This window comes from Rhinolophus sinicus, linkage group LG09, assembly GCF_036562045.2.
Source record: "Rhinolophus sinicus isolate RSC01 linkage group LG09, ASM3656204v1, whole genome shotgun sequence".
Taxonomy (NCBI): domain Eukaryota; kingdom Metazoa; phylum Chordata; class Mammalia; order Chiroptera; family Rhinolophidae; genus Rhinolophus; species Rhinolophus sinicus.
The window spans coordinates 2,415,120-2,703,477 of NC_133758.1; the positions used below are offsets into that span (position 1 = coordinate 2,415,120).

The 288,358-nt window shown below is 42.6% G+C and overlaps 1 long non-coding RNA gene across 1 annotated transcript; it reads right to left on the reverse strand.

The window, feature by feature from the left end:
- Positions 1 to 71,587: 71,587 nt before the first annotated feature.
- LOC141573108 (uncharacterized) lies at positions 71,588 to 241,953 on the reverse strand. The gene is made up of 3 exons (XR_012498669.1): positions 241,820 to 241,953; positions 75,594 to 75,835; positions 71,588 to 71,664 (listed from the first exon to the last, which is right to left on the reverse strand). It is a non-coding gene; the product is annotated as an uncharacterized LOC141573108 (long non-coding RNA).
- Between the last annotated feature and the right edge of the window lie 46,405 nt (positions 241,954 to 288,358).

Genomic DNA, 288,358 nt, shown 5'->3' on the forward strand with positions numbered 1-288,358 from the left:
CATTCGTGTAAACGTGCTTCCTATTTGTCATGGATTCTTAGCTACAGAGCAGACTGTAACGAAAAAGGATGACCCTGAGGAGGAAAGCAGGGCAGGCTGCCCCCCCATCCCACCCCCAACCATCACCCTTGCCACGTGTTACTGTGGATGGCACTTCACGGAGAAAACAGGACACAGCGTCAGGCACCTCTGTCATTTCTTCGCAGGTTTCAACTGATAGGTTGGGTGGCAGAAGACTTTCATCAAAAGTATGTCAAGACATTTTCAGGGGATAACTCCGTGTTCAGTGGCCCCTTTGAATGAAACATCATGTTATTCATTACAGAGCAGAGATAATCTCGTAATTCTTACCTCACATGTTTGTTGTGAAGATTAAGGAAACGAAAATGAGATTCTGGGTGTGAAAGAGCTCTGCAAATGGTAAAGCACTGTGTAAATATTACACATGCTATTCAAGTACATTTTTTAGAAAGAATGCTTTTTAAAGAAAGAAACCGATTCTTTTCTACCAGCACACTGCAGGCCAAAAGATGGTCTGTAGAGAATCATGGATTAATTGTAAACATAAAGACAGAGAGAGACTGAAAGAAAAATCAAAGCTCTTGCTTCAGGGCCAACTCAGTGCCATGAGAGCTGAAATGTCTTCCTATATCAGCCATCCTTTTCTGGCACCTGAAATTATTTCTTTCATGTCTGATCGTGAAGAAGGAAGCAGCACCACTCCCTGAAGACATGTGATTGTTACTATGGTCTCATAACATATTGGCAGCCGATGTGGCATCATGTACACCTGTCACTCATGGGCACTGAGCACAGATGTGGCAGGCCAGCTCAAGTTCAGACGCGGGTTTCCTACCAGCCCCACCCCCACCTAGCACTCTGCACACGTGGAGATGCATTCAGGCTGACCTGCCACCCACCACAGGGCATGGCTGTGGCGGCATGTGTGTGAGGCCCTCACATGTCACCGAGCTGAGTATCAGTGCTGTGGGCTGTGCCAGCAGGTCTTCAGGGCAACCTCGAGTGCAGATGGGCTGCGGCAGGCATGATGTTGCATGTGGATTCCTAGTAAGACTCGAGCTCCGAGCCTGGTCATTTCCTTCCAGCCAAAGCCAGCCATGTTCTATTAGTCACAAAACTAAGGAGTGCATTTTTAAAGTGGGTGAGCATTTTCCTAGTTTTTTAATTAGGCCTTGTAGATGTCTGCACGTGGTTGCTTAGAAGTTATCAACGACCTCAAGAAAAGCAGGCAAGTCTTCTCGTTATTACAAAAGGAAGATCCATCATGGACAACAGCATCTAAGAGGCATTTAGTCCCTTTCCCGAGCTCTGGTTTCTCATTGGACATGGCAGGACTGCCCCAGGAGAAATGCTGCCCAGTGGGTCCAGCCAATGCCATGTCGTTGTGCACTAACTAGGACCCCAAAGTCTGAAAATGACTCATGCCTCTCTTAGTAGTGTTGTTGTCACTAAGACATCCAAAACACTCTATTTTCAACCTTAAAACCAGTTTACATGGATTCTTCCTATAGATTCACTCCACCAAATTCCCTCCTGATGTCCTACTTAAAATGTAGGTTTTGGTCCTATTTAAAAAGCCAAAATAGCTTCAATTTACTTCTTTTTTTCTTCTTCACCCAGGCCCCAGGGGCCCAAGTATCTGTTTGCCTGTTGAGAAAATCCAGAAAGACAGAATCAAAAGGCTTATATTTACTGTTTGTGACTAAAGTCAAGAACTCTTCCAGAAGGCTTAAATTTAAGTACCCCACCACCTTTATTCCTATGGGCCACACTCAAGATACACTAAAAGTATAGCCATTAGAATTCACAAAGAAAGATTTTCAGTATACAGTGAACACTATACACAAAAATGTAAGTTAGATAAACGTGTGTGTGTGTGTGTGTGTGTGTGTGTGTGTGTGATCTGTTCAACTGGTGTACTGGCAAAAAACAGACCCCGTGTAGATTCCAACGGGAAGAAAGCAGAGAGGGGAGGGAGGTGAGAAGGAAGGAGAGAGAGGAAGAAATTGCCATTTTTCCAGTGATTGGCTACATCAGGCCAATGATCTTTAAAACGTTACATATCAGTATCCCTCATTTATAGATAAGAAAATGACTCATGTATCCAGGTCACACAATTAATAAATAATCGAGTAGATTATAAAACCAAGCCTTCCAGCCCAGACTTGCAATCCATGTTCCCTACATCTGATTAATACAAGTTTAGCCTACTAGAAGCGAATAAACTTCGAAAAGCAGCAAACACTCCCTGTTGGTTGTGGCAAGTGATCATAACTAATGAGTACGCCTGCCATTGTTCTTCCTTCATCTGTGCAACGTTTCTTTCATGGATTCGAAAGAGGTGTTCCCATTGCACAAACGTGTGACTCACATAGTGTGGAGTCTGAAGAGCTACTGTGTATCGTTCAGCCTGGTCACGTTGGAGAGATCATGAACCCCTTCTCCCTCACCCGATCCTCTCCTAAAAACTGAGGTTCAGAAACCAAGGGATTTGGTGATGTGACACAGCTGCTAGGTGCTGGCCATGATCCACGCCACTGACACCGCCTGGAGAGTCGGTCTGACGGAGGCGGAAGTGAGAAGGGAAGCCATCATGTCTCATGCTGAGTGTGCCCAGGGTAGGAGGCAGCAGCCTACAGACTTCATACCTGTTTCTACGTATCGGAGGCTTTGCTTTTCCACTGGTGCAGCTCATGGTAACTGTAGAGTTGAATTCACTCCAACCAGACGTCATTTACCCTGTGATCTAAGGGTTACTTATAGTTTTCTACCTGGCAGATTAAAAAATAGTAAAGCTGAGAGTAGCCGGTGCCCAGGGTGATTCTGTCCCATGGTCAGACATCAAGGCTCTCTCCCTTTCCAGGGAGCTTGGGGGCTGGACTTGCCTGTGTGGACGAGGAGAAAGCTGAAGAGAACGGGGTGCCCCAGCCACTGCAAGATGCAAATTGAGGCCAAGGTCGAAAACCTTGAAGGAAGGTTTTAAGAAGCAAACCATCAGGTCAATTCCTGGGTGGACCTCAAAATTTTCTTAAACGTGGGAACTATCAGAAGAAGTTGCAATCTCTTCACCTCAAATTTGTCAATGCATTACTTTATTGAGCCATTTGTCCATTTTTATCAGCTGATTTATGGTGGCCATAACGTGATTCATCATATCATCTTGTAAATAAATGCAACACTTCATTAAACAAGGTAATCAGATTGAAGCAGTTCCACTTTCCTGTTAACAGAGGGCTTTGCGTCCCCACTGCTCTGGAGAGCCTCCCACTCTAATGAACACAGATTCTAGGAATAAAGCACGGGCATCTCTAGGGGTGGGGGAGAGGGCTTCTGCAAGCAGACAATAACGACATTGGTAACACCCGGCCATTTGCTGTGAAGGAGCATTTTAATATCTGGACTCTTTTCCGGGGAAGAAGGTATATCACTTCTGTACTGGAAGTGGAATGTTGGGACGTCTTGGAGGGTCTGTATCGGGCTAACAGAACACTTTCAAAGGGTGCATTTCAGGAGGCAATTTTTCATGCTATTTTTGTATTTGCCGTCTGGAATGACACTGCAAGCTGGCAAACACAAGAATAATGCGAGATATTTCCATCACACAGAGTTAGTTACAAATTCATCTGGGAGTGGGAGCATCTGAACATCAGTCAGATAACTGTCGTTATCCCAACTTTGACCTTCTCGGTTGGTTCAAACAACTTCAGAGCTATTAATGTGTGTATCCCTGTGGAAGAAGACACTTCCTCAGGAGGGACAGGTAATAAGGAGGGGCGTGCACCATGCAAACTGCCACCAGCAGTGTGACCGGCTGGGGAAGGACGAGGCCACATAGGTGCCTACGGCAGGATTGAGGACTTGGCGTCACACGTCCCTAATTTCAGTGAAGTCCGTGAGTCCCCGAACCCCAAAGCTCTAAGCACACACTTCCTGGTGGGTGCCGCAGGCTCTCATGCCTCGTTAGGATCAGCGTATTTCCAACTGATAACTTTCTAGGATAGTCTCAGAAAGAAATATTCAAAATATATGGAGTGAAACCCCCTGCAGTTTGTGCAACATGGAGTAGTAACCTCTCTGTTTTGCTGACAACATTTTGCATTTTCCAACCATGAAAGTGTTAGCTGTTCCGTGAATTCACACTGTCCATGGTTGTGACTTAGAAAGGAGTTTCTGGGAAAAGGAAAGTATAGAACTATAATGGCTCCTTAAATCACTTGCTCAAAGGTTTTAGCGGAAATAGAAAGTTTTGAATCTTTAGAGAGTTGGTTTTCAAGACAAGAATTCAGAAGCTTTCTGTGAAGGTAGTAAACATCTGAACAAAAAGAGGGGTGTTCTGATGCTCAGTGTCCCCTCCCTAGCATGGTGGCATTGTGAAGTTTCCGGACATGTGACGATTACAAATAGTTGTAGGTGGAATTATTTCTAACGTATATTCTGTACATCCTTGCCTTCTGAAAGAGAGCGCAGCACATGGGTTCCTGGCTTTGGTTCAGGGAAGACCCAGAAACTACAGATGTGTGTGAGCTATTTGCCTCTGTCAAATGACACTTAGAGCAGATAGCTCCTATTTACTGGGCTGGCTTTTAAAGGGATGCTCCCCTTCGTGTCTTAGCCCACTCTCTCTTCGCCCTTAGTATTTCCTGTCCCTAATGTGTCGTGGTTTGGAAACAAGAGAATCAACATTTTAGAGGGCAGAATCTACAATTGTATCTCTGTTTTCCCAACAGTTAGCCTAGTGTCCTGCCTATGAAAGAACCAAAATGTTTTCTGACTGATGAGTAAGAAATAAAGACGGAGTTTGCTTAAAAATTAAGTGTTCACATCATCAGCTCACCTGATCAGGATGCTAGGATGACTGCACCACAGGGGCGTGACCTGGCCATTCTATCGGGCACTAGGTCAGGGCCTGTAACACTGAGTGCACCTGGCCCATCAGTAACGGCTAAACAAGCAATCTCGTGAGTGAACACAAAACACAAAGATGGTGACTTTATAAGGAAAACAGAATCCAGATGAGAAGATTAGAAAGGTCCGCCAGAATGGAGCTATAACCAGCTTCACAAGAGCTTAAAAATATACCACAACACATCATACGGCAGAGCAGCCAGCTGTGCCACGGACAGGCAAGTGTGCCACAGTGAGGGACACAGGTGCTCACTGCATTGCTCTGCCAGCACGCTGGCCCAGCCCTCACGCTGCCTGACACGCAGGTCCCCATCCTGCTCCTACAGCAGCCTCTTCCCACCAGCAGTGTTTTCTTTAAGTCCCACTGGGTGCGTTGTTTTCTAAGATTAAGATTCTCCCTTTCTAGAAGTTTCATACTTAAAATGATTAAAATGCTTTTGCTTGAAATACAAGGAACAGAAAATGCGTTCATTTGATACTGAGCATGTCCTTTGAGCCCGGCACTGTCCTAGATGTTATGGGATTCATCAGGGAAAAACAAACAAAACATAGGTGGACGTCACTGTTTTCATAGAGCTGACATTCTGTGGGGTGGTAGAGACAATGCATAACCCACCAAATAGGAAGCCAATTAAACATAAGTGAGCCATTATAGCCCATGTTAGAAGGCGGGGCGTGCTTTGGAAAAGCGAGCAGGGAAAGGAGGGGTCCTCAGTGCAGGAACGAGGAGCGAGGTGCAGTTGTAGGTAGGTGCCTGGAGACTTGAAGGTGCTTGGCAGACTTCAGGGAAAGGTGTTCCAATCAAGGGAACAGCAAATGCAGAGGCCCTGGGGAACATTCTGGATAAACTCAAGAAACCACAGGGAGACCAGATCCGACACAGAGGAAACAATGAGAGGAAAAGTGGGATTAAGTGAGGCCAGGGAGAAACGGCCTGGGGCAGATGTGTAGGCCATGTATGCTTCTTATAAGGTTGTGGCTTCTATTTTGTAAGACGATCTGGCTTCTGCGGAGAAGTGGTGAGTTGCTGGTTACACACCGAATATGCTGGGGACAGAATTTGTTCATGGGTTGGCTGTGGAGTATCAGGAGGAACGAGTTAAGAGTGAGCCCACGGCGTCTGGTTTGGGCACTGGAATGATGGAGTTGGCAGTTAACCAAGAAGAAGGATGTGGTGTAGTCAGACCCTTTCTGGGGGCAGTGGGTTGGGATGGATCAGAAATCCAGTCTGGGATGTCACATTGGAGGTGTCTTTCAGACATGGAGGTGGAGATTTTGAGTTGGCAGCTCAGTGTAAGTCTGGAGTTCATGAGAGAGGTGTGAGTAAGAGACACGCAGTTAGTTACTTTGGCGTATAGATTGTGTTTAAATCCGCAAAATGGCTATAGTCACCGGGGGTGTGAATTTGAGGAAAGAGGGGGATGTAGCACTGAGCTTCAATCATGGGGCTTCGGTGAGGAGAGGACGGGGGTGAGACGGAGCCAGGGATGGAGCCAGCCGAGGACCGTCCTTATCGGGGGCCTGTTTCCTTGGTCTCATGTGTGCCCTGCAAAGCCCCACAACACTCACCTGTAGAAGCTGTTACTTCCCTACATCAGTACTTTCCAGCAACCTAACCATGGAGGCCCCTGAGATTTCAGCAAGTGTTTTCCCTTTGGGCTTAGAAGTGATCCATTTAAAGTGAGCGTGGGGAGGTAATGTGACAACACAGATACCTTACTCGATAACCTTTTCCTATTGTTTTTCTGTCTGTTACCTCAGATAGCCCTGGCTTTAGGGGTTGGGGTCATGTGAGAACAAAGATGATTGATGAATGAGAAAGTACTGTGTTTCCCCAAAAATAAGGCCTAGCCAGACCATCAGCTCTAATGCATCTTTTGGAGCAAAAATTAATATAAGACCCGGTCTTATTTTACTATAACACCAGGTCTATAATATAATATAATATAATATAATATAATATAATATAATATAATATAATATAATATAATATAATATAATATACCAGGTCTTATATTAATTTTTGCTCCAAAAGACGCATTAGAGCTGATGGTCTGGCTAGGTCTTATTTTCGGGGGAACACGGTATTACCAAGATACGAGTCAGCAGCACACAAGGCAGCTGCACTTCACCAGCTGGGTTAGACCCTGACCTCTGGGTTACACGCCACCTTCACCACCTGAGTTAAACCCTGACCTCTGGGTTACCTATCACCTTCACAACTGTGATGCTCTCAGGAGGGCTTTGCTCTCTCTCAGGTCTCAACTTGTGCCCCAAATGGAAACTTAGAGCTGCATATTGTGCCACTGTGTCTTGGCATTGGCATCACAAACCCATGCAGAGACATACACCTTGGTAATTAAAGTTCCCATTTCTTCATTTTACATGTGAATGTCATTTGACAATGCAGCCTGGACCAAAGATAGAAAGATGACGTAAGTAGCTATAAAAGCAGTTGAAAAATCTGACAACGAGTGTTACTTTTAATGAAAGAAATCCCTTTGTATCCAGGTAACCAAGAACAGTGTAGGTAAGATGCTAGGAAACGCTGCAGATACGGCATCGCCAGGAAAAGACACACTGTCTGGGAACACCCTCTGAATGCAGCCACTGACTGCTGCGCCCCCAGGAGGTCTGGCACTGGGAAATCGATCACGTCTTCTTCTTGAGAAATGTTTGGGAAGCAGATAGGCAACTGTTTCTTAGGAAAATTAATAACAAGACAAAACAGAAGGGGTGCAGGAGGAAAGACGCTACTATGGATCTGTAAGGAAATTATTATTATTATTATTATTTATTATTATTTGGAAATTATTTTTTAATGGAGATCAAACGGATTTGGAGTGCATGTGCAGAACAAAGAACGACTGACAGAATCACATCCAGAGATGCGGATTGGGGGGAGTGAGTAGGTCTCACCAGCAAGACAAGCAGTGATTCAGTAATACTGACGGGCCACAGGGTGGGTGTGGAAGCCCGACTGCCTGGGCATGAGCGGCTGGGGGCCCATCATTGCCAGTCAGGGCAGGTGTGCTTGGGTGAAGCGGGATGGTCAGAGGCAGGCACTGACTGCAGTGCGCCCACCCCAGGCTCAGGGAGCAGGCCCTGAACGGACAGACCAGCAGAGCAGGCTCTTAATGCTTTCTTTTTAATTCACATTTTTATTATAAGTGCCATATGTTATTTTAGAGAATTATGCAAAGACACACTAAAAAAAAAGATGACTCTTAGATCCACCGTGGTGAGATACACATTTTTACTATTCTGAAGTTTTTCCTTTCAGTCTGTCTTCTAGTAAAATATGCATAATTGTATTTATATATGATTTTGAATTTGAATAATATGAGTGGGATTATCATCTTTTATGACTTTATATTCAGAAATTTTCTGTAGTTTGTAAAATCAGATTTGCTCAACCTTTGAAAATCCATTCCCCTTTTTGAAAAACATGAAAACTGTGTGTCTCCTTCCCAGTTGAGAAGACTGACGCTAGCTTCTATCATTAGGTAGCTCTGCAAGGGTTACTATTTCGGGTTTATATTAGAAAACAATAGATCTTTACCTCCATGCCCAAATATAAACTTAAACTATTGAATACGTTTTTTCAAGCTTCGCATATATAACCTCCCCCTGCTGTCCAGCTTTGTCTATGTCACCTGGCAGGAACTGCACTATCGTGACTGGAAATTAATGAAGTAACCATTGTTTAAAGCATAGGTTTTTTTATACAATTTTTTAGCGGTGATATAAGCATTTTTCAGAATATCTCTAACTGACCCCTTATTGCTGAACATTCAGTCTTGGTGAGGAAAGTTCTGGTAACAAGCCCCAGATGGAGAGAGGTCTGGTGTTGGTTTCTCCCCGAACAAGTCAGGTTCCCCTGAATATCCTCTGTGTTTTGCCTATTTATGTCTCCCACCCCCTGGAGACCACTGATCTTTTCACTGTCTCCCTGGTTTTGCCTTTTCCAGAATGTCGTACAGTTGGAGTCACACAATGCTGCCAACCTTTTCAGACTGGCTTCTTTCACTTAGTGATATGCATTTAAGTTTCCTCCATGTCTTTATGCACTTGATAGCTCATTTCTTTTTAGGGCTGAATGATAGTCTGTGGTCTGGATGGATCCCAGTGTATCCATTCAGCTACTGAAGGACGTCTTGGTTGCTTCCACGTTTTGGCCAAATTGAATGTTCCTTTTGCGAGAGGATAAATGTTGGGCTAAAGTAGGAGGGTATTTGGTTAAGTGCAGCGGGAGTGTCTTCCCGGGTCCCAGTGTGCTCTGCTTCATATCCTCCGCCGACTCGGAAAGTCTCAGTCTAGAGGGAACCCCCTGCTTCCTGTGCTTCCCGTGAAACCATCAGGAAAGGAAGTCTGGTTTTGCCTTTTCCATCTAGTCCTAAGGATCTGCAAAGTGTGTATCACATTTCCTGGCACATGATAAGGGCTGGAAACATATCAGTATGACTGTGGAATAGTTCATTGGTCTACCGCTCTGACCGTGACATTAACAAACTTCCAATAATTAAATTTTCTTATTTTTCTGAATAAACCCTACTTGGTTAAGAATGATTATTATTAAAAGATTATTAAATTTTATTTTTTTAAAAAGCTTAATTTAGAACTTCTGAGTTTATAAGTGAGATGATTCTTTAATTTTTTTCTCTTATTTTCTCTATATTTTGACTGGTTTTGATGTAAGTTATATGCCAGATTTAAAAAATAAATTGAATACACAGTCTGTTTATCAAAGCTATTTATTCAGTTCACATTTTTAAAATTTAACGTTTGCATTTTAATGTTATTACTTTATTGAGATGACTTAATATTTCTTGAGTCCGCTGTGCCTCTTTCTGAGATTTTGCATGGTTAAATGTCTTCATTTTTATCTCATATTTAACTAGTAGTTTAATGAGTAGAGAATCCTGGTTTGGAAGTAATTTTCCCTGGTAATTTGAAGCATTTGTCCTTTTTTTTTTAGCATTCCAAGTTGCTTTGGAAAAGTCCAGTATCATTCTCACTCTTGGCCCTCTGTATTCTGTCTCCTTATGCAGTTGTGAAGAGCCTTTGTCCCCATTTTTCTGAATTTTATGACACGGTCTATTGATGCCAGGCTATTCTCACCTGTAGTGTCAGGGACTCAGTGGGCCCATTCAACCTAGAAACTCATGTTCATCAGTTCAAATAATACTTTTTGAACTATTTATTGGTTTATTTTCTTCCAATCCTCATTCTCCTCACTCCCCAACACACACACACACTGGAGCTTTATTCTAGAAGTAAAGACTTACTCAGACATTGGAGGTCCTGTGCTGGTCCTCTGATTTTCCTATCTTCTCTCTTAATTCTCATTTGTGTGTGTGTTTTTTCTGTTCTTTTGTGATTTTCTCAATTTTATTTTTCAATCCACTCACTAAGTTCTTAATACTACTATCATATTTTTAATTTTTAATAGCTCTTTTCTGACTTCAGAATGTTCTCCTTTTATTGATTATATTTTACTGTTCTTGACAATCTCATGAATGGAATATATTATTTTATCTCTCTGAGGATATCAGTAATTTGTTTTTAAAATTTTCTTCAATCTCAATCTCTTTTTCCTTCAATATTCTTTCTACTCTTTTATTCATTTTAGTATTTGTCTTTCATTTTGAATGCTTTCTTCCAATTTCGGTTCATCCTTGGCTCATATTTAAGAAGGGATTGGACCTCTTATATTGGATCTTTTATGTGGTTAGGACCTAGCGATGTGGTGAGACCCCTTGATCTACACAACTAGGTCCTATTTCAGTCCAGAAATGTGTCATCAGCTGGGCTTTACATAAATATCCTCCTCCATTTCTTTTCTCTTGTTTCTGTATTTTTCTCCAAAAAGTATTATTTTAGGCTGTACATCCTGTCACATCGGAGACTTTCCCATCTCTTATATTTTCGTTTTCTTTTCCTGTTTTCCCCTCTTGAGTAGTTTTTTGGTTATTCTCCATACTAATAATTCAATTTTCTGGTTAGTGTTAATTCTGACATTTACTGCCTGCAGCATAAATTTTCTCTCGGTATTATGCTTTTGGTCTCTTGCAATCCTTCCATCCTCACTTATCTCTCATTTCATCAGACCCTGTTATATTTATCTCCCAGCTTTGACATTCCACTCCTGTGTCATAACTATACTATTGAGAAGGTGCCAGAATTTTCTAAAATTTTATTTTATTTTCTACTAGAAATATAGTTCTCTTCATATTCTGGATATTCCATCCCTCATCTTTTGCAGAAACACTTTCTAAAGATTTATCATGAAAGGGAAGGTCTATGCACACCTGCCATAAGGCCCACTCCTGCACATGTGAGTGTGGACCCCTATCTCAGCCTTATCAGCTGGTCAGTGACTCCACCTGAGATTCCCAGAATGTACCCAGAAACTGTGTTCTTTAATCCAGCTTCACTGGCAGGAAGCCAGGAGAAAAAAATTTCAAGATTCAGTCTATAAACTGTCAGGTGTCCTTATTTTTATGCTACTTTTGAGTCTCCACATTTTTTTTTCTATATCTCGATTGGCATTTAGTGAGGATATAGGAGCAGCTGTGTTGGGAAATTTTACAGACACCATTTTAAATGAAAAGCTAGATAGTCTCCTCCCCCACAATCCATTTTTCAAATTTCCAAAATTCCAGCACTTTGTGAAACACACTGTGCAGCATTCCTGCACTTCTTAGAAAAACAACCTGCAGGTTTTATTTCCTATCCATTAAGCAAGGGAACACTCAACTTCTGCACTGGGCTGTGTGTTCACTAAACTGATGACTGGCTCCATTCCATGTCTTCCCAATGAAATGATGAGAAATTTGGTCCTAAGCTGACTGAATAGACACGATGCAGTCAGGCACTGCCGCTTGGTGGCATTAATATTGCTATTATTTATTATTTACATATTCAATGACCTTATTGATAATATGCACTGTTAGTGCTACTAATTATAACATAATAAACAATTTATAAGCAGCGTTTATGGCGATATACATAATCAACCGCTAGTGCCAATACCTGGAACAGCTGCAGACATTTCCCCCTGTCAGCACAGACTATTCTAGATGGGAGGGCCATTGGCTCACAGAAAACCTTTTACATAAGTATTTTAATGCTTCAGAAACAGACTGCAAGGAACACGTGTGACAACTGCTTCCAAAGTAAATCCAAATGATCTTTTTATGAGAATGGCATGTTTCCATGACTCTGAAACTTCACAAAATGTCCATAAAGATTCTCCTAGATAACATCACAGTAAGATTTATTGTGTGGAGTGTCCATTTAAGAGCTGTGAGGGCTCCAGGACAGTGTTATGGCCGAAAAATAGAGTTCAGGAGGACACTTGTTGTCTCCAGGAGAGTGGTGCTTGATCATGTGGACACTTTTCTTGCATCCAGAGATACCAGAAATGAAGGGTGGGTACAGATCAGAAATGGATATAACCGAGCATAGCAGACTTCAGGTTGTCTATTCAAGGAAGTCAAAACATGTTGGCTGAAACAAACCTTCACCTTTTTCCCAACTTCAGAATGTCAGTCACCAGTATTTGACAACAGAGAACAATTGTCTGCTTTCTTCACCATAGAGGCTCATTCAGATTTAAAGTACATCCCTATCTTGTATCAATAATATGTTATTGTTCTGATGTTTAATCTGAAAAAAAATCTTAACTAAATAAACCAAATAATTTATTTCAAATGAAGTATTTTACATAGAATAGATGTCATCTAGAGTGACCATATCTAGCATTTAAGTCACTCACTACTTCATCTACTTGGACCTTAGTTAAAGGTAAGACTTACTGTGTCTCACTCAGCAAACCTGGGCATCGAGAAGCCTGCCAACAATACCCATCCTCACTTCAATTGTTCAGTTATTTCCAGGTGAACTTTACTTCATCCTTGAACTAACTGTGGATACATATTAGAAAAGTATTTAACATGCCTTCATCAATCTCAACTAGCTTCTTTTTCAGTGTGCTTGTTTCTTGCTTTTTGTTGTGTCTTTGCACAAAGCATGCACACTCTCTGCACACACCTCTTCATCCTCTCTCCTTCAAGGTCTGGCTGGATAACAGCAGCTCCTTTGGGTTTAAATGAGTATGTTTTGTAACAGCAAGACCTATGTTTCATTTCCAGGAAAAAAATGTCTTAGGTGGAAGAGTGAGAAATATTCCTAAGTTGCCATCTACCAATGAATGCTTCTCTCTGACCTATTAAATTATATTCCAACTGTCTTTATGTCTTTGAACCCATTATACACATATTCACAACAGTAGCTTGGATTTTCCCCCAATTCCCTAATATCTCCAATACAAACAGAATGAATGAGTCCCTTCATATAAATGTTTTCACCCAACCCCCACACTGAATCAGGGTAACGGTTCTAAAATTGATATACTTTTTGCAATCAATACATATGTTAGAGGTAGTTATGTTCAATTTTTCTCTTTACAGTAATTATTTTCTTATATCCACAGAAAAGCCTATATTTGACAGACAAATCTTAGGATGAAGCTAATAGAATAATTTACTTACCAGATTTTATTGATGCTCTTAATTTGTGAGGTAAAAAAAAAAAGTTATTTTGCTTTAGTTACTAAAGATTATTCATGAACTAGTCTAGATACTGTGAATATATCTTATAAAAGAAGCTTCTAGTTAGATCCTCTTAAAGGGAATGTGCCATTTTACAAATACGTGGGTGAATCAGAATATTAATATCCTCTGTCCTGTAAGCATTATTTTCCATTTCTGTGGAAGAGTTGCTTAAGGGGAAGAATAAAAAAATATTCTCAAGTATTCAGTGGAACCACACAGTACTGTTAATATTGGGTCACATTTTTACTTACAAAAAAAGCAATTTCATGTGACTCAGTCTAATATTGAAGCATTAATGGTGCTTTCTAGACACACTAAATTTTATTCCACACACCTAAGCAAATATTAAGGTGGTGGGCGACCAGTTAAGTGCCTTAAATAGCAGACCCTTTTTACAGTTGTAGCTTTATGAGTCTCTCAAAGAGGCTATTTGGCTCTCAGAAATAGCTACCTCCCACCCCTCCCCAGAGAAGGGAGCCTCATCCCTGGCAGCATAAGCCAGGTAAGAACTAAATAAGATGCCAACGGAAGAGTCCTAATGCTTACACATGCAGCCATTACTCTCTGGCACCATTTTAAAGCAGTGACCCTAAAGACATTTGGAAGTTACAACACTGATCAGGGTGTACTTTACACATCTTTTCTTTAGGTCACTTCCCTCAGCTAAAAGCAGAGATATTAGATAGATACTCTAGGACCAGGAAATGGAACTAAGCAGATGTGTGCAAGATAGATCACTTTTTATGTACCTTAGAGAATTGCATTGACAATGTATTAAAACTAAATTATCTTTAAAAATGAGAATGATTAATAACAACCATAGAGCGAGCCAGGATTTCTATGGCATAAGAAAACTACACAGGATTGTTTGCAATTGGGCAGTCTCTGGATACCCGTGTGGTTTAATTATCACCATATTACAGCAAAACCCTTTAGAGATAGGGAGAAATGAATTAGTGAGTGTGGCTCTTTATAGAACTAACTCAACTGTGTGCAGCCATCTTGGAAGGTGATAGACCAGCAGAGTTTGCAAATGTCATATGTTTAAACCTTTTGTCCTTTGTGTCTGGGAAGGGTGGTACTACCGTGTTTCCCTGAAAATAAGACCTAGTAGGACCATCAGCTCTAATGTGTCTTTTGGAGCAAAAATTAATATAAGACCCGGTCTAATATAATATAATATAATATAATATAATATAATATAATATAATATAATATAATATAATATAATACAATACAATATAATACCGGGGCTTATATTAGTTTTTGCTCCAAGAGACGCATTAGAGCTGATTGTCTGGCTAGGTCTTATTTTCGGGGAAATACGGTAGGTCATGAGAACACATCTCAGATCCAGAGATGCTGGCTTCGGAATGGACACGTGTGATCTGTACATCTGCCGACGTGGAAAGACTTTAATTTTGAATACCAGCTTCACCTCCATACACTTCCTTTTCTTTACCATACCAAGAGTTGCTGAAAAGGTGAAATTCCAGCTAAAGAGTGACTCTATAGTTTTCTACATTTTTTCTCTAATCAGCCAGAGTGACTACAAAGCAGTACATAATATTTTTCATTTATTTCAATAGCAACGATGTACAGTAAAATGTGTCTTTGAAGATGGAAAGTGAAAGTTTTGTTTTATGTGTATAATGCCAAATATCTAAATAATTAAAAGCTTTAAAGGTTTTGGCATCATGTAGACATAGCCATTATCTATAATACATTTGTAACTGTGAGAAAAAAGTTGCTAAACTAAGCATGGTACCTTCATGGTTGTTGTTTATATTTTTGAAATATATCCTATACTGTTCCTGTATATGTCTCACATAAAAATTTATAATTTACAGCCAACTAAATTTTACATGTTAAAGGAAAATTAACCAGAAAAATATGCTTTTGATGATTATATTAGTAATGCTGATAACTATAGTAATAATACTTTATAGTTGTATAGCAATCTATGTACCCGTTTTACTAATTTAAAAAATTATCATTCTAAAGTAACTTTTGTATCTATTCTCTTTTTCCCCTCATCATAGATGTAATATAGCTAGGATTAGTATTCCCATTTTATACCTATGAAACTTAAAACCTCAAATCAAATCTTGATAGCACTTGTACTTAAACTCAGATCCTCCAAATTCAAGACAAAAGTACTTTTCGTAATTCCTAGAAGGAAATGGAGACTATCTCTGGAGAAAAAAGCATAATCTGGGCTACTAAGTTATGGAATTTTAAAGGAGTCAGGCGGTCTGCACTTCCCATTTTGCATGGGCATGGGTTGTTAGATGCTGGTGGTTTATCAACAGGTACAGTTCCGCAGTTGAGATCACTAGCAGACATAGTAGTGCCTGTGTTTGCTTCTCAGTGATTTCATACTCTGTGTGGCCAAAGGTGGTATGAAATGTATCATTTTAGGGGATCCTATTTAGGGAACCCACATAAATAGACATTTGATTGTTCATCATCCTACTTTGTATTCTTATCCTAAATACGAAATTATCGGTGGGCAATGACAATTGAACTTGCAAATTGGAATTGCCTTCGCAGTGGAAACCATCACCAATGCTGACTCAATTCAGTGAAAGCTTTATTCACCAAACCCGAAGTCTATTTGCTGCCGACCAGAAGTTTTGTCTGTGTCTGTGACATGAGTCCCTGAGTTCCTCAAAGGCACAGGGCCATGTCTTATTCAGCCACAGAAACAGTGTGTTGGCACCGAGCACACTCAATATCGATTTAGTTTTAAGTGTGAATTAACAAATACATGGGAATTGCTGAGAACAGTTGAGAATATAGTTCGGCAGGAAAATTTTACTATGAGAAGAAAATTTAAGCAAATAAGACATTTATGGTTACTACTGAGGGGGCCAGTTTGCATGGTGAAGTGACTGAAGTCATAACACAACCCAGTGGGTGGAGAGGGAGGAGAAGCAGCTAGAAATTCTCCAGAGAAGTCGGCCTGGATCATCGCAACTGCTTCATACTCTGCTTGGAACATCAATTGGAATATTTTTCAAGACAGGTTCCAGGGTCCATCCGCCAAGCCTGTCCTTAGTTCAGCACTGGCTTTAGCCACCTCAAGAGATTAGGAGAACGATGATGGAAAACAAAACCCCAGCAAAATATTTCATTCCTACGACAACACTTAGCACCTTGGTGAAACCTGCACTTTGGGAAGACTTTTGCTCCTCCGCCATGATCAATGACCAAATGTCTGCACCGATGGTTGATTACACAGCATCCTGGAACATCCACGTGAAATACGAATTGTATGTGGAAAATGAAGATGAGAAAGGTAGTAAATTTGGAGCAACAAGTTAAAGAACAAGAAGAGGAGGAGAGATTGATCCAAGAATAAGAGAAAATGAGTCAATGTTTAAAATGTTTGGAAAGAGAAGCATAAGGAGGGGGTCGCATGAAATCACCAAGTGGTGCAGATTCCCACACACTCACCGGACACGTAGACAAGTGGAACCCAGCACAGCAACGCCCCCACCCCTACCCCCCAGTCGCAGGGGTAACAGACCCCTCCGTGCCTCACTTGCACCTGCGGTGACCTGGAGCTCGCTGTCCTCCAGGCAACCGGTCCCACAAGACCAGTCTAGCTCACAAAGGGGTGGCCTCCTATTGAGCAGGAAATTGCCACATAGAACTCGCTGCTCTCAGCTCACATGTTTGAAGCCACACAAATGAACCATCTTAATTTCTCCTGTGTGTGGCTGACCGATTATTTAGAAAGACGAGTCGTGCACTACCACTGTCCTGGGATCTCTGGGGAAGTGTCCTTTCAGTCCTTCCGTCAATCCCCTCCTCACCCTCACAGATGTAGTGACTCAACACACAGAGGATGCCCAGCGGGACCCAGGCCCGGCCCCCAGGTCTGGGCATCTGGCTGAGTACAACAGGGCAAATGCGTGCTACCCTGTAATTCTGTCGATGTGGCCTAAATTTGCATCAGCTTTTAACTGAATTTATCATGAACTAAGACAAATGAACTGCCATTAAACTAGGGCAGATTGTTAGAGGGTTTCCTTTCTAGCTCAAGGTTAAAGTTCTGTAAAGTTAGGAAGTCTTTCATCCTCACTTCCCTCTCCCCCCACGGTGTCCCCAGGGTCCTGCCTCCCTGCTCGGCTCCTTCAGGCCGTGTCTCCTCCTCCTAGGACTTTCTGACAGGGTTTCCAGCCAGGGCCTGAAGCCAGGCTCTGCAAACCCTCGCGAACTTGGGCGTGGGAATGGCTTGGGTGCTAAATGCCCCACCAGCAAACCCATCTGGTCTAACACAAAGTCACCATCGAGGTCATGTCAAGGAATGCTTGGGACAGCAGGACTCTGTTTTCATGCCAAGTAATTAATCAGCTGATTCCAGCAGGCATCACTTCGTTGACTGACTGTTTGCTAGAGGCCAGTGCGAGGCATGCTCAGCCCCACGGGCTCCCCCAGCCGCTTTTCTCAGTCCTCTCGCAAAACAGCTCGGAGATCAGTTTCCTCATCACAAAGCGTTACAGAAAGCAGTGCCTCAAAATTAATTTTCAAAGATAAAAATTACTGAAATGAACCTGTTTAAAGCTGGACTTTGAATCAAATGATTTCTCTGAAGTGAAACAGTTCCAGTATCCTAATTTTTCCCGGCATAATTTTAAAGATTAACGCTCTCTCCCCTCCCCACCCCCCAGGAGATCATTTGCAAAGATTTATGTCTATCATATTCGGGAGCAGCCTGAGCGGGGGTGGGTATTTTTTACATAAGTGTAATTATATGTAAGTGCTATAATTTAATTACCGCAATCCCATCCCTATTGATTTCAGATACTCATCTGGAGACTACAGATATGCTTGTGTGAAGCTGACAGATAGGATCATCCGTTTGAATGCCGATGGACACTGTAGAAAGACAAAAAAAGAGCACTCGTTAAAGAATATCAGGGAATTTTGTTCCCGGAGACATTAAGATAAGCATTTTAAATTAAGCGCTAGATTTTCAGTGAAGGAAGCAGAATGAAGCGTGATCAGAGAATGCTGCTCAGGCCCCACCCGAGAGAAATCGACACAGAGGGCACAGCATTTATATACAAATTGAATATAAGGATGTACATTGATACATGAAACTAAAAACTAGGTAGAAGTTAGTCACGGGCAAGGATTCAAGTACATGGGGTAGTGGTAGGTAAGAAACGCAGATCAGCCAGGGTGAACATTTCAGTTCTCCCGCTGCCTCGAAAAAAGCAGAACTCAGAACATGAATAGATTCAGTCCTAAAATTTCTCGCAAAATCTCGTGGTTTGGAAAAGGAGGCCCTGGAGAAAACCAGGGGCGAAACCCCTCAAGAAAAGATCCTTGACAACAGTGGGGCATTAGGGTGGTTGGTAAGGAGTTGGGGACCTGCCATCTTCCAGCGCAAGTGCGTTTCAGTCAGTTTCCTGGGCCTGGAATGCACTCGGGGCTGGATGGAGCCAGCTTCTGTAGGACGTTTCAGCTGATCACCTGTTTCTCAGGATAAGATCTGGGTTCCAGAAGTGCAGGGTCCTGGCTGACAGGTTCATTGCTATACTCCCAAGGCCAAAGTAAAAAAGCATGAAAGACAATAATTAATTAATTAGTTAGCAAACAAAATAGAAGGAAAACATATAAAATCTCTGAGGAGAACCTGATTGGGGTGGGGGGAGAGACAAGAAATAACAACAGATATCTTTATGTGCTTTCCATTATAGAAAATTTAATAAAAATAGGAGCTCAATAAAAAGAACCCCAAAAATAAGTTGATAAAAGATATGAATGAAGAAACCACAGTATATTGAATGGTCAATTTGACTGTTTCCATAACAAAATAATAAACACTATCCAGTATAGTTTTATATTAATAATCTAGTGAGGACAGACACATTTTTATCCAGTCAACACAGATTCAGACTTTCGACTGAGTTATAGCGATAAATTGGTGACGCATGTTTTGGAAGGTGTTCTCAAATTTTGTAACATTTAATTAAACTAGTAAAACTTTCCCTTAAAATTTATGGTTTGGATATTAGATTACTGTTGGGTTTTTAGTATTCATTTTTGTTCATTTTATTTGGAACTTACACATGGGACATTCTGGATCAGAGACAGATTTCTGATTAAATGTCTCACAGTAAATAAGCCCGATGGTCCCTTTTGCCCTGAGTCCTTATGCCTAAGGCGACGCAATGAGAACTGATGCGACTTTTTCCTCAACAAATGGCCAGACAGCCCAGAGGTGGGTGTGACGGTTGGTTGGCTTTATGTGACAACTTGGCTAGGCCACAGTGCCCTGTTATTTAACGACACATTAATTCAGGCATTGCTGTGAAGTTATTTTTCAATTCTATCTCCTTTATTTAAGTAAAAGAGATTACCCAAGGTAATGTGGCTGGGCATCATCCAATCAAATGAAAGGACTTACGAACAAAACTGAGGTTTCCTTAAGGAAGACATTCTGCTCGTGGACTGCAGTGTCAGCTCTGAGTCTCCTGTCTGCTGCCTGACTGACAGATTTCTGACTTGACTACCCAGCTCTCTATCTCTATCTATCTATCTATCTATCTATCTATCTATCTATCTATCTAGAAATTTGTATATTTTCTGATTTATTTTATTATTGAGAAATCTGCTTTCATGCTATTCTTGTGTATGTGTAAGCAATTTCTTTATTCTCTCTGGCTGATTTTAGGATTTTCTTTTTTTTTTTTTTTTTGAAGATTTTCAGTTTTATTGGAGTGTATCCAGCATAGATTTCTTTTCAAAATTATCCTGTTTATTTACACTGTGCTCTCTTTATCGGTGGATTCCTTCCTTTTATCATTTCTGGAAAATGTTCATCCATTTTCTTTTCAAATAATGCCTCTTATTCATTATCTTTATTCTCCCCTCTGAGACTACAATTTGACCTTATTCTATCTCTACTTCCTTAATTATTTCATATTCCCAGCTGTCTTTGATCCGTGTGTTATATTCCAGGTAACGTCTTTATGTCCAACTTCCAATTCAAAAACACTCTATTTGTGTATGTTCTGAAGTTTAAACCATCTACTGAATTTTTAATCTCAATAATTACTTTTTTCATTTCTAAAACATCTACTTAGTTTTTCTGTTTCTTTCAAGAATTCTAGGAAATGGTATACTGTCTCTGATTCCTTTTAGATTTCATTAATTCTTTTATTTCCTTAATCATTTCATACTTTTCTATTCCCCATTGATTCCTCCCATATCTGAAGTCTCTAGGGGTCTGTTGATTACAGTTTCTGCTGACTCTCACCAACAGTAAGATTCTGCATCTATATTGTAGTGCACATAACTTGTGGAAATCCTGAGGCCTCAATTGAAGTCACTTTTCTCTAGCAATTTGTATTTGCTTCTTCTGGGAATCAATAAGTGCTGCCAACATAGGGTTACCTTGGAGAGTCCTGATTTAGGAGTTAATGTGCGAATTCCAGCTTTACTCCCGCCTCTACTCCCCCACTTTGCTGTGGTCCCAGAGAATAGTTTTCTGGCAGCTGATATAAGCATTTAATTCTAGAACAATCCTTGATTTTATATGTATTTAATTCTCACTCATCAGCATTTTCTATCATTTTTGTTTTGTTTTTCATTTTGTCTTTCCTTGCTGATGTCCTTCACTTCCCACTGAGTTCAACAAAGGATTAAAAATAATTTAGCTGGAATTTCTTCAGGCTCTTCTTATATCACAAAAGAAAAGGACTTCAGATTATCCAGCCAACTGTGTTTCCATAAAGAGGAAGTGTGTGTATCATTTTATAAAACAATGCAGACATTTAATGAACCATTGTGACACAAGTTTGAATTTTGCCTAATAATTCTACCTCTTTTTTTCCAAGAGAAAAAAATTCACATTATTTTTATTCCAATAAATGTATTGCAATGGTTTACACACATATGCTACTTTAGATGGATACTGAAAATATGATGGAAACCCCCAAATATCATCCAAAATAATTTTTCATCATCAAAATAATCACCATAACCAATATATCCCTGTTATTTTTAAATGTTTACCAAACATTTTTGAAATGGCAGCAGAAGCAGATTACAGGATCAGTAGGTGTAAGGAGTCATGATCTACATGGTAACTAAATATACACAAATACAGAGCTGGAAGTGGTGGAGTGTTCTAAATTGAAAGCCAAGAGACCTGGCTCTAGCAGCTTCAAACACATCAGCAAACCGACCCGGGCAGTCCATCTCTCTGTACCTCTGTTTCCTCTTTTATAAAACAAAGGTATTATAAATCATGGTGAGGGGCTTTCAGCTGTGCCTTACATTTGTATTTAGTCTCACCTTATATTTATATGGTGCATTATGGTCTACAATGACTGTTTATTCATTTACCAAGTATGTAAGTTAATAGTTATTAAGTGCTTACCATTTGTTATTTCCCTCCCTTGGACAAAAGCACAAATATAACTAAGGTAAGGCTTTATCTCTGAGATGCTAACTACCAATTAGGGGAAGCACACAAGCTCTGACAATTAAATTCAAGAACTTGTTGCAATAATGTTGCTAACCTTTTTTGATATCAGAGGGATTATTCATTATGAATTTGTACCAGCTGGACAAACAGTTAACCAAGTTTACTATTTGGAAGTACTGAAAAGGCTGCGTGAAAAAGTTAGGCAACCTGAACTTTTCGTCAACAATTCATAGCTCTTGCATCACGACAATGCACCAGCTCACGTGAAGTGAGGGAGGTTTTAGCCAGTAAACAAATAACTGTATTGCTACACTCTCTCTACTCGCCTGATCTGGCCCCCAGTGACATCTTTCTTTACCCAAAGATAAAGAAAATATTGAAAGGAAGACATTTTGATGACATTCAGGACATCAAGGGGAATATGACGACAGTTCTGATGGCCTTTCCAGAAAAAGAGTTCCAAAATTGCAGATATTATTATATTATATTATATTATATTATATTATATTATATTATATTATATCATATCATATCATATCATATCATATCATATCATATCATATCATATCATATATTACATTATTAATTATATTATATTATATTATATTATATTATATTAGACCTGGTCTTATATTATAGTAAAATAAGACCAGGTCTTATATTAATTTTTGCAGCAAAAGGTGCATTAGAGCTGACTGTCCGGCTAGGTCCTATTTTCCGGGAAACACGGTAGGTGCTGACGTCAGTGCACAGCTTCCCAAGGGGAGTGCTTCAAAGGTGACTGTAGTGATACTCAGCAATGAGGTATGTAGCACTTTTTTTAGGATGAGTTCGTGAACTTAATTGTCTGACCTTGTATACGTAGCAGCATCATATGCCATGACGAGTCGGTACAACATTGTCTGGAAGCAGCGAGAGGAGGGGGACCTGGAACAATCATGAAGCCTGTTTTGGGGACACCTTCTAGCTGAATGCTGAAGGGCTCGCACGTGTTATCTCATTTCATACAGCACTTCTCTGCCCACTTTGGGATTGGGAGGTCAGAAAAGCTATAGGGGGTGCCCAAGACCACGGTCACATAGACCTACGTTAAAGGCTGGAATGCCAACGTGCCAATCGCCTGAATTTAGGAGCTCTGAGTGTCCTGCTTTAGCACAGCTCTGATGTTCTATAATCCTGATTGTATGAGTAATTAATTATATAAGCCACATAGCTAAAGAGCAATATACACCATGACAATTGAGGCTTAAAATGCCCCTGGGATCCAGAGAAGAAAAACCACATGCCACAAAGGAATCACCTTGAAGGACAGGTAAGGCACAGATGTGAGCAAGGCAAGTGAGTCAGCTGAGGACAACACCAGTGGACCAGGTGAAAAGACAGCCCTTCCACTGTCGTGTTGAGTATAGAGGGCCTCGTGGAATCCAGCAAAGTAATCCATTTGGACAATAGCTCAATTAGAATATCCTGGCAAGAATTCCTGCAGGAAAACTTCAGATTAAAGAGCCAAATCCCAGTTGTCAATTTGTGTGGGGAATTCGGAGGTGTTTTTACGATTTGTGTTTTTTCTATTCTAACAGGCAGACATTTTTAAAGTGGAGGTTTTTTCTTCCAGCTACCTCTATCATCCCACCACCATATTTTCACGTGTCTTCAGAGCAGGTTTCAGATAGCAAAAGCCATTGTTTTATGTTTTAAATTGCATTGAACTCTTCTGAGTATAGCGATGTGATAAAGCTGAAATAGGATGGGCACCGTTGGAGGGGCTTTTGTCACTAATGCAGTGGGGAATGGCTGGAAAAAGATGAGCACCATTGGAGACAGATGCATTCATGTTTTGAGGCAATAAAGTGTAACAAAAACTGGAAATGGACACTCGTAATAAAACCTAAGGGAATCCCAGCAATTTGGTCCTTTTCTTCTCCTAAGACATAACTTTAGCTGTCGGTTGTTATTTGAAGATATGTGTGTGTGTGTGGGGGGGGTGTTGTGTTTTTTTTTTTCTCTCTTCAATTCGATTTGCTTGTGGCTGCTGCAGTGTTTTACCGTGTGAAGGACACGTATCTCAGGAAATGACTCACATTGGTGTTGTACTTATTACCTCATACGTGGCTGTGGAAGCTCTGAGCTCACACTCTAAGGGGCTCGCTGGGGAGACTTCTGCCTGTGCTAGAAGGGAGGGGAACAAAAACCATCCGCAGACACCTGGCAATGCAAGGCTCCAGGAAACGGTAGGCAACAGATGTCTTCCTCTTTTCTGAAATTCCATCTTTCTCTCTCCTCGGCACTGATGTTCAGAATGCTTCTACAAAGTGATGGGTTAGTTAGAAACTTCATTCAGCCTGGCAGTGCCATGACTTTGGAGGCCATTGCTGGTTTGCATCGGCTGAAGGCCACAGTGCTGACTGCTGAGAAGCTAGGAACTTTCTGGCTCTGGCTGTGATGAGCTGCCACCCGCATCTCTGCAGGTTCCTGTAATTGCCCCTGCAACTCTAAGATGTGTATATAATGCTTATGACAAGGAAAGTGTGGGAATATGAGCTTATGAAAATGTAAGATTCTACAATGCCATGGAGATCACATTTGTTAAAAAGCACAGCTGAGAACCTGTTGCAATAGGGCTTCATTAACTAAATATTGATTTAGAAAATACTGTGGCATTGGCAGGTTCTAAGGTAGGCTGCTGGAAGAGGTTGCCAGAGATAACTCTTCAAGTCGGTTAAAAGCAAAGTTTTAAAATGAAGGTAATTGTGAGGTGGTTCTACCTCTCTGACATATTAGAGTAAATGATAACTCACGGTGAACAGCCTCTCCCAGTAATTATTGTATTTTTGTGTTATTCTGTACGGTGCTGGGTGACAGGAAAAAGTAGCAGGAACTGTGAGAAAGCGCCCTTTTCGGCCCTGTGACCCAAGTAGGAGCCGCAGCCCCGCGAGCGTGTGGTCTTGAGCAAGTTCCGTTCAGCTGTTTGTCTCTCGCTGCTAATTTCCATTCCCTTCCCGGCAGACTGTTTGACCTTGGCCTCCTTTTCCTTCTGTCTTCCCAAGAAGAGCAAGGACTCAAAGTTCCTGGTGGGGAGACACTTTAAAGATCTCCTGCCTTCAAGCACCAGCTGCATGTGCATTGAGTTATGAATCCCAGAATTAACTAGCCCAGAACTGGCTGGTTGACTAAGTAGGCTCCAGACCCTCCAGTGCTCCCTGGAGTCCAAATGCTTCCAGAAATAGGTGGTTGTGTCAGTATCTGGGGCAGGTGCGTGCCATTCTTCTGCCATTTTGACAGTCTTGTTTATTTCATATCAGCCAGACACCTGATCTTGACCCTACTTTGTCCTTGCAATTTGGAAGTCAAAAAAGCCATTTCCCTAACAAAGAAGTAAGAAGCTACTGGTTTATGCTGTAACAGCCACCAACAAATTATTTTTAAAGCTATGCACACATCATCATTATTCAGATTCTCGTTCTAAATAACTATCAGATTTCCCCCTTAGGAATCATAAAAAACAACCTCTGTGTTTGAAGTTTTCTTATATCTCAGTTATGGCAATGTTCTTATTTCCTTTACTTTGGAAAGACCTAATGATTAAGAATTTTAAGAGGAAAATGTACTTTTAAAAACAGATGAAAATTACATTTAAAACTATATTTCCCTGTGAAAATGCATGAGTTTGTTATTTTTTAAAATCATTTAATAAGCCTTTTGACAATGATTTCAACTTTGACTTCCTTTCAAGCCAGGAAAATAACCCTGAAATAAGGACATTACACCACACAGCATAAACAACCAGTATTTGGGGGTGCTTCTCTTAAATTATATTTCTTATTAATTAAAGTAATATATGTACATAGTAAAAAATAATTCCAACAGCACATTAAATAATTAAATTGCAAAAATAAAACATCTCTTCTATCTCCAATATATTTTCAAACATATTATCTTCAGTTATTCTGGTGGCTAACGCGATAATTTAAGTTAGATGTTTTCATAGACTGAATGTTTGGGTCCCCCTTAAAATTTGTATGTTGAATCCATAACCCCCAATGTGGTTGTATTTGGAGGTAGGGCCTAGCAGTTCTAAGCTATTCCTAATCCCTTCATCTCCAAAGTTGATGGGCTATCCCATTACATTTTTATTTAGTTATTATAATATTTACATACTTCCCGTCTGCCCATGGATTTCTTTAAAAAACTGGAAAAGACAATAACAAACCTCACAGTTAGGATTATATAATTTTGTTTATTTCAAAACAAATAGTTTGGGGAAAACATGTGAACCTATTTCACTAAATCTGAGCCCCTTGAAAGAGAATGTTGAAAACATCAAGGTCAAATTGATTTCTTTTCCTACATGTCATTAGTTATTTAAAGGCATGCCATACTTCATTTTACGGAAAACACTTCCACAGCACTCAGTATACATCAGCGCTGTTCTAAGAAGTGTATATCTGTTAACTCATGAAGGTTGCTATTAAAACTATCTTACATATGGAAAAAAAGAGAGAGACAGACACAGAGTAGATAAGTAACCGATCCACAGTCACACAGCTGTTAGAACTAGAATCATACATAAGCAGGTTGGCTTCAAAATCAATGTTTTTAGTCATCATGCTAATACTGGCACCATCCTTTCTCTTAGACTTTTTGTAGGATTTGAAAATGCTTTTCATTTTTCTTTTTAACCAAAACAATACAAACATCCTCCACTACTTCATCAAGATTTTCCAGATCCTTAGTCAGAATCGTTAGATTTATGGAATCCATTTATCCCTTAAAGGCATCCATTCCTATCAAAGCCTGGTGACTTGAATGTCCAATTTAAACTGAAAGTCAACACAGATACCCAAGGGAAAGTAGAATTAAACCTCAAATATCTGCCCAACAATCTGAGAAAGCATTTAGAACAAGGATTTCTTAAGCTCCCAAAATATATCATGAAAGTAAGACTGATAGATTTTTGACACATCAAACTGAAATATTCTTGTCAAAGGAAGGATGCTACGCTTGAGCTACACACTTTACTCCCTTCAGCTCTGTGCCCCGTGAGGCTAATCTGAGAGGAAGGCATCAACCAGCTTTCTAGTCCTGTGCCAACTTGCCAAGTTCCTGCAAGGGGAGATACCCACAGGAAATGGGGCAGCAAAGTAAAGCGAGGTATGCATTTCTTCCCCCATCTCCTCTTTGATGGACCACAGGTTGGCTGTCTGTCAAATGCGGGAATAAATCATGGATATTGTTTTGCACTGACATTTTTCCAAGATAAAATTCAAGGATCTTTGTAAAACTGTAGCTTCTAGACAAATTTAAGAGAGAGACCCAAGATGGCAGAGTAGGTAAACACTGTGCCTGCTTCCTGTGCAGCCCATGACATCTGGCTGTGGGGATTCCGACCACCCAGATGGGACAGAAGGCTTCAGGAAACCCAACCATCCTCTTAAAGGGCCTGCACAGACTCACAGGCACTCACCTTGGGCTCCAGAGGAAAGACGGTGACTTGAGGTGTGTCAGAGACATACAAGGGACAGGCTGAGGTGTGTGGCTTTGAGGTAAAATCTGGAGGACAGTCACCATTTTCCCTATGAGAGACCCTGGTCCTGTGCAGCCAGCAGATGGGCACCATGTTTAATGTGTTGAGCCCACCCTCTCATGGCCAAATCTGAATCTTATTGGCTGAGAGAGCTTCGCCGCTCAATCTTGCTGACTCCCTGGGACTCTGCCCTCACCCAACTTCCCCAACACTGGAGGCACTTTCTCATGAGCAGCCAGTCCCACCAGCATTGCACCTTTTTACAAAAACTCTGGGAATCCACAGACCCCAGGCAGGTGGTGACTAGCCTTGCTGAGTAGCTCCAGGCTCAGCACTGGCACCAAACTAGAACTTACATTACCCTGTGACCACAATGCTTCCCACTCTAGTGACTCCCTGAGATCCTGCCTCACCCAACTCATGTACCACAGGAGGCTCCATCAGTGGCTGAGCCTTAAGGGAGCCAGGAGCCAGCAGGAGGCCTCAGGGTGCCCTGCTTTTAGCGGAGCTACCACAGACTCAGTACTGGTGGCAGCTGTCCTCCATTTTCAGTGTGGCCTTTCCCATGCACCTCCAGGTTTAGTGCAGGCAGCGAACAACTGCGGGTCACTTTGTAGCTCCTACCAGGTAGTCCCCAGCCAGTCACAGGCAGTGGGTGACCTGCACCTGCACCATAGACCCTACCAAGAAGCCTCAGAACCAACATGCTTGGAGGTTGGCTTCAGACCACAGCAGAGCACCACCCAGTTAGCCCCACAAGTGGTACACATAAAGGGCAGCCTCAGCAGGCATAAGAGCCTGCTGGGGTCAGCCCCCACCTCCACAATAGCCCATAAGCTATGGACAAGTCCAAACCCCACAGCCAGTCAGCCTGAGGGTCAACCCCACCCACTGATGTGCCAATAGCAATCAAGGATCAACTACAACAGGAGGGGCACACACAACCTGCACACTCCTGGGGCACCCAGAGCAGGTGACCAGGGAGACTGTGCCAGGGCCCCACAGGGCACCTACTACATAAGGCCACCTGGCCAAGGCTGGGAGACATAGCAGCTCTACCTAAACATAAAAACAAACACAGAGAGGCAGCCAAAATGAGGAAACAAGGAAATATGTCCCAAATGAAAGAACAAGAGAAAACTCCAGAAAAGGAACTAAGTGAACGGAGGCAAGCAACCTACAGAGTTCAAAAAAATGGTTATAAGGATGGTTAAGGAACTCAGTGAGAACTTCAACAAAGAGATAGCAAACATTAAAAGGGACACAGAAACTATACAATACAACCAGTCAGAAGTGAAGAATACCGAATACCAAAAAGACCGATGTAAAAGAAAAACAAAACACAAAAACCCTGTAGCGTCTGGATGTGGCCAGGAGTTTGAGATACCCGAGAATCATGTGTATAAAATGACACGTTTACTCTTGTAATAGAAATTCAAGTGGGTAACACGTCCTCTCCTTGCCACCATCATCCCATTGGAAATGAATAAGGAGCCCATACCTGTAAGGGATGTGAGGTGATTCAGTGGTGAGTGGGAGGCACAGTTACAGACACTTACATGAAGCATTAAGGAAATATGTGTCAGTGTCCTGACATCAGTTGATTAGTAATTCCTCTGGTTTGTTACATTCAACTTTTTAAGTCAGCAATTATATTTATTATCTCCTATTAAAATTTATGAATGTGCTAAAGTTTTATCTAAATTATACCAAACCGTATAGCTCACATTCATTATTTTAAAATCAAGTGTATTTAATTATAATTTACAAAAGAAAACTTCTCCCTTTTAGTGGGCAGTCTTATTATTTAAAAAAATATATATACAAACAGCTGCAGAAACACTACCACAATTAATACATAGAGCACTTCCATCTCTCCTAAAAGTTTCCTTGTGTCCCTTTGTAATGAACATCTCACCCCAACCCCAGCCCCCGGCAAACATGGGTCTATTTCTAGAATTTACATTTTCTAGAATGTCGTGTAATATGGAGACTTTTGGGTCTGGCTTCTGCCACGTAGCAAGTGCATTTGAGATTCGTCCTTATTGTGGGTGTGAGTAGTTTCTCTTCTTTACTACTGAGTACTTTTTCAATGTATGGAGCGGCTGTGGTTTGGCTGTCCATTCATTTCCAGGATATTTGAGTTGTTTCCACTTCAAGTGATTGTAACTAATTCTGCTCCAGAAATTTGCGTATAGGTATTAGCGTGAATATATGTCTTCTTTTCTCTAAGATAAAGTCTAGGAGTGGGATTGCTGGATTCTAAGGTAACTGTACGTCTACTGTCGTAAGACACCGTCAACATGTTTTCCCGAGTGGCTGTATCATTAGCGTTCTCACCAGCAATGTAGGAAGTTGTGAATTTTCAGTTTGTTCATCCTTTTTTTGTTATGACACCAGGGGTGAGGACTTCCACACCCTTATATATCCTGGAGCTGTAACCAGAAGTCTAATTATAATGTTGGATTTCCTATTTCTTCTTTCAGTCCTCTGAGATTTTCTTTTTGTATTTTGAAGCCCTGTTCTGAGATGCATCCATATTTAAGACTGTTAAGTCTTTTGAGTAAACTGACCCTTTTATCATTGTGGATTGTCTCTTTAGTCCTATAAATCTTCCTTCTTTTGAAGTTTACTTTGACATTAAGATAGCCACACTTTCTTTTCATTAATGTCAACATTGCATAACTTTTTACTTTCACCTACTATCTATATTCTTATATTTTAAGTGGATATATTACAGACAGCATATAATAAACTACTTCTTTTTATTCCATCTAAATTTCAGAAACCCATCTGCCCTGTGAGCAGGGCCTCTTATCCTCTGTGTGGGAAATGGGGTGTGGAGGGGGGGACTCGCCGCCTCCCATTCTATCCCGAACGTGAGGATTCCCAGCTGACCAGGAAACGAGACCAGGACTGGAGAAGCGCTAGCACGGGGTGAGAAGGGCCTGTACCAGCCACTCCACACAGTGGGCAGTTCTTTCAAGGCCCAGACTATGGTACTGCTGGGAACTGGAATGGAAAATGGCAGTTAAAGCCACAGACACTCCACCACGTGGGCTCTCAGAGAACTAGGCCTTCGAGGTGACGGCATATGGGACTCCGAGCTGCGTGCCAACGTTCCACCCTCAGGTGCCTACTGACGGCTCTATGAGGCAGTGTGCTCCGGACACAGAGACTTCTTCTTCATTTGAAGAACTATGCTTTGGGCTATGTCAGGTGAAGCAGCTTGAGAACCGTGGATAGAAATACTCCTGAGAACTAACCTGAACTCCACCCAATTTAAAGCTTCACGAGGCACGTTGGTTCAGCTGTAAAACCATATCCGAGTCCTGTGCTTAGCAATTAACTTTTGAGGATGAAAGTGGTGTACGTTTTTCCTAATGCCTTTGCATAACCCCTGTGTACTTCCTAGTAAAAAACAGGACAACTGAAGGGTTTTTATCCTCTCCCCCTTCTTCATGAATCAAGTCTCTTATATAAAACAAATTATTGCAACAACAAGGAGTGACAGTCTGACAGCCTAGTTGGGTATTAATGGGAATGACAACCAGCAGATCAGAAATCATGGCAGCACATCTGTGTGAACAGCAATCTGTGCTTAGCTGAATAACTGGGAAACTCAGAAAATCCTGGAGAAAGAGAAAGAAGCAAATCAAACAGATACATTTCTATCCATCCCACACTCCCCTGAAGTAATTGACAAGTCGAAGGAAAGCAGTGTTCAGAAGTTTTCTTGTTCTTACTTCAATCCTACTTCTTGACACACCCAAGGGGTTTAAAAATCAGACCAATAAAAAGGAAGCCAAAAAAGCTTTCTATTTCCCTCTTACTAGACTAGGTACATGATATGCTGTCCATCTAATTATTTTATGTTAGATTCCAAGGAGTTTCTACCTTGGTGTTATCCAGAGGATGGGATAAAATTCAGATCAACTAGAAGTACAACTTTTAAAAGTTAGAATATGGTTCATAAGCTTAGATATTCTGTTTTGTACACCTTAAGGGCTTGTTTGCTTTCTTCTTTGGCTCTTTTTATTATTTTCAAAAAATAACACTCATATTTCTGGCAGGTGGTTGTTAGAGTGTTTTCCCATAGCTTCCATAGTTTCCCCTCTTTCCCCTGAAATTACTAATGTTGACACTGTAATGATTAGGAAATTACATGGTGACAGTTTGTTTACAGTGATCATAGGATGTTACTGATTAAGGAACTATTAATAAATCCCAAACTTCTTAAAACTTTCAGAGGGACCTGGGGATGGCTACCAGGAAGGAGGCACCTGGGAATGGCTACCTGAGAGGAGGGACCTGCAGATGACTCTCTGGGAGGAGGCACCTGAGGATGGCTACCTGAGAGAAGGGACCTGAGGATGGCTAGCAGGGCACGAGATGGACAAAGGGCAGGGAGCTCACTGGGAAGTGAGGGTGACTTTGTTGTACTGCTGTGTGGGTTGGGTTTGAAGTGGAAAGCTGGACTGCACACATAGCGGATGTGACATTTTTAATTTTTATATTTTGACTAATACTTAACACCTAGCAAATGCAACAAAACCGTATCCTGAGAGAAAGTTAAGCAATCAGGTCAGCTCAAACCCAGGTTTCCCAGAAAGTCCAGTGTCACAAGCCACGAAAGGTAAACGGACACATCAGAGGTGAAGTCCTTGTAAAAAGCGAAAAGACTCTCATCCAACTCCAGATCCCACCCGGCACTGTTACAAAATGTCCCCGTTGACCAGAAGTTTGGGCACTCCTTGCTTGAGGTCATCACACCATGGGGGTCTCTTATGAAGCTGGATTTCCAGCTAAAGGATGGACAGAACTGAGAAGTTCTCCCAGTCTCTTTCTCTTCTCTCTCCGTTTACTAGAGCTAAGGAAAAGTTCCTAATTACGATGGAGAACATTGTCCAGGAAAAATTCTTCAAAAGCTTTAAAAATGTGATGAGGATGTAAGAGTCCTGACAAAAGTTAGTAAATGGAAGTTCACAATTCAACAAAAATATTGTTTTTGTCTGTTCCTTATGAAGACCTGACATCTCACACAACTGCAGGGAACAAAAGTTACAAGTATCCCTAAGTTCAGTGCGTCCCGTTACTTACCCCAGGAAGCAGAGATGCTGTAATTTTCTTCAAGAGGTCTGAAGGCAGTCATACATCGCTTTGACATACATAATGGGAAGTTCTCTCTTCCCAGCGATGATGGACGGGCTGCCAAGACTCATCAAACAGATGACTGTTACTCATTTCTGCTGATTCATGGGAGAGAACAATGAGAGACTTTAAAAAATCCTGGAACTTATTTTTATTGACTTTGGAAGAGGAAAAAGGATGTAGAATATGTGTCGCTAGATTTAAAATAAAAACAAGCACATGCAGTTTACTTTCTGGATCGCTGCTTATGACATCTGAATGCTGGGCTCATAGCAAGTGGGCAACGGGCATCTTACAGAGACTCACAGGAAAGGGCAAGCATTTGATCAGAAGGTCTGTGACCTGAATGTCAGGGGTGGGGGAGGAAATGGGATACTGTGCTGGAAATAGGACATAGGTATGACATAGAATGGAGAAAAATAATGGAAGAGATTCTATAGAAAAATTAACAATGAAGGAAGAATTTATAAAAGTCTAAGTAGGAAGCATAAACTACACAAATTTTACCACAAAATAGTATGTACTGTCTTATAGCTCTCACACAAACTTATGCTACAGCGTTCATAACTTGAGGAAGACTGCTAAAAAGAAAGGACCCCAGCAGAAGAGGAAGAGTATATTATAGGTCATTGCAGGAGCTCATGAACTTCACTTCAGTGATGGCGCTCGTGAGTAAGGCTTTTCTGAAAATGACCTTGATTTTAATGGCAGTTCTAGCCCTTCTCCACCCACTGCAGGACTAGAGGAAAGTTACCTGATCTCTGTGAGGGGTCCATAGGTCCTGATGTACCTGAGGCAAAGAGACTAGGAGCATTAAACGAGCTGATTGTATAAACATAGCTAGCATGGTACCTGGCACAGAGTAGGCACCCAAGATGGTACCTGTAAGAAGCAGGCCTGGAAGGATTACAGCGCCCCCTTCTGAGCGAACTCGAAATGTCCGCTGTGCCCTTGGAGTTGTTGCAGACCCCAGGTCATCTAAGCTTCTCAGCCCTGGATATGGCCTTGCCTGCTTCTCTGGCCTCGTCATATGACTCTATCCTACTCTAAACTGCAAAGTAGTCTGTTTCCTGTCCTAGCAAAGAGGTCCAAGTGTTCAAAGGGAATGTTAAAGGTTCAAGAGTTTCTCCTCAGCAAAGGGAAGGTAAAACTGAACAGCAGCAATCAGAAAGCGAAATCGATGAAAACAAGACCTTTGGGTCCCAGGTGCAAGATGTTGCCGGTAGTTGTAACTCAGTAGGAGTTAACATCTGGGTTGAAGAAATGAAGCAGAGCTATTGTAAAGGTCATTTCAAGGAGAAAAGTTGTTGCTCCCAAGAACGTGGGGGCCACGTTAAAGATGTCAAAAGGCCACAAACCCTGCCCTCCCTTCTGCAACAGTTGAAATGACAACAGTTAGTAGAGAGGAGATTCGTGGTTGCCAGGGCTGAGGGACCGGTGGGAGGGAGGTGCTTGGAGTTAGACAAGGCAGTGTAGGGTCCTTGTCACGAAACTGTTGTGTTTGCTGTGGTGCTGCTCACACAACCCTACACATGGAATGCAACTACACAGTGCCAAATGTGCATACGCACACACGTATACACATACACTCAGATGAGTGCATGGGAAACTGGCGAAATCTGAATTAGGCCAGTGATTGTGTAAATGTCAGTTTCCTGCTTGTAATGTTGTGCTGCAGTTTGCAAGATGTTCTACTGGGGAAACTGGGTGAAAGGTATACAGGATCTCACAGTATCGTTTCTTAAAATGGCATGTGATTATATAATTAATTCAAAATAGAAAGCTAAAAAAATTAAGATAGACATTGTTGCATGCACAAATTTAAAAAGGACGGGCAGGGGAGAAGTGTGCATAGAGGATGGGGTGAAACTCTACAATACAGGTTGATAGTTAAATAGAAACTCAGGGCACAGATGTGGCAGAAGGGACACCGTGGGAGTAAAGGGGACCCCACCTGTCCTGACACCTGATGAGAAATCTCACTCTACTAAAATAGGAAAATATTTTACTTACTGTGCTAACTCTTTATTACTCTGGAGGGGGGAAAAAGCCTGGAAGAGAAATTAGGGAAGCTTTTTCTAAAGATTTGATTTTACAAATAATAAATAATTGTTGCAATACAGAAGTGATTGGAACCTCAAGAGGAAGCGATTGTGCAATGTATAAATTAAAACTAGCAAAGAAGTGAAGGGGAAGCACTTTCATATTTATATTTTAAACCATACACAGGTCTATATCAAATATTTCCAATAAAACATTTCTTAAGCCATAAAAAAAGAAACACACAGAGTTCTAAAAAAAATTAAATAAAACAATGATAAATTACCCAGGTAATGAAAAAAAGTAGAATGAGCAATGGACAGCAGTTTATATTTACAATAAAAGTAATAACTGCAAATAACTAAAAATGACTGAGCATTGCATCAGGCACCTTACTAACTTATACGCCGTGCTCTTTCCTTGCTCTGCTCAGTCCCCCGCCTTCTCTTTTATGCATTGAATAAACTTCATCTTGTCAACCAAAAATTAAACCACTCAACCTGGAAATGACTTTCCCGTTGGCAATCCCTTTGGCAATGACTTTACCTGGAAACCCCATATCGTGATTTAATGGGTCCATATGTATTTCCCTCACAAATGAGCAGTTGGGTATGTTCACCAAAAAAGACCACCACTGAAACACACTGTGAGAACTGCATTTTTATTTGCTTGTAGTAGAATTTACAGTTTTCTGTTGTTTTTGTTGTTTTGTTTTTTTTTAATTGTTTTTCCTGGCATCATCAAAAACCTTCTTTGGAAATATTACTTGGGGGCTTTTCCTAAGCCAGTAAAATATCAGTTTCCGTTTCTTCCTTGTCTGTGTCAGGGTGGGATCTGCAGGGCAAGGTGCCAGCCTGCTGCTGGTGATGGCGCTCGGGCAGCATGATGGCTGGGGAGTGAGTGGGATCCTGTGCCTCTCAGGCATCCTGTGAAACACAACAAACACCTCCCTGCTTCCAGGAAATCTCTTCCGTCTTTTTTTTTTTTCTTTTTGTCAACATAAATTCTAAGCAAAACAGACTCCAACATGAAATAAGCATGGCCCATCTGTCACCACGAGAAGTCTGTTTGCTACTGTAGTTCCTTCCATACTGTCAGCCAATCAGAGAAGAGATTGAAGCAACGTTTACCAACAGTTGTTGGGAGGACTGATCTTCTTAAGATTCTAAAATTTCGCTGTGAAGATGGGGGCAGGGGGCACAAAAAGAAGTGTCTGAGCTTTCAGGTGATGATAGGAAATTACTAAGCTACGTGGCTCTCTTGGCGCCAGGACAACTCAAGGTCCTCCGTTTTCACACGTGCGGTGCACGGTCTCTGAGAAGATGTGCACCGTGATCCTTCTCTGGCAGCTTCTTCATCCTGCTTCACAGAAGGGCAGTTTGGCCAACCCTGACCCACATCACTCGTAAACCATAGCCAGTGATTGGGGTGATTAGAGAGGAAATGATGCAGAACGCAGAGAAAAATCCCACATTAATACCTGCTAGCAAAACACGGTTTGTGACAAGATTCTACCTACAATTCTAAGAAGACAGCATTCCTTTAACAGACACAGGGTCACATGGGGAGATGACTGATTATATCGGGAGGTACTTCAAGTTGGTCCTGGGTTTTCCCCGTATAATTTACCAAAACTTCCTGCAAACTGCCTCCACTCTTTGCCCTGAGTCAGACACCACTCGCTGCCAAGCACTGGGATGTCCATCTCTAACAGAAATGTTGGAGCATTAGGGCTAGATACCATTTCTGACCAGCGCCAAAAACGCCTTTACTGGATGGCGGCCAGACTTCACCAGAACTCTTACTGGCCACATAAGGAGGGGGTGCAGCCACCGCGTGGGTACTCAGACACTGGCCATCTCTGTGTAAACACCATTTCCTTCTCTTTCCTCCTCCACTCTCCAGCATCAATCTTATAATACCTGATGTTTGGTCATTTCAGTGCTTATCGGACTCCTCCAAGTCACAAGTTCATAAACTACATTAACCAAATCAGTTAATAAATTGATTATAGCTATCAAATTTTCTGCATATTCAAAAACTTAGCAAGCTAGGGAAGGAGACATAGTAACTAAAGTAAAAGATGGGTGTCCCCTCTGCAGATTCTATCATCTACCGTATTGCTCAGGAATTCTAGGCAACCCCGGCAGCATGGCAGGCACAGCAATATGACTGGTCCCACAGTATTGGAGGAGACCCACTAAGCTGTACTGTCTCAGTGAACATTTGAGATGATTGTAACTGCAGCTGCCTGAGTCAGAGTAAAAGCTGTCTGCCATTCATCCTAGAAAAGTTTTTGAAGGGCTAAGAATAGTCATAATGGTGATTTGCTTAACACCATATTTAGAAAAATTTATAATCTTAAAATTGTATGTTATAAAAGAAGAGCTGAATATTCAATTCAATTGAAAAAGATATTAAAATACAAACAGGATAAATTCAAAAAAACCAAAAGGATAAAATAATAAAGAGCAGAAATCAATAAAAGAGGAAAATAAACATTGTGGAATATTATTGAATGAATCAACAAAGCCAAACCCTAGCTTCATTAAAAAGTTATAAAATGCACAAAATTATCAAGACTTCCAAGGACATAGAGTACACTCGTAAACAATACTAGCCATGAAAAGATGGCTAACAATATTAGCCATCACAACTACAAAAATAACTGATGTTAAAAAACCACAGAATATTATAAACTGTATACCAATACATTTGAATGCTTAGACAAAATGAACAATTTTGTATAAAAATAGAAATAACTAAAGAAGAAATAAAAAATCCTACTTCTATATTTTAAATTAAGTCAATGCTCTAAAATTCTCATATAAAGGAAATGCTGGCCTTGATGATTTCACCAAACTTTAAGAAATGCCCATCTTACACAAGCTGCTGAGGACAGAGGGTACACTACCCACTTATGGGTACAGTAACCCAAATATAAAACTAGATAAACGTAATAGAAAGAAAAGAAAATGCCAGTGTCACTCCACTTGTAAACATTTTCAGCAAAATTTAAGCAAATTTGATACAGTATGCATAAAAATGATTAAATATTATTCATAAATTAAGTTTATTCTGGAAATGCTGCATTCTTTACCGTGAGGAAGTCTATTAAGACAATTCACCATATTAACACATCAAATGAGACAATCTATATGATCATCTTGAATGATGCTGGAGAAGCATCTGATAAAATAATGATATTAATACATTTAAGCCTACGTGCCAGACACTCCTCTAAGCCTTTCCATTTATCAGTTCAATTAGTCTTCCTAATAACCCAGTGAGGTAGACACCCTATCATGCACTTCATTTTACAGCTGCAGGAACAGAAACACACACACAATTGGAGTAATTTGCTCAAGGTCAAGCATAAATAAATGGGGGGACTGGGTTTTGAATGCAGACACTCAATTACAATAAATATTTCAATATATTCATATGTGAGTATGCAAATAAGCAGTCACCAAATGATGGTAGACTTGGTTCAAATTTTCACTTGCAGTTTGGCTGGTAAGTTAATTTTCTAATTCCCACTGTGTCTGGTTAGGACATTCAGTCAATCTCTGCTGAATTTCTCTTCCCATTGACAAAATATCAGGTTTTTAGGACTAAATAGAATTAAAGTATAATAAACTTAAAGTTCACCACCAATAATATTATTTTAGCTTATTTAACCACCCTCTATAACCTTGTTTCCATAAATGAATGTTTCCAAGTTCAATTAGGCCAATAATATCATGCTTACACACCAGGAAAATTAGGAGGTCCCTAGAACCATTGTTTAAGACTGAAAATATTAGCACCATTTCAACAAATAATTGAAATAACTTATGCCAAACTGCAGATGCAAAGCCTGACCCAGGAAAGCTGTCCGTTTTATAGGCATTTACTACCCTATCGTCGTCACAATCAGCAGCAGCGCGTAAAACCACACAAATCTCTCACTTGTTTATTCCATTATAAGTTTTTGAGGGTTTTTATTTTTTAAAGACAGGTATTAGGTCAATATACTTTTAGTTAGATTGTCATTATTAAACTGATTTGAATTCAAAGTAAGCCTTTTGAAATTTAGATTTTCTTGCTAGTTTGTGCTGTGTCTAGAGAGGCAGTGACATTTAGCTGGTGTTCTTCCAGGTAGACACGTATATGTGTATGGACGCAAACACACACACATGTCTAGAGGCAAAGGGACTTGAGTTCAAATTTCAGCTCTACCCCTTGTAAGTGTGTGATTGAGAAAGTTACTTAATTTTTCTGAAACACTGTTTTCCCATCTGTGAAAAGGAGATGCCGGTTACAGGTGGCAAAGGGATTCATATTTAGCTCTGATGCACTGATTCTGAGGCCAGATGGAAATCGCCGTAGTGTGAAAGACGGACGTATGATCCAAACTTGAACTCAGCTTAACTTAAAATGAAACTAATTGTGACCATCCTACAGCAGCCTCAACTAAAAGTCCACAGTCAGGCCTATCAGCGGTTCATTTAAAAGGAAAAACACCAAGGACAAAAAGAACTATGCATGAATGTTTTATGTCTGTGGGTATTGCTATAATCTTTAGGCAAAAAGTTTAATTGCAGTATTTGAAGCCCCTTCTCTCTGAGATAATCAGGACCCAAATTTTATATAATAGAATTGCTATCGCATCGGTGCTCACAAATATTTTTAGAATAAACAAAGTGTCAGAGAAGCTGTTTCCTGCTCCTTCTGGACTCACCTTCAGATCTTTGATCTGCTGTTTCACAGCTACTGTCTCAACTTTGCCAGAATCCCTCCCAATTTTCCTGAGTCCTCAGACCTTACTTCTCTTGTCTTCTATCCCTTTGAGCGCTTGATTCTTGCCTTTGTTTTCCTGCTATTTCTGCTGTCCCTCTGCCTGTGTCTGTCACCTCCACTCCTCCAAGCATCGAACCTCACCGGCATGAGCTGAGGTCAGTGTCCACCCAGTTAGTGCCCAGCAGGAACCTGGGGACAGCCACACAGGATTCGATTGTGGTTTTGGCCGCACTATTCCAAAACCACCAATCTGATTCAAGGGAAAATCTGTAGTTTAATCAGCATTGTTAAAGGGAAAAAAAAAAAATCAACCAAATGCCTATGTCATTCAGACCAAATCCTTGGGGACTTGCTGACGTGTTCACTTCCCAGTGGGCTGGCCTAAGGTGGGATTCCCAACTTGTGTCAGTCACGTGATTAGTTTGGAGGTGACCCCAACTTCAGCAAGTCGTTCTGCCAGCCACCCCTCCTGCTCTGTGACATTCCTATTGGCACAAAGGACTCCGTGTTCTCTGAAGTCTACTTTCCCTGAAATGTGGCCCTCAAGGCCCAGCGGTGAACTTCCTGGTCTCCCTCTCTGAGTGTGAAGAATGTGTGCTATGTAGGCCTGACCTCTGACAGGAGCACTGGAGAGACAGTGCACTCTTGGAGCAGCCAACACTCCGCAAAGAGAGCCAAACACTTGGCATTATGCAGCGGACAAAAAAATATAACATGCAACTGATGGGCCAAAGCAGAAGTGCAGGTAGGTGCTGCCAGATGCTCCTACGGGAGGCACAAAGCTCAGGCTAGGCATAAACCCTAGTGTGGGGTGTACCCAAGGGAACTGAAACTTTTTAAGGTCTGAGGTAGAGTTGATCGAAGAGAGAGCGGTGCATTGAAAAGGACTGAAATAAGCAAACGTTGGGTCCCAACCTATTGAGCCCACAATCCAGAACTCACGAGCCCCCATCCAACAGAGAATCCTCACTCCGTGTTTTCCACTGTGCCTGGCCCCTGCGCCTCTGAGCCGTGCACCTTCCCTACAGGTAGCAGGCAGTAGCTAAGAGTGCAGGATACACAGGTGGGCCCCGGACTCATCACCACCACTGCTGTTCACGAGGGATTTAAATACCCTAAATGCTGAACAATCGGCCCAGGACACAGCTCTTACCCTAAGGGACTTGGGCTCAGAGAAACGTGACCCCAACACATCTTAGCTCCAAATCTTGGAAACATGCAACCTCTCACCTCTCCTTACTCTTGGTTGTCACACCTGACGTATTCTCTTTACTGCCAGTGATTTCAAAGCGGACGAATCAAACATTACAGAAGAATATCCCCCCAGGGGATTCACGGAGGGCCACAGATATTAAGTCACGGCCACACGCATTTCCAGGCGCAGCCAGCTGAGGGCAAACCCCAAGTGCTGGGTCAGTCACAAGTCATTGCACTCTGATGCACATCTGCCCTGGGTGGTAATCGGGCCTGCTCAAAGTCCTCTGGGGCCACCACCCCAGCCCCAGGTCCTTCTGACTCCATAAGGAGCCGCACTTCGGCTCTGTCATGCAGGGTCTCTGCTCCCGCTCCCCACACAAGAACGCAGGGTATGGTGAGGCCAAAAAGGAACAACAACAGAGCCGTAGATGGGGGAGTCATACCACTATATTTTCTCTGGTGTCTCATGGAGACACAGGAAGCAGGAGCCACAGGATCCGCAATCCGCCCTCCGCTTCTCTGCCAACCAAGCAACCAATCCCCTAGTGTAGCCACAGCAGTTATATAAGTGTCTAATGGCTAACCACTAACAGCTGATGGCCACACAGCCACAGTGGATGGCCATCTAATTACAGCTGATGGCCACCTAAGAACTGAGCCAGCACCTTTCCACGTGAGGCCGAGAGCCTGGAAACTGCTCTCTGGGATTCTGTCCCCACAGGCTCCTCAACTGCTGGCTCCACAGTGGGGCTGGACTGCTACGTGTTACCATCGCAGTCCCATGTGCTGTGAGGAGGTATCGCGATGCCTCACTGAGGACGAGAGCCTGACGTCGGCATGACAGAGGCCGATGCCCAGAGAGAGACCAGGGCCTCTCTCCTCTTGCCGCATAAGGCACTGTAGCCACTCTGTCACTTTCTGAGGACCCCTCTTGTTCAGCCCCCTTACCAATGTCTGGGGCCTCGGTCTGGGGGACCTGGGCGGGGCAGATACCTGACAGAAAACGCTCTTGTGTGTGTGTCCAGGTGTGTGTCCTCTCCTTCGCCAGACCGCCTACCATCCATCCACCTGCCACGTTGCCCTCAGTCCCATCGCACCCCCTGGGTCCCCCTTCCCTGAGCATGCCCAACCCCCAGGTGGCGATTCGTCCATCCTGTGAATGCCCAGCAGGCCTGCCGCTGGGCACTCCAGACCTCCCAGATGGACCGGGCCCAGGCCTGACCCTGAATGCAGGCTGCAATATTCTCCAGAGGTGTCTCATGGCGTCTGGTGGACCGCAGACCTAACCCAGGAATGCGGACTCCTGTTCTTTCTTCTGCACTGTGTCACCTTCTCTCCTAACAAAGACGAAATGATTAGTAAATTAAATTGCCTACTTTTCTGCATCTCTCCTCATTCTCTTTCTTACAGACACATTTGATTTATTTTAATCCTTTGTTTTCTGAATTACAAAAGTCATATATAATGCATATAACTCCTATACCAATGAAATAATTCCAATGAGAAGTTGATTGTCTCGCCACACTGCTCCTTTTCTTTCTCCAAACCCCTCACCTGGCCGCCACCAGCACCTATGTCTGCCCCATGATCGCCACAGCTCTCTTTGCACAAACTTGATCATTTTCAGAAAGTGGGCTAACACCATGTACAGTACTCTGCGCCGTACTGTTCCCACCTAAAACACATTAATTGGAATAGTGATAACTCTTCCTGTAATGGTGACACAAGGTCCTGCAGTAGGTGTGACTCTAACATGACCTATCTAACTGTCCCTGTTGCTAAACTGTCGCCCACTATAGTTAACCACTCCTCTTTTGATGTCTTCTTTTTTTTTCTTTCACAACATAAGCAATGTTGTAGCCAACCATTTCCAGAATATATCCTTACATACTGGTGCTGCTTTTCCCCCCTGTAGGATAGATTCCTAAAACGAAATGCTGAGTTCAGGAGTATTTATATTTTCAATTTTAAGAACTATTTCCAAACTTCTTTTGAAACAGTCCATAGCACCTCCTACTCCCACCAGCATCTTGAGAGGACTCTCTTCCTTGCTCTCTCAAAAGCATCTGAAGTTATCATTTTCCTTAGTTTTTATTTTTTATTTTTTGCCAGTCTGATCTCACTATTACTTTAATTCCCACTTCCCTGACTCTTAGAAAAATTTAACATCTTTCTATATGTTTATTGGCCCTCAGGAAATACCTGCTCATATTAACAATTTTCTTAGGTTATTTGTAATGTTTAAATCAATTTTAGTTGATTTTTATATATGGGGGATGGCAACCTTTTGTTAAATGTGTTATAAATATCTGTAGCTTTCCGGGTCTCCTGATTTCTGTTTATCATTTTTTGCCACACAGAAACATTCCATCTTTGTGCAGTTGAAAATAACTCGTTTTTTTCTTTCACACACATTACGTATTTAGTTTCCATGCCTATTTAATTTCTAGCCAAATCAGTTCGCTGAAGGCTCTCTGGTATTTTAAAGGCCATCAAGTCCATTGTCCTCGGAAACCTTGGGTGGATTCAGACTGTTGAGGAACAGCCTCATTTGTTGTAGCTGGTTTTGTTTTTTCCTTTTCTCATTTGACAGCCTTTATGCATCAAATTGGCAAGTCTATCAGGACTGCTATTGGGGGGTGGAGTTCATCTAGAAAGTGAAAATAGATCGGAAAATATAGAGGGTAAATTTTTCAGTTTCCCATTGAGTTAAATAAGTTTGGGTAGCTTTTGCCTGGCACTTTACTTTCACTTCTGGAATAAAATGTTAGCATGCCTATGGAGCCCCATTTCTTGAAAACCTGGAAGAAATACATTCTTTCTCCTCTGACTGCATATTGCAGAAATACTGGCCTGTGGGATGTGCGTAGCTGAAAGAGTTGTGATTGACATGCTTAGCAGAAGAATGGCAGTATGTTGAGGGGGAAATGGGATGATATTATGTATATTATGAGGAAAACGTTAGGTTCTGTTGAGAGTAATGTATATTCAACACTGATAGAATTACATAATTTAAATGTGATTTTGATATGAATAGTAATAGGGAAATATAACCATTGCTAATTATACACCATACAATAGGATTACTCTGTTTTCCTCCCCAGTGGCCCCGGGATCACAATGAAAGGTAGCGGAGAAGATGATAGATGGATAGATAGATACATAGAAAGACGATACATAGATAGATAATGGAAACAAAAAAGAGGGAAATAAAAAATCCTCTCTAAAATAGTGACCTGATAAATTTCTGCTCATTCATATAAGTGATGTAGCCATTTATAAAAAAGCAAACTTCTCTATAAAGTTAGTTAAGATAAAAATGGAGGTAAGGACAATTGTTTCAACGAGATAAGACACTGAAATGAGAAGTCGGAAACGTGCGTATAAGCTTCTCTCCGTTGAAAGGACTTGGCTCACACTGAATACAGAACTGGAATAATGGCCTTGAAACTGTGAAGTACACGGGGTCTCAGTCTCCTTCACTGCACCTCAGAGCCTCACAGCCCTTCTCTGCTGTTCTAATGCAATGCCTCCTCTCTTTTAATGGCTTTCCTTAGGATTTTGTTTATTTTGTCATTTTCAAATAAATTCTTTTATGGGACTTTCCTACAGCAAAGGTTGTATTCTTCGGCTCCACCTAAAGAATAAAATGGAAAGCTTCTAATCTGTTTTATATATATATATATAAATATATATATATATGCTATAGTAACCCTTTTTTATTATATATATATAATAAAAAAGGGTTACTATAGCTCCCAGAACATTGCTGCAATTACTTACAAAAGACAGGCAATAGTCAAATTCTCAGCTTTATCCTCCAGGATTTTTTCCTTCCCATTCTCATTATGATTATTTATGTTTATTTGTATCATTTTGCTTAATTACATGTTGTGTTTCATATATCTTGTGTTATTTCTGAAAAATGGCATTTAATGAACTGAAAGTAAACAGGTAACTGTCAAGAGGAGATGACAGTCTGTTAATTTATGTAAAGTGTAACCAACCAGATGTTCTAGAAAATGCTTCAGTCAGAAATAAAGAACCCTATAAACACAATATTGTTTTTAATAAACGGGTAATGGCTGAATGCAGTGATGAAAATAGTTGTTACAGGAAGATGTCTAGAGCTCAGTGTAGACCCAGGAAGTCCAGGGGAGGCCTAGAGTTCAAGGGAGTCACCAGGTGGTGATGAGTCTGGGCAGAACGGTGTGAGAGTGAGGAGGGAGCCCTGAGCTCGCTAGCTCGGCTCAGGGCACTGGTAAGGCTAAGTGTCTAAGCACGCCAACGTCATAAATGTAGCTGCTGTCTTACAAAAGGCGATCTTTCAGATTCCAAAATCTTAGAGACCAAGAGTGGACACTATTTTTATTACTGGGGACTAATTCTTATCTAATGCTGGCAGAGTGCAAGTCACATTCCAAGGAAGAGGACGGATCTTAACTGTTATGATTGACTTCTTTACAAATGCTACACCCCACTTACGCATCTCTGCGTTCTTGTTGAGTTGAGGGGTATAAAGATTACTGTCCTTGTCAATTTCCTTCAGGTGATATGCGTAAGCGTTTCCACTCAAGTTCTTCCTGATTAGTTTGTAACAAAATCCAGAAACAAACAGGCAGGTCTCGAATTTGCAATTCTAGTTGTGGAATTCAGATGTGCCAGTTACCACCACTCCTAAGATGCTTTAACTCATTCCATTGTAACTAGAATCTGTTTCTTTGAAAAAAAAAAAAAATACAAATATGGAAAAGCACCCAAAAATTAAACTTGCATGTTTAAAAAGAAGGTAAGTAGGCCAAGACTGTTCAATGACCCTTCTTGTTTATTCTATTCATAGCATCTAGATCTCTGCTAACAAAGACCTGTTCATGGCTAGAATTTGATGTATGCATCAATGCTTAATGGTCAGATGCAGCGTTCTTAAGTGGTTAGCTGCTTGTTTTCTTACGAGATTCCAATCTCCTACATTCAAGGTCATCAAAAGATTGCCCACACTTGCTAATAGGAAACATGCAGCTACACATCATCTTCTCTTATATTTACTTCTGTTAACTGATGGCTTTTGGCACTGATTCAATGCCAACAGGAATTCCCAACTTGGGGTGCAGTGAAGAAGGAAACTTCACTCATTCAGTGCAAACAGCTCAACTGTGATACAGCACAGCTGGCTGAGAGGAGTCCCTAGGGTGAAGCCCCTCTTTGGCCAGATGGCTCTGCTGGGCTTGGTCTGCCCTACCTGCCCCAGTCTGCTAAGCTTTGCCTGGTACGGGCCTGGTACTGGCCTGATCCATTCCAGTCCCACAAGATATCCTTAGTGTTTCAGCACCAGCCAGGGAAACGCAGTCTATAGTGGAAAGGGAAAGTACGCTCTCCAAACCAGAAAGGAGCTGAGTTATATAGAGAGAAGTTCCTGCTCCTGGTCCCTGATTTGTCCATCCTCAAGCAAATGAGGGTTCCATATCCTTGCATTTTGATTGGTCCAAAAGGGCCAGTCCTGATTGGCCAGAAGGAAGGCACTCTGATTGGTCAGTGAAGAAGAGGCTCTGATTGGATGGGGAAAGTCTTAGTCTTATTGGTTGAAATAGGATTCCAGTAACTGCTTTATAAGGGCTGGCTCAGATGGCAGGCACAGTGTGCAGGCAGGCAGCTTAGTACAGGCTTCTCCCTAAAGTGCAGTTTGTGAAAAGGCCCCTGTTTGGAAAAGGCTGCTATGCTCTGTTTTTTTTAAATTTGAGCCCAGTTAGTCACAGGAGTTCTTCTTAGTAGGTGTCTTCTTTCTCGTGGTCCACACTTCATGTGCTTTCTTTTTAAAAAAGTCTTCTTTCAAACACAAAAATGCCACTTTCCTGTGTGGAGCTCTTTGGACACCTCACTGCAGTGACTAAGCAAGGCTTCATTCTGTCGGCATGTTCCGAGCCTCCGTGTTGGAGTCCACAGTGTGTAACGTGGAGAAAGGGGCTGCACATCTGTATGCAAATGAACATATCAACAGTCTGTCCTGTCACAATTGATTGTGTCACAATTATTACCACAAGTCCCACTTTGCTGCCAGGACTTTTACATTCATGACAGCTACACGAAGAGGATCTCTCTCTCTCTCTCTCTCTCTCTCTCTCTCTCTCTCTCTCTCTCTCTCTTCTTCCCTCCCCCTCTTTTTCTACAGGCATAGGGTTTACCCAGGCCCAGCAGAGTAAGCCAATATAAACTGATAGAACCACACAATGAGATGAGCTACTAAGATAACAATACCAGTCATGATGAGTATTTTTAAAGAAATCTAAAGAAACAATGCCTTGTAAGTAGCACACAGAGATGCTTCCTTCTTACTGGCCAGCGCTGGTACACACTGTGCAGTGTCTCTCTTTGATGGAAATATGGCAGCAATAATTCACAGGGGAATAATTTCCTTCTACATTGCATACCCATGCCTGAGCTCCCACACCCACGCCTGGGGTCCCACACCCACGCCTGAGGTTGCTGCCACTGGTGCGAGCGGCCTGCCTAGACCAGCTTAGGTTTGTTCTAGACACTGACGACTGAGAGGAGAGGATGTAGCACACGCTGTGCTTCCTCCTGCTGTTTATACAGAAATAGTCTTTAAATGAGCATCACATGTGACCTTACCGTTACTGTCGAATAATTTCCCATTCTATGTTGGCCACAGATTTTTCTTACTCTTACACATTACAGCCCTGTATTTGTCATAATTTAGTGGACTTTAGAGATCATTTGGCCAAATCCTAATTTTAGAGTTCAGTAAACTAATTTTGTAGTTAAGTAGACTGAGGTTAAGTGACTTCCTTATTTGAAAGTTCCATTTTTAACCTGATATACTAGGTGTAAATACCTATACTTCTTGGTATGAGAAAAACTAAGCATTGAAATTTTCACTAAATCCTCAATTCATGTGATTGCTTATGAATGCCCAATTTATTTTATCACTCTATTGCATAAATTTCCAGTATTTCAGAATTTATCATGTTTTCCTCTTTGATGATCATAACCAACATTGTTTCCCATGTAAAATTATTATTTTCTTCCAGGTGCATATCTAAATTAAAGTGATTTCAAAAAAATTGCAAAAAAATATTATCAACCAATTGTTATGGTAGAAAACAACCCAAATGATATAATGCCAAACATATTGAAAATATAGACGTGCACAGTTACATTTGATGTTACTTCTCATCTAACTATAAGGAAAACTGTACTTAATATTTGAATGCATCTCTCTTCTTATTTAACGGACAACCTTCTTTTACCACTTCAGATTTTTAGGTAACTGAAATGTCTAGGACTTCCATAGTATAATAGATTCGAAGGAAATTGTTTTTATTAGGCTAGGAAGACAGTCTTAGGATGGATTAGGATCTACCTCTAAAACATTTTACTCCCAAATGTTTGTGAGCACTAAGTATTCTTAGTTTATGAAGCAAAAAGGTCAAGTAGCAAATTAGCATGGAAAGAAAATGCTGAATGCCTGTCTGCATAGGGGTGGTTTCACATGTTATGCAAATACACAGAAAACAGAGTCCACCTGAGGAAACAGCTGTCAGAACATCTTGTCAGCAGGTGAATTAAAGCTTGTTTAAAGCACTCACAGATATCCATATTCATTTTAAAACAAAACCAACAACTTTAATTCACAAACTAGTGATACCCGGGCAAGAACAAAACTTTGCAGAATTTTACCTTCACTCTTCTTTTGCGCCATCATGAGTCACTCTGCATACATCAGTGATGTCATCTGTCTGTCATTATGTTCTTGGTCACTCCCAGTCCATCACTTCTACCTGGAAACTAAAGGTCTGTCTGTTACTCACTAATGACGTTTTACCTGCGGTGATCTGTTACTTCTTAGATTGCACTGGAGACACTAGGGTAGTACACTGTGTGTAGTTTTATTGTTATTGCTATTGTTGTCTTTGTTTTAATTCTTTCCTTCCTGGATTTGAAATAAGGACAACGGCTTCACCTTTGGAGAAATGTCTGCCATCACTTTCTCAAGGGATGAACATGAGCCTCAATAATATAAGACGTTGCGTTAGCTACTAGCTTCTGACCTCACAAGCCCCGAAGTACCTGGCAGTTCTGCTACATTCACATTAAAAAATATATACAGATATACATACACAGCATTTAAGACATAATGTCTCATTTTATTAGCTGGGGTGGGAGGTAGGAGGGAAAAGTCAAACTTAGGCTCCCGAAGTTTATGTAGACTGAAAAAGGAAACTTGAGAATCCCTCTGCTCTCCTCTGACTTGGGGTAGTATCTTCACATTTAAAGATGTTTATGCATAAATTCCCTTTGTAGCTACGAATCATATTTAAAGGACACGACTATAGATTTTGTTTATGTCAGTCGTCAAGCGACCCTCAGAAAATCAATATCATTCCTGAGCTTTCTCTGAAACCAGATGCAAGCCTACAGATCACGTGAACCAACACCTGACTCTGAACATGCACAAACGTCTCGTTGCTGCTCAGTTTGTCTTTTTCCTTTTTTGTTCTATGTAGATTAGGGTCCTTATGATGATATAAATCTATAGTTACGTCTGTTTTAACACTTAATTCTCTATCTTCTGAGATCTCCTGTCTTCTTCATTTAACGTTCTGACTTTCTTTTCAGACAAATGGTGTTCTTTACTAAGTGATGGGAAATGCAAATCCTGCAAAGTGCTTCATACAGTTAGTTCTCGGCCTTTCTGAATCAGGACCCCATACACCATCGTCAATATTTGTATTAAACCCTTATTGACTGAGGTTTTACACTGGCCTTAGACACAAAGATGGCCTGGTGCCAATGGCACCTCGGATCTTGTCAAAAGACGACCTTAGATAGAGAAATGTGACAGTTGATCAGCTCAGGAAGGAAAACGGCCTATTGCTAAGACACAGGCACAGAGGAAGGCAAACGCATAGCAAATCGCTGCATTTCTAAGTCAGTTTTGGGAGCTGGGCTTTTGACATAATTGGGAGGAGACAAAATTCAGAGCAAATGATTTGTAAATGCAGAGGGTCATTGATATGTAGGTCTGTCAATGAAAACATAGGGATTGATTCCCAAGTCCACCCTTTGCGGCTGGCGGAACACACTTCCAATGTCTTTAATTTGTTACTCAGATTTGGTATTGAAAGCCTCATCCTAACTATCAACTCCTATATTTGGAAACTAAAGTTAAAGAGTTAGAGGAAATGACTGTCTTTGGGATGGTCTTTGTCATTAAAGACACAGGTAATTAATGAGATGAAAGGCTCAGCTTATAAAGACAGTTGCCACAAATGGTGTTAGCAGTCACAGAATGTGTTGTATGCCTTAAGTTATAAAGCTTTCCTAGCTGGCTGTGTGACAACTGAATGAATGAATACCTGAAGAATGTTAGAAGTATCAATGCTATTCCGTTTTTATTTTAATCTTTCCATTTTCTCTGGCAATAGACATTCTTTCAGACAAAATTTTTCGGAAGATTAATATCAGTAAAATAATACTGTTTGTGCTGTTTGGATTCAACTGGATTTAGGCCCATGGAAATGTCTGTCTGAAGCACCGTATTCGAACTATTGCACTAGAGGGATCTGATATATAACTAACGTGTTTCTAAACAGAACTAAACCTGTTCATTTAAGGCAGAGGGTTATATAAGTCAATGTGAATAATCGATATTCACTTTGAAGTCACTTCAGTCTAGAAATATTTTTCAACATAAACACTAATTCTCAGTTCTCTTTTTCCTGCTAATCTCACATTTCTGTGTACGGAGCTACCAGTAGCCTTACAAATAGACAAACGGGTCTGTTGCTGCAGGTGATCATAATAAACCAGGCTGGGCCACGTGCTCCCATCAACATACCCTGCAGGAGCTAGACGCGGTCCACACAGCACAGCTGCATTTGAGACCAGGGCTGTTAAGACCAGGCAGCAGTGTATTCCTGGACTGTTCACCCACAGAAGCATCAAACCTCTGTGTGTCTTTGTTTTCTTAAATTACGAAATGAGGGGATTAGATGAATTATGTCTGGATCCCCTTAGGGACCCTAAATTCTATGATTCTCAGAAAAGTTATTAGGTGTGAAAGAAATATTTTGCCCAATTTATGACCTCTACCTCTTCCTTACACATGATGTTTCAGGACCTTGGTAAAGAGGAAACTCCTCTGTGAAATTAATCTCCAGTTAATGTTCTTTCAATAAAAATGGCAGTAAGTGCAGGGCCACGCCTCTCTCTTTTGGTTATGCTGACTCTGTATGAAATTCTTGTGGGTTACCTTCCTCCATTCCCATGATCCTAAAACAAAGAAAACCTTGAAGTTCTGGTTTTCTACTGGCTCCCCTCCATCCATGCAACCCATCCCTCACTCTGCAGAGGCTCTTCCTCACCTTCCTTAGGAACTCTGGGTCCCCTCAAAGTGCTTTCCATCTACTGGGCTCCTCTGCCAGCTCCTCTGTGCTCCCGAGAACCCACATCACGTGGCTGCCCATTGATGTGAGGTCCTACAGGGTCCAATGCCTAGGCTGGATCTGTTACAAAGAGCTGAGAATGGGGACATCCAAGAAGGCCATCAGGTGGCAGCTCTGTAAGCACTGTCAGTGGCAGCAGTCCAAGTGGCTGAGGAAATAAGTGCTTTTTCCAGGAAGAGATTTCAGTGGCATGTGACAGCAGATGAAGCAGATGCAGGGCCATCGATGACTGCCAGCTGTGAATGACCCAGGCATCCATCACTCTGGAGTGCGGGGATACACCGAACAACTAGAGCAGAGATGGTAAGAGGGGAACACAGACCAGGGGAAGCAGGGTGATCTGGTGTAGACATGCTGATTTTGAAGTACCCATGGACCATCCATTTAGTTGAAATTCCCGCCAGAAAACACGCAATGGCCTGGGAGCCTAAAATCCATGGGTAAGGAAGGTGCAGGCTGGAGGAGTCGTGTTAGGGCTCTGCAGTATAAACATGGTGTTACAGGTTGGATTGTGTGCTCTCCCCAAACCACGTGGAAGTCCTAAGCCCCAGTGCCTCAAAACATGCCCTTATTTGGAAAGAGGGTTATTACAAATGGAATTAGCTAAGCTAAGGTGAGGTCACAGGAGCTGGGGGGGGGGGGACGAATCTAATAGGATCGGTGTCCTTGCAAAAAGACGAGCATGTGAAGTCAGAGACACACAGGGAGAACGCCACATGACGATGAAGGGACAGCTGGAGTGATGCTGCCAAATGCCAGGGAACAGGAAGACTTCTGGCACTACCAGGAACTGGAAGAAGAAAACGAACACTCCTCTAAAGGCTTCAGAGGGATCAAGGCATTGATGCCGACGTGATTTCAGACTTCCGGTTGCAAGAACAGTGAGACCATATATGCTGTTTGTGACACTTTTTTGTGGCAGCCCCAGGAAAGTAACACAGAAAATCACTGAGCTCTCCCAGTGAGAGAGTGTCCACAGAAAAAGCTGAGGCAAGAGAAGGGTCAGCAGCTCAGGAGCAGGTGGAGGGGACACAGTGAGATGCTGTCAGAGAGACAGAAAGGGGCAGAGAGCCACAGCTGTGCCCAAGATGTGAGACACCAGTGGGCATGAGGCTGCCTGGGAAAATGGGGGCCCATGGATTTTTAAAAATCTATTTGAAAGGCTAATTAGGAAGTCAGTACTTATACATCGGAGTGTGTAACTGTGTTGGGAAAACCATACTTGTTTCTGAGTGCGGCCTCCCTCACTTGTAATGCAACACGCCCAAGATGACATTGATTCTTTTCTTTTTAAAATGGAGCATATATCTACTTAAAACAATATTAGTCTTGGCATTGTTGAGCTCTTGTGTACAAGCCTGTCAAATACATGAGAGAGACAGAGAGTCTTTGGCTCAGACTGCTACTGATTTATGTGACAAAAACCCATATCTGCCAATGTTTGCCAAAGGAATGTTACAGCTTGAATCATTTCATGCAATTTATAAACACATTTAAATGAAAAGAAAATGTTTTACTTGTATTCTGCATCGTGAATGTACTTGCGTCTGAATCTAGAGACAGGAAGTCACCCACCCTTGGGAATAGTGCTTGCGGAGCAAGTGTGGCACCGCTCTGCCCAGGAGGATCAGACAACTGTCCTTTGTTTTTCAGTAGTTCTGATGCTGTACTGCATGCCGAGTCAAGGCAGTAACAGACACCTCCAAAAATGTGGGGTTTTTAAAATAAATAATGGTTTAAAATGTCTGTAAACAACAAAATATAATCATAATAGTTAGTAAAATATATGTTTATGTGCTGTATATGTTTACTATATAATAAAACAATAAACATATTTCTAGAAGATAAAAATCTCTCAGACTCACGGGCCCCATGGAATTCGGAAAGAATTTCGGAGACATGAGCCTTACGAGCGTTCAAAGTTTGTTGTCCCAGACATGTCAGCAATCCTGTTTGGTTCACTGCCTGGTGTCCATTGAAGCTCACAGCTAATCTACATTTTGGAGCTCCGAAGGACCGTGTATAACCAGCATGATTTAAATATGCCTGTGTTTTCAAATGTTTATTATTCCAAACAATCAATCTCTCCTTTGGTCAAATGTCACTGAAACTTAATAAGTGACTCATGCAAATAGAAGGATATCTTATTTTTTCTGTGATTTTTTTTCCCCATTCTGATTGTCACTCTTATTATGAGTATTTTGTACTACATTATCAGGCATTTAGTTGGAGCTCTGCTTTGGAAATATATCCATTGGCAGCTGTTCCTTCATCATCTTACGTATATATTCTCCTGCATTTAAATTTGTGTCTTCTGGGTCCCTTCCCAGAACGACGTAGATTGCTTAGTGTAGGACAAAGAAAGGAAAAGTTTTGCACTGCGAAACTCTGTGATCCAAAGCACTAACGATGTGTTGCATTCATCGGAGGTGTGTTGAAACACAGTGCCCAGCCTTCTGCCATGGTTTCAGCAAATTCCACATGTGGAATACAAGTCCCCCGCATCTCACAGGGCTGGCTTCATGGAAAACACAATGTCAAACGAGGAAGTTCAGTCTTTTGACACCTTTTCCTCATGTTGCCTGGTGGTGTTCACCATTCATGACGATATTTAATATGATTTCCATTCAGTCTTTAAAGTTCATTAGCAAACAATAACTTACTGCTTTATCATTGTCAGTGATCACATCAGACTTGGCAGTTAAGAAGGGCAGTTCTTGTCCATGTTTACCAGATGATGCTCAGAGAAGCCAGGGAATTTTCCCTGGGATGCACAATTACTAAGTGAAAGTCCAAACCCCAGAGCCACAGTTCTCAAGCAAAAAAAAAAATAAATAAATAATAAAAATAAAAATAAATAAAATATATATATGAATGCCTGACCCCACACAAGGCCAATTTCGCTAGAGCCTTTTCAAATTCACCACCACCCCCAGGAGTCAATGCCAGGATCTTGTGTCAACGCAAAAGAAAGTCGTGTGGAACTAGGAAGGATGAAGATAAGGGAGGAATGAAATCATTAAAACCAGCTCCTTAGTGGCACTTTTATTTCTCATTTTGGTCAGATAGTAACCTGTAATCACATTGAACTATAAAATCAGCTGGATTCTAAAAATGGGATCTGAGTGAAATACAATGACTAATAAAAACATTAATTTATCTCACAAAAGGGAAGGAGATACGTTCAGGGATCTTATATATTTTAGTTCACATAAAATAACTTTTATTCAACATATGTACTTTCTATATGTGTAGTGTGAAACATCTAATTTAACCAAATCTTTTCCAATCAATTAATATAGCAACATTAGGCCTTCGTATGTGCTAAAATTATAACATGTGGAAGGTTAAACAAGCGTGTGGCTCTATTTTGGCAACTTGTCTATTTTATATGATTTTTGGATGTTATTAAATTAATTAGATGATTATTCCTTAATAAGAGAAACATCGTATCTTCGTGGAAATTAGCATAGCATTGAAAAATAAGTGGCCTCTCTTTTAGGGTGAGTAAACTGTTAGACTATTCAAATTCCCTTCTATAGCAAAATCATGTGTCTGGGAAACCTGATGGAAACAATAGATGTTGTTATTCTCACTTCACAAGACTTTGGTATAGGCACTTAATGAACAGCTAGTGCATTAAAATATTGCATCATCAGTTATCAGAGAAGCAAGCATGAATACCACAGTGAAATGTCACATCACACCCACAAGAATGGTTTTAATGAAAAGGATTGGTGACACAAAACCTTGGCAATGGTGTGGAGTACTGTTCGTACGCAGCTGGAAGGGCTGAAGAGGGTGCGACGACTTTGTTTAACTTTCTCATAAAAATAAACATAGACCTGCCTCTCAGTAACTCCATTCCTAAGTATCTACCCAAACTGAAAATATATGTCTTGTAGAAGAATAAGACTTATACAAGAATATCCATAGTACTCTTATTCAAAATAGCCCCAAACTGGAAGCAACCAAGATGCCTCTCAGAAGGAGAACGGACAAATAAAGCACAATATGTCAACACAATGGAACACCAGACACCACTACAAAGGGACAAACTACTGATACACACAAAACCATGGCTGAATCTCAAAAGTATTATTCTGAGTAAAAGGAACCATGACAAAATATACACTCTGTTTGTCTGCATATATATGAAGAACAAGACGAACACTTGATCTGCAGTGACAGAGCTCAGGAAAGTGGCAGCCTGGGACCAAGGGGTGGTCACAGGAATTCTCAGACAGGAACACACAGGGATTTCCTGACATGATGGAGATATTCTGCCCCTTGTTTTGTTTGGTCGTAACAAAATTGCATGCAATTGTCAATTCGGCAATCTGAACACATAAGACCTTTTTTTGTATGTAAATGTAGCTTCATGTTTAAAACGTTGAAGGGCACTATCAAAGTCACCTCTCGATATGCCGAAGGCCACACCTGCAAGGAGGAACACTGGCCCTGTCCCTGCAGGCATGAGACCTGTGCCCACAGTCCTTCCATGGACACCCACCATAGTGATGTCTCTTCTGACAAGGCCATAATTCATGCATTCACTTGGCAAATATTTATTGAGAGTTTATTATGTGCCAATCGCTGTGGCTGGCCGCAAGGACCCAGTGGTGAATGAGGCAGACAAATGACTCTGTCCTCAGGAGGTTGCAGTAAAAGTGAGCTTAGTGATGAGCTGGGTGAGTTTCCTGTTTCTATGGGCAGATAGGAAAGCCATCCAGGTCTGAGACTGATGAATTGGCATTTTTGTTAAGTTTGGAGGTTTCCATTAAAACGCTGAATAAACACATCCAGGCCATTGTTCTAAAGAGCCTTTTCAGAAAACCTTCTTAAATAAATGCCTAAAAATTTCTGAAGTATCTTTAAAAATTGATATCGCATTTTAATATAAAATACAAAACAATAAATGTGCCTGTAATAGGCGATCTTCAGGAGAATAATCTTCAACATGTTTTATGTATTTATCTATTGTGCCCATTTCTTCCTGAAAGTATAAGAAAGAAAGAAAGAAAGAAAGAAGGAAGGAAGGAAGGAAGGAAGGAAGGAAGGAAGGAAGGAAGGAAGGAAGGAAGAAAAATTGGATCTATGATTTCCTTGCTCAGATTGAGTAATTGGAAACTTTGAATTTCTCACACAAAGTTTCTCTCACTGTAGTTTTTCTTTACCTCTATAAATGATCGTACTAAAGTTAGGTATTTTATGCCTCAGAGATAATACTATTGTTTTCCTTCTTTTGCTTTGATGTGGTGAATAGTAATGACGACCTTGCAAAAACAAGCATTGATACAAAGCAGGAAAAGAAGTGTGAATTTAAAAAGTGTACTTCACACACGTCATACTGTCTATAGTGTGTGCATTTTAAAGCATCTTAAAATCTCCCTGAGACCCATAGATCAAATTCAAGATGAAACAATATTCATCATTCAACTCTTTTGAAATCCTTTTTCACCTGATTCTAGATTGCATCATCTAATTGCTCATTTAAAATATAATTTTCTGCCTATTTTTCAAAGAAAATTTCTAAAACATAGACATTTGCAAAAGATAAAAGAAAAAAAGAAAGTATAGTTTCTATTTTAGACTACCCTGAGATAATCTATTAACTAAATAACTAAGCACCAATAGTCAACTAATATAGTCAAGCTAATATAAGGGAGCAGAATCTGAAATGTTCTCAGATTAACAAGACTCAACCACTGAAGCAAATAGAAAACGTAGTTGAAAATACATACTACAAAATTGACACAATTTGAATTTGGGAACAGAGGTCATGTCTCATCATTGTATGCCTAGCACCTAGCACGTTGGTTAGCATAGTAGAAGCTTTATAAATATTGGTTAGGATAGGTTGTGTAAAGTACCATTTTTCATAGAAACATCATTCCAGAAGAGATCTTCGGGGTACCAGGTCAACATCCAAATTGTTGTAACATTCTTTTCTAACTTGCTCTCTCTTCTATTTGATAGATTTTCACAAAACTAAGATAGTAAAAAGCCTTCCCCTTAGTCTTCTTTCCTCCAGGCTAAATTTCTGTTTTTGGTATGATATTACTTTTAGGTAGTAAACAATTCTGCTTGCACTGCACTGGTTGAGGTCTGCACCTCCTAAAACAAAGCACCAAAATATTAAATAATATAATGTAGAAAAGTCAGACCTCTGCAGAGGACAGTGAAGGAATTATTTTTTAGGATGTGTACCTAAAATGGAATTGGTTGTTTCCTCCATTTCTGGAAAGACAACTGCAGAATAAGGTCATTGAGGAAAAGGTTGGTAGCTTTCCTCTAACATCCATCCTCTTCTTCACAGTGGTCATAAAATCTGAACCTCAGAATACATAACTGTTTAGCTAGACGGTACTTCTAAACTTCCCTTGCAGCTGGGTGAGGGGATGTGCCCATGTTCTCTTCTCACTAATGAACAGAGAACACAAGGGATGTATGCCATCCCACCATTTTTGAATTAAGGCTTCAGAGAGATCTCCTCTCTTCCCTCTTCCCACTGGGGGAAATCAAGATGGAGTGACTGAGCCTGGACCACGCGGAAAGTGACAATGGTATTGGGGACCACAGAGAAGGAAACAGGAAGAAACCTGGGTCTCCAAATGATCTTGGAGGGCAGAGTTGCTTGGTCTTCAAGAAGTATGGCTCATGACTGGATATGGCTTATACATCCCAGGGCCTGGCTTACACATAGGTAATGTAGTAGACAGGTATTATTCTGGAGAACACTTTCAGCAATATTATATGGGGAGGGGGGATGGCATTGGATTGAGGCTGGGCAGCGAATGTGGAGTCTTTTTTCTAAGAAGCTTAACAATGAACATTCTGGTAAGTTCAGCATGGTGCTGAATACATGCTCAGAACTCCACTGAAAGACCATATTCCCTCTGAGAACTAGAGAAGGAACTATCTCTCTGCCTTCACAAAAGAGGACTTTTTTGGCAGACAGGGTACTAACAGAGCTGGGATAAAGAAAGAAAGGAAGACAGATGGCACACAACTCCTCCTTCCGAAAAGCAGCACCATCACCTGGCAATGCAGCAGCCAGTACCTCCTACCCCGGGGGGATGACGGCTGGAAGCAGGTTGGGCGAAAGACTGGCACAGTGCACTCTGTTATTGCTGCACATGAAGTCGGCAGCATGGGGAAGCCCACAAGTGGCACGATGGCAAGGTCAAGAGTAAGGTACAGAGTAAGGTCATTGGTCCATTTGTACTGTCATGAAACAAAGAGAAAGATGAATCCAAAAAGTAAACATGGCATCATCATCAGAAACAGAGACGCAGCAGAGCCCAGACGAAAGTTCCCTCACTGCCCCTGCCTCCCCACCCGTTACGAGGCTGGTCACTGAACTGCTGATGCAAACATGAGTCGATTCCCACAGTCAGTCCCTCAGCCTTCTCACACACTCACTTCCCGCCGTACCCACCGTGGATTCCGTGATCCTGCATTAGGAGTGTGCTGTTGCACGTGCTCTCCATCCTTCTGCCCCACTGCCATTTCATTATTGTTTCCTGGTCAAACCCAACATGGTTTAATCTAGCCCTGCGCCTAACCTGCTCCTAGTCCCACACAGCTGACAACGGCTGGAGAAAAACACACAACCCTACTATTGGTTTCGCTTGAAATGCGTGATTCCTCACCCAAGTGGACCTTTCCTACCACCCTCGGTCACGCTGTGTTTCCCTTGTCCGCTCACTTGCCTCCTCTCGCTACGAATGGTTGTTGCAGATCTCTGTTCCTCCTCAACCCCACTCTGGTTCTCAGCTGATGACGGTGCGTCCGACTTCGTCTGCAGAAGGGAAGCAGGCGCCTCCTCTGTGCCCACACGCGCAGCCTTGCCCGCGGGCGGGAGGCTGGGTCTGCTGTGCTCCCAGCCAAGGCTCAGCTCCCCACTCACACACTGCGTCCTCCCCAGTTGGCTGCAGCCCCAAAACTGTCCCCTATCTCGCCCATCACTGTATTTTCCTTGCCACTGGATTGTCTCTAGCAACATGCAAACAGGCCAACATTTCTCCTATTTTAAAAAAGCAAATACAAAGACAAAACAACCTACTGGCTAAGTGTCTGTCTCACTTACCATGACAGACACAACCTTTCTAGCAAATCTCAGTAGATTATTGATAGAATAATAGATTATGAACAAACAGCATCTATTCCAGAAGTTCAAGAGTGTTTTGAAATCAGAAAATTGATCCACATGACTCATCTCATCAATAGGTAAGAAGAAAACTATAGCTTATCATGCACTAAATTTGACCTCGTACCGTGTTTACCCGAAAATAAGACCTAGCCCAACCATCAGCTCTAATGCGTCTTTTGGAGCAAAAATGAATATAAGACCCAGTCTTGTATTATATTATATTATATTATATTATATTATATTATATTATATTATATTATATTATATTATACCTGGTATGTTATATTATACCCGATATATTATATTATATTATATTATATTATATTATATTATATTATATTATATTATATTATACCTGCTATGTTATATTATACCTGATATATTATATTATATTATATTATATTATATTATAATATTATAAGACCTGGTCTTATAGCAAAATAAGACCAGGTCTTATATTAATTTTGCTCCAAAAGATGTATTAGAGCTGATGGTCCGGCTAGGTCTTATTTTCGAGGAAACACGGCAATTCCCCTTTGAATGATTTGTACCCATGAGTTAATTAAGAATGTACAAAGATTTTGTCCGTACAATTTCATACTCAAAACTCTTAGTAAAACTGAAAAAGAGTGACAAGAAAATGACAAATATAAGAGAACTGAATAAAATAAATGATGCAGACCTCGTTTGCAAGTAATACAGCATATATTGTAAATAACTGCTTACTGAAATATAAAAGCTTTTAAAAAAGCAGGTTACAAAACAATGTACAGAACTAGGCGAGCTTCATAATACTTAAATATACACATGCATATATTTCTGAATCAGTATAAAGTGTCAACAGTGACTATCTTTGGATTTAAACAGGATTTTAATTATTTTTCTTATTTTGCTTTTATTTCTAGATTTTCTACAATGAAGATGTAATAGCTTCATAATAAAAAGTATTTTACTTATAACTAATAATTCATCAATTCTGTTAAATATGGCACCCTTCATAAAATCATACTTATGCTTAAAAAATACACGTTAACATTAAAATAAAGATGCCATTACTAGTATAAAAATGAGATCAATAACACTGTGACCATAAATAGAACAGAAATGAAGCAGTGAACAGAAATAGAACCACCCTTCGGAAACAGAAAAGATTACATAAAGAATATGTGCCTGGCATATTGTACGCATTTTTATCTTATCATGGAGAACAGTTGATCACTATTTTTCTGGCAACAAAACTTTAAATTTTTGAAAACTCAGAATGTCTCTCCCTTAGCTGAAATGCATTTAATTCCTAGTATTTTCTCAACTCAGTCTCCCCTAAGTGACCCTTACTATTCCCATCTTTTCAGATTCATTTGGACATATTCTTCTGGATGCATTCCAGTGCTTTTCATTAAGGGATGCCGAAATCTTATGCAAATGACTCCATGTGAGCACAGGTTACCCAGTGTCTCTTTCAAGGCCAGTGGCATAAACCACATGGGGCGGCCCATTAATCCTTGACCTGCAGTGCCTGGGGCTCTTCAGTTAATGGTTAGAAGCACACACTCTAGAATCACCCTCTCAGTTCTGATTTTCAGCTCTGTCCCTTACTTGCCGTGAGACTTTGGTCCCCTTATTTGTTTCATCTTGCCTTACTTGGGTTTAAAGCACCCAGAACAATACTGGTCACATTTTAGTCTTAACTGGCATTAATTCATGGTTATTTGTGACCTTAAGCTACTTCCAAGTAGATGCGGCTGCTTACGTTTTATTTTAGTTTTCAATAGCATAATTTTTAAATCCTCAACCCAAGTTCGTTGTGAAATTTAAATCTATCTTCTAATGCACTCATGTTCCTCAGAGAATGACATCATTGGTAAAAGTAACCACCCTTTTTCCATCCTACTAAGTTCCACCAAAGGTTCAGTAGTCCAAGCCCCAATGGGTGCCAGTGTTTATGTTCTTATTGGTGATTGTTACTAGCAGGTAACATGGCAGTTAGGCTTTTTCAGCCTCATGAAGGGAAACTCTGATGCAAACCAGATTAAACAATACAGTGATCTGTTTTCCAGAAGTTTCAAGAGGCTCCAGTGCAGTGGATTCAGGAGCTTGGTGAAGTAATGAAGGGCCAGATTCATTTCCTCTCCCAGTTTTCCCATGTCCAACATGTCAGCTTTGTCTTCAGGGTCTCAGCCCTGATGGCCAGAGAAGTTCACAGCCACATCTGGACAAGATAACATTAGGAAAACATAGCAATTGTTTCCTCTTACATTAACACAGAAGCACAGAAACCCTTCTCAAAACCCCATTAGAGGGAAGTTTCTCCAGCCGGACATGACTGACTGACCATTTGAGTTCCATGAGTAGCACAGACAAAGCAGGATTTGCCACAAGCACAGAGATGGGAGGCGCTTTGCCTGAGCCCCATGGACCAGCCTAGACATGGCCACGGGAGTGGGAGTGAGGGTGGAGTGAGTGGACGGCCAACAGTGTCTGCTGTGGCTGACCCACTAATGGCATGGTGACAATAGCCTTTTTCTTACTGTTCAGATAGCACATGGACATGACAGAGGAATCAGATCAGGCTCCCCACCTGGCTATATCAATACGTACATTAAGCCAGTGAGAGACTACGTCTTAGTAATCAGATAATTTTAGATAAAAAGGGCCGTAAAACTTAAAAGTGTATCTTCACAGCTGCTTGTATAATCATGTGTATAATATATATAAAACACTTATATATATTTATATATAATTTAATTTAATGATACACCATTGTATTATACATGTAGTGTATTACATTATATATTGTATGTTTTATATACTAGGCATAGATGATATATAATTAATGTATATCATGCATGATGTACATATATAATAAAATATATATTTATATATCATTTAAAAATCAAATTCAGATCAGTTTAATGCTATTAAAATCAATGCATATAAAATGACACAGAGGCATCCCACATAAAAAGAGACACCCTTTCTTGAGTGTCTTAATAAATGCTTGAGCACCACTGGGAACATTCAGTAAAGAAGGAATGGTTTCCATCCTTGTGGGGCATATATATTAACATTTTTTCAAAGTCTTTATATAGTTTTCTTTATGCTCTGAAGTTTTCATTTACATTCATGGAAAGAGATTCATTGTCACAATTTTAGATGATTGGTTCTGCATGTTTCTTAATAAATACCCAAAAGAAACAAGAATTTTTAGAAATTCAAAACTAAAATACGACAGAATTACTTAGAATGGTATAGGAATAATTCTCACCTGAACATCTGTGTCATTAATATATGGACTATGAAGGCTGTAACCAATTATAACAAACCATTCATATATGATTCAGGAAATATAAGAATTTATGATAAGTTCTTATATTATGAAATACAGTATACCTTAAAATGCAAAGATCATACTATTTTTGTACAAGATACTTGTCCCTTTTCGTCAAGTTCTCACTTCATATTATGAGCCCCCAGAATGATTGTAAGTTTAAAGAAAAAAGGATATAGACTGAAAAATGAAAATAAAAAACTAAATAAGCTTTAAGATAAAAGCCAAAATGGAAATTGTAAAGAGTGCCTTGGTTCTTTATATTTATGTACATTTTCTACACTTGCAATGTCATTAGCAGTATCTGCAGGAGCACATTTCTTGCCATGATCAAGGAAAACAGAGTTGCTGTCACAGTGTCCCTACCGTGTTTTCGTGTTCAGTCCAATATTACCCTCTGCTATGGACTTTAAGAGTTAGCAAGCGAATGAATGTGTTTTATCTTCCCATTACACACCACTTGGCCTATGGTATCCACATATCAGGGCCTCAATGAATAAATGCTGGTGAGCCAATGAATCTGGGTGGCACCTTTCAGTGAAGAAGTGCAAAAACCACAGTTGACTGAGCCAGCCACTTGTCCCTACACCTCTCTGTCGCTACTGACACATCCCCAGTCAGAGACACACGGTGTATAAATATTATCCCGTCGCGTAACTTACATAGAAATTCACGTTCTAATAGTTACTTGAGTGATTTGTTTGTAGATTTTTTTTGACACAAATTGGTTTTTCTTTAAGGTAAATTTACAAATTCACAGCAGTCAATCCTACATTAAACCTGGCTGATCAATTTTAATGAAATGCCCTAAGTCATAATAATAATTAAAAACAAAAAATAAAACCCTGCTTCATATTACAACAAAAGACGTATTTATTTGCCCCCAGATATCAGCTTTCACCTGCTCCTATATAAAGAAAACGTGGTGCAATAATAGTGACATTTTTAATCATGCTGTTTTTCTGTAAAATCATGGTTTGTATATCATGATCATATGAGGTCGTAACATGCTTCCTGTGATGTACTGACCTCAGGACCCAGCTTCCCAGAGACTCCACGAAGACCACGAGACAGCAGGTTACTACGGCCTGCAGGCTTTCAATTCCTCATTTTTAATTATTAATAAAAGCCATTTTAGAACCCTCCCTTGCCCCTGTTTTACCTTTGAGCTACACACGGCTTTTCAACTTCCTTACCGCTTCCTGAGAGTGGTTTCTACCTGCTGCTTTCATTCCTTCCCAGTCCGACTTGTAACATCACCATTTTCCTATAACTTCCTTTTTTAAGATCATCCCGTCTTCTTGCCGCCAGCCATTCATTTACCTCTCACTGTCCGTCCCCCGTCTGTTGAAGCCAACCCCATTTTCTGCCCCAGGCCTCCCTAAAGCCCGCTCTCCCTTGGGCCCAGTGACACTCATTCTACCATCCATGTCCCCTTCCATGTCCACGTCTACTGTCCAGGCACAAGGCAAGGGCTCAACACTACACAGAAATGACACCTTCATTGTCCCTGAGAGGTGGGAACAGATGTGACAGTAAGTAAGTGTGCTCCAATGGCCCAGACGCTCTGACAGAGCCAGCAGTGCACCTGACTCAGAGGCATGTCTTGAAAGGGTTTCTGCAGAGGAGTGACACACTGGCATCTCTGTGTTAGAAAGAAGCATCTGGCAGCCAGGTGGAGGCTGGTTCAGATAGCATAAGACCAGAGGCAGAGATGAGAGAGCCCATGAAACACTCTGACAAGAAATGGCAAAGATAGACACCAAAGAAAGTTTAGTTACAAAATTAGAAGAGGAACAGATAGAAAATGAGAACTGTTTCAAGGGGTGAAATCATAGCAACTGGCTTAAATGGATACAGGGCCAGGGGACAAAGAGGAAGAGGCATCACTGATGTCCCGGTCTCTCCCTGGGGTCACATTTGCCAGGACAGGAGCATAAGGAAAGGCGTTTCAGATGGGAACGGGCCTGGCAGTGTCTCAGTCAGTTCTAGCTGCTGTAAAAACCCCACAGACTGGGGGCTTCCACAACCGACACTGACTTCTCACAGTTCTGGAGGATGGAGCCCAAGGTGCTGGCATGGGCAGATCCACGGTCTGTTGAGGGTTCAGACAGCGCTTCCTCACTGGGTGTCCTCACAGTTGAAGGGTGGAGGGAACTCTCCCTTTTTAAGGACACAAACCCCGTGTTTTGGCCTCCATTTTCAAGCCCTAATCACCTCCCGATGTCCCCACCTCCTTGTACCATCACTTTGGGGGACAGCTTTCAGTGTATGGATTTGAGAGGCAAATTCGGTCCCTAAGAGTCTTCTCAGAATGGCATTTCTGGCGACTCCTGCCGCCTCTTCATCTACCGGGCTCCACCTCTCTGTCCAGACCCATTAGGGACTTAGAAACACCTGCCTCAGTGAAGCAGGAAAGGAACAAAGCAGCATGGGAATCCAAGTGGCCATAAAACTTGCAGACTGTGTTGGGGTTTCAAACAAGGTTTCCTAGTGGAAGCAGGAAAATGTGTGAGATATTGACAGAAGGAAATGGTTATGGGCACACAGAAACCATGAGAATCGAAGGCAAAATACAGGGTCATTTGAGGGGGAGGTAGAGGTGGAACCTCACTGGAGAAGATGAGTGAAGTTGAAACCGGAAGCACTATTGGGCCAGCTTGTGGCCTGGGTGAGGTGGGACCATCTGATGGCACCTGGCACACTGAGTTGTCCTCCATGGCTTCAGGCACCCAAAACTATGTGCTGAGGCTTCTCAGGTCCTCACACCTGGACAAGACTTCTACCATTAGACCCAAATATGTCCATCTACGAGACAGTTAACCTCCATTTCAAGCTCATTGAGGCTGTGGTCTATTTTCCTGGGTCCTCGTGCTAGTCAAGTTGGCCTTTGAAAAGGCAAGTAGCATTTGCAAAGCAAGTGGGAATCATTTTCGATCTGGGTAAGCTTCAGTGTGCCATGGAGTTACTACACATTCCTCATGACTTTCCAACTGTTGAAGTCGGTGACTGCTTTGGCTAACAGTTCTCCTTTGTTCCTCGTACCTTCACCTTTCCAGAGCACATAACGAGTCATCTCCGAAACTTAATGAAAGACTTGGTTGTTATTAAAAGGAAAACCATTGAACCTTGGTAATAAGAACCACAGTCCACATTTTAATTTCATTTCCACAGACCCAGGGACACTGCTGGTCACTTTCAGAGGCTTCTAAATTCCAGGTTTGGAGCAGCAGTTGGGTTACCGGTGCAACGTACAGTGGTTTGGGGTTCAACTGCAGTCTCAGAGGATTTATTTTAGCACTTATTGTTTTTTCCCTCTGGGCAGTGAGACCTGCTGCTCCAGATTTCACAATAACCAAGATTGATCTTAAGTTCATTTCCATAAATATGCCGGGCACATAGGAAGCTCTGGAAGGCAGTCATTCCTGGTTGAAATGTGGCAGCTATGCCCAGGGAGCGGTCTACGCTTATTGTGAATTTCCCCATGAATACTTAAGCTTCAACAAGGGGCAGTTTCTTCAAAAAGGACTTTGGTCAACAGATTTGTACTGAAATAAACTTCACGAGTTGACGTGAGCTTAATTAAAAAGTGATAAATCTCCCTTGCCTCATCTATCAGCTATTTACAAAGGGGAGAAGAACTTCAGGGTCTTGCTATTAAGTCACACTAGTTGGCACTTATGAACACAATTTCCATGATATGTTTTATATCTGAAGAATAAGGAGCCCATGTATTCCTCTTTCTAGAAATGTTAACTAGTTTTGTGTATATTGTTTTTTATCATGTATATTGTTCAATTCTAGGGAAGATCTCACTGGTGAGTTAATGTTATAGTTGTGTGTGTTAAGTTGCATGTTCTGTTACCTACAGTAAATAAAGCAATGGCGTGAGAACCCTAAATTCCAAAGTTCTAGGTATATAACACTGTATGTGCCTTAATGCAAAAATTAAAATGCTAGTGCCTTTTATGACTATAGGTGAACATCTCAATCCATGTCAAATTTTAGGTTCTGAAGCCATCTGAAATACATCTTCTCATGTGGGAAGAATCTCAGGCATGGCCCCTTTCTGTTATGCAAATGGAAATGCATCAAGATCAGTCCCCATGGTGAAAACATTCCCGAAAGCAGACTGCATTGTGAGTGGCTTTATAAAGTAGCTTACTTTTCCATCCTCACAATATGATATTTATCAGGGTGAAAGGGGGGCATGGTGGAGACAAATGTTATTTACACTGATACTGGCCCTGGTCAAAGCTCTTAGGGTTGGCTTTTATGTTGAGAAGAAACTAGATGTGAGATCCCTCAATTCTTTCTCCACTCCTGTCGTCCTGTGGTTTTCAAACCTCTGCAGGGGCAGGCACTGGTCAGGACCTCTTCTTGGGGATCTCACTTCCTAAGTCTCCTCCCTGGTACAGAGAAAGTTCTCATCACCTCACCATGTGGCTCAAGAATCATCCACATGTAGCCATTGTATACATTCTATCCTCTTGAGATTTCAAGAAAAGCTTCTAAAGGAAGAAAGAAGAAGAAAAACCCTTACCCCTGTCAAGTGCTTGCTCTTTCAACTGAAAGTCATGAATTTCAAGACTTAATTTTGGGTCTCAAAGACAAGAAATTGAATCTTTTGTGATCCTTCTTTGAAGAGAATATATTAAAGCCTTGTGGTCTAGCCTTGTGGAAGAAAGGATCAGAATAAAAGGAATTACCTTTTTAAGAAGATAATTATAAAAGGAAATCTTACCCATATTTCAAAATATGTAATTATTACAAATAAATTTACAAGTAAGAAAGTGAGAAGATGATGATGAAATGTCAATTCCTAAATTCTCTGAGTGTTTCTCTTTCTGATATGTTACCTATTGTTATATTTACCATATATCTGAATAAAAAAATCAAGATATATTGTCTAACAAAGCATTTTTTTCTCATTGTCAATTAACTTATACGAAAAGTCTAATATGGACACCTATAAAAGTTCAGTTGCTTTTTATTTTAAGCAGATGAATTACAATTATTGAGCATTAATTGAAAAATAAATAAAACACTGTGGCGTATAGTTGGTTTTCCTATAGTAGCATTTCATCATGTTTTAGAACACAAATCTTCTCTATTTTCATTCCCTTCTCTCCTACCAGATCATCATCAAAATAAGCATCATGATGTTATGTTTCATAAAGCAATTTTTAATCTTTTGTATCTCAACTAACTTAAAAAAAAACATGTAAGAAGACTCTCAACTCTTTACGTCAGCTAGTAGGTCATGTAGTTTCTTAAGATAATATCCTTTATGGTTTCTCTATACTCGTAAAAAAGAAGAAAATATTGACCCATTTTATCTTCCTGTGTGATGGGTGGGGCTGAGTGAAAGGCAGTTTCAATCTTCCCTGGCATGCTGATGGAAAGTGAAAAATGACTTTCAACTAAAAAAAATGAGTTTCTGTGATGTTAGAAGGTATTGGGACACCATGGTGTTTTGATACACAAAGCTAACAATTAGCTGTCATATAGATATGTGACCTAGAAGAGAACCCTGAAAAAGGAAGCTTACTAGAAGTGGACAAATAATTTTCATCCCTTTCCTTCTTTTTGATATAATAAAAATATATTTAAATCCAATTTCGATAAGTGGAATTCTGGCAATGTCAATGTGAAGAGGCTGGCAAATCATCTCCCACATAAATAAGGATGAACAAGTATAAAGCAACTTTTTCAGGACTCTGGAGATTGATCAAATTTGAGCAACAAATTGAGAAGTATTTAATCATGAAAAACTAGTGAAACTGAGTATAAGTAGTAAGAATATGTGGCCCTTTTGCCTGGTACCAATTCCATGCCCCCATCCCTACTCAGTTTATGACATGGTAGTTTTATGAGGGCATGGAGAGTCTTGAAAAGCAGCCACTTTGTCACCATCAGGGAAGAGGGCAGTCAACATGGAATGGAGGCTAAAAACTCAAGTTGGCGTTGTCAGTAAATGCAACAAACTTAGGACATGAATGAGGAAATCCCACAGCTTTTCTATCCCCATCGCAGTCCCAGTTAGGGTGGGCCCAGTAGACATTTAGTGGTGAAATCCTAGAAATTAGAAGGCCATAAAGGGATGGAAATCAGCATTCCATGCATCTCTGGCTGACTACAAACTATGCCTGTGTATAAGGAAAATCTGAGATAGCTGAGAGGAAAATAAAAGCAGAGAAATATTGGAGTAATGGCTACACTCTGAATGTGTTCCCAACTCACACAGATCAATTGAAAAGGGTGGGAGCCACCCAGGGTATTTCAACACAAACTGTGCCCAAGTCATTGACTGATTGCTAAGCTAGGCAGATACAAGAGTAATCTCACAAAAGAAGGCTAAAAAAAAAAAAAAAAATGACTAGAATAAGTAAAAACTCAATTGAAAAATCAGTGGCTACACACCACAGGGGAGAGAGATTCCACTGTTAAAGACCACACAAATTACTAAAAGAGAAAAAAGAAAAGAAAAAAAAAAGCAGAATCCAGAGTACCTAAAAATCTACTTTGTAAAATGTCTATATTCAAGAAAACTATGCAAGAAAACTATGCAAGAAAACTATGCAAGCCTGATTAAAAACAAACAGACAAACAAACAAACAAACAAAAAACAAGAAAGTGTGACCCATACTCACGAGAAAAAAATAACCAATAGAAAGTGACTTTGGGTGGGCCCAGATGTTGGATTTAGCAAACAAATACATCAAAGTAGCTATTTTAAGCATATGTAATGATTTTTTTAAGTGTGTCTGTGTGTGTATGTGTATGTGTGTATTAAAGACTTAAAGAAAAATATGATAATGATTAGTAAACAAATAGGAAATCTCAACAAAGAAGGAGACATTAAAACAAACATACAAAAACAAAGAGAGAGAGAGAATAGAGACATTTTCAGATAAATAAAAACAGAGAGAATTTATTGCTAGTAGACTTGCCATTCAAGAAATACTAAAGGAGTCCTTCAAGCTGAAAAGAAATGATACAAGATAACTTGAATCCTTGGGAAGAAATGAAGAACACCAGAAATGGTAAAGATGTGGGCAAATTTTATATATAAATGGTATAAATATATTTTTATATTTTTTTAAAAAATTCTAAAAACATAAGATCGTGTCAAACACTACCATAATACTGCACTCTTGGGTTTATAACATATATAGATGTAATATATATGAAAATAATAGCACAAGGGGGGAGGAAATGTAGCTATGTTGAAACAAAGTTGTTATATTTTATCAGAATTTAGTCACTGTTATCCTTAAGTACATTGTAATAAGCTGCATAATGAAATTTCTGTAGCAACCACTAAAAATACAACTAAATTCCAAAAATAAATAGTTTGAAAACTAAGAAAATAATTAAGTTAGTAAGATGGGGGAAAATGACTAAATACTGTAGCAAAAAATGTACAAAGGAACAAAAAGTCACAAGACGGAAAACAGTAAAATGGCTGATGTGCACAACCTTATCAAAATTTACATTAAATATGATGGGGCTAAGCACTCCATTAAAAAGGCAGAGATTGTCAGATAAAAGATAAAAAATAATTCTTCCAACTTGATGCTGTTTACATCCAATCTTGACTTCTTTTTAAAATAAATATGAAAGCAGAAAGTGTTGTGTATTTATAAATGACCAGATCATGAGGACATTGTTCTGGAAAGGAAGGTTACTGTAAATGTGTAAAACACTTCTGAGCTAACAATGCTATATATCAAAGGGAAAGAAAGTGCTTTGATGGAAACTTACGTGACCATATAATCCCACCTTTATGACTGCCACTTTTCATGGTCATTTCACTTCTTTTTCTTTACATGAAAGTCAGAGGGTTCAAGTTTTCAGGACTGTTGAACATGACCAATTTATCTGAAAGTGAATCACAAGATGAACTTCCATCTGTAGTTCTTGATATTTTAATGTACTTGCAGAAATTGCTTTTCATCTGGAATTAAAAGGTATATAGTTTGCCATTTTCATATTTACATATATGAGCTAAAAATGTCAGAACAAACTTCTGATCATCTTAAGTATATATAGACCAATCAGCTCAGGTACTAAATGTTGCTTATGTATAATTCCTATAAATAAAAGCCAATACAATGAGTATCTAATATAACTATCTTAATTGATTACCTCTTTACATTCCTCAAATTGTGATGTACATGAAACGTTTTCCTATTATCAATTTTTATGATTTCCAAATGTTTTCTTTTCAATGCTGAACATATACAACTTATTCTTTCAATAATGTTTTTTTTTTTTTTTAGTTCTGACTCAAAAATATGACTTTTTACAAAGTTTATAATTTTGAGTCTATTTTACACATGAGGAACATAAGGAGAAAATGATGTGACTGACTTGACAATTCCATACATGTAAGTAGTGATGAGGTTGCACTAGAATTTAAAGCTTCTCAAATATAACCTCCTACTGTGACAAAATCAGTTTATACACAGCCTTCAGTCACCACTGGAAGAGTTGGCTAAAACAGAGCCATATGTAAAAGAATCATATGGAAAAAACAAAAGATGTAACGATGGAACTTGGCCATTTCAGCTAGTGACTTTCGATTATAGTCTGGAATGACTCATAAAGTAGTGGTATGCACTTACTTGCTCTTGACCAGCATTTTTTAAATAGGATAAGACAAGATAGGATCTATTAGGATAGAATAGGATAGGATAGGATAGGATAGGATAGGATAGGATAGGATAGGATAGGATAGGATAGGATAGGATAGGATAGGATCGGATCGGATCGGATCGGATCGGATCGGGTAGGGTAGGGTAGGGTAGGGTTGGATAGGACATATCAGAGTGCATCCTATATATTAAGTATTTCTTCATGAAACTCTTACATTTTGAGTGACATCATACAACATATTTCTTACTACAAGTGGAAGTAAAAATATTTGAGAAATACTTGCCTGAAGTACCATTGGTCTCTGGCTTTCCACATGTTCCAAATCATCATTAAACACTTTTGCCCCTTTATGACCCAGATGTATTTCATTCTGTCAAAAACAAGGGAAGAAAAACATTCAGCCACTTCTCTTTAATTATATATGTGTATACTATATCATAAAAATGATTCAGAAAGACTGTTTTGAGAGAACATAACTATTATACATTGCAAAGGTACAAAACTAAGTATAGCATAAGAGAGAAACTCTTGTCAAACATTAATACATTATTTGCATTTCTACCTTTTTATTCATTCCTTGGATAACCAAATAGTTTGATGGATTTGCTTGATTTTACTTATACTAATCACATTTGCCACATCCATGTGACTCAAAACAGAAGCACTGGAACCCAGGTGCACAGGAGAAATATATTTTCTTTTGTATCTATCTAACCATCACCTTTCAAGTGTCTATCATTGATGACCAGCTTTCTGGAAGGCACATGAAGAAATGTACCTCTTCGTTCTTTTGTTCCGTACACACTTTCTGCTGTGCATGTATGTGTCTGTCTATATATGGATATGCATGTCTGTAAGATATTTTTAAAGAGAGAAAAAATGACAGCCATGCCAAGAGAGGGGTCTCAGCCACTGTGGGTAAATCAATCCATCAAAAAAAAAAAAAAACAATTCTGCCATGAAACTTAATCACTAAAGGTCATGTCGGGGAGTGAGGAACAGATTAAATTAGCATAGTATTAGATATGGAAAATGATTTCTGTCAAAATCATCTTTACCACAATTATAATATGTTAATTACGTATTTCATTAAGGAAGTTGATTATGGTTCACGGATGAAATCACGCCTGCACAGACACCTGGAAGGAAGCAGAGAAGCCTAACTGTCCTCTCGCTCCTTCTCATGTTTCCCCCGGTTTCCCCTCTCTCTTTCTCCCTCTGACTCTATTTTCTCATTTCTCCTTTCTTCCCTTTTCCATTCTCTTCCTCATCTGCCCCCACCCCTTCTCGCCATTTGATGCCATCAGCAGCTATTAAATGTTTCCATCTTTAAGTTCTCATTTAGGGGACTCCTTAAGGAGACATAGGTTCTTGGCGTGGTGTCCTGAGTACAGCCTGGTCAGTGAGCTTTTCTGGTTTGCTCCTGATAATCTCTCTAAGATCCCTTTTCTCCTGCCCCCCTGTCCCCTCCCTCTCTGCCCCCTCCTGCCTCTCTCCACGCCCAGCCTGGGGATCTCCCAGCCCTGACTGCTGCTGCACCTGCAGAACTCCAGCTGTGATAGCCTGGGGGAGCCATGCCTGTGCCTCCATGGCCTGGGGGTGTCTGTCGGCCATGTACAAGAGGCGGGGTCTGTCATGGAAGCTGCACTGAGGCTTCAGTTCACAGCACTTTGGAATCCTGTCCTGGAAAGTGGCCCCAGTGAAGAGGACGGAGCCAAAGGTGGTCAATGAGCCGGAGATCTGCGAGCCAACTCTGTGAGTCAGTAGTCGGTGAGCCTTTCCCTGGGGATGATCCATTCATGTTCATGACAGTCCAGCATTAATTCTAAAGGTGTTGCTATGGGCCTCCTGTCTTACAGATCCAAGCAGCAGGGATCCAGGCCTCCACTTGGGTGTCCCCTTCAGTGGTGCCTTTTTGCATTTAGATGCATCGAGTATAGTTTAAAAGAGCCGGGGGTTGGGGGGACAGACATAGAAAGATCTCATGCTATACTTCATATGCAAATTTCTATGCAGAGTCATAAGTTAGCCTGGTCTCCTCCCAGACAGCAGATGAAGCAGAAAACAGGGCAGGTGAGCAGAGCTAGGGGATTATTCATGCTTCTGAGAAAAGGTCCCAGTGAGACCCCAGGGAGTAGAGGCTGCTGCATCTCTTTCTTCTATTTCCCTGTGAGTAAGAACGCACCCCAGCTCCTGTGCCCTTGGGCCGATAGATTTTGCCACACAGAATAATCATTGTTGGAATTAAGCATAATTGTCAAGAAAGACTTGGTCATCACAAGAAAGAGTGTCTCATACAACTGTCCCTTTGCTTTCCAACAGTAATTACTTTAGTAATTAATCTCTGTCATTTAACTGTATTACATTTTGAAAAGAGAAAATGGAAGAAAGACCGGTTTCAAACTAATTTACATCACAGTTTAAAATCCCAGAATAGGGTGAATCAAATGTCAAATTTAGCCCTTTCACATTTTCTAAAATAGTCTCATTCTAACACCCAGCCCAATGGAATCAAAAGCAAGATGCTGAAGTCACCTCTTCCTGAAAGGCCAGGCTTCAAAGGCAATATTGCCTCAGATTCCTCATGGAAATCCTCCTGGCTTGTTCCAAGGTGCTCAGAAATACAATTAATACCCCCACCGAGGAGAGCACTAGGAAATCTCTTCTGTCCGAAGGCCATTTGTGCTGCTGGTAATGTCAATTGCCCATAATGCAGCACAAGCATTTGTTAATGACACATCATACCGCAAGTGAATAAATCTGTCCCGGCAATCTCCTTTAATTCCTCTTCACCTCATTTCATCTTTTCAAATTAACTTGTTTGACCTTGTTTATTGTACACCTCATTATACTTAATTTTCAAAGAAGTGCTTTTAATATACTGAAATTTTCCTCAATTTCTTATTAGTGTTTTAATATTAGTAAGAGCCTATATATTACCTTTCCTTTTAATAGCAACCCTAATTAATAAAATGTTTCTCATAATAGAGTATGCAAAAATTTACAACATATTTTTAAAAGTCAGATTTACTTCATACATAATCAAGGTATGCCGCTAGCTTGTTTAAATAGAAAATCTCAGGCTTAATAATCCATAATAAACTTTGAACAAAAGCTTCCTCGTTAAGAACGATACTGCAAATGTACACGTCTATTGCTCTCAAGCCAGGATATCAGATATGTGACGGGACTGAGCAAGTGTCCAGGCATTTTCTAATAGTTACGTAATATTATGCTTTATGTGATGAATAAACGGGTGTGCGTCACTTGTCTAATATGTTAGATGAGAAGAGACACGTTTCCACAAACATACAGTTCTGGTATTCAATATTCAAGTAACTTGTCTCTTCGACTAAATACAAAGCATTATTATTTTGATTGCTATATAAAGCACAGAAAGAGAAAGAAGTTAAATTTGTGAAGTGGGGGAGGGAGGTGTAAAATGCCTGTGTGGCTGAAAAGAGAGCTGCAGCAAAGCACATGAGAAGGACTGGGGTCGGAAGGGAGAGGGGAGGGGAGGGGAGAAATGTAACAAAGGTGACTAGTGTGACATCACATACTTCATGGGGTCTAACCGCAAGACATCTCTGTAGCCAGGTGCCTCAAAGGTCTCTGTGAGCCACCTCTGAACCCCCACACACACACCACACAGCGGGCAGGGGGTGTGGCGGCTTCCCTGCCTTGCTGACTGAGTCTGTTCTGTCCTGGAAAAGGAAAGCTGCATGAATGCTTTCCAGGACTCGTTTCATCTGCATCTCTGTGTGCTGTTGATTTCACTTCTTTGGCTTGGTGAGGATGAAATAAGACCTCACTGACACAGGGGAGATACTTCCGGTTGAACTCAAGGCGTGACCGCACAGCTCTGATACAGGTTTCCAGGCTCATTAGAAAGTCTTTCCTGCTTTCTGGCAAAAAGCAGAGCAGGTATTTCTATAGGCCCAATGGCTCCTGATTAAAGAAGACTCTGGCCCACACGTATAAATATATGGGAGATTAGGAAAAGAAAAAGCCTCCTGCCAGTTGACCTGCTAAGTGAATATATATCAGGGCCCAGTAAGTGAAAAGGCTACGAGGTTTTAGTTAATGAGAACTGACTGATACTTAAAAGCCAGTCCCCCTCCCCACTCCTCCTCCAGTGCCAGCTTGTTATCCTGGAAGGCTGGACAGTGCCCCGCTCTCCTGTCTCTCCCCCTCATCTCCCCAAATCAAAGATCAAAGGCTGCATTTGTAAAGCAAATAGTTGGAGAGTTACAGCCGGGTTTGATGAAAACCCACTCGAGGCCTCTTGGGAGATATTACCTTCCTCATTATTCCACTGATTGGCCTTATTTCATCCAAGGATTACTGCACATTCTCCTGACGGCTGATGAGCAGCTTCATGAATATACAAAATAATCCAGCGGCACTGGGCCAGCACTGATTATCACTGTGCAACTCGGAGGAGCGGCTTCAAATGAGCTGCTGGAGACGGCGGGACTCTTCCTCCCCGTTCTCCATCTGATTTTACCACAAGGATCCTTATTAGGCTATTTTTCACGTGTCTGTAAGAGACAGAGAAAGAGAGAGGGATTGCATCTAGTTAAAAATGATCAGGGAATTCTGGGTACCAGATGTTTTTTGCTTAATATTGCAAAATGCCTTTTATTAGATTACACTGAGCACTTACTAACTACGGTTAAACTGCTCTGCAGAGAAACCCGATGGGAACGGTGCCCTAAATAGCTTTCCTCGGTTTGTTTTTTTTATCCCTTCCTTTCTTTTTTTGTGCACACTCTCCAATCTGTATATGCTTATTCATGGGTGTGTGTGTGTGTGTGTGTGTGTGTGTGTGTGTGTGTGTGTGTAAGGAGCTGGATATGTCAGTTGGGAGAGAAAGAGAGAGAGAGAGAGAGACTGCGGATAGAAAATTATCAAGGACTGTTACACACTGGCCTGGAATAATTTAGCATCTCACTGAAATCCAGTCTCTTTGGCCAAAGCACGTGGCCGAGGTGTTAATGAGACAGTAAGGATGGAGAGCAAAGGTGTTTATTTTCAGCTTCAGTCAGGCAGAAACGACGATGACACAAAGCACCTCTGATGGCTCCCACGTCCTCTGACGGAGTCAGCCTTGGATCAAGGCTCCATTTGGTGCAGAACATTTCTTCTCTGCAGAGAGGCCCCTCCTCCACCTCAGAAAGCAGCTTCTCCAGGACACAACTTTTGGCCAGAACCGGCACTCTTCCGTCTCAGGCTCAAAACATATTTATTCCCATTGTGTTAAGCAAGGAAGTGACCCTCTGACGGCTTTCTCCTCCCGCTAAACCAATCAGGACGCTTGGTTTACAGCATTGCTAATTTAATGTCTGATAAACGAGGTCTCTGATTGTCATTTACAGCTGGACACACTTGTTTTTACTGATTGTGAACCACTGAACTTTTCTGGGCAATAAATGTCTTCTCCTGCACTGTGCAATATGTCATGTGAAATAAATGACCAAAAGGAGGGACTCCTGGTCTGTGCCCACCACGCTGGCCAAAGAATCGCTCAGCCAGACAGGTTTCTGAGCAAGAAGGAGAAATCGTCACCCTGCTGGGTGGTGACAAGTAGTGTGCCCAGTCTCGACAAGTGGGGGCTGCCTTGAGTGGAGACCCCAGTGGTTAGTGAGGTGAGTAAAATCCAGTTCTGGGGAGTCTGTGGCTGGCACACACTTCTTACAGAAGGTCCTTTATACTGTCCGTGGGGCTGCATCTCCCCCAAATCCATTCAACTCTAGAAACATAGATAGTGAGGGATGTATATGAGAGCATTTTTAAACACACAAGGCAATTTACATGTGCAAGGTATTATCACTCCGATTACATATACGTTACTACTTATTATTATTGGAGAAAAAACCTACCCATTGTCATTTCATAGTGAGAACAAATCTTATGTGACTTTTCTGGGGCCTTTGTCAGGTCCGTATGTCTGTCAGGGATCCAGTGAAATGCTAGAGCCCTAGACACCTTCCGGTCCAGTCAGAAAATATATTTGTTCTTTTAAGCAGAAACATTGTCAGGGTTGGTGTTGGGGGGACCCGTGAGGCCAGCAGCATGTGGGTGATGAAACCCAGCCCCGTCTTCACCCGGCTGTTCCACGGAACTGCCCCGTACAGTAATTTAACAGATCCACATTTCATGACTGAAGTGATAAGGATGAAACATTTTTAAATAACCAAAAGGTAGATACACCAAAAAGCCTGATGAAACATTAAATGAATGTAGTGTAACACATTATCTTTGCTTCTGCACATCCAAAAAGCGCAGTGAACTAAAACATTGCATTAGGCCAAGAATAAAGCTAAAAATTAAATTGGCTCAGAAAGATCTCGGGTAGTAGTTTATGTACTCAGAATGCAGTAAATTTGGCCATTTAATCCCATTCTCCTACTCCTGGTGTGCACACTTAAAAAGAACACAGGGCTCATGGGGAAAGGGAGACACGGCTACGACTCTGCCCTTAACTATTTACCTGATGCCAGAAAGCAAGGGCTGAGTCATATTAATGTTGATTTTTTTTTTTTACTGTAAAATTGCTTCCATTTTCCAACATTTAAGTGCAGTGAATGTCAACAAATATAAAATATGAGCAACTTTGTAAAAGATGGAAAACAGACCCAATAAAGAAGACATATTTAAAAATATAATACTGCCCCTTCAAATCAATAAATAAAGACAAGCATTTCATACACTAATGCATTTATCTATGACCATTATAAATTAGTTGCTTGCCAGAAAATACACTTCTTAGCACAAGTGCCATTATTTAACGTTGTCTATTTAATGCACACTTAGTATATTTCCTCATCCAAAGCGCCTCTGCATAATTAGACAACATCCATTCTTAAAAACTAAAGTAGATGCCAAAAGTGCAATACATAAAGCATGATGTTTTACAAATTTACATCTTCAAAAGTTATGTGTGGTTTCAGAGAAGTGAAATTGCAGAAAGATCACTCTATTTTGATGGCCCTGGCCTCCTTTCATGGACTGCGGGTGGAAACGTAAGCCACCGAGTGGTCATTCTTCCTCAGCTTCAGGGGGCACAGGTTTTCTGGGCGATTCTATGAGCAGGATAACTGGATAGTGGGCCTTTGGTCATCTGCTGAATTGTGTATGATCATCCTGGCTGGGTTCCTAGGTCACTGGCTTCTGAGGTCAACATCAGTGGGCACTCAAGGATCACCAAGACCTTGTCTTGAGAGCTCTGATTGATAATTCTGGTCAAGCTCTGGTTTGTAGGACCCAAGACAGGCTTTGGAGGGAACTCCAAGGACGGGCTCCTAAGCCTACACACCCCCATAGCCTCCTTCCTTGTTTCCCATATTTACTTTACCAACATCCCTACTACTGTCCATGTTTCTCTGTTATCCCAGCTCCAAAGCCTATGACTGGTCTCTGCCATTGTCAGTGTCTTAACTAACAAGTTGACTCAAGTAACGTTTGACTCATAGCTTATGGCTCTAGATCAGATGGTTACTTATAGAGAGCTGGGGGGTATTTTAACACATAGTCACTGAAGCTGCTCAGACAGCAGGCCCTAATAGATGCCAACTGGTCCTAAAATCATCAGGATTGAGGATGCTCAAGCAGATCTTTGAAGAAACACACTTCTTGCTTCTCATATGATTCAACCGAATAGCATGCCACTCTTGTTCCCAAGGGGCCCCGTCGGCCTACCTGGAGGTGGTAAATGAGAGCAGCCCTGAGAGTTCACAGATACTCATGAGTATAATGCATATGTATTGTTTGCTGTCTGAGGCCATGACTTAAGGATTAAGAGATTTTTATCAGAAAGATCCTTTTTCTTTTCACTCCTATTTTTCAGACATTTCTACACAATTGGAATTGAATACCTATCCAAGAAACCCCTGAATCTTCCTTCTCACACGAGGCATCAGAAGGTGTAGAACTGAAAATAAAGGAGAGATTTGCGATGCAGGATCTATTGCATCTGTTTGGGCTGGTTTAGGTGGAGACAATCTCTCAGGCAAAATAACGTCTGACAATGGGGAAGGTAACTCTACTCATGTTCTGATGAGGATCTTGGCATGTAGGATGCGCTGCCTACCCAGTTGCCAGCCACGCCTTCCCCCATCTTCTGGGCTAACACAGAATCAAATGTTGGTCACCTTGCAAGTGCCTGGTCCTTCAATTGGCCTCTGCCATTGTCAATGTTATTGTCATTGTCAGAATGGGAGGGAGCGTGACCTTTTTCTTAAGCAGCGACCTCATTCTAGTTGTGGTGGATTTAGGCTCAGGCATTAGATACAACCCTCCCCACTCACATCTTCTGGGATAGGTGAATAAATGGGAAGATTTATCTTGCTCCCAGAAAAGGAACATATGCTGGGATTCTCTATTTTTATGCCCTTGGGCATATCCGTTGCATGTGTTGCCTTGGTCTGCAAGAACCGTCCTAGGACCAGGTCTGTGACCTGAGGATATTCGAGCAGAAAGACGGGAAGAACCCAGGTTCTTGACATTGTACTGAAATCAAGCTACCACTGAATTTCTTCATATGCCCTATAGTAAATATGATTACGTAAGACACCTTCAGTTGCATCTTCTGCTATTTTTAGGCAAAAGCACCCTAAAAGATGTGGGTTTAGAGATAAAAAAAAAAAAGAAAGAAAAGAAAATAAAAAATAAAAAGGAGGCTGAGTTGTTATTCCCTAGTAATAAAGAAGGGGAGGAGGAAGAGATATCAAGTTAGGCAGTTGACAGAGGCTCTGGAAGCACATAGTGAAAGTGAGCATGGAGTAGACAAAGACTGCACTATTTCCAAGGGGTGCCCTGAACACTCTGCCTGGTCTGCTGGATCGAAAGTCCCTTAACGATACTGCAGAGGTTCTGCCAAAGGAAGCAAGCCGATTCTTGATCTTATCTTGGAGACGGTGATACACAGACAGACACATGTAACTGTGCCACCCTGAAAACACATTACGTACTTCCAATTTGTAAAAGTATTACTGCAGGTAATTTCCACATAACGGGAAAAGCCCATTAGAATAAAATGGTAGATTGGAAGTGGAAAAATAGATGTTTATTTGTAATTGTTTCGGGCAAACTTTGTGAAGAGGTAAATTTCCAAAAGCTCCCTAGAAATAAGGCATCCTTCCCCCATTCACCACCTACTCATCTGTTTTAGGTTATAAACTCCTAGGAGGTGTGCAGGTGTTCTTGTTATCAGTTTCCTGTAGTACCCAACATAAAGATTCGTAACAGGACCCTTTTCCTACATTCCATCCTTCTTTTCTGTGTACTGATGATGACTTGACCAGATTCCCATCGGTCTCAGCATTTTCCACATTTACTTCCTGTCCCGACAGGAACACCTCTTAGGCAAGGTGAGTGATGAATGGTAACTATGGAGAGAGCCTAGGAGGCTGGTTCTGCTTTGCTATCCACCATTGCGGGTCTACTTACTGGCACTGAATCTGAAAAGTGACCTTTATTGAGAAAACCATTTGGGTTCCCCAAGAGGCATGGGCAGCAAGAATTCAGCAGGGGACAGAGATGGAGAATGTCCTTTAGCTTTCCTGAGAGGCACAGGTGTAACCTGAGAAGGTACTCACAAGTGAAGCTTAGCTAGTGGAAGTTGCTAATTAGAAACGCCCTAACTCCTAGCACTTATAAGAAAGAACCTGACCTTGGATCCATGACCTCTGGAAGAGAAGTACTATCGTACAAGTCACTTTGGATGAGGCCAAGCATTTTGTCATGGGAAGTATCATTGCTGTTGTTTCATCCCCACCTTTCCTAACTGTGCCCACCACAGCCACTGGACTAATGCCTTCTTTCCCACAGCTTTATGTAGAGAACCTGATTATGGACTGGCTGAGATGTCCAGTCATATTTCTTCTAAAATACAGCAAATATAATAAATTTAGTCTCCTTCTCTATTCTCTGTACCAGAATACGCTGAATCCACGAGAAATGCTGGGAAGTTTTGTCTGGGACAGACTGAAACATCTTATTTTCTTTAGAAATTGAAGGCAGAACTGTGGTTACATTGCATATTTCAATGTATTGAAGCAACCCTAAAATTCTATTACTTCCACATGCCATGTGGTTTTCCACTAACTAAACCCCATATGCTCTGATAGGACGGTGTTGTACAGGGAAATGTGTTGCTTTGGAATAAGAAAATGTGCCTTCATGCCTGACCTCTGACCCTTATCGTCTGTGATCGGGGACAAGGCATTAATGCTCTTAGTGTTGCATGAATTCACAATCGTAAATCGTAGGCAAGAAATGTTACTTGTCTTTTCTCCCCCCTTAAAACTCAGTTGAGTTTAACACAAAGGACTGGCTTGACAAGCAATCTATTACTGGGCTTCTCTCCCCACCCCTCGAGGATCATGTCAGGGCCCCCACATGTGTTTGGTCCCCTGGTTTACCCATAAGACATGCAAGATTTACTCCTCTGCTTCTGGGCACACCAGGGACACAAACTCTCCCAGAAGTTTGGGGAATCCTGTGTCCAGAGCCTAGCCACCCCCACCTGATTTCCCACTGCCTTGCTGGAGTAACAACACCAGGAACCCAGAGCACATCCAGCCAAGATATCCTGTCTGAACCCCCTCCCAGTGTGTTCTTCTCTAGCTTCCTTCAAAGGTGTTATCCCACTCAGCTTTCCTTCATGTGTGGTGTCTCAGAATTGGCAGGAGTGGCCTCTACACGATTTGGTCCCCCACTACTCTTCCCCTTTCTCTACTAGAAAGAAAATGCAACAAGAGCAGGGATTTTCAACTTTGCTTGGTATAGTGTCTAACACACAACAGTGTTCAATGAATAATTGTTGAAAACGAAGAAATGAAAAGGACTGGCAACCCAGGGCAACTATACCCAAAGGGGTTGTGGGATACTTACAGGAACAACAGAATCTGTATCGCCTATGTCTCTATCTGTCTGCACCACATCTACATGTATTAGACTTATGTGATTACATACATAACTCCCTCTACTAGTATTTGACACTTACTAAATGTTTGTAAATGCACAATAATTAATAGTTCTTTAGATGGAATCTGCAAGTTCTAATGCTTTTTAGTGTACATCATTGTTTAATCACCAGAACACAATTTGAGGAAGGTGTTGTTCTTTTCAAACTACAGAAGAGCAAACAGAGGCTGGGGAAGTGAACCCCTTTCTCACAGTAACTGCTGCTACAGTCAGGGGAAGAGCCAGGAGTGACACCAGGCCAAGGGTGTCTGCTGCTCTGCAATGTATTTTAAAATGAATGAAAAAGCCCGTTCTTCTGTCTTGCCTAAAGGACGCAGAATCCTGTCAGACGTTCTAACTCAGCACGAGTGAGGGAAACATGTGAGATACTTACACTATGAAAAAATCTCAGATTTTCTCCACATGTTGCTCTGACAACTACATAAATATGATATGCTTAATGGAACTTAAAATACATTTCTCAAATTTCAATACCAAGACCCAGGAAATACAGATTATATACGAACATAAGTATCTGTAGCATTTGTAGTCTCCCATATTTCCAAGTATGATTTTTATTGTTTGTTATGTATTAAACTTTTAATACCTAAGTGGTTTGTAAAAGCTTTTATTAAAAATCCCAACTTTCGGATGGATAGCCAAACTGAATCTGAAGCCTGAAGCAGCTGAGCTACGATCTCATTGAATATATGCTTTGTAGAAGGCAATTTTAGGGAAATGCTCAGGAACCAGCATTCTCTAATTATCTTGGCATTTTCCTGGGAATTGATCAGGAAGAAGAGAAAGCAGCAAAGGGGTTGGGAGGAAAATTGAATAAGAAAAATAAATGCTTCTAATTCCTTTTGGAAGCAGTCTCGGTATGCATAATAAATGAATGAATGACCAAGAAAAAGAGAAAAGAAGAGTACAGCTGGACAAGGGTAAGGGAGCAGACGAAAGGCAGAGGGAGGAGGCTACAAGGAAGCAGTTTCTATTTAACCGTTTCCTGCTGCGGCGCGAAGGAGAACGTGAGAGCTCTGCTAACCCCTCTCATTGTCCCTACATTCCTGGAACCACGTTCTAGGAAAAGCAAGGAAGAGAGGAAGGGAGGAAGGAAGAGGGAATGGGTGTGAAGGAAGGAAGAAAATTAGAGAGGGAAGGAAGGAGGGAGAGAGGTAGGGATTGTGAGAGCCAAGGAGGAGGGAGTTAATTTGAAGACTGCTGCAGTTTCCTATGTTTCTTACCCCTATGGACACTTTGTGTCAAACAAGTGTTCTACAAATTCCAACACATTGGGTACTGGGTGGAAACTTAGAACACTCTTTGACCACAGATTCATTGTGGTGCAAGGAAAAATAATTTGAGTGGTTAAACCTGCCTTTGTCCAAGTAGCTCAGACCACAAAGTCAAGATGTCTAGAATGACCTGCCTACTTCTTTCCGTAACTGGGTCCCCCTCATCTCTGAAGTTTCATAGAAACTTCCTTCACCAGCCCTTCTACAGATCTTAGTCTCCACTTACTCATTCTTTTTTTCCTGCTCAAGCATCATGATTTCCAAGTATTTTGTGCATGGGTTGCTTCTTTGTCTTTAGTGTATTTCTTGTGTTAGAGGGTAAGATTTATGAGGACAGAACCACGTTTGTTTCATCTATCATTTCTCTCCCAGGAGCCTAGCACAATGCCTGGCACATACTAGACATTAATCAAGTACTAGTTCAATGACTTTTCACATTTATCAGGGGGTAACTGTAACACAAGAAAAAATGCATGTCTAAAAGTAAAAGAACTCTTTCTTCTTTTTGTATTATTATTATTCCCATTACACATAATGGTTAGAAGAATGGACTGGGTCTCACTCACCTTTCTATCCGCATGCCCATTTCAGAAGGCACTCAATATGTGTTAGATAAAAGAAGGAAGAAGAGAAGAAAATAAAGGATATGAGGAGAGAGGAGAAGATTAAAAAGAAGGAAAGTTTAAGGTAGTTGGACGAGGAAGTATAACCAAACCCAGCAACAGAGAAAATGAGATGTAATGACCTAAATAAAACCAACGACTCCTGACTTCTAGTCACCACAGCGTCCAAAGTGACCCAGAAGGTCACACTCCCCTCCTTCCCTCTACCCCACTCCAACACAGGGACATACCGGATGAGGAATAACATCAGCAGAAGCAAGACTCTGAAAATCACAGAAACGAAGAAGACATTTAAAACAAGATGGGAAATCTGAACTAAAGACTAAAGGCTTCTGGGGTGTCAGCATTCTGTGAACCTGAGCCTAGAGTTTCAATAACTGTATGGAGAAGACAGTCACAGCTGTTTGCCCCAAGTGCAGAGGAAAACAGGACAGAGCCCCCAGCAAAAGAGGCATCCTATCCATCGAAAGCTGGAGTTATGGAAGCTCCCTCTCCAGCCTAGGGACTCAGCACAAAGGCTGAAAGAACCACCGTGAGAAGTTGCAGCCATTGAGTGCGGTGTGCTTGGGGGAGGAGCATGGAGCTGCGTGGCTTACACGGGCGGGAGGGTCGACTAGCCAGTTCATTCATAGGACACCTGGTCTGAGGTGAGTGGCGTCAGCTGGGCTCTGGAAGAGGCAATTCCAAACCACATCCTAGGGAAGACACTGCAAAACTCTCATGGAAAACAAAATGCTGAAGATGAGCTCGTGGTGAAATACAAACAACAGGGCAAGAACCAAATCCGCACGAGAGATGATCAGTACATATAATAAATGAGAGAATTCGTACCGAGGAACAACAGATATCCAACTCTAAAGGAAGTAGGTTTAAAATTCTCAATAAAATAAAGGAATAGAAACCATGAATGGAAAACACAGGCTTATGATAAAAGAAACCAAGAGAAAAATATGAAGAAAGTGTAGTTATCAGAATTTAAAAAAAAAAAAAAAATGAACCTGTAAAGGAAATAGTAATATCAGCCTACTCTTAAATAACTACTATCATATATATACGGTATTTATATACTATATATTAAATATATATGTAAATATAATTATTTACTATATAAATATAATAAATTTATATAATTAAATATAAGTATAAATACATGTTATGTACTAAACATAATTATTTAATTCTCACACCAATCTATGAGATAAGTGTCTACTATTTTTATTCCCACTTTTCAGATGAAGAAACTGACATAGAAGCTAAGTGGCTCGCACACACTCACACCCAGTGAGCAGTCAGCTCTGATTCAAACTAATAATCTGGACCCACAGTCCGAGCCCTAGCCCACCAGGTTTTCTTGCCTGTCGGTATATTATAGAGACAGCTGAAGAGAGAACTTGGGATTTGAGAGTTGAGCCAAAGAGCTGGGGAACATTCAGAATTCAGCAGAGAAGCAGACAGGAAGAAACAAATGAGAAGCAGGAAAACGTGGAGAATCTACTAGAAGCTCCATTGAGTCTGGAGGGAGCTCCAAGAGGAGAGAGTGGAGAAACAGCAGGAAAGGTAGTGTTGGAGGGCTAACAGGCCAGCAATGAGTGTTCCTGTTGAGAAAGCAGTGCTCGTCCCAAGCAGGGTAAATACATGCCCACACCTAGCTACGCTGTAGTGCAATTCCAAACAGCAAAGCTCCAGAAGGTATCTTAAAAATTACTGGGGAGAAAAAAACAGAACACCATCAAACAGCAAATCAAATTCACAGAATACTTATGAGCAATGATATATGCCAGAAGACAATGGAAACAATTTTCAAAGTGCTAGTAGAAAAATCTGCCAACTTGGAATTCTGTATCCAGCTAAACATTATAAACATAAATGTAAACTATTATACGTAATGAAGGGAAATATAATTTCACACAGGCAGAGCCTAAGAGATTCTTTTACTCATGGACTCACTGAAAGAACTACTCCAGGATGAACTTCAGACAACATGAAACTGAATCCAAACAGTGAAGACATATGCTTAGAGCGAAGGTATGCAAATAAATTGGTAAACATGTTGAGAGATCTGTCAAAAGTATTGTGAGTAAAAAATAATTTGGCAAGGTAAAAATAAGACAACTAAAACACTAAAAACAAAAACAGAAAGGACAAGCATGACGATTAAGAGTTAAAGCCTTCTAAATCTCCTAAACTTGTTCAGGGAAGGATAGAGAATTAATTAAGTTTAAATTCTGATAACTCAATTTCATTTCTAATGTTTTAGTGTTTAAAATAGACCTGGGGCAAATATGACAAGATTTTAGCATTTGTTAATGCTTATTATATTGCATTATGGGTGTTTGTTATATTGCCTCTGTGTTCTCTATTTTGAATTTTGCATAATTAAGAAAAGATCCTTTGCACATTAACTGAAAGGCAAATTAAGTCTTCTAGACAATTATTTCACACCTTTGTCTCTCCACAAACTTTCAACACCTCCTCCCCCATTCTCCCTCTCAGCAGATGACCTTGCTTCTTACTCCACTGAGAACAGTGAAGAGCTCAGAAGAGGACTTCTAGGGACCCCAACTCGGCCTCCACGTGGCGAGCGCTGCACCTGGCCCCTTGCAGATGTGGGCTCCACGCCCCTTCAGACCTGTCCCTCTGCTGACAGGCTGACTGTAGCTCCTTTGCCTACTTAGAAAAACACTGGGCACGTGGCCCTTCATTCGTCTGCATCATCCCCCCAACCATAAATATGTGTTATTATTTCTCCCATTAGAAACACAGACAAAAATAAAAATGACTTCCTTTTGTCCACATTTTCCCACCTGCTACTGCTCTATTTCTCTTCTGCCTTTTGCAGCGAAACTCCTTGGAACAACGGCCCATGCTGCCCCCCTTGGGGACCCCCTCCCATCCTTTGTACACGCGCCTCATCCAGCTTTAACCCCACTCTCCCTCCGCTCTCCCTGCTGTCCCCATGGTCAGCAGTGACCTCCATGTGGCTCAATCTAAAGCTCAGCGTCAGCCCTCGGCTACCAGGAGTCTGTCTCACACCTCCCTCCGGCTTCTGGTGGTGGCTTGTGGATGCTTCAGTTCAGTCTCCACCTCCATCATCATCCTCTTTGTCCAGCTCTGTGTGTCTGTCCTGTTCTTATAAGGACACCAGGAAGGTAGATCAGGGCCCGCCCTGATTCAAGATGACCTCATCTAAATTACATCTTCAAAGATTCAATTTCCAAATAAGGCCTCATTCACAGGTCCCAGCGTTAGGCCTTAAACAGATCTCCTTGGGGGACACAATGCAACTCACCTCATATGGCTACTGGATGTTTTAAATCGGCCGTATTCTACTGTCAGTGTCTGTTCTCACTGGATGTCTAGCCTACATGGCAGGTATGCAGAAACCTTCGATGCCTCTCTTTTCTCACATTCTATGTTCAGTCTCTAAAGGAATCCTGTTCACACCATACACGCACCCTGTATCTGGCCCTGTCTCCACACCTCCACCGTCACTACCTTGGTTCAAGGCATGGCCTCTTAATGATTACGTAGCATTTATTGTACTCCTGGAGTGTCATTTATGGAACTTGCCTCCTAATGGCCAATCCCCCACACACAATTTTCCACTGTTATAAAGAGCATTGCAATGATCATCCTCGTGCAAACATTTTTAGCGATTATTTCCTTCAAGTTCAATCCTGGAAGTGGGATTGCAGAGTCAAAGGCAAGCGAGTTTTACAATCTGTTGTAACTCGGTCAACTGCTGTTCAGGGGTAGCGTGAACGGGTCTCTTTTAAATGATCAGTAATTCACACCTAAGATAAACTTTTTTTGCTTTGTGTTATGGATCTTGGCTTTTGAGAAAAATCAAACCATTTACTTCTTATATTTACTTTAAACTAACATTTATCGTGTGCCCACCTGGCATTGTTACAGGCACAGGTGCCTGCCCTCCTGGAGCTTACATTCTAGTTGGGAAGACAGACTATAAATAATGACTATAGTGACAAATGAATTCCATCGCATATTGGAAGGTGCATGCTGTGTAAAGAGAACAGGCACGTAAGGAGGCATGGGCTGCAGTCTCAGCAGGGAGGGCAGCAGAGTGCTCATGGGGCAGCTGGTAACTGTGCAGGCTGGGAGAAGGTGTGAAGGTAACTCTGTCGCCATCTGGAGGAAGGACATTCCAGGCAGAGGGAACAGCAGGACAGAGCCCCCGAGGTGGGTGCCGCCCTCTCATAATGGAGGAGGCATGAGGGCGGCCAGCTGAGGGTGAAGGGTTGGGGCAGGAAGTGAAGTCAGATGGGCAGCGGCCCTGAATGGTCAATGGGCTGCTGAGGCCACACCAGGTGACATTGGCCTCTCAGGGTGTGGAGCAGTGACATGGTCTGGGTCATGGTTCAGACTAGCACAGAAGATGGACTGCTGGAGGTAGAGGTGCAGGCCAGGAGGACCTCGAGTCATGCGTCTCCTAGAGTCCCCCACACATGCCCCTGGTGTAACTCCTCGCCTTCATCAGGTCGCACTTCTTCCCACCAGGGCAGTAACCTTGTCACTCAACACAAAGGCCCTCCCGAAATGCCTGCTCTGGCCAGCGAGGCAGCCTCTCCTGAAGCAACCTCCCCACACCCTATTCTGGGGGCCTCTGGCTCCCCTTCAGCTCTCCTCTCCTCTCCTCTCTCAGGCGTGCTCTTCCCCAGCCAGCCTACAGCCTGGGTTGTCTACGGCGCACTCATTCCCAGCCATCGCCCACGCCTGAGTATTGGCATGTACTGTCTACTCTCCCAAATGCCTACGCCTGTGCCCCAGTCCCAGAGATCCCTCCACATGAGTCGGGGCGACCTTGAACATGCCCTCGAGTGCATCTCATCTTCTTCCGCTTCCTTGTCCTTCCGTGACCCGCCAGGCCTCCAGTGATTACGTCAGCACAGCTGCCATCTTCAGCAGCTCCCCTCCGAGCCTGTCCATTTCCCTCCTAAACGTCTGGTGTCTGCTACTGCTTCCATCTCTGCCCCCAGATTGCAAGCCCCAGATCTGCCATGCTCACTTGTATTTGTCTCTTCTCTGTGGCATCCCACAAACTCATTAACCAGACTCGACCAGAGCAAAATTTCCAAACACAATCTGGTCATATCATCTCCCTACCTCCATCCTTCTGCTACACTGAAAATATTTTGATGGCTTCAGCCGCTCTTAGATGAAAGGTGGAAATCCTACAGGGCCCTCCCTGGCCCCACATTGCTAGTTCTCCAGCTTCCATACTCTCCTCTCCTCTGGTGCCATCAGCTCGGACCCCGCTGGCTTCTTTCCAAGCCGCATCCTGGGTGAGCTCCTTCCTGCCATAGCCAGAGTGCAGAGTTGTCCACTGCACCATCCCGTCCTTAAATGTTCCTCCACCATCCAACCAACGCCTAGTCATCCTTCAGAAGCCCAGTCTAGGTCAGCATTTTGTTTCGTGCTGCCATTGAGCCTTTTCCATTGCTCCATAGCTCTTCACGCAGTTCCCATGACGCCCACACTCCGCCAATATCTAACTAAGTGCAGCCCCTGTGAAGACGGTGCTGCCACGTCCACAGGGCCCTGCTCGCTGTTCTCAGCACGGTACTGCCAGAGCCTCTCGGGTTACCTGGCACACAGTAGGTGTCAGTGAGCACTAGCTCATTGAATACATACCTATTTATGAACCCATAGATGGACAGAGGTATCTTAATATCCACCAAAATGTTAAGAGTAATGGGTTAGATTTAAGACGCTTTTAATCATATTTTATATTCTATATTGTAGTATCTGAAAGTTTTATGGTGAACAGGTTATCATTTTTATGAAAACAATAAGATGATTTTTCAAAAATAATAAATCAATTCTATGGCATGTATTCACGGAGGGTAGGCAGAAGTCAGTGGAAGAGTTAGGCAGCTAGACGAGGGGGCAGAATGTGTGCTGTAACCCAAATCTCACTAATAAGACAGCATACACATCCCTGCTCTCGTACAGTTTAGCTGTGCCCCACTAACTCCACTTTGGAGCTGGCCAAATGAAGAAATAGACTGTAATTTGAAAAGAAGTTACCAAATTGTGTGCACTCAGCGTTTGAAAGGTGCACAGACCCTCCCGGTCTTGCGACCCTCTCTGCTCGGTAGTCACGAGTGGAGGGTTCCAACCAGACTTCTCTCTCCCTGTTATAACTGTGGGCTCGGTTGCAGACCTCAGGAAGCTCCCGCCTCCCTCTGCACCCCACCCCCACAGGTCCTGTGTGTTCGCAAGCCCATCCGTCTACACTCACACTCTCACTCACACACACTAACACACTCCTATGCACACTCACTCACTTTCTCACCCCCTCACACACCCACTCACACATCCATACCCTTTCTCACTCACACCCACACCCACACATGCACCCTCACACTGCTTAGTTTACAGAGTCCTCACGGGCACCCCATCGCCCGCATGCCCCCACTCACTTTGGTTTGCTGAACTTTACTTGCAGGGGAGGCCTCCTGTGAAAGACCAGACTCCCCCAGAATGACCACACTTAAATTAACACTTTTATCCTCACGGCCCTTGAGGTCACCACCGCGTGCCTGCCCCACAGTCTAAGCCCTTCTGTGGGGCAGGGACTGTGCCTTCTTCCTCCTGTTGACCACCTGGGTGCTTAGCAACACAGCAACAGATCAACCGATGACAAGTGCATGTGCGCAGTCCTAGACGTGAGCGGCAGTGCAGGTCTCAGTAACCGAAACAGCACATTGTAACGGGGTCGAAGTGGAAGAGAAGGGGGCAACCAGACAGCAGCGAAGGTAGGGGAGAGAGAAGCAGGCGGGGAGACGGGTCCTGAGCGCGATCTGGCAGGTGTCACATTTAGCAGCTTTGTGCTGGGACCTTGCTCCAGAGGCAGAGGCCTGAGCTGGGACCAGGTCAGGAGCAGTGAGGGGCCCAGCGTCGGAGAAACTGACTAACCCAGCTGGATCCGATACACAGGTATCTAGTCTGTGCGAATTTGAGAGTGAAAACTAGTGCTGTAGCATCAAGGCACCAACAGGAGAAGTGCAAACCCAGGAGAAGATATTGTAGGAAGCACGTTAGGGAGTCAAACTCTAGCCAGGCCAGTTTGATTGGGGGAAGTGGCCGCAGAGACCTTATGGGAAGATCACCCTGTGGGCCGCACAAGGGAGCTTCTTGACGACCCTGGGGGCAAGAAGCAGGACAGGTTAGTGTCACATCTCCAAAGTAGACAACACACTGGGCGTGGGAACACCAGGTTCTGTCCAGGCCCCACTGGATATTGGGAAGAGGGGCACGAAGGACTGGCCAGCACCAGCCCCCAGAAGACGTCTAACGCTGCCAGGCAGGGCGACTCCCCAGGGGAATCGTGCAGTGGCTTTGCAACAGCAGGGATGCTGCAGTCCAGTGGGGCCCCATTCTCACTGCTACACATGCTGGGACAAAGAGGGGAGCAGTGCCTGCCGCCACCGCAAAGCTGTGCTGTAAGGAAAGGGGAAACAGGTGTGCATCAGTCATTTGTGCCTAGAAACATTGTCAGAAGGGGAGACGGAATTTCGCCATAGCATCAGAACAGCATGGGCGCTGGTGGACTTGCCTGGGAAGCTTGCCCTCAGGGTCTGGGGAGACTCGCATGTGCTGCCATCATGGTCTGGGGAAACACACGACTTCCGTGCGAGCGTCCGGAGCATGGTCGCAACGCACGATGGCCCTGCCCAGAAGCTCACGGACAATACTCCTTAGGTTTGCAGTAAAGAAAACTTCTGCTTTTGCAGAGATTCACCCAATGCTCCTTTCCACATGCTTAGAATGGGGGAAGCCTTCCCGGTGGGTAATGGCTGTCGGAGTAAGAGCTTGAGGAAGGTCACCCGCTGCCCTGCGCTACGGGTCTGGTGCCCACAAACTGCCACTGTGTGCATTTCAGGAATGTTCCATGAGTTGCCATCACCCCAAGTAGTCAAGGTGGGAAATTCATGGGTTTGGGATTGCTGGTTGTAGGGTTTCCCTCCATAAAACACAGCATACAAGGGTTATAAACACACAATACAGATTATCAGACTATAAAAAGGCATAACAATACAATATGATTCATTGCTGGCACGGGCACAATATTTTGCTGGGAGATTAAAGGCTGTGTGACTTAAATAACTTTTATTGTAATGCTTTCAACAGATCTCCTAACCGGGAAACAAACGGATCCTCCTCAGATGTGACTGTTGTATGGTCTCCGACCGAATCCCCCAGAGGGCTATCCATCTCTCCAGGCCAGCCATGATGGTTCCACTTTGGTGAATGGTTTGCAGCCAGACCTGGTGGTTTCTGGGCTTCATGATAATAAGCAGTCTGGCAAGATGCGTTGTTTCGCTAAATATACCACGTGCCCTCAAAGTGACGCTGAGGATGAGTAATAGGTGTGCCCAACCTTCCTCCCAGTCCAGTCTCTTGCACAGGCTCTCTCGGATTAGGTCCAGGAATTAATTTGTGGTGATCTGGTCCCCAAATAAATAACTTTTGTCTTCATATGGTGCCTTGAGCTGCACAAGGAACAATATGCGGCCCCGACAACGGGCCCTTTGCCCATGACCGAGTAGAGACCCTGCTCCGGGCATCTACAATTCAAATGCGGGCGGAGGGCTGAAGTCATCAATCTGCCTTGTGTGCCGCGCTCAGCTGCGCTGGGAGTGGGCTTTCAGCACTGGCCCCCACAGGACTCTAGAAGCCGTGATAGTGGACAGTCGTCACGTCCTCCCCCTCCGAGGCTTCCACACCCCAGACTGCTGGCCAAGGTGCCCATGAGGACAGAGATGCTGTGTGCTCGTGAGGTGGTCCCCTGTCTGCCCCAGCCCCTGATTGGCCGCGCCCGTGAGCAGGTCCCAGGCTTAGTTCCCGAGAGCTGCTGGCAGCCTCCACTCTTTGTTCTCCAAAATGTGGAAATAGTGCAAACAGCAGCATGTGCAGACGCTCTGCCTCTCTGACCGCAGGCCAAATCCTTTCCTCTCACTCTCCCTGCCCAGCCGTCCCCACGCTGCACACAGGCATGAACACAGAGATGGTGCAGCCCGGACCTCCAGACGCAGGGCTAACACCTCCTTCACTCCGGGGCCCAGGGACTGGGGTCCCACTGCTCCTGAGGGACCCACAACTCCACATGCCACACCATGGATTTCTGGCATGCCCGTGTACTTAATGTGTTGCTGCCCCTTCCCTCCCCCGACAACCAACAGAAAGGTTGTACTTCACGCCCTTGTAGTGGCAGTAACCTCAGGTGAATTTTATGCTTTGGAATTTTTTAAAAGAGGATTATTCTTATTCATTGGCCTTCTGACTGTACTGAAATGCACTCTGGCCTGAGTAACACAAGGAATGCTACAACTAATGGCAACCTAGCGATTTCACATTTTGTCTGGACCCTTTCATGTGGCCGGATATAAAGTGTCCATTTTTCTTGGGTGTTGTAATTTTCTTTCTCTGTCTCCTGTCTCTGTTAATTGACAAAATAAAAGGCCATTATTTTCATTGTATCAAAAGAATCTGCATTGTTTTCCTACCTAAGTTGAAGATGTCTGTGGACTATGAACTGTAACCTAAAGTTCTCACAGACCTGATCAAAATTAACATTGTCTTGATTTTAGAAACAAGCTGTTTCATATTATTATAACTTCCATGTCATCCTCCTGAGTCTCTCTCCAAGACAATCTCAGCATAAAAATGTAAATTCCCAACTACATTCATCCCTTTTTTTTTTAATGTGTATCTTTCTAATGCATGTCAACCCCAAGGACATACATGCTTGTCTCTGAGGAGCAGCCTGTAACTGTGTTTAAAAAATACACACCCATAACTCCTGTGTGCATTCAAAAATTCTGCACATTGCTCAAGTATGGGTGTGCAGAACGGCTGCCCTCTTCTGCAGTCCTCAAAGGTGAAAACTGACATAGATCTGAACTGCTGTAGGACAGAGTGAAGCAGGCAGGAGTGGATGTTCCAGCTAATAGTCGTACATGATGGTGTTCAGAATGTCAAGAAAGTAAATACAGGCTGTTTTGCTAAGTTCCTTTTTCTTCTTTCCTTCCTTCTTTCTTTTTTTTATCTATATAATTTACTACAGTTTTGCCATTCCAAGCAAATACGGTTCTGAATTTGTATGGTGTATACTTCACAGGGGTGGAAAATTAGAAATGATTCGGGAAGTAATCTTTTTCATTAGTTGCCAAACAGATAAGAAAATGCTGAGGAAAATCAAGTGAAGAAGAAAAAAAAAAAGGATGATGGAAACAAGGCTGGGAAAGTTCTTGTCGCTGCAGACACCCTCAGACCTCACAGAAAGGTCTCCAAGACAAGGGAGGTGGTCCCTCATGGCAGGGCCTTAGTTCTGTCACCAGTGGCCAGCGAGGAAGCAGCAAGGTCAGCCCCGCCCTTTCACGTGTCCTTGGCTCCCAGCTGTGGCGTCAGATCTGCAAGGCTGTGAAAGGCTGCGTACTTAGGTTTGCTCCCCGCTCACCACAAAAGGATCTTTCTGTTGTCAGCATCAGCCCGTGAGACTGCTTCAGGCTTTAACGTGTCTCTCTCCTGTTTCATCGCTTCCTCCTGGGAGCTGGTCCTGGGAGGGACGATTCTTGCCTCTCGCCGAAGTTCCTGTCTGCAGGTCCAGGGCACAGGTTGACTAGTTGTGGGATAAACACAGGAATCTGCTGAGAGAGCCTAAAACACGTGTAGTGTGGGTACCACACTGTTAGTCCTGTTCTGTCCGACGTCTGTGGGACACTGAGATTATAAGTACACAATTTCAGAGTGTGATGGTTCATGCAGGCTTCAGCTCGACTGAGCTAGGGGACGCCCAGAGAGCTGGTACAATATTATTTCTGGGTGTGTCTGCGAGGGTGTCACTGGCCGGCACCAGCACTTGCACCAGTAGCCTGAATGAAGACGGCCCTCCCCATTGGGGTGGGGACGTCATCTTTTTCATCTTGCTATTCCCAGAGGAGCTTAGCTGGTGTTTTACATCAGGAAGCTACTGAACAAATGTTGCTTGAAATGGACATGAATCCCCAATTATATCAACATGTTTTATAATATTTTAAAATATTAAAATCCCCAAATATGAAATATAGACACCAACCAAACGAAGGGGTTCTTCTCAAACATCATCAATCATGGCAGATGGTGTTGAGCCTCTAACACTTGGCTCTGCCCATTCACCACATTCCTGCGACTGTACCCCAAAGGCTGCACCCCTCCTCTGCTGCCCAAGCAGTGCCCAACAGGGAGAGAGAGAAGCAGAGACCAACAGCACTGTGGGCCAGAAGGATCAGACACCCTTGCAAGAAAGGACTTTGTTCCCAGACGCAAGATACAATGTCCACCAGAGTGGGCAGAGCATGTGAGCGAGGCCTCGGAGAATTCTAGGAGAAAGGACTTCCCAGCAGGGGCACCAGGGGCTGGAAGAAGCTGACTCAGCAACAAGCAGACACACTGCTATCAAACAAAAAAGCACCTCTAGTCACCTGCACCATCAGCCATGTGCTCACTGAGAATCGAGATGGCCATCAAGCTCTGCATACTGCCCAGCACAGACCTGACCCTCCCTCCCAGGACCCCCTCCCAAGAGGACACCCTACTGTCCTGAGTCCTACACATGATGAAGCCCCAGAACTGAAATTGGCGGTACTTGGACTTCGGTGGTGGAATGAGGGAAAGGCTCAGCCCTGCAAAGATGGGGCCAGATGGGCCAGTCTCACGCTTGTATGCACTGAAATCACTCTAGTGTGACAGGCCCATGAAGAGGGCTCCACAGTCTGGACAGATTTTCATCAGGGTGAGATTTCCTTGATGTGCAGTCTATAAATTCAAAAATTTGATATGCCCATACATATGCAATGAAAATAATGAGTATAGGGTTTTGTTTTTTTTCTCAAAAATCTTCAAGTAAAATTGAATCTCCAAGAAGATTCCCCATTTTTATTTCGTATCTGGGAAACCCTCTTCCACCTCTTCCTCCATGAGAATATTGTAGGGAAAGGGAACATACAGCCCCAGGCTGAAGTTCAAGAGAAGAGATGGTGTCTGGCGGGCAGCTCAGTGGTCTGTGTGCAGGGAGAACGGGCCACCGGCCTCCAAGAGCAAGTGGCCCTTATTCCATGCTCTGCTCAGCTCAGCCCAGACATGTGGTCTCCCATTAGGACCATCTCAATTGGGTCAATCTGCAATCAAATTAGTTAATCAAACCCAAAATTAGTTCAAGACTCTTTTAATGGAGTAGTTTCTGACCAAATGTATTAGATTTACAAGAAAAAAACTATGGTACCAAATCATCTTGCTTTGGAACCACATTTTATAACTTAAAAATCTTACCAAGCCTGAAACTATTGTGTATGATGCTATGATGATGAATACACATTACACATTTGTCCAAACCCATAAAACATACAGCAAGAGTGAAACATAATGTAAATGATGGACTTTGGGTGATGATGACATGTCCATGTAGGTTCATCCATTGTAACAAATGTCCCCTCTGGTGAGGATGTTGATAATGGGGGGAATGTGCATTTGGAGGGGCATGGGGAGTATATGGGAACTGTTTGTACCTTCCTCTCAATTTTGCTGTAAACCTAAAACTGCTCTAAAAACAATAAAGTCTTAATTTTTTTTCTCTCACTGACATATGTGGTCTAATTTCATTTTCATAATATCCTTTTCAGTAGGTCACTGCATATATCACTAACTTCCTTTTAGAAATTAAGAAATGAAGGTAAGTGGTTGTGTAACTTTCCGAAAGTTAGTAAGTGGCAAAGCAGACCTCAGATTCCATCTTCCAAATCCTCGTCACTCATGCCTTCCTCCACTTTCTACCATTAGTCCCAGTAGAAACTCTGCCAGTGTGGTGATAATACTCACAGAGTATTATCTGGAAAGCACTGTTGGCCTGTTCGTGACTACAGTAGTGTTGGAAACCCAAAGGATTACAAAGGAGTTATGTGTCTTGATTGTTATATATACAACAGGAGATTGAAACTTCATCACTTTAATAACAAAGTTGAAATTGTTTCACATCAAAGTCACAGAGCCAGATCCAGAGCAGTGCCTACCTGTGGATGATAAATGTGCTACTTTCAAACATATTTTCCATACCTTTTTTGTGTATCATATTGAACTTGCAAACATTAGTCATGGCAGGGCTGTGAAGTTCAGTCAGAAGACCTGGCCCCTGCCGTTCAGGCCAAGAGAAACAATTAGGGTGCCTCTGTGTGTTTTTTATTCACATTTAAGATATGGAGCCCATTGAATTGTACTTTGAAACTTTTTCCTTAATGATATGTTTCCAAAATAAATATATGGATAACGCAATATACTGTTTGAGAACTAAGGTTTATCCAAGAAAAGAGATTGGTTATCCAAACTGGATTGATTTCATAAAAGAAATGTACAAGCCTTAGTCATGCGTGGACTATACAAATCTCACCATAAAGCATTTTGTTTGTCTTTGAAGACCTTTGCTCCTAGTCCAGGTCTTGTCCCATGTAAATCTCCCCACGTGGGAGAGATCCAAGATGGCAGAGTAGATAAACACTATACCCGCTTCCTTCTGTGAACACACTCAAATTACAACTAAACTATAGAACAATCAATTTGGAGAACCATCTAAAGTCTAGCCAAATGGAATTCCCGTAACTGAAAATATAAAGAAGCCACGACAAGACTGGTAGGAGGGGTGGAGACGGGGAACAGACCCCAAACCTCTGTGAGACGGATGAGAACTGGGAGGGATGCTGGTCACAGAGCTTCCCCCTGGAGGAGAGAGGGATGCCAGCCTCACACCAGCCTCCCCAGCCCAGAGCACTGGTGCCAGGAAGAAGAGCCCCCTCAATACCCGACTGTGAGAAACAGTGGGGATTCTGTCCGGTAGGATGGAAGGCAGCAGAAAACCCAGACGTCCTCTTAAACGGCCCGTGCATAGACTCACTCGCACATAGGCACTCACCTTGGGCTCCAGTGGAGGGACAGTGACACAGGGACATCAGAGGCATGCAGAGAGGCAAATGGAGGTGTGTGACTCTGAGGCTGGAGGACTGTTGGCATTTTCCCTCTGTGGAGTTCTTCTCCCAAACAGCCGCAGGCAGCCGCCATCTTTAATGTGTTGAGCCCGCCCCCTCACGGCCAAATCTGAATCTGAGTCTGAGCAGCTCCACTGCTCCATCTGATGATTCACTACGACCCCACCCCACCCAACACCCCCACCACTGGAGGCACTTTCTCCCAAGCCGCCAGCCCCGCCCACATTGCGCTCTTTCTTGGAAAACTGTCAAGAGTCCCCCAGGCCCAAAGCAGGTGGCAAATGGCCTCCGTGTGCTCTGAGACTTTTGCTGAGTAGCTCCAGGCTCAGCACTGGCACCAAACCAGAGTCTACATTAACCTGGTGACCACAGCTCTTCCTACTCTAGTGACTCCCTGAGACCCTCCCTCACCCAATTCATATACTGCAAGAGGCTTTATCAGTGGCTGAAACTTAAGGGAGCCAGCAGGTGGCAGCAGGCCTCAGGGTGTCCTGGCTTTTTGCGGAGCTACCCCAGGCCAGGTGCTGGTGGTAGACGTCCTTGGTTCGAAGTGTGTCCTCTCCTATGTTCCTCCAACTTTAACACAGGTAGTGAACAACCACTGACTGCTCTGTAGCTCCTACCAGGTAGCCTCCAGCTGGTCACAGGCAGTGGGTGACCTGGGCCTGCACCAGAAATCCTCCAAAGAGGCCCCAGGCACAACATACTTGGAGGTGAGCTTCAGACCACAGCAGAGCATAGCCCAATTAGCCCCACAAGTGGCACACACAAAGGGTGGTCTCAACATTCACAAGAGCCTGCTGGGGCAAATCTCATTCAGTGGATAAGACCCCTGTGCAGCAGCCCACAAGCTGTGGATGTGGCCAAACCCTACAGCCAATCAGCCTGAGGGTCAATCCCATGCAGTGAAATGCAAATCGCAATCAAGGCTCAACTATATAACAGGAGGGCATACACCACCCACACACACAACCCACACACTCCTGAAGCACATGGAGCTGGTGACCAGGAAGACTGTGCTAGGGCCCCACAGGTCACCTACTGCATGAGGCCACCCAGCCAAGACTGGGAGATATAGCAGATTTACCTAATATATAGAAACAAACACAGAGAGGAAGCCAAAATGAGGAAACAAGGAAACATGTCCCAAATGAAAGAATGAGAGAAAAGTCCAGAAAAAGAACTAAATGAAATGGAGGTAAGCAAACTTAGACTGGTGAGGCCAAGGCCATCAGCAGGACAAGCACTCACAGAGTGCTGGGTGGGTTCCCTGAGCTACCTGGAAGGACGCTGGAGCCCTCCCCTAAGCTCAGCCACAAGTTGGGGACTGTTGGCTGAGCTAGTGCCTGCGGTGCTGCCCTGGGGGCCGGGACACGTCAGTACAGGAGCCTGGGCCTCAGGTTAAGGTCCCCCCCAGCCAGTCTGCTGTGTGATTAAACATAGGAGCTTGTCCATCTGGATATGTAGTCCAGCCATTCCAAAAGATCCGGCTAATCCTTCCTGGACCTCATTGCAGAAGTGACTTGATTTTAGCCCAAGTGTTTGGCCAGAAGGGAAAGCTGGGAGTGGGGACAGAGCAGGAAATGAAGCCATGCCACAGGTGGACGCTGTGCCTCTGGCAGTTGCTCCTCAGTCAGTGTGGCCAAACCTGTGTCCAGCTCCATGAGAAGCTTCCGTGTGATGCGAGCAAGTATGCTTCAGCTTTGTTACAATGGACATTACCACCCTCCAGCCCGGCTTACCAGAGGCTGATCTAGAATCCAACTAGAGCCTCCTCTGGGTTTCCTGGGGACCAGAACTGGCAAGCCAGTGAAATGAGCCATCCTGGACTTGTCTAGGGTACAGCCTGACACTTACTGAGCTATCACATGCCGTGCACTCTTCTGAGACTTCCAGACGTATTCATTTGCTTTTTTCTCAACAACAAGACTAGGAAACCAGCACTGTTCCCTTCAGTCCTCATTTTATGGCTGTGCCCATGGAAGAACAGAGGCTAAGGCAACACACAAAGGAAAGTGCCCACAAGCAGCAGGCCTGAGACTGGGACCTAGGCATTTCCCTGCCTCTATTAGGCAGACTAGAAACACAAAGTGCCATAACTGAGGACTTTTTATGGGGAACGAAGTGGATAGGGACAGCCATGTGATATTGGTATTCTTTTCTCAATTTGTAGGTGAGAAACATGTCCAATCCTTTGAAGCCAGTTTCTCTCTAGTCAGACACTACCTCGCCTTTGAATCCAATTTGGGCAGTTATCAGCCAGTGGGGAGATGGTGGGGTGGGCCACGCAGAAGGGCAGGCCTGTCAGAGTGGAGGCGGGGGCGTCATGCACACACCTATCAGAGTCTGGGGTCAGGGTTCCCTAAGTATTACCCTCTCCATTTGGGGCTGGATTGCTAAACCAAGGAGCTTACCACCTGCTGTAAGAAACAAAGGAAATCACATAGTTCCCACCCATGAATTTCCTACGTCTGCCATGACAAGTCACCACATAGTGATGGCATAAAAAACAGAAACATCTTCTCTCCCAGTTCTGGAGGCCACACGTATGAAACCAAGGTGTCAGCAGGGCCACTCTCCTTCCAAAGGTCTTAGGGGAAAATCCTTCCTTGCCCCCTCCAGCTTCTGGTGGTTCCAGGAGCTTGGCTGTGGCAGTGTCACTCCCAACTCAGCCTCCATCTTCACACGATTTTTCCTCCGTGTCTCTCTGTCCTCTCCACTTCTTATAAGGACACCAGTCATGGGAGTATGGCTCACCCTACTCCAGTATGACCTCATTTTAATTAATTACATCTGCAATGCCCCTATTTCCAGATCATGTCACATTCTGAGGCTCTAGATGCACAGGAATTGGGGGAGAAGGGGGCACTAGTCAACCCGGTAGAGCCATACTCTGTGACAATCCCATGCTTTGTTGGTTCAGCAACAGTGAATTTGAGCGAAAAAGGCAGCATAACTTACAATGAGAGGAAGCATTATGGAAGGCAAGAAGGAAGAAACAAGAGTCCGCAAGGTGGTTCCACTCCTTCCATCAAGGAACGCCCAAGAGTGCTATTCATAGGAGCCCAGGAGCAGGGTGGGCACGTAGGCGTGCTGGGGGCAGAGGTGAAGCTTGGGAACCAAGTCACTCAGCACGTTCTGCCAAGACTTCTCCTTCTCTGTCCTGGGCTGTTACACCCCACAGACTCACAGTTGTGACACGTCCGCTCCCAGCCGACAGTGGGGGCAGACTTCCAGGACCCCCACTCCACACCTGCGGCATGGAGTCTGTGTCCATCTCCACAGACAGGGGAAGGGACTCTGTGTTGAGAGTGAAACATGTATGAAAGAGACAAAACTTATCAAGTAGAAAATGTCAACTAAGAATTGGAAAAAACAACATAACGTGTATTAACGATGCTTTTTAAGGATCATATACACAACAGTTTAAAAACAATTTGTCAGCCTGGATTTCCACCCCTCCAAAATGCCTCCATAAGGGAGATTTTGGCAGCACATTAGTCAAATTTCCACTAACAAAAGATAAAAGACTCACGGAAAGGTAAATAAAAAAGCTAAATGGCTAGAAATAGCACAGAAAACCACAACCACTGAGTTGGAAATCAATAACACAATTTGTTAGTCATGGAAACATATAACTATGTCACCCTGTAATGTACTCACTTCCTTCATTAAAGAAATATTTTTTGGCTCAAGTAACAATATTATAATTTTTTATTAGGGAAAAATGTCAATGTTCTACCAAAACTCCAAGTCCTGTTTAAAAAATAAAAAAATCTGTTTGAAATTCCAGTGTAGTGGAAATTATTAAATTTTTCTATGAGTGTAAAACAATGAATGAATTCATTTGATTTAATTTTCTTTCCATACAAAATACACCTAAAAGTCATAAAAATAAATTTGAGGCCAACGTTGTCAAGAAAAACAAAATTATAAGACAAGTTCGCTGTTATTAGAACTTTACATTCTGTGGCCCATGACTCCTTCTGCCTGGAACCCGATGCCCTCGTACTAGAAGCTTCCTTCCTGCCTCGTGTCTAGACGCCCCCCACCCCCACCCCGGGCCTCTCCACTCTGTCAGTCCTTCTCTGTGCGAGGTCACTTACCCCTGGACTTCCCAACTGATTCCTGCCCACGCCTGGAGACCTCCAGGGGCCACCTTTTCTTGTTGCTTGCCCTGTCTTGGAGGGGGACTCTCTTACTCCCTTCTCTGAAGTCTCAGAGTACCTCCTGCTAGAGCCCTTGTCACTCCTTTTATTACAATTTATTTATGGCTGCCTTTCACTAGAGCCCGGACCTGTGGGAGACAGTGACAGCATCCTCTCGTTAGAGTCTCTGTCCCCAGGTGCTCAATACATGTTTGCTGCAGACCTACTGAGTGCCCTGCTGTAGCTCAGGCTACACCCATCACCCTGACCACCTCCAGTCAACCCAAAGCTGCCTGCGAGTCTGTGAGGGAGGATCCGGTCGCAGCTGCTCCCCTCAGCTTACGGGGCTCATCTCCCTGTCTCTTCAAATCGTCATCTCTCTGGATGTGTTTGTGTCCACATCCCCTCTTCTTGTACAGACACCGGTGATACTGCATTCGGGCCCCCTCATGACCTCGTTTTGACTTGATGACCACTTTGAAGACTCCATCTCCAAACACAGTCACATGCTGAGGCCATGAGGGCCAGAATTTCAACATATGAATTTGAAGAGGGGACACAATTCAACCTGTGTCACCCACCTCATACCCTCATTGTTGAAATCTCCCAGTTCTTAGATTTTTGTTTGTTTGTTTTTAACTGTGGAGGCTCATATCTTGGACTGTCTGCTGGGGGTACGTAATTGCCTACCTTTTAAAGACCCTTTCGTCGCTGTCCTGGGTGGAGTGGGTCTAATCAGCACTCTTACCTCTAAGTGTTTTACTTCTCCTTCCGTTTCAAAATTGGATCCGAATTCCCCTACATGGCATGCAAAGCGTTTGTTCATTGCAGGCTCCAGGCCTGTAAGCGTATGAATTATTGTATCCCCGAATGTGACACTAACCAGACCTGGTTTCCAGGCTTCCCGATGAGCAGAGAGCCAAAGACCAGCAATAAACAATGTCCGGTGAGTTGAGACCCTTCTAAGGAGAGTTCTGGAAGGCGACTACTTAGGTTTGCTTTTTGATTTTTTTTTTTCCTTACTGAGAAGGCTCATACAGAATCAACCCACTAAAAAGGAATTGTCATAAAACCTCACACCATTGACTTGTAAATGGGATTGAGTCTGTAGTGGCTTCATAATGATACCATCGAAAAGGAAACAACGGTTGCATCCAGATAACAGATGAGATATGAAATGGCTACCAGGGCGATGAACACCCCAGAGGTAGTCTGCTTTATTCTACTCACTGCGTTTGTATCCCCAGTCACTCTAATTTTAGTTATTTTTTTCCTCAGGTCTCAAGACAAGAGCAAAAAGACTATTTCCCGCTTCCTAACAAATCACCTCATACAGAAGTCAATAATATAAATACTTGCGTTGCTGGGGTCAGGGTTGGGGTTTTATTTAAACCAATTTTTCAAAATGTATTTCTGTTGTTACTGCAGCTCCGAAGAAGCCCTCACACGGAATACGTCCCTTCTCACAATAAAAGCCTGTGTGACGTGGGCTCCAAAGCAGCAAAGGGATGTGGGAGACGCAGACCGGGTGTGTGAGCGTGCTGGGTCAGTCTCACAGCTGGGGATCCTTTGGGGAATATCAGACAGAAGTTCTCCCAGGGTTCCTTCCCCAGACGCCCCCGCTCCTGTCTGCCTTTCTAACTTCTCAGCCTCCAGAGCGTGAGCCCCTTCAGCCACCAGCAGAGGCCCTGTCAACTGAAGTCCCACCTGAAGCTAAGACACAGTGTCCCTCAAAATGAAAGGTCATCGGAAACATGGGCACGCATCTTGCCTTCTGCTGCCAGAAGGTCTTTTCAAAGCAGAGACCATGCCTAGTCACTAGGCCACTCCCTCTGCCCTAGGCTCCCAGAGAGCCACCCCCAGCTCATTAGGGCTGGAGACCGATTTCCCTTCAGGGACACAGAGAGGGCTCCTGGTCCAGGGTTCTGAGCCAGGTGACCTGGGTCTGCATCAGCCTGGACCCTGAGCACAGCCACGCTTTCCCTCACCCCTCCTCCTTAGTTCCTGGCATTGGTACAATTTACAAGCTGGAGGTTTCCTGGTTAAGCTGTGTGTTTTGGACTTATTAGCTATTACCGGCCTCAGGGACTGGCTGAGCCAGGCTGCCTCCCAGGGAGTGTGGTTAGCACTCCAGTTGCGGAGGACGCAAGCCCTTGTGAGCTAATGAAGATCTATAGGGCAACGTGTGGGCTTTCACTGTGGGTTTCACTAAGGAACAGATCACCCACCAACAGAAAGACAGGTGCAAGGCAGGTGGGGCCCTGGAAGGATGTGGTGAAAAGGCACATGCCAGAGAGGTGCAGAGAGCAAGGAGAGTGTGCTGACCCCACACGGTGTAAAACCAGAGAGGCAAACAAAGGAGGTGTGTGAAGAGCAGCAAGGAAGCTTCAGCCCCGCGTTAAACATAAATAAATAAACTCACAGAAAATAAAAAATGGCCCTAAGGTGGAAACATGCTCACACAATGAAATCAGTCCCCCCTTCTGGCCTTCTCATTCCTTTCCATTCTAGTCAACCTTTTATGTAGCTCCGGTGACACCTTAATTATATTTATGCTTTGTACCTTTCTTTATGTGTCAGGGCTTAAGGAGATCTCGTTTTCTTTTGTAATTTTCCCAGAAGGTTGCAGAAGAAAGGGCACATGTACTTTAAAAGAGCTTGCAAAATGATCATTTCTTTTTTCCTCCATAACCTTTTTTTTCCTAGTAGAAAGGCAACACGTGTTTACTGTGCAAAATCTGGAAAATACAGAAAAATAAATGAAGGTAAAAATTATTCACAATTCTCCCCCCCCAGAAATAGCCATAATTGTACTCTAGAAAAATGTGTTTCTGCTTATTATAGAAGATCTAAAAGAAAAATGAAAGTAAATATGAATACCATTTTATTTTATCAAGTTGGGATCATGCTATAGCTAGTACTGTGTACTGTTTTATCTAACGCTATGTTGTGAGAATTTTAATATGGCACTAAGAGTTCTTTGAAAGTACAATTTTTAACAGCTACAAAATAGTTTTTAATATGTGTACCATAATTTGTTTCCCCGTTTTTCTATTCCTGAATATTCAGGTAGTTTCTAGTTTTCTCTCATAAATCATGCTACAATGACTATCCCTACACATAAGCCTTTGAACACATTTCTGGTCATTTCTCTAGGATACATTCCTAGGAGTGAAATTATTGAGAGAGAGAGAACGGGCATGTTTTAAGGCAATGTCTCCATATTGCAAATTGCTCTGACATGTATGAAAACGTCCATCTCACTGTACCCTCATCTGCATGAACTATTATCCTTAAAATTTATAAACAGATATGCCTTTATTATAGGTAAAGACTATTATTGATTAATTTAACACAAAACAGATTGAATACCTTTATTACACATTTGTCCATTTTGAATTTATTTTGCAAAATGCATTTTGCTGTATTTTAAAAGCAGTTTTTAAATATTTTTTCTTACAGATTTGGGTGTGTTCTTTGTTTTATTAAGGTTAATAGATAATTTACTGTTATGTAGGCTGTATTTTCCCCCTAGTTTCTAAGTTGTGATAATTTTGTATGTGACATTTATTAATATTTTAAATATTTTTTATAATATAAATTCTTACAGGGTCAAATCTATTACCCACTTCATTTGTGATTTGTCCCATTTTATTTACTCTTTGGAAGTTTTGGTATTTTATTTTTCTATCTAACTCATTACTCAATTGAAAAGTTATTTCAGTGTGCAGAGCAATATAAGACTCCATCTTGACCCCCACCCCCAACAGCCAGTTCTGTGGTGCAGGTGGGTGAGCAATCCTTTATTTCTGCTGTGGTTTACAATGTCTTCTTTATCTCCAAACCTGGTCGCCCAGGGTCTTTTCCTGGGCAATATAATGTATTCTATTCTATTCTATGAACCCACTTGCATATTTTTTACAGTTAACAAACTTTTAATTATTATATTAGTTTTATAATATAGTTTATAATACATACATTATATAGTTACATAACATAATAAATACAATATAATATATTAGCTTTATAATATCCGATAGGTCATTTCCTATCATATTTTTTTTAACATTCTTGAAATCATTTCCCAGAAATTGTGAGGCCACTTTGAAAAACCTTGTCAGTTTTTTAAAATGTTACATAAATTTGTCATATGACCTAGCAATTTCATTCCTAGGTAGCTACCCAAGAGAAATGAAAGCCTATGTTGACACAAAGACTGGCATGCAAATGTCTATAGCAGCCTGGCTCATAATAGTCAAAAAGTAGGAAAAAACCCAAATGTCCATCCACCTTGACTGGATAAACAGGATGTGGTCTCTCCATATAATAGAAAAGTATTCACAATACAAAGGAATGAAGGTCTGACGCATATTACAATGTGGGTGAACCTTGAGAACATTGTGCAAAGTCAAAGAAGGCCACATATTACGTGATTCCACATCTATGAAATGGCCATACAGAAATCTATAGAACAGAGAGTCGAGCAGTGGCCTCCTGGGGCTGGGGTGGAAAAGGCGTCGTCTGAAAGGGGGCACGATCTTTCTTCCTGCTGTGATGGACAGTGTCTAAAGCTAGATTGCGGTGAGGGTTGCACAGTTCTATAAATGTACTAAAAATTACTGAATTGCACACTGAAGATGAGAGAATGTTATGTTATGTAAAATGTACTTCAATAAAGCTGTCTAAAATCATTTTCACTATTTATTTTGTCAGATTATTTTTAGGACCATTTGTTGAGTCTCTCCAAAAATTCCATCAGTATTACAGTGAAACTAAACTGAGAAAAAATATATATATTTACATTAATAATTTGGTATCTAGAAGCATAATGTGTATTTTGTTGTAAATGGAATCATTCAGCATGCAGCCTTTGGTGCATTTTATTTCTTAAACTCTGTGTTACTAAGTAGAGTCCTGTTGCTCATTTACTTCACTAATTTTTTCTTTAGGTGAGGCTCACTCATTTTAGTTTTTGATTACTGTTATAATTTTTCATATGCATTTCAAGCTTATTATTACCAGTGTCTAGAAAAGTACTATTATATTTACTTAACCTTATATTACTTTGCTTTTTAATTTTAAGTTTTTTAGATTAATTTAGTATTAGAAGTATATAATTGCAGACACTTCAAAAATTATTGGGTTTCTTTCTAATAATTTGTTTTTCCTCTGTACCAGCTAGAACTTCCAGCATGAATTAGAAAACTAATGTTGATAGCAAATAAAATTGTCTTATCCTGTATTTAATAGGAATTTTTCCAGTATTTCACTATTAAGTATAATATTGACTTTTGGGGTGTGTGAGTGTGTGTGTGTGTTTAACTGTTTTATTTTTAAATAATTATGAATTCACAGGAAGTTGCAAAAATAATAGAGACGTCCTGTGTATCCTGTACCCAGTTTCTCCTGTCAGTTACGTCTTTTGTAACTATCACATGGCATTATCACCAGTAAATTGGCATTAGTACAGTAAGTGTGTGTAGTGACCTTGCTGCATTCACTCTGTATGATTTCAATCATTTTAAATTTGATGGGGACTTTTATGGCCCAGGAGACAGTCTATCTTGGTATATGTTCTGTAGGCACTAGATAAGAACGTATACTTGAAGTTTTGGGGTGGAGTATTTTATAAATCTAATTAGCTCCTGTTGGTTCATGGTGTTGATGAGTTCTTCTGTATGCTTGCTAATTTCCTGTTTAATTATTCTACTTTACGTCCATGAATCTGCCTACTCTCGCTACCTCATGTAAATGGAAGCATACGAGTAGTATCTTTTTCCCTTTTTGTGTCTGGCTTATTTCTCTTAGCATAATGTTCTCAAGATTCATCCATGTTGTAGCATGTGTCAGAATTTCCTATTTAAGGCTGAATAATATTCCTCTGACCTAGCTAGTTTTTGATGTTGTGGGTTTTTCCTTTTCTCTTTCCTTTTAGAAACTTTAGTAGCATAATGGAAGGTGCTGAGTGGCAACTGCTAACCAGGCACATTTTCACCAGAAGTCATTATGATACCCTATTACTCTTCTATGATTAACAGGTAAAAAACAAAACAAAACAAAACAGAAACCCAATCTTACTATTTAAATCAATTTCACCAAACAATAAAAAAGGAAATAATAAACTCCATTTTTGATACAATGATCATTGATAGTCTACACCAAATTAGTTAACTCTATTGCATCTTTCCTGTACAAAAGACAACTTACAGAAAACAATTTGAAATTCTGTTTCATTTACATGGTAGACTGAAATAGACCTGTCAATTACCCTCCATCGAGGTTTTGCATAATTGGAAGATTCTTAAAATAGGCATTACTGTTATTAACACCCACTGCTAGATTTAATTAATGGGCTATGGAGTTGAAATTTTGAAAAACTCAAATATTAGAGCATTTAAAAGGGGTTAAAAAAAACACTCAAGCAAAACATCATTTAATGTGCGTATACATATTCCTTAAGAGTAAATAAATAAATATTTCCTCTTTTTCAGAGACAGGCTAGAGAAAGAGGAAGAAGCGAGTCAAGAAAACAGAAGTAGGGGAGTCATAGGCCCAGCGAAAGAGTCAGACGGAGGACAAAGGCAATCCCCAGAGTCGTGCCCTGTCATAGCCGGTTTCCTGACACTGGTGATGTCACCCTCAGCAGAGAGAACTCCCTCCTGGGAAATGTCCTGTGGCTGAAGGATGAAGTCTCAGTTTTCAGTCAGTGAATGTCCTGGGAATTAGAGGTTTAAACCAACTCATTAATGTTACTTTAACTTTGTTTTGGGCACAGAAGTAACTATTTTTTCATTTGTTTCTGATGTTTGCTTAACAGAGACAGAAAATGGGAAATTTCTCTGACATGAGGAGGACATTCAAGACAGTGTAGACAAAAGACTTCCTCTGCTCCAAAGACCACGCGAGACACAAAGATAGAAGTTAGACGCCATCAGTCATGGGGAAGACAGACTTTAAAAGCCCTGATTATCTCAGGAACATACATTTGAGGACCTTCCACCAATATAATTCAATCTAAAAGGCTTCTTCAAGGTTAATGAATATCAGGGAAAGTTATAAATTAGATGTTTTTAAAATGTAAACTTGACCGTTTTTAATCAAGCTAAAAGAGCTGTTTCAATTTCTTATGAAAATGAATGTTAAGATGATCTTAAGTTCAGAATAATTTGAACATCTAAATTTGAAGTGTACTCTCCCTATTCAGTAAGTATCCAGCAGGACCCCCCTCCATTAATTATCCATTAATACTTCATTAATAATCTCAGCACTCATCGAATATGACCATATCTATAGAAAGATGACCTCTGTTCATGACAAAACTGACAATCTTAATGGAGAAATTGGCTTAGGAAATGAATTGATGCTAAAGTATAGAAGCTATGTGAAAACTGGAATCCATATTTTCCTTAATTCATTCACCTGACGTAAGATGAGTTGGTGTCCGAAATACTTACTCATGTACCATTTGGGTTTGTTTTGTCATGGCTGTTTCATGTTGGTTCAAAAGATAAAAAGAACTTCCAAGACAAGAGAGGTGTCTTACGTCAGACACCAGTGTTCTCATGCAATATCTTCCTTGTTGATATCCCTCACTCTTTATAGACTAAATTGGTTGGCTTCAGATAACTTGCAAATAATTACTGAAATAAAAGTTCCACATATTTATGGAGCATCTCTGCTCCTTGCCCTTTGGAAAGCACTGTCTATAAGTGCCACGTGCTGGCATCTCATTTACATATGATGTCAGTGTGAGAATCACATGAGAAAATACTCATGGCAACACCTCGCAGAGCACCTGGCTTATAGCAATCACTTATGAAGTGCTTGTTGCTTTGCAGTTCTTGCCAAGAAGAGGATCAGTCGCCCGGAACAGCACTGATACTTGCATGGAAGAGCGGTGCTTCCATGTGGACAGCGTGGGAAACTGAGTGCTGAATTATCTGATACGAACAACACAGTTACCACTGAGTTCAATGAAACACTCTACGTTGACCACCAACTGCATGGAGGGTGCTGGGTGAGCCCCACATGGAACAAGGTGTGTGCCATCCCGGCTACGGCAAAGATGGTGGGGCCCATCCAGGTAGGGCTGCCACCTAAAGCTTAAGTGATGGGAAATCTGCTTCGAAGAGTAGTCATTCCTTATCATTGCCAATTTTCCTTCTCTCCGCCAAACCTTAGCAAAGTTTAAAGACGAATGGTTAATAATAATGATAATAAGTTTATCATGATAAGTTTAGTTGAAAACCGTACTTTTTCAACGACAGAAATGTAAAATAGCTTTTGAAATCAATGCTGCCTGCCCTGCTTTTTTCAGCTTGCAAGCCCATAACACTAAAACATCCTAACTGATTTTATTTTCACACTTTATTAAAGTGATTTGATCCCAAGCTGGGACCTCATATGCCCGACATGTAACCCACCAAAACTTTACTAGCCTGGTTCTGAACTCACAGAAACAGTAGCTTTTAATGGAAATGCTGACAGACCCTTAAGTATAGCAACGTGAATGGCACCAGGAATAATAAATGTGACGAGTGATTCCCAAACCGAAGGCGGGCAAATAGTTACCCAGCTGCCACAGAAATAGCAAGATAGAATTAAAAAAAAAAAAAAAAAAAAAAAGCAGAAAAGAAATTAAATGAAATGGATATTAGCTGGAAACATCTGTGTTCATCACAGAGCAAAATGCATATTCAGCAGCCAGTTTATTGGCTCTTTAGAGGATGTGAATGTGCATTGTAAATACTGACCCGCTGGTAATAAATTCCCGGTAAAAAAGAGAGGGGCCTCTGTGCGTCACTCCCACAACTCACATCTCTGGGTCCCTACTGTGAGTGATGATTCACAGTAGTCACAAATTCCTGGTTTCCAAATGCTATTGTATACTCCAGGGCTTTCATTAAGTTTTACACTAGCTGGGGAGATTTAAAACTTGAGAGAGTGGAGGAGAGGAGAAGAAAGGAGAAGAAAGGAGAGGAGAGGAGAGGAGAGGAGAGGAGAGGAGAGGAGAGGAGAGGAGAGGAGAGGAGAGGAGAGGAGAGGAGAGAAGAGGAGAGGAGAGGAGAGGAGAGGAGAGGAGAGGAGAGGAGAGGAGAGGAGAGGAGAGGAGAGGAGAGGAGAGGAGAGGAGAGGAGAGGAGAGGAGAGGAGAGGAGGGGAGGGGAGAGGAGGGGAGGGGAGAGGATGGGAGAGGAGGAGAGGAGAGGAGAAGAGAGGAGAAGAGGGGAGAGGAGAGGAGCGAGAGAAGGAGAGGAGAGGAGAGGAGAGGAGAGAGGGAGAGGAGAAGAGAGGAGAGAAGGAGAGGAGAGGAGAGAAGGAGAGGAGAGGAGAGAAGGAGAGGAGAGGAGAGAGAGAGAGGGAGGAGGAGAGAGAGGAGAGGAGAGGAGGAGAGGAGAGGAGGGGAGGGGAGAGGAGGGGAGAGGAGAGGAGAGGAGAGGAGAGGAGAGGAGAGAAGCGGGGGGGAGGAAAGAGGGAGAGGAAAGGAGAAAAGGGGAGAGGAGAGGAGAGGAGAGGAGAGGAGAGGAGAGGAGAGGAGAGGAGAGGAGAGGAGAGGAGAGGAGAGGAGAGAAGGAGAGGAGAGGAGAAGGAGAGGAGAGGAGAGAAGGAGAGGAGAGGAGAAGAGAGGAGAGGAGAGGAGAGGAGAGAAGGAGAGGAGAGGAGAGAAGGAGAGGAGAGGAGAGAAGGAGAGGAGAGGAGAAGAGAGGAGAGGAGAGGAGAGGAGAGGAGAGGAGAGGAGAGGAGAGGAGAGGAGAAGAGAGGAGAGGAGAGAGCAGCTCTGTGGTGACCTTCACTTGGCACTCAGTCCTCAGCAGCCTTGATGGCTGTGATTGGCAGGGTGCCTTCCAATCCACCCCAAATTACCTCCCGTCCTTCCTCCTTCTGGAAATCTCTAATGAAAGGAAGAGCAAGGATCAGTGACTTCCTTATGTGATGGGAAAGAAAAAAGACAGCCAAAGATCTCTGCAGCTGAATTTTGAGAGGCAATTGGAAAACAGCACGAAGATTGAGGGCACAGCATTTAATGGGTTCCACAAAGGGCCCACATCTGCCACGACTTTCTGGCCTGAAATGTGCAGTCACTTTCTCTATGGAGTTCTGAAGGCAACATCTCCCCTGAAGATTTAGGATTGCACAGAATATATATGCACTATGGCCACACGTCATGTTTGTCATTATGGATATAAGACTTAAAGAGAAACTGTCCTGTCTGGATGAAAAGTCTCCTCTAAAAGAAATAAACGTCCTTGTCCAGCTCAGTGAATTTCTTTTTTTTTTTTTTTTAACTTTTATTTATTCCTAAAAGTTTGGTTAAAACAGCTACAGCTTAATACATTGGAGGTTTTTGAGATATTGACATATAACATTATGTTAGTTTCAGGTGTACACCGTAATGATTGGACAGATGCGAACAGTGCGAAATCCAGGGACTTTCTAGGCTCACTTTGGTGTGCACAGTGCGGTCACTGGCCCGCTGACACCACGCTGTCAGGGCCAGTCCCCGGGCCAGGCTTCACCTGCAGAACACGGTTCTGTATTCCATCTGAATCTTTCTAGCCCCACGGCTATGCGACCACACAAAGGACAGTAACTGGAAGAGTTTACAGCCGAGTCCTCAGATTCTGAGGCTGCTCAGGAAGCATGTTGTCTGGTGGCTGCCTCTGATTGTACTTCAGCAGAAGAATCGAGTCCCAGTGTCTACAGAGCTCCTGAAGCCTAGAGGTGGAGGCCACCACCATCGGGGCTCCACCAACTTCTGCCAAAAATGGGAAAATGGAAGAACCAGCCCTGTGTGCTCATGTGGAGTCTTAACAAAGCCACATAAAAAGCCTAGAAGTGTGTTTATCAAGAGCTCCAAATCACTCCACAGTTTTCTTTGTGCATTTCCTCCCCGGGTTCTTACATGGATCTCTCCTCACTGATGTTCATAGATAGCAAATGTATTAAGTCATTTTCTGAAACAGAACAACAGTTCATCCAAATTTTTTCCATGTTTTCTCTTCTTCTGTCTTGTCAAATAAACTAGTCCTTTTCAGATAAGCAATTGGTTAGAATGAACTGATAGATTTCTTTTAAAAAAAGAAAAAAGTCTGTGGAAGTCTTCTATATTGCTTCTAGGATAATTTCCAGACTTTTGTTCTTTTTCAAGGGGTATTTAGGATTTTGCAAGGCAGCATATTTACAGCATGCCAAGTCGTATGTTTAGTCATCAGCAAGAGAAGCAGGCATCAGAAGCACGTAGGGGAGCCTCGGCATCTTCTGTTCCCTTTGGGCACAGAAAGGGAACTGATCGTCTCCGCTCGCTGCCCTGTGAATGGTTGAGAAGAGAGAAAGCAATAATACTTCCCACTGTGGCAAACTTTGTAGCCCAATGCCTCCAAAAAATAATAAAAGCTGGAAACAACTTCAAGAATGGTTTAGATCGTTTGGAATAACAGATCCACATTAGTTTTCGAAGGAAGTCAAGACATTTGGACATACTCATGCCCTTTAATTAAATATTCACTGATATTATTCCCATGAGTTGGATTAATAAAGCATGGGTAGCATTCAAAAGTGTCTTCTTGTCTGTTTCTGGAAAGACAGTTGGGGATGCTGAGGGGACCCCTCTAACCTGCATGGTGGACAGTTCTCCGATCCTCACAGCATGTGTCAGTTGTTACAGAGCAGATACCAAAGCAAGTAGATATGACATTTGAAGCAAGATGTCCAGTGTTGAATGACAAAACCATTCAACACAGAATATCCCGAAATCTTTCAACATTGCCCATGCGTGTACACGGCATGTGTAACAGCCACCTGTATACTTATTAAGGCTCTTTTCCAAAAGTAAGACAAGAGAGCGAGCCCCTCTTCTGAGTGCACTCAGGCAGCAGGCCTTAAAAAAAAAAACACACAAGGGAAAATAAGGTCGTTGCAACAGGCCCAGTTAAGTATGGGCTTAGTGTTGATGTCTTTTCCAAAACCACACATGTCCACAGATGCTTTGTATCTACTGCATCCTGTTAGGTTTTTTTCCTTCTATATCCACACCTCCCTTTGCTGCCATGATGCCCACACCACGTCTGTGTGTCAGAATGAGTCATAGTTATTTCAGCTGACCCCTGCTGCAAACTTGAGTTCAGAGGCACTGGACTTGCTTGTGGACATGTCAAGAATGTTTATTACCCATATATTGCTAAAAATATGCTACCAACCATCGTGTGTAGAATAAGCCCAATTTTACCTAAAAAAAAAAGACTTTATATATTCATTAAAATATAATAGAACCCTTATTTGTTATCAACATTTTCCTCTGTGTGGTAGGGTTATAAGTGACATCTGTTTCAGCTTCCTTTGTTTTTCTTTGTTCTACAAGTTTTCTGCTCTGTGAGGTTAAGGACATCTATACAGCAATTTTCAAAAAAGGTAAAAGCATGACTATCATACAAATATAAAGTGAATAAGTTAAATATTTCATTAAGATCAATCAATGAGAGAGCCAAGCAGATGTCATAACCAGTTCAAAGAAGAAATAAAAAAGCACAACTTTTTTATTTATGGCATAACACAATGTTGACAGAAAGGTGAAATGGAGGCAAAACTGGCTTTTCCACGGGGAGAAGGGGAAACCAGTGGAAACTCCATAGGCAGAATTTGCGTATCTGCAGCAAGAATTATCTTGCCTTGCTATCAGCTATCTACAATTTGAAAAGTTGTAAAATAATTCCCACAGAATCCAAATCTAGAAACTCAGAGGGCTCTCCAGACCCCTCTAGCATCTAAACAATCCAGTTTTCTACTGAAACACACATTTTCCTCTGCACTGTTTAGCTCAGTTCTATCTCCAGAGCTTAACCTTTCCTAAGTCCAAAGTAGGCCCACTTAATATTTACTTTAAAAATGAGTAAATGCATATTTTTTTATAATTTCGAACAATCTTATTTAAAACTTTTTTTCAGTGTAGCGGTTTCTATGGAAAGTGGATGGAGTTGGGGGACTCCTGAGTTCCCCTCCCGGGGCAGTAGGCTCCTGCACTGAACGCAGAACAGGCCTCGGAGGTGCCACATACGCGGTCATCGTGTAACTGTCACTAAGATTGTTCAGAGCGCAGAGCTCCGCGAGCAGAGCAGGGCGGAGCCGAGGGAAGAGAGAAGCTGAGCACATGCGCTCTGGCTCAGGCAACCAGTTCCTTCCACCCACTCTGCGCAGGCTGGGACATGGCTGTATTCACTCCATGTCTTCCCACTGTGCAAACCAACCAGGAGCCAAGGGGGAACCAGGCGCGAAGACGTTCCCAAGCAGCACAACTGGGAATCGTTTTTGGAAAACCTTTTTAGGATAGAAGGTTTTATTTGGAAGAAAAAGAAAACCAGACCCTTGCTTTTTAAAGCTCACTATCTGCAAATGCCATGCTGCTGCCTGTGAGAGACGGGGCCAATTCTTCACTTTTATTCCTTTGAAGGCAAGCCACGTGTAGACAGTGATGTTAAAAAGTGATCCCTTCGGTAAGCATCCCACTCTTTGTAACGTGGCCAACTTCCAATACAATTCTTTTAATTAGGATTCTATTTCATGCCCCGGAAAGCCTGATTCCCTGCAAACTTTTCCTCCAGGCACCTTGGGGCCCAATTACTGCACCCCTGGGGTGGGAGCTGCACTCTCTGGTGACTTTCATTACCCTGTTTGTAAACCTCAGCTCTACTGCAAACCTCCCAGGGCACATTGGCGCTTCCAGGGGACAACTTTTGGTGTGCAGAGTCAGTTCTCCCCTCAACTTAGAGGCTGGGGGCTCAGCTCTGAACACTCCCCTCCGTCTCCGGAAACCCGCCCCAAGTAAGCCTGAGAGGGAAGTTCTAACAGAGGGAACCATCATTCATCGTCATTCCAAAGTCCCTGCTATTCTTCATCACTAAGATTGGGGTGTCAACCCTGCATGGTCCTTCCACCAGTCTCCTCCCCTCCACGACTTCAGACCAGCCTCCGTGAGTTTCCAGTTTCCAGGAGACATTAAAACGCATTCACAAAAGGAGGGCTTCCAAACTTTGCCAAGGCTCACTAGCAAGTCAGATGACTCGAAGTAAGTCTGATAAGGACAAGATTTGCTTTAAGATTTTTTGTTCACTCCCCATAATGACTTTCTTACCCAGAGCTCCAAGTCAAGCCCTCCCCACACGCACATACACACAGATGTAGGGCTCCGTGGGAAATGAGAGGGACAGAGGACAGCAAGCAGAAATAGAGGCTGGACTCGCTCACCGTGACCCATTCTACTTGTCCTCTTACCCACAGGCACACCTGGTTTTCTCCCCAAGCCATAATTTTTCTACCACCCACAGCAGAGGACAGGCTTCCATTATTAGCCCAAGAGTGAGTCCATGTGAAAAATTTGACTGAATTATAAAGATACCTGCTAAAATACAATATTTTATCATTACATTTATAGCTACTTTAGAGTAACAAAATTTTATGTCTAAGAGTATAAAATATTTCTGTGTGCCCTTCCAGCATCAAAAATATAGACAAAACAGACCCTGGTATAATTTCTCAAGAGATGAAATCCCAGGGCTTGCTTTTTCCATGGTGAGACCTGCAATGGCATTTGCTAAAGCCTAGTGCTATGTTGAATTTTCTCTTCTAACTTCAAATCACTCTTTTTTGCATTGAGATACAATTGTCCGTATAACGTTGTATTAATTTCAGCTATACAACATACTCATTCAATATTTGTATATAAAAATCACTCTTTTTGAAATATACCTCAGATTTAGGAAAATTGGTGGCATATAATTCCAGACTTAGTTCAGTCACAAAAGTCATTTACGTGTGAAAGTTGTATCAGCCACACAATCAGCTGCCAGGGCTAATTATTTGCTTTGCAATTATTAATTGCAATTATTTTTTAAAAAGCACAAAATTTTATGAGTGGTTAAGCCATCTTTTATTAGCAATATTCGAATTTGAGATATCGAGAAGAATTCAGAGTATGAAAACGCATTTTTGAGCGTGCAAAATAACGCTCTCATATAATGAGCTGAGCTCACAGGACTTACTGGCTTCCTAAAGACCATCTCTTCATCTCTTCCTTGTTTGTCTATGGGAGTGCTTGTCATGAGTGACCTTGTCTTTGTAGGTCAAGGATCCCAGGTCATTAGATCAAAAGGCCCTGCATCTGGACAGCGGCAGTTCCCAAACCTTTGCGAGTCCTGGGAAGGGCAGGAGCAGGTTTTGTGTGTGGGAGGCACGCTGCTGTCACCAACTTCTGTCTCCTGCACGCACAGAAAACTTCCACTTCTAAACAAGGTCTCCCTCCAAATGCCCAATCAGCCTGCGAGACTTAACAGGCACCATTCACTCCCCTGTATCCACTGTCAGGCCATGTCTCACCCAGAACAAGTCCACGTCTGAAATCCTAAATTCACATATTCTACCCTCTGACCACAACCTTCTCTCTTTTTAGATCATGATCTCTAGTTCTACTTTATCTGTTTGTAGCGTCTTTAAAGCCTCTATTTGTTTGACTTCTGATCGTCTCTCACTTTCTTTCCTGTGTAGCCTAGGCCTTGTGGTTCGTCTGTTTAACCACTTTTTGCTAATAGATACCAATCTCTTGTCTCTTCATCCTTCCATTGCATCTTCCAGGAAAACAAGCAGACACCCGACTTCAGATCAATCCGCCCACCTCTTTTCTCTCTTCCCACACAGGCTGTGGAGACTTAGAAATCTAACATTCTACAGGGGTCGCTCTATTCTAACCTCACTGCAACCTCCAGGGGCCTGAGTTGTTTTCAGGGCCCAGAGACAGGTAGCAGCTCTCAGGGTGGAGAGGGTTCTCTGGAGGAGTGGTTCCCAAATGGCTGTATTTAGGGCTCAGGAAGAAGGAATGACACTTAATTGGGAAAAATCAATTTTTCCTAAAAATCAGCTTGGAAATATCACCCAAGATTCCTCCTAATTAGTCCTCAATCGATCAACAGGATTGACTGTCTTAAATACACATTTGTATTTCATTGGTCACAATCAACTGACTCTGTTTTTTTTTTCTTTTCTTCTGAAGACTGGAGACTTCCAGTATCCATTCAATATAACCACTTGGGGTACTTACATATCTTTGAATAAACAAGCACATATTGAGCACCTTCTGTTTGCCTGGGGCAATGCCACACCTTATGCAAAATAGAACAATAGGAAAACTCGCAGCTACGGTCTTTAAAGATTTGTAATTCAGGTAGAGGGATAAAACCAACACACTTCAAACAGTCAGGAAACAGGTATGAGAAAACTCTACTGTGCTGAAGGAACTGAGGTGCGAATCCACAGGCGGGAGAGACTGGCGCCATAGGGGGCCCTCGCTAGACCGTGAGCTAGTATTGAAGGAAGGACGCAGTGTAGGTAAGCAGAGAGGTGGGGGAACATCCACCACACTCATCCTGTTCTCCCAACTTTAGTTCTGCTCCCTCTTTGTGACTTTAAGGCAGAATTCAACCTAGTGAGATGGGAATTCGGACTGACAAATCCCCAGTCCTAACATGTCTCCTGTGAAATGCCTTTGGAACTCCCAGAAGTTTGCATAGGACTCTCTTACCCTAGATGGTCTGAGCACCCCAAAGGAGCGGGACATTCCCCACGAGTGCAGAAGGAGTCTGGGCTCTCCTGTGACATATCCCAAATCCACGCCTGAGGCCCCTCAGCTCAAACCCCACAGTATCCATCCGCCTGCATCTCACAGCTCTCCTCAGGGCTCCCATGTGCTCAGCTGAGGATGGGGCAGGACTGAGCCAGGAAAGGATGAGAGGGGCCAGCCCTCACACCTCACTGCGTCTGGGGAGTGGACCACTGGCTTAGTCAGTTCCCACAGTCAGTAGAGAAGGGAACTTCTGCATTGTTTCTGCAGCAGAATGGACCACCTCATCTTTGCTTTGGGGTTATTCTACCTGCTGTATTAGAGTAGTCCCATTAACACAGCTTTATTTTTAAATAAAGCTCTTATCTTAAAATGTATCTGTGCATAAAACAAAATCACACTGTGTGCCTGAGTGTTATGTTCTGTTGCAAAGGCAGAAAAGTGACTCCTTGACTCATTCCCAATTCTTAAAACATTTGCGAAAGCTGTTCTCTCGCTGACTCACAAAATTTTATAACCTTCTGTAAGTTACTTACAATACACCATGTGGATCACTCTGGTCATTTTATTTCTGGAATATAATCTACTGAAGATAATGAGTACAAACTGTCATCAAAATATATAATAGTTCTTGGAGAAAACAAAAGTTATTTGTCCATGATAACTTGTAATGACACAGTCATATTCTGGTTTTGTTGTTTTGGTTGGTTTGGGTTTTTTGTTTGTTTGCTTGCCTGCTTAAGATCTTTATGTGTTTTGTATTATGAAGTTTAACAAAATTAAGAGGGATGAGAATGAAATCATCAATTATTAAGTCTACAGGGCAAGTGTGATTGGAAATATTACATTTACAGAAGAAGAACAGGGTCTTTTCTGAAGAAAGTGCTCTGTTCCCAAATGTAACTTGAAGGTATCTATAAAGATCGTGGCAAATGAAGTAGACATTCAACATAAAATTCTGCTGTGTGTGTTCTCAGAATTGACAATGTCAAGAGCCTTGAAAAACAGGAAGTTATTAAAATATGTTGTAAAGCTTTAGCAATTAAAACAACATAATGGTAACAGGAATGGAGAGATCAATAATTTTTATTTTTAAAAACATGTAAATATGTTAACTTTGTAACCCAAGGAGGTAGTTAACTATCGACATGGAAAGTCGTGGCTGTGTACTCTGCATGTACGTTTAAGTAAGAATGTGTGTGGGTGTGTGTGGATATGTGTGTGCATGCGGGTGTGTTTATAGAGAGTTCTGGAAGAAGGTCTGGGTGTCCATGATGGTGATAACAAAGTCTCGTGTGTGATTGTTTTGTTTTTTGTTTCTCTGTATATTTAAAATTTTAACTATGAATATACATGTTTTTAACAAACAAAATAAGGCTATTTTCAATGAAGGAAGAAACAAGGGTCAACAAAATCATCCGTATGCGACGCTTCTCGTCAGCTCTTGCTCTCACTTTAAGAATGACTTCTGCTGCTTCCCATATATGCCCCTCACAGCCCGAGGGGGACAGGGAAGGGCGTGGCTGCTGCTTTTCAGATCTCAGACTGGCCTCGGTGACAACAAGGACACAGCATGTTTAGTAGTGTGGCCAGCATGTAATCTGTCCAGAATTGGCCTAGCAAGAATTGATTGCAATGTCTGCCTCTTACCCCTTGAAATAAACAAAACTGTCAGTGGTGTGGCCAAGAGGCATAGCTTCCATTCTATGCACTTGGTCGCTGTGTGACCACATCTCAGTCCCCCACAGGTCCTAGGATGCAGGGCCTGTGCTAACTCCCAGGGACGAAGCGTGTGGTCAAAGGCGAGAATGAAGGACATAGTGGGGACGCTAAAACAACAAAGGCCATTCCAGCTTGGGACACAGGTGGATTTACTCCATTTATAATACGGCACAATGGGGCCATGAAAATGGAAGCTCAGTAAGAACAAGAAAAAAGTATGTGTTAGCCGTCAGAGACCCTGAACCACATCGGACTTCCCAGGCTGTGCTTTGCAGAAGGCTTCTCTGGGGAGGGGACACAGGAAGGGGCTGACACCTGGCCTCGCTGTCCTCAGCCAAGGTGCACCCTGGCTTGGCAGTGCTCCAGTGTGGAGGGAAGACTGCCTTTCTCCGATTGTCACCAATGTGGGAAGCTCTCACTTTCTAATTTGCCCACAGCCACCTTAGGATTCAGCAGCCTCGATTCCCCCATTTGTAGAATAACTCAAAAGCAAAATAAGTGATTTAATAAGTTAAGTATGTGAAAGTAAACAGGGAAGCTTCTATTTCTACAGAGAGACAGAAAATTTCTTATTCTGATTCTCTATTGGTGATGATGTGGCATAATGACAGAAGAGGTGACAATAAAGCCCCAATTTGAATGAAAGAAAAACACTTCTGCAGGTGGAAGTTTTATTTTCCACTAACTTAGATTTTGCATTCAGCTATTTAAACCTGTTTGCCCTTTCTTCACAGAAACTAGTGAATATCTTTTTTTTTTAATTTGTGAACCACTATAAAATTAGTCAGCATGTAATTAAAATAATCCTTCAAAAAGGGCATGAAGAGGAAACCATGGAAGAAAGAAAACTAACAGAAAGAAACTCAAGATAGATTGTCAAAAACACTGCTGTCCTACCCAAAGCAGCTGGGGTTATGCACACACACATGCTTGTACAAGGGCAAGTAGACACACGTGGGGGTATCAGGACCCATGAATGAATTTTGGGGGACATGAACTGAAGAGGGAGGCCTATCCTGTACTGATGGAAATTGCTTTGGTATCATAATACCCCCTCTCATAATTACACTAAATAATATTTTATTCTTGAGTTTTCTGCACAAGTTCTGGTCTTCAATTAATATTTAGGGTTCTATTCTGAACTCTCCAATTTCTCTTTTTTTAAATTTTACAGAACTCTAAACATGGTATTGTAGTACAAAAATGAAAATCAAGAAATTCCAAAAGGACCATGGTGTGGAATAATAATAAATGAGTTTTTAGTGCTAAAAATAATGTACAATTTACACTAAGTTCTGTGTTGATAACCAAAGTGATGTGAGTAGAAGATGATATAAGTAGTCCACAGAGATTCTCACTGGGGGAAAAAATGAAAGTGTAATATTTTTGTAAATTTGTGGGTAGGCACAAGAAGTTATCATACACAAGACTAAAAATCACTTCTTACAAAACAAGATAGCCAATAAATCATGGGGAGAAAGACAAAGAGGGTAATGAATAGTTTTAAATATGTATTTAAGGAACAGGACAGTACTTGCCTTGGGTTCTTTTTTGAATAACAGCACAAAGGGTTAAGTGTATATTTTTGCATGTACATTCAAAAACAATATTTGCCAATATTCAATGAGAGCTTGCAAAAGAACAAACAATGCATGTAGACCAAGCCAATAGCTTACATAAGATTTGAGCTTATTGGTTGAAAATTACACTTAGAACAATTTGTCAAACAAATTCCCAAGAACATTAAAACCCCTGCAAGAAAGAAATTAATATCATGCTTCTCAGCATCAGTTAAGAGCTGCATAGATCAGAGATTTGTTTTGGTGCCATGAAGGTCTGACTTTGACTTTCAAACAAGATGAGAGTATGAAGCACATGATAAGACAGAAGCGTGAAGAGCTAATTTGTAAGGATTCCATCAGATTATGAATCAGCAATTGTAATGAGAGGTGTCTCCCAAACTGTCTGCACAGGGGTCTGTAGACCACATGCAAACATGCATAATGGCTAAATGTGTATTCCCTGTCTGAGGGAGACGTTCTATCTCCTTTTCTTCTGTTATTTTCCAAAGGCAATAGTGTTCTTTAATTCTGCCTGAAGCATAAATGAAGAGACCATGCTTTTAAATAGACAGCAAGCAAATTCTCAGTTATATCAATAGCACTCATGCATTTGACTGCTTTCTGCCATTTACTTATAAAACGTTATTTAGAACATTTTAACATTCTTAGTGTACTAAAAATGGCGTTCACTCTCTATTCCCCTTTACACACAATTCTAGACAAGAGGGCCCAGTACATTCACCAAAAAAAAAGTGAGAAGATGGAACATAAAGGCTAGATAGGTATGCATTTTATCAGAAAACATTCCAAACTTTTTTAAAAAATCTATCTGGAGAATAGGAATAGCAATGAGGATTTGCAGCCTGGCTTTTGAAATCACATAGAGATGAGGGTATGTTTGCTTCTAAATCTGTCTCTACCATCCAACCATGCATCTAAACATCATCTTTTTCAATTTAACTAAAAGGAATAAAGCTCCATATCAGGCGGTAGAGATGCACCAGGTATTTACATGCCTTGGCGCAACATGTACGGGTCCTCAGCATCTAAACTATGATGGCTCTGGCTACCCTCACAGGGACTTGGGGACGCAGGGATGGGGAGTGACTCTTTAATGGATACAGGGCTTCCTTCTAAGGTGCTGAAAATGTTCTGAGACTAGATAGTGCTGACATGCAAAACATTGTGAATGTGGGAAATGGCACTAATGGCAAATTTCACGTTATGTGTGTTCTACCATAAATAAAATAGTATAGAATAGTAAGCAGTGAAAATGACAATTCTGATACAAGACAAAATAAAGTTAAAAAAATCTGGAGAGGAAAAGTAGGTAGAAGATATGGATGAAATGAGATGGGTCACAGGTGTGTCATTGTTGAAGATAGGTGCTGGATACAGAAGCTTCTTTGCACTATTCTTTTTATTTCTATCAATACATACAAAATAAAAACATATATACAAATGTACAAAAACTTTAAAAATTGTATCAAGTAATCAGTGAACTTTGTTGACTCTTTTTAATGAAACAAATAATCAAGGGTAGCCCTTTGTAAAAGAGTTTCATAGATTATGATTACAATAGCTTTATGTGTGGTTTGATAGGCTATTTTTTCCAATAATATTGTATTATTTGATAATGTCACAGAATTAATTTAAACAGTGCAAGATGTTTCACAGAGTTGCAAAGTGAGTATTACTTTTGGAAATGGAAATATAAGTATAGATGCCTTAAAATTATCCAGGACCTCTCTCAGTGCCTCACACAACACACCCTCGAAAAATAATGATTTCTAAATTAACGAATGCTCCAATATGTGTGCTTGGTCTTACAACTTATAGGATTGTTGTGAATAATTAAATGTTGTTTCTTTTAGGGAATGCATATTTCCTCATGAGGAATGCAATGACACCTGCGTGAAGTGCTTTGAACCAATTAATTGATTAAAAATAATATGTACTTTTGAAAGCAACTGACAAATTAGTCAACTCAAAAAAAGCTGTTGAACTAATTGTTTGTAGATAGCAAATCGCTTTGTGTGGAATTAACCATTTGCTTAGGTATCACATAGATAGAACTTAATTCATAATTGAGATTTCAGTGCTCATCAATTCATCTAATTTGGGGGTGGAAAAATGCATCTATCTTAAATCAACTCCTTTTCACATTTAACTATATGTTTCTATATTTAGCCTAGCAAATCATTCAAAGATCGGAGGTCATTTTTGTGGTTACAACTCCACCCATTTTTTCCTCCAAACACTTGACTGGACAATACTTTGTTCCTGAGTGTGATACCTCATGAGAGTTCAGACTATACCCGACCCACTAGTGTGGGTCAACACGAGAGACCAACCTGACTCCTTAACACCTGCCCAGTCCACTCCCTGAAGCTGGTCTGTTCTTGTGTCTACTGCCCTAAAAAAAACTGCCTCCTTTTTAGTCTTTCACTTTCTTCTGTTTCCACAATAACTTCCTATTAGTTTCCCGAACAGTGTGTCTCTGGCTTCTACTGAGCCAGAAACACTTTCCTTTCTCTTCTCTTTCAGGATCTGCATGGCCTACGGGATTCTTTGGGACTCCCTTTGGTCACTCAAAATCCAACTCGTTCCTTTAAGAAAACTAGAGCACAAATGTTTACAAACTGCTGATGACCACCAACACACACAGAACGAATGACTTAGTTATAACGGTCAAGACACTTGGAAATTAGAAAAGGGGGACATGTTCTACCTACAAGTTTCACTTGAGAGATGGCGGCTCAGGGAAACAGCCATAGCCAGCGCATGCTCACAGGATGAGACCCCATGGAATCATCTAGAAGGCACCCACCCTGTCCTTTGGCCCAAGGCGGAGGTCCACACTGGTGCAGGCCACTTATCAGCCACCATCATGCAAAGGGGTGCAGTAGATTGAATTGTCAGTTCATCGGCACTAAATATCAGACACACCCTCCAAAGACTTTTCAAGAAGCCTCTTTTCCCTTGGCACCAAGGAAGACGTGGTTCACTCCTTCCAGATTAGGAAAAGGGAAACAGAAATAATGAAAGGTTCCGCTGGCTATAATCACAGGTAGAGAAATAAATGACTGTGTGTTTGCTTTTACTCCCTATACCGTGTAGCTGTTTTCATACACTCCCCCTCCCCACCCCACCCCACATACATGAAGATACTGTTGAGCATTATTAGTTCAGTGCTTTAACATGCCTTGGTTAACATTAAAAATACCCCCCAACACACCATATTTCATTGTGGTACAATTTCCTGTCTTGAAGAAAGATGAAAACTTTTACTTGGAAGATGTATAGTTAGAATTTCCTGTAATACTGAATTAGCTCCAGTCAAAATGAACTATTTTGCACTGCCATTATTACTCATTTACCAAAAAGACTTTGTTCTGGGTTTAATATTTTCTTAGTACTTTTAACTTTTCTAAGCACTTTCTCTTCAAATATCTCTTCTAGCCTCACCTTAAGCCTCAGAGTCAGGGCAAATACTACTATTGTCCAGTGTCAGGAAAACTACGCATGGCAGTGACGAAGGGACAGAATTAGGATAATAATCCACAGCTCCCTAGTCTTATTCCACGCATTTTGGAAAAAACAAACAAACAAAATACCATTTCATCGCATAGCTAACCAAATATCTATGTCAGAATTTTTTAAGTGACAGAGGCAAATGTTATTAGTTTATGACGACTATTTTTGCCTTGACACTTTAAAAATACCGCAGTAAAAAATTGCGTTAGTAATCACACAAAAGACTCTTGTAGTGCCTCCCCCTGACAATAGGCATGCCCACCATGGAAAGCTATGAGGCTTCCTTACGTTTCTCTTACGATATGATCATGAGGTCAATGCAAATTTCTGAAAAGCTCAATCCAAGTGCAATTTCAAGGAAGCTTTCATGGCGTTGAGAAACAATACGGCCAACATAACATTGTATTAATTTGAGGGTTTGAGAGAAAGCCATAAAACAAAGGTCCGTGCAGATCAGGTCAGCCTAGAAGCGGACGTCTCTTGGAACGGGTGCCATCCCTGAAGTTCACGGCGCTAAACGCCGTTGGGGAGGCGCGCCCCCGACACCCTGACTTTCTGTGTCGCTGGATCTGGTCCTCACAGCGATACGCAGCCCTTTACGCTGCCCTGCTACTGAAGCCAAGGGGGTGGTGCTGGCAGCCATTCCCCCTTCTCTACTTTGGTGTTTTTTTCAACCCTGTGTATTTATGGGGTTTTTAAATACTATCTTTCCCTGTTTACCATATGTCAAATTCTACATGAACTGATACAAACAGGCAAAGGCCGTATCACTCTCATCTCCTAAAATAGGCTTTCCTCCCTCCCACCTCCTACACGTCATCAAGCGCCTAAGTACTAATTACTAAAATCTAAAATGCTCATCGGACCGAATTGCATTATGTGTCCACTTTTAAAGACCTCAATCCAATTATCCACACTGATGTGGGCACCCAGGGAAAAAAGAAAAAAGAAAAAAAAAACTCCTCTGTCTGTAAATTTCCATTATGTAGCGACTCAGCTCTGGGACAGTTCAGCGCAAAGATGGTCCCCGCGGAGCACAACGTGCTCTTTCTAAAGCCAGCCAGCACCCTCCGCGTAGCTGAGCACGGCTGTACCCACTGCAGCGCAGCGCTGCCCTCAGCACAGCCTGCTGCGACGCACCGACTCCACACTCCAGGGAGTGCTTCCCTGCTTCGTGCTGGTAGCAGATTAAAGCTGTTCTCATTTTCCACCCGAGCCAAATAGATGCATAAGCAAGCTGTTAGATTGTCTCGGGATGGCACAGGACACCGTGGCCGCGCCGTTCTGAGCTCCGCTGTAGTTAGCACATCGGTGAGCATTTGCAAGTGCAATCACGGGGGATGGGGGACAGGAGGCCGGGGAAGACATGGGTCTGAGAAAACCACGCCCAACCCAAGTGCTTATTCCTGCTGAGGTGGCCTGAAAGAAAGTCACTAAGCACTTTGCCAGAATGGGGTGAAAATGCCTCCAAAAAACAAGGAAGATAGTGTTTACTGAGGGGAAAAGATGGAGAGTCCTCTCTCTCCGCTGCCAGTCAGAAAGGGTTTGTCGCGTTGCATTCCACACAAGACTGGACAAATGGACAAAGGAGAACAGAAACCCAGGCATGAAAGGTAGCTGGAAAGCCGAAAAGACAGAAGGCTGCGTCCTGTGATGAAGCCACAGGTCATGACCTGCTTGCCTGCGATTCAGCATGGGGAATCCAATTTGAATAGACCCCCCAACCCCCTACCCCCAAAACGTGCGCGGTGGAACTGCCAGTGAACACACAAATAATCTATGGGAAGGAGAGGCAGTATCCACTCCAACGCAAAAATTGGGGTGTGACACATCAGCAGGGAAGGAGAAAAAGGTGAAAACCAACTTGGAAAAATGCAGAACGCCAAAGGAATCTTGCAACAACACAAATATAAGGAACATGCCTGCAGCTCAGAGTGTCGAACCAGCAGCGTGAAGAGGAGAGAAAAATAATTACATGCCTTGTTGGAACTAGTTTTTATCATCACTGTGTTAAACATTTATAATAAAGCCCCAGTGCACACAGCATTCTCCCAAGTGGGGCTTACAGCAAGATACTCAAACCCTCTTTATTCCTTAGAAGAGTTTTGGTAAAAATAGATGGAAATAAACAAAAAATGCTATTCATGAAAAAAAAGACCATCTTGTCATTGATTTCTGGGCCCCATGTGACAAGATTGTTCTTGCACATATGTAATATGAGCTCTTAAACAAAATGTGCACATAGTTTTAAAAGACGGAGAGTGAAACTAAAATCTCTCAAAATTCTGGAAAAGTATCTTTCTAGAAAACAATGAGATGAAGCAAAAGCCCTAAATATACACATCATCTTGGGCTCAATGATTGTAGGTCTAAGAATCTACCTGAAAGAATGAAATGTCTATGCAAAGATGTTCATTTCAGAGCTATTTAACTTCTGCATGGTAACTCATGTCCCCATGTGGATACCAAATGTCCACTGTTCAACAAAATCTACCCCCATGATTTTGGGGAGTCCCCCAGTGGCATCTCCCACTTGTTTGTAAACACATTCACTCAATTATGTGTACATGTCTATATGGCCCCTCTTCCCTGGGTCCTTCCTCAAACTCTTTCCCAGGTAGCAAGGGTCTTCTCAGCTGCTGCCCTGGACACTGAGGTCCCTGCAGGCTTCTCTGGCCCAGACCAGGTGTCCTGCTGCACTGGGTGTGGCTGCTGGGTTAGGTGGCTGCACCCACGATGTGGTCCTCTGTCCACTGCTGTCATTCTCATTCTGAAGAGCCGTTTATGTACTGTTGCTCCTGTGGGGGCATGGCTGGCAGGGGTCCTGGCAGAGGTAGAGAAAGGGTCATCTTACCCATTTTGGATTATATCCTCTTATCCAAAGTCTTGCAGAGCTACCTGTGAATATACTTCTCCCAAGGTTCCATCCCAGTCCTCTTTCTCCCAGAACCAGGGCACGGGTCTGTGGCAGGCTTAGGGGAACAGCTGAGTGATAGATGGCACCTTGTGAAAAAGGCCTTCCTCCTCTCCCACAGGATGGCTGGGACATGAAGTGAAGTGTCAGTCCTTCGTGAAGCATGGCTGGCCATACACAGTTCAGGCTCTGTGTGGGGCATCCACACACTTTGAATAATAGCCCAAACAAATGTGTGCTAAAAAATAGGCTAATTAAATTAATATAATGGAATAATATATAGCCATTAATAGTAATTACTTTTTTTAAATTAAAGTTTATTGGGGTGACAATTGTCAGTAAAGTTACATAGATTTCAGGTGTACAATTCTGTAACACATTATCTATATATCACATTGTGTGTTCACCACCCAGAGTCACCCTATATTTGATCCCCTTTACCTTCCTCTACCATCCCCCTCTCCCCTTACCCTCTGGTAACGATTAAACTATTGTCTGTGTCTATGAGCTTTTGTTTTTTTCATTTGTTTATCTTGTTCTTTTGTTGTTTTCAGCTTTATATACTACATATCAGTGAAATTATATGGTTTTCTACTTTTCTGTCTGACTTATTTCACTTAGCATTATAATCTCAAGATCCATCCATGTTGCCGCAAATAGTACTATTTCATCTTTTCTTATGGCAGAATAGTATTCCATAGTATATATAGATATAGATATAGATATAGATATAGATATAGATATAGATATAGATATAGATATAGATATAGATATAGATATAGATATATATATAGATATAGATATATATATATATATATGTCACAACTTCTTTATCCATTCATCTATTGAAGGACACTTTGGTTGTTTCCATGTCTTGGCCACCGTAAATAAAGCTGCAATGACCACTGGAGCACATATGTCTTTATGGATAAATATTTTCAGATTTTTTGGGTAGATACCCAGGAGAGGGATTGCTGGGTCATATGGTAATTCTATTCTTGATTTTTTGAGGAACCTCCACACTGGTTTTCATAGCAGCTGCACCAGTCTGCATTCCCACCAACAGTGCAGAGGGTTCCTTTTACTCCACAGCCTCTCAAATGCTTGTTACTATTTGTGTTATTGATGACAGGCATTCTAACTGGTGTAAAATACTAAGAGCAAACTTAACCAAGGATATGAAAGATCTACGTATTGAAAACTATAAGACATTTTTAAAAGAAACTGAAGAAGATACAAATAAATGGAAAAACATTCCATCATGGATTGGAAGAATCAACATACTTGAAATGGCCATATTACCCAAAGCAATATACAAATTTAATACAATCTCCATCAAAATCCCAAAGGCATTTTTTAAAGATAGAGAACAAAAAATCATCAGATTTGTATGGAACCACAAAAGACCCCGAATAGCCAAAGCAATCCTAAGAAAAAAGAACAATGCTGGAGGTATCACACTCCCTGACTTTAGCTTGTACTACAGGGCTATAATAATCAAAACAGCATGGTATTGGCAGAAAAACAGACACGTAGACCAATGGAATAGAATTGAGAACCCAGAAATAAAACCACATAAATATGGACAGATGATTTTTGACAAAGAAGCCAACAACATACAATGGAGAAAAGACAGCCTCTTCAATAAATGGTGCTGGGAGAATTGGAAAGGCACATGCTGAAACTAGACTATCTGTCACCCAAATTAACTCAAAATGGATCAAAGACTTAACATAAGACCTGAAACAGGAAACTGCATAGAATAAAACATAGGTACTAAACTTATGAATCTTGGGTTCAAAGAGCATTTTATGAATTTGACTACAAAGGCAAGGGAAGTAAAAGCTAAAATCAATGAATGGGACTATATCAAACTTAAAAGTTTGTGCACAGAAAAAGAAGCCATCAACAAAAGAAAGAAGCAACCAACCGAATAGGAGAAGATTTTTGCAAACAGTGCCTCTGATAAGGGGCTAATATCCAAAATATACAAGGAACTCATACAACTCAACAACAAAAAAACAAACAACCCAAATAAAAAATGGGCAGAGGACCTGAAGAGACATTTCTCTAAAGAGTAATTACTTTTTAATAAATGAAACAGAAGCTCTTTTTATTAAATTATGTTTCAAAAGAGTTCACCACTGAAGAAATATGTGTATTCATATATTTGCATAGAAAAATAGACTAGAATAAAATATACCCAAATACTAATGATCCCTATCCCTAAGGCATGAGGTGGAGGGTGATTTTTAACAGTTCTCTAATTTCCAAATGTTTTTGAATTTATAATGAGTCTTACAACTCTTGTAATGTGTACACGTTTTCAATCAGAAAGTAATAGAATGTGTAAAAAATGTCCAATTGTTTATTCTCCTTGTGTCAAATTACACAGGACTCTGAGGGGAGCCGGCAGGACAGTTAGTCTTGGCCATTACTCAGTCTCCCCACCTACATGCACCACAGAACAAGGGAACATGTGTGGGCCAAAGCAGGACTGACCACCTGGGACACTGCATGTCTGCTAAGTGAGCCTCTGTGGCTGCCAGGTCAAGCCTGGGGTCCAGAGAGCTGCCCTCAGTGCTGAAGCTCCAGGGCTGGGTCCAGTCTCCAAGCAAACCAAGCATCCTTGTCCGTAGGTCCTACCACATACGGGCACTGCCCTGGAGGCGAGCAGCTCATTGCAACTTGGGTTTTGTTACCTTTTGAATCTGAAAGAAAATGACTGCTTCTTCTCTCGTGCTACCCTCCAAGTTCCTCCTCTCTCATCTCCATCCATCTCTACTCAGTTCCGAGTTCAGGTTTTTCACAAAAGTCAGAAAGCATAGCTGTCTTCCAGCACCGATGGCTTTTGACCCCGTGAAAGCCCTGGAATAGGAAACTCACCAGGTGGCCTGGTGGGAAAAGGGAGAGGACACATACTGGGCAAACAAATACAAAGACCTCAACAGGCCACCCTGCTACCTTCATAATCATTTTTTAATGTGTGTTTCTTGAAGAGGAAATAAATCATGAGAATTAGGAATTCAGAGCCAGACAGTTGGGAAGGAACATGGTTTGTGTCCACCCAGAGCCACTAAAAGCCAGGTCTTACCCTAACCACGGACTGGCAAAACCACACTTATATCAGAATTCAAGTTCGTTTTTCCTGACTCGACATCGCAAACATGCATCTTCAACCTTAGAAGATTAAACATACCAGCAACTTTTTCTTACTGAAGATGTTATTTTCTTGGGGTGAATGATATAAACATTACCTGGATCACTTTGTACCTTCCAGTTCTTTTCCATTTTCATATTTCGATTGGGGGTGAAGCATGTTTTCAAGTATGCAATCTCTCCTAGGACAGGTAACAGGCCAATGGAGCCGTTATAGTTTATCCGTGATGACGTGGGAAGGACTTTGGCTTGGGAGCTAGGGTCCTTCCGTGAGTCTGAGGCCACTGGGACGTGCAGGGTCTGACAAAGGAAACACTAGTCTGGCATACTTGGGGGCAATAGAAAATCCCAAATTTCCAAACTCTATTTCCATTCAAATTGGAAGTTTGAAAGACTCTCCAAATACATGGAGATGAAAGGGAAATCAGGGAAAGAACTTACTGTGAACTCATCCATCAGCCCTTTCAGAAAGATTTTGTGCAAAAGGAAAAATAAATGTAATGAAAGCGCCGATAAATTAGGAATGGAAAGGGGAAACGCGTTTCAAAACTACAGTAAAATATGCTAAGAATACATGGAGCATTTCCGAAGCTCCCTTCTAACAAGCAGAGGGAAGGGGGTTGGGGAGCATGGGGACTTGTGGCCCACAAGTTGCACACATGGATGTCACATGAGGAGTACCCAGCATGGTCTGCCTTCTTCTGGGAGGGTGGACATTAAGCTGTGGTTGGGCAGGTTTTCTTCATCAGCCAAGCGTTGTTGCAGTGTTGTTCCTGGGTCTCCATCTGCCTCACACAAGAAGCTCTGACTGAGACGCTTTCTGCTTTTTTGTTTGTTTGTTTTTCATTAGTCATATGAAAGGCAAGCTTCCACATGCATCGCCCATGTCCCCATGGCTGGGGGCCCTGTGGTGTCACCATAGGACCCTGACAACGTGGAGGGGTGATTTCACCAGTCCCCACTCACATTCAGCTAAACACGCAGAAGTGTTTGGCTTGGGTTTGAATTTATTACGATTGCTCCAAAAAACAACAACAAAAAAGTTTTAAATTAGTTCAACCTGTGTTGAATTAGGCCATAATAAAAGTACGGTCTCATGGATTTAAACTGTGGTTTGGCCAATATTCTAGACACACACGGAGAAAATAAGAAGGCTTTCTTCTCAAAGGAAAGTCATTTTAGAATGTGGTAATCCTCCGCAAAGAGAACAATAAGCTCATCTGTTGCTTTTTGAAATAAATTTCAGTGATATTTTAATTTGAAAATGCCCCAGAAGTATGTGGAGTGGTCCACTTTTCTCATGAGTCTTCCAAGATCACACGGAGTCTCAATTCACTGGTTAAAGACAATTCTCATATCTAAAAGTATGAATCGCTGGGAAAACATTTCCCATGCAAACTGTAAAACTGTGTCAATAAATTATTTTTGAAGGAAGTGATTAAACTCAATAAATAAAAGTTTAAAATGGTAACTAAATTTCTGACTCAAAGCAACTAGAATGACACTATCAGCCTTAGAATTCCCATGACTCTTAATGCCCCAGATGACACACTTGCTACTTGTGTAATTCTGCCTCCCTCGAGATGACATGTTTCAGTATCAGGCCTAGTTTGTCTAGTACTCTACAAAACTAGAACATTTGATACCTGAAAAAAACTATAAAATTAGCAAGACAGATATTACCCCATTTTTCTCCTCTTTGCTGTGGACTCACATCCATGATCAAGTAGAGCAGACATGAACAATACATATATTTAGAATGAAATTGAAACCTCCTTCCCTCCCAGTCTTGGGTAAATTCATTTTCTGGCTACAGGATGGCATAAAACTGAGTAACCCAGCAGTGAGCTATCCTGGGACCAGAGAAATTGTGTAATCAATTTGATTATTGGAAATGGCCAAGGCGTATATGGGGTATGCCTTTACTTGTCTATGGAAGAAAAACGTAATAACAACGCAGATATAAGACATAGAGACTATGGAATAAAAACACAGAGGTGGTCCTTCTCATGAGGACAGGGGTGGAATAGCTCCAAGAAATGAGGACTAAGAGAACTCAGTCCAAATGCTAAATGGGGAGTGAGGGGAAACCCCTAACTTGATCATTAATAAAAAATATCATAGATAAAACCTGTTAAGTTTCTGACCACACAAAAAAGCAGAAAGCTTGTTATGTGAAGAATAATAGTGTGATGAAAATATTTATTTAGTTTACTATTACACACTTAGCAAAGTGTTTATTTGTTAATTCCATCAAATCTTCCTTAAGTTGCATGTATTTGCCCCATTTTATAGATGGGGAAAGGGGGGACTAGCTAATTTACATAAGTTTGTTAATGTCACAGAATTGTTCATAAGAGGATTTGAACCTAGTGCTGTTGAATCCAGAGCCCCTGTTTTTCATCCTAACCTTTTGTGAGGGTTTATGGTAGTAACAATTTTTAAGGATTGGGCAGAGAATTTCACAGCAAACCCAGATTCCCCCCACAATAATTTTTGTCAGTCTTGAATCTTTGTTATCCATTATTTATCCGTCTTAATGTTTTCCCTACTTAAAAAAAAGTCTCAGAAAGATGTAATAAATTAGGCCTCATCATACTTTCGTGTGAATTGATTTCTCAATGGGCTTTGGTTGGGGAAATCAGAGACAGAGCCCATGGGAGACTAAGAGACTAACTTCATTCTCAAGGGGTAAAAAGCTGTGGGAGAAAAGCATCGAAAGGATAGTAAGAAGGAAAATAGAAGATAAACATGACCTTTCATAGCAGGTCAGATGGGCTGGTACTCTGTAGAAACAATTCCATTAGCTCAATAGCTTAACACTACACAATTGCATTTCTTACTCACATTATATAATTTTCATGGGTTGCAAGGTGGAGCTGTGCTCATTTTTGTTCCTCACTATTGGATTCAGGTTGACAGAGAAGCCACAACCTCAAATATTCCCAACCACCAAGGCAGAAGGGAAAAGAGCTATGTGGGTCTCATACAGACAATTGAAGATCCAGCCTAGAAGTGACACACCATTTTGTTCACACCACATTGACCAGAACTAACCATGTGATGACACCCACCCACGTGGGAGAGGACAGGAAGTGCCAAGCTACTGTGTGTATAGATGGTGGAGAGCCAGAAACTTTCATGCCAGCACTGATAAATATTCTGACAGTGAATATCTCTCAATATTTACCCACTTTTCAGTGTGGCCCAAATTTGGCACTCCTTTCACATGGTAGCACATCTCTTTTCAAAGGCACTTTGGTTTGTTACCCTATTCACTGTTCACATTGCTTTCCAAAACCGTTATTTTCAGAAAGTCATTTCTCTCCCACTACAGGTATTCCACAGAACCAAAGTAAGTCTAGAACATATCTTTTAAATGTGTTTGCGATGAGAGCTAGCATGGCTAATGACAGGTCCCATGCTTGTGGTGGGAAGGTTTTGTCATCTTTATCAAAGAGAGTCTTGTCTGTACTTCAATTATGTTCCTTCCTTACACATTATCTTATCAGACGCATTGTATGAGATCTTAAAATCATGAATTTCTGACTGAGGTGAATGATTCATCTCACTGTAATTTTGTGGGACTATTATGATAGCCAAGAGGAAAAGGAAATTCATTTGTATGCTGTGAGATCTTTGAAAATCAAACTTTACTTTAAAAATAAATTGTATTGCCATGAGGTATTCCTTTTGTGTGATTCCTCACCTTGATGAGAATGTGATGGACCCTTTATAATAAGCAGTGTCTGAATCATGCTGGAAGATGTCAAAATAAAATGAAGAATTCAAAAAAGAAGATCTTTCTATAACTTTCCTCCAGAAAAGGCAAATCACATCTCAATTTTAGTAAGCAAATATTTCATTTTGTAAATTATATATATATAATATTCTATATATTATGTATAATATAATATAATATAAATCCCAATATTTGCAATTTGTTAAGGTGATTCAGTGATTTTGTTGCGACCCTAACGGTTGTCTACTATGTCTATTCTTTGTGTTGCATACAATAATCAAGAAATCAAGGATTATAAGAAACTATCTCCACCATCCAAGACCTCCATTCTCATTATAGGTCAGGTTTACCAGAAGCAGTACTTGAAATCAGGATTTATGAGCACTGATGTATTTATGAAGGAAGTGGTCCCAGAAGAAATTGATGAGAGAATGAAGGAACTGGGCAGAGTGGAGGGAGAATGGCCACATTAGGAGGCGATTTCAGGCAACACCATTTAGCAAGTGCCTTCAGCCTGACCCTTAGGATAGTTCTGAAGTGTAAATTATACCTAGTGGTTGTGTTGGCCTAAGACAAAGGGGTTGGGTTTTGTATTCTTGAATATATCAGTCATTGACTGAGGTCTGCATCAATAGGACATAAACTCCTAGGTACTTCCAGCTCTCAGCGCATGTAATCAAAATGACCCTAACAACCCAAGGGCAAACCTCCAAATAAGTACCACAGACAGTGGTCACTGAAGGCAGAAGCATCCAGATGCTGGAATGGGTCACAGGAAAGGAGTTCATGGGAATCTGGGAGAAACACTGACAACATCAATTACAGCCCATCCCTGGTGTCATTCAGATCCACTCACATTACGTTTATAATGTCATGACGCCCTCAGGATGGTGGTGAGTCACTGTTTCTAGGGGAACTGACAAGGAGAAGGTCCGTGGGATTACCTATAGCTTCCACTGATGCAATCGGCCCCAAGGCTGTTAACTCACATTCACGTCTCCATGCGCTGGGGCACCTCTTTTTGCTCCGATGAAAATTGTTATACTAGTTTTCCCTTTGCTGGTTTTACATTTCAAATTTGAATAATACCAAATAGATTCAAATTTCCAGTTTATACTTTTTTTCTCCTACTCTTTGTTTCCCGAGAAAGACCACATCCATGCCAAAATATCTAAAATGTCACTATAGAGAAGATAGTTGGTAGATATTGTGGCTACAATTGACTTCATAGATGCATATCAAGTGATCCCAAAAATGCCCCAAATGAAAATACACCAAAAGGAAAAAACACTCTGATTCTGCTGTCTGTTCATTCCAGAAATATTTTCTGAGTGTTTACTAGATGTGGGGCCCTGTGCCAGGTGCCAGAAGGTAGCCGTGAACAGGCAGCTGGGTTGCGTCACCGAGGGGGTAGTGTGCCCCCACTTACATATCCACTCCTCCGCACCTCACTTCCTCTTCACTTGTCTAGTCTAGAGACCCTCTGGACGCTCCTCAGGTGTGACCTGTGAAGTCTTCCCTCCCCAAGCTTCCTGTCTCATAAAGACCACAGCACTTCCTGCCTACTCCACTTAGCAGGCAGCTGTCTCAGGTGGGACACCTGTAGAAACTCAGCACAGAAGAGTGACAATCTCTGGGGGTCAGGGGGAGCAAATACATGTGTCCAGAGCCCTTGTTCTTACTTACACTGAGCACAGAGTCTTCCATAGAAATGTGCGCTACTGGTTGGGATTGCCCCAAAATATAAATAGAGAATAATTATAATTTAAATATGCCATTGTTACATATGATGGAAATACAGACCTCAGGATCTGACTAGTATTAATAGCTCTCGCTCATCAGTTGTGTGTTAAACGGATACCTCTGGGCTAGCTAAGGAAACTAACACCACACATATTTTTGTTTCTATAACAAAATAAATGTCGGTCCTAAACAATTCTATCCAAAGTTCACCCTGACAACCAAGACTTTTGTAAATCAGGGATTACTCATCCTACCCTGTGGCACTGGTTATGAGGTGCCAGCGTTCCTTACACCTCATTCTCCCTTTTCTGCTATTCACGGCACCATGAACTAGGATACAATTCACAAACCAACTGGAAATGGACACCAGAGGTTTCATCAGGCATCCGTCCAGTGGGATGGGGTGGGCCCACAGGGGCCTTCCTCATCTGTGGTACACAACATGTCTGCCACGCTCCTTAATTTTCTTACATCATGATCCCGCCTTGCCAACGCAGAAGCCAGGAGTGTCACAGCCTAGCATGTGTGTGCACAGGTGACCTGGGTTCCAGCAATTGGAATAGAGAGGGAGCCAGTGAGAAGCAGCCGCAGTCACAGGCCCATTGCCCGGGAGGTGTGAGGGCAGTGACTTTAAGGGTGATTGGTGCTCACGGTGTGTGCCCCCTCCTCTTCTGAGATCTGTGACACCGTGGCACAGCGACCATGGCTTCACTAGCGGCCCCTGCGGTGGGCGTGGCCTTTGCTCCTGGCTGAACACTCTAAGGCTGGCTCCCTGTGCTCCCAGTGAGTCTGAAGACCACCGAATCCCTTTGAAAAGTCCTTTTATGAAGAGCTCTGACCCTCCAAAGCCTAGAACATGTTACTTACCTGGGGATACTAGAATTCTATCTCATACCCCAATCGACGGCGTGTCCCATCCCTAGACAGCCAATCTTCCTACTGTTCTTCATGAGAACTAATGGCGGCTCCTTTGGGCCCCTGTTAGCCCCAGGAATACACCTCTGCCCTTCAAGCCCCACCATGCCGAGCTCTCAGACAACCGGGCCTTCCTGCACATTGGCGATGTCTAACGTACCAAAGTAAAAACGGATGAAAGGGAAAGAGGGCCCCATGGGAGGAGGAGGAGGGAAGGAGGGAAGGAACGCTGCTGCTACCCAGAGTCTAAGGGCCCTTCTGGTTCCAGCAGCGCTATGAGGCAGGCAGAGAGGGTGGAGGTTGGGGGCCTGGTACAGGAGAGGGCAGGAGGCAGGAGACCAGACAGCCTCCCGCTAGGGAAACACAAAACCTGCCAAAAGCGGAGGGAAAGAAAGGCGCAGCCACCTAAACAGGACTCTGTCGTAAGCACTGAGGATAACCGTCTCCTTGCCCTCACGCCTGACCTAACTGTGCTGTGAATTTATACACAAGTCTGTCCACTGTGTATTCACTGGTGTTCCATGAACTCTCCTGAACTCAGTGATTCCAGTTATTTCGGAAATGGAGATATCTTGGCTCTATTGGACACGAGTGTCCATCAGAATTGAGGCAATAGTGAAAACCAGCCAGCACAGGAAGAGCTGGCCTGTCGTGAAGGAGGTAGTACCCGGTGTCCTGGTAGGTCTGTTGCTTGTGGTGTGATGAGCTGGACGCCCAGTGCTGGGGGATGAACTACGGTTCCCCAAAAAGATAGGCTGCAGTCCCCACCCCATGGCCTTCCTTGGAAAAAGGTCATCGCAGGTGTTGTTCGATAAGATGAGGTCACACTAGAATAGGGTGGACCTATAATCCAATATGACTAAGCACTTGACAGGAAGACAGAGACATAGGGAGAGGGTGGCCATGTGACAAGCAAGTGAGGCAGCTACAGACTAATGCATGGTAAGGATTGCTGGCAAAACCAGAAACTAGGAAGAAGCACGATTCTCTCCTGCAGGTTTCACGGGGACCATGGCTCTCGTGACACTTGACTTCAGACTCCTATCCTGAACTGTGAGGTACTAAACGTTGGTGTTTGTAGCCACCAGTTTGTGGCCGTTTGTTACCGCAGCCCTAGAAAACGAACACACCCAGAATAAGACGTTTAAGAACTTCTGATCACCCAATACATGAATTCAGTTAAATGATAGTGAAGACACAAAATTAGACAATATTATTTTTCCATACTTAATTTTGGTTTTTGAGTGTACGATTTCTCTTCTTATAGTCAATTAAATTATAGATTTGCTCCTGCTTGAAATTTTTACCCTAAAAAAAAGAAAAAACAAACAAACAAAAAAAACGACATTTTTTATTATGCTTGTAATGTTGGATAGCAGTAAAAGACGCTGTAAGTAGGAAGCAGATGTTAAGGAAACAACAAAAAATGTAAAGCGACAAACATGATTTTGAATACCTCCACACAAACTGCTACTGCCTGTGACTACAGATACTGAACAGAGAACCAAGCGTTAGCAACAAACCACCGTGCCCTGGCACGTGTCCCGGGTCCACGGAGGCCTAGAGATTACAGGTCATCACTTGTTCCCTTTCCCTTTCAATTCCCAATAGCTGATCTCTCAGAAAAGAGGAAAACAGAATTCAGAAGATGGATACTCTCTGCAGGTACACACAGCCAACTAAGAAAAATCTATGGCATTTGTATATCATGGTCTCTTCAGAGAAAATGGAAGAAGTGATGTAAAAAATGCAGCCTTCAAAAGGAGCAGGAGATGTGGGAACTGCCCTGAGGGTTTCCTGAGTAGGAGGCTGGAAACAGTGGAACAGAAGGCAGGACGGCTCCTTCAGAGCTGGCTTCAGAAACCCAGACAGACGGCTGTTTACATGCCCTGCAAACTGCATTGTGGTGGAAATAACACAGTATCCGGATGAGGGAGATGGATTTCACGAAGAGAAAATGATGGCATACCTACATTTTAAAAGAAGCGCTCAATCTATGTCTGCATTTAAAACAAAAAGAAGCTGTAAATGAGGCGGTTGACTTACATTCAGGATATAACGTCCTAGTCTCTTCCCTCACTTTCGGATCTCCAGTTATCCAGATGTCCTGTTTCACACAGAAAATTTAGGATGATAGTGTCTTAATTCAGGGGCTATTCTGCCTGGTGGAGCCCCAAGCAGGACCATGAAGGAGTCTGGGGGTCTAGCTGAACTGAACGCCCTCTCCGCCCGAGGAAGGGACACTAGGAACCGCGCCTAAGGACTGTTTCCTTCTTTCACTCCCGGGCACTGCACCCTCTGTGACTGGGGGGGCCATCAGAAGTCTCAACGTTTTGCTGCTTTTCTTCACTGGATACCAGAGACCACAGTCCATGAATTAAAGAAAGACTCGCACTTGGTGTGTCAGCAGTTTTGTTTGAAGTCGCTCTTGCCCTTCCAGCTGTTCCTCAGTGGAACCGAATTCCCCTGCTCTGGGGCACCCTTTACCTCTTGCTACATCAACCCCCTACTTACACTGAGTGCCACATAAGCTGACACACACAGGATGAAGTGCTTTAATTGAATGGTTTGGACAATCGGAGACTTCAGATGCGATGAGCACTCGGCAGACACCCCCCTTCCTTCCCTCTCACCTGCAGACCCAGTGGGTGGGCTGACACCTGCGTCACTAGTTACCCACAAAACCCCGCCAGTAACAATTAATGCCTGATCCAAGCAGATAGGAGCTCCCTCAGGAGTAAAACAGAAAAAGAAGAGAGGAAAAAGAAGAGACTTTTCTGAAAATAAGAAAGGACCTTTCTTTCCTGTTTTATTTTTAACCTGATGTGTTGCATAGTACTGAATGTCACCAGATTGTCATTAATGTCACTTTTCCTCATGTTCCATATGTGATGTGACATATCATCTGACTAATGAAACCCGATGAACAATATGTCAACATAAAGAAGCACGCTGGGTCACAAATATGCTCTGAGAACATTAAATTGCAAGGAAATGTATATGGAACGTGTTTTCCATAGGAATAAAATTGAGTAGCGTAGTTAACATACCACATTTAGGAGTAATACCTTGGAGACCGACAGAACCGACATACATTGCTGAATGACCTATAAAATGTACATTATCACACATATTGAGAGCACAGACAGGCAGACGCATGCAAACCGGTAACAAGAAGGATTGCAACGGGAAATGAGGCCTTCTCTGAGAAGGCAAACAATTGTGGAAATGAACAAAGCCACAGTAATGAAAAAGGTTAGCAAAAGAAGAGCTCCCCATTACTTTGATTTAAACGTTAATACTGTGTCCTAACACATTTCTGTTCTCACCCCCTAACACTATGGGTCCAGTGCCACGTGATGTGCGGAGAGGGTCAACATGAGATTAAGCCCCAAGTCCCCATCAACCCTTCTAGTAACTTCTCACATCCCGTACGTTTTCCTCAGGCGTTAACCCTAGCCCCGAACTTTTGTCGAATAGTTTTACCTACTGCTTTATATAAATGAAAAGACATGCTGTTTACGGACTGAACTCACCTTCCCTCCATCTCAAAATGCTTCTGTATTTTCATCTATTTTCTCATCTCAAAGAATGAACTCCCATCTTCAAGCCTACCGCTCCTGGCTTCCTTGGAGGCGCCCCCTCTCCCTGCCACTGTGGTTCCTCGTTTGTTTTACTGACTTTGCTCTTCCTGGGCCCAGGGCTCCCTCACCACTGCACCCTTCGGTTCTCCCAAGGCCAGAAGTCCAAGCGTGCTGTCTTGCTCTCCCTCACTCTCTCTCGCTCCCTTCCCCCATTCTCTCACTCTCTCTCCTCTTCTTAAGTTTCTCTCTGTTTTCTGACTCTCCCGATAAGTTGTTTTGAAAGGATCACGGGCTCCCTAGGACCCAAATCCATTGTCCTTCGTTCAGTATTGTTTAGCAATCCCGAGTTCTCACCCATTCCTCTTCCCTTAGCTGTGACAACATGCCCCCATCTGCTCTTACTCCTGACTAATTGTCTCTTGTCTTTGTTCTGCAGCTTCTCCCCTCCCACTTGATGAATTTAGGTATTTCACAACTGCCAGTGTTGACCCTCTTCCCCTCCCCTGGAAATACTTCACTTACTTCACGGCTTTAAACATCCCCTCCACGGGTAGTGCAAGACCAGGGAGTGTGGCCTTCTGATCTCACTCAAACCTTTGAATCTGCACCTGCTACTGTCCACTCAGCACCTGTCCCCTCCTCTTCCCACTCCCAACAGGAAGTGCTCATCCTGCTGCTGAGTGTACTTCACCCACATTTCTCTTCGGGTGTTGCCAAGGCTTCATTCATTCATTTGTCCATTCATTCAGTGACCTTCGGTTATTGGCAATGCTCTGTGCTAGGTTGTGGAAAGCTTTGTAAATGACCACACTGCTTGACTCTGTAACCAAGCAATGGTATTTTATGGCTAGAAGTCCAAGCGTGCTTCTAGAAACCTAACATAATATTGGAGGTGCCAAGGACAGCACCCCAGAAAAAAGCAACTTGTAAAATGAGAGCTAAAAAGTCTGTTGGAACTATCTTGGATACAACTGCATGTACCCAGGCTTAGAGGAGAGGGTGAGATGGAGAGACACACAGAGAGAGAGAAAGAGAGAGAGAGAGAGAGAGAGTTTTCACGAATGGTAGGCCTATTTGGCTGGAGCATAGAAAGCAAAGACTTACCTGGGAAGCTTAGAGGTCAGATTAATCCAGCTCCTAAACCATACTGAAGGGCTTTAACTTGGGAAAATCATGATGTGACATACCTTGTATAAATGTCACCCTGGGTTAATTGTTGGAGTTGGCTGAGACAGGAGCCATGAAGGCCCGTTAGAAGCTGTGAGAGTCACCCAGACATCTGATGACACTTTCTGCCTGAATTAAGGGTGTGACAATGGGAATAAAAAGAAACAAAAAGATGCAATATATACTAAGAAGGCAAACAACCAGACTTGATGTTTACGTGGCTATGAGGGAGTGCGAGCCGGGTCAAATTCCCTGGACGCCCCCGTCCTTCCTGAACCATTATAAGAATGATAGTGACATAGAGCAGGGTAACATAGTAAGGGGACTGTTTGGGGAGGAGATGATGACAATTCTTTCCCAGTGTTTTAGAAATTTATGCCCACGCCATCTTCCTTGTGAGCCCCTAACAGCATGAGGGGAGTTGGGGACCCACGGTTGCCAACACGGTTCTTCTCCTAACACAGAGACCTTCTCATGACTGCAAGGCCAGCTAAGGAAGAGGCTGCCATGAGTCACTGTCCTAGTTTTCCTATCTCGAAAGGATTTTTCAACTTGTATTTCATCAAAATAACAAGAGGATTTGTCTTAGTTTGCTCAGGCCGCTATAACAAAATCTACAAACTGAGTAGCTTATGAACAGAATTTTATTTCTCACAGTCTGGAGGCTGGATGTCCGAGATCAGGGTGCCAGCATGGTCAGGAAGGGCCATCTTCCAGGTCACAAACTTCTCTCCATGTCCTCATGTGACAGAAGGAAGACGGAGCTCTGTGGGGTCTCTTACAAGGACACTGATCCCGTTCATGAGGGCTCTGCCTTCATGACCGAATCACCGCCCAAATACCATCCCCTGGGAGTGGGGGGTTAGGATTTTAACAAATGAATCTGGACATAAACATCCAGACCATAGTGGGATTTATTGAGAATAACTGAACCTCCTTGGTGGAATTTTTATACGTAAGACTTCATTATAATCATGGCCAACAAACTAGGAAAACCATCCAATGGAATTCTGATATTTTTCTCTCATGTTGAAATTGTTAGAACTCTGAGCCAACGTGGCTGAGACCATGACAGTTTTCCATGCCAACCAGTATCCTTTAGTTGCCCCACTTTAGCCAGTACTTTCAATGTACCCTATCCCCAACTCTGGCCTTGGATTGCAGCTGCCTTCTCATCATTTGTCAACCACTGTGGGCTGTGTACCTGGGGACATTCCAAGTCCCCTGTCAGCACAGTCTCCACAGACCTTTCCTTCTCCTCCCTCCATCTGGTTGGCTCTGAAACTCTCCCTTTTGGCAATTGGTTCTACTTATTCTCCCTGCTTTGTTTTCCCCCAGAATCTGTGTATTGTGGTCACAGGAGCAACATTTTAAACCTCTTTTGTTGGGAAAAATTAATTCCTGCTTAACATCTGCTTGGGCAAAACCATAACAATTCTCATATGTCTCTTATGGACAACTCCTTGGTGGTAGGAATTAAAGATATTACTGTTTAATATTTACTAATGGTCAACAGGATACATTTACATGTGTTACAAAGAGAATAAATATATGTTGAATGAATTAATTAATGAATGAACAAATGAATAAACATATCTAAGCAATTCCAGCTGACTCTAACCACAACTAAACTACTTCTAATCCCATTCAAAATTATAGATAGATAGATGATAGATAGATAGATAGATAGATAGATAGATAGATAGATAAATAGATAGATAGATATTGGCAAACCCTTGACATTAGTCACATGATCACGCCTCAATTCAAGTCAAAAGAAGCTAGGAAGGAGAATCATCATGAAACAATTATCCCTTCACATTTGTTATCTGCTGAATCCTAAAAGCAATCTAGGTGTCATTATCCCCATTTCCAATGTTCAGAGGGGTTCCCTCACAGAACGGCTAAGTGGGAGGTGGGAACTGAATCCCGTTTTGTACGATTCCATGCTTATGAATATGGACCCCAACATGGTGCAGGACCCTTGAGGATAATTATAGTCTCTTAATTACAGTCTTTTGGAAACCAGTCTTTTCCATGCAGGACTATCAATCCGTATTTTACTAATAGACAAAACACAAAAACAAAAATGTGTTGAGGACAGAGAGCCGTCAAGGGCGTTTAGGAGGCTACTTCTGGTGTGGGTATCATTCACCACGTGCTTGTGCTTGGTCCTCTGTCACCAACAAGCTAGGGGGGCACATTTCTTTTGGGAGGAGACTGTAGAGCAGTGACTCAAGTAATTTGCCACATTGTCCTGCGTGCAACATACCCCACAGTTATCACTGTGCTTAATGGGGTCACAGGTGGTTACTATGTGATTATTGGGAAATAATGTTGGGTACTTTGCGGTGAGCCCATCAATGCCTCATGTCACCAATACACCTACCATTTATCCCTATAATTAAGATACTGTGCCTTCTATGTACTTATTTAAACAAACAAAAAAATAGAGACCTATATTTTTAAATGATGTCTTGTTTAACTAGAGCTTAGCAAATTTATAAATTCAGATACCTGAGTTTTTGTAAATGACATGCCAGCCCCAGAAGGAGATGCTAGAATTTATGTCAAATCATCATAATGGATACTTTGTTGTTCTAACCAGCTTGAAAACAGATGTATTTACAGTTCCGGCAGCTGCAGACCCACTATTAGAGAGCCAGATTTGTGCTTTCTATTATACTCGCACTTCCTTGGTTAAATCCCAGCTCTCACTCCTGAAAGAGAAGTGATAAAATAAGGGAAGGAAAGCTGCCTCCAAATGGCCAAGAAACTCGATCACACATTTTTATCTGAGGATAAAATTATGAAACCCTGAAGGAATTGGCGATTCATGAGCATAAAGAATTCCAGTTTTCTGGGGTAAAACTACTTTATGTCATGTTATAAATAGTGACAATTGATGATTTAATACCCTCTTGCCTTCGGGCAGAAAAGGTACCACTCCCTACAAGATGATATTAGAAATATCATACAGTGTTGTTTCAACCTCCTTGACAATTGACAGCTGCAGAGAATATATACCAAACAATGGCATTTCCGTAGCTTTGTGGAAGACTGGTAAGTACCCTTTTACAGGAACTGAATTTTTAGCTGGGCACATGGGTATCAGAATAAAAAATAAAAAATGCTTCCCACCTACGCTTCAGCTAGGTGTGGCCAGATGCACATGTTCTGACCAAAGGAATACAGCAGAAGTAAAGTGTGGGAGCTTCTGGTTGTTCTCCCTTCCAGCTCTGGAATGCAGACAAGGTGGCAACAAAGGGTGGACCATGCAGGTCCCTCTGGGGACAGTGGAACAACAAGTAATCCCATCTGTAGAGATGCCACATCAACACAGAGTCTCACAGGGGAGAAATACACCTCTGGTTTGCTTAACCCACGATTATCTTGGATTTCTGCCACTTGTTTACAAACTGGTATTCTAATCAACAAAAACACATGTCAGAAGTGTAATTCTGGAGTAATATCTGTGATGGGATGAAAAGATAGCTGTGATTTCTCCATCTTCCTGTGTTTCTGACATTTGCAGAAATCCTAAGAAACAAATGGGCTGAAATTCTACACAAGCAGTTTTCCGATATTCAAGAATACGTTTACATGTACATATTTTTACCTTCTTAGGCAACAGTTTGTTCAAAGTTTTAAAAGCTGCAAATATTTGTGTCCAGTTGGTGAATGATACAGATCCATGTCCGTCCTTTGTGCTGATAAACTCTTTTACCTTTTGGTGCCCAGTGAACTTAACTGGTTAACTGGTGGAACTGGACTACCTTAAATTCTCTAGGCGCTTTGCTCAGGTACAAAGAACTCTGAGAATATTTCCTATCATGTTAAAATGCTTAAGAGATAAGCATGTGTCACTTCATAAGAGTGATAACCTGGATGATAATTACGGACAATATTTTCTGAACCCAAAACCTGGATGCATGGTCTACACCCATTTCAGGGAGGTGGGGGCAGAGGCTATGGCTGACGAGAGAGACGAACACGACGTTCCAAGCACGTCTCTCAGAGCGACAGTGCTTTTGTTGGGACATTATGATCTAGGATCTAGTCTCCGCTTCAAAGACTCCACTGTACCCCAAGTTGGTTAACTCTTTAACTGCTTCCAATGCCGTTGGATGTGGTGCAGCCTGGGAAAATGGCCCACGTATTGGAGACATTCTGAAATATCTACTGAAATCACCTAAAATTAGTAGTTGGACTTTACAAAGGAAACAAAAATATATAGTACTTCAGAAAACGGGGGACACATAGTTTCCCAGTAGGCCAGACCGCCCTTAAGTCGTCAACTCCTTAATGTCTTTCCTACCTAACTTTACAATGGCAATGCAGATTCCACACAAATGGAGAATGAAATGAGACAACCAAATTTATTTTTACTTATGGACCTGAGCCAGAGTTTAAATGACTCCAGCAGTGGTGCTTTCTTCCCTTGGGAGCCTACTCTCTGGTCTAATAGATCTCACTCTTAGGAAATTTCTCTTATAATTCAGCATAAATTGTCCCTTGCTGAATTCCATCCCATTATTCCTCATTAGATGTCCTTGGACTACCTTAAACAACGAACCCTCTTCTCATAGGCCGGCCCATTTCCAGGCAGGAGAGGGCGATGGACAGGAGAAAAGGGAAGGGTGATGAAGAAGAATGGAGTTGAATCCACCAATTGTGCCCCAGCCTGTGAACATTTCAGCCACAAGCTGTTACGTATGAACACAGACAGCAAATGTGTTAGCAACGGGATCGAGTAATCACTGAAAAATGTTTAATTCTCAGCTAATCTCGATATTTACCTCTTTATGATTTCTCTGTAGGTGAGAGAGGTCAAAATCTTAAAGCTAAGGATTAGAGATACATTGAAGGTAAAGTTAAGTTAATGATTAAAGATGTCTGACTGCAGGAGGCAGCCAGGATATTGGGACCAAAATGGGGCTCCCACACTTACGCAGACAAGGATAGGAAAGCACGGCCATAATCCAGCCATGTCTGATGTTACAGAGAAAGACAGAAGGCAGCGACACCCATTAGGCTGCTTCTAACTGTTGGCCTTTTGTCCCCAAAATTTGCCTCCCAAGTCATTTGGCAAGAGTCTTTGCAATGCTCCATTCACAATGTACACAGTGCGTAAGGGAAATAGATTTATCTGTGGTCTCACTTTATAACCAGATGAGACTCTTAGAGAAAAGATGCTCCACCCGAAGCTGTCTTGAAAGGAAACCAGCTTCTTCCCACTGGCAAGTAAGTGTTCTGGCTGTAAGCCAGTTTACCATGCTGTCCTGTGTGCATCCCATCCCGGTCCCCCTTCCTGCCTTGAGATAGGCTCCACAGTATTCCTTCAGGACCCGAGTCCATTAAACAGCAAAAACTAAATATACAGATTATCTCCCAACGACATGCATGAAGCCGGCAAACATTATGCTTAGGAAAGTGCCGATTATGGCAAATTATGAATTAACATGTCAGGCAGAGAGGTTTGAAAACTTATAGCTGTGTTTACTATGTGAGAGCCCCAAATGAATTGAAAAATAGAAGGGGAAAAAACAGCAAAATCAGTGGTTGCCAAAGCTGCCAACATCCATTTCTGCTTTCCTGACTCTGCCAACCCCACCAGTCTTTGCACATACATACACACACATGTGCACAGGCAAACACACACACATGCACACAAGAAAGCAAAGAGCAGACACGTCAACCAGAGTGATAGCTGGTCCTTCCGGTCTGGGCTTCTCGGCTGATTTCATCAAAAGCTCACTGACTCAAGTTATTCCAGTTTCAGTCTCTCCACAAATGTGCACGCGTCTCCTGTGTGAGCTGGGCACTAGGAGGCATGCAGCTATGACAGCGCAGATGTGACACTCTCCTCTGAGACTACTTGCCCTAATGCACGGCCACTCTGAGTGTGGCCGGAACCAGCAACATCCAGAAGCTTGGAGACATGCTCGTTCTCAGCTGCCACCCCAGACTTACTGAAGCAGAGTTCTGATTGTGGGGCTCAGGAAGTTTCAACAAACTCTCCACATATCCCTAAGCATGCCACGGTTGATAAGTACTGGAACTATAACAATGTTTCCATCACATCACACACCCGTTTTGGTAAATGGAGTGAACGTGATAGAAACCTAGCTGTTTACAACAACTGTTTTAGCCTCAGTAGACACCAAAGCCTGAGCCATTTCTCTATGGGAGTTAATCTATGGTCCAGGAGTTTTGGGAAATTAGATAAACAAAGGACCCCAGACAATATTAAAAAAATGTTTTTGTTTTAATACTGTGGTTATATTGGCTACACATCTCTACTAAAGATTTGTGGCGCTCCCTTTAAATTATGTTTCCACAAGAAAGGGACCCAGTGACACAAAAGTTTTCGTCAATCTCTGATCACATTACAGTTATTCTTTAAAAGGAGAAAAAAACTGATTATATGCTGAGCACATAGTCAATTACAGAACAAATTGTTTTATTTGAGGAGAGCCACTGGTCAATATGGAAAGAAATAATGCCCCTCGTTTTCTTAATTGGTGATAGATCAATATTAAGTTGATGGTTCCTAGTTCCCAGGTAAAGACAACGATTCCAGGTAGGAAAGACAATATTCCGGGTTTAGAAAGCGAGGAGCCCAAGATCCTTTTTTGAACACTGTCTTGCAGGAAAGTGAGGCAAGGGGCTGTGCTTTTCTTTAATGACTGCTCTGAAAGTAAGTTTCAAGAGTTCCTCCATCGCCACCCGCCTGGCGGTTTCCCAGCTCCTGGGAGATGGAGTGGAGGGAAGCACAGGCTAATTACCTGGTTTTCATCTCACTCTGAGTGTCTGCTCTGAGTCTCTATCTCCCTCCTACACCGTTAAACTGCGTTTTTCTCCAAGGAAACCCACAGACTGCCTTTCCTTTTCCTGCTCACCCCATCGCTCCCTTCGTCTGAGAACCTAGTCTAAATGGGAGCAGCTTTTATTCATCCTCAATGCATGCACGACGGTGAGCTGAGTGAACACACAGCTCTTCTGTCCTAATCCTCACCCAAACCAAGAAACAGGTGCCACCAGCATCCTCATCATACAGACGAGGGAGCTGAGTTGCAGAAAGAGTCATTATCTTGCCAGAGCCCGCATAGAACAGTGATCGAGCAGGGATTTGAAACCTTCTCACCGGGCCCAACACCCTGCTGTGAACCCCCGACCTCCTGCTCCTCCAGTTCCGACTCCCATTCTGCATTTCCCCACATGACATGGCCTGAGGCAACATGTGGATGCCACTGCTACTCACTTCCCTTAGTTGGGGCAAACTGTCTCTTAAGCACCACTGTGTGGAATCGATTAGACAACATAGAGAGCACAACAGAACATAGTTTATACGTATTGGTCATGGTATGCCATAAAATCTATGGGTAGTCCTCTGAAGTCACATGGAACACTGGATTAGCAAACACTAACGCATGCTCCTAGGGGAAAATCCAGGTGAAGTTCCTGCAGGCCTCTGGTCACAATACTTCATCCACCTGTCCACACATAGCCTTGTTCTATGCATACTTGTGTTTAAAGACCTTATTTCTCATACGTGTGTGTTTGATGCATTACCATTGAACCGTGGCCAACAGAGCCGTGACTCTGGCCTGAACCATGCACCCCTAACACACACATCTTCTCCGTAAGGCACACCACAAGCATGGCACTTCAGCACTATGTGTGGGGGACATTTTAAACAGCAAAATCACCAACAAAAATGTGGAAAATGTGGCACTAAAGAAAGCACATAAAAAGCGAGACTTGTTTACAGTGTGAGAGCTGGGGACATGTGTGTGGGGTGACTCAAATGTCTCACCTCTGTGCATGTCTGTGAATGACCGCAAGAGTTCCATGAGTATCCATCTTGCAGTTACAAATGCATTTTATCACATTGATGAATTTGCAAATATGGAGTTTGTGAATAATGAGGGTTGACTGTACCAGGCTTACTCCTCAGCTGATTCTGCCACTCTGCCGATGTTCACAGGAAGAATAAATTACTTCAGTGTTCCATAGTCCGACAGGCACTTTTCCGGTCTGATTTTATTGGACATGTTTTCCTCAGGTGAAGCATCTGGCCACTCCCTCTCCGCATCCTTTCCTCAGCTCCAGACATCACCACAGTCGCTCTCTGCTCGTCTGGACTACTGCTCAGTGTTGAAGTCCTCTTGTTTCTCTCCCCCTCCTTTCCCTGTGGAGCTTCTCTGCCCTAGGAGTCCTTTGGAGCTTTTCAACGCATGTATGCCACTAAGTAATGATGCCCTCAGCGTCAGGTATGATCCATAAGCAAGTCCAAGCTGAGTCCAACTCCACTGTTTTCACATTTCTTCTTATTCCTGGAATGCTCTGCTCCAATACCCCATAAAAACTCACTTCCTTGCTTCATTTAAGTATCTGCTAGCATGCCATCTCCTCCGGGCTGCCCTCCCATGACTCTTTCCCCTTACCCTCCTTTATTTGTTTCACAGTCTCTTGTACCACCTGAAATATTGTATGTTGCTGTTTATTCATCTCTTGTTTTTATCTGTCTGTAGTAGGCACCTCTCTAAGCTGGCTTCCAAGATTTCTGCCCAGGTGTGCACACACCTGTGTGATCCTCTCCCTGGGTGGGAGAGACCTCTGAATGCACAGGGGTGGTCACTCCCTTGATTGGGTTTGCTACATTACAGAAGTGATGGAGATTACCTTGCAGACTTTGAAGAGGCTGAGCTGCCATATTGTAAGGAAGCCACATGTCAAAGACCTAAGGACATACAGAGCTGACAGCGACCTCTGGCCTACAGCCAGCAAGAAAATGGGGAACTCATGGGACCAACAACACAAGGACCTGAATTCTCCCAACAACCTGAAGTATCCTGGAAGAGGTCCCTGAGCCCCAGAGGAGAACACAGTCCAGCCTACACCTTGTTTTCAGCCCATGAGACCCTGAGCAGAGAACATAGCTAACCGGCATGCAGACTTCAGACACACAGATGTTATAGACAATCAATGGATTCTGCTTTGAGCTGCTAAGATTTTGGTCACTCGTTATGCAGCAACAGATATACTTCCCATCAGAATGCAAGCCCCATGAAGGCAGGGAGCCTGTCCATTTTGCTTATTGCTTTCTCATCAGCACCAACAAAAGCACTGGGCACGTCGTAGGGACTCAGTAACGAAGACGGGCTGGGGCTGCCTGGCCTGGCCGATGGCTGCGAACTATGGCCTAATTTCACAGAGCCTGGGAGCCCAGAGCCCACCCCAGATTTCCACGGTTTCCCTCCTTCGTCTCCCATGCTCCTCTCTGACTGCGCTCCCTCTGGGGCGTCCGGGTGTCATGTGCTGCCCCTTCACATGTGTTTGTTCCAAATCCCAGTAGAACTAAGCGTTCCAATATGGGTGATGTGGGAGGGCCAGGACAGGAAGCCTGCTGCCTTCGCCACCCAGGACGGCACTGCCCAGAGCCAGGCTCCTCCAGTTCCAAGCACAGAACCTACGGGGGCCTATCAAGGAATTCTTTCTAAATAAACCCAGTGCCTTTCTTAGGAGCCTTATGGGGACAGCTGTTAATACACTGACATTTTCTACATCATTTAATCTATGCTGATAAATTCTAGCTCAGACCTCTCTATTGAGCTTCACATGCGTTTATCCATCCACCTGCTGGTTACCTACACTTGGAAGTCTCACAGGCACCACAAATTCAACACGTCCAGAAACTGACTAACCATTTCATCCCTGAAACGCTCTTCTCCAGGGCTCCATATCTCATCGCATGGCACTTCCACCCAGTTGTCCAAGCTATAAAGCTTGGAATCACTTCTGAACCGCCCTCTCCCTCACGCTCCAGGTCTGATCAATCAGTCATTCATAGCGTCAGACCTATTTCTTCTCCCTTGGGAACAGTTCCTGCTCCACTTTGCTCCAACCTCACCACCATCGGCGGAGGCCAGGCCAGCATCATTGTCTCAGTCTGGCTTCAGGAAACACCACCGGGGCTCGCTACGCCATTCCCCCTACAGTTCATTTTCCACAATGCAGCCAAACCTGTCTCCTAATGCAACTATAACTGCCATCCTTGTCCTCACCCATCAGTGGGTTCCCATTGCCTCACTGCCCTGGGCTTATGAGACGTGTGCAGCTGCCTCTAGTTTCCTCCCACCATCGTCTTCAGCAGTTTCCCTTTGACTTCACTGTAACCTTCCAGCCTGTTCTCAGTTTCTCAAAAACTCCCCCTTGACCTTTGCATGTGCTGATATGTCTACTTGGAAGTCCCCTTTCTCCTTTTCTACACCTGGCTGATTTCTTTCTATCCTTTAGGTCTCTTCCTATTTTTTTTTTTTTCCTTAAGAATATGTTGGGGTTGCCCATTTGCTTTCATGTTATTGAAATGTCGTCTGACTGCTTTGTAATTGCCAATCCAATGGCTGTCTCCCTAGTAGAACAGACAATGCACAGGGCAGTAATTCCACTCTATTGTTGGCAGCTGTGTCCCAGTGACCAGCATTGTGTGGGGCAACAAATGGTGCTCCATCGCTACTGGTCAGTAAGCAGCTGAACGGTGAGGACACACAGACACTAGCCTCCAAGGGCTCACCATCCAGCTGCAATTAACAACATGAACATGTGCAAGTTAGTCACCCAAAGGCAAACTCACAATGCAAGGTAGCGTTAGATGATACACAGCTATATTTGATTGGTTATAGGTGTGAGTAAAAAAATGAACTGTCATGAGTTCAGAGACACATGAGAGGTCTGTGGGCAGGGAATATTTAATGAAGAGGCATGACTTGAGCAGAAACTCAGTCAAAGCAGAGAACTTATGTCAGACAAAGAAGAGGGAAACTTTCTCTGAAAGAGGGGGAAGTACAAGAGGGGCTCCTGGGACCAAGGCAGGAAACGAAAGCCACACCAGAAGAGCTGACATGGAAACCGTTTAACTAGGAGACGACTTGCAGAGATGCAAGAATCAACAGAAACAAACAGGGTGAAACTCTGAAGGACTTGGAGCTGGTGGGAGCAATACTATGGCAAAACCTGGAGGGATGCGGGGAGGAAAGGGGCTTCCCCAGCCTTGTGCAGGGAGGGCTGCTCCAGGAGCCTGGCTCTGGAGAGGTGCAGTCACTGCCAGCACCCCAGGAAGGAGGAAGGGGAAACTATCAAACCCATACATATGTGCCCTCACCCCCTCATCTCCTACCAAGTCCCCCCTGAGGGGCTAGGAGGCGAATACAGCAGACAGTGGACAAGCAGGGAGAGGCCAGCAGAGCCTGGGATGGGCAAGGGAGGCGCAAATGGGAAATTATCAGCAGTACAACTAAGTCAGCTTAACTCTGCAGCAGAATTTCTTTACAGAATCAGGGAAAGTACGGACAGACAGGTGTTCGTTGATAACGGTACAGGAGACAGAAAAGACGTTGCGGGCTCTCAGTCTCTGTGTGAGGGATCACTGCATGAATGAGTGAATGAATGAATGAATGAATGAATGAATGAATGAATGAATGAATCAATCAATCAATCAAGGAACAAGTAGACACTGATGCTTGTAGAGCCCTTGCTATGCTTGCAGCATGGCACACACATAATGTCAGTCCAGGTTAGTGCATTTGGACTTTATCCTATTGCAATGGACAGCTAAGAAAGACTAATTAGCAGGAGAGTGACAAGACAGAAAGAGAATTCTAGATGAGGTGAGCTCAGCAATGGTATATTGGAAGAACTGGAGGGCACGGGTCTGGGTGCAGACAAACTAAGACGCTCCTGAGAGGTGTGATAACGAGAGTTGTTATAGTAACAGTGTTTTGAGTGTTTTCTATCGCCTGGGCACTAGTGGCATATGCCTTAGATAAATTCTCTCTCTTAATCTCACAACCCCACTCTGAGGCAGTTACTAGTACTGCCTTCATTTTACAGATGAGGAAACTGAGGCTCTGAGAAGTTAAGGAACTTGCCTCCTGGAGCCAGGAGAATTCATCTTGACATCAGAGCCCACACTCATAACCCCCAGGCAGAGACCTCTCAGATTAGAAGTGACGGGGTCCGGGTCAGGAGACCCTGTAAGGCCAGACATACAGCCTGTCCAGTCCTGGGGAGGTCATGCCCTCTTAGTGACGCTATAGCTCTCCAGGCAGCCCCGTTGTCCCTTTTACTCCCTGCCTACAATAACCGTCGCTGGAACTATCAAATTTGCATTTCTCGGCTGAGTGTCCCCTATTTCTCTTTCATCTCCTCCCTTTCACTTTCCTGAGTTGGGCAAACCATGAAGTAGTCAAGGCCCACCTTCTGTGGAAGCTATGAGTCAGGTAAGAAAGGTAAGTTTTAAAAAATGCAGGCCTTACGTTAAATACCCTCCAGATAAATGTGTGTGTGTGTTCCCAATATCTGAGAAGCGCTCCAGAAGGAAAAGTAAACACAAACAGGCCCTTTGTTTATAGAGGCTGAGCATGGGTAGATGGATCTTAAGGAAAAAAGGTTTTTTTGTAGCACATTTCTGGTTGTGAAGAATATTTATAGTTATGGAAACAAAGCATGTTATTTCTTTGAAATCATCAAGACAACAGTCCCATATCCCAAGAACCCCCTCTATTCTCCCCACACAAAAGCCATGCGTCCCCTAGACTCTTCTGTTGACAGCAGAGCACAAAAGGTGAGAACTTAGTGAACGTCGCCCACCCCACGTTGTACCCAGCACCACATCCTTCAGAGCAACCGGAAGTGGAGAAAGTGCGCTGGGTGTTTGGACATCACTGCCGCCCTTGAAAAAAATTTCCTAGTGAATCCAAGTCAGTACTATGAAGGTCCTAACCATAAACATCCCCACTGAACCTTTAGATGAAGGCTCCACCATCACCACCCCATTCCCTCACTAAATACATCAATAAACAGAATAAGAACACAAACCAAAACAATGGGGCAAGAAATTCAGAGTGGAGATAAAACTCATTGTTTTGTTGTGTGTTATTCATTTTTGTTGTTGATTTTGGTTGTTTCTGAAATGCACTAAGTGGAGAAACTGCTGCTAAAATGGGGTGAAGAGTGCAGTATGTGACTGCGAGATTTCAAAAAACCCACGTCTGCCACCCCAGTGAAATTAGAGAGAAAGCTGGGCAGAGGAAGCAAGCCATTTTTAGTGACTCCTAATGCCTATGTGCATAATTCCAAATCAAACATATTCACATTATTAACTTTTTAAAGTTTATTAGTCTCAGCGCTAATGAACTCATTCATCCTTGGCAAAGGCACATGGCTCTCTAATGAAACGTCGATAGATAGATCAGCAGTGAAGTGAGCACATCCCATGGCTGAAGCCAAATTCTGCTCAGCTATCATGACTGGAGAGAGGAGAGCACTTCCGAAGAGATGCTTGGACACAGCCTCACGGAACGGGAAAAGCACCAGAGTGCTTGGATGTCTGCAGACCAGGAGTCAGGAACTGGCTCTCCCACTTGACAGCTCGGTGACCTCCAGCAAGTCCACTGCAAGAAGAGGGGACTGCTCGACCTTGTCGCCATTGTTGTCTCCATATCTGTAATTAATACTCTCCCCCCAGCACACCAGCCCCTCCTAAGAGCCATCAGTGTTTATATACATTCAAGATACATGGCATCTTCTATGTAGATGTCTACTAGTTAGACAGACGATGGCTCATTCTTTATGGATAAAATTAAAACCAGGCTCCGCCGGTGATAGCATACCACAGGTTATGGGTTTTAGTTTCTGACCTGCTTGAACATTGCCCGAGTTCAGAGTTGTAATGAGTTTCCTAACCTGCGCCGGTTTGTGTCAGCCAGCCTGACAGTGTGTTGAGCACGCCACGGGAGATATAAAATGGAATGGCCTTTAAAAAAGAAACCTAAGCACGCTACCCTTTCTCTCAATTATCAGTTTTGAAAAGTAGCCTGAACAGGGGCGTTTTTCTGTTTGGAGGTTTCTGAACAGCCAGCATTCATTCTCTAGGGGAAACTTCCTGTCTTCATGCAATGATGGCTTTTGTTTTGTTTTATTTTTCTTACTTCACCTCAGATCTTTAAAACTGTACAACAGCTAGGAAGTCAGAAAGTCTCCTCCCCAATGCTTCATGGAAAGAGACTGCTTTATTATTGAGCACAAGCAAACATAATAATCATGAAAAGCTTTTGCTTCTGGACCGCATAAATTATCTCCAATTTTCCTCTTCAGGGTATAAAGAGATTGCCCGTGGTAAAATATGTATCAGTATGAAACAAATAGAAACAGTTTAAACCACTGAAGTTTTTACATTTTCTATTTTTTTTAAAAAAAAAGACATTTTAATCCTATTAACAGTAAATTATATTACCTATTGTGAATTGCAGACATGAAAGAAATATTGGAAGCACACAGTTAATTACACGATACCAAGTGACACACAATATTTATACCCCTCTCAGAGAGCCTGAACAGTTTTTCTTTCACTGTGAGTCACACTGATTGAAATCTGGAAACCGATGCTGGGACGGACCCACAGGCACATCTGCAGTGGGTGCTCCATTCTGTAGATAATTAATGGGACAAGAACCAGCCATTGTTTACTCTTTCGTAGTCTTAATTTCACATAGAGGGAAAAAATACTCTACCCCAATCCTTTTATTTGAATTCTCCATTTCAGCATATTTATGAACTGTCCACACGGGTACAGCAAAGCAGGGAGTTTGCAAACCAATTTCTGTATAGAACAGCTGTGACTCTGTGAGGCTGGTGGGCTTTTTGAAACTCCAAGACATTCATGGAAGTACCAGGCCCGACCCATCTAAATAAGTCAGGTGTTTTAGGCATTAGGATGTACTTCTATACAATTGGAATGAAACAAAATATTGGCTAAAATTAGTAAATCATATTCCTGTTTGATGACTACACCATGACAGAGCCCAATTGAGGCAGAGAAATCAGTAGCATAGTTCCCCTCTGCCTGGCTTTCTGATCACAAATGGCCCAGTTCCAGGAGAGGATGCTGGGAGGTCACTCTCCAGGGCCACGCATGCAAGGTCCCACCCCCTGGTCCATGACTCACCCAGGCAGAGTCTCCAGCAGCAGAATGCAGCTCGTTCCTTTCATACATAGAAGACTATGGCTGGAATCATCACAACTGTTTCTACCACATCACTTCATGACAGCTGTGGACATTCAACTTCTCCTATCAGACCCCAGCATACATTCTGTTGCTTCCAGTAATGGAAACAATGGACTTGCATGAACCACCCCATTTTTGACTCTCTGAGTCATGTGGGCATTTCATTAACACTTTGGTTTCATGACAACTTGCATCTCCCCAGAATGGATTGCCTAGGAATCCCATTGGCTATGGAAATATGTATTTGACCATAAGACATTCCCACCAACACATGGTCTCTTAAGATGAGGAGCCAATATAATCCTCCAAATAAGAATTTTTATTCACCTCTTGTTTCTCTTAAATTTCCATTAGATTACAATTAATTTTTGTCATAACATAATGTCACAAATATCTGTGACTTGAAATAACGAGAACCATCAAGCTTATTGAAAACCTACTACATGTAAAGTGCTTCATATATCTTCTCATTTATCCTCACAATATATTTGCAGAGTCATCATTAATACCCTCTTTGGTCAAGGAAGAAACTGAGGCACAAAGAGACTAAGTAATTCATAGAAAATGAAGAGCCAAAAGTTGAAGAACCATTAAGCAAATGTTAGCAGGTATTTGGTCCTTACCATCATCTGTTTCTCATTTCTAATTTAATTGTTTAGTACTATGAAATTATTACCCAATTATCGACAACTGAGTAAAAGTATTTAAGTCTGAATTCAATATCCATTATGAGTTAGAGAAATAATTCGACCAGACTTCATTTAACTACAAAATATTTAGAAGATTTCATCCAATTTTCAAATTATAATCAGATACAATTTTTTTTGCTGAGGTATAAATTGCATTTTCTGAAATGCACAGATCTTAAGTGTACAGTTTGATACGTTTTGACAGACGCATATGTCTGTGTAAGCCAAGGCTCTATCAAGATAAAAACACTTCCATCACACCAGAACATTTTGTTATTCTTGTTCCCATTCCACCCTGCCCTTCCACACAGACAACTACTGTTCTGATTTGTCAGACGGTTTTGCCTGTTCTTAACTTCACATGAAATCATAGAATATTGTGTTAATTTTCTATTACTTCCCTAACAAATTACCGCAAATACAGCCAATTTTACTAACACTCATTTGTGTGTGTGTGCTTAGTTATATACAATTTTATCACAGGTGTAGGCTCCTGTTTCCACCACCACAGTTGAAATGCTGAACAGCCTGTCACCGTAAGGTTCCCTCCTGTGGCCATTAAATAACCACACCTACCTTCCTCCCACCCCCAATATCTAACCCCTAGAAATCACTAATCTGTTTTCCATTTCTAACATTTTGTCATTTAAAAATGGTATATAGATGGAATCATACATGGGTTGGCTTTTTTCACTTAGCAGAATTACCTGGACATTCAAGTTTTTGTGTGTATCAATAGTTCCCTTATATTATTGAGTAGTATTCCATGTATGTGTTTACCACAGTTTGTTGAACCACTTACCTGTGGAAGGACATCTGCTCTGTTTCCAGTTTGGGCTACTGAAAAATGGGAATATGAGTGTTTGCTTACAGGTTTTTGTGTGAACATGTTTTCATTTCTCTGAGATAACTGTGGAAAAGGTCAATTGGAGAGTTGTATGATAATTGCACATTTAGCTTTTTAGTTTATTTTTTAAACTACAAAATTCTGTCCCAGAGTGGTTGCACCATTTTACATTCCCACCACCAATGTATGTGTGATTCTCATCCTCACTAGTTTTATATTGTCACTGTTTTTTTTCTTAAGTATATCTTTATTTTGACAGTCTAACAGTGCCACCTTTTTTCAGGTCAAGCAAGCTTGTTGATCTATTAAAAACTTTTTGTAGATTTATACCCTTGAATTATAAAATATATGCTGAAAATGTAAAGAAGAGGGCAATCAAAGATATTGTCACTATTTTTGTTTTGTTTTTAATTAAAGTTTATTGGGGTGACAATGGCTAGTAAAGTTACGTAGGTTTCGGGTGTTTTAATGTTAACTTTTCTGATCGGCATGTAGTAAGAGCTCATTGTGGTTTTAATTTGCATTTATATGATGGTAAACAATGTTGAATATTATTTAATATCCTTATTTGCCATTTGTATATTCTCTTCAGTGAGAAGTCTGTTCATGGCTTCAGTCCATTTTTTTAATGGGATTACTTACTTTTTTTCTGTTCAGTTGTGAGAGTTCTTTATATATTTAGATACTTGTCCTTTGTTGGCGGTGTAGTTTACAAATATTTTCTACAGCCTGTAGCTTATTTTTTCATCTCTTCACATGAGCTTTTGAAAAGCAAATGTTTTTTTATTTTGATTAGATTCAATTAATTGATGTTTGTTTTATGAATTGGGCTTTTATTGTCAATCTAAGAACTCTTTGCCTATACCTAGATTCTAAAGATTTCCTTCGATGCTTTTTTTAAGTTCTACAGTTTTACGTATTTAAGAACATAATCCATAACTTTTATATAGGATGTGATACAAAATTATCCATATATTACCAATCATCCCTGGAAGGGGAAAAATTGTTCCAGTTGAGAGTCAATTATTGACATGAAAAATGAAGACAACTAGAAAGGTAACTATGTGGGTAAGTATAAAAGATGGTTTTCTTATTATTTAAATTTCTGTAAAAGATAATGGACTATTTAGAACAAAAATAATAATGTAGTCAGGGATTTAAAACATGTGCAAAAATAAAATATATGACAACAATAGTACAAGGCTGAAAGGAAAGCAATAAAATTATACTTTCATAGGTTCCTATACTATATGTAACGTGAGAAAATATCACTTGAAATCAACTTTTATAAGTTAAAGATGGACACCATAAACCTACAACCACTCAAACACAGCAAAGTATTATAACTAATAAGCCAACAAAAGAAATAAAATGAAATAATAAAAATGTCTAAATAGTCCAAAAGAAGATAAAAAGAAGGAACAAAGGATAAATGGTACAATTGAAAACAAATAGCAAGATGATAGATTTAAACTCAGCCATATCAATAATTACATAAAGTATAAATGTTATTAATACTACAATTAAAGGCAGAGATTGTCAGATTGTGTGTGTGTATATGTGTGTGTGTATATGTGTGTGTGTGTATATATATATATATATATATATATATATATATATACCCAACTATATTCTGTCACCAAGAAACTAAGTTTAAATATAAAGACACAAATTGGATAAAAGTTTAAAAATGGAGAAAGCTACACCATAAAACATTAATTTTAAAAAAGCTCAAATGGCTATATTAATATCAGGCAAAGAAGTTCTGAGAACAAAGATTTTTCAGGGAAAGTCATTTCATAATAATAAAAGGATCAATTCGTGAAGAGGACATAGCAATCTTAAATGTTTATACATCTAGTAACAGCTTCAAACAGCAAACACCAAAAAAAAAAAAAACTGTAAAGAGAAATAGACAAATCCACAATAATTGGACATTTCAACACCCATATCGCATTAATTGGTAGAAAAAGTAGATAAAAAGCACTAACTATGTAGAAGACTTGACCAACACTATCAACTAAAATTACTGAATTGATGTTAACAAGAGTACACATTTGTTCTAGTACACACAGACATTTATTAAGAGAGACCAAATTCTGGTGCATAAAACAAATTAGGGATAAGAGAGAACTCCCTCAAACTGAAAAAGTATATTGATTTTAAAAATATAGCTAAACTTAGACCTAAGGACAGAAGAGACTGAATGCTTTCTCTTTAAGATCAATAACAAAGCAAGAATATCCACTCTCATCACAGCTGTTCAATATTGTACTGGAGATCATAGTCATAAAGCAATGAAAAATATAGAAGTCATCCTAATAAGAAAGGAAGAATTAAGACTGACTTTATTTGCCAATGACATGATAACATATATAGAAAATCCTACAGAATTTAAAAAAGTGGAAAGAAAGAAAGAAAGCCTATTAGAACTAATAAATCAGTTTAGCTAGGTTGCAGAATACAAAATAAATATACAAAAATCAGTTGTATTTCTATATACTATCAATACATATTGGAAATTAAAACATATTTATAATAACATCAAAAAATAGAAAATACTTAGGGATAAGTCTGGAAAAAAAGATGTGTCAGATGGGTACACTGAAAACTACAAGATACTGCTGAGAAAAAAATAAAGAAATTATCAATAAAAAAAGAGAGAGAAGATACGAGGATGCAACTATGTATAAAGTATATACATCATTGGTCACTAGGGAGCTGAAATTAAAACCATAATGAGATACAACTACACACCTATTAGAATGTGTAAAATTGATCACACCTAGTGTTATTAATGATATGGAGCAACTCAAAGTCTAATACACACCCGGTGAGAATGTAAAGTTACATAATAACATTGGAAGTCAGTCTGGCACTTTCTTCAAAATTAAATATGCATTTCCCTTATGACCCACCAATCCCACTCCTGGGCACTTACCCAAGACAAATAAAAACATATCGTAACTCAAAGATCTCCTTGTGAACGCTTATGGCAGCTTTATTCTCAGTTGCCAAGAACCGGAAATGACCCAAGTGTCCACCAGTAGATCAAGGGGCATGATTCCCGCTGCTTCCACACAGTGGAATACTACTCAGCAATGAGAAAAACCACATTGCTGATACACACAACACCATGGATGAGTCTCCAAAGCATTATGCTAAGTGAAGAAAGCCAGACACAGAAGGCTACACGTCATACGATTCTGTTACATGACATGCTGGAAAAGGTAACATTATAAGGACATGAGTCAGATTGGTGGTGTCAGGACCTTGGAATAGGAGAAGGAAACTGACTACAAAGGGGTGTGAGGGAACAACTGGGGATTCTACACATTCTTCAAAAGTCATGAAACTGTATTATGTATCAATAAGCCTGACTTTTTAAATTAAAAATAAATTAGAAGGTAAGTCCTTTCATCCACCCTCTACCCAGCACCTGCCCCACGGTAGATATCCCATGAATGATTATTGAGAAAATGATAAATGTCCTTTCCCATCACTAAAGGAACACTTGTCTCCCCACCTCTTTCCCTATCCATCTCTCCCCATGAATCCCAAGATGGTAGCGGTCAATCTCTCTCACAGAACTGGATCAAGAATTAAATAAGACAGTGGATGGGAAAAGCCAGTGCAGAAAACAAGATGCCATTATCTACAGTTACATGTTGTACCCTCTGCCCACTCACTTTCTTTTCTTTTGTTTTCACATCATTTCTCCACGTTACCTGTCTTTCCACTTGACTTTGATAACTTTCTCTTTTTTTTTTCTCTGTATATTCACTCATCCTATCGCTTACTTCCCTCTTCATTGCTTCCTTGCTTTTTGATGTCTCTCCCATTCCTTTGCCCCAATATTCAACATTTTTAAGAGCTTACATTGAGTGGAAGGGGAACATCCGGTCTAATAGAGTTGTCAGAGGCTCAAAAATCAGAGGACGTTTGCATCATGCTCTCTCTGGCCACATCTATAGGGAAGTGTCCTCATCTGGGGGTGTGGTGGGTATACTGATCCTCACACCTTTGTGCTCCTTCACCAAGCGCTCACCCCCGCCAGCCAGGTGCCAGGTGTTCCAGGAAATGGAATATAGGAGAGTCAGGAAAGAAAGAACGCAGAGCCTGCCAGTGCAGAGCTTATGTTCTTTGAATGATTACTGGAATCCAGAAAATTAGAAATGTGGGGTGTTTTTTCAGTGTTTGCATTTTTTATTTTTTATCAATGCTTTAAAATTGTTACTTTTGGGGACCAATATTAGCACAATAGGGACCCCAATAAAGACAACTAAAAAAATCCTTAGGTGTGTATTTAAAAGGTCCAAATTAGAACCAAAAAAAAAAAAACAAAAACGTTTTTATTGTTGGCTTTGTATGGCTATGTGGCCAAGTCCAACAGTTCTAAGACTCACCCTGGGGGAAAACTGCACCACAGGACGTGCCGAGAGATAGAACCGATCCCACCGTGCAGCATGGGCTTGGGAGACAGAAAATCTGGATTCAACTACCAGCGTGGAGGAGTTAAGATCTCTGGGCTTTGGTTTCCTTATGGGTGAAAAATCACTGTACCCATCCTGGCTGCTTGGGAGGGACAAGCAGATGACACGAGCACAGAGGAAGAGCAGCCAGTATTCTGTCACCAGGTAAGCTTGCTCTAACGTCACGTTATGGAGAACTCCATAGCCTGAGTTCAAAGAGCCCTCCAAAACTGACTACGGCAGAAATCACAGGGCAAGATGTTAAGGATTTTTTAAATGGTAATACACACATACATACACCAGGGGTGCCAAAAAATGTACACAAGTGGGCACTTTAGTCAACATGCTCAAGCAGTAGTTCCTTGTAATCAGAAGTGTCTGGACACTGATGGGAACCACTTTGAGCACCTCTTGTAATTGCAGAAGTCAGATGTGACTTTTGTTCATCTTTTGTTATTGGTATATACTGAGTAGTGTATATATATATATGTGTATATATATATATATATATATATATATATATATATATATATATACATATATACTCCTTATATATTATATATTATATATAAAAACAATTTTAATAGTTTTTTCCCTTCTTAAAATGTATATATTTTTTTTGGCACCCTCTGTGTGTATACACACACACACACATATATATACATATATACATACACACACATATACATACACATACATGTATTTATTTATGGTATATGTAAAATTATAAAAGTTATCTATGCTTGATGCTTTTCCTTGAGGCTGTCGGGTTTTGGTGGTGTTTTTAATCTTGAGGCTAAGCAGCAGCTAGTGGACACTTTTTAAAGACACTAAAATAATATTCAAAACCTAACCACCATTGTCTGATATCTAGTTGTTAATCAGAGAACGGTTAGCTCCAGGGACTTTTCCCGTGTATGTAACCCTCAGGACTCTTGGGGGATAGCATTTAGGGAGCCTCAGAGGCCTTCTCCCCTTTAACTCTTCTTCAGGAGCAGGGCTGCAGCTCAGCCAGCGCCAGAGTTGGGGAAATGCGTCCTCCACTCCTCTATTGCTCAGAGTAGGAATTATTCGAAATCCCTTTCCTCTTTACCAATAGTTTTGTTTATTGTATGCTTTTCTCAGCTTGGCAGGAACAATCTGCATCTTTTCTATTTCCTGCTACTATCATTTTGTCATGTTTGGGTTCACTAGTAATATTCCTGTGTTTAGAACTCTCAATACTACCCAGAAATATTCAATTTCAGAACAATTTCCACTGAATTAAATTTTATGGGTTTTTTTCTTAATTTTCTCTCAATCTCTCTCCACAAACACACACTCACATTGATTTCAATCAATGGTCTCTTGTAATTAGCAGGCACTGAATACCTGCATTTTAAAATGACAAATATGCAAATTTTTATTCACCAAAGTCTGAAATAAAGGCAAAACTAGCTGAAAGTGTCTCTTTCACACCATGTAGCAAAGGATAAACATTTGAATTCATTTGTGCCGTTTTTTAAAATTCTAAATAGCACAGATCAATTGATTAGAAGAGAAAAAAATTATTTAAACTTTATTGATATCATTTTTTTCTTTCACCAATATTCAAATTGTGGAATGAAATGTCTAAAAGACAACAGATGGTAAGAGATTGTTTTTAAAAACTGTAAGAATTGGGGGCATATGAGATATTTAGAGATCATTGAAATAATTCATTAGTAAGATATCAGTGGGTATTCCCCTCAAAGGAAAGATGCCATTAAATCAGCACTATTCCATTTGTTTTATGTGTGTGACATCGTCATCATGTCTGATCTGAATGTATGTCTACACGGGGAGAGTGGACTAGAATCCTGTTTACAGCTCCTTACTGAATTCCTCCAGTTCATCATCCCACTGGCTCTCCAAGTTCCTAAATAGACATATTTAAACCAGCACGAAAGTGTCTGTGTGTGGGGGGGATGGAGGCTGTAACTCTGTGTCTGCCAACCCGCCCCATGGATTCTCCTGTTTGCCGTATGAAAACCAATGTATGTGTCCATGGAAGATGAGAAGCCGCCCGTGGCAGGCAGCTCCAGATTTCCGGAGGAATCCACTATTTAATGTAGGTGCTTTTAATGACAGCTTAATTAGAAAACTCAGACCATCACACTCGACGCTGGGGTCCCTGAGTGAGAATCCCATTCTAGCAGTAAAGTTGCATCTGGCTCACTGTTGCCTGCCCGGCACCCTGTGTCCTTGCCAGCTTTGGGTGACTGGGTTTTGGCGAGGGTTGTAATCTGTTTATGAGCGTGCTTTCCATGCCTGCATTTACCAAGGCTATTACTGCTTGGTTTTCCCCACAACCGTTCCTGGGCACTCAAGCCCACACGTCCTTGACCTTGCCCTGCCCACCACTCTGCTGCAGGCTCTCCTTCACACAGTTCATCTGTCATTCTCACCAACTTCAACACAAGCTCTGACACCACTCAGTAAGTAGGCAAGGAGTAGAGTAAGAGACACAGCTGCTTCACTATCTACAGGGACTCACACTACACCTGCCCGAAGCCCTCTGTTGTCACTGGCTTAAAAGGCCAGACAGCTAGAATGTCTGGATAAATTCATATCTACTCTCTATCATCATGGCCTCAATCCAGCAACAAATCCCATCTGTTTTCAGGGGAGGTCGCAAGGATTCCTAGAATTTGGCTCTTCCAACAGCTTAGAAAGTTTTTTCACCTTCCCTTTATGTTTTAGAATTGAAAAAAAAAAAAAAAACAACAGTTCAGTTCATCAACACGAGGGAGAACTGTAACTCACACCCACGCAGAATGGTACCTACTCCCTCCCCTTCAGTGTCATTTACAAATCCATTAACACACTGCAAGGCAAACATTGGCTCTAAAAAAGCTACATCCATGTTGATGGCTTATCTTCTCCACAAACTGGTAAACTAGTCACCATCAAATTAACAAATACTCCTGCTTAATTGTTTCACTTTGCTAAAAGCAGGATAGTACCGTTTTTGAAGTCTATAAAGCATGACATCTGAAAGGCCTAATTGGATGTTTGAAAGAACGTTCTTCCATTCTGGAAAACCTCCTAGGTGTTCAGTGTTAGATTTTCCTGGGCCTCACTTGAGTGCTGACATTCTGACATGTCTCACAAGGTCTTAAAAACATTTTTTTTTTTTTTTGCCTAAAATATAGAGAGGAAATGTGTTCTGTGTCTCTCCTCCCCTTCATTCACATCTGTTGCTGAACTCATTTCCTTAATTTGATTATATTGCATTTGCCCTTTTCTTCATACTGCTGAACGTTGAGTGACAACTACAGTATGTTGGCCATGGCGTCCAAATCTCTCAGCCCTTCTAAGCATCCTACGCAAACTTGTGATTTCCTCCCCTGGGCCTGTAGCGTATGGACCTTGCATTTCAACAGCTCATTCAACCAGATGGGATTCCCACGTCCTGTACAGGAAGTGCCTGCTACACCAGTCACCATCGGGAGGCTGCAGAAAGCAGAGGCACAGCCTTGTCTGCTCTTCATGCCTGAGATGAAGGACTAACCTTTGGACTCAATAGCAATTCCTTAAAATGTCAATCTTGAAACAGTGATGCATCAAAAGTTTCCTCACCACAAATACTGTCAAGTTCACTTTTCAATGGTGACCACAGTTAGGAAGTGACTGATCATTGGTGAACGGGATTAGGAAGATACTGAATAATAGTGACCAGGGTAAGGAAGTGACTGATCAATGGTGATCAGGGCTAGGAAGTGACTGACCAATGGTGATCAGGGCTAGGAAGTGACTGGTGAATGGTGATCAGGGCTAGGAAGTGACTGATCAATGGCGACCAGGCTTAGGAAGTGACTGATCAATGGTGATCAGGGTAAGGAAGTGACTGATCAATGGTGATCAGAGCTAGGAAGTGACTGATCAATGGTGACCAGGCTTAGGAAGTGACTGATCAATGGTGACCAGGGTAAGGAAGTGACTGATCAATGGTGACCAGGGTTAGGAAGTGACTGATCAATGGTGACCAGGGCTAGGAAGTGACTGATCAATGGTGACCAGGCTTAGGAAGTGACTGATCAATGGTGACCAGGGTTAGGAAGTGACTGATCAATGGTGATCAGGGTTAGGAAGTGACTGATCAATGGTGATCAGGGTTAGGAAGTGACTGATCAATGGTGATCAGGGCTAGGAAGTGACTGATCAATGGTGACCAGGCTTAGGAAGTGACTGATCAATGGTGATCAGGCTTAGGAAGTGACTGATCAATGGTGACCAGGCTTAGGAAGTGACTGATCAATGGTGACCAGGCTTAGGAAGTGACTGATCAATGGTGACCAGGGTTAGGAAGTGACTGATCAATGGTGACCAGGCTTAGGAAGTGACTGATCAATGGTGACCAGGCTTAGGAAGTGACTGATCAATGGTGACCAGGCTTAGGAAGTGACTGATCAATGGTGACCAGGCTTAGGAAGTGACTGATCAATGGTGACCAGGGTAAGGAAGTGACTGATCAATGGTGATCAGGGCTAGGAAGTGACTGATCAATGGTGACCAGGATAAGGAAGTGACTGATCAATGGTGACCAGGGTTAGGAAGTGACTGATCAATGGTGACCAGGATAAGGAAGTGACTGATCAATGGTGACCAGGGTTAGGAAGTGACTGATCAATGGTGATCAGGGTTAGGAAGTGACTGATCAATGGTGATCAGGGTTAGGAAGTGACTGATCAATGGTGACCAGGATAAGGAAGTGACTGATCAATGGTGACCAGGATAAGGAAGTGACTGATCAATGGTGACCAGGATAAGGAAGTGACTAATCAATGGTGACCAGGATAAGGAAGTGACTGATCAATGGTGACCAGGATAAGGAAGTGACTGATCAATGGTGACCAGGATAAGGAAGTGACTGATCAATGGTGACCAGGATAAGGAAGTGACTGATCAATGGTGACCAGGGTTAGGAAGTGACTGATCAATGGTGACCAGGATAAGGAAGTGACTGATCAATGGTGACCAGGATAAGGAAGTGACTGATCAATGGTGACCAGGATAAGGAAGTGACTGATCAATGGTGACCAGGATAAGGAAGTGACTGATCAATGGTGACCAGGATAAGGAAGTGACTGATCAATGGTGACCAGGGTTAGGAAGTGACTGATCAATGGCGATCAGGATAAGGAAATGACTGATCAATGGTGACCAGGGTTAGGAAGAGGGCATCGTGACCTGCAGGCACTTTTCTAGTTCTCTGTGCACATAAGCCCCATGTTCTCACTTGTCTTCATTCTGCAGCTGAGGAGACGGAGGCAGAAGAGGTTAAGGAAGCCAGCGTCTGGGGCAAAGGCCGTCACTCCTTTCGCTTCACCAGCTTACAAGCGTCAGGAGAATTTCTGCAAGAGAGTCCTTCATCTAGTTCACCCCGAAGGCTGAAAATTTAGCAAAGTTTATTCCAGCATTTTTCTAGCCATCTCAAGCAAGCTTAAGTTGAAAACTCATGGTGACCTCGCTGTGGACCAAATGATGGTTTGATTCCGGGACACTCGAGCTTTTTCACTTTCTGTGACTCTATTTTGTTTTGAACCCATTTAGGTGGACTGAGTAATTGGAAAGTAAACTCAATGTCTTTGTAGATACAATTCATTGGCAATGTTGATCCAACTTAGAATAAATACTGAATTAAGCATGAATCCAGAGTTGAAAGTTCTTCTAAATAAATTTATATTGGGGGAAAACAGGTAGCCCATTAATAGTCAAAGACTGTAAATAATTTTTTTAAATCTAAATATGTGCCCACAATAGCATCTGTTAAATCAAGGCCAAAAGGATTGTCCTCTCCCACGGGTCCTTGTGAGGAAGAGTCAATAAAAATGTATTATGCAGAATTCTTAATACAATTGTATCCCTTTGCACAACATCTCCATATTTTTATGCTGCTAATAATGTTCCAAAAATAAACCTTCCATCAGTTCATGCTAGCACCTTTGTCTGAGAAAAAATATATAAATGCGCTGCCTACAAGCAGTTAAAAAATCCAAACTATGGCAAGCTCAGGAAGCATCTCCACAGGGAGTCGTTGCAAATGGTAACATAAGTCCCCATGCAAATCCACTTCTGTCAGCTATGTCACAGATGCCAAAAAAAGCAGGCACAATAAATATGGAGTATATAGATATAAAACGGCAGTGATGTCACGCTGGGGGATTTATACGCTCCCCACTCCTTGCTTAGAATGTGGACAATGCAAAAGCCTTTAAACAATTCTATCTGCTTACAGGGTTGTGGGGCATCACAAAAGCAAATATTTGTTGTTTGTGTTGGTAATGGGTAAAAAAAAAAAAATCTCATTCAAGAAAGCAACCACAATTTGTGATATGTGTAACACATTGGTATTCAAAGACTGAGATTTCAAAAAAGAAAAGTAGATATCAGAGCTGCCCTCTGGCAGATTTTCTGTCGAAGTCAACCCATAATCTTGCATGAGCGTTAGTCAACTTACTTTTTTGGGTGCCATTCTCTGGACCCCGCCTCAGCTTGTTTCCGGTGATGTGGCCATGTCCCCTGTCAGCTACGGGGCATCCACCGCTGCGGCTTTGGGGCAACATGTCCTAATGACCACCTTCTGGCGTCCTTCCCTCCGGCACCCAGTAGCCACCCACCCCCAGCCCTAGTGAACGCTCATTCCCTTGGTTATGCCAAGCGTCCACCCAGCAACCTGGCTGTCCTTGGCAGGGTCTCTGTGCCACCCCTCTACCGGGCACCCCATCCAGTGGGCATGCTTGCTGCCCTCGGGCCTCTGCTTTTGTGGAAGCACTTCTCAGTTTTGTCTCCCAGAGAGGGAGGGAGCGCGGTGCTGGCTCATACAGCCGACCTGGCCTCTGTGACAGCCATTGAAACTGATAGAGACAATGCCTGGCACCTGCCAAGCTGTCATTCAAGCCAGCGGGGATTTGGGCAGAAACAAGGCAAGCATTGTAAAAATGACTCTCATCTCGTTTACGGAGCGGGCCTTGAACTCCTAGGTACAGTGAGGGCAGAAAACCTTGTTTCCTGCAAAAACAACTCTGCATCAATGGGAAACTGCACTCTCTAAGGAACCAGTGAATATTTCCCCTTGATTTGTGCCCAGAACCTAAGAGTGGGGGGAAAACATCCCAGCTGTCTACTGCATTGTGTGAACATATACATGCATTTAAATTACTTATATCATTACTTACAGATGTAATTGTGAAATATGTTCTTTTTGCATTCAGAATGAGGGACTGAACAGATGGCGAACGCTCAGTTTAAAGCAATATGTCCATTAAAATAACCCGTACTGTTGGTGTTTAGTGCAACAATAGCACTGACTCCATTAGGCGGCTCCTGCAGCAACTGCTGGCACGGGTGGGACACGGGATGGTGCTCAGGAAACGCTCTGTCGCCCAGGGAGGCCGGGCCCATCCTGCCCACTGCTCCCCCGCCGGGCCACCAGCCGTGGGCTCCTGAGTCACACGCCCCTTGTTTTGCTTAGTATTTTGCTTCCAAATAGGAAAGTCAACAAACAGCTGACATTTACCAATACTTGCTGCTGGCTATTTCTTCTCTACTCCCCAGATGTGCTGCAGTTCCAGATGCATCTCCTCCAACAGCACCGTCCTGCTCCTGTCATGAGTGATGCTCTCGCCTAAGGAGCCTGGGTCGGCGGTGGGCGAACGGCACATTGGAGAGCGGATCTCTCTCCTTCAGGCTCAGCAAGGACCACCAGGAAACAACTCATTACGATTTCACAGACCCACCCTGACAAACGCTGCCGTGCCCCATCTCTCATGTACCGTTCATTATGTGAGAATTCCTTTAAAGAAAGGAAAATAATTATCCTTGCTCCCGCCACCCCCATGATTTCCACTTTGGCAACTGCCGGTGGAGCCCAAATAAAAAAAGTGGGAGAATCTTACTGGGCAGTCTTGGCTAAATCCCTCAGTGACACTGAGTCAATCTCTCCACTGTTAAAACAGGAAATAACAGCGACTGAGCCTCCCTCTGCAGCAGGTGACGACCACCTGCACTTCCGGTGTGGGGGTGAGTTGCACAAATGCCGCAGCATCATCGCTCAGGGAACCATCAAGTTCTGATGGTTCGCAGTGGCCAGGGCAGGGCGTGGTCTGCAGTTGTCCCACAGAACTTAGAGGTGAACTGAGGGGGGCTGCAGGAATATGGGGCACAGGGAGAGGCGGGGGGAGGAGAAGCAGGCCCATTCTGAGGTGAGTGCTATTGTTCCCCCAGCAGAAGACCAGGAAGGTTCAAAAACCTTTCTTCCTTTGCAGGCAGAGTAGGATTTGCACCCAAATTTATGCAATTTAATTGCCCATGTGCTTTTCACTCCATCATGCTGCATGTTCTTGGCTACAGCAGGAAACAAGGGCAGAGGGGGAGAGAAAATGGGTGGAGCTTTCGCACAGGGCAGAGGACAAGAGAAGAGCCCTTGAGGGTCAGTTCTGTGTAAACATCACTAGGGAAGTAGAAAGAGGTGGAGATGGGGCAGCTAGTGGGAGTTTCTGTCACCATGGTTCTCAGTCACAGCGTTACGCATAGTCAGACACCTGGGCCCACCAACACCGTCTGAGACAGACTTCGGAGGTGGCCCTGAGCGGCCCGCAGTCTAAAAGGCCCCATAGGCGATCCAGCAGGCGGGTGGGCGCAGAGGCCCGGGCACATCTAGGCAGAGGACACACGCCAACATGCGGTGCCCAGTGTCGCATCTCAGTGCATCCCTCACACAGCACAGCGCTCCACCCCGCCTGGCCAGGTCACCCGTCCAGTCTCCAGTCAGCCACTTCCTCCCCACGCCAGCCTCCAGCTCTAGACCCTCCCCTGGTCTGTGAGCTTGCCGTCTGTGAATCTCATACCTCCGTGTTTTTGCTGGTTCCCTCTTCCCAGAGTGTCCTCCCACTCTTCCCTCCCTGGTGAGCCATTACTCATCCTTCAGGCCAAATCCCCTTTCCATCTCTTCCGGACATTGCCGCCACCACCACACTGATGGCATTAATTGTCACTCATTTGTTCTGGCAGTAAGGCCATGCTTAGCATTTCCTGTGCACTGACCCCTGCAGTTCCTGTGGGAATGCCGACGCCTGGGTGGGGCCGTTGCACTGCCAACGTGCCAGTTCCGGGTTTCCTAAGCACCCAGGTGACACTGGTGCCCAGGGTCTCAGAACACTGCAAAGTTCATGACTTGGTAGAGCCCCCTGTACTGGCCAGGGGTCTGAGCCCTTCAGTGAACTGAGCCCTGGACAGTGGGACCAGGGCTCTGTCACCTTTAACTGCCATGGCCTTGCTGGCACAGTGCCGAACACATAGTAGGGGCTAGGAAATGGTTGGTGAAGAAACAACAAGTAAAACAGGTACAGATGGTCCGGTGTTGAGTACCAGAGGCAAAGGGGAAATGAAAGAAATAAGCTGGTAACACCTGCCGAGATAAACAAATGAAAGGAAGTCACCGGGGACCGTAAAAGGAGAGGATCCAGAAACTTGGGGAGAAATAGAGACTGTGGACTCAGAAAAAAAGAATCAGACAAAAGCAGCGTGGCTGTGGCTGAACACACATGTGGTCATACATTAGCACGGAGAGAGGCAAGAAGGCTGGACTCTAAAGAAATTAGTCCTCACAAGTCCTCAAGGGACCAGGAATAACTGAAAAGCAAAAGCAGAACAATTAATGGCAGGTGTGATGGGCTGACTTGTGTCCCCCAAATCTGGATGTGGAAGCCCTACCCCTCAGGATCTCAGAATGTGACTATATTTGGAGATGGGGTTTTTAAAGGGATAATTAAATTAAAATGAGACCAAACTCACAGATACAGAGAACATTTTGATGGTTGTCAGATGGGAGGGGGACTGGGGGATGGGGGAGGGGGGAAGGGATTAAGAATACACATTGGCAGTTACAAAATAGTCATGGGGATGTAAAGTACAGCATAGGAAATAGAGACAACAATACTGTAAGAACGATGTATTGTGTCAGGTGGGGACTAGATTTATCAGGTGATCACTTCATAAGTTACGTGAGGATCTAACCACTGTGCTGCACACCTGAAACTAATATAATATTGTACATCGACTGTAATTGAAAAATAAATTATTTTAAAAATAAATAAAAATAAAATGAGGCCATGAGGGTGAGGCCTAATCCACTATGACCAGGGTCCTTGTAAAAAGGGGAGATTGGACACAGACACACACAGCGAAAGGACTGTGGGAGGACACAGGGAAGAGATGGCCACCTGCAACCGCAGGACAAGCCTCAGAAGAAAGCAGCCCTGCCATCACCATGATCTTGGCCTTCCAGCCTCCAGAACTGGGAGAAATAAATTTCGGTAGTTTAAGCCGCCCTGTCTATGGTGCTTCATACAGAAGCCCCAGGGAATTAATGCTCCAGGTAGGAGTGACAAAGGAAGTCTATGTGCTCAGTGAAACAGAAGCTTTATATCAAAGAGTGGACGGCCCAGCAGGGAACATCTGAGACACAGAAAAATAGATGGGTAGAGGAAATCCAAACCTGCGGGGGGAATTACAATCAGAGCCCTCTCCCATGGTCAATGTCCACAGCCCCTTTTCCTGGTCCCACCACTTCCCTGCACGCACGGGCCAGTCACTCCTGATCGTTAACTCAGTAACACCAGCCACCCTCCGAGGGCCGCCCTCTTGGCTGGGCCCCAGGAATGGGAGTTGGACCCTGTCTAGCTCCCAGCCTGTGGAGCAGAAAGTCCAATCAAAGGCAGAACCACAGTGGGTCCCACGAGGACAACAGTCAGAGACAAAGGGAGCCCCTGGCCCGCTGGGGAGGTAGATGATACACAGCTGAAACCTGGTTTCATTGTGAAGATAACTGGGAGCTGGGCAAGACGGCACAGGTGTTCCAGGTAGAGGAAGCAGTGTGGGCAAATCTGGGGCCGGGATGGGCCAGGGACCTCAAGACGACCAGACGGCCTGGTGTGCCTGGGACATGAGAAGCGGGTCGGCCCACTGCACAGGGCTCACTCTGGGGCACTGGGGCACACTGTCACTGGACCAGCTACCCAGGACCCGACCCTCAGGAGGCCTACATTCTAACAAGGGGGGCTCGTGTTCCAGGCACTGGGCAGACAACCAAGCTTGGATCCTACCCTGTTAGTATCTCTCACAGGTCTACCTCCTTCCCTTGTGCGTGGCTTGTGCAGCCACTTTTCTCTACGCCAGGACATACTTCTCTCTGTGTGGTGAACGGCTACCCATCCCTGTAAGGCCCCGTCCAGCTCAGCCATTGCCTCCTTTATAATGACACTTCCCAAATCCTCCACAGAGAGTTCTTCCATCAGGGACAACTTGACGACAGCATGTGTCACAATGGACTATGCTTGCTTACGGGTGTGGCCTGCCTTCTCACTGTACCTGTGCCATCAGAATCCCCGACCTAACAGATGTTTGCAGAAGGATTGAGCATGAGTAGATGAACAGAGAATGTAGTGAGTACATAATTCTCCAGGAACAAAGAGGGGGCAGGCGATGGGAAGGTGGTACCATCTCGCACTACCTCAGGCCTTCCCTTTACTGGGAGAAGGGCTTGAAGCCGGAGTGCATTACTGCCTCAGAGCTGTGGTCAAGGTTGTTAGCAGAAGTGCCAGGAGTACAGTCGGCCCTTAGGCTCTGACTCGGAGTGTCTTCCTCTCCATCGCTAGGGCTGCGCGTGGAAAGAGCACAGCGATGGAGGGCTGTACAGAGAGGAGGGGGAAAGAGGCCAACAGCATTGGCGAGACTTAGGAGCCAGAAGGAGAGGTGAGACACGAAAGGTGGGAGAGAGCCCCCTTTCCGTTTACACGACAGTAATAGCTGAAATTAATTTGTCAGAAGCCAGAAAAATTGGCAGAGGCATTTGGAAGATGAACAAATTCCAGTTCCAAAAGTAAGAAAAATAAAATAATAATACAAGAAGAAGAATGATCAAGAGTGGGAAACCTCTCCCCATTGCAGATGTCAGTGTCATGGGAGGAAAAGAAAAATCATCCAAGAGAGCAGGAAAAAGTAAAGGCCTAAAATGACAAAGCATGAGCAGAGTATTTTATGCAAAATTAATATATAACATTTTGTGATGGAAATGGAATTACAATGCTACAAACATTGTGTGGATGGCTTTACGGAAAAAAACCTCAAAAAATAATAAGATAATGGATATAAAAACAGCATGTATAGAGACCATTGAAATGTAAGTATTGTACACCTAAATTATGCCTGAATTTTTATATGCAGGCCTCTTTCTAATGTGCACTTTTTCCTGTATTATAAATTCTGGAAGACAAGAAGGGAGGGATTTCTTCTTGCCGTCTTTGGGGCGTCTGGCACTGTGCCAAGCATCCGTGAACAATGTGAATTGAATTGAGGCACAATGCAATGACTCCCACATTACAATATCATTTAATAGTGTTGACCTGGAAGGAACATAGGATTATCGTCACAGATCGGATTCATTTAGGTAGAGGAAAGAAACTAAAATGAGCCGATGGTGGTTCCGTTTGGCAAATTATATAGAAGATTCTAAGCACACTCATCAAGAGAGAACAAGGCAGCTCAGTGAAGAAAGAAAACTACGGCACTAGCAGAAAAGTAACCTGACCTTGGCTTGTCACTTAGCTGTGGTCATAGTACGGGCCTTAAGCATGTCATAATAACACGCTTTCTACAGACACACACGCTCTGACTGTGAAAGGAATACATGCTTATTGCTAAGTAAGAAATACAGAAAATTCTAAAGAAAGTGTAAAGATAAAATTTTTAAATTTCATCTGCTGCACACAATTACTTTCATGCACTGATTGTCTCCATGATATTAGTATAAGACTGTACTAAAGTTTTACTTCATTCAGGTTTTAAAACTTATCATTTTTGAATGTCATCTAACATTACTAAACATTACTTGAAAAAAATGATCCTAATGTTGTATACTGTTCCATCTCATGGATGTATTTGTTAATTCAGGCAACAGATGGTTAATGAACAGTCCTTACTTGCCAGGTCCTGGGCCAGGCAGACAACAACAGCAGGAGCAAGAAGCAGCAGAGGGACAGAGCGGGCAGAAAATGTGGGACTGTAAACACAGACACGCGTGTGCATGAGCGGCATAAACATGCCTCTATTAGCCATTTCATCTACCTGGCATTTCTGACATTGTAACCACCCACCAGGGCCCTCCGTGGCAGAAGCCACAGCCTGAGCCTAGACTGAAATCAGATCCAGGTGGGAGAGTCGGCTGAACAGGTTGACAAAGTCCCCAGAGAGTGGTTTGCTGGAGGAGTTGAGGGTTGAGAAAGAGTGAAGAAGGTGTTTTCCCTGTTACATTTCTGGGAATGAGGTAGATAGGGCTGGGAAGGGAGGTCTTGTGCCAGGCTGCATGAACTTGACCCTGAACTCTAGATGGAAAGGCTGTGGTCCAAAGAGGAAGCTGTTTTCAGGAGTGCCGCCTAAAACTGATGCCACTGAGGCCCTCAGGTCAGAGCTGGAAGCCACGGGGAGGCAGGGTGCTGGGCGGGGAAGCAGGGGAGGCCACCAGTGGGTGTCGCGTTCAGGACAGCCCCTGAACACTGGAGAAAGCAAAGCTTGATGGTCGCCATGGTAACTGGAACGGTGGCACTTACTCGATTTTGTGCAGGTTTCTGGTCTACAAGGAATAAGGGCTGGAGTCTGTGTGTCAGCAGATGGGACAGAGTTCCTCCTGTGTGTGTGGCTGATGAGACCGAAGGAAGGTGGGGACAGCTGAGGGGTGGGGTTGCTGGGTCCCCAGTAGAAGCTGTTCTTAGGTTCTGACCACACCACACCTGCATGGTTTCCAGGAGTGTGGTACCAATTTACACCTTACCAACAAAGCAGGAAAGTACCTACCCCACCTCCCCAGTCAGAACTGAGGATGTTTAACATTTTATCTTTGCCAATTTGATGAGTTTAAATGGCGTGTTGTTTTACTTTTCAGTTCTGTATACTAAAAAGATGGATGTTTCCCATATTGGTAAATTTCCATTTTCTTCCTCAGTAAAATACCTGTTTATGTCTCTTAAAAAAATGGAATGGTGCTGTTGTTCCTGTGGGTTGCATCTATATATTAAAGATAATAACATTGCAGTTTCATGTCTGTTGCAGATCTTTTCTGCATTGTCATTTGTTCATTTTGCCATTAAATTTTAGTTATGATTTTTGACGACAAAATATGTGACCTTCTTACAGTCAAATTTATCCGTAATTTTCTCTGATTGCATCCTTTAATTGTATGATAGTAAGTCCCTCCCTGTCCTGGAAACAGTTAAACAGTAAACATATTTTTATTTCTATGGTTTCCTTTTTTACTTTAATCCTTAAATTTATCAGAAATTTTTTTAGAGCGTGGGTTCTGGGGAAGAACCCATGTTTGTTTTCCCCCTGAATTGCTAATGTTTTCAACACGATCTGTTGGACAACACCCATTTTCCCTCTTTTTACAATGCATTCTTCATTGTATTTTAGATCTTCATTGAAACTTCCAAAGTTCAGTTTTAATCTGTTTACCAAAAATGTTTCTATTGTGATGTTAATGTCTGATTGATGGGGAACACCTAAGTCTTTCTCTCCCAACTGTATTTGGGAATTACTTTATGAAAGTTCCCAAAATAATCCTGCTGCTATCTGGCACATTAACTACCGTTTAATTTAACCTCCAAAGGTCTTCGAAAAGTACGTTTTACAATTTTACCTTTACAATTGGAGACACTTAAAGTCAGAAAAATAAAGAGACCTGCTGTCACCGTTGCTAACATGTTACAGCCGAGCAATCTGGTGGAGAACATCCAGTTCTGTCTGACAGCAAATCTCAGAGATATTGCGGGATTTTGATGGTTATATTTGGATGGAAATCCTCAAATTATTCCCCTGAAAGTATTTTTGTTTTCAGAAATGATAAAAATGTGATCCAAAAAGAAAGGAAGAGATTTGCCTTCTCTACCCTCACAAAATCTGCACTTACTATTCCGGGTTCCAGAACGCGGTTGGTTCCTGGCATTTCAGACTTGCAAACACTGTCCCCACCCCCAACAGCCAGGGCTCTCTCTTCTCCATTTAAAGACCCCAGGGCCAATGACTACGAACCAGTCATTTCTGTGGACCCCAGTATAATGTGGCTTGATTGTTTATCAACTCTGGGAGAGCAAAGCATTTACAGTACTTTCCAGAGTAACTGCCAAAACCACCTTAGCAGGTAAAATTGTGAGTTCTTTTGTCACCTGAAATTTAAATGGAGGTGTCCAACTTAGGGACAGTGCTTTACGTATCCTGAGTATTATTTCCCTGTAGAAAAATATACGATACTAGCATCTATAGTTTTACAATTTGAGTAATTTGCAATCTTCAAAGAAAAATACAGTTTCGATTAAGATAAAAGCAAATATAGCCAATGCTGGAATCCCAGCAAGAGCAGAGCGCTGTCGTCATCAGTAGGCAAGTCGGTGTAAACAGCCCAACCTTATCAAAGGAAAGAGAGCCAGATCTTTATTAGAAAGGTAAGCGCTCATATGAGAAGTCAATGTCTAACAGTGCAATTTATTTTATTAGTTTTTCTTTCAAGACCTCCAGCACTGTGTGGCCATAACAACATGAATAGAAAAATACAGCTATGTAGATTTTCTTTCACACGAGTACTCTGATACTAGGAATTGTAAAAGAAATCCCTGTTGCTTGAGAATTTGATTTTACATCTACTTCTATGGATGGCGCTATCATTCATTCATACCATAGACTCCAGCAGCTGCAACTTAGTTCACCCTTCTGCCAAATACAATTGTCACATACGCCTAAAGGACATTTTTCCTTTGACGGAGGAGCTACTTTATTCCCAAGTAAGCAAAAACATTTAAAGTATCTAACGGAAATAAATGGTGCATTTTCTCTCAAACCTTAAAATGCTTTCAATTAAAAACATTTCCAGAGAGAGAGAGAGTAAAATTGCCAAGGCTGAGATTTATGCAGTAATTGCCTTCATCCTGAAATGTGATAGATATTAGGTACTGTGGCAGATTATGAGATAATATTCATCTCTCTTATAAAACATATATTCCCGTGAGGTATATAGAAAGTATTAGATGTTTTGGTCAGAACGAAGTGGATTCCATGTCCAGGAGATTTCTCTGATCAGAGCTTTTGTGCAGACCTTGCAAATGTATGTATGTACCCTGCCTCCAGTCGTGAATGGTGCCTGTGATAATTCTGGGCGCTGAGTTGTTCCCCCTTCTACGCAGGGGCAAAGACACAGCTCTCCCTGTTGTCAGCTACTGGGTGGAATGTCCCACAATGCAGAATTAGGTATTCAACTTCACCCCCCAAAACAAGGAATTTTCAAAAGTTCCCCTCACTGCCTGCTGAAATAGCACAATATGATTTCTGATACGGGCCTTGTGCTACCAAAAAAAATCCATTGGTTTTCTAGGAAAATAGAAAAATCTCAGAGTTCATTCCCAAGTGTTAAATGTTTGGCATGAGTAGTCGTTTTTTTTTTTAGTGAACATACATGGAAAATGAGACTGTTGCCATGTTTCTAAGTCGACTCCAGGGTTTGTGTGATGGCTTAGAGCACCTCAGAATTACTGTCCCTCATGTCACTCACCCAGCTACCAGGTCACTGTGGTCCTGGGAGAGATGACAAAGATGGAACTCTGCATTGTGAGGAGAGGGACAGCAGCACACAGCCTGTCACCCTCCTGGTCTGAGCCTGGTTTTAGCCTCAGGGGGGGCTCTCTCCTCTCTATTAGGGTACCAGGGTGTCCTGGGGCTGCCAGAGCCAGACCTGAGCCCACATCAATCTCCAGGTACTTCTGAGAAAACTAAGCCCTTAACCCCACACCACAACCACGCTCTCACTGTTTACTAGGGCAGGCAATGGCTCTCCAGAGCTCTTCTCTGGAAGTCTTCCAGTAGAAAACAAACAGCAGAAGCAGGGTGCGCAGAACTTGGGGACTCTGTCTACACCTGACAAACTAATTCAGGGCAGAGTTTAGAGCAATAGCGGAGGTCATGACGACTTTGGGGCTTCCACAGGTGGGTATAGCCTTGGTCATAGGATCGGATTGGAAGCACTCATTATTCTGTAATATTAACTATTTTCTAGTTTATTTGTTAGGAATACTTTTTTCAGTTTGTCATTTGCCTTTTCATTTCTTATTTATGGGAGAGATTTTTAAAAATTTATATGGGAGCAAATCTGTCGCTATTTTTCCTCCTCCTTTCTGCCCTTCCCTTTCCCCAGTCATTTCTCTCCCCCTGGTGTTCAGTCCTCCCCCAGATGTGTTGCTGCCAGGCCAGCACCCGCAGCTCCTGTGGCCCAGAACCAAAGCACCCTCACAGCCCTCAGCTCTCGCTTCCTCTTGCTGGAGAGCTCTGCTCTCTTGGATTTCCTCCTACATCTCAAATTGCTTTTTAAAAAATTAATCAGTATTTAATTTTAATAGAATTCACTTTTACTTTTTAGAATAGTTTTAGGTTTTCAGCAAAATTGAAAGGAAGGTCTAGAGATTTCCCATGTTCGCCCTGTCCCTACAAATGCACAGGCTCTTCCATTATCTGTGTACCCCACCAGAGTGGGACGTTTGTTACAATGAACCTACATTGACACATCATTGTCTGATTGTCTTTCTCTGTCCCAGTGTTCTGGTCCTGGCCCCTTCTATTCTTATCTGACCCCTTCTCCAAGGGAGCCTTCCCACTCCCGGGCTCAGTACCCTGTGAACTCCAGCTCCACATCTTCCGTTCAGCACTCTCTCCATAGCCTCCAGACCCAGATACTCAGCTGGTCGCTGTGTATCTTCATAAAGACATCCCATGGGCACCTTAACAAACCCATGTCCCTTCCTGTAACCTCTACTTTGGTGCAAATCACCATCTTCTCCTCTGCTTCCTAGTCTAGAAACTTTAGACTCTTCCAAGACATAACGCCCTCCATCACATCCCACATGCAATCAGTGGGCATGTCTTGTTTATTCTTCCTTCTTATAATGTCTCAGGCCAAGCCCTTTCTCCCCTCCCCACCCAACTGCACTGCCATAATTCAGATCTATTTTTACCCTAACAACACAATAAACAGATCGATTTCATAGTTAAAGTTCAGGGTATCTAGTGAGCAGACTTCCTTTTTGAGCCTCAGTTATGCCATCTGTGAAACAGAAGTGATTTGGGCATTTACTTTATATGGTTGCTTTTAGGATAAAATAGTATAAAATAGGTAAAGTATTTAACATAGTTCTTGGCACATAGTAAGTGTCACGTTGATGTCAGCTATTGTAATTACTTATCACACTGCTTCTGGTTTCACACAGCACAGGGCCAGTTGCCACACTGCTGTCACAATTCTCCTTCTGAAATCAAATCAGATCATTGCTTGTCTCTGTGAACGTGTCAGCAGCCTCCTTTACTACAGGTAAAGTCTGAACACCTGAATGTAACACAAGGCTCTCCATGAGGTAGCTATGCTCATGGTCCCCATCCCATGGTTCAGCCTTGCTGTAACTGTCAGCTATTGCCTCAATAATGCCACATAACCACCATCCCCGTGCTTGTGGGTCTGCAGGTTGAGTCTGGTTTGGCTCCCATGCGTCAGGATTGGCTGGACAGGTATGTGGGCTTCAAGCTGCAGTTTGGGCTTAAATGTGCTCCACGTGGCATGTGTTCTGGGGCCCAGGCTGAGGAGCGGGTGCTACCTGGTGCCTGTACTTTTCATGACTGAGCACCACAGCATGAGAGCCAAGCCAAACTAAGCAAGTGCATTGAAGACCTCTGCTCACTTCACATCCGCTAATACCCACTGGCTGAAGCAAGTCACATGGCCAAACCCAGAATGGGTGAATGAGGCAAGAGCAGGGGACGGTTGCCAAGTAGTGATTCAAACGATGACCCTGAGTCCTGGCATCCCCCAGCACCCCAGGCTGCTTCACAGTCCTGTGCCTTTGCCACGCTGCCCTTTCTTGAGAAGCCCTCGCCGCCTACCCCACTTCCTGCACTTACCAAAGTGCATCTGCCTTATAAGGCTCAGCTCAGCTGTCACATGGTCAGCGCAGCCTCTCCTCGCGCCCCAGAGAGAACTGGCCTCAGTCTCCCCGAGGCTGAACACAAGCAGCGGGTTGTCCGTATTTGTCTGCTCTCCTCTGTGCCTGGTATAGTACTTAGAACGGGTGGGTGTGGTTGGATGGTTGACTATCTAACATCGGTCTAATAATTCAGCCAGTATAATCCAGCCAGTTGGTTCTTTTCAAGTAATTCTATTTCTTTCTTTAAAAGCGTTCGAAACTAAAGAACCCCATTAGGTATTTCAAACCAGATAATCTCAGATAGCCACGTGGTCATGTCTAATTACTTCAAGAGGGACCCTGGATTAGATCAGCCAGGCCGAAGTTTACATAAGAGGCAGTTTTCTAATTAACAATTTGAAACCTGGGTACAAAGGATAAATCTTATGCTCATGGCAGCCTGGCATCGGCTGCCGGGGGGTGGGGTGGGGTGGGGGACACTCTGCCCTGCCTGCCTGGTCTGTGCACACTGGTCCCCATGCTCTTTTAGTTACAGTTACAACTCAAACTCTGCATGTGTGAGCCTTGGCCTGCTTCTCCGTCCCCTGACAGAACATGTGGAACCTTCCCAAACACAGGCGAGGATGGGGTCCGATCCGGCGACAGACATTATCTCACGGAAACTCATGCTGGTTTAGACTTACAGCATGAGACGTTCTCAGTAGAAATACTGTGAAGCCAAAATAAATAAAAAAGAAAAAGTAGAAGAGAGTCAAACAGGCAATTATTTGTAATAGAAAAAACTATTGATTTTCCTTTTTTGATACATAGTCTAAATTATCCCTCAAGAAAAGTAGCAATGCATCTTTAAACAGATTTATTGGTTCTAGGAGGGAAAAAATGTATTATTTAACTTCAACACTATTGGATTTTTCTTTTATGTTAGATATAGAAGTAGCACCGATGAACAGAAATGAGGCCAGGAAATTCCTTCCAGGATCACAGTTATTTTGGATCCCAAGGTAAGATACTCTAGTATTTCTCTCCAAGTAGTAAAACTCATAAACAAAAAGGTCATAAACAAAAGATCATTTTTCTGGTAAATAAGTGACATCACACATTGACAATAAGCAGATTTTTTCACAAGATCGAAAGTTCCTCTGGGTGGAGTGAACAGACCACATTGGATCCCCCAGTGTCACCCTGAGGCCCACGCTCTTTGTCATAAAGGATTTTCGCCTTCATCTCACTCCTGGGACTTCTCAGATCCTGGAGCTGTGATCCCCTTCTCTGAGCTGGACTTCCCCTCACATCTTCCCAGCACTCTCCTCTCCCTCACTCGTTGTCACTGAGACCAGAATGCACAACATGATTTCAGGGACGTCTCCACTTCTATTATAAAAATGACCGTGGCATCAATGGAAAGAGCCATTTCACGCCTTTCCCAGCACCTCCTTCTGTGTCCTCTCAGGCAAAGGGACCTCAGGCTCGATGGGGCCCACCACATTTTGGGTCACAGAAACTAAGGACCTGTTCAGAGATCTCTCTAAATGCCTGTCATGTGTCTTTGCAAAGTCCCCTCACCCAAGTGTGGTTATCTGTCAGTCAGAGGCATTCCCAGGCCACCTTGCTGGATTGTTGCAAACTATTCAAAATGATGGGAAAGCATTTTTCAAATGCAAAGGGCTCTAAAAGCTATAAGTAAAGATTTCAAACCATAGTGACAAACTGAGTTCTCGATGTGTTTATTCTTTATAGTTCAGTAGTTTAGGAGTTTGATGGTTTTGTTTTCTTGTCTTTAATAGCTAGGCTCTTTCAATAACTGGGGCATATTTGCCAGAATTCAATGCAGAACAGCCCATAAAATCTACTGGTCAGAAAGCACCGGGTTCTGATTATAACAAAGCGAGTCCCAGGACTGTGCTCATTCTCGCTGGCCCACACCCCAGGCTCTAAGCGTCCCCACAGCTTCCTGAGCATTCTCGTTCCTGTGCCTCCGGAGATAGCAGTTTAGATGCGGGGACGAGGATACCAGTGCACCTGCTCCATTTTGCAGGGCAGTGCTTTCCTCTTTATGGGATGATGTTGGTGGCTCTTGACGTGCCACATGTTTCAGGCTGGGAACTGTGGGGCTGAGGGCTGCATTCCATTTCAGTGCCTGTGGGTCTGTTACAGCCACAGATGAAAGCAAGATGTTGTTCGGCCGCCCAACAACACGACGGGGACATGGGCGTTGCTGTTTGCTTGTCATCCACTATTATCTAGCGTGCTTTCTTCTCCCTACTTTCCTCAAGGTGCACAAGCCTACACATCAGCCCTTCTACCAGCAAAACTCAACAGTCGTCTGCTTGAGGACCCATGGCACATAGTATTCTACATTCCAACATGTGTGTTTGAAGAGACTGGTTACTTGGCAAGGAGCCTTAATCACCTTCTCTCCAGATGATGAAAGGGAACCTTCTCTACATGGAACTGTCTGTTAAAAATCAAGTCAACAAAAGCCTGCTCAGAGTTTAGAAAAGCTGGCTATGTGCAAGACGCTTATCCTAAAGGCCAGCTGTATACCTTTGTTTGATCTGAATGAGGAATCCTTGTGTTCAATGAGGCCACTGAGTTCCTGATCAAACTTCTTGGTAAGGAATAGAGCACAGAGAAATGGTATTCTCCCCGTGTGACAAATGATGATGTGAATACGGACCCTTCTTGAAAACTCCAGCTAATTCAGGTGGCGGGATGAAACACGCCATGTCGTAATTAGTCCCTCATGTACTGCAAGCAACTTAATGTCAAAATAATCAACAGTAGCTTTTTTCACCCTTTTGTGAGTACATAATAAATACTGTCATTTAGCTGCTGCAAACATTAGATTTTTTCCTGGTCTTTGAATAACAGTATTCGTGAGGTAAATACCAGAACTCCCCCTCCACAGCCCCCGCCCCAAGCCCTACAAACCACACATATATATGCTCCTGAGGAAGATAAATCATGGATGTCAAAAGAAAAGTAGTGTGTTTAATTTCTAGTTGGTATTGCAATTATTCTAACTTAGAGCCCAAACACTAGGCAGAGCAAATACAACAGGGAGAAGGAAAACCTAGGCTGCAATGGAGCGTGCCCCTCACTATTTGTCATTTATTGTTTCCTTGTGGATCACTGGTGGTGACATGGCAGTTACTTTTTTTTTGCAAGGCTAAGTCACTGCTACTAAATGGCAATGCCTTCAGTTCACTTTTTAAACAGCGTGTCAGAAGAGAAGGGGCCCCATGCTGTCCTCTGTCCCATAGGCCAGCTACGGAGAGTGCTGGGTCTGCAGCTTCGGTCCCAAGGGTCTTGGTGTTTGTGCCATCTTCTACTTCCATAAAAACCAGTGACCTTTTGCTTGGGGTGGAAGCTCTCCTGTTAAATGAATATAGTGATCAAAAAGAGACCCCTGGGAGCGAGCTCGGTACAGATGGTTAATCTCTGGTTGCTTTAGGTGAGACACAACTGAGCAAAAATCCAAGCTTTAGGTGACACTTCAAATGGGTACAAGACTGAAGCATTACTATCTTACTTTAATAAATCTTGTGTGAAAATGAGTTTTAAATATTAAAGTGGAAAACGGGTTCCTCAGAAGAGCTCCTTCTTGGTGGTTAGTTTTTAATTATCATGGACCTGAGTTTCCCATGAAATCTCATTGCTTGCCCTTTCGGGGAAACCTCCCGTGTTTCCCCGAAAATAAGACCTAGCCAGACAATCAGCTCTAATGCGTCTTTTGGAGGAAAAATTAATATAAAACTTGGTCTTATTTTACTATAATATAAGACCTGGTATAATATGATATGATACAATATGACATGATGATATGATATGATATAATATAATACGGGTCTTATATTAATTTTTACTGCAAAAGACGCAGTAGAGCTGATTGTCCAGCTAGGTCTTATTTTCGGGGAAACACGGTGTTCAGCCATCGTTATAGAAAACACCCTCCTTTAGATAGATATTCACGCATGTTTTGTGGACGTGCAAGAAGCTTAAGCTGCTTACGTCCTGCAATATCTTAATCTTCTTTACACTATTTTTGTTTTTTATTGAACTCACATGGAGTATCTGCTTTGCCAAAAGCCCTGGATAGAGGCTCTTGTGACATTGAGATTAAGTAAAACAAAACTCAAGCCTTCATCTCTCTCTCTCTCTCTCTCACACACACACACACACACACACACACACACACACACCGATAATTACAATAAATACGATGAGCTTCTAGATGTTAGCTCTTGAGACACAAGTACTGTTCCTCACGTCTCCTTGGACCCCCAATTCTTGGCTCAGTACTTCACATATTGTGGGTGTTGCATCACTGCCTGGGAACAGTAATGTTCACCTAGATTGCCGGGGGAGTTTCTGGTACAGGGTAGGTACCAGCCACCTACATCCTAACCCAGGAGGGATGTGGTATCTCTCTCCCAGCCTTCCTCACAGGTCTAAGGACACCAGCAAGGAGTTGAAAGTCACCTCAGGTGTCTGAGTGACAGCATGTCACATCCTTATCTATCATTGATCTCCTTTCGAATTACGTTATTAGATCGGAGAGCCAATTACCCGAACAGTTCCCAAGAGGAGGGCACACAGGTAAAGCGAGTAGGGACGGAATGCACACTGGCTTCCAGAACAGCAAGGAGAATCGGGGACTCCAGAACCCCTGCACTAACTGTGATGCACAGTTTGCCCACAGGCCGGAGGGCAGTAAGATGAAGCCTGCCTCCCCCACAGCTTTCTGTGCTGCCTGTGTGGGATGTACAGCTTTAGCACGGGGACTCCCTCTGTCTACACAATTCTCCAACTCCTTATAAAGTGGCTTCAAATCTTCGGGGCTGGGGGGGAACATGGTACGAGAAGGTCGACAGAAGCTCCATTTTAAACCGCCCAATCAATCTCCCATGTAGACTTTTCTTTTAAAATAAACTTATCTCTGAAAACTGCCTCTCGAAGCGTTAGCTTTAACGGTTGAGTTTCACTGGTTTATGATGTACTGGTGAAATCCTAAAGCCAGAAGCTCCTCCAAGAGGTACTAACACACCATTTACAGAAGGACTGCCGTGAGAATAATATGTGGCAATGAAGTCACTATAAATTCACACACACAATACAGAGGCCCTTTTACACACTGTTTTCTTTCTAACAGGACACAGCAGTACAGACGCAGCCACCCCACCTCCCTTCCCACTGTTCTTAGCGAATCCACGCTGGACAGAAGCCACCAAACAACAAGGTGGCCGGATGTTTTGCTCTGGCTCCACTGGGCTGTTCGCAAGATAACAGTGGAAACAAGAATATTTCACCAGTGTCATCGCTTAACAATGTAATATGACAGCATCCATGAAACTGATTAGCATAAATCAACATAATGTCCACTTTGCAGCATTAGTATTGAAAACTTTCATCTTGAAACAGTAACAGGAAAAGGACACGTATGATGAATGGTAATGGTTTTGCTGGAATGTTACCTGATGACTGTTTAAGACGCACACGGAAACAGAGCCACACACTAACACACATGTGTCAGCACAATAATCTGGAGCAGCTTTATTTTCATTCCACAGACTCCGTAAGAATACATTCACGGTCGCCCAAACAGGGCTAACAAAGCCAGGCTACAGTTATCGTCACAGCCCAAAACAATTAGATGATTGGTCACTACATGAAAGTTTCCTCACATACCGGAGGCCGTTCTAAAAGTTACACATATAATCTCTGAAGTTCATACTACAGACAATTGTTTCTCACAGGGCAAACTTCTAAAACAAGGAAGAGAACAGAACTGCATCCCCGAGATACCTTTTCCATAGTTGATAGATGAGTTCTGCTTTTCAGGGTGATGACACAAAGGTCGTGAGCTCTTCCAGCACTAGTAAACACGTGCTCCTTCCTTTTCCTCTCTTTACTCAAACCTTGCTTTAAAAAAAAATCCAATTATTCTCTTTGAAATGATTTTCTTTCTTTTAGCCGACTGAGAGAATTGAAGGACTTGAAAATTTACGAGGGCTGTTTTCTTCAGTGTGTCAAAGGATAGAACTGAACTTTGGAGCAGTGTCACTGGCACATTGCTGAGATTTTTGAATATCCAGAACACTTGCAAGGACGACATCACCCACTGTCCATTGTATCAGTACGGTGCCAGGATTTAGCTACTAAAAACAAACCTCATTCGAAGGTGGTGTGTGGCCTGGCTCCTGAATCATAGGAGGACAGCCATGCATTTACACTTTTTCTTGCTGATCCACACTCCCTGGGATCTTGCAAGCAAACAATAATGAGTGTTCTGTATTACATATTACTATACCTGGACACAGTATTAAGCATTTTTATGTACAGTTTTTAATCCTTAAAATTACCCTGTGATATAGGTATAACCTCATTTAATAACGAGGGGAAAATGTGGCTGAGTGAATTTCAGTACCGCCCCATGGCCCCACTAGCCCCAAGGAAGACAACAGCCTACACAAGTAGGCACCATGCTGCCCTGCCTTATCCCTCCTGAGGACCTCGATGGTTGTTTAGCAACAGAAGGAATTCAGCTAAGAGGTGTGATCGAGTTCATAAGTGATTATTGAATGCCAGCTGTGTGCTCAAAACTAAAAAAAAAGAAGACGACAAAAAGTGTCACCTTTCTCCACTGCTCCTACAACCTAAGCTTCCTAAAAGAATCACCCTTTTAGCAGCAGGAGAGAAAAAAATCCATGCCCAATTATTTATTCTTTCTTCCTTTCTGCAAGAAATGATCAAACAATTTTATTTTGGTACTATACTGATGAAATTTAGCAAGGAGAAAGAAAAATATAGGAACAGTTTACATATTTTAATTGGATCACCATTTTTGATTTAATGTAGGCTTAGGTCTAAACTATCTAAGTAAAACAAAAAAATATCTTGGCAAGTTTGCAAGACAATTGGCCGTCACGAAAACATCTCAGCTCACATCAGTGTTCTGTCTATGGGGGTGCAGGGTGGTAAACATGCTTAATTTCAGCAGGTGCTCACAGTTTTGAATTCGTGGTCCCAGAATCTGGTTCATTCTTTCTTTCAAGTCACCCACCAGTAGGAATTTGAGCTGGTCTTACAATCCAGCAGATATCTTTTCTCTGTCCTTAGTCTTCACCTTGCCTGAGGTGCCCTCTTCAGCAGCAAGGTGCTTACGTTTCCAACGGCGAGGTGCTCGTCTTCCTGGCTAGGTGTTGCTATCACTGCACACGCTCAAGTCACCTTTATGATTCATACAGATAGATACTTGACACAGACACAGAAACTGAGGTTTCCTGTCAAGAGGGCTAAAGCACCCACTGGGTGGCACAGGCTCTGACAGTGTAAGACATCCAAGCATGGTGTTCTGACCAATTATGGGTTCGTGCAGATGAGCTATAATCCAAGGGCCAGAGATAAAAGAAATGATTATAAGTTATCAGGGCAATGCTTTCAATCACCCAAAAAGTTCGTTATGCCCAATTTTAGGATTTGCAAAAATTGCAATGACAGGATTGATAATTTATGGGTTATTGGCCATCATGCAAGGATAATGAAAATAAATGCATTGATTTGTGAATACGTATGTCAGCTTCATGCATATAAATAGACTTTTAAAATCCTATTGTGGTTTATGACTCTACATAAATAACAAAGCAACCTCATGACTTGGAAATAGGGCACATTCATCTTAAAAGCTCCAATCAGATGACTTGATTTCTCTACTAAAGTCTTCCAGTAACGCCAGTCTATGGGTGAACATATCCCTGCTTGGGAGGAAGAGATGAGTGCTTCCCAAACATTCCTGTGCTCACAAACCACCCAAGAATCCTGTTAAAAGGTAGGTTCTGATTCTGTAGAGCTGCAGTGGGACTGAGACCTACTGTCATCAAGCTCCCATGTGACATGGAGGCTGCTGGTCACTGGACCACCCTTCAATGGCAAAGCATTGGGCTTCTCAGTCCTCTCTAAGATCTCATCTGCTACTAAACCCTTGATGAAATGATTCAGATACAGAAGAAAAAAGAGAGATCCTACTGCTGCATAAAGAATATGATATCTGAAGGTATCGAGACTATATTTAAGGAAGCATGGTTTGAATAAAGCATGATAAGCACCATTTGTAACTGGAAAGTTTTGTGATGGTTTAATTCTGGGACCTCAATTCTGTGAGGTTTCTTATCCTTCCCTTCACCTTTTAGAGAGTTGGCACTCCAGCTCTAGATGAAAAGACTCATGTAATAAAAGCTATTTTTTACTCCCATAGCAAAATGCACACGCAATGTTGGTCACTGAAAAACAGAGAGAATCTTTTATACACCTCTTCTACTTATCTCCCCTTCCTTTTCTTCTTCCTGTGCCTTTTTCTGGGAGGAATTCTTTTGTAATTGAAACCTCGTGATGGTGCCTTTTCTACAGCTATCACTGTGTAAATTACTGAACGTAATTAGCAGATGACCATGCTGTGTTCAGCAGTTAAGCAGAGCAGGGGCTCAGAGCCCCTGGATGTCAACTCAGAGCGAGCCCCACTCAAGCAGTGCCATCGTCTAGTGAAGCATAGGCAGCAACACCCCCAATCCACAAAGTGCCCCAAAAGACACATCTGAAATCCATAAACTGGTCGGGCTGTAAATCCATTCATTAGAAAGTCATTTGTGAGAAGAAAGACATGTGGCATTTATGAAATGTTATACAGAATCTTCTCATTTAATTTTAACTCTTTATTCCACTCTTTGTTTCAAAATAACTTGCACTGAATTTTCATAGAGACATGTAAATGTTAACATTTTTTTCTATTCTTCTGACTATAAAGCAACTTAACATCAAAGCTAAGTTTTTAAGAATCAGTTACCCAAGGAAGGCAAATCATTTGATTAAAAATGTGTTCACTGATGTTATTAATTCAAAACTTCAGACCAATATTTTATGAAATCCTGTAGTGCAAACACTCAACTATGACACTGCTGCCTCTTTTTGTGAGTACGACTGCACTTAGCAAAACCATTTCCACAGGAACAGGCTACGCCAAACAAGGACAGATTCATACTCAATTGTAAAGTATCAAACTACTTTATAAATCGCAAACGTCCAAAGCCACTAAATGAATCACATTCATTCAAGTTCAGCATTTATTCACAACACACACACACACTGCTTTAAAATAGGGTATAACATAATGTAGAACTTATCCAAATAAATATTGATGTAAAATTTGGTTAGTGTTTGAGAGATCTAGAAAGGTGAATAATGTCACACTCTAATTTCTTAATCTTAGTTTCACAAAGTATATTTTTATTTATAATCTGAAATTGTTCCCAACTCATTGGTAGAGTTTCTTTAATATCTTCAAATTTATTTACTGCATAAAGTTGTTGTTTTTTCTGAAAGTCTTCTCTTTCCATCTTAAAATGCATGAATACCAGGAAGTTCCAATTTTATCTCTCTATTGACTTTTATGTTGATGAATATGCTTTTCTTTCTTTTCTCCTTTATTTGTACAAAATCACATGATATTATTTTCCTTTCTTTTTGATTAAAATGTTATATTTGACTTTACAGGAATAAAGTAGCTCACACAGACCAAAATAAGATAAAACTTTGAATCTGAAAAATTGACCAGATGAACCAACCCAGCAATATAGAAAAGCTTTAAATCAGCAGTAGCCATAAATCAGTACTGCCACTCAAATCCACATTTGTAATGTAATTTATTTTTTGAGAGAATTTACAACGATTCAAACTTCACTATTTATTAGAGAACAAAGGGATCTAAGCGAAGTATTTATGTCTTATTTATTCTCTTTATGACCTATTAATTCAGACAACTTGTAACATGTAAACAATTTGAGCTGCATTAAACTTGGTGAATCATACCGTGGATTCGGACACTGCATTGGGTGGACCGATGGCTTTTATGATCCCCTGCAGCCCTGAGGCTCTCTGATTCGATTAAGAAGATGCTACAAGTGGGGAATGAGGGGCAGGTTGGTAGCCTGAAAGAGTTGGATGCAATATCTGAAATGGCCCTCATTCCCAGAGAAAACGTTATACTTGGAGAAAGCAGAAAACTGCAATGTTTTTATGACATCTTTCTTACTGTACGCTTATTATAAAACTAAACCTATGGTCATTTTACTTCTTATTAAAAATTAGGCATGTGTTCATTTTTCTAAGTTCTGCTCTTCCAAAACTATCCCATTACCCTTTATCTGAGAATCGTGTGGTTGAGCTCATCGTACACGGCGAGGTAATGCTAACAGGTATTTCTTCCTTGAACATGGACAGTCATCAGTGTGGGAGGGGAGCATTCCTGGTGCCAGAATATGGCCCAGACGGTTTTTGGAAATAGCTTTTATTTCTTTAACCTGGGTTGTATGTTCTATTTTATACTTACTATATATAAAGTTTTCATAGCACAATAAAACAAGTAAAACATGGTGGTGCGTGATCATTCTCCTTGGTTTCCAACAAACTGAATCTACACTGTGCTGTTTTGCTCTATCAGTGATATTAAAATAGAAATATTTGGCTTTTTTACGTACATGTGACATTCATCAGGTACCGGAAGTGATATTTTAAGATCCTCCGCTTTTGTTTCAAGGTTTGAGCATATTCATTCCTATGCAAATCATTCGGTGGTACAGTTCACTGTAACACTGATGCTGGAAAAAGAAACTCCCATATATTCATTGAAAGGAGAAATTCGGGGACAATGCATAAAGATTCGGAGAGCAAATCAGGACAAGGCCTTTTCCTAGCACCCCACATCTTGTAACGCGAAATCACGTGGAATGAATACGTCGTGTAAGGGTAGGTGTGACTGATGTCAGATAAGAAACACACAGTATGAGCCAAATTTAGAGAAGACCCTGGACAACAGCTAAAGGAGAACCAACACGCTGGGAGATGAAACTATCCAGGGAGCACTCCACACTAGGCCAGCCAGCCATCAAGCAGAGTTGGGTTGTTTTCATTTCTAACATACTTTTTGGGAAGCAAAACAGCTAAGTTTATGGAGAGATGGAAGGATTTTATTAGGAAAAACTGCACCTACACACATAATCAGAGCTGGGAGCACTTTGAAAGTCATCAAGTACGATGAGCTTCAGAGATGATGCTCGTTCATCTCCTCTTGATCTTAATCCAAACTCACTGGCTAACTCCAAGAATCGACGATTGATTAAACATATTTTTTGAGCCCTGGGATGATAGCCAGGATTTAAGTTTTAGCAAAGACTCTGGAAGTGTTAAAACAGATATGAATTTAAATGGGAGGATTAAGTGGGAAGTGGGATGGCAGATGGGCGGTGGAACAGGCGGTGAGGAAAGAAGAGCAAGACAGAGGTGGGGCCCCAGGCTTATACCACGGTTCTGCTCCTGGAGCCTTTCCTGCCAAATTTCCTCCTGGAATCATGGTGGAAAGGGTCTGATGTCATCTGGTATACCTTCAATCTCACATCATAAAGCATCCTTCTTCTTCTTAGACTGTCAATCACCTGAAAATGATGGCTGTCCTGGCACTCAGCATCATTTCCCAAGATGACTCCCCAGCTGTCTAACAATGAATTCCACACCAGTGGTGTCTACCTTTTCTTAAAGCTCCAGGAAACGTTCACCAAAAGTTTTCAGTGAATCAACAGTTAAGCATACTGACCCTGCCTTGGCTTCTACAATGAGAGAAAATAGTTGGACACAAAATTTGTGATCAACTCTGGTTTTCTTCTCTGCAGAAACCCTGCACGAGAATAAAAAGAGCTCACCTGTGTGACTGACAGGTCTTTCAGGGTGGTGTTGCACAGCTGAAGATGTGATAAACACAGCCATTATATGCTTCAGAAATGCCAATTGATTTAGAGCAATGGCGCTGTATTTGATGATGTTTTAAAAAACAGCAATTACATTTGTGAAAATAAAATGGTTCCTCACTTATGAAAATTCATATGGCCTCTCTTTATTTGGCTGCAACAGCTGAGAGGGGAAATGCCTTTTTTTATTTCCCTACAGTAATTTATGACTCTTACACATTGCCCAAATAATTAGTGGTTTCAGAGGCAAAAACAAAAGTATGATTTTTTTTAAACGAGTAGTATTTCTAAGAAATAGCTCGGAAACAGAGCTATAACTGATATCTGAGACATCCATTTTCCACCTTCTTAATTTTACTCTAAAAATTACATTGCCGAAGCCATATTTCCAATTTTAAAAAAGTTATTGACATTTGGTAACATTTCCTTCAACCAGAAGGTCCTTTTCTCATGTGTTTCCAGCACCCTCTTTCCCTGCCTCAGTCTCCACTGCTTGCAGGGTCTGTATCTGGGAAAGCAACCATGAGCATAAGAGCCAAAGGGCAATTGGCTGAAAAGAGCTTCCTGCACTTGTAGGAGACAAAACAAGCTTTTCTTGACCACCTGGGACCTCCTGAACTCACTATGCACCGACACTGTGGACAGTGCTGATCAGAAGGTCACCTGAAGGTCATGTTGTGTAAAGAGACAATGGTTCTAAAAGAAAGGGAGTAACGTCACAATTCCTCAAGTGCCACTGATTGATTTTAAGGTCTCAGATCCAGGCAGAGAAAGCTAAGAGTTTAGAGAATGTTAATGTTTACCATTCATAGGCCATATTTACACTCTCACAGGGTAGAATTTTGAGTAAAAGATGGCTATATGCCAATCCAGTGAGAGTCCATTTACTTAAATAAATTTCTCCATAGAAAGACGCTGAGGAAAAAAAATTGTAAAAGTCTAATAAATTAATCAAGTATAGTATCCATGTAATAGAACAGAACCCACTGACAGGGGCACGTAAATGTCCTTACATATCTGCCAGTGTGCCTTTGAAGCATTTATAATTAAAAAATGATTATACTTTAATACAAAATAAAAGAAGAAAATTTCAAATTTATATGTTTATAAAAGTAATAAACTGGAAATGTATAGCCCTTAAGCATTACATTTTAATTTCAAAATAATTAAAACTTAATTATTAAAATAAAATCGATGTTGTAAAATTTTCTGTTGCTCTTCCATAACTCTCTAGAATCACTCAGAATTTACTAATTGCTTGTCGGGTGATCAAATCATGTATTCCCTTCCAAGAGGACATGTTGTTAAAATCCAAGGCTACTATATGCCTTATTGTTCAGTTAACAAACTGGAACCATGACATGGGCGTATTGCAGCAATATTATAAGTACTGCCATACAGTGATACTGTTCAGATGGGATCTCTTTTTTTTTACTCAGCATAAGCTGGAGACTGGTGTTTTGTTTTACTCAAAATTGACAGTTCTGAAATTTGGGCATTATGACTTGTTACCAGTTCTGCTAGGCTACCTCCAGGTGTAAACACGGCATTACAGTATTTAAGTCTGGGCGAGCAGTCTGCCGCAGAGTGAAGACCCAGCGGGGGATTATGAGTAGCAGGGTTTATGGTCAATACTTGTTTTAATGCTTTCTGGGATTTGCAACATACGTGAAATACATGCATATATCCCAGCTCAGAAATTTTAATTCATTTTCCAAATAATTCGGGATAATCCAAATCCTAGTAGAATTTTCTCATTATAATGCACACATTATTACTGTTGTTTGATCTCAGAGAAATTGAAACAGGTCACTTACTGCAAACAAAACATAGATTGGCATGGAATACCAGAGAGAGGAGCCTGCAGAATTAGATTTTGCTATATCCAGCCTGGTACCTTCTAAAACTTTCAGCAGTCCAGACTCCGCAACCCAGATGAACTGGGGCGCTCTGGCTAATGAACCCTTGGTGTGAACTGAGAAGGAGTGTTTCGGGGCAGGAAGTAGATAAGGTTCTTGAATGTTCTCATCCAAGAGCCCTTTTTTCCAGAAAGTCTGTCCCTATGAACCTGCAAGCACACAACCCTTTGACCTTGAGAACACAGCCCTCAGATGACCTGTTTCTCAGGCATGCCTGTCTGAACTAAGCAAGGGAGAGCTGAGAAGAGTTAACTGCATTTTGGAGGGAATTTCTCCCACTGTCATTTATCAACCTCCTGCTTTGTGCTGATGACGCCTGCATATTCACACAGTACTAGCACATTCATGGATCTGAAAAGGAAGTCAGTTTGCCAGGGATAAATAGACAACTCTTTACTCTGCACCCTGGGAGCTGATGTGCTCGCATCGCTCTGTGTGCCCAGGTGCACGGAAAATGTATGTACGTCTGGTGGAAGCACGACAGTCCCACAATGCCGCCCTGAACTTTCCCACCATGATTTGCTACCTGTCCCCCAAAAACCTAGAAACCTGGGCTCTGGCCAGAAGTAAATGAGCAGAACAAATGAAAGAATGAAATAATGTCTTTGTAGCATTCATAGTCTGTGGTCTAAGTAGAAGCAGGAAATACCAGAAATTTCCAGGAGAGGGGCTGTTTCCAGGAGATTTTTCAGGCTCATTTTGCATAACCACATTTGCTTATCCAAGGGATTTAGACAGTTTGAATTAAGCATCTGAACTTCTGGGTGCTCATTTGAACCAAAGCCAAACTCTGAACTTTTCAGGTTTCCCTGCCATTAATCAAAATTTCGAAGATCAATGGCATGTAATGAATCAAGTATAATAGCCTCCATCAGCTGGGATAGCAAGGCGCAGCACAGGGGATCGCCAGACACTCCACCGGATGAAAATCTGGCTGACTTTGAATACCAAGTGAATCCACACTGTGATCTGGTACCGAGAAAGCTGCCACTGTGAGAGGCAGGCCGCCATGGACAAGGGTTGGGGGCATGTTGCCTCTGGCACATCCAGAGCTCCCAGCTCTCACCAATGTGACCACCACGCAGAGAGAAAGACGCTTCACCCAGTTGGTTCCCCTATCACATGAGCCTATCCCCGTCCTCAACTAACAGGTTTCACTTCCCTGCCAGCCCACAGAATTATTCAAACAAGCCAATCACATCCCCCCGTGGGAACCGGGGGCACCTCTTCCTTTTGTTACTGCAGCCCCTGCTGGTTTGCTGGTTTGCTTTACTCCTGTATGCAACCCCTGTGGCCATGCATGGGGCTGCGGGTATGTCGAATTAAAACCTTCTATTTGATTGCTCCTGTCTTGTCTCAAGTGTCATGTATTCAGCTATTGCATACTTTTGAGGGTGGGGATCCTTCCCGCCCCAGTGGGGTGAATAGGAAACAGAGCGAAGGTGTCTGTAGGAGACAATTTTGCAAATCTGAGGACATCTGTAGGAGGGTTTCAGAAAGAAGAGCTAGAGAAAATTATTTACAAAGGAAAATTTAAAATATGACTCACCTATTCTATTCGTGTGTGCGTGTGTGTGTGTGTGTGTGTGTGTGTTGCACACACAAGGAAAACTGCATTATCAAGGAGTAGAATCTGAGTCTGGCATTCATCGGCTGCATAGCTACATCCACACTGTGTGTTCCTGGAACACTACGGGTTTGGTGCAAAAATATGGTCTCCGCTCAAACAGGCTTGAGAAATGCTGACTTGGACAAACTTGAACAAGTTTATTATTAATGTGCATTTTAAATCAGCAAACGCATGTGTAAGACTAATGGTCCAGAATAATACTCCGGTATATGCCAATCTAGATCATGACCTTTGGGCTTGAAGTATTTCTTAAAGTAAGTAATAGAAAATATTCTTTACCCCATCCCCATGTACCATTTTTTGGCATAAACAAAAAAGGAAGTGAAAAAAGAAGCCATCATTATGGTGTCCGTGAACAAATCCTTCCTTACTCCATTTCCTGCGGCTCCTCCCATCAGCACCATTCCCCACCATTTTAGCTATTCCCAAATTCCCAAAATATGAATACTTCCTCTCTGTCAGTACATTTTTCTCAGTGAAAACTAAGTGAATACCTCCTATTAGGCCCAGTAAAAATCAAGAAGAATTGAGCCGCAACTTAAGAGCAGTATCTAATGAAAACACGATTCCTTTTGATATATAGACAGATACAACATCTATGTTAATAAATATTTTAGCAATTAGTTTAAAAATTCCAGTTTATTAGTATTTGAAATATATTATACAGCATATTGTTTTTGTTTAAAAGGAGATTACAAAATGCTCATTTTAAAATTTCATGATTCTAAAATTTTCCAAGATGATATTCTATGGAATTTTCCTACCGAAATAACATTAAATTAATAATTGATTAGATAGGTAAATGATAAGCAACATGGTAAAGAGTTGGAGCCACTTGAGTGGGGAAGGTAAGTGTGATGTGCTAGATCACAGTGAGATCTACTCATGGTCACGATAAAGATCATTTATTCTAAAGAGATCTAAGGACAATTTTGTCCAAGAATGTGTCAATTTAATTTTAGATAAATTTTTGTATTTCTTAAGGATTAAATTCCAAATTGACTTTACCACTTTGCATCCTTTCTACACTCATTTACAGAGAAAATAATGCATACGACAGCATTATACAATCCATCAGAGCATTTTCAGTTAAAGTAATTCAGTCATTCAGAAACTACAAAGCAAATAGTATTAAACACATATTGTACTTGATATGAGGGACAAAGATGTGATTCAGACACGGTCCCTGTCCTGAAAGAGTTTACAGTCTAACCATACACTATAAAAAGTGAGCCATTTCATTTCAAGTACATCATAGTTGATGGTGATTCAAAGGAAAACTTCTTCCTTGGCAAATTTAAGAAACGTGTGTATAATGATTAATTTACTTTAATCAATTGTTCAAGTTTTTATTTTAACCAAGGGTTTATAGGAAGCCATTTAAGTATTTTTTTTACCTAGACAAGAAAGCAAGATTCCATATGCAAAACGTGACATCACTAAATTCTTCTGTTCATGGAGATTGTCTCCTGGGTCATTATTACAATAACGAACTAATGAGCCATTGAAACATCCTTTACCTGTAGCCAGGTGGGGATTTCATAAATAATATCTCAATAGAAAACCAGGAGTTCTGACACATTTCCTGGAGACTGAATCAAACTGAGAAAGAGAGAGAGAGAGAGAAGAAATTGTCACAAAACTCACAACAAAAAGGGGGGTAAAGGAAGTTGCAGCCCGTACAACACTGAGCAAAAGTCCTCCTAAAGGACGGGACCCCTTGGCCCGGTTGACCCCAGAGGTAGCTGTTAGAGACAGCAATGGCAGGGGCAGCATGGAGGAATTAAATGTCACTATTCCTGATAACTCCAAGTGTTTCATGTGTTTGTTTACAGATTTGCCTCTCCTGCCTACAAGTGTCAGCTCCGTGATGGCTCCAAGTATTAAGCTCTCAACATGGCAGTGATGCAAACCAGTAGTGACATAAAATAAAGGCTGAAAAAAAGATTCAAGGGGAACGATGCACCAAAGTAATATATCAATCACCTTCCCACCGATGGTCTATCTTTGTGCAAGCTGCTGCTGCTAGTGGGGGTTCCTTCATTACTGGGCATGAAGGAAGCACGGCCATGTCTGTCCTTGCTTGGACATGGACTTTTGGGAATCTGACATGGAGCACAGCCTCCCCACCGCCTAAGGGGAGGGTGGCAGCCTCAGGTCTTCGCTGTGTGCACAGCCAGCACCGCTAGGCTCTCTGCCTCTGTGCTCTCTTCTACTTCTCTCTCCCACTCAAGGGCTAGGATTCCACTTCCTGTCAATGTCAATCCACAGAAATGTCATCATCCTCATGACCACAGTCCCCGGCCTTCTGTGCCTCTCAGTACAGTCTGGACTTGGAAAGTCCTGGAGTCACATCTGGACTCACTTAATAGCAGCGTGACTTTGGTCAAGCCATTACTTCATTTGCCTTCCATTTATTTATCAGTGAAATGCGAGTCAGTATGTTTCTTTAAAAAGGGTTGTGAGAATTACATAATATACCACATGGAGAGGAATGTCTGACCCACACAGTAAATGTTTTTAATATCCACTATTGTTTGAGTTGTTGTTTGTGATTTTAACCTGACTCTGTACTTCCATTGCATGTAAACCAAATGCATCTCATAAATTATCTCATTTGGCCTCTTTACCTATTCTGTACATAGCTCATCTCAGGTCACAATGAGCTTGAAATTCCAAGTCTATCAACTGTCAATGCCAGTGGGCCCTTTTGATATCTTATTAGCTGCTTAGAGGTTATTTCCAGTTGTAGAAGCTGAAACTGAGAAATGTTCGGCAAGATGTCTGTAATGTCACAGTTCAGTAACTACAGGAATAGAAAGAAATGCAGGCATTGTGATTTCTATGTTGCTCGTCAACATAAATTTTGTCAATAACCCCTTCCTAGACTTTGTCACAGGCCCTTATTAACGCAAATTAATTTCTGATCGTTAAGTCCACCATTAAATATCTAATAAGGGTTTTAATATCCCCAGACAAAAAGAAAAAAAAATCACAAAAATGTGAGTTCATTGAAATGGCTAAAATATATTGTCATTAATTTTGATAAGAACGATTTCCAGTGGGCTGAATCCAAGGAAATGGCTGATTAAGTAGGAGAGATAACAGGAAAAAAATATGTCTGAGTTGATGTAGTTACTACGAGAAATGATGTGGGGGGAAATGTAGGAAGAAAGAACTGGTTTATTGCTACAAAAATCAGACTTTTCATCTTAAGTCTTAGTTCCAATTCTCTGCCTAGGGTTATGGGGAAAATGCACTGCATCGGAGGTGGACTCAACTGGGTGCTTGCTGCGTGCCACCAGAGTTCTAAGCACTTTACATTAAAAAAAACATTTATTCGATCATCATGTTTTGGCTTTAATTCCTTTCAATACACTTTATTTTTTTAGAGCAGTTTTAGGTTCACAAGGACACTGAACAGAAGGTACAGACAGTTCCCATATAACCCCTCTCCCACATGTGCACAGCCTCCCCCCCTCTCAACACCCCCCACCAGATGGGACATTTGTTATAATCAATGAGACTACATTAACATGTCACCATCACCTACAGTACAGAGTTAGTTTACATTAGGGTTCACTCTTGGTGTTGTACATTTTATTTTTGGACAAAAGTATAATGACATGTACCCACAATTATAGTATCATGCAGAGTAGTTTCCCTCCCTAAAAACACTTTACGCTCCACCGATCCATCCATTCTGCCCCAATCCCTGGCAACCTCTGCCATTTTACTCTCTCCATAGTTTTCCTTTTCCAGAATGTCATATAGTTAGAATTATTTAATATGTAACCTTTTTAGATTGGATCCTTTTACTTAGTAATGTGCACTTAAGGTTCCTCCCTGTCTTTTCATGGCTTTATAGCTCATTTCGTTTTAAAACTAAATAATATTCCATGGTCTGGATGGACCACAGTTTATTTATCCATTCATCTACTTAAGGACATCTTGGTCACTTCCAAGTTTTGGCTATTATGAATAAAGCTGTTGTAAATATCCATGTGCAGGTTTTTGTGTGGACGTAAGTTTTAACTCTTTTGAGTAAATACCAAGGAACACAACTGCTGGAGCATGTAAGAGTACACTTCATTTTGTAAGAAACGGCCAAACTATCTTCCAAAGTGGATCGACCATGCTGCATTCCCACCAGCAGTGAAGAGTACCAGGTGCTCCCCTTCCTCATCAGCATTTGGTGGTGTCTGCGTTTTGGATTTTGGCCATTCTACTAGGTGTGTAGTGATAGCTCATTGTTTTAATTTGCAATTCCCTAATGACATATGATGTAGAACATACTTTAATGTGCTTATTTGCCATCTGCATATCTTCTTTAGTGAGGTGTCTATTCAGATATTTTGCCCATCTTTAATTGAGTTGTTCATTTTCATATTAAGTTGTAAGCATTCTTTGTATATTTTGAATAATGTTAGATTTGTCATTTGCTAATATTTTCTCCAAGTTTTTAATTTCAATAAATTCTAGTTTATCAATTGTTTTTTTCATGGATTATGTCTTCAGTGTTGTATTTGAAAAGTCATCGCCATACCCAAGGACATACCGTAGCTTTTCTCCTATGTTGTCTTTTAGGAATTTTACACTTTTGCATCTTACATGTAAGGCTATCATCCACTTCGAACTAAGTTTTGTGAAGGTACAAAGTCTGTGCTTAAATTTATTTTTTCTCATGTTGATATCCTATTGTTCTAGCACTATTTGTTGAAAAGACTGTCTTGTCTTCATTATGTTACCGTTATTCTTTCATCAAAGATCAGTTGACTAGATTTAAGTATATTTCTGGGCTTTCTATTCTGTTCCATTGATTTGTCTATTATTTCACCAATGCCACACTGTCTTCATTACTGAAGTTGAATAGTAAATTTTGAAGTCAGGTCACATCAGTCTTCCAACTTTGTTCTTCACCAATAATGACTTGGTTATTCTGTGTTTTTTGACTCTCCATATAAACTTTAGAATAAATTTGTCAGTATCTACTAAATAACTTGCTGGAATTTTGATTGAGACGGCATTGAATCTATAGATCAATTTGGGAAGAACTGACATCTTGACAATATTGAGTCTTCCTATCCACGAACATGGAAGATCTCTTCATTTATTTTGTTCTTCTTTGATTTCTTTCATCAGAATTTTGTAATTTTCCTCATGTAGGTTTGGTACATATTTTATTAGGTTTACATGTAATTATTTAATTTTGGGGGGGGTTAATGTAAACGGTACTGTGTTTTAAATTTCAAATTTCAATTGTTTACTGATGATATATACGAAAGCATAGAATTTGTATATTAACCTTGTATTTTGAACCATACTATGATCACTAATTAATTCCAAGAGATTTCTTGTTGGTTTCTTCAGATTTACTATGTAGATTGTCATATCATCAGCAAAAAAGACAGTTTAGTTTATCCTTCCTTTTATTTCCTTTTCTTGTCTTATTGTATTGGTTAGGACATCCAAAACAATGTTGAAAGAAGTGATGAGAAAGAACATCTTTACCTTGTTCCTGATCTTAGGATAGCTGCTTGTTGATTACCATTAAATATGAAGTTACCTACAGATTTTTTGTAGATTTTCTATCAAGTTCAGGAAGTCCCCTTGTATTTCTAGTTGGCAGAGTTTTATCATTAACGGGTGTTGGATTTTTTTCAAATTTTTTTCTTGTATCTATTGATGCGATCACACAATTTTTGTTCTTTAGCTTGTTGATGTGATTGTTTACATGAATTGATTTTTGAATGTTGAACCAGTCTTGAATAGCCAGGATAAATCCCACTTGGTCATAGTGTATAATTTATTTATACATTGTTATATTCAACTTGATAATACTTTTAGGGTATCTTTGCATCTATGTTCATGAGAGATTTTGATCTATGGTTTTCTTTTCCTGTAATGTCTTTATCTGGTTTTGTTATTAGAGTTTGTCATCCTCATAAAATGGGTTGGGAAGAATTTCCTCTTCTTCTATCTTCTGAAAGAGATTATAGACAGTTTCTTCTTTAAATATTTGGTAGAACTTACCAGTGAACCCATCTACACCTGGTGCTTTGTGTTTTGGAAAGTTATTAATTATTGATTTAATTTCTATTATATATATGCAAAAATATCTGAAAACTTTCCTAAATTAACGTCAGACACCAAATCACAGGTATAAGAAGCTCACGGCACACCAAGAAGGATAAATGAAAAAAAGAAAAAGAAAACTGATTTAGGCATATTATATCAAAAATGAATATAAACTGTTGAAAAATATAGTAGGAAAAAAGAACTTTACCTATAGAGGAGTAAAGATATGAATTACATTCAACTTACTTTCAGAAATTGTATAAGCAAGAAGAATGTATGGGGAAATATTTAAAATGCTGACAGAAAAAACTCACCAACCTAGATTCCATACCCTTCGAAATTCTGAAGTGAAGAAGAAATAGGTAATATCAGCAAGGTGGTGGCCTAGGAAGCTTCAGGCCTTCGCTCTTCCACAAAGACACTGAATTAACAACAATGTATGGGCCAAAATACCTTTGCAAGAATGTTAGAGGCCACGTGAGAAATTTCAGGACTCAGAACAATGTACAACCAAAAGGGATTCTAACAAAAGAAGTAGAATTGTTCATTGTGTGTTGTACACACGGCCATGCCCCTGCTCCTATCTGACTCAACGTGCTGCAACCTTGAGTGAAACCTCCCAAGTCAGGACTGTTCCCTCAGGACAGAAACAAAAGAATGGACTGTAAATCCAATGTTCTGGCTACTATGGAGGCTGCCTGAGCAACTGGCATTTGTCTGGACTGACTTGGAGCACTGATGGGACAGGAAGCATAATTGGGAATCCTGTGAAAGCAAATCTGATGACCTTGGCACATTAGAGGTGAAGTTGTGCAGTCAGTCACCAGGATAGCAAGAGATTGCAGACTTCTAGAGAGCAGAGCCATGCTGCTTAGGGAATTTCAGGTGGCTAAGGAACACACACAAGCCCAGAGAAGACAAATCCTCAGAAGAGGACTGAGAGATCCTAGAATCTCTAGTGGGGCTGATTGGTGAAGGTATTCACCTGCATGAAGTCAGTCCAACAAGCTGTGGCTGCTTTTCAAATGCTCAAGTCTCGACAACAAAAGAATCAAACAGCATATAAAGAAATAGGGAAGTATGGCTCAATTAAACAAATAACACTCCGGAAAAAATGACCCTCCAAAAAGACAAATCTATGAGCTGCCTTACAGAAAATTTAAAGTAATTTAAATTTTAAAGATGTTTAGTGAGCTAAAAGAGAACCAAATAAACAACTAAATGAAATCAAGAAAGTGATGGATGAACAAAATGAGAATGTTAACAAAGAGCAACTACAAAGAAAATAATAAAGTAGAAATTCTGAAACTGAAAAATATAATAAATGAATTATCAAAAAAAAAAAACTAAATTTAAGATCTAAACTAATAAAACTTTTATAGGAAGGCATCTTTGTGATCTGTTAGAAGTTCCAGTTATGATCGCTTAAATATGACACCAATAGCACAAGCAATAACAGATAAAATTGGTAAATTGGACTTAATAAAAATTAAAGCTTTCATGCATCAAACAACACCATCAAGTATTTTAACAATTAACCCACAGAACAAGGCGAAGTATTTGCAAATCACATATCGGATAAAGGAAGTATACTCAGAGTATCTACTTAAAAAACTCTTGTAACAACATAAGAAGAATAATCCAATTATAAAATGTGTAAAGTATTTCAACAGATATTTCTCCAAAGAAGATATACAAATGGGTGAAAAAGTACATGAAAAATGTTCAATGTTATTACTCATTAGAGAAATGCAAATCAAAACCACAAGATACCACCACACATCTATTAGACGGCTATAATAAAAAAGACAGCCAATATCAAATTTTGGTGGAGAAATTGGAACCCACCTTGCTTGTGGGAATGGCATATTCACATTGGAAAACAGTTTGGCAGTATCAAAATGTAAAATATGTCCCAGCAATTCCACTCCTAGTAGCTACTCAAGGAAAATGACGTATGTTCACAAAAGGACTCATATACACGTTCATAGCAGCTATTATTTATAATAGCCAAAAAGTGAAAGCAACCCAAATATTCATCAACTATTAAATGCATCAATAAAATATGGTATGGACTTGCAAAAAATATTTGGTACTACAAAAAAATATGAAGTACTTATATATGCTATAAGGATAAAACTCAAATATGATGCCATGAAAGGAACCAGTTGCCAAAAACCAAATACAATTCTCTTTACATGAAATGTGTGCAAGAGGCAAATCCATATAGACAAAAATAGATCAGTTCAGTGCAGGGCTGGGGTTGGGGTTTGAGGGGAGTGGGAGGGTAATGGGGAGTAACCCCTACTGGGCATAGAGTTTCTTTTGGGAAATGTTTTAAAATTAGGTTGTGAATTGTTACACAACTCTGCAAATATGCTAAACACATTGAACAGTACACTTCGGATGAGAGCATTTTATGGGATGTAAATTACGTCTCAACAAAGCTGTTTTTAAAAGCATTTATGTACAAAAGGGCGGTTGCTAAAAAGGGTCCTTCTTCCCATAGATCTGGCATTTGTATCAAGTTCACTGCATTATATGCTTCTCCAGATGCTTAGTTTAGTTTCTCTACTTAAGCGTTCTTACAATAAAACATATTTGTCGGCAGCCTCTAAAACTCTATGCCTATTGTACATAATATTTCCAAATAATAAAGAGTCTTTGGATCTGTACATTTGAAGGATGTGCATGTAGCTTCCTCATAGCACTGCAAATATAAAATGTCTAATGTTTTCACAGACAGGCTGATGAAACAATAGGATTTCAATAGTTAACTCATTTGTTTTGTCACTTCAGGACAACAGCTTGAGTTTTAAAACTGTCCTATGCTGTATTTTTCCCCCCAAAAAATATGCATTCAAAATGGTTTGTGAAATGTATGTTAAATCTTGTTCACTATGTTGAAAGTTTAAGTGATTTAATAAAAATAGAATCCAACATTTTACAACTTGAACAAGCTTTCAAACGCTGCATTACTAAACTCCATTCTTTCCATGATGGAATCATCTGACAGTTCAGCGTGAGACAAGCTCACTCCTACATAACTGCAGAGGAACTGTGTGGGACGCCAGCCTGGCCCTGTAACCTGGTAAGGCCAGCAAGCTTAATTAATTTGCAGGAAACAGAGTGATTTGCATGGTCTAATTAGCCTATGTTTCATAAACAAATTCAAAACAAAGGTAGGTGATATAGTTTTATGCAAACAATAAAACCTAATCACTCCCCACATTTAGACACCACCATGATTATAGTTGTTCAACCTTTTTAAACTCTCCATTGCTTGGAATAATAATAACCTGTTAGAACTCTGAAATGAAAATCTTTCCACCTGACAAATGCTGATGTTTTTAAGTATTTCGAAAGCCAGTGTCACACAGACTTCCTTTTTTTTTTTTTTTTTATTAGTTTCAGGTGTACAAAGCAATGAAATAGTTAGACATTTATACCCCTCACAAAGTGATAATACCCCCCATCTGACATCATACATGCTGTTACAATTCCACTGACTCTATTCCCTATGCTGTACTCCACATCCTGTGAATATGAATATATAGATATGTGTGTGTGTATATATGTATGTATATATATATACATACATATACATATATATGTACATATATAAATATATATATATATAATTGTAGTTGACATTCAGTATTATTCAGCTGCAGCTTCAGGTGTGCAGTGCAGTGGTCAGGCTTGATTTGCATCTGGGTCTGTCTGTGCTGGAGCATCAGTGAAGTCACCAAGACCAAAGAGCCTGGGATTAGCCCCTCCTCCTAAGTCCCCAATGCCAATCAGTAGGGGGAGCTCTCCTATTATCTAAGTGACCACAAACAAAGCGCAGAAGCATATCTACTGGCTCCTCTGGGGACAATGGCAAGGAATTTTTTTTTTCTTAATAGACGTTATTATATGAAAAATATTAATACAATGATTTGTTCAAATTTGGAGAGGTACCTCATTCAGCATCGAGAACATATTTCCTAAAACAACCTTGCAAATTAATGAGGGTATAAAAGTTGTGGGCCTGTAGGAAATTATCCCTTTCCAAGAAGGAATCATGCCCCTCTCACTTAAAGTGGAATAAAACTTAATTGCATCAGAATCTTAACGGCCATAATGAGTTCATCATCTCCTCGATATGGTGGAATGTTTAGAAAGGTTAGAAAAAAGGAAAATACAGACTAATAGAATTTCAGACTTTGAGCAAAGGAGGCGTTAAGCTATAAATTATACTACAGGATGTACAAAATGAAAAGAGCTTCTCCAAGTGTTCTTGAAAACACTTTGAGGTTCTGTAGTGAAGTTAAATAAAATGTCATGGAAAGGAAATGAATGAAATATCTGGTAAGCTTTGCATGTAATTTACTAAAGCAATACTTCACAATGAGAGATAGATTTGCATGACTCTTGGTTGGAACTTCTGAGTTAAAGTAGCAATGCACGTATAGACAGATGCTAGTTGGCATCTATTACAAGGTCGTAAATTGAGGACCACAAAACAGAGCGCAGTTACCAAGAAGCAACAGCAGGGAGAATTTTGCAGCTAGTGGAAGTCAGACGACTATGCTGCGTCCAGCGGGATATGAATGGAAGTGGAGTGATATGAACGGAAGGAAGATGAGTGGCAGAAGTTCATATCAGACAATGGGACGTGCTCATACCTACCTTTTACCCCCTGCCTCTGGCAGGAAAGTGACATGAGAGGGACTCATCTTGGACCACGTGGAGAGGACAGCACCCCAGAGAGTGAAGCAGGCAAATCGAGAGGCAGAGAAGAACCACTGTTAAGGCACACTTAGACCTTTCTGTGAGACAGGAACACATCATGAATGTGTTTAGGCCACTTTGTGCTGTGTCGCTGCAGTTCAGTCCATGCCCAAAATGCCTACAAATCTATTCCTTTCCATTGTAGAATTACCGAAGAATTTAGCAAGCGAGCCCAACACTGGATTGTTCTAGTATCAAAAGTTTGTAAAGAGAGAAGAAAGAAAGTCTGATTGGCCAGGCTAGCCCTGTTTACTTATGTGGCACGATAGACTTAATAAGGCCTCTTCTCACTCTCAAAAGAGTCCTGAATTACAGTCACTCTATTCTTTTGTTCTTACAATATACCCCAATCACCTGAGGTCGCTTGAGCTTGACTTTGAGCCTTGAGACCTGGAATTGCCCAACCCGGTATAGAATGTGAGCGTGCTATGCCAGAGAACAGGGCTGTGCCGTAACAAATATCAGGAGAGACAACAAAAAGAAAAAAAATGCAAATAGTCCAAGAAAATGAACATTGCAAGTGAAATAAAATAAAACATATTTGATTTTATCAAATCAAAATTGAAGAAAAAAATCTTGGTAGAAATGCCTTTGGTAAGCTTGAAGGAGAAAATGGGAAATAGTAGAGGAGAGAGGAGCCAAAAAAGAGGGGATCAACGTGGTCAAGGGAAGACATACAGTGGACACATATGGAGAGCTGGGCAGCAGGAGTCAACAGCAGCGACCTTTTGCACCGTGCATGACTTCCGTAATAAAGTATCAATTGTCGGTACGACCGGTAATAAGTCATGGCATGAAAGATGTTCAGAAAGCCTATATCTTTCCTCTCCATGAGCCTGTAGCAACATATCCAAATCACTCTAACCTAACATGAAATGTTGAAGAAATATTGGAAGAGCATGAAGTGGAGAAGAATTAGCCCTTTAGAGACATTCTACCAATGGCTTTTCTGTTTTCTCAAAAGAAAAGAGATACATGCTAGAGCTAATTCTCCACCCCCTTATAAAGTCACAAAATGTCAGAGCTCCAAGTGAAAATTAACATTTGCTCTCTGGATCCATGATTAGCTTGTTTCATCAGCCCCCAAATATGCTGAGGTTGACGAATGCTGGCCATCCTGCTGTGAGCAAGCATGTTTTCCAAACAAGATGGACTAATGACCAGCTACATTTGTGTACTCACCATTCAGGGAGACCAAGAGGGGAAAACGAGGAGAAATGAGAAATCGCTCCAAATACAAACTTAATGTACTCATAATCACACATCCTGTCAAAATTTTAAGAGACATTGCAAATCATTCCCTGAGATGTCCTTCAGTCTGAGATACCAGGATTATTTTACAGTTTTAAATCAGTACTGTAGATAGCTGTGGTTTTCCCTAAAACCCAGGAACATACATGTGTTTGTATTATCTTCACAGAATTGTTGGGGAATAGAAAATTAATAAATTCCAAAGGAATCAATCACAGAAAACAAAATTAAGTCATGTGGTGGGTGGCAGTGGTTTATTTTCTTTTTCTTTGCTTTCTTTTTTCTTTTCTTTTTTTTATCTTTTTGTGTTTTGGTTTATGTTTCCTTGTTTAACTAACCTGTATTTGGAAGCACCAGGAAACAGGACAAAGTAGGGGCAGAGACTGGAGAGAGGAAAGATGAATATTCCAGACTAATTGTCCAAACTAGAGACAGTTCCAAGGACATCCAGAGCTGAGACCAAGGGGACACACCAAAGTGGTTTCCTGAACATGAGAAACATTTTCCTCCACATCGTTCAGGCTCGGATGATGGGATCGACTCACCATGCAAGGGCCCAGTGTGAGCATACAACTATTGTCCTCATTATGGTTTAAGCAGTAACCCGAAAGGACTGTGTATTTGCCTGCCAAGGCAGGAATGCGTCTGAAGCACATAGCTTATGATGTCAGGAAAAAATAACTGACTTAATAATTGAAAGACATCAGTACAGCAGTCATAGTATTAGAGCAGATTAAATATTAAGAGTTATTAACTTTTCCTATTGGTAAAGGACTCAAAGTCTTAAGGACCCCATTCCTGGGAGGAAATGTGGATTCAATGAGAATTTGGATGGTGGCATGTGTCTCCCCAGCCCAACGTTCTAACATGGCAAGTCTTCCAAGAACCACCCACTAAGCTCTATAAACAGATACATCCTGGCTGGAGAAAGCCTCACTAACTTTGAAGATTTGAAAGGCATGCAAAATTCAAGGAAACAAATTGCGACCCATAAAAGTTGAGCAGACTCTGTAGGAAGATGTTACAAAGCTGGCTGACTTTCATGACTGGGGAACAGTACCAGCAAAACAACTGAGGAAGAGTCTTAAAAATGAAAGAAGCTGAGTCATTGGATCAAACATCAGTGATTCAGCTTGAGGCAGTATAAATATTTGCAAAATAAGACTAAATCCTTATCATCATGATAACGCAAGCTAACCAAGGATAATAAAGCTGGTTACCAGTTCAATCAGTTTCACAGTTTAAAAGTAAGTAATCGAAGACTTTAGATCAAAATGGCAGAGTACTTAAACACTGCTCACCTCCCCTCAGGACCACATTAAAATTACAGCTAGACTACAAAACCACCATCATTGAGAATCTTCTGAAGTTTAGATGAACCAAAGCCCTAGAACAAAGGAAATACAGAAGCCACATCAAGACTGGCAGGAGGGGCAGAGACGCAAAACTAGCTGGTCCCACACCTGTGTGTTACCATTAAAAATCAGGAGGGGTATCTCAGCTGCAGAGGCCCCAACCCCAAAGGAGTGAGGGCTCCCAGCCAAGGGTTCCGATGCTGGGGAGAAAAGTCCCCATAACCTCTGGCTGTGAAAAACAGTAGAGACTGTGGAGTGAAAAAAGGGCAGCTGGAGTCCCAGGCACTCCTCTTAAAAGGACTGCACACAGACTTACCCACTGACGGAATCACTGGCGATGGGTTCCAGCGCTGGGGCAGCAGCTGGAGAGGCAGCAGGACATGTGGTGGGGAACTGAGTTGTTTGGCCTCAAGACGATGGCTGGATGGGAAGCACACTCCTGAACGGAGGAGCTGGTGGAACCCATCATTTCTTTGTTGAGCCCTCCCTCTTCCCAGTGAGGAGAAGCGGGTGGCCACCATATCTGAGTTTCCATCAAGTTGGCTAACACTGTGCATTCTCCCTGATTCCTTGAGACCCCGTCCCACCCAACTTTGGGGCACACCCAAGATGCTTCCAGTGGTTTTTCCATACAAATGGCCTGTCTTGGCTCATGCTGCAGACTCCTAAAATCTCTCAAAGGCTCACGAAACCCAGACAAGCAGCATGTTGCTTTGGCATCCCCTGTGCCTCTGGCTGAGCAGCCCTAAGCCCAGCACTAGCATCAGCTGGCCTTCGTATGTGCCTTGGCCTCTCAAAGCACTTCTGAGCACCCAGTGGCCAGCTTCAAACAAAGCTGGAGCATGACCTGGCCACCTCCAAGGATGACATACCCAAAGGGCACATTGGACATGCGTCAGAGCTCTGTTAAAGTGAATCCTGCTCTGCAGGGTCAGCCCTTGCACCACAACACCTCCACTGTAGTAATGGCCAGTCCTCACAACCAGTGAGCCTGAGGGTCAACCCCTCCCACTGACATGCAAATAGCAACCAAAGAGTCTCAACTACAACAGCAGGACACACACAACCCATACAGGGACACACCTGGAGCACCTGACTACAGTGACCAGGGAGACTGAGCCACTGAGCCCCACCAGACACCTACATAAGGCCACTCTACTAAGACCAGGAGACATAGCAGCCCTACCCAATACATAGAAACAAAACAGGGAGGCAGCCAAAATGGCAAGAAAAGAAACATCTTCCAAAGGGGAAAAAAAAAAAAAGAATAAAGCTCCAGAAGAAGAACTAAACAAAACAGAGACAAGCAATCTACCAGATGCAGAGTTCCAAACACTGGTTATAAGGATGCTCAGTGATCTCAGGGAGAACTTCAACAAAGAGATAGGAAACATGAAAAAGAACCAGTCAGAAATAAAAAAATACAGTAACTGAAATGAAGAATACATTACAGGGAATCAACAGATTAGATGAAGCAGAGGATCGAATCAGCAATTTAGAAGATAAGGTAGCAGAAAACACTCAAACAGAATAGCAAAAAGAAAAAAGAAAAAAAAAATGAGGACAATTTAAGGGACCTCTGGGACAATATCAAGAGTATCAACACTTGCATCATGGGGGTACCAGAAGGAGAAGAGAGAGAGCAAGGAATTGAGAACCTTTTGAAGAAATAATGACAGAAAACTTCCCTAACCTGGCAAAGCAAATAGATATACAAGCCCAGCAAGTGCAGAGAGTCCCAAACAAGATGAACCCAAAGAGGCCCACACCAAGACACATCATAATTAAAATGCCAAAGGTCAAAGACAAAGAAAGAATCTTAAAAACAGCAAGAGAAAAGCAGTTAGTTACCTACAAGGGAGCCCCCATAAGACTGTCAACTGATTCCTCAACAGAAACTTTGCAGGCCAGAGGGACTGACAGGAAATATTCAAAGTGATGAAAAACAAGGGCCAACATTAATCTACCCAGCAAAGTTATCATTTAGAATCGAAGGATAGATAAAGATCTTCCCAGACAAGAAAAAGCTAAGGGAGTTCATCACCGCCAAACCAGAATTACAAGGAATCTTAGAGAGACTTCTTTAAGTTGAAAATAAATAAATAAATAAAAATAAAAAAATATGAATAAATAAAATGGCAATGGCTACATATCTATCAACAATTACTTAAATGTAAATGGATTAAATGCTCCAATCAAAAGACATAGGAGGGCTGAATGGATAAGAAAACAAGATCATATGTTGCTTAGAAGAGACTCACTTCAGACTGAAACACACACACAGACTGAAAGTAAAGGGATGGAAAGAGTTATTTTATGAAAAAGGAAAAAAAAAAGCTATGGTAGCAATACTTATACCAGATGATATAGAGTTTAGAACAAAGGCTATGTAACAAGAGACAAAAAGCACCTAGTAATCCCACTTCTGGGTATTTATCCGAAGAAACCAAAAACGTGCCTTCAAGGGGACTTATGCATACATATGTTCACTGCAGTATTATTTACAATAGCCAAGATATGAAGACAACCTGGGTGTCCCTGAGTGGATGAATGGATAAAGAAGTTGTACATGCCAGGGGTGCCAAAAAAAATGCATACAAGTGGACACTTTGGTCAATGTTGTTCAAGCAGTACTTTGCCATATTCAGAAGTGTCTGGACGCTGATGGTAATAACTTTGAGCACCTCTTGTAATCACAGAAGTCAAACGTGACTTGTATTCATTTTTTATTATCAGTATATATTATTACAATTTTAATACAGTTTTCCTTTCTTAAGATACATTTTTTGGCACCCTCTGTATATACAATGGAATATGGATGTAAAGTAAAGCTTAGGGAATATAGTCAATAATATGGTAATAACGATGTATAGTGACAGGTGGGTACAAGAGTAGTCAGGGGGATCATTTCTTAAATTATATAAATGTCTAGCCACTATGCTATACACCCGATGCAATGCACAGTGTAGAGAATATAATCCATAAAATTGTGATAGCATGGTACAGTGTCAGATGGCTGATGGACTCATCAAGGTGATCACTTCTTTAGGTATATAAATGTTGAATAACTATGGTGTATACCTGAAACTAATATAATACTGTATGTTAGCTGTATTTTAATAAAAAATTTTAAAAGAGAAAATAAAATGAGTAATAAATAAAGACATTGGGAGTTTTCAGGAAGTAATAAACACAGAAGTATATGGTGGGAAGAAGTAAAAGAATATACTTGATTTCCAATTGCCATGGAGACATGAAGTGGGACAGGATCATAGGTATAAATTGCTTATAATATGTCCACATAGTTATATTTTATTTTGAAGGCATTAGGAGTCCATCGTCAGATTTAAACAGAAGAGTGGCCTGTCCAGTTGACTCCATCCACGGGGCCTATTAGCAATGGTAATTGTTTCCCAATCTGACAGTCAAGCCAACCTTAAGAGATGGATAAGTGAGATACCATTTAAGTTAGCACTGAGAGAGCACAAAGCAGAATGTGCTCCAGGAGCCTGGGAGACCACTACTTCAGTCACATGTCCTTTCGAAAAGTTCTGTTGATTCTGCAATAAGGAGCATCTATATTGATAATTTTGTTCATTGGACGTAATGTAAATTATTATTAATATTAAAATATAAATAAATCTCTCCTAATTCATTCTTTTTTTTTTCTTCATTCACCATTTTACTAAGCACACTTGTCAACAGTGCTTAGAAAATCACATAATAGGTTGTGATAATGTTTTAAAATAACCATCAACATATTTGGACCTACTCTTTTTTGTGATCCAATTCTTGGTCTGCAAATGAGCTCACTTATGGGATGACAGGGTTCCCAAACCAACACTCCCAACATGGAAGAGCTCCTGATAAGCCCTTTGGATGAGGTCTTTTGGGATGGGAAGGTTCATATAACACTGGCTGAGCAGAGGGCTTGCGATTGAATGTGTGGGTGGCTTCGCTTGCATCTGCAGACTATAAATAAAGCACCAAGCTCAGAACCTACCTAGCACAGTATGGTCCACAGGGGAGGGACACAGGGGAGGGACAACGGGGTCACTAGTCCCTGCAGTGTCACTAACCCCACTACGCAAATATAATTCGTCTTCTTGGAAACTATTATTTTTTTCATCCAAATTTCTCACAAGACCCTTTCACATTAAAATCTAGACCAAGAAGTGTTTTAATAGTTCATGTTTTTCACCTAGCCAAAATATACCTTATTTTCTTAGAGTTTTAAAAGTTCAGTCTCTTGTGCACACTGAACTTAAATAAATTTGTTTCAGGATTTTCCAAAAATGAAGTTTTGGGAAAAGATAAAAAGTACAGAAAAATTTATCCTAAAAATTTTAGGTTTTCTTTTTTCTCATTTTAATTCTGATTTTAGAAAACTATGGAGAGAAATAAATACTCATAATTCTATGCTGCCAGAAACATCTACCATACTGAACGGGGAGGAAAATTGTATCTACCTTTAATATGAAGTTCTACAGGTGTGTTGCATATTTGTCTGTTAGGCAGATACAACTCACAGTCTTGTAGAGAATTTTAGACTTGTCAAAAAATGGTTACAATGAAAAACACTTTTTTCTGGGAAGCAGAAATATGCTAAAGCCAAACCAATTGCGCTCTTTTCTATCACATTCACGCAGGAAAGAAAGTGCCCATCTGAAATTCAGACCCATTTTTATCACATCTCATTCTTAATTATGCAGACAAATATGGCAACTTCTAGTTCCCTTGTGCTGAGGATATCTGGCTTTGGACTAACTTTCAAAAGCAGCTACCCTTCACAAGGACAAGGTAGCTGTCGGACAACTCACAGGCACATTCCACTCTAATTAGAGCCAAGAAACACTGAAGAACCAGATCCAATTGAGTCTGAAAAGAACACGTTAGTCAGCCAGAACATCCTCAATCAAAATAGAAGAGAGAAAAGAAACTTGTTCAGTAAACTTTGGGTTTTATTTTTTAAATGCCTACCTAAACAGTTACCTATCCTAGAGAGAAAACTTGTCTATTAACTTTGAATGGCATCGCTTAATGATTTGATCACGTCTTCATGTACACTACATCATCTGTATTGTCTGAAAGCACTAGGCATCCCAGCTCACTTCAGAGGGAAATGCAAAAGCAACTTGTGAAAGACAATGTCAAAGTCAGCTCTGAGTCCCAAGGAGGCCCTGTGTGGACAGACTGGTCCCCTGTGCCCAGAGGTAGGGTCCCAGCCACAGCTCGCCTGAGCCTAGGCAAGGCCAGTGCACCTGTGTGGGTGTCCTGAGACCATTGCAAAGGACATATGGCATGCAGAGGAAGAAACACCAGGCAGAACCCAGGAAACAAAGCCAGAGTTTTGGGATACAGGAAGAGGTACGTTGGGTGTTAAGCTTTGGAGAACATGGTCCAAAGTGACCAAAGCAACAATGAGGAGGCACATGCCTGTGGCCCCACATGTTGAATCAAGGCCAGAGGGGTGCTGCAGACGGGGTGAGACGGAGCCCAGACACGGGTGCGGGCGGGTGTGTCTTCTCATTTAACGACCCAGTGCCTCGCACCTTGAAATAATGCAACCAGTATTATCATACTTTTCACGTCACGGGTCACATGATGCTCTCCTATCCTCCTCCAGACAGTCAGGTTTTGGGGTTGTTTTATTGAGGGGGGACCCTACCTTACACCATTCTTTTTGTATTTCCCACTTCAACTCTGTACTACACACACGTGTGAGCTTTGTTTTAAAGGCTCACGTTTGAGTCAGAAGAGCCTCAGCAGGCTCAGTAAATGAAGAAGGAGGTGCGTGTTCACCCAGCCGTCGGAGACTCTGCTTCTGAAGACAGAGCAGTCGTTACTGCAGCGTGACCGGGCAGGCCATTTGACCTCTGTGGGCCCCAGTGGCCTCAACTGCACAGCCACTGAATTAATACTGCAATGTCTCTTTGACCTTTAAACAGGTAATGGACACCATTATTCCTGTCAGATTTAATATCAGGAATCGCAGAACGCCGGCAGCTCCACATCACACATACCTGCAACTCAACCTGTGAGCCCCTGGCTCACATGTGCATGTTCTTTTGTTGTACACAATCTCACTGATGGTGCACAGCAGGGAGCCTTCCCCCAAAGCCCAGAACAGAGCCTTCTCCAGCGGAAGGAGAGGGATGTCTCCCCAACCCCATCTTCAGCCTACAGAGGTGGAGGTATTTGGAAAAGAGACAGAAAAGGGAAAACTCACAAATGAAAGGCAAAAAGGGGTTTGGTGACACATCAGCAGCTGTGTCAACCTCCCTTTAGGACACTTAATCTGCTTCCGCAATGGTTCCATGTTAGGTCGTTCTCTGCTGTGGCTGCACTGATTCTGGACACCTTCACTGAGCTGCTGTCTCCCTGGGTGTCTCCTCCCTCAGCAGCAGGGCCTCTGGGTCGCCAAGGAGGCCCATCACTATGGCAATGTCCCCACCTCATGCTTGATGACATGGAAGATGCTTAGAGGCAAACGGTAGTTTTATGAATATAATGTTAATAAAAATTGATTTTTGAAAACGAAGCTGCCTCTTTACACTACCTGCAGGCTAGATAAACAAGCCAGTTGAGTGATAAATGCCCGCTTTTCCCAGTCATAATTGGCCTGATATTCTCTTACTTAAACAAGGTCCTGTTTTACCACTGACAAAACAATGGCAAGTAGATCAATTAGCAGGTTCTAGATAAGACGTGGGAGCTTCTAGGTATGAGGTCTGGGCCCCACTGCTCTCCAGCACATCTGTCAAGTGTTGGGTGTCCGTCCGGTCTCCTTGCCCCGCTTCGCACAGCCCGAGAAGGAAGTGCTGGGATCCAGACAGTTATCTCACGATGGATGGTTTTCCTTCTTTCTGACCTACTACACTCACATGATTTAAGCCATGGTTTGGGATATCACTGATGATTTATTGTATGAAAAATGTAAATGATCTGGATGGCAGATGTTTTATATTTTCTGACCATTCATTTTCAGTGGGAATGTAATTAAAATTTATGAAGTGTATCTGCTGAATTGCATTGGCAATTGATGGTCTCCTCCAGGGCTGTCCATGTGGAGATGATGAGTAATGGTGGGCTCTGAGATCTGGTGACAAGGGCAGGACGTGATGTCTCTGCCCCAGTGAAGCTCCCTGGCAAAGGACAGAGTTCCTTTGCCCTATATCATGACCCCTGACCCACCCCGTAAAGAAAGGTGGGACAGGGTCTGTCCTTTCCTTTGCAGAGTTTAAAACTCTACGCCAGGCTCCCGAGTTCTCGCATTTTTCTTAAGGTCCTTCCTCTAAAGTCAAGTTACAGGTCCCCATCAGGGATCCAGGATATAACATGAACCTTCAGAGAAAGCTCACAGAACTAACTCTGGCAAATTGCAAATGTCTGCAAGGGAGCTGTATTGTTTGCTCTTGCGTATAATTTTTCTAGGTGTCCACGCTACCACCAGAGAACAGAGTCAAAAAAAGTAGCTGAACCCTATTTAATAGGCCTCAACTATACCTGTTAATGGCAATCCAATGATCAGTTCACATATCCATCTCCCTACTCAACAGTGAGCATGTTGAGGTCAAGAGCCTTGCCCTTGGTTCTTGGATCTGCACAGTCTAGCCCAGAGCCTACAGAGGTGCTGCCATGGGCACTCTTCCTGTACTTGGTTGACCTGGGTTGGAGAAGCTACATCTTGGGCAAGAAGGAGAAGCAAGCTAAAGAGCCAGAAAATTCTGCTTTATGGGCTGAGTGACATGTTTTTTCATTAGCTTATCACCTCTTGTATGACTGTTTCTCCTACGAAATACCAGACTTTTGCTATCATTACTCTCAGGCAGAATCCCAAGATCACTGCCTTTCACAGTCAACTTCTCAATCCAAATAAACTGTGTATTGGATGGTCTAATCGGAAGGCAACAAGACTCATAAGTTCCATTATTAACGGTTTGGATACTCTGTTTGGATAAAAACTTTCATTTTATTTCTGCTTCTTTTGCAGCCATATTTTCACTAAGTTGTGCAACTCAACCTGAGTATCATTCTGATGAAATTTACTACCTGAAGATGCTAATACCAGTGGCCTGTGGTTCAAATAAAGATCAATGACCATTTCAACCAACTGAGAGTCCGTGTGGGTTGCTTCTTTTACTACCTCGTTCCTTTCCATGTACAACTGTTCCTATTTTCTTCTCCCTTTTTTCAAGCTTTTATATCACCTGCTCACCTATACATAGTTTAATCAGGTACTTTCCAAAACAATTCATTCCATCTCACACAATTACGAGGATGGTATCTTTGATAGCTAGCATTTGCACTAAAACAGAAAAAAAGGTAAAAATGCTGAAATTATTTCTACTTCATCAGACCAGACTCTGCAGATACACAATCTGGCAATTTACTTTTTAACCTTTAACTTCACCTCCTCTGGCCCTACAACCCCCTTCAGGGAAACCATACCAACAATCTATGGTCAGTACAAACATTTGGTTCAAGGGTGTTCATTGAAATGGATTAAACATCAAAAGGCGGGAAAATGGTTAAATAAATTAGGGAAGAGCCAAGTGATAGAATATCTGCTGAACATAACAAAGCTATGTTTTCATTCTTTGACCTGAAAAATTCTACTTGCATGTAGTATTTCGGAAATACATCCATGAATGTTTCTACAAGTTGTGTTTGTAGCTTCATTACGAATCATAGAAGACTAACACAGCCTAGATGTCTCATAATCTTTTTTTTTGGTTAAATACACTCTTCAACAGTGGAACACTATGCTAATAAAAATGATCATATAATTATTCACAAAAGTTATATAATACTACTTATCATAAAATTAAATCATTGTTAGTAAATTATATATGTGTGTATATATTTATACTATTTTCATTCAAAATATATACAGTTAGAAACAAAAACTGAAAAGATAACAGTAGTCATCTCTAAATGAGAGGATTTTTACTGATTTTTATTTCATTATGTTTCTTTCCTGTATTTTTATTTTTCTAAAAAAGGATATATATGCTGTGCAGTAAAGGAAAATAAATAAAACCTCTACTTTGAAAATTATAATTTTAGGTAAAAAATCAGAATATAAATTTATATTTAAACTATTGTCCAAATTATGTTTTTGAAACGTTTGGAGTGTAATATATATGCTTCCAAGTAATACGGATGTGTGTGTGATTATTCCTAAGGCTTGACATATGGGTGATTTTTATTTTAGTCTTCATTCCTTCCTATTTTCCCAAATTTCTACAGACAGCATATATTTTGTAATGGGAGAAACCAGTAACAATTGGAGGATGCATGTGGATAGAATTCGGAGTGTTTTAAAATTTTTGAGTTAAAAGAAAGCAAAATATTGAATGAATTTGGGAAAATCTGAAGAGAATTGAACACCGCTCATTTCCTTAAACTTTATTTTTCAGCTGCCACTCTACTGCCATAATGTTTACCAAACTCAGCGCTGAGATGTTCATTGACAGCCACGAGCCGAAGCTCACTTTCCTGTAAAACTGTCAGAATAAAAAGACGTTAACATTTTAGTATTTGGGCAAAATGTTTAACACTCAAACATTTGTATTTTTCCTTCAGTTTTCAAAACAACTTTAAATCTCTCTTTTCAAAACAGTGTTAAATGATGTCACTCATTAGCTGGCAGGTGGCTGGGAGCAGGGAACTGTATTTACTGCTTCTATTTGCTCTGTAACTTGAAGCAGAGACCAGGTGAGGGTGCCGCCTAGGGGCTGGGCTCCGGGCCTTTCAAAGCCTGGCACTGAGCACCTGGGGCTGTGCGTGTGTGAGTTGTAAGGACCACATCGCAGGGTAATGGATGGGCCCCAAGCTCATGCACGTCTGGATGGGGCTGGTCCTGGGGAAATCAAGCTGCTAGCAGTGATGGGATCAATGCAGTGTGGGGTGTACGAGCCATGTGTCCCGTAGATGACACCACTGTCAGCAGTCCAGCTGTCATATTTAGGGCAGCGCAGAAAGAAGGTATAAAGTATCAGGGAAGTTAAGGGGGGGCGGGGGGTCCTGAACTGCGCAGTGACTGCAGAGAGGAAGAATGCAGCCCTGATAACAAAGTCTCCTCGTGCTGGTTGTCAGCGGCTAAAATTACAGCTGAGGTGGCAGCGATGACAAAGTGCCATCAAAGGGACGCTCAAAGAAGGAGTAATCTCGAGTCATGCCTGAACCAGCCCGGCAAGGCTAAATGCAGACAGAAACGGAGGCTCGGGGTTTGGAGGCCGGGCCCGCAGCTGGTGGAAATACTGTTGCTCTGCAAATGGCCTCGCTGAACGGAAACGGCTGGTGTGGGACCGAAAGCCCCTTCTTGTCAAATGTGTTATATCCGCAGGAACGAGCAGTATATCAGGATTTCATTAAGAACACGGGCTCTTTGGGGGAGCGCAAAACACTTAATGCCCAAATAGGCCCTGCTTGTATTCAACCACCAGTTTTGCAGCCACAGGCTCCCTTCCATCATACCAACAGCCCACTGCCCCCGAGCCGATCAGGGAGACTGTAGGTAGCACCCCAAACCAGCCGTTCAGAGAGCTGGAGTCACTGGATTAGCACCTCTGTGACCCAGGACTCGGGGACATGGCTGGCCTAATATCGCGGCATGAAACACAACAAGTAATGGACGAATAGCACTGTGACAATAAAAGTCACTGAGACATTGGGATAGTGTGTGCATTTCACACGACTGTTGTGAAGACTGAGTGAGAGGAGACACACACCTGTACCGATAGGGACCGGCATGTAGCAAACTCTCAATAACTGTGAGTTATTAAAACCTTATTATTATGATGTGTTTCATAGTTACTTAGCATATTACAGATTTTATATCATTTACCTGAGCACTGCAATATTTTCTGCTCAACTTAGGGGAGGGAAGGAGGGAGGGAGGGAAGGGGGGGAGAGAGAGAGAAAACACAATTACGATGCCTCCCAGTTTTCAGCGAGGGGCAGTGGCTCTCAGAAGTTAGGTACTCTGCCAAAGGACACATTCGGGAGTAATGGCCAGGATTCCAAGGTCCAGGGACCCTACCGTTCAGGGCTCTGTGGATTACACCAGGCTGCCTTACCAGAAACATCAACACCCACTGTGGTTGTCTGTTGTCATTTTTTTCATTTTAAAATCTAACAATTTATAAATGCATTGACTGCTGGCACTGAAGCCATTCCTGGTTAGGACAATACCAACAAGAAAACTCGGGTGGGCAGGTCTTACCCTGCAATACCTCTCAACTATCAAAGCCGACCTTTCCTGAGTTGCACTGTGAGTTCTCAGTGCGGATTTCTTGCCTGGTGGGGACCCCAACCCACCCCAATACTCACGGCTTTCTCTGAAAAACAAGGGGATGCAGACACAAGATAAATAACAGAAACAGTGGGGGCTGCTTGCCCAGAAACCCTCGTGGTGCCCAGGAGAGCTGAAGGGTACGGTATTCCTGCATTGAATCCTTACGATGACCTTTGACAGTACAGAAACCGGCCCAGAGAGCCAATCAGCTGGCAGAGGCACCATGTGAATTATGGTGTGTCTGGTTTCAGACCCACAGCTCCGGCCCGCCGTGCAGATCCATGCCCGTGGGGTGGGGATAAGGGCCACCAGAACCTAATCTGCCCTGTGCCCTCTCCCATCTTGTGCCTCTGGTCCCAGATTCTGCAGATAGACACGTGGCCTTTGGTCTCCAGGTCTCACCTGGTGCCCCGCCCACTTTAATGCTCACCAGCAGGGATTCCAGACGTGGGACCATCCTATCTTTCTTGTCAAGAGTTAACCACTTGAACATAAACAGACATGTGGTGGGGGGCGGGAGGGGAGTGAACTAAACCGTGATTACACCCTAGAGCTGGAGACAAAGCTCTGGGAGGTCTCTCAGACGCAGTCTTCCTCCCCAGCACACTTCACCTCTCCCTCCTCTGAATTTTCATAACCATCTTTCACACAGCAAATGCCTGCTGGTGAGTAGGTGCTGACCATCTGCCGGGACCCCTGGAAGACAGACAGGGGACCCTCACAGTCCTTACCGTCCAACGGGAAACATAAACGTCCAATCAGAAAGATCAGTAGTGTATGAAGAGATTTAAGATCGAAAAGGTACGAGAAACACATAAAAGGAAAGCAATTGGGCCTAGAGCCTCGCCCTCCTTATGGAGCCCAGACTTGAGGATTCCCACGCATTCTCCCTTGTCATAGTAACTGACGTTTCATGAATGTGACTGTCGACAGAAGTGCCACTTGTCATGCTCTCTGCATACCCACCATGCCCAGCAGAGCTTTGCATTCACTAGGTGCTCAACGCAACACCTTTGTGCTGGGGACCCTCAGGCAGCAGTGAGATACTGACACATCACAAACCAGCTCAAAACCCAGAGGCGTAACAGTGAAAATTCGAATTTCTTATTTGTCACAAGTTTACGAGTCAGACGTGCAGGTTTGGTACTCCAGTTGGGCTCACTCACACATGTGCCATCAGCTGGTGGCTCATTGGGCACTGGCTGGTGGGCATGGCCTTAGCTGGGATGGCTCAGTTCTCCTGTATGCATCTGTCCCATCCCCCAGCAGGCCAATGTCCCCATGATGGTGGCTGGTGTCCGAGAAAGAAAGTAGAAACACACAAGCACATTTGTATACTCAGCTGGTATCAAGTCTGTCCCGTTGGTCAGAACAAGTCACATGGCCAGAGCTAGCATTTGTATGGGAGGACACTGGCAAAGACGAAGATACAGGGGCAGGAAAGGCGGGGGCTGTCAGTGTGACGGACAGCTCCACCGCACCCACTACCAGGCTGGTGTCTTCCCGCAGCCAGCCCAAATCCTGCATGCGTCCATAGGTACCAATTTCATCCCGAGATAAATCAGTGTTTCTCCGAGCGGCCTTACACCAGTCTGCCAACGCAGAACTGCAGCTCCGTGGGTTAAGTTGGCAGAGCCCTAGGAAGCACTGCACAGACGAGGCACGGCCTGTGAAGCCCGCCCCACATGAGCCTGGCCAGGGGGTTAGAAAGCACAGGCACAGGTCCCATTGGTAACTTGGTCTTCCCCAAAGAATGTCACATTTTGAGAGGAAAGGGGGAAAAAGGGAGAGCCCCAAATGTAACACTCTGAAGTCAGTTATTTTTTTTCTCTTGACTAATTAAGCTTAACCAGAATGGTGGGCCTGTCAAACTTGGGGAACCTTTCCCGACAGAAAAAAGGAGTCTGCTCTCCAGGTGGGTTTTCTTGGCTTTGGCTGGCTCCCACCACAATATACACTTGGCATCCATGACAGCACCGTCAAAAATAATAGCTAAAAAACTCACTGTCTGTCACAAGGAAATAATTATGTATGGGGCTTTTCTTACACTCGAGATGGATTATACATTTCATTGAGGAAAATATATGTGGCTTTTAAAAAGGATGTAATGCATTGAGGGTACTGCTGAGATTAATAGCCAAATAAAGAATTTTTTTAAAAGTTCTCGTGAGTGAGTGTGTGTGTGTGTGTGTGCACGTGCACGCTTGTGAGTGTGTCACTTGTGAAGAGATGGGGATGTCATCCCTAAGCTGGTTAATTACAAAAGGCATTAATGTTTTATTATACCCTTATCAGTAATTAATCACCCACTTTGATGTAAAGTTCAGCCTCAGAAAAGTATCATGAAATTGTCCTTCATGTATGAATGAGGTTTTTTAGGGGTGAACGAAGACCATGACAAAGATGGAAGTTTATTCCCCTTGGAAACAGGAAAGGGATTTGCTCCACATACGCATTTTACACTCTGTGTCCTATGGGGGCTTATGAAACCAGGCTGAAGGAAGCAGGAGAGAGAGAGAAACAGGGAGGAGACACAGGGAGAGAGACAGAGAGAGACTGGGAGACAGAGAGACAGAAAGAGAGACAGACAGAGAGAGATGGAAAGACACAGGGAGAGAGACTGAGAGAGACAGAGAGACAGGGAGAAGCAGAGAGGGTGGCAGCCTCAGTGACATCGGGGGTGGGGAAGCTTCCCTCAGTGTTCTTCAGGTGCAGAGTTTGAATAAAAATGCAAAACAGGATGCTCCCATTCAGTAAATATTATCATTTTTATTCACTCATTAATTAAGTTGCTTAATTGCTGCTGTCAAAAGACTCTTGAGTTTGAGACTGGGGCTGCTGCACTGTTTTGATAGGAGAGAAAGGAGAGGCATTGGGCTGGCGTGGCTTTGGGGGGAAGTCCGTGAGGGAGATGGGGGGAGGCAAGGGGTGGTGCTAGGAGGGAACACACTTGGGCGGATGGCCAGCTGTGTGAGTCCCGTGGGATGACCTCTCGTTGCGCTGGTGGAGGCCAGGGCCAGCTTATTATCTTTTCAGCCACTACGCTGTGAAAATCATTTTTATGCAAAATATTTCCCTCTTTGAATCTAAGTTCCCGAGGGCCGGGAATGGGACCAGCCTTGGGCCTTGTCAGTCCACTCCCTTAGCCTCTGGTCCAGAGGAACTAGTCTGGCTATTTAAGAACACAACCTGTCTACTGCAGCCATCTGAATTCCCAATATTTCTAGAGCTTCCATGCATAATTCTCTGCAAGTTCCCTTACACTGGGACGGCACGCGTCCCCTGAAGCCCGACTGCCGCTCTGCAAACACACAGCAGAAACAGCCTACGAAGTGTCTTGGTGCTGACATTTGACTAATGTTCCCTGGCCTTTCCGTGCTCAAATATGCTGTATTTGAAATATTTGAATAACCTTTGCGCACACGCGTCCTAATTTGTCACCCTATGCACACCCCCAAATCCTAGGCAGATCCAGCAGCCACCGCGTCTGCTGCCCGGGAAGACATGGCTGCCATGTTCGGAAACACGGCAAGCTTCCGAGAGGGACACCTCCACCCACCTACTGATGTGGGGACAAAACGGGAAAAAAGGACAAAAGAGACCCCACAGTCACAATGGAGAAGTGATCCCACGTCCCCCGGATTCTCAAGTAGACAGAAGCTTCATTTAACTCTGCTCGTATCTGTGGAGAAAATGTTTTTCTTTGGCTTTGTACAGTAATTCAGTGTCCTCCACCACCCAGCACAGCGGAGTGAGTGAGTGTATGTGTGCGTGTGTGTGTGCACGTGGATATTATGTGCTATATGTGCACGTGTGTATTGTACACGTGTGTATGTTGTTTGTACGTGTATGGTATTTGTGCATGTGTGCATGCATGTGTGTGCGTGTGTCTGTTTTCCTGGTACTTTCTCAGTGACCTGGACAGTACAGTTCCGGGCACCTGTTGACTAGAACCCAGATGCCATGTCGTGAGCCCCACATCCAGACTGAGAGCCAAGCCCCAAGACGAACGTGGTGAAGAGCTGAGGGATAAGCAGGGGGCTAACGCAGACGTGGATCTATTTTCCTATTAAAATCCATATAGATGCATTGACACCCTGAGGCCACAGCCTCCCACACTTGGTGACAGGACAGAAATCCGCCTCTTCAGGAAGCGGGGCTGCTGTGGCCTTGCCAGCAGACCTTGGCCAATGAAACCACTCTCCCCCAGCATGAGGAGTAGCTCAGCGCCAAAAAGAACAAAAGGCAGGTAGGGATGGAGGGAGGAGCAAAGGAAAAGCGAGGTCCAGAAGCATCTCAGTTCACAGTCACTCACTCCTTTGCATTTCTGAGAAACGCATTTGTATTGGGGGCAAAGTGATTTGCTCTGTTCTCCACCATCTTCACGAAGAAACATGGGGAATAGTTGTTACAGCTTTCCAACACTTACCTTACAAATCTAATGGTTTTATTTGGCTTGTTGAACCCAACTCTGAGATACATTTAAATGACCTGAGGATGTATCCAGGCCTGCTGATAGCGTGTGCTCCCAAGCATGTATTGAATTCACATAACATGACCATCACGAATCCCGTGTGTCCTGTAACTGGTAGATACATACACTGAGGTTCACATACACCAGGAAACCCAAAAGTTCCAGTAACAAAAGCACTTGGAGCCGAGAACAGGGCGGTGGGAACAGCAAGTAAGAGGGCCAATGTTCTAACCTGATAAGGCAACAGATTTATGACAAATTAGAGGGAGCCTACACCACGTTTTCATCAGTACACTTCCAATCACATTAGATGACGTAAATGATCTCAAGCTCTGAGAACAGCAGCATGAGCACGAATGTTGATCTGAAACAGAAGCATTACAGCATCCTGTGAGTGTATAAAATCTTCTCCAGGAAGAGCACGAAACCACCAGGGGGAAAGTGGTTTTACACTATAGTATGTTCGTCTTGTGGCAAACACTCATGTAGATGATCTTTTTTGAGTATAAAATAAGATAAATTCGTGCAGATAATATTCTAGAACAAGATGCTAAATGAAATATAAAATTCAACTTTCCACATCAAAAGCCCAATTTTCTTAAAAAAAAAACAACACAAAAAACCTATTTGACTTACTGCTTGTATTAGTTTTCTATCGCTGATATGAACGACACATTACCACAAATCGGTGGCTTAAAACAACACAACTTTGTTATCTAACTGGGCTACACAACGGAAGCCCACCATGATTCTCACAGGGCTAGGATCAAGGTGTTGGCAGGGCTGCGTTCTCCCTGGAGGCTCTCAGGGAGAAGCCATTCCCTTGCCTGTTGCTGCTTCTAGAGGCCACCCCCACCCCTGGCCTGCGGCCCCTTCCTCTCTCTTCAAAGCCAGCATCTTCTGCTGAGCCCTCCCCTTACTTCCATCTCTCTGGCTTTCTCTTCTGATCCCCTCTTCCTCTTTTCAGCACAGTCCTGATTCTCCGGGCCCACCTGGGTCATCTCCCTGTTTTAAAGCCAGCTGATTCACAACCTTCATTCATCTGCAGCCTTAACTCCCCTTGGCCACGTAGCCTTCATAGTCATGGGTTCCAGGACTAGGATGTGGACATCTGGAGGGTGCCATTATTCTGCCCACCACCCTGCTTTCCTGCTTTAAAGGTACACACAAATCAGATGGAAAGGAAAAGCCACCCAAGCAGGCTTGGTCAAACACTCTCAAGATACGCCACAGAGTGCAAAGAAGTTGCTCTTTGCTTCTCTCATAGCTCTGGACAGCAGAAGCCCAAAATCAAGGTGTAAGCAGTGCCACACTCCCTCTGAAACCTATCAGAAATTCTTCCTGATGTCTTCTAAATTCTGGTGTTTGCCTGCACTCCTTCGCTTATAGATGTGTCACTCCAGTCTCTGCCTCCATTCTCACGTGGCCATCACTCGCTGTGTGTCTCTGTCTCAGTATCTCTCTCCTCTTTTTATACTGACACCTGTCATAGTGGATTAAGGGCCACCCCACTTACCTATGGTCTCAATTTAACTAATCACATCTGCAGGGACCTTGTTTCCAAATAAGGTCAAGTTTACATGTACCAGAGATTGGGACTTCAATATGTCTTTTTGAGGTGATAGGATTTAAACCAAAACAAATGATTATTTTGAAAACGACACTATTTTAAGTCATATAGCCTATAATTGTGTTTCCACCTGTTTGAACTGGTGTGCAACATGAATATAGAAATATGAAGCCATATTTTATACCTGTATCAAATTATTCAATAATAAGTCCTGAAATTGAGTCCAGTGACACCATGACTTTTCTCTACTCTCAGCACAAATTATATCCCCAGTCCCTCTATGTTCACAAGGGTTATAATACAGCAAACCAAGTACAAGGTACTTGGAAATATTATCATACGCTGAAACCTTAAGTAGACTGAAATATATCACATGTATGGAAACTACAGCAGTGAAAGTTTCTAGAATCCAGAAGCCAGCGCTGTTGGTAGTTTAAGGCAGCTTGTCAATGCATATCAAAGCATACATCAATAATGCTCAACAAGTTGCTTTGAAGTGATGGATTTATTTGTATTCAAAACTTCATTTCCTAGAAACCACAGAAAATGGACACCGAGCTCTCCCATGGGGCTTTGTGCTTCCTGGGGGCTGCTGCCTCTGGGGCTGGGCCCTGGGGTGTCACCTGAGCAACCCTAGAGATGGCCACAGGGCGGCTCACCACCCACAGCACTCAGAGGGCAGCCGGGGCCAGCACAGCCCTCTCCCTGCTCTGCCCGGAGGCAGCCAGCAGCCTCTCCCCAGCTTCACTTGTCATCGGTACTTTTAACCCAAAAGAACTGTTTCTCTTGCGTTCTACAACTGAAGAAAAGTGTATCTTACAATGAGTTTTAAGTACCTACTCTGGAGTGTTTGAATCCGGAGGGCAACGCAACACTCAGGGTGGGAGCAGGTCTTTACTAGGGTGTGTAGACTCCAGCCATCGCACCAGAGCAACGCTTCTGGTGAAGGAGACATCAAATCCTCCACTGCATTCGTGTACCTGATGTGTTGAGGGGTTGGGGCAAAAACAGGGGCAGTGTGACTGGGTGACTGGGCTGCGGGTGAGGCTCCAGCTAGAGAGGAAAGGGGAGTGAGGCTGGCAGAGCAGCAGGCTCTCAGGCAGGAGGGCAACGCCTGCGGCCCATCCCGGACACACAGGAAACAGCCAGGCCACGTGGAACCAGTCTGATTTCTCATTCAGACTTTGTAAAGTCACAGCTCCAACAGCCCAGCACGTCCTCCAAGGAGGGCTGAAGGAGGCGTCCTCACAGTCCTGCCTGAGCCCTGCTGGAGAAGCCACTGAGGGGCTTGGACCCCCAAGGAATGGGGGGTGCTTGCGCACATCTTCTTTCCTGAAAACTCTGTAAGAACTGTCCTGTGGTAAGTGCATTTGTTCTGTGCTCTGTTTTCTCTGGAAACTGAGTTGCCTTTGCTCAGACCGCCTCATCCCTGCTCCCACCGGTGGGTGGACGTGAGTGGGTCCAGCCCGCCGTTTATTCAGGTGGGCGCAGGGCTTGGCCCCCGGAGGCCCAGGCAGCTGCCCAGTAGCCACAAGTCCACGTGTGGGACAAATGCAGCAGTGGGGGTCAGGCCGTGCGCGTTTGATGTGGGGCTGCAAAAGGAGATAAGTGGTTCAGAGGCCTCTTGCCCCCTCAGAGGCCCAGTTCACACTTTCATGTTTGTCTGGGTTGAATGAGAGGTCACGAGGTGAAACACAGTTCACCCAGAAGTTGACTGATAGCACTGGGTGTGCGGGAGGGGTGTCTAGACCAGGCCCCTGCCAGGACGGCCATCCTACGGAGAGACCCCTCACAGCAGGAGCTCGGGTGATGGATGGACCAGGCCTGTGATGGGGCGGGCGGCTGCACAGCTGTGGGGCAGCCCCTTCCCAGATGTGGGCAGCCAGGGCCCCTCTCTGGAGGGTCACCACCCAACCAGCGGCCCCCAGCATTTGCTGGGGCCAAGGAACCAGCATTCTCGGCACCTTTATTATTTATTTGTTGGCTGAGCTGGGAGGAAATGTGACTCAGTAATGGCATCACCCTATAGGAAAAGATTGTTTGCTTTTGTGGGAGCAAAAGGCAACTGTCTGCCCCACCGCTTGAGTGTTGCTAAGTGAACGGTAATGACTGAGCTAGAAATTTCATAGGGAGAGGCTAATGGCAAGCTGACTTAAAAAGTGCTTTCATGTCCAACTTCTGTGAATCCCTTGAGGGAAAGAACAAACAAAACCATGGCTAGGAAAGTTCACACCACACAGGTCTGAGTTTTTAAGGCCAGGGTAGCTTCTGCTTTACATGACTTTGAAAAGGACTTGACATTTTTTTCCAGTGGATTCTCACACATGCTTTAAAGACAACTTCTGCTGAAATGAAGGGGCATTCTGAAGGGTTCTACTTTGCCCACTTCTCCCCCCCCCCCCAACTCAGTCCTGAAATTCTCCTAATTATGGCTATTTGAGGTCATGTGTCAAATGTGCTTTTTTCTTCTTTCCAGGCAGAAAATGTGACTCTGGAGCATGACTGCAGAGGCTGGTTTGGTTTCTAGGCAGTCCTGAGCCCTGCTTATTCCACAGCAAGCCTTCCTGCTTTCGGGGCTGCAGCCGCCTCAGACTTCAGCTCGCAATGCCACCAGCTTTGCAGCTCACCCTTCTCTCTTCCTGGCAATGGTGACAAAGCAAAAGAATATTGTTTAATGTCTCCAAAAGGGGGGCAAGCGGTTAGCTGGAAGATGTTTTGTCAAAATGTATTCGTCGGCTTGTCTGAAGTCAGCAATGAGGACACAAGATACATGGTGCCCCTGGTTCTCGGGCTGGGCAGCAGCACGGAGTCGTCCCCTCTACCTCCCCTCCCACCAGGGTGACAGCTGCAAACGCCATTCTTCTAGGGTAAGCCAAGAGCTGCCACGTGAGGTTCTAAGAGGAGGAGACCTGGAGTGAAGAAGGGAACTGAGAGCATGAGACTGCGGAATAATAAACGATTCCGTTTTCAGTTGGCAAAGAAACAAGCAGGCGCTGCCTTTGCACAGCTCCATCCATTATCACGCTGGACTCCATTTCAAATGTGCCTTAAAACAGGCAGAACACTTAGTGTACTTTTCAATTCTGAAGTCCGCGGGAGTTTCTCCAAAAGTCTGAATGCTTTTCACATAACCCTACTTATAAATGATGACTTGACTGGGGGGAGGGGGGTTCCAAACAAAGGCAATTTAACCACCTAGGTAGATGCAACATTTATTTTTAAATTGTAAAAATGTACTCTTCTCGGCAAAAGGAAAAACAAAATGTTTGTAAGAAGATTAGATATGAAAGTAACTTAGAAATTGTTGTCTGAGAGTTGCAGGATTTCTTACACATCTCTTTTTCTACTTTGCTGCTTCTACCATTTTCCCCATTTTGAAAACATGAAATACAACAAATTTCTTTTGAGCTAGTGTCTTGTGGTAGAAAGATCTAAAGGTTAATTAGTGCCAGAAATTAATGGAAAGCAAAACAGAAGTTCTTTGAAAGGACTAATAAAACAGACAAACTAAACAGAGAGAGAGAGAAAGCGAGGGAGAATATAACTAGGCATTACCAACAACAGAAATGGGAAAAGAGCATAGTAAACACTTAAACAAAAAAATTTTAAATCATAACAAAATACTATATACACAGCATCATACCAATCATTTGAACATAGAAAACAAATGAAATAGATTATTTTTAGGGAAACATGTTACCAAAATTATCTCCCAAAAGGGAGAGATGGAAAAAATCCTAATATATTAATTTTAAAAGAAATTCAAAAGCGTCTCAAATATCTGCCACGAAAACTTTTCAGGCACAGAATTGTTTATCAGCTTTCAAAAGACACATAATTCCTTCTGTCAGTTAAACTATATTATAGCATAGAAAACTACCGAGAATTTTCCAGACATACTTATGAAGCTAACACTAAAAACAAAGCCAAATAAACGTAGGAAAAATTTTAAAGTATATTTACACCTCACTTATTAATACAGGTTAAAGAAATTCTAAACATTCACACAGTGAGTCCAACAAAATAGAAGGATAACACGATGAGGAAGGGGGTTTATTCCATACTATAACTCAAATGTAATTTTCCAGGAGAGAAGTAGGGTAGACAACACCTTAATCGAGTGGACAAGGCAACACCCCAAGTAGTAAGACACTTTGGCATCATATTCCTCCTGATGCGATGTGCCAAAAAGACCACCACATCACCACTTCTGTGGTCTTCTGCCGGAAATCATAGCCTCAAGCTAATCCTGAGCAAACATCAGACAAACCAAATCAAGAAGTCTGTTAACATGATTTATTGAATTAATTGTTAAGAAAACAAATTTCACATAAGCATTTCATCAGATGCAGAGAGAGAGAGAGACTGAATAGAACACCTGTTCCATATGTGTGTGTGTGTGTGTGTGTGTGTGTGTGTGTGTAGAAAATTAGAATAGAAAATTAGAATAGAAAGTTCTCACACAAGTTGGGTAATATAACTTCCAAAACTCACAGTAAATATTTTATACTAAATGCTGAAACACTAGAAGTATTCCAGGGAAGTCAAGAATATGATAAGAATGACTAATTAATTTTTTTCTCCCAATATCACTTTAAAATTCCAAATCAATGTAATGAGATAAAAATATATTCAGAACAAAGTTTTTGAAAAGGAATATGTGAAATTATCATTAGTTTTTGAGAATTATTTTTACTATATGTGAACAAAGAACTAAATTAGATGGTTCGGTAAAGTGACAAGTTAAAATAAAAATCACTAGTTGTCCCTTTCACGCCAGGACAACAAATAAAACAGAAGTGAAAAATCCAATTTAAAAAAGTCAAGAGGGGAAAGGACAGAACTTTCAACGAATGATACTGGGAAGGTGATTATCTACATGGAAAAACGTTGACTTAGATAGACACTTCTCTCATACCATACACAAAATTAACTCAAAATGGATGATAGACCTAAACGTAAGAACTAGCGCTATAAAATTCTATGAGAAAATATAAATTTTTGCGACCATGAGTTAAGCTTAGAATTCTTAGATAAAGCACCAAAAGCACAAGTGATAAAAGTTGATAAATTGAACTTAAAAATTAAACTTTTCATTTCAAAATGCACCATTAGTAAAGTAAAAAGGCAATCCACAGACTGGGGGGAAAATATTTGCAAATTACATGTCCTAAAAAAAGATTTATATCCAAAGCATATAAATAACTCTCATAACTCAATACTAAGAAGATAAATATCCAAATTAAAAATAGGCAAAAGATTCAAATAAAAACTTTCCCAAAGAAGTTATATAAAATGGCCAACAAGCACATGAAAAGATGCTCAACTATTATAATCACTAGGTAAATATAATTAGAACTACAATGACATACCACTTCACACCCACGAGGATTGCTATAATCAAAATGTCAGGCAATACTGAGTTTTGGTGACGATATGGACAGTTTAGCAATCTGAAAAAAATTAACATAAATTTATCTTATAACCTATTAATTCTATTTCTAGGTATCTACTCAAGGAAAATGAAAATCTACATTACCAGAAAGACTTGTACACAAATGTTCATAGCAGCATTATCCATAACTAAAAAGTGGGACCATCAAAATGTCCATCAACAGATGAATGGATAAAAAAATGTTGTATATCTATACAACAAACCCTAGTTGTCAGTAGAAAGATACAGTGTACTGATCTACGATACAACATGGACGAACCTCAAAAACATTATGTTAAGTGAAAGAACCCAGTCACAAAAGACCACATCTTGTATGACTACATTTATATGAAAAGTCTAGAAAAGGCCAATTATGAAGCCTGAAAATAAATTAGTGGTGATCTGGAGCTGAAGTAGAAATGGAGATTAACTGTGAAAGGACATTAAAAATTTTTACTAGGGTGAAGAAAACATTCTAAAGCTGAATCTTGGTAATGGTTGCACAATTTGACAAATATACAAAAATTACTGAATTGTATATTTAATAGAAGTGAATTTTATGGTGTGTCAATTATACCTCAATAAAACCGTTAAATAATACTGCAGTGGGACCTTCTAGTTTCAGCCGTGATTGAATAGCTTGTGGAGGATCAATGGTCCCACAGGGAGCAAACAGGAAATCTGGATTAATTGTTTTGATGTGTCTAGGATTTGTTAATGCTACCGGGACTTGAGGGGGCCAAGACCCCAAGGAAAAGAGGAACTCGAAGAAGCCAAGCTGCAGTTGCCACTTCTTGCTGTCAGGGAAGAGGGAGGCAACACAGGTATAAGGCTGCGGCTAAAACTAAGAGAATTCAGCAGAGAATTTGGTAATCTCCCAATGCTGGACAGAGGAAAATTGGACTTTGGAACTTCTAAGACAACTGGAACTTAAAAGTTAAGATGCTTGAGAGAAGGAAGGTTCAGAACAAAATCCCCAAATCTGAAGGATTTTGCCTCGAGGCATTTGCTGAATCCTTTTTTTAATATTACCTTTTAATTTTTAAGTAATTTAGACTCACAAAAAGAGAGCAAAAGTAGTGAGGAGACAAACCAAACCAAGGACATTGCCTAAATGAGCTGACCAGGTCATTCGTGTGTGTGTGTGTGTGTGTGTGTGTGTGTGTGCTGTGTATGTGTGTGTAAATATACATATATAAAACATATAAATATATATATATGTATATATATCTCCACAAGTTCATACTGATACCTTCAATTCCACAGGATACAGTGAACTCTTCCTGAGAGAAGATGACATTATTCACAACTTCAATGCTTTTTATACACAATGTCTAACATTCAACAAAAATTTAGTAGATTTACAGTTGACCCTTGAACAACACAGGTTTGAACTGTGCAGGTCCACTTACGTGTGGATTTCTTTCAATAAATACACAGTCGGTCCTTCATATCCCTGGGTTTCACACCCGGGGACTCAACCACCTACAGATACAGAAGATCAACTGCACACATTGTCCTACACCATTTTATATAAGGGACTTGAGCATCCATGAATTTTGGTATCTGTGGGGGTCCTGGAACCAACCACCGTCAGATACCAAATGACTGTAGTTAAGTTTTGGGGGAGTCAAAATTGATGTACAGATTTTCAACTGTGTGAGGATGGGTACCCCCAATGCCTGTGTTGTACATAGAAATTAATACTAATAATAGACCCATAACAAGATTTTTTGAATGTCTTATTATTGTCCTCAATACAAGCAGCTTCATTGTTAAGCTAATGACACTTAAGTTCTGGGCCCCTCATTTGTATGGACCCCTTCTCAACCTCTGAGAGGAGCCCTAAATATGTGTTCACATAGTTGCATTTACAACAACCAAAAAAAGTTTAAGTACCATCAGGTAACACTGTTTTCTTTTTCCATTTCTACTTTCTTTCTGACACCTGTCTCTTCATATCAGATGTCAGGCTTATCAGGTGATGGAGCAAGCATAGGCATTTTGGGGATCTAACCAAAGGGAATTTGAATTGAGGATATGTTTATTTTGGGATTAGTGGAATATACTTATGTAGCTGACAGCCACTTCCAAGTATGCTTAAGTTATTGTTGACTGTCCCACTGTCAAAATGCTTCTAGGAATACACTTCCGATTACTGATACAGGTCCAGCAACCGTAATTACAGTATTAGATAGTAGAGCAAGGTGCTTTTACTGTGATGTTAATGAAATTTAAGCTTTGAGGCCTTCTTTTGCATAAGAGCCTTCTTAAGTCCTGTACCTCATTTTGTATCTATAATTGTATATTTTTTTTAAATGGGACTCAAAATTATACAGTCTTCAAGCCCCCCAAAATCTGGAACCACCCCCAACAGTGGCAAAGTTGAACTTTATAAAGCTGGAGCTGATCTATTAAATTGTTTCCCCAAATCCTATAGCTTATGTATAATAGAAACTTGATAGAGGTTTTAATAACAAGCTGTGTGCCTGCAACAAATTTCTCTAAACTATCAGTAACAGCAAATTTTAATTTGTCATGTAGAAAAGACATCTTTCTATTCTCTTCATGAAAAATGGTATCCAAATGTATTGTCATATGAAGAAGCTACCAAAGAGTAAGGAGAAAATAATCACAGCTGGATATCAGGCAGTTGATTAATAAAACAGGATGCGGCTTTAATGCATTTTTTGGAGTCTGTGATATTTGCAAGATTTTATAAATTTGTAATTTTTGGTGTGTGATTTATTTTCTTATTCTAAATAGAGATTGACTTAGGTGCCTAAGTAAGCTTTCATAATTTTGTGTTCTTTTTCTCAAAGTTGGCTTCAAAATTGTTAGTAAACTGAAATATAGTTTGTTGAAGAATTTTAGGTGTCTTATTACACACATTTTCAAAAAATATTTCTATAAGGAGACATTTTAAAATAGGATTCTAAAGTTCGTAGTTCTCTTATGAATAATTTTATTCTTTTTCTCTGCTTTATTCAGCTCTTGGAACAACAGATTAGAAAAAGCTAGAAGTAACTTTAGCAACACAGGGCTAATTTGTTTATAAGCCATAAAACACCGTATGACAAAGATCAATATGCTTCAAAAATTTCTTTATAATTAAATGTTATTATACAAATAATGCATAAATGTAAATAATGATTACAATAGCACAAAATGCACAAAAGTGGATAAAATAAATTTTGCCAATTTTAGAAATTATCTAGTTACTCCCTATAATGAAAAATGAGGAAGTGCATGTTTTTAAACACTTTCCACCTCTCCTCTCACCCCTCCACTTCCAATTTTTAGGAGGAAGCTTTCCAGAGTCACTTTTCCAGATAAGGTAAATGTTCCATTTTATAAATGGGGAGTGTTTTTTACTCTCATGCTTAATTTCTGCTTTTACTAGTCTGGGATTTTAAGTTCAGATGTTCTTCCCTCAGAATCTTGAAGATATTGTTGCCATTGCCAATGCAGTGTCCAGTCTTGCTAACAAGGTACTCTGAAGTCAATTTGATTTTTTCCAAGAAACTTGTTCCAAACCATTATTGTTTCCTCTTTGCCATTGGAGGCTTTCTCAAAGTAAACAACTTAATTTTAGCCTTAATAAATGAATAGCATAAAACATAAAAGATCTGGCAATTTTCTTTCCTGTTCTGGCTACCAAACAAAACCTACCTGTATTTATTCATGAGAATATATGCTCAAATATTTTTATTGTCTATCAAAATACAGTTGAAGCCCTCTTATCAGATACAGTAATAAAGAAATCATTAAAAATATCATGTTACAGTTTTTTCCATTTTAAGGAAAACTTATAAACCTACACTCATTTACCAGTGAGTCCTAAGACCATTTTTTGAGGTTAGATTAATCATTTAATCTTTTTTTTGCATAAACTACACCTCTAGTGTATCCTCTACGTTTTCTTCTAGACCTTTCTTTAAAGTGGAAAGAGAATGAGAAAACTTGTGAAGCAATTGAAGCACAGAATCTTAAACTTTTAAGATTTTTTCCCTAAAACTTAATAGCTTTCTTGTCCACAGTCAGTCATCAGCTATTTCTTATCAACTTGACTGTATTTTTTTTAATTCAACTTACTGTTCATAGAAACAATTTTATCTGATTCATATATTTTATTAAATAAGCTAATTATAGTAATAAGAAAAAAAGGCATAAATGGCTTAAAGACACTTGACAATTCATAACCTCTTCTCCACAAACTTTAACAATCTAGCAATGGATTTGAGGGATGGAAACTGCTTTTTTTTGTTGTTGTTTTAATGTTTTACAATCATTCCTCAGACTTTGTATGGAATAACCTGACATTCAAATCTTTATGTGCACTAGTTCACAAATAGTTAACCATGGATTGATTTTATACTGCTCTCACTTATCCCCAACCAGATATTATACCAGTAATGAAAATATTGAACTCTATGTACTGTATCAGTAATTAACCTGCTACACTTTTTAAGCACTGCCCATAAATATTTATAATATCAATTTGTGATCACTGTTTACAAATTCAAGCTTCCTGAAAGTTTAAATATGGTGATAGGAACATTGAAGATACAATTATACCTCACAAAATAGGTCTTTATTTTCTATTCTGTGTGCTCTATTTTGGTTGTTCATGATTGATTTTAGTGAGAAAAGCCTACTCAGGACTCTCCACAGTACAAGCCTTGATTTCCATACCAGCAGCACTTGTTCCTTTTTATTTTATAACTTCATTAATTTAACTCATGACCTATCTATGTACCATACATCTTCCATGTGTGTAGCGCTCTTCTTGGGTTTCGTCTAAAATAATTCAAATATCACTGGGCTTCTCCAGCTATTCTCTTTGTCTCTATCTCTGTTCCCATGTATTTCAACATCTACCTTTTGGGTGGAAACTTATCTGAAAAAGGCAACTGGTGTTATCTTGGAATCATATGGAAGAGGGTGCCCGCTAGTTGCTTTTTAGAAAAACTATGTATGTATGTGTGTGTGTGTGTGTGTGTGTGTGTGTGTGTGTATACTTACAAGAAGCAGAGTACAGCATTAGGAATAGAGACAGTGGAAATGTATTGGCTGTGTGCAATGTCAGAGAGATAGTGGATGGGGGGATGGGGGGTTGACACAGTGTGAGGGATATAAAAGATAAACATCTAACTATTACTTTGTTATGTGCACCTAAAACTAATTTTAAAAAAAACCTCATAGATATTTCTAGAACTTTGTCCCTTCTCCCACCTCATCTCTTTTATTTATCTGTGAAGATTTGTTATTTTTCATAATGTATGGTGTAGGTTTAAAATGTCTTTCTTTAATTTCCATATTCCAAGAATTCACAATACTACTTACATAGTCATATCACTACAAATATGACATGCCATGTCCCATAAATAGTCATGGAACTTTTTATGTTTTCTCCTGCTTCTGTAAGGGAGTTTTCAGAAACCCTGTATCATGGTCTTGTTTTAGGTCCCCAATCCCCTTCTGGGGCTGGTACAGCAATGTGTGGAGTGAAGCCTACTACTTTATGCTTTTGTCAGTCTGAAACCTTGTCTTCCAGTGTATATCAAACTACGGTACACAATAAATCAACACTTGCATCTGTACAGCTATATATTCTTTCTGTGGCTTTAAATATTTTTATAATCACGGGTGTGCTAGAGGACTCAGGGGACCCTTTAAAGCCAGCATTTGAAACAGCTGAATGAAGACTCAGAAAACCTGTGTGCTATGCGGCTAAATTGCAGAAAAACTTCTCTGAACCTTTGGTGTGTGTCAGGGTTTGATTTTTCTGGAAACTACGTTTAATTTTACAATGATCAGTTTCTACAGCAAGAGCTAATCCTGTGTTTCCTATGATTGTAGAGTGTAAAATGTAGGATGTCTTTTTCCTCCCTGCATTTTTGAAATAGGAAGTAGATGCAAAGTTTACAAGAGACCACAAACCAGCCCACAACCTCAAGGAAATGGACGATACACACTTCAGTTACTTCCTTGATTCCTAAGGAAGGAATGGACTTGTTCGATTCTTACTATTACTATTAAACTCTAGTTAAAGCCAGTTACTTTCACGAAATTATGGACTATTTGAAAATAGACACCATAAATTCTACGGTGGTCTCTGGGCAAAATGATGGCTCAAGTCTGGCTCTGGAAAGTGTGGGGGACTCACCACCATGAGAGGGAGCAGGTAAAAAAAAAAATATTGGTGTTTGATTACTCTAAAACTACATGTAAAAATTTCAATAAGTCATTTTTTATTGAACAACTTAAACCAGGAGTCCTGAGACATTTGAAGTATATATCTTCAGAAACCCTTCCTCACCAGCATCCCACATCCCTTCCCACCCACCCTGACACACTTGGACACAGTACATTTCTTGTTTTGTTTCACACAAGAGAGTGAAAAGACACCTCATAAAATGGGAGAAAATCATATACCTCATAAGGAGTTAACAACCAGAATATGTAAAGAACTACAACTCAACAATAAAAAACAGCCCGATTTAACAATGCACAAAGAACATGAACAGATATTCTTTCAAAGAAGGTATACAAATGGCCAATAAGCACATGAAAAGATGCTCAACATCACTAGTCACTAGTCATCAGGGAAATGCAACTGAAAACCACAATGAGCTACCACCTGACACCCATTGGAGCGACTATTAAGAGTAATGGAGGAGACCCAACATGGCGGAGTAGAAAATGCTGTGCTTGTCTCATCCCATGAACATGTCAAAATTACAACTAACTTACAGAACAATCAACCTGAAGGACCATCTGAAGTCTGGCTGAACAGTAGTTTTCTAACTAAAGACATAAAGAAGCCACATCAAGACTGGTAGGAGAAGCAGAGATGTGAAATGAGCCTCAAACTTCTGTGGCGAATGAAAATTGGGAGGAATATCTTGGCCACAGAGGTTCCTCCCACAGGAATGAGGATCCCAGCCCCACACCAAGCTTCCAGCCCAGAGCACTGGTGCCGAGAAGAGGAGCCCACACAACATCTGACTGTGAAAAACAGTGGGGATTCTGAATGACCAGGTGGGGTGGAAGGCGACGGGAAATTTAGCTATCCTCTTAAGGCCCACGCACAGACTTGCTTGCTCGCAGGCACTTACCTTGGGCTCCCGCGGAGAGGCCGTGACTCAGGGGTGTCAGAGGCAAATGGGGAGCAGACTGATGTGTGCAGCTTCATAGTGTGGGCTGGAGGACAGTCAGCATTTCCCCTGCAAAGCGGCTCCCTCCTCTGCAGCCAGACAGGCAGCGGCCATCTTTAATGTGCCCCACCCCCTCACAGCCAACTCTGAAGCTGATTGGCCTGGTGAGCTCCACTGTTTCACCCTACTGACTGACTGGGACTCTGCCCCACCCAACTCCCTCAATGTCGGAGGCACTTTCCCATCAGCAGCCAGCCCCACCCACATCGCACTCCTTCTTGGAAAACTATCCAAGTCTGCAGGCCCCAGGCAGGCAGTGACTGGCCTCGGTGTGCTCTGAGACTTTTGCTGGGTAGCTCCAGGCTCAGCACTGATACCAAACTAGAGGCTACATTAACCTGGTGACCACAACTCTTCCCCCTCTAGTGACTCCCTGACACCCTGGCTCACCCAAATCATGTACCTCAGGAGGTTTTATCAGGGGCCAGCAGGTGGCAGCAGGTCTCAGGGTGTCATGGCTTTTTGTAGAGCTACCCCAGGGCCAATACTTGTGGTAGACATCCTCAGTATGCAGCATGGTCTCTCCCACGTGCCTCCAGTGTTAGCACAAGCAGTGAACAACCACGGATCTTTGTAGCTTCTACGAGGTAGTCCCCAGCCAGTCACAGGCAGTGGGTGACCTGGACCTGCACCAGAGTCCCTCCCAAAAGACTCGAGGACCAACATACTTGGAGGTTGGTCTGGCTTCAGACCACAGCAGAACACCACCCGATTAGCCCTACAAGTGGCACACCCAAAGGGTGATCTCAACAGGCACCAGAGCCCATAGGGACAACTCTCACTGTGTGGAGTAAGTCCCCTGCTCAGTAGCTTATAAGCTGTGGACAAGGCCAAACCTCACAGCCAATCAGCCTGAGGGTCAATCCCACCCACTGGTGTGCCAATAGAAATCAAGACTCAACTATAACAGGAGGGTACACACAACCCCACACTGGGACACTCCTGGAGCACCTGGAGCAGGTGACCAGAGAGACTGAGCCAGGGCCCCACAGGGCACCTACTACAACCATCCGGCCAAGGCTGGGAGACATAGCAGATTTACTTAATACATAAAAACAAACATAGGGAGGCAGCCAAAATGAGGAAACCAAGAAATGCATTCCAAATGAAAGAATAGGAGAAAACTCCAGGAACAGAACTAAATAAAATGGAGACAGCAACCTACTAGAGACAGAGTTCAAAACAATGGTTACAAGAATGCTCAATGAACTTAGTGAGAACATCAACAAAGAGATAGCAGCATAAAAAGGATATAGAAACCATAAAAGAGAACTAATCAGAAGTAAAGAATACAATAACTGAAATGAAGAATGCACTAGAAGGGATCACCAGCAGACTAGTTGAAGCAGAGGATTGAATCAGCCATTTGGAAGACAAGGTAGCAAAAAACACCCAATCAGAAAAGAAAAAAGAAAAAAATAATAATAATCCAACAAAATGAGGATAGGTTAAGAGACTTCTGGGACAACATCAAGTGTAACAACATTTGCATCATACAGGTACCAGAAGGAAAAGAGAAAAAGCAAGGGATTAAGAATGGATTTGAAGGGGCCAGCCCGGCGGCTCAGGCACTTAGAGCTCCATGCTCCTAACTCTGAAGGCTGCCGGTTCGATTCCCACATGGGCCAGTGGGTTCTCAACAACAAGGTTGCTGGTTCCAGCTGCTCGAGTCCCGCAAGGGATGGTGGGCTCCGCCCCCTGCAACTAAGATGGAACATGGCACCTTGAGCTGAGCTGCCTCCTGGATGGCTCAGTTGGTTGGAGCCCAGGCCCTCAACCACAAGGTTGCCAGTTCAATTCCTCGACTCCCGCAGGGGATGGTGGGCTGTGCCCCCTGCAACTAGTAACGGCAACTGGACCTAGAGCTGAGCTGCACCCTCCACAACTAAGACTGAAAGCACAACTTGAAGCTGAACGGCACCCTCCACAACTAAGATTGAAAGGACAACAACTTGACTTGGAAAAAAGGCCTGGAAGTACACACTGTTCCCCAATAAATTCCTGTTCCCCTTCCCCAATAAAATCTTAAAAAAAACACACACACAAAAAAAACAATGAAACTAATCAAAAAGTCCCTTTAAAAAAAAAGAATGTATTTGAAGAAATAATGACTGAAAGTTTTCCTAACCTGGCAAAGGAAATAGACATACAAGTCCAGGAAGCACAGAGTGTCCCAAACAAGATCAACCCAAACAGGCCCACACCAAAATACATTATAATTAGAATGGCAAAGGTTAAAGGCAAAGAGAAAATCCTAAAAGCAGCAAAAGAAACTAGTAACTTATAAGGGAGTTTCCATAAGATTGTCAGCTGATTTCTCAACAGAAATCAGGACAGAAGGAATTGGCACAAAATATTCAACGTGATGAAAAGCAAGGACTTACGACCAAAATTACTCTACCCAGCAAAGCTGTCATTTAGAATCGAAGGACAGATAAAGATCTCCTCTGACAAGAAAAAGCTAAAAGACTTCATCACCACAAAACCAGTATTATAAGAAATCTTAGAGGAACTTTTTTAAGATGGAAAAAAAATCAAAATTAGGAATAATAAAATGGCAATCACTACATATCTATCAACAATTGCTTTCGATGTAAATGGATAAAATGTTTCACTCACAAGACATAGGGTGGCTGAATGGATAAGAAAATAAGACCCACAGTTGCTGCCCCAAAGAGGTTCACTTCAGATCAAAAGACACACAGACAGAAAGTAAAGGATGGAAAAAGTTATTTCATGAAAACAGACTTTAGAACAAAGGCTATAACAAGAGACAAAGAAGGACCTAGTAATCCCACTTCTGGGTATTTATCCAAAGAAACCCAAAGTGCTACTTCGAGGGGACGTGTGTATCCATATGTTCATTGCAGCATTGTATACAATGGCCAAGATGTGGTGGCAGCCTGGGTGTCCATCAGTGGATGAATGGATGAAGAGGAGGTGGTACGTATATAATAAGGAATATTGCTCAGCCAGGGAAGAGAATGGGTTCTTGCCATCTGCGACGGCATGGATGGATCTGGAGGATACTGTGCTGAGTGGAGTATGTCAAACAGAGAAAGACAGATGCAATGTGATTTCACTTATATGTGGCATCTAAAGAACAAAATTGACAAACAAGAGAGAAATAAACTCATCGATACAGAGAACATATTGATAGTTGCCAGATGGGAGGGTGTTGAAGGTGAATGAAAAAGATTAAGGGATTAAGAAGTACAAATTGGTAGTTACACAGTAATCATGGGGATGTAGGATATAGTATAAAGAATGTAGTCAATAATATTGTAATAACAGTGCATGGTATCAGATGGGTACTGGATTTGTTGGGGTGGTAGATGAGAGGGGGTTGGGGGGGCAGAGTGAAAAAGGTGAAGGGATTAAGAAGTACAAACTAGTAGTTACAAAATAGTCATGGGGAGGTAAAGTAAAGCCCAGGGATTATAGTCAATAACATGGTAATAACTATGTATAATGCCAGGTGCATCAGACTAGTCAGGGGCATCACTTCTTAAGTTATATAAATGTCTAACCACTATGCTGTATGCTTGAAATTAATATAAAATAATATTGAATGTCAACTATGATTGTACAATTTAAAAAGGGAGGAAAAGGTGAAGGGAAATAAGAGGCCAAAATTTCCAAGTATAAAACAAATAAGTGATGGGATGTAATGCACAGCATGGGGAATATAGTCGATAATACTGTGACAGCACAGTGTGGTGTCAGATGGTTGCTGGACTTATCATGGTGATCAATTCTTTAGGTATATAAATGTTGAATAACTATGGTGTACCCCTGCAACTAATATAATATTGTATGTTGGCTATACTTTAATAAAAATATTGAAATAAATTTTGAAAAAAGAAAGATATCAATCAGGACATATACCAATAGACTTCTATGATTTGTGCAGCTTTTCCTATGTGATCTTCCAAGAAACTGTTTTTCCATTTTCAGTAAAATATAATCTACTCCTGACAACATCACTCCTGGGTTTGAGCTTCATCTTTTTTTTTTTTTCATAGGGTGAGATGTGTTTGTGCAGGGGCCACTGGGGCAGTGGGAGAGCTGGCCACCAAATTGCAAATGCAGATGACACTGCAAGAAAGTGTGGAGACACTCTGTACAACTGTGGTTTCACAAACACCATCCTTAATTCTGAAAGCCTCTGCAACTTCTCAGGACCTTTCAGCAACGTGCAAGGCAGCTGCCATGCTCCCCACTTTCAGAATGCTGACGCCCAAGATCCACATGGGGTTGTAAGTGGTACCAAATGCCTCCGAGTGGCTTTGCCAGATGTGCGGTGCCCGGGTGTCCTCTGGGGCAGGCTGTGGTGAGGAATATGTGCCCCTGGGCTCCCCGTGGAGGGGAGAAAACATTATTTTTCATCTCCATCTGTGTAGCTGGGAGACTCCCTCCCATCCCACCCTGCCTACACATAGCCCTAGAAGCCAGATAAATGCAGCATGTTAACCAGTTCACCTATCACAAGGGTCTTTTATTTGCTGCTGACATTGGTTATCAGCTGCAGTGAGCCCTGTGTTCCTGCTTCCTGACCCAGCACGCACAGAGGACAGTCTCTGGGGATTAACAGGAAAGACCTGCCACCGGGAGTATTTTGTAGCTCTGTATGTGTGCGGATTGTTCTGTGTTCTAGGAGTCATTAAAATCACAAATGTAATTAATGTGCAGAACAGGCCTTGTGAATAAATCCATTCCACCCCCAATAATTGCTTTTAAATGCTGGAGCCATTCTCAGGTATCGGCCTTCCTCCCCTCCCTCACCACCTCCCCCAAACACTCACCAGGTCCTACACCGACCCTTTGTTCTGATGGCATATCAAAAATGCCAGACCTTTTCCCAGCCAGACCCTGTATAAAGTAGACCAATTTTCTGTGTGGCCAGCCTCTTTAGTTGCATTTTTGGCAGATTAAAAACAAAAGATACGACCAATAATAATCATAAAATACTGTACTCGCTGTATGCTCTCCCTCAGGCTGCAGTGCAGACACAACTGCCCAGCCATACATCACTCAGAAATGTTTTACCGATCTTCTGGAAATATGTCATCATTTAGGAGTATTATATATCTTTCTAAAATCACTTAAGATTTATGATGGTGCCTTGAATTCCTTTGAACTATCTGCTTCACACTTCTGAACACCAAAGAAAGAGGAACGATTGCTATTTTAAGGAATTTGGAGCAATGGTTACAAAGAGGCCAGAGACCAGAAAACGTCCTGAGATTAGACACAAGAAAAATGAGGGTTGCTGGAACCAAGAGGAGTGTCTAGGATTCTGAGGGACCCCACCCTCCCCGTCCCCCGCCCCTTGTCAAATCAGCCACCACGTGTAATGAGCCGTGCTAGTTCCGGTCTTACCTAATCATATCCATCACCCATCGCTCTTCCTACCTTGAGATTCCTAAAGGTTCGTGGGAATGGTGATTTCAAACTAAATCTCTTGCCAAGGATGCTTTTTGAATTACTTAAAAAGTCACAGAACTGTGGAGGGATCTGCCTCTTGGATGGATAAATCTTCAGGATAAATGGAAGGGATGTGTAGAGGGGTTTAGCCAACAGACAAATCAGCAATAACCTATCTGAAAAAGTGAGTAACCTCCTTAAAAACGACCCTGGTGTAAGGCCTCTGTCAATGTTAGTGGTGCCACCTCCCCATTAGTCCCCCACAGAATGGTTTCCAAGAAGCTCTGGTAGTGCTTTCATCAAAATAAATGGGCCCCTTTCTGTGGAGGGGATGCTGCTCGACCTCAGAGTCCAAGGCAAGGCGTGTTCCTGTGGTGTGGGAGCCATAAAGGACTGTTGTCACAGTCTCTCTGCCTGCCCTCCCTGTGACCAATTACCCACAAGTTTTAAAATGTCTGCACAGGGTGAGGATGTTGTCAGCACCTTTAGAACAGATCAGAGTTAACTGACCTTGGAATTGAATGGAGAGAATTAGCCTCATCAGCAAGAATCAAGAAAGCTAACCTGCCTCTAAATTGATCAAGGTCATCACTCAATGAGAGGCTCCCAAAATGAAAAGCAAACGCGATACATCATCAGCATCAGAGAACAAGACTGACCAATCAGGGACTTTCATTCTGGGTTGGGTATCGGGGTTCTCATTTGAGCCCAGTCTTATGATGAAGGGAATGAATGAAATATATTTTCTCTTGAGAGCCAGCAGATGCCCATATAAGGTCAATTTTCTTCTGGAGAAAGTCCCAGGAGCTCTTACATTACCCTCCAGAATAAGCACGTCTTCTATTTAGCAAGCACGTAAGGCTGCTCCTTGAAATAACAGGATACCTGGAGATGGGATGCCATCGACAGCAGATGATGCTCAACCCTGAACCTCATTTCCCCCTCCTTGGCCAGTTTCTGACCTTACCCAGTTCCTGATGAGAGAAACACAAGTCTAGTTCAATGGGGAGAATGAAGGTGACGCTGAAGGGGAAGTGAATGTCGAGTGCATTTTCCCTAATAAGTCAGCACAAATACTTGCTTAATGGAAAACATGTTTAGCAGCTGGGCCTCTAGAGTGTCCGGGAGCATTTTTTAACTTAAGCCACTCAGTACCTCACATTGCATTTTGTATGTATGTATATTGGCTTAATTTCAAAGGGCAAGGGAGACAGGTGAACATCTGCAGGTAAGACATTCACTTGCCGAAACTGAGCCAACATCTAATCTCTCAAAAAAAAAAGAAAGAAAAAGTAAAAAACTGACAAACTCTGGAGTTCTGGAGTTCTTCTCAAACTTGGTGAGTCTTCAAGGGGATCCCGCACTGGTCGGCAAAAATGACTGAGGCAATGGCCTCTGGCAAGTATGAGGTTGCCTCTGTGACCTCCGGGGGTCTCCAGTTTCCCAGTGAGGCCTCCAGTGCCTTCAAAAAGTTTTTTCTTTTTTTTTGGGGGGGGTGATTTTTTGTTGTTAAGAGTTGATTATTGCTTTCTGTGGGAGGGTTACTCTAATGCATCACCATTATCAGAAACAGAATTTCCCTAATCATCATTTTAAATCTGGAAATTCTAAAGGTTTTATAGAACTTTAGGCCTCCTGTCAGTTCTTTCATGAGACTGCAAACTTTCCATCCAAATGTATTATTATTTCTATACAATTTAATCGTTGCTCCTCTACTTGTTCTTACCACTTACCTGAGTGAAGCACCTGTGCATAAATTCTTAAAATGTATTGCTATTGATTCAAGTTGAAGTTATCTTCTTTATGAAATGGGAAACCTAACAAGTATGCAAATCACATCACTGGAGCTATGCAAACTTGGGTGCTAGAGAAAATGAACCTCTCAGAAGGAAATCTTTCTTCTTTCATCATATAATATATGCATATCTGTGTATATGTATAGCTAATTTAGGAAACCAGAGTTTAGTTAGCTGCAAGTTCATATGCCTAAGGAGAACATTAAAGTTAGTGCCAAAACTCTAAAATATACCCAAGATACTTTTCCAAGTTTCTCCACTCTATTCTGTCAAAGCCACAGATTCCAACATAACAGTCCAAATATGCACTGTCCTTTTTTCACTCTCCTCAAAGTGCTGTTCACTTCCCCAAACATTCCTTGAGACAAACAGGTACATGGATGTACAGCCACCCGTACCTGCGCATGCATTTCTCACCCATGTTCTCACTTTCGTAAGGAGTAATGTTCATCCTGGGTCCACTCCCTGTCACAGAGTCCTGCACAGCAAAGGCAGTCCCCTACCACAAAGCCAGCCCTACTGCTAGTTGTTCGTAACCTCGTGTAAATAATTCACCGAATGTTGGCTGGAAGGGAGTAGACTGGTTAGCAAAGAGATCTCAGGTACTTCCCAAATCTGAAAAGAAGGTACAGGAACAGCCTCATGGATGAACACAAACTGGATGAAACTGGGAAGTTTTTGCCAGGAAGAAATTAGAAAGGCTTCTGCAAAGAAACTGAAGCCCCATGAATACTCTATGGCCACCCTGTGATTTATCGTCACCTCTACTTGTAACTCTAACCTAACAATGTGTCATCTTTACTTTTCACGTTATTTATTTACAAGTGCATTTTCAGTATCAACCCCTTCATTCATTCATCCTAATGTGTGGTCTTTTCCAATGTCTACTTACCATTTTAAATACTTACTATAATTTACAGGGCTTTCTTGAATACATCCAAGGTATATTATATGGGGCTAGCTTAATGGAAAGTCTTGTATACCAAAGCAGGAAAAAAAAAAGTTTAATTTATGACAGCTTTGAATTTTGATCATAATTTCCTCTTGGAGACTGATTCCTACAAAGCAATACCAAGACAATTTTTTAGAAGTAATCAAAAAAGTAAAACAATAAATGCTGACCTTATTAGTTTTCTTTTTTTCCTGAAAGCTCAAACATGTTCCATTCTGGGATTATGCAGATTATACTGAACTGCCAAATAGTTACGGTTTTTATAACTGTTCTTCAGATAATTCTATTAGCCTACATTTTAGAAGCATTTTAGTCACTAGAAATTCTCAAGTTTATATGTTTTTCTTTTCACCCTAAAGAAATTGTCAAAGGTTTACCTCCACTCAAGATTTCAAACACACACACACACACACACACACACACACACACACACACACACAATATGCATGGAATTATTTTAAAGTTACTAAAAATTATACCTAAAGAAGAACCATGTTCTGTGGATCTTTCATGGGACCCCCTGGTTGCAACCCACATACTGGAGTTGTCTCAGCTGAGTGAGAGAAAACTCTTCCAAGGATTTTCACAGAGTGATGGGGACATGAAACGTCCCTCACGGGAGTCAAACAGTCTCTCAAAAGACTTCTCTGCTCTTTGTTCCAACAGCATGAACCACATCAGTTGCTGGCTCACCTCGGTCAGGGAAGCTCACACTTGAAAGACACACACATGAAGAAGAAAACAGCCTTGAGTGATGGCCTTCGAGTTGGAAAGAAGATGAGACATCTAAGGACACAAACAGCTACAGGGAGACATGGCAGCAAGTGTCTTCGGGATTACAGCTTGAAGATGGGCTGTGGGAGCCCAAAGGAAAGAGGCCTCTTAGGAGACCACGGAAAGCTTCTCGGAGGAAGTGGTGTTTGAGCTGGCTTTCGGGTAGGAGAATTGGGTGCTGCAGGCAATAGTCAGGTAAGCTGAGACCAGAGGGAGGTTTTATGAGGGTGAGCGAGGTTTGACACAGCTACAAAGTAGATTTGGACCAGATGCGTAGGTCACAGTCCTAATTTAAGATATTTTGGCTTATTTTTGTAACCAATGAGCAGCCCCTGCAGGTCAGAGTGCTGTCTGAATATAAGCATGACATGATTTAGAACTGGGCATCGGGTGATGCTGGAGAAATAGGTGGCTTGGCAGAGAGGCTGCTGAGTAACCACTGGAAACACATAGTCATCAAGCGCATTCCAGGGCCTCGCTTAGGACAGACAATTGGGATAGAAAAGTGTGAGTGAGAAAGGGCACAGAGCATTGTGAAGTTAGAACTAACAGGAACGGAGGGGAGGGAGATGGTGACTAACACTGACTTGTCCCGAGAAGGCTGGAGATGCCATCAACAGAAACAGGCCAATCACAGAAAGTGGGAGGTGGAGGCTGAATGTGCAGAGGCCCGGTCTCTGGGGTTCACAGGAAGTTTTGCCTGTAGTCTGCACAGAGCCTGTCGTATGCTGAATGAAGTGACTCAACCCTGCAGGGGAAGTGGGAAGAGACTGTGGGACAGGTAGGGTGTTAGAGTGGGAGACGGGGACACAAAGTCAAGGTGGCCATAACCAGTGTCGTGGTACCGGGACAGAGATGCCAGCCAGGTCAAGGCATTTTGAGGGGCTGAATGCCAACCTAGTGCATGGGTCCTCGAGAACAAACAGCTGCTAAACAGCCCAGGTTGAGTCCTCCCCCCTAGCAAGCATGGATCCGTGTGTACACGCGTCCAACATGGGAGTGTGGGGAACCATGGTAAACTGGGTATGTAAACTCAGAAAACAGAGTCTGCCATGAAGTCTAGTAAGACACCACAATCAAAGATGGTGTAAGAGCCTAGAAGGAAAAATCAAGAGCAGGGACAAGTCACAGGCAAAAGTTACCTGTTTCAAGGGGTGTGAAAGCCAGTGAGAGTGACACAGACGGCAAGTGTGCACCCAGACTGTTCCCAGCACTGTGGGCTCAGCTCATCCATCCTCAGTGCTCTGGAGCTGAGATCTTAAAAGGACCACGTCTGCTCTCTGACACTCACACCCTTAGAGTAGGAATAACCTCATCGACCCATGACCTACCTTCCCACTGTCCCTTTCGAAGCATCAAGCCAGCAGTCTATACTTCTCTACACCGGATGGGGTCTCGCTGACCACTGGAGGGAGGACGCAGGCCAGATGTAATCCAGACTGCACATGCTGAGAGCTCTCTTAACAGCTCCAAAGCCACGTAACTCCACTGTGCTTAAAAAGACTCCTTTTCTAGGACAGGGTAGAGAACAGCTTTTCTTTCCTGCAAGAGAGTTAATAAGGTTTATTCTTTATTTTTAAGGGACGGAAAATAAGAGGAAGTTGAAAGTGAGAGCTTTGGGGGCACCACCAATCCTTCAATATGGCAACAGTATTCTCCAATCAAGCAGGTTACCAGAAACACATGGACTTTCTTCAAAAGAGCCCATTCTCTAAGTAGAGAAGCACCATAGAGAAAACAGGGGTCATTTAACTGAGACTCTCCTGAAAGGCCACTGATTATTAGTCATCCACTGGCACTCTGCCCATGAATCACAGGATCTTTTATTCTTATGCCTCGTAATAGGTGTGGGAGAAGTCCGACTGACACAAGAAGATGGTAGCATGACATACAAAAGTCACCAAATGGCATTTTTAAACACCTATGTATGGTTATGGTACTGTCCTCAGGACAATACAGGAGGAGAGAGGTCTGTAATGTCCCTTCCCCTGTGTGGGTGACGATGTTTCTGCAGCTTGCCCACATCCTGTCTAGTCACAATGCTGCGATGAGGAGCCAGGGAGGTGAGACTTGAAGGGGTACAGACATCTAAACCCGGAATGAAGAGAGGGAGGAAGGAGGGCAAACAGGGCGGCGGGAGAAAGGTGAAAGACAGTGGAGACACCAGTGATTCATCTGGTCTTCTGTCATCTGGTACTGGTCTTCCCTCAGCCTGTGAACAGTTGCGTTGCCACGTTCTTCTGGCTGGAGGACAAGCCTGGTCTAAGTTTGTAAAAAGAATTTTCAGCAGATGCACTAAATATAGTCAGGCAAATATTTCAGCACAATTCCTAATTGTTTGAAATTAATTATCTAAAATCCACTGAAATATAGATTACCTTTACTTAGGTCTTTAGCTACAATTGATTCATAAAGCTGTTTAAAATTAAAACCTTGGTATTTTCCATATTAATCCATAGAAAACCTTATTTTAAGAAATTTTAAGTGATTCTTCCAGAAACTAATCTTGTCCCAGCAAATGGTCCTGATTTTCTTACAATGAGAGTTCACACCTTGTCTCTTCACTTTGGCCTTGCAGTAACTGTGCCCATTTGCAGGAAAGAAAACTGAGGTCATGTGGTAGGTGGTTGGTGGAGCAAGGGCTTTAGATAATCATGCGTCTCTGGATAATCATCCGTCCTCACCTAGGATGGCAGATATGTAGGACGCGGTAGAAAACCATACCAGAGCCGAGCTATGACTTGGCATAAACTCAGAGTTTTTTAGAAAACTATATTTTGTTTTCTGTTGGTCATGACTTTCAAGTTGCTCTCATTACATCCACAAAAAAGGAATTACCATGGTTTTATCCTGTAGTGACCTTATTTGCATATGACCTTCACGAAAACATGAGATTTAGGATTTTTTTGCTCTAAACCCACCTGGCAGAGAGTGACCTTGGTTCTTTCTCTGAACTGATCTCCATTGTCCCAGACAAGGGCCCTCTCCCTCACTGGGTTTGATCTATTCCCTCTCACCACCACCACCACCACCACCACCATCTTTCAGCAGGTGGAAGATGGAGGACCTGTGGGAAATTAAGGTAGTTTTTAGGCTTTTCTGTTTTGTTCCTTTAAATTACCAACTATGGAGAAAAAGGCTGAGAATTCTAGAAGTTACCCTGCATATATCTGCTGTCACAAATTAGAATCTGTCGGGAAATGGGTTTCCTAGCTCCCTTTCGGTTCCTCCGTGCAGGTCTGGGACTCGCTCCTCTGTTACTGCCACACGTGTTCCCCCCCTTTCCTTGCCCACGGCGTTGATGTGAAGTCTGCCAGCGTGGTCCACACTGCTCTCTGGGGAATGACTCTTGTCTCCCAACTAGACAGGGAAGCTTGCTTAGGGTGAAACCGTGCTGCTCTGTTCCTTCTCACACCCCTGAGCTACTGATCTGTTGATTTTCATTTAATACAAATGTTCATGTTCACAAAACAACAAATATTTTATTAGGCACTGATGTGTCTAGCATAGTAAGCCCTATTCTGGGCACTGTTGCTCAACTGCCAACACTGTTCTATGTCCATCATATGCTTCTTCAGGCCAGGGCTAGGTGAGCAAGTCTCCATCAGGCACCTTGAAGAAGCTAGAGTATATGCATATCTACCGTGGAGATGACCTAGCATTTGGTGACTTCCATTGTCCATGAAAATTCCCATGGGGATGCACAAGAACTGCAAGAGGCCACTGTGTGTGTCTCTTGGTTACTATTCCTTCCCTTTGATAATGGTCTTGGTATGTGAACTTCTTCCTAGGATGGAGCTAAAGCAACATCACTCACTCAGCCTTCCATCCTGCCATTCTGTGTGGCCCTTCTCCCATCAGAATCTCTCTCACTTGAATAATTATATGAACAACCCAGGAAGCCCAGATTTGAAATTCAGTGAACAAAATGTTAGACTTCCATGGAGGGTCTCAACAGGTTAGAGGAAACTTCCTTAAAAGTCAAATGGGGAAAGAAGTTTCTATATTTTGCCTAGGGCCCCAAAAGAATTCTAGGTATTTTTTTCATTACAGTATACGAGGTCTGACAATTAAGTTCACGAACTTGTTGCAACGATGTTGCTAACATTTACATATATATATATATATCAGAGGGATTATTCATTATGGATTTGTAGTACCAACTGAACAAACAGTTAACCAAGTTTACTATTTGGAAGTGCGGAATAGGCTGCATGAAAAAGTTAGACGACCTGAACTTTTCGCCAACAATTCATGGCTCTTGCATCACGACAATGCACCGGCTCACACAGTACTGTCTGTGAGGGAGTTTTTAGCCAGTCAACAAATAACTGTATTGGAACACCCTCCCTACTCACCTGATCTGGCCCCCCAGTGATTTCTTTCTTTACCCAAAGATAAAGGAAATATTGAAAAGAAGACATTTTGATGACATTCAGGACATCAAGGGTAATACGATGACAGCTCTGATGGCCATTCCAGAAAAAGAGTTCCAAGATTTCTTTGAAGGGTGGACTAGGCACTGGGGTCAGTGCATAGCTTCCCAAGGGGAGTACTTCAAAGGTGACCATAGTGATATTCAGCAAAGAGGTATGTAGCACGTTTTCTAGGATGAATTCGTGAATTTAATTGTCTGACGTCGTATATAGTAGTATTTATTTAGATTCAGGAACAAGTTCACAAAAGCATCTTGCTATCAGACCCAAAGCTTTAGTTTTGAAGACATTGTTATACATTCTCATGTAACATCATTGAATCTGAGAACAATTTGATAAACCTCAGAACTCTCTACAGCTTTCGAAGTGCTATGGTCTGAACATTGTGTCCCCCTAAAATTCCTGTTAAATTCTGATGATGAGTGTGGTGTTATTAGAAGGCGAGGACTTAAGGGGACAATTAGGTCATGAGGATGCCTCTCATGAATGGGATTAGTGTCCTTCTAAAAGACACCCCAGGAGTCCCCTGTGAGGACACAGTGAGGAGACTGCCATCTACGTCCTGGAAGAAGGCTGTGACCAGAATCCGACCACGCTAGCACCGCGATCTCAAACTTCCAGTCTCCAGAACTGTGAGAATAAATGTCTGTTGTTTATAAGCCTCCCAGTCGGCGGTATTTCGTTACAGCAGCTGAACAGCCTAAGATAGGAAGATTCCATCAGCTTTTATAAAATAACACACAAATCCTCCAAGGTTGGCAACAAAGAGGAAAACTCCATGGGGACAGGCGAGCCAGATGCCATAACACCAGGTCTTGTGTCCTGAGTCAGTCATCAAGGAGATGTCCCCCTGGCTACTGCAGCAGCCACTGGGAGCAGAACTGTGCACACAACGCCCCTCCTCCCTGTACAGCCGCTGAGACCAGAGGGGACATTTAAACAAGGCTCTGAAGACGGGCCTGGAGAGCCAACGGGAAAGGAACAGAAAGGAACTGATCATCGCAGTTCGTTTACGGGCCATAACGTTGGCTTGTGACAAGACATCTGCCCGCCGAGCCCCACACCCACAAGACATCTGCCCCTGACTCAGAGTCCTCACTCCCACACCTCCAACTCTGCCAAGTCCAGCTTGAGGTGTTGTCCAGGTGCCACTGCCACACCCACATACTCCACCTACTAGGAAAACTCAACCTGCCCTCCTCAAAGAAAGTCTCTTCTGCATTACAGGGCAGAATAAAAGTGGCAACAAATTTCTCCATTTCTTAATCCCTGTTCATTAGTGAACACACTGTGTACTGATCACACATGCCATCATATGGGTATTTCATTTACAGAGGTGGTGAGGGTGGTCAGTAGCTTCTGGAAGAGAAGCAATGACTCCTCATCTATGACTAGTTATAGATCAATAAGTTTGAAATCCTGAGACAAAATTTCTGGAAAATTCACCTCGATCCTGTTCACTGCAGGAGAAATAGATTCCTATCCAGGCCTCCGGGAATGCACAGGTTTCACACACAGCATCTGTGACCGTGAAACACAGACACAAAGGGCAGGCAGGTGGCCCTCATCTCCTGCCTCCGTATCGCTCTCCGCTGCTTCCCCTTCTAATGTTGTAAAGGTAGGGCCTTCAGGAGCTACTGTCCTAAACAAATATGACTGATCCTCAGGCAGGGTTTAAGAAGCTGGTTTTGCGCATTCTGTGCATAATAGTTGAAGGTGGAGTTGGAGTCCCTCTAACACTTCATAAATGTCCTCAGTTTTCATTTGAGAAAGGAGAAGTTTGGTAAACCACCGTGGTTCATGAATTAACCCTTGGTCAGTGTTCATTGGTTCAGTCTCCAGGCCTCCTGCAAAGGTTGTGTGAGGGGCTCGTGACTCAAGAAGTGCTCGCTGGGGAATCAGCGGAGGCAAAAGTAATACACCTGTAATGTCTCTGTGCACCTGTGCTACACGAGGCCTGAGATACAAAGATGAATGAGCCCAGGTCTCTCACTTCAGGGAGCGTCCAGATATACAGACCTCCCATGTTTCCTGCCTTCCTACACTCTTTCGTGCTTCCATCTTTCTTCAGGTCTGAGGTTAACTGGCTGCTGAAGAGAGTTCCTCGTATCAGTAGCTTAGAACGCTATTGAATTTACTGAATGACCAGGCCTGGGCCAAGTTTCAAAGGCCAGGGAGTTCACCTTCTGGGTCCTTCTGCTGTTCCATCGGCTGCTTCCTACCCATGAGCTAAGCATTTACATGCAGCCTCATCTATCTTCTCCATAAGAAAGCCAGTTGATAAACTAATTCACACTCAGGCAGGCTGTTGAACCACAAAATGTTGGCAAGGAAAACAACACTTAATAATAAATCAGCTGAGGGCCCAGTTTCAGTAGCCAGTAAGGACACGCTCTGGCGTAGGGAGATTCCCACGCTTCACGAATCATGCAGCATGGACACCAGTCATTAATGTGACGACAAAGACAGCCTGAGGAGTGAAACCAGAGGAACCCTCTCCTATCTTATCCCAGGCAGTGGAATAGGACTTTTTCTTTTCTGTTGGCCAGTGTTCACTGGATCAAGGACTATGTTTCTGATCAGATCTTCACGTGTAATTTCCTGTTGGAGCTTATGCTTCTGGAAGGTTTTATGCACTGGAAGTGTAGTGAGTGTCTTGTTTTTAAATTGGGTGTGCAATGAATCCAGACATCTCTAAATGGACTTTGGATAAACTTTGGTGTCCAGAGGAAGAGCTGGCCACAGGTTTCAACAGCATACATGGCATGTACTGGGAAGATGTTTGTCGGGCTGCGTGTGCACATTTGTGTCATCTTCCACAAGTATTTACTCCTCCCCTTTCTCAGGAGGGGATGACACATCCCATCCATTGCCCAAGTCCTGGTGGCCTCAGCCATTGTCAGGCTGGGCCCCGAGGCTTGCCAGGCTGATGGGATGTAAGGAAAGTGATGTGCACAGTACATCTAACAAAACTAAAGGATGAGACCAGTTGTAAACAGCAACCAACTAGTTGACCCATGTGTTCCCCGTCCGTGCCAAATCCTACCCCTAAAATGAAGATTTCTTCACCAACTAAGGCCATTTGTGAAAAGAATTTGGAATTTTATATCTCCTGTATACTTGAAATTTATAGATTATAGGATCATTTCACTTATCAAGATAGAAGTACGTAAGCCAATCAAAAATTAACTTTGAAACCAGAGGTGAACACAGTGCAGCCCATGTATTTATTAATCCGCTGTTTCCCCTGAAAGGGGCTGGAGCCAACTCTGTTCTCTGCACTTTTACTGGGGTGAGGTTTAGCGAAAAAGAACACAGGACAATCGACGTCCCCAGGGCCAGAGACCATCCACCACCTTCTTGTTGTTTGGCCTTTTGGCAAAGCGACGCCTCCAAACTTCTTGGCTCCCATGTTACAGCGGACGTCAGGGATCCTCCGGAAGATTGGGGGTGGGAGGATGCACGTCCTCACGCAGAGCCGGCTTTTGTGGGGCGGCCCTCATCAGAGCTCTTTCAATGATAGTTTTCTATATGAAACCATACTTATCTCCTTTTCCCAACATTTTTTCTCACCATAATTATACTAAAACAATTCTAGAATATTCATCAATCAGTTTGTAGCCACCTGGGAGAGTAGCAATACTGAATAGCTATCACATTATATTGTAAAAAGGAAATTGGGGCAGAAAAAAATTAACACTCATCCGTGATGGAGCATCAGTAACTGACATGATGAGGTTGGACCCCAGAGCTGGCAGCAGCCTCCTCCTACCTCATTCCCCCTGAGACGAGACCTGCAGAGCTCTGATCGCCTCTCAGAGCCAGTGACATGGGACTTTCTAATAGGCAAACCATTTCATAATGAGCCCCTCCTGGTCCTACAGTAAACAAGTCTCTTGGGAAGAAGGCCTAGAAACCTTAGCCCTTCTCTGAGTTGATTTCTAGAGTGAGTCCTGTTTGGCTTAATTAAGGTCTCTGTGTATCAGAGAGGTATACAGCTGGCTGGAAATGTTTTCAGAGGCCGATATTCAGACTGGGGAAGGGGCATATTAATTTATTTTTTCTTCCATAGATGAAAAATTCCTCCCTCCTCTTACTGTAGGTCTTTTGTGTTTTTCAATGCACTCAACCTGACTCAGAATCACCCAATCACATGGGCACCCACATTTAGCTACCAGCAGCAAGAACAGAGCAAAACTCATATTCCTCCTGCTCTGGAGATGTTTATAGTCTTTGTATCAAAACTGAAACAAGCAAATGAATGAAAAAATAAAAGCCTGGCAACAAACACCCTAGGAATAAGACTTCAATGGAAATTGAATTTCTTCCATATTCAATCAATATTTAATAAAGAGGGGGAAAGAGCTCGTTAGAAAGGCCCTCTTGTTTCTCCACAAGCCGTCTGTATGGGATTCCAGAATTTCAGGGAGCTAAGTCCCTGACTGGAAAGTTGTATCTTCTCTTTGCAGCCAGTGAGCACATATCACTTCCGAGAACACACCTCCTCTAGCCTTTGTCCTGGTCCAGACAGCAAAGGGCGGGCCTGCGAGCTGCTTGGGAAGTAAGGAGAGCCAAGCCAACTCTGCAAGCAGCTGGGTTGGTGGAGAGCTGAGCGATTATGCAGGCATATCCTTGAGTTTTATTTTCACTTTGAGCATCGCTAACTAGTCTGTACCAGTCACGGACTTACTGGGGGAAGTGCATTCTACATCATCGGTACTCTCTCTTCCTGAGCAGCGCTTAATGAGTCGAAGGCATTGGAAACTTGTTCCCAGCCAAGCCGATAACCGATGAGTTAAATGACATTTCATCCTCACATGCAGATTTCCTGCCCAAAGTGAATTATTTACAAGGTAGAGCTTGTGGGTTCCAACAATCAGCTGCCTGAGATTTACACCTACACTCAGTCTGTCCTCTCCTGCTGGGAGAATGTGACGTCCCCCACTGCCCTTTAAGATCTGAAGATTTAACAGGAACAGCCTTTCCCCAGGCAGACGCTCCCTTCTCTGGCATGGAACTGAAAAGGCTGCAAGGAGCGGAGCGGAAGCTGGAACAGTGAAGAAGCCATTCCAAGGCTGCTGCTTCCGGCTCTCCTCAGAGGACGTCTCCCGCAGGGTATTGCAAGGGGGGGAAACTAAGAAGAATTTAAGTTCTGGAGACCGTCCTGCCCCATTAGACGGGATTTTGTAACCCTGAGTTTCAGTTAATTAGTGTAATAATTTCCTCCAATATATGTGAAAATCCAAGTTTGTTCCTAACTAAAGTGCCGAGTCCAGAAGTGTGCATAGCCTTCTGGGGAACAGAAGGGTTGAAACATTCTTTCCTTTTCCCAGAATCTTTGGGGGTAGACAAGCCTCATGACTGACAAGGAAGATGGAAATATAACTAAGAGTCCAGAACCACACATATCCACCAGGGGAGCCAAAAGGTAGCTCAGAAACCAATTTAAATAAATTTGCATCTGCAATCCATGATAAAGGGAGCATTTCAAAAGGGTGCAGAAAGGATTGTGTATATGTTTTGTTTTGTTTTTTAAATAGTTAGAATGAGAATAATTGACTACCCATTTGGAAAAAAAATAAAATAAAGATTTCTACTTTATACCACAAACAAAAATGAATTCCTGTTAAATAAGGCCTACGTGTAAAAAATAAAAACCAAGAGTATTGGAAGAAAACATGGGAGAATATTTTTGTAATCCTTCAGTAGGAATAAACAAAATGAAACAATGGGCAAAATGACTACATATTTGGCTATGAAATATTATAATTTTTTTCCAATGAACACCAGACTAAACAAAATTAGAAGATAACTGACAGACTGAGGAGGGCAAACACTTACAATTAGGTATTAACAACCCACATTCAATAAATCCAACAGATTAAAAAAAGTGATGAAAGAGCCTCAGAGGGATAAAGAATATGTGTAGAAAAGAAGTACAAATGGTAAATAAAGCTGTGCAAAGGTGCTCAACCACACTATTGATTAAAGGAAAGGGGGGGTGAGTAATAAAATACCCTTTCTAAATGAGATTTTTAAATGTAATGTATTGCTAGTGCCCACCGCTATTGAGGACTGATGAAATAAGCATCTTCATAATGTCTGACAGGAACAACCAACTGGTACGAACATTTTGGGGCCCACTTTGCATTGTCCAATAAAATATTACATTTGCATTCCCTTTGACCATACAAGCTCACTTTTATGAATCTATCAAAAGATAAAAACATAATAAAGATCCATGTACCGGGGTGCTGACTGAGTCCTGTTTGTAATAGGAAACGTGGCCCACAGCCTAAACATCTATCAACAAGAAAATGGTTTAATAAATGATGATAGATTCATAAAGTGGAATGCCACACTTCCATTAAAATCTGGAAACAACCAAGTTTCCATCAATAGGGGGATGGTTAAATAAATTATAGTGTCACCATTAAATTGAATATTATGTAGCTATTAAAAAGAATGGGACAGAGCCTTATAGAGAGAGATGAAAAAATGTCTGTGCTTTATCAAGTAAATAAAGCAAGTTGTAGACAAATGATAGATGGAAAATAGATGATACATGATACATAAATGATTACATAAGTAGACTGATTGATTGACAGATAATAAATAGGTAGATAGAGTAATCTTATTTATTTAATTTTTTTAAAATTTAGTTTGTGTGTGCCTTAATCTGTTCAGGCTGCTATGAGAAATTACCACAGAATGTGTGGCTTAAACAACAAACATGTTTCTCACAGTTCTGGGGTCCGGGAAATCGAAGGTCAAAGCACTGGCAGATGCTGTGTCTGGTGAGGCCCTGCTTCGTGGTTTGCTGACAGCTGCCTTGTTGCCGTGTCCTGCCATGGAGGACAGCAGAGCGAGAGGCCTGTGTCCCCACTTTCACGGGGACATTCATCCCATCGTGACAACTGCACTCGAATGACCAAATCTAATCCTGATTACCTCCCCAGTGCCTCACCTCCAAATCGTATCACATCGGGAGTCAGGATTTTAACACATGCATTTGGGGATGCAAACATTCAGCCTATGACGCGCCAATGTAAGGAAATATTCATCCCACAGTGGTAATGGTGGGGATCTCTCAGAGTGAATTTGGAGGGAAGGATGTTCTGTGTGTGTTGTGTTGTGTGTACACTGTGTGTGTATGTATGAAAGACAGTGATTCCACAGACTCAAGACTCACGAACCCTAAGTAGCTCCATTTTGTTCTCAAGTGCTCACCTTCCTGCTCCAGGAAGATATTTCAGTGCACACTTCCCTCCCAGAGTGTTGGGTGGGGTGGAGTCCAACTGGCTTCCATTCAGCAGAGCAGAGACCCTCCCCACACCTGGTTGGGGATCGGGGCCTCTTCTGTCCCATTCTTGCTCCTGCAGTAGCACCCCATCGGCACAGAGGACGCAGAGCCTGCTTCTGCCACTCCTGGCTCACGTGTACCCACGGGACCCTCTGGGAGGCTGTCCCAAGGGCCTGTCTCTACTCCCTCTTTGGGCTCCTTATGCTCCGTCCACAGAGCTTCCCTCCATGCTCACATCCCCCAGATCTTCCTGGGCCTTTGTTACCTCCTTACAAGGGTATCCATGGGGCAAGAGGAGGAGCCGAGCACAGCGTCCAGGGTCAGGGACCCACAAGAACTGTGCGCGCCTCTCCCCATTCAGCCCCTCCGATTCTGAAATCTCCAAGAAATCTTTGTCTTATCAAGAGTGGGTGCATGGCTTTTACTCACTGGCCATTATAACAAATACATTTTTATAACATGAGCAATTTGTTTTCCCTGAATTCTAGACTTTGGGAACTCTAAAGCCAAGATTAAATTGTTTCCCTCATTGTTTTCTACCAGTGTCACCTCCTCCCTAAGCCAGGAATGCAAAATATAAAAGATAATTATGTGGGAAAGGACACGGAGTCCAGAAACAATCGGGGGTGTCGAAGTTGGGTTAAGATTTTTAACTACCCAGCAGCCACATGTGTGGATGCCCCAAGCCCCCTGTCCTCGTCTTTTTATTCTAGCATCCTTCAGAAACAGAAACAACATGACAAAAAGAAACGCGTGCCGGTCTCAGCGAGCGCTGAAGGAGTCAGCGATGAGGCAGGTGACGTGGAGGTTTTCCATACCCACCACCTGGGAGGAAACCTAGCAAGTTCTCATCACCATTTCTGTTCTCCGAAAGCCCTCCGGCCTCGGCACTCACCTGGGCTCTCTTCTCAGACCCTCCCCATCCCCAGGTGACCCTGCTTCTTCCTTCCTCCTCTGATATGCGGAGTGGCTTCCTCTCCCGGAGGCACCAGGGTATCAGCAAGGGAACATTTTAAGTGGAAAGAACAGCTTTGGGCCCAGAAGAAAAAAAGACAAAGGAAAAATGATTTCTGACCTGGGAGCAAGTATCACTGGGAGTCTGCACAGTGTGTTGGGTGCAGTATCTCCCTTGTCTCTGCTTAGTGTCGCTGGCCCTCCGCCCTCAGAGCCTGGCTTCTGGGACCCATGTGCGACACTATGTCACTGTCACTAGGGCACCAGCTTTCACAGGATTTGTGTCCCATGGGGGCCAAGACACTCTATTGCTGTTTGACATCAGAGCAACATGAGTGACTGTGTGTCCCGGTGCCCAGCGATGCTTCCAAACCCAGATTCCTTCTCATATGACAGTCACTGCACTAAACTTCTCACCAAATTCTCTTCAGCAGCCAACGTCACACCAGCACTCTTTCCACAAAACAGGAAGATCCTGCCAGAAAAAGCAGCAGGCAGCAAAATAGTCTTAGTATGTGGTTCAGGGATTCCCTTTCCTTCAAAATCCAATTAAAGGCTGGCAAATAGAAATCCTGTTCAACTTAGGTTTTACAAATCAGTTTCCTATTTTATTTATGGCTTCACTTTTAATTCACTGATGTTCTGCTCCCTCCCTCCCTCCCTTCCTTGTTTTCTTTCCTCCTCCCTCCCTTCCTTCCTTCACAGAATTGCCTGCACTCAACTAGTGCAGAAACTCAGAATGAAGCGATTGAGAACCCTTCTAAATTCTGTTTGTTTCAGAAGTACTTGCCATCTCTTGGGGGATTTGGCTTCCCCTGTTGGAGGCCAGATGGTCAGAACAGTGCTGAACCTGGAACCTTAAGAGGCTGTGGGTCTGGGGACATCTGGAAACTTGGATGCTTAGTGTCTGAGTTCATGCCAGGAACTAGTCACTCAGTCCACAGCAGCAGAACAAGTGTAATGATCCGATTTCTTAGAGCCACTGTCACCTTCATCTATATATTTGCTGGTGATTTATTAATATCTGTTCCACCTGTCTCAATCTGCTGGAGACCTTGTATTGTTGAATTCGTTCTATAGAGTGGAGAGAAATGAAGGGAGCAGATGGGATTATGACTTATTTTGTGATGTTGAATTTATAAAAAGATCTTTTGTCAGACATTGCACAGCAGTTTGTGGGATGAAATTGATCCTATGAATAAAATTGCTAACCTCACCTAAAACAGGTGCTTTATTTAAAGAAGGATCGATGAGGCTTGCTAAATATTATCTTTAGTGTTGATAAAAGCTTTTCATAATCTCAGGCTGCAAACATGGGATAAGTGGGCAGCTCTGGTGTAGCTGACAGCCGGAGACAGCTGATGACGTCACCCAGATGTCAGTGTGGCTGAGCCGGTCTCTAGGCTGTCTCCAGAATGTCAGTCCCTTCTACTGTAACTTGGAGTGGGAGAAAGGTTTGTTTCCAATGCGTGAGTCTACACTTTGGACACATCTCCCAAGGATCATCATTTGTGACTTAGACAGCAAATCACTTAGCTGTGTAACAAAAATCACTCTGGAGGCTGAAAGGCCACACCCCTTGGCTCTTGGCTCCCTGCCCAGTGGTCTCATGAGCTCCGACTTTAAGGGGAATGCTGACCGGCCTATTGTTTTGGTGCTGATTTTTTGTGGCAAGGTCCGTGCATGCGGTTTGCTTCACAGCTCACATGCACTCAACTTCCATCTGTCGCCCTTTGCACAGGGCTGAGAGGGGCTGCAAGAAGCCAGTCCATTGTACATTCTGTGGCCTTTAGGTTTGGGGGTCTAGCCTTGTCAGAGAGTGACTCCAAGACACCTAGCTATCCTGAACTCGAAAGTCCCAATATCATCTAACAGGGTTAATTTCTATAAGCAAAATCCTCAACCTCCCCAAACAGAAACATCTGGAAAGAAAACATGGTCATTGGATATCAATAAACATTAAATTTTATCCTATCATTGTTCATTACATTCACCAAAAATGTTTTCCCCCTTTTGTCTGAGTTTTGAGTCACCTAAAAATACAGAAGAATTATAGTAAATAACACATTTCTGTGCCATGGAACTTCATATTATGAATTCACCTTTCCTAAGATAAAAAGAACTTAAGGGGGAATCAGATTGTAGAGAGATCAGCAAAATGTTGCTCACTTTTTCAAAAGAGCTCTGTGAAGAGAGAGAAGCATTGTGACTTTTGCAATAAGAATGTCCGCTTTGCCCTTGCGTTTCACTCTTCCCCTTTCCTGTTCAGGAATGTTCTAGAGGAGAGTCACAGACGCCACCCAGTCCACGAAACCTGCCCTGTGAGTGGAAACAGCTGCCAGTGCAGAGCTTCTTCATTAGGACATCAAGCCTGTAGTCATATTTTCAATCGCTGCTGTAACTTCTCTCCTTACAAGTGCTTTCACTCATCCCGGGACCACCTAAGGCTCCGTGCGGTACACAGAGGCACAGTTTGAGACATTTCTGTGATGTTCTGTACATCAGACTTGCTAACAACCTGTCAAAGTCATCCTGACACCAAACTGAGAAGCTGATGGTTTGGGTAACATATTAGAGTAGATGAAAAAAACAGAAAAAGGTAGTCCTCATTACTGTAATAAAACCAGCAGAGACACACTGAGAATCAATTACTGATTTGTGACCTAATGAACTCAGTCCCAGTCAAATAGAGAACTGCACCGAGCCTCTTACATTATCAGATGATTTAGGATGGAGCACTGTCTGAAGTCGGCCACCAAGTCGAGGCAGATCCGTTTCCTTAAATCGTAGCTGACTTAATTACCTTGTTCCTGAGTGCAGAGATCAAATGGAGCAACTTAAGGTGCTAAAGCTCTGCGCCAGCTGGAAATGAAAAGGAAATAATTAACACCAACAAGAAGCTCGTCTAAGGTTGTGACACCTCCTGACAGAAGCGAGGACACTCAAAGTTACGGCGGGTGCGAAGTCCTTGACTCGCCCCCTCTGGCCGCCTTGGTGGATTGTCCAGGTTGGCTGTGGCAGCCAAACCTGAAGAGTCCCGTCAGATCAGCTGGACTCAGAAGTCACCATGCAGCCGGGGACCCGAGAGTGAACCGCCTGAGGATGTGTGTGCAGATGGCAGGGCTCCCTGGTACAAAGTGAGGGGACGATGGAGGCGTGACTCTTATTCCACAGACCACATTCATGTGTACCAGAGAAAAAGATTATAATGAAGATTCTAATTAAAGACACACACACACACACAGAGTTTTTGTCACTGATGAAACGTTTGTTTTTGTCTTTCATCTCCTAGAGACATGTCCAGACACTGCTGTCTTGCAAAACAAGTAGAACCCATGAGACAATTGTCCACAACCACACAGGTGGGCTGCCAGCTTATGGAAAGGCACTTGTTACCATTTTTTGAATTAAATTCTTGAGAGCCATTTTGCATCTCATTTGTCACTGTAGTGTCCTTCTGCCACACAGAGAGGTGGCAAGGACACCAAACCAAAATATGGCAGGCAACTCTGTCGCCAGACTAGGAGATAGAAGCCTGGTGACATGGTCCCCCAGTGTCAGGGAAGTCCACAGGAGCTGCAGCCCCAGTGACAGCAGTGCGGGCTTCAGGGCCACGCTCCCTGCCCCTCCCATGCAGTTCTAATCACCTTGCTGAGTGTCTCCATCACCTGCACTACTCCACAGGCATGCTGGGGAACGGACACTTGGCTCTGTCAATACAGAGCTCTGGGGAGTCAGCAGTGTGCCACTCACAGTGGGGTGAGGGGGTGAATCAGCCCTGCCAGCACCACGTGTGGCAACATCAGACTGATGACACTTCATGAAGGGGGTGAGAAATGATGACTCATCAGCGGGAAGCTTGCACACAAATGAGTCACAGCTGGAAGAGAATTGGACATCTGGGCGTTTGAGCAATGGGTTGTGAGGGTGGTGTGTCGGGGAGCAAGGAACCCCCACACACACTGCAGCCACACTCCATGAATTGGGTACAGGGAGGCGCACCCCCCCACCCCCCACAGACAGTAGACAAGTCACTGAAAGCATTGCTTCTCGGAGCCACATGTGCAGAAGCATCGCCTGGCTACATGCAGGTTCCGATTCACAGGTCGTGATTGTACAAGTCTATCAAGTCCCAGACGATGTTTCCAGCTGCCAGTCTGGGGACTGCCTTGGAGCAGCAAGACCTTAAAGACTGCTCCTCCTCACAGGTCCTTACCATAGGGCAGACCTCCTAACTAAATCCTATGAGGACAGTCATAGTAAGTCCTAGAGCAACGTGCCACCCCAAAGGCAGTGGACGGGGTCGGAGGAGCACCAGGCTCCTGGGCTGGCCCTGTCTTCAGGCCCCTTCAGGGCCCCTTATATAGGCAGGCCAATAGGTGGTGAGGCGTAGAGCAGATTTCCCCAGGAGATGCAGGGCAGAACCTGGTCTAGTCCCGGCAAGCACAGCACAGCGAGAGCAAACCCAGCCAGGCTCGTCTACCCGGCCCCCACTGCTCAGTTCCCTCGCTGTTGGTTGAGCATGACATGGGACCAAGGTACAGTCATGGAGGGTAATGTTGAAACCAGGAAACAGAGTGCTGACCATGAGGCAATGGCTTGTCCAAACACCTTGCATAATAGATTGATGGAGGTGTCTAATGGGCTCCTTCCTGAACTGCCAAGAAGAATTACATGACACCTAGAAATAAGATAAAGAGGGAAGGGCCATTTGGCACAGGCAGCCACCTTCACTAACCAGCATCTCTGTTGAATGAGAGCCAGGCGCCTGGCTGGGCTGCTGCGGCCACCAGGGAGAGCAGGCTGAGCCATCATTCGATGCTGCTCTGTGGCGTGCAGCCCTGCCCTCCTGAAGGCTGGGTGATTCATTGGATTTAATATTGTCCCGAGTCTCACTCCAGGGAATGCTGCAGGAACGGTTTTTTGTGTGTGTGGTTTTTTTTTTTTTTTTTTTTAAAAAAAAAAGCACAGTCATTAAAAATAATCTGTAGGCTCCATCCTATAAAAGAGCTTCTTTACCACCTACAGCGATAGCAGCCACATAGTTCAATTGCTATAGGGTCACTGGGTACCTGATGGTAAGGGCCACGTTGTGTATTGTTTCACCTTTACTCCCCCCTTATACTGAGGCTTCACCAGGATTAGGGCTAAAATCCTCCATGTGAAAGGCCCGGAATGGGAGATGCAGCCTCTTCACTTCTCCCCTCACTAACATGGGGCCTAAAATCACGTCCCCTTGGTGGCTCCCAAGTCCCTCCACGATGAGGCTGGTTTACAGGAGGGAAGAGGACGCTCTGGATGCTCTCCTTCATCACCAAAGCCCACACAACTGCCCAGGCAGACGTTTCCTGGTGTTTAAAATCTCTCCAACTTTCCTCTCCTTCTCTGCATTTCTAACTAGAATGGCTGCCACGGGAGTCATGTGCCCTCCCCCATCTTGACGGGAAAAGAAGTTTCTTTCTGTCTCAGCTTGGGCTGTTCCCACTGTTTTCTGATACCCACACGCGGTCCATCTCTTCCAGATTCTGATGCTCTTTCCCACTCGCTACCTGAATCAAATAGCCACACTTTTGCTTTTCCCTTCATGCTACAAGGTATTATCCTCTGAAACATAATACGTATGTGTTTTAAATTCCTTTCTGATTGCATTTAGACCTCAACCAGTACTTGCAGCTTCTACCTCCTTTAAGTTTAAACAGGACAGACAGCAAATCTCTGAGAGAACCAAGGGGTCGTTGATGTAATGATCTCCAAAGCAGGCCAACGCCTGAATGCAGACTTTTGGACGCTGACTTCCGGATGCAGACTTCCGGAATGCTTTAACCTGATGCTGACTTTGGTACAGGGAACTTCAGGAGGAATCTACCAACATCAAGTCCAGGACCGCAAGCCACTTATGTCTGACAGAAGCACCCCATGCACATGCTGGACAGTGCAGCTCTGCCCCATGGTCCTGTGCAGAGATAATGTTTACAGAAAACAAAAACGTGATTTAGGAAGCCCTCCGCCACCCTATGCACACAGAGGATTCAGTAACAGTGCACTTGCAACTCATGAATTTGTTTCCCCCAGAAGTGCCCTCAAGCTCCTCTGGTCACTCTGCACATCTCGCCCCTCAGGCCTCTGCCACCCACCAGACTCTGTGCCCAGGGCCCCCCAACCCACCGCACTCACCAAGGCTTTTCCCCCAGACCTCTACCGGGTCATGCCTGGTTGTGATGGTTTCACATTCCCAGTAACCCGCTTCAAAGAAACTTACAAGTAGGGAAGTGTTTCTTCAAGGTGTGTCACTTTCAAAAAAAAAAATCACATTTACCATTTTTCTTCTATGTTCATGGTAGTCCATGTAAATTGTAGAATATTTGTAAAATACTGAAAAGCACAAGAAAACTGAAATTCCCTGGTGCTCCCACGCCGGAGATAAGCATGGGTACCATTCTGTAGGCTCACCTTCCAGTCTTCCCCAATCCTATTTTTAAAATAACACAAGATGTACTATGAGACCTCTTGAAAGCTGCCACACACGAGCCTTAGAAAATGCTTTAGAATATTCTGTCCTTTCTGCTCTTTTGGAATTCTCTGCTTTAATCTCTTGGTCTGGGTTTTCCTCCTCTCCTCATTCCTCAGATAGTTTCTGGTCTTTTGTTCTGGGCCTACTTTTTTTTTTTTTTCCCAAGCCAGTATATTCGCTCCTTTGGCTTTAATTAATATTAATAGATGCTATTAACTTCAAATTTTGTATCTCTGGTTCTGAGCTCTCTCCCAGATGCCAGAACCCTGTCCAGTTGCCTCCTGGAGATCTGCAGAGTGTGGAGCTGGCGTGAGCCAACTAATCATGTCACTTCTTTCCAGGAGCCTGTTCTGCCTCGTCTCTGCTAAAGCGGTCACCCTGTTTCCAAGCTGGAGCTCACCCCTGATTCTGTGCTGTCCTTTCTTCATGTCCACGTAATTGCGAAATCACCTCAACGCTACTTCAGAAATCTCTTGCAAACCTCACCACTTCCTCATGCTGCTACCAGTGCCTTAGATCAAAACTGTCACCAATTTCTTCTTTATACTTCATTTTTCTAACTACAAATGTAATTCGTTTCCAGTAGGGAAAAAAAAAGTCAACACAAGGAATATCTAAAGGTGGCACCAAAAATTCTTTATAAACTTCACCTCCAAAATTAACTACTATTAATATATAGATGAATACTAGAAATTACTACCAAATGAGCTTACTGTTTTGTTAGATGCATTGTGGCCATGATGCTTCCCAGGTCCTTTTATATTTCCATACATCCATTTTACTTGCTACATGATATTCCATTTTATAATCAGTGCACTAGTCAGTTAAGCAACCCCTTAACACTGGATATGTATCAGTCAGGTTCAAAATAGAAAATAAAACCACTCTAAATATTTAAAACAGAGGAAATTCAATACAAGGAATTGGTTTCAAAGATGAGTCAAGAGCTGGGGAGACAAACAAGGGATACTGAAGCAATTCAGAGACAGCAACAGCAGGAAGCAACAATGATCCTATCAGATGATCGGGCTTACAGATACCTATTAGCTATGCCTCTTGCACACTTTTAGGGGTGGTTCTAGGGATTACATGTTCTAGGAGCCTATATATCCTAAATCCTACCAAGTATTTACTGATATCCTACTTTCTTAATGTATCACGATCTCATCAGAGGTAATATTGTGCTGATGTACACAAAATATTGGAAGCTTATAGCAACATAATTACATTTGGTGCCCTACACTAGCCTTTGTGTTATTATTGCCACAAATATCCATCTATATATGTTATCAATCCCACAACATGGTATTATACTAATAATTTTTGCTTTAAACATCATATACCCTACAGGAATTAAGAAAAGAAATATATATAGCATATATGTGTGTGTAAATATTCATATACAAACACATATTGTGTACATCTTATTTTACCTAAATTTACCATTCCTGGCACTCTTCCTTCATTTCTAAAAATCCAGTTTTCATATGGTGTCATTTCCTTCAGCCTGAAAAACAACCTTGCTGGTAGTGCAGCTCTGCTGGAAACAAATCTCTCCATTTTCAGTTATCTGAAATGTTTTTATTTCATCTGCATTTTGAGGGATAGTTTTGCTAGATACAGAATTCTGTTAATAGTTGTTTCCTTCTTTAACTAAGTAATTCTGTTGTCTTCTGGCCTTGCTGCTTCTAACAAATGGTCAGTTGCTATTTGATCACTGTTCTTCAGCACATAATACTTCATTTTCTCTAGCTGCTTTCAATATTTTGCCTTTATCTTCATGTTTGAGAAGTTGGGCTTTGATATGGCAAGGTGTAGCTTTCTTCGATTTTTACCCTGCTTAAGGTTCATTGAGTTTCTTCCATTTGTAAATTAATGTTTTGCACAAAATTGGAGACAAAAGGAATCCCAAACTCTTTAGAAAGGCATACCAAATACTTTAGGCTCCATTCTGTACCGTGGCTTTGCTTCTGGCCACCCTCTCACGTCTCCTGCAGTCTACCCTAGCCCCGCCCCCACCCAGCATAATGCATGATTTCATGTGTCTCTGCTTTTGCTTATGCTGGGAATTGTACTGGAAACGCCTTTCTCCCAACCCCTTTTCAAATTACCAACATCCTACTTTCTCTTTAAAGCCCAATGCAGGGGTTTCCTTGTCTCATGCTTTTCCACAAAAGCCCTGGCAATAGGATATCTCCTTCTCTCCCCATCAGCACCTGCTTTTTCTCTTTATAACAGCACATGAAATGCATCATTGTAATTATAATTTTGCATGTTCTCCCATTTGGCTTTTGTCAATGACAAGAGTTGTCTCTTATTCTTCTTGTAGGCCTTGTACCCAGCACACTGCCAAAGGCATCGTATGTGTTCAATAAATGTTTACAGGCTAATTGGATGAATAAATGGATTAACTGAATTTACGGAAGACTATGAGGTAGTGTTTCTAGGGCCCTTTGTAAGGAGAAATAAAATGACATTCATCCTCACAGTTTAACTTGATGGTGAATACTAGTGTTTAGATTTTGATTGAGGACATGTAGGCGCCTAGAAATCTTCAGGGAAAAGCTCTCAGGTAACTCATGGTTTCTGAACGGAGGCCAGCAATGAGTTTTAAATCTGTGATAAGTATATAAAAGTGGGAGCAATCCTTTTTTTATTATATATTACCTCCCCAGTCATTATGAAATCATTTCGTATTCATTGTGATAACACCAATCATTAATGTACTCATTTGGCATTCATATGACTCTCTTATGCACTTCGATAGGAATTCTGTTATAATTAAGCATTAGTTAATGTTAATAGTAATGGACGCTTAAAATAATGTGCTACCAAATAGGGTCATCGACAGCAAAGGGATCAAGGTATGCAGGCATGAGTGACACAGGAGCAACCCCTCCTATCGGGAAAAGTTCCTGAGAGAGTAGAATGGAGTTTGAGACACTGTAGGGATACACAGGCCCCTCAGCCCGGGATGAGAGCCCAAGTCTGATCTACCTCTTTCTGAGAAAACTTGATTTGAATTTAAGAAGAAAATGGTGACAACGTGGCATTTGATTCAGCATTTTTCTTTCAGTTTATATGCATATCATCTATGGCCTAAATTATGTATCTCCTAGTTGCCCCATTTACAAGCAGTATTTTTCTGTTAGAGAGAAAACCTGATTTTCCTAAAGGACTGTTGTAGAAAGGGATTGGGGGAAAGTGTCAAAATAAAATGTATGATCATCCTCAGATCAAAGAAGTGACAAATGGTCATTAGTTAAAGGTGAGCTGATGACCTGTAACTTCAAATAGGGTCATTGTGAAACATGAAATGAAAATCACAATCTGAACTTCCCGGACTTATTAGGCTCAGGTACACTTCTGTGCAGTGCTGATGAAGGTGGAGCGTGTTTCCTCCAGAGCACGCGTGGGTTCCTCTCCAAGGTGGCCCTTGTCATTATCACGCCAGGAATTGCAGGATTTGTCAGAATAGGTATCAGGCTTCAGTCCTCCACCTCATCCCTCCGAGACTGGTGCCTGGATGTGACATCCTCCCTTGCATGAACACAGACACCAGGAGAAGAAGAAAGCCCATCAGAAGGAATTCTACAGTCAGTGGCTACCTGAGACATGGGACTCCCTGGGAGCTCCAGCTCCAGAGGCCGTGGTGGGATCTTACAACAGCCTTGGACTTGCATCCTCTAAGTCTCCTCTGGCCTTGTACTCAGGAAAGAAGGTAGGTACACATTCCCTGTGTCCCTACAGACACCAGCAGGGCCCCCCATCGGTAAAACGCCACTCCTATCTATCTGCATCAGCATGCCTTGTTAGTCTACAAAGCAATGAGAATAGCTTTTTCAATAACAATTCACCTTCACTCTCTGCTGCAGTCAGATGTAAAAGGCACAGCAAGGGTAACACATGGACCCCACCTCACCCCACTGGGCAACCCACTGATTGCTGAGCCAGAGAAAACATTATGCTTGTTTGGTGGGGAGGAGATGGGGAAACATTGGAGCACCAAAAGGGGAAGAGAGAGAATAACCACCAGTGGGGCAAGAGCAAGACCAAGAGCCAGCCGCAGACCTGCCTAGACACTGCTCCCTGAGGTCAAGGTCCACTGCTGCGCCCTTCATGGGTGACGGCCGTCAGTATGGCTGTAGGGTGGAAGGCGCCAGAGTGGCTCTGCACGGAGGACTTACCGATGGACACGGGGCCCCCTGGCCTTGGCACTCGGGTTTCCAGGTGGGAAGCACAGACACGGCTCCGTATCTCTAAGATAATGAGCCCTGCCTGGGCCTGATGAGGGCTGACAGGACTGAGCTGGGGGAATCAGGGCTGTGGGCGCGCCATGCAATCCCACAACATGTGCTCCCCACCTAGCAGTAAACTCCTCTCTCTCGTTTAAGGAAGTCCTTCACACGAGATCCACTGGTCCCGAACACTTGTCTAACCCACATCAGCATGGAAAATCCTAGACTGCCGGAGCTGGAAGGCCCTCTAGATGGTCCCCTCCAACCATTCGATTTTACCAGTGTGGAAACTGAGGCACTGATGGAGAAAGATGCACTGTTGGCACTGTGTGGCCCTCGAGGCATTATTCTCCCTGTGTCCCCTCACCCCAGCTAGATGTTTTCTCAAGCACAAGCCGTGTTCCGAATCTGTGACAGGGAGAGGGGACTATGGCCTGCCTGCCATGCTCAGCCAAGGGGTTCAGAGAAGAGACAGTGGAGGCGGCAGACTCTGGAAAGGGTGTCGGGGATAGCATGTCCAGAGGTACGGGTTACTGCGTGCGATTCAATGGTGCCCGCACTTCCCAGCATGCTGCCATCCCCCACAGGCGACACCAGTCTGTTCCCTGGCCCAGCCACGTTGGCCACAAATCCTTTTTATTTGCCTTTTCCTCCATAACCCAGCGACTGCTCAAGGCTCCTCTCAGAGCTCGCCAGCAGCTGCTTCCACTACGACCATGGACACCAAAGCCATCACAGCACAGGCTTGGAGTTCTGCCCAGCGTTTGTCCCTTTAAATTCTGTGCAGCAAGAAAACTCTACACACGACCCACCTTAATCATCACAGAGCTTCTCCTTGCCTCTACCATACCATGTCTGGGAAAACCATAAAGTAGAAATCTTTAATTACTCAGAAAGGTCACGCTTCAAATTGTATATTTAATCTGGATTTAAAGAAGTGTGTTCTATGAAGAGTTATGTGTGGTGTCTAAACACCTGCTCCTTCCATTTGTCAAGATAAGAGGGCCCTCCCAGGCACAGACACACAAATAAACCAATTACACTTAACGCCAGCTACCTTCTTATTCAGAACGGAAGGATTTCAGCACCTGTCCAGAGCCAGGTGACTCTCCCATGGTGCCAGCAGCAGCAGTGGCATTAAGGAGCCACTTTTCACCTACCTTGATGACTGAGTGGGAATGTGGGGTATTTTAAGATGAAAATTTCTGAGGATACCTACTTACCTGCCTTTCTTTTTTCCTTCTCCTCCTGCCCTCCTTCCCTTCATTTTTAGACAAAAGTCTGTTAAGCAGACACGGGAGGCACATGGAGACAGTGGCCAGCAGGTGAAGCCACCTGGGAGGATGTCAGGGGAGTGGACAAGCAGCAGGCAGGGTCAGGGTCTCTGCAGGGGAACGAGTACATGTGTGAGAATCTCATCATTTAAGTCCGTGTAACAGGTGCCAGTGGTCTGACTGGTGGAGGAGGCAGGTACACATATGCAAAGGGGATAACTATAATAAACGCTGAGGTGCTGGGTTCTGATTCAATTTATGTGTGTACAGTCATGGTCATAGATGGATGGATAGATAGACAGATTGATGATAAATACATAGGCGTATGAAGAGACAGAACGGTGGGGATGTGTACACCTATATCTTATACATGTTGTTGCACACTTACAGACATACATACTTTAGCTTTGAGGACCCAACAGCAACAGTCCTGCCATAGCACTGATTACACCTACCACCTAATTTTTGGTTTTTGCATATGATGCTCCAATGAAAGGACAGAGATTCTTTGGAGAAATAACTGAGAGCAGACTGGGGCAGGAGACGAGCAAGATAAGCTTGGAATCAATTTTTGTACCAGAAGGAAATAAATTCCCCAAAGAATAATAAGGACATATCAAAAAGACAGAGAAATCAGCTTCAAGGTATTGCTACTGACCAAAGCTGGATAATTTGAGAGTCAGAATTAAGAGTGATAGTAAAGGATTATATCCTTTGGATGAAATAGTCCTCCAAGTGACCTTTACATCCATTGGATGAAATAGTCCTCTAAGTGACCACACAGATATAAATAAATGACTATAGAGAGAGAAGGAAAATCTCTTCCTAATATTAGAAGCCAACTAATAAATGTGGTAACACTGATGTCATTAGAAAATCACCATTTGGCAACCATCACAGTAATAATTAAGTCAGGTAAGAACCATCAGTGGTGCAAAAATGAGGCCATGAAAGTTGGAGAGAGGCTTTTATATGCTCTCAGAGTAGCTATCAAAAAACCCCTTGGTAATTACACTGGAGGGTAGACAGTGACGATTCAATGGAGGAAGTTTGGCAAATCTGCAGTAGCAGGGCAAGCCCACATCCTGTGCTCCCTCACCTTACCTGTGCAGGTAAGATGCAGTGAGAGGAGTACAGACATCCCTTCTGTGGTATTCCAGCCGAAGGTGCATGGCCTGGCGCCATAAGCCTTGGCTCCATGTGAGGAAACATCACACAAATCCAAATTAAGGGATGATTTACAAAAATACGTGGCTCACAATCTAAAAAAAAAAAAAAAAAGATCATGAAAGTCAAGGAAACTGCTGCAGGTTGTAGGATTCTAGAGAGATGGGACAACTCGGTGCCACCTGTGATCTCTTTCCAGAATGTTACGTGGTTGCCATCATACAGTGTGTAGCCATAGGGAAATTCTACTTGAGCAGACCAACAGATAGTCAGATAACACGCATTACTGTTTTTGTGTTTATGGGGCACAAAATATTAAGAACATTTTTCATTTCCCTATACTCTAATGTAGTTGTGTCTGTTTGCTTTCCAGACTGATTATTAGTAATAAGGACGGAGGGCGGCAGGGAAGGAGAACTTGGCGATCTGTATGCCTGAGTCCCTGATGGCCTCTGGCCAAACTAACACACCCTTGCTGCTCTCACTTCAATAAGTCAGTGTTGAAACTCCAGCATGATCTCACATATGTGAGGAATCGGAAGCAGTCAGACTCGGAAGCAGAGAGCAGAACCGAGTTTCCCAGAGGCTGAGGACAGGGGACACGTGGATGCGATGGCCAAAGGGCACAGTTTCAGTGACACGAGATGAGTAGGTTCTGGAGACCTAGTGTGCAGCAGAGAACAAGAGCTCACAACACTAGTGTACACTTCAGGTTCACTAAGAGGGAGATCTCATGCTATTATACATGCTCTTACCGTAAAATTGTTGAACAATAATAATAACCAAGGGGGCCAGGGAAACGTATCAGAGGTGATGGGTATGTTTATGGCCTCGATGGTGGTGATGGTTTCACAGGTGTGCGCTCACCCCAAATTCATGCGTTAAATATGTACAGGTTTTCATGTCATCATACTTCAGTAAAGTGTTTTTCTGTGTGGGTTTTTTTGTTGTTGTTGTTGTTGTTTTTTTAAGTATAATAAGGGCAGAATAACAGACTCAAACCATGACAGCAAGTATTGCCATAGCTGATGGAAATTTAAAGCATCCAAAGAAAGTATTTAAGGTTTCTTTCCCCTCTTTAATTTGAATATAGTACCATGAAACATTTCAGTGAAAACAACCTTGGAAACACAGAACCTATTCACCCAGGGAGAAAAGCGTTTTGTTTTTTCTGTGCAAGTAGATTATGTTCCTATTTTCCTCCATTTCACAATTTGCATGAGAAGCCGGGTCCCGAGCTGTGAGGGACTTCTCAGGGCTCCTGCAGGGGCTCGCTGCATTTCTCCTTCAGGAGCTAAACAGCGCTGACTGGAACAGCAAATACATGGGTCTGGTAGCAAACCTCACCCTACAGGGCAGAGTATTTTTTTAAAAGACAGAAGTTTTAGAGGATCCGTTTGAGGTTGGAATAGAATTTACGTCAGCATTACCTATGCAAATGAATAGCATACATGGTATGTATGTTAAAGGGATATTCACTAAGATTAAAAGAAAATATTCTCAGTTATTCAGAGACTGTCTTCATATGCCATTTTCTGAAATTGAATTGTAAGGGAAAGCAAGCAAAGTGATTATTTGTAAAGTCTTAGCTAGTTAAGGGTGGCCCTCACTGGGTCCCTTCAGTCGCCTGGTTCAAGGTGTGCAGCTGAAAGAAACAAGCCCGCATTTCCTCTGAGACTCTGCTACTCAGAGGTGGTCCACGGGCTGGCAGCACCGCCATTGTCTGGGGGCCCCGGACCCCACTCCAGACCCACTCATCATGGTCTTGACGAACATGTGAACATTCAAGTGCATTGTTCCATCCCAAGTGACTGAAGTTTTGCTCCACTCATTTGTAAAGAGTGAGAAAAGTTCGTGGTTCACCATGATGTAGCATGTTCTCCCCAGGATTTTTGACCACTGCAGAGGAGCAGGAAATCTCCCCTTGGCCATCACAGAGAGTCTTGGGCTGATCAGCAATTCGTTACACACTTGGCCTCTTCTAACTGCTCCACATGTGGGTTTGAGATCCTGTTGGGCTACTGGATGGGGTCCGCTGCTCCCCACCTCCGCTCCTCTCCCAGGTTCTTTCAGAGTCTAGAGGAGTGAAATGCGGGAAGAGAGGAAGGGAAGCTTCCTGCTCAGCAAGTTGGCCAAATTGATCCTAGATCCCAGGAGGTGGCAACTCACAGTGGCACCCAATTCAGTTCCCTTCAGCAGTTGACATCATGGAGGAATTCTGACACAATGACACTAATAATTCATCACATGGGTCATGTCACAATCCTTATCTAAAAGTACAGTCTTTATATTTAACACACAGCCAGCTCTATGAAGAAGTCATCCTGAAAATTAATCTTTAGCATGATTCTTCTAGTAGCATCTCCAGATGTTATGCAGAGAAGGAGAGAGAATTTCTCTTTCCTTCCTACAAATTTCACACACACACAAAAATAACACAAGAGGGCCTCTCCCACCCCAGCTATTTAATTATAACTATGTTCCTTATTCACCATGTACTGCCTCTGAAATAATGCGCTTTTCTATACAAAGAGCCCCCAAACGGTGGCTGATGAATTAATTCACTAGAGAAGAAAACTCAGAGAGAGAGAAAGAGAAGAGAGAGTGAGTAGAATGTCAGTCTCAGAGGCTCAGAGGGGTCTGTGTCATCCATTGCTAAAAGTCACAGGGACAAATTGTTTTGAAAACAGTTTCTGTTTATCCTTGATAAACACGATATTTCTACAACTGGACCAAAATGGAAGATCAGAGGGAAGTGATACTGGGCTTGGGGCTCAGCAGCACCAGCACGCAGACATTCCCAGCCCAAATGCGTTGCAGTAAGGAAGAAGCGCCTGGTGTCACCTGAGAGAAGCAAAGTGGCTCATGGGTGTTGGCTGACGTGGCCAGAGGCACTGGACGTTCCTGCAGATGCCAGAGATAAGAGTGTCAGAACACCGTGGACACGGGGAAGGACTTTCTGTTTTTCATCAAGGTCTGTATTTATAACCCAGGAGAAGACTCAGACTGAATTTGTGATCATACATCCCCAAGTCCAGCCGAGCTGGACAGCCCTCATAGTTAGTGGCTCTGTCTTTTGAATTAATTGTATTTTACTTCTCTAACCGCCTCCCATCTGATCTGAGATGGGGCCGCTTCCCCAAAGCCTCTGCTGATTAGACAAGGCCCTGAACCCCAGAGCACCTAATGCTCTCTCTGTCTTGCAGGCCTGCCTCGGGCCCTTTCCTTTAGGCATCATCGCAGTTCGTGCAAATGCCTCAGCAGGACCACAGACAAGAGCCATCACTGAGCTCCCTCCTTCCCTCCAGGTCAGCTGCACGCGCTGCGTAAGACTCAGGTTCGGGGAACTAGCTCCTTCCCCCAGCTTGCTGTTTTGTGTTGTTTTTCCAGTTTAAAATACACACAGTATCTAGGGGTTGCACTTGGGAGTGGCAGCAGCAGTAGCACTTCAGGTAGGTCAAGTTGCTGTCAAGGGCGCAGAACTGTCGGCAGTGCCCTTGGGCCCCTCACTCTGAGATTCATTGCTGATTGCAGGCTGGAGCCCTGGGTTGGCACATGGCCACTCCTGAGCTGCAGGTGTGACAAGGTTCGGTGACAGTTGGCTGCAGGCATCAGAGCAGGTCTACCGGGACAAAGGAGGGGTGGTAGGGGAGGGGCAAAGAGGGTGTGGCTGTCACCCGAGGGAAGGAGTCACACCTCCATCTGACACCCTGGTGGAGCTATCAGGTAACAGCAGCAGCTGTCCGAGGGCAGCAGAGACAGAATGCGGTGCACCTGTTTGCAGCACGCTTCATTATCATCAATATCCGTGTAGTCATTACGGCGAGCGCCGATAAACACAGCTGCGCAGGGGAGCTTGCTCCTGCAGGAGTGCTGAGAGTCTGACATCCATGTGGGGTTACTGGGAGCCAGGGGCCTCCGAGGGGCCTCCCACAGAAACTTCCTGATTACCTATCGCATGTGGTCAGAATCATTTGTTGTTTCTGAGCTCAGTTTGTCTGATATTTTCCCTGATCTCATTATTTCCTCACAGTTGCTCTGAACGTTGTTTCCATTTGTCAGCTGGGCAGCTGGGCAGCTTTGCATTCACTTAATTCTTCTTTCTCTCTACCCAGCTCTCCTCTGTGAGGAGGAAAGCAAGGCCGAGGTCAGCTGGACAAGTTGCCAATATGGCCCGCCATTGAGAAATAGTCATATGTGTGAGGTTTTGACATCTCACTGCTCCTTCTGTGCACTTGGCGGCCGTGCCCGCCTGCCCTGGGACTACAGCAGGTCACATGGCCATCGCAGCCAGCAACTTTAACCTTCTCACACGTGTCAGCCTGGACACCGGAAGGGCTCGACGGGGCACTTCCAGGATTATTGGCTAACATTGCTTATTTCCCCAGAATTTCAGTGAGTCTGCTTATAGCAAAGATGAGAGAGAATGACACAAAATAATGATCCAAAAGACAAGCATTAATTGATCGATACTGGTCAAAAGATGGCAGAACATGTTGAAACAAGCAGGGAGACAGATGAAGCAAGGATGCCCTCCAGTTGCTGATGGAGCCAGCACCAGGTAAGGGGCAGCGGTCCACTGTGACCCTACTGGTCCAGGCAAGTTCCAAAGAGCACTTCTGCGAGCGAGATGCATCAGCCATCCAAGCAGCCACCTGCAGAGCCAGCGACTCTTCCCCCTGGGGAATGGGAACGAGCCCCCATCCCCCTCCCTTTCCTCTCCAAAGCTGGTATTCTCGTCTCGCTGGGGCCTGCGAGTCCATAAGTACCACCTACCACGGTCCAGTCCTCAGATTCCCGACATTCTGGTGTCCACCTCCAGCAGCAAAACCAACAATCAACTGTGTGGCCCGCCATTGGAAAAGGTGAAGAAACGTTTGTGGAAGCTGAGACCAGGCAACTGGGAACGAGAGGTGGTTTTCTCAGAGCAAAAATAGACCTCGCTGACAAATTGTTTAAATGATTGATTTTAACTTTTCTCCTTCTTTGTAGCAAGAGGGCAGGTCTGCGAAGTTTCCAGTCAAAATGGCTCATGAATGGGTAATCACAACAAGACTAACAGTCTTTTGATTTCCTGACAGATCCCGGGTACTCGTGAATTTTGCATGATTGATGGCTGTTGAGTGACAATGAGTTTTATGGAATAATGAGTCCCAGACGGCAAACGGCTGAATGCACAAATGAAACACCCTACCCAAGAGGTGTACACAAGTCGTGATTAAAGAGCCCCGCTTTCAAAACGGCTCCAAACAGATCCATCGCCAGAACCACAGAGAGAGCGTGGTGATTCTGTTAGGCACTGAGCTGCAAAGCAGTGTCCTCCTTCTACTTCCTCCTGTCCCATCCTCTCTGCAAGCCCAGCAGGCAGGGAGGGCCGCTGGGGACTTGGTCTACCATGACTTCTCCACCAGGACGGAGCAGTCTTCCTACAGGATCTGCGGCGATGTGCAGGAAAACCACCGTGTGTTGAAACCACATTGAATTATGGGCTCAGAAAAATGCTCAGGCTCATTAATTACCCCAGTGAAAAGTAAAACCCCATGTACTTCTAAGACCCCACAGTTAGCAGGAGCAGAAAAACAAATGCTGTGAAATACGCCTGACCTCGGTGTCCTTCAAGGGAGATGCCGCTCAAAGCCTGCATTCGTGGATGCAAAGGTCGCTTGTAAGTCAGACTTGATTTCGGTGGCACACTGTTGTTTTTGTCATATTTTGGAACTCAGCTGATCATGGGCCAGGTAAGAGGATGAGGGCAGGAGGCAGACCGGGAACTGAGCTAACTGCTGGGGTCTGGAACAGGTTCCCAGGGGACCCCCACCTGCAGAGACCTCGAGCCCATTGTGTTCACAGAGGGCGGAGCCGAAATGCAGCACCTACAGCAGGTGATGAAGACACAGTGATTCTCAGGTGTGGAGCAGGCCCAGGCCACCCTCCAGGCAGCAGAGCACCCTAACAGGTGAGCAGGGACCCCTGCTAGGGCCGCCCCCAGAGAGGAGACGCTGGGCTTCAAACCAGCAGACGAGCAGCACACCTACCACTAGTCGTGCTGCGGGTGTTCACTGAGCTTCAGACATGGCAGGTCCTACAAGGGCTTTAATGCGACCTCAACAACCGTCCACGAGGCCGCTGCCATGGCTGCTGCCATTATCCTCATGAAAGAGATGGGGCTGGGACTTAGACATCTGACGCCACCTGCCACAGACACAAAGCAGGTCTGTCTGGACCTAGCGCCAAAGCTGGGGGCCTCCCCACAGACAGTGTTGCACTGATCAACTAGATGGGAGTGGGGGGCACCTGAATCCTCAGAGCAGGGGTGCTGAGAGCAGGCTGGGCCCCCACCCTGGGTCAGGCCAACAAGACAGAGGTTCCGTCTCCAAAACCGGGGAGAAGACAATGGAGTGTGGGGAGTAAGGCCTAATCCCAGCTACCAAAATCGCCCAGAGCCAAGCCTAGGAATCTGCAGGCTTCAGACGATCCTGGAGGCCCGGCAGGGCCTCGCTGGGGGCACAGGCTCCAGCCTCAGGGAAGCACAGCCGAGCAGGGACTTACAGTGCATCGCTCTGAGTTGGGTGGTTTCCAACAACTGCACCAAGCCTCTTTTTAAAAGAAAAACTCCCGATCTGTAAATACAATAAAAAAGTGTCCACAGAGAGTCTTGAGAATGTTCTCCATCTTTAACTGCCGGTTACTTGAAATGAACTTGGAGCGTGTTTAGCACCTCAATCCTCTGAAGGAAGAGTCTGGCTATTTTCCTTAGCAGAGCAACGGTGGTGGGAGACGGATGGTGAGAAGGATGGATGGTGAGAAGGGCAGGTTCATGCTCAGTTGCTCAGGACTGCAAGTCAAAGCCACACAAAGTCTTGGCATGGGGCCTCCTCTCTAGCCGTGGGGCTCAGTTTCCTCATCTGTGAGACAGAGAGCAAGTGTTCAGGCCAGGTGGCTATGGGAGCCCACAGCGCACAGTAGGGATGTTGTGAGTACCAGACAAGTGTTCACTCTTGGCACTCTCGTTGTGCACTTGGTTTAATTCAGTTTCCACTGCAGCATGGAGAGTCCTCCCTACAGACCAGACCCACAGAGAATCTCATCAGAAATCCCACCTCGGCAGCGGCTGCCCCCTTCACTTACTTCACTGGGGAAGTTTCTTGCCCTCCCACTCCCAGGAGGATAGGACAGGGGGAGGCGGCTCAGCGCAGACACAAGGGTGCAGGGCTTTGAGAGGCTTCCGTGTCTTAGGACATGAAACTACAGGACACAGTGGTGACTTCCAGCTGAGCTGCAAGTCAGCTGCCAGCAAAACGGGCGACACACATCCGGAGCCACGACCAAGTGAAAACAGAGGTCAGGAAGCAAGTGGGTCAGGAGAGAGGAGAACTGCAGTGAGACGGGGCTTCGCACATATGTAGGGGGTACGTGCGAAAGGGACCCTGAGGTGTGGGGCAGCACAGACAGCCACGGCACCAACAACGAGTGACGCACAGTAAAGTACTCAGAACCGCCCACTGCAGAGACCGCACCAAAGGCAGAACATTTCCAGACAGGTAAGCAAACCCAGCCTTTGAAGGGCAAGACGCTTTTCCTGTTTGACAAGGACACCACAGGGTAGAGAAGCCCTGAGCACACAGCGGCCATCCGACAGAGACCTGTGGTACGTAATGAGACAACCAGCCGAAACATCTCCATCTTGTAGGTAGGAGTCATGCCTGTGTTGTATGCACATTTATTCCCGCATTCTTAGCTATACGGACGACAATAAACAAAAGGGTGTCACCTAAATACGAAGTCTGATTATAGCCAGCAAATTAGATGCCTACGCTGATTGGTTTGAAGTCTGTTTGGATACCCTTTGGGTTGTATCGCCAAGTTTCTTGGTGTTACGTTTCAACTGGTGACTTTCAAAATTGATGCTGAGGGCAAGAGACAGTGCTAATTAGTGCATGAGCTCCTCACATCTGAAAATCTGGGAATGAGTCCTTCTCGGGTCAAAAGTGAAAATGAGCTTGGTTCTCTCACTCTGATCCCCGTTGACACTGTCGTCATCACAAAACTGTCACGTTATTTGGCACGGCCACCAAGCTGTGTCGAGAGCCTCAGACCCAAGGCTGCAGGATGTGGCGGCAGGTCCAGGCCACATGGTAGCAGGTAGGGAAATACACAGAGAGCAGTCGCCATCTGACATAAGTGGCCCAGGCCAGTGGCTATAGCCCTTGGATTGCATGTGCAGGAAATTCATATGGGCTGATTTTAAAAGGGAAAAAAATAAAAAAGGAAGGAATTAATGATGCATGTCCAATCTAAGAGATAGTGTTATCTGCTTTATTTCACTCCTTGTGTTTCGTTTCATTGATTGTGCCCTATAATCTTAAGTCACATAAGCATAAAAATGATGCAATATAGCAGAACATAATACTTCACACAATCACGTGCCACACAACGTAGCCCATCGCCCCCGAGCCGTGTGCTCACACAGGCACAGGGCATGAGTGAACGACCTGGCGGCTATTTTCTGTTCTCTACAGTCATGCGTGACTTTCCTGAGTGCAGAATTCTGGTGTCTGGAGGGGTGTTGGGAGGACGGGAATTCAGGACTGGACTTGGACAGGTCATTAGGCGCTGCTACTGGTTCTTTCATACATTCATTTGCTCACTCACTCACGCACACACGCACACACATGCACGCACGCACGCACGCACGCATCAAACGTCTTAAGGTTGCCCAGGAACTCCAGGATGCCGAGCAGGAGTTTCCCCGGGGCTGGAATCAATGCAAACAGACCTCACTGTGAAGTGAGTCGGAGTCACTAAGGAGGCGATCCCAACAGCCCCACAAAAAGACAGCGGAGCACTTGACAAGATGGGGACGGGGGGAGACAGAGAGACCAAGCAGCCCAAGTCCGACCCTAAAGGGTCATCAGGATTCTCTGACGATCTACAGGGACCAATGACAAGTGTGGGGACAGAGCCCCAGAAAGTAATTTACAGGCTCTTGGCCTCACGTGGAAGGGTGCTGGCTTGGGTGGTGGATGGCCGTCGGCTGTGGCTGGTTAGCCGATTGGCCACTGGTATAACTGCTGCGGCTATGGAGGAGAGCCAAGGACTGCCGAGGATTGCTGAGGAGCCGAGGAGCCAAGGAGAGTGGAAGAGAGTAGAGGAACAGAGTCGAGGAGAGTGGAGGAGAGTCGTCGGTCGGTTGGCGGAAAGGCAGAGGGCAGGTCGCGCATCCGGTGGGCCCAGCCTCCAGTGAGACCATAGTGGTATGACTCCCCTACCTATGGCTCCGTGGGTGTTCCTTTTTGGCCTCACCATATTCTGCGTTCTTATGTGGGGAGCGGGAGCAGAGACCCCGCAGGCCGCCCCCCTGAAAAATGGCGCAGCGAGCAGGGTCTCCCGCACAATACATGGTACAGCCATGACCACCTGAGTCTTCAGTTCATGGCCATGAAACTCGGGACAGAATTCGGTGAGTGAAGTTCAGGCCTGGACGGAGCTGAAAAGCGGAACTGGAAATGTTAGAATTCGCTCCTTTACATTTTCCGGCTTCATACAAAATTCCCAGCTATCAGGCAGACAAGAGAAGCAAGACCAAAGTTCCCAACAAATGTCATCGTCTCAAATGCAAGGTGTGGGGCCAAGACAACGTTTTAGCCACGCGCGGGCAGAGAAGCAGACTCTGCAGGAAGAGGACACTGACTTGGAGGCCAGCACACACTCTGCTTCTGCTTCCAGATCCTGGTTTGCTTTCGTTCCACTTGTTCCAAGAGGACTTGTGGGGTCCTATGCCCAGGTCCTAGGGTACAGCAGTGAATGCCTCCCACTAAGCAGGCGAGAGCCCTGGGGACCTACTTCAGGACCCCAGTGCCCTGGCAATTGGATTCCCCATTTGGTGTAAACAAACAAGCTTGGGTTCCTTGGGCTCCAGAACCATTTGTCCAGTTCAGCCATTGGCCAGAAGCCCCACAATGCTCCTCGCACCCCACCCTCCGAGCGTCACACCCCTCAGGACAACCATGTGGCTTTCTGGGACACTAACGATTCCATCAGTACTGCCGACCAGTTCAGAAGGTCACTGGGAAAGCAAGACCATGGGCAGCCCCTGCCCAGGAGGTGCTGTGTGGGTGGCACACAGGTCCCCACTCTGCTGTGCATCTTCAGTTGTCACTTTGGGATCAGTACCAACTGAGCTGCAACGGGAAGAGTGAGCCATTGGCAGGGGGGAACGTGCCGTCTGCCGAATGCGTGTAGCCAGCGCTCACTTCCTGCAAGCAATAATTCCATTTTATGTCTTTCACATTTAATAGCAAATTTGCCATTTAATCTTTAGGACAGAAGTTACTTATTCTCAATCTAACTCTCCCCGCACTGCTGTAATCTCACGCCACTCACACTGGCCGGTGGCACAGAGCCCATCACACTCCCAGATCAGGCCCATTTTTTCATTAGCTTATATCCTTCCTGAGGTGGCCGCCTTTACAGATGGCTGATCAGCAATCAACACGAGTTTGTTTCAATCAGAACAGAACCCGTAACTTCTCATTTGAAAACTGCTCCTCCAGAAGCACATTAGTGGGAGGCAGGGAGAGCCATGATGATTGTAACAATGGGGTTTTTTTCTTCCTTAAGGAAAAAGACAGCTGAAATCCAAGGGGAAGAAAAAGTCCATACATTTGCACACACTCCATGGACCTCAATGCAGATTTAAGCCGGTCCTAATTGTTAATGTGGACAGGGTCCCCGTGAGTTGGGAAGGAAATTAATAAATCTTATTTTCAATCTTCAGACAGGAGCCAGGGTGTAATGCCTCACCTTGAACCGTGGACCCGGGAACCACTGCATGGTTCAAAATGAGCACGTGACTCCATGAACCTAAATGCTAGACATTCACTTTATTAACATTCCTTCTTGAGAGAGTTTTGGATAAAGGAACAACCAAGGCTTCTGACATCTTCCTAGAGAGAGTGGGATCACGTGGGATGTGGACAAAGCCACGGCAAGTTTCTGGGAGACGCACAGCACATTCCGTGGCCCCTCCACACCAGGCTGTCACTCTGTCCCTCCGTGTCCTCTGCGAGCCCGCCAGGTCTCACCCATGACGTGCTGCCCTGAAGTTAAGCACGGACACATTTTCAAAGGCTGGTCATTCACACTGGGGAGTAAAATGAGTTTCTTATCTTGCTCAGCCCTCTTGCATTTCTCTTGGGTAGATGCAACCCGGCCACACACACACTCAGAAATCGTATTTGTCACAAAGTGAAGGGGACAACTTAACATTCAACCCCTGGTGAGTAAATACAACTGTTTATTAGAGAGGGTTTTGAAAATTTATCAGTGTATTCACAGAGTGTGGGGGCCACTGAAATGTGATGGTGGGAACTTCCTTCATTTGTTACTTATGCGGCTGGAATTGATAATGTTCTCTGATTCCATTCCTAAAGAAATAGTCATAAATTGTTTTGACTATGCAGTGATTGCCTGATGTCAGGAGATATACCACTAAGTCACCACTGCTTCCTTCCAAGTGGGCATATCAGCATGTTTCAATAATATTCTTAGCTCAAAACACAATTGGAATTCTTATTTTGGAACTGCCCATGTGAGGAAATCAAAATAT